The sequence below is a fragment of the Prionailurus viverrinus genome, chromosome D3, assembly GCF_022837055.1.
Source record: "Prionailurus viverrinus isolate Anna chromosome D3, UM_Priviv_1.0, whole genome shotgun sequence".
Classification (NCBI taxonomy): domain Eukaryota; kingdom Metazoa; phylum Chordata; class Mammalia; order Carnivora; family Felidae; genus Prionailurus; species Prionailurus viverrinus.
Window position 1 is genome coordinate 31,209,137 of NC_062572.1, and position 282,272 is coordinate 31,491,408.

A 282,272-nucleotide genomic window follows, 5' to 3' on the forward strand; every position below is an offset into this window, starting at 1 on the left:
AGAGACAGAGCATGAACGGGGGAGGGGCAGAGAGAGAGGGAGACACAGAATCGGAAACAGGCTCCAGGCTCCGAGCCATCAGCCCAGAGCCTGACGTGGGGCTCGAACTCACGGACCGCGAGATCGTGACCTGGCTGAAGTCGGACGCTTAACCGACTGCGCCACCCAGGCGCCCCCCATTCTATTTTTTTTTATGTGCATATCACCGTCTAATATTTCATATATTTTACTTATTCTCTTTATTATCTATGCTTGTCTCCCCTTCTAGAATGTAAACTCCTCGAGGGCAGAGACCTTTGTCTTGTTTGCTCTTTGATTAAAAATTTGCAGAGTGAATGAAGGACCTCATCCTACTGCAGCCACCAGCTGCCCGCAGGCCCCTATGCAGGACACCAGTTGGTTTCCTGCTCCCTGAATCCTGTGCCCAGAAACCTGTGCTGGGGCCTGTGTGCTGCTCTGTGTGCTGTCTCCTCTTCTAAGAGACCCCCCTCAATCTCCCTTTCCTGTCTGGTAATCTGCTTGGGTTTATTACCCCATAGCACCCTGTGCCCTAGAAGTGATACTCCTCCAACCCTCTGGAGGAAATGTAGTTTAATCAAACGAAGAGGGGAGTGAGAAGTGCCCTTTCTTGTTTCTGGTGGAAGAAAGGCCAGAAGGAAGAAGTGGGAAATCACAGGGACACTTTTAAATAGATGACTTCAAGGAGAGGAAATAGGGGACTCCAAGGTGTCCTGGTGGGGTGCAGATGGTGGCCACTGAGGTGACTAGACCAGTCCCATTGAGGCAGGGATGGGAAGGGATCATGCTGCAGGGCCTCCTGGGGTGCTAGATGCTGGTAATTGATGGGACTTGGTGCTGAGGTTCTCCTGGAAGTACCAGCCTGGGGGCACTCAGCGCTTATGGAAGTGTGACCTGGAGGGTAGGAAGCCTGCCTGGGATGCTTCCAGGGAGTCCTGGGAACCTGAATGATGTCCCTTAGAGTCCTCTGATGGCCTCATTGGTTCTGGGTCAGCTGGGCCTACCCTTGCCTGGCAGCTTCCGCAACATCAGGCTTAAGGCCTATAGGGACTCAGGGGTAATTCCTTCATTTTGTGTTCCTCTACCCTGGAATTTCCTTCAATCCTGAAGAGCTCCTTCCTCTTGACATTTCTCAGAGCCACTCCCCCCACCCTCCACGTCTCTTCTCACACCCTCTGCTCCTTTCCTGGCTTCATAGAGGGATCTCTTAGACCCTCTCTAGGTAGCAGCCACACTGCAATCTCCTGTATGTGGGACCTCAGGCCAGCCATTGTTCTGGGAGCCAGCCCCATTCCCCTCCTCCAACAAGCACATCCTGGACCTAGGGGACAGCGTGGCTGAAGATGGACTCTGTCGTGTAGCACAGGTCACTGCAGTGGAGTGAAGGTGGGGAGAAAGGTGGCTTCAAAATAGAACAGGGACTTGGAAATAACAGGGGTACGCCTATGGTGATTTATTGAGAATTTGGGGCGCCTGGGTGGCGCAGTCGGTTAAGCGTCCGACTTCAGCCAGGTCACGATCTCGAGGTCCGTGAGTTCGAGCCCCGCGTCGGGCTCTGGGCTGATGGCTCAGAGCCTGGAGCTGTTTCCGATTCTGTGTCTCCCTCTCTCTCTGCCCCTCCCCCGTTCATGCTCTGTCTCTCTCTGTCCCAAAAATAAATAAACGTTGAGAATCATGAGTGCATCACATGCTCTTCTGGGTATCCTTGATAGTGTGGTCAACAGGATAGACAAATACTAATCACTCATTCATTCATTCATTCATTTCTGAAGGAGAAGATGCTTTCTTTTTCTCCTCCCCTTCAGCTGTGGCATTGGCAGCACAAGGAAGGACTTGGGCATGGGGCAGGATTGTAGTCAGGGATCAGAGAGCAGATTACCATGAAAGCCACTCCCCCATCCCCAGTTGGCGGAGAAAAGGCAGTGGAAGCACGGTCTCAGAAATGTTTTTCCTTCTTCTCAGGGTCTAGAATTTGGCTGCACAGGCTCCTCTGCTCATGGGATCAGGGATGGGGACCAGGGCACTCCTTCCTGCCCTGCTGTGGCAGGGACCCCTCTCTTTTGTGGGTCTGAGTGTCTATGTTAGAACCATCACCTGTGGGTTTTATCTTGGTTTCTTGCTGGCCTTAGAGGTTCTGAATTACTGTGTTTCAAAGTGAACATCCCCTTTCCCACTGAACTCACCCGAGCCCCAACCATGGCATTTCAGGCCATAGAATAAGAAAATGTTTAAACATTGGGTGGTAAGAAACATCTTCAGTGAAGTTGCAGAATGATTCTTCTTCAGTACCTGTCCTGCTCTCTGCAGAACAGATGTTCCTTCCATGGGCATCCTCATGGTAACCTTCCAGAGAGCAGCCTCATGGTGACCTCTTATAGCCACACAACCTCAACTAAAATAATTTCCAGCAGTTGAGGCTCAGCACCCTCCCTTGACCATGGCTGTTGCCCAGAACTCCAACCCCCTTTCCTTTATCAAAATAAGTGCAAATTCAAAAGTCTGCAGGTGTAATTTGTATTGTCTTCACAGGGGACAGAGAAGAGGTTCCCAGGGTAATGGCAGTGAAACCTCCTCCCACTTGCTATGAGCCAATCTCCCCTTCCCTCCCTCAGCCTCTCTACCTGGGCATGCTCCTTTATTAGCAGGAGCCGTTCATACCTCTAGCTTCTCTCAATAGAAACCCCAAAGTATCTCCCTGTTCAGCACCTTCAGGATCCTCAGGGACCGGGGGGGAGGGGTATTGTAAGTAGCACATATTTTACCTGTCACACTGATTCTCTCAGGACTTTATCCTAAGTTCCAATGTAGCTTTTCCTCCCGCTGGGATTTTTAACCCAAAGTCTATGGGTCTCTGCCCAGCAGGATGTGGAGGACGGGGGGAACTAAATCCTTGACTTCCCCTGGACTCACCAAATTTCAGGTACTCTTTTCCTAATCCAGGTGCCTCGGGGTTTCGAGCACTAATTGTGGCATTAAGTTGGCACAGGATCAAGGTCAGGGAGCTCCTGATAGAAAAGAGGCTTCAAGTAGACACTTGGTACATAAGGCAGTAGTCTGAAAACCAGTGGGGGAAAAGTCAATCACTGATGCTATTGTTAAAATTGGTTCTCTGTAGGGAGAAAAATTAAGGTGGACTCTGTACGTCACATCATTAAAAAGAAACCGAAATGCAATTAAAATAAAACCATAAAGATAATGAGTAAAATGCAGAAGCACCTTCTTTCTTAGATGTTTATTTATTTTTCAGAGAGAGAGAGAGAGAGCAGCAGAGGGGCAGAGAGAGCGGGAGACGCAGAATCCGAACCAGGGTCTAGGCTCTGAGCTGTCAGCACAGACTCCAATGCGGGGCTCAAACTCACAAACAGGGAGATCAGGACCTGAGCTGAAGTGAGATCAGGACCTGAGCCAAAGTCGGACGCTTAACCAACTGAGCTGCCCAAGCGCCGCCCCCCTTTTTTTGTAACCTGAAGGTCCTGCTTAAGCATGGCACTATATAGAGGTGAAACAAATCAGTGAATATCAAACTTCAAATTTCTATTCAAATAGATAAAAGAGGCAACTATAAATGCTGGATTACAAAGTGGGAAAAGATATTTACAAGGCAGGTGATTAAGGTCTGGGAAATGAGAAAAACACTAATCAAGAGAAGGAAAGGAGGTCTCATGGAAACATACAGAGATATATACACTGGGAAATTCACAGAAGCCTAAGAGGTAAAGACCACTCTTTCATGGTAATAAAAATGCTGCAAATTAGAAAGAGAAAAAAAATCTATGAAAGCGTGAGGCTTTAGGAAGCCCTTATATGTGGGTAGGGATGTAATAATGTGCAACGTACTGGTCACAACCCGTCAGTGTGAGTGAAACAAGATGTCCCTCCATTCCTTCTAGCTGGCAGCTCCTCTCTCATGTGGAGCTCTGTTGGGTATGTTCTCTGCCCCTCCCCCCTGTTCTGTGGGGGGACATGTGCGGTATATGTGACCACAGAGTTGGTCAGTCTCCAGGGCAGCAAGAATCACAGCAGAATCACTTAGGAGCTTTAGACACTATGACAGTCTGAGCCCGCCCTCAATGGTTCTTTTTCATTTGGTTTGGGAAAGGTTCAGGCAACAGGCTGAAATGCTTTCCTGAAGTTTAACATACAGACAAGCGCACAAACCACAAGTGTACAGCTTGATGAGCTCACACCAAGTGAACCCTCCTGTGTGACTAACACCAGATAAAGAAATAGAACATAACCATTGCTCCATTTCTTAGGCAACAGATTTTTAAAAGAACCCTTCCCCAGGTGATTCTAACAGGCAGTAAGATTTCCAGAAGTGTCACATAGGGCAGGGGTTTCCAAGCTTTGTGGCATCTTGGAATTAATGCCTGGCTCCAACCCCCAGGTTTAATAGTTATGGGTGAGATGCAGGCATCCCATTAACAGAGTACTATGCAGCCATAAGCATCTAGAGAGATCTCCACACATACTGTAGAGGGAAAAAAAAGAATGAGAAATAGGCTGGGCACTGCAGAACAAGAACACGGATGCATATTTAAAATACTCATAAAACCACTATCATTTTCTTAAGATATATATGTGAGCAAGAGAAAGGTAGCTCCTGACAGCTGGGAGCCTGCCTGGTCCTATCAGGCAAGTCTTGAGATGCTGGGAGTTGGCTTGGTCCCCCAGCTCCTGAAAACATAATTTCACAGAACGCCAGCCTCAGACAAGGCCAGTGATGGATCAAGACAAAACAAGACTACTTCGCGGTCCCATCTGCACACAGACAAACCACAAAATGACCAATGCCCCTCACCTTGGTTGGCTCATAGGAGGGCCTGCTTCTTTTCCACCAGCTACAGCTTTAGACATGATCTAGGCTCCTACTCCTAGGTTAGAATTAGGACACTATTCACTGATAAAATCACCCTGGCTTCCTGACAGCATCCAACCACTCAGAAAAGCCCTGCTCCCTTGAATGCTGTCCAAAATTCCCTAGTGCAAACCCAAATTCTACAATTCTTTCCTAACACCTTGTTAGTGAGCCACTCAACCACCTCTCAGGATATCCAGTATCTAACATTGAAACGAGTCCATAAATCCAACCCTGTTTGCCTACAGGTGTGTCCTGGAGGTCTTTGGAGAGTGTTGACGGGTGCACAGGATTACAAATAAATCTAATTGTATTGAAGCACGGTTATCATGATATTAGAATTAACAAATCTATGAGATTGTAGCATCAGGTTGAATCTAATAACTATGAGGATTTAAATGTAGTGATAAGTATGAACCATATTTAGAAGTTGGTCAATAACTATGATGTGATCTGAATAGAGCTGCGATTTCTATTGGTGACAAATAGGTATCGCCAATACTGCGGTGGTTTGATACTTATATTCACCACTGAAGGAACTGCTAAATTTTAGTTACGGGTTAGTTGTAATAAAGGTGTAAATTTGATTCCACCCAGGTTCACAAACCACAAAATTCCACTCCAAGCCCCTGTGAAAGCCCTGTGCTGGTGCTCACGTATTTGAGACCAGCAGGGGGCGCTGTGCAGCTGTCTTGAAGAGAACACCTGTGCACACCTCCCCCCAGGGGACTCTAAGGGAGTTGAACCAACAGGATCTTTACTGGTGTGACTGACCGCAGCTGTGCCCTGCCAGGATCAACGGGATCCTATTGAGACCAGGTGTCCCTTCCTCCACAACTCTCTCCCTACCCCCTCCCCACCCCACACTGAGATGGTTCCAGGAAGCCAGTCCTTCCCCCACCCCATGCAGTCCCCCACCCCACATAGACCAGGCCCTGGGCTGGCCAATCAGGAAGCAGCTTCTTTCTGCATCTCTGCTCCCATGGAGGTGTTAGCAGGCATTAGAAGGACCTGGGACACCAGCCTCTGCTGTGGGCTGAAGATCAGAATTCTGTGGTACCTCCACCATGACCTGATCCATCCATCTTCCTCACATTTCTCACTTTTTGCCCAGGTGACCTGCTGATGGGGTCTTCGGAAACAGCACCTGGGCTTCTCTCCTGCCTTCTCCTGCATTCAGTGCGGCTGTCAGCTCAGGGTGACTGTTCTCTGTGTCTCCTTCCCTCCAGGGTCCTGGACGCAGTGATGACCTAACCAGTGTCGGTGATAGGGGGGAGGTTCTAGATACATGGTCACTATCTCCTTAGTAAAATCAGAGTTTGATACAGAATTTGGCACAGTATTGGGCATGGAAGAGTCATCCACAACATGTAGAAAATGGAACTCGGATGGATCAAGGCCTAAATGTAAGAGCTAAAGCTGTAAACTCTTGGAAACGTAGGAGCAAATCTTTGTGGCCTTAAATATGTTTCTTAAACATGACACCCAAACCACAAGCCAAGAGCAACAAAACAGACAAATTAGGTTCATGAAGACTAAAGACTCTGTGCATCACAGGATACTATCAAGAAAGTGAAAATAAAATTCACACAATGGGAGAAAATATTTGCAAATCTGGTAAGAGTCTATGTCTAGAGTACACAAAGAATTCCAATAACAATAAAAGCAAACCACCCCTATTTTAAAAATTTTTAAACGTTTATTTATTGTTAAGAGACAGAGTGTGAGCAGGGGAGGGGCAGAGAGAGAGGGAGACAGAATCCGAAGCAGGCTCCAGGCTCTGATCTGTCAGCACAGAGCCTGACTCGGGGCTCGAACTCACAAACTGTGAGATCATGACCTGAGCTGAAGTCGGGCGCTTAACCGACTCAGCCATCCAGGTGCCCCTCATGGTTTTTGTTTTTTGTTTTAATTTTGGTACATTTATCTCTACTATTTCCTTAAATATTTATTCTTCTCCAGTTTTCCCCTCTCCTTTTATATCTAGCACTTCAGCTGCCCATCTGAGGACCTGAGATCTTGAATCCTCTTTCTTACTCAACAATCCATTCCTCACCAGATCTTACCAGTGCATTCCACAAAAGACATATATTGTTCCAGTTATTTGAAAAAAAAATCTTCTGGAAGACCCAGCTTTTTTTTTTTTTTCCTTCCAACCTGACATGGGTAATTTATTTTCTAGAAAGCAACAGCAAGTGAATGTCACAGACGGCCCTAGTATGTCTAAAGTACTCCATTTAAAAATGAGAATTACTTGGGGCACCTGGGTGGCTGTTGGTTGAGCGTCTGACTCTTGATTTAGGCTCAGGTCATGATCCCAGGATTGCGGGATCTAACTTCCCACTGGAGTTCGCACTGAACATGAGACTGCTTAAGATACTCTCTCTCCCTCTCTCCCTCTCTGCCCCTCTCCCCCACTCACATGTGTGCTCTCTCTCTCTCTAAAATGAAACATATATATATATATATTTAAAAGTGATAATTGCTCATAATAACAACAATGAAGCTCTGAAAGATACCAAAGTACTTTCTGAATCCAAGAAGTGAGATTATACTCATTATGGTTTTAATGTCTTTATATATCTCAAAGTTCTAAAACGTTGACATTTGGTAAACCAGATAACCAGAAAATTCAACATCCAAATCTTCTGGCAATATGTAAACTTACTCATGTTCATGTGGTATATTGCCACACAAATATTTTAAAATTCCAATTCCTTGGTTAAATGATACATTGCTTGAATTTATTAAATATATTTAGACCTCTCTATTAGACAAAGTTAGATGAGCAACTAAATTAGTAAAAAGTTATCACTCTGGTTTTATGGGTACATTAATACTCTGGCAAAAATGCTTATTAATGTACTCTGTACTTCAGTAATATTGCCTTTTTAATTTAAATGTTCTCTTTTATTTTATAATCAGTTTTGTGGGGAGTTTTGGTAAGAGACCTATGCCTTAATAATTCTCCAGATTCTTATTTTTCTATTTCTTAGCTTAAATTCAGTGCAAGCTTTATTGGTATCTTAAGTTTTGTGTGTATCCTTACTTCTAAACAAGAGCAGTTCTTCAGAGACCCAGCTTAAAAAAAATTAAAAAAAATTATTTTTAATGTTTATTTAGAGACAGAGAGATACAGAATGCAAATGGGGAGGGTCAGAGAGAGAGGAAGACACAGAATCTGAAGCAGGCTCCAGGCTCTGAGCTGTCAGGACAAAGCCCAACGCGGGGCTCGAACCCACAAACTGTGAGATCATGACCTGAGCTGAAGTCAAACACTTAACTGACTGAGCCACCCAGGCACCCTCCCTCAAAATGCTTTTTTTGATATAATTGACATATCATATTAGTTTCAGGTATGCAACATACTGGCTCAATGCTTGCATATAACGTGAGGCGATCACCATAAGTCCGGTTAATATCCATCACCACACCTAGTTACAAAATTTTTTATTATGATGAAGATTTCTAAGATCTACTCTCTTAGAAACTTGCAAATATATAATATCATCAACTATAGTCACCATGCTGTATCAGCTTTCTTAGAATTCATCACTGTTTGAAGTGATTACTTGAAGTTTTAAGTTGCAAAGTTTATAACAGTATATTAGAAACATTTTTAAAATGTTGCCAGATAATGAACTGTAATTGCGCAACATTTATGAAACTTTGGCTTTAAGGTATTCCCTAAAATGATCGATACTCAATAAAGAATGTCAAAGTAACTATTGTTTTTTTAAAAAAAAAAAGCCTTGAGGCACCTGGCTGGCTCAGTCAGAAGAGCATGAGACTCTTGATCTTGGGGTTGTGAGTTCAAGCCCCACATTGGGTTTAGAGATTAAAATAAGAAAATAAAAATTTTAAAAGAATAATAGATACAATTTTAAAAAGCTTTAAAAATCTTTCATTTGGGTTAAAATGCAAGAATGATGAGTATGATAAATTCTTTGAAAAATAACTATGAACATTGTAATTTCATATGAGGAGAACATAAATATATTAGTATTATAAAATGTATTTTTGCTGTTTTCACAGGCTGGTGAAAAGCAAATAGAGTTTGTTATTAGTTGATTGGGATGCCTCCTTGCAGGCATCATTAGAATCAATTCAAATTACTTGTTCTGAACAAACACCCTCGGCTTCAAGGACTCAGTTGCATTCCACAGCAAGAGCTGGTGTCTCAGATTCAGTCTGGCAGCTTTGAACTTGTAAGCCCTCTTTAGAGTTTCCCCCAGCCCTTTTGAGATAGGGTCTTTTACCTGTGGACAGACAGGTGATACCTGAGTGGCAGCAACTGGGCGTGGTGTCAAGGAGGGGGTTCAAAATTCTTTTTTCTACCATAATGCCAGGAAAAGCTTCTACTGTTCCTGGTGAGGATGAGAGCTCTTGCCAAGGATCTCCTTGTTATTCTTCCTTCTCCAAAGAGACCTTGTCAGCTTCTCTGCAAATGGCTTCTTCATGGCCAGGATTCCTTAAAAACCTTGGGTCATAATGCCAAGCAGTTGACTTTGTCCAGCACCACCACGTTGAAGCGTCTTTGTGCATCTCAGCTTCCAGATAGACTTCTGAGAGCTGTGCTCTCCATTCACAGCATCGACAATATTATAAATATCTTCTGGTGCTCTGATCCCTGGGCATTCCAGGGCAAACTGGTGGTCTCTAGGAATGTGTCTGATTTCTTCTTTCCATTCACTAAAAAATAACTTTGTGGTTTTTTTTTCTATGTATTTATGTGGACCTTCTTGGGTTCAGTGCTGTAGGAAAAATAGATTGTTGATGAAGATTCACCTTCATTTCCTGAACTGTCATCATCACCATGGTCTGGGTTTGGATGATGCTCAGAATCTTTCTCTTGACCTTGCCTTTGACCTTGCACCAATTTTCACTGTGATATCTCCTTACAAAAACTTTCCTGAGCAAGGGAGCCCACAGTCTCATCTTAGATATGATCTTTTCCCTCTCTATATGTGACCCCTGACTCCAGCTTACCGTCAAGTTCACTCAGCAGGTTTTCTTATCTCTCCTGCTCTTCCAGCCAGGCCCACAGTTTTTCATCCATAAGCAAAACATCCTTGGACTTTGTGTCATTTTCAAAATGTCAAGTTTTGGGTTTTGAATTAGGTTTGTGTGCAATTTGGGGTTTTCTTTCTTTTTAATATAGAGAGACAGAGAGAGATTGAGAATGAATCTTAAGCAGTCTCCATGCTCAGTGCAGATCCTGTGGCGGGGCTCAATACCACGACCCTGGGATCATGACCTGGGCTGAAATCAAGTCAGATGCTAGGTCCAACTGAGACATCTAGGCAGCCTTAGGCTTTTCTTTTCAATACAAAGTGGTTTTATTTTATTTTTTATTTTTTATAATTTTTAAAATGTTTATTTTTGAGAGAAAGAGACAGAGTGGGAGCAGGGGACAGGCAGAGAGAGAAGGAGACACAGAATCCAAAGCAGGCTCCAGACTCTGAGCTGTTAGCACAGAGCCCGACGCGAGGCTTGAACTCATGGATCGTGAAATCATGACCTGAGGTGAAGTCGGACCCAATTGCCTGAGACACCCAGGCACCCCCAAAGTTGTTTTAAATGTGTTCTCTTATGTCAAAAAGATCACCAGACCCTTAATAAAATTTTTTTTAAAAAGATCACCTTCCCCAACACCCACCCTGTCCTGCAAATCCACCAGGAATCCAACTTTAGATTTAAAGTTTTTCATCACCTTTTCAACGTCATCCAGGGCTCTCCTTATACACTCCTTCCCATGCTCTATGAGACTCACTGTTTGTTTTGCAGAGCACTGACAAAACCAGCTGTCCCCAAGGAGGACAGCCAATTTGTTGGTATCAACATGCCTTCCTGGAACAAAGGCAAGAGGCCCAATCTCTTGCGCACCAAGACCTCAAAAGACAGCTTCTTGGACAAAGTCAGGAGTTGTTCTTGAATGATGCCATGCACACTCTCTGTTCTTTGCCAATGTGAGATTTGCTCCTGGCAGCTAGAGACCATCTTTTCTTCTTTGTCCTGGGGCTCCACAGCCTGTCAGGCATCACAGCTACCTGGGGGTGGCCGAGGAGGCTGGGCTGTGGGGCAGACACCAGGGCACCATGGCTTCTGCTTCTGTGTGTATGCAGTGCTTAGCTGTGTTGGTTCTCTAGGTCCCAGACACGCTGGCTTCCTCTATTTCCAAACACACACCACAGTCTCCTGAAGCAGGGCTTTCCCACACGCTCACGTCTCTGCCTGGTACATATGCCCCACACATTGTGGAGCTGGCTATTTCTACCCTTCAGGTATCACCCCATTTTCCCCTTCTCAGGGGGCCTTTGATGACCCCTATGCCATAATAATCTCCTGGGGAGTCTCTCCTGGACACTTACTAAGACACGTAGATGTAATTATACCAGACCCCTAAGCAACATGAGCGCCCATACCCCACACAGTTGAAAATCTGCTTATAACTTGAAAATGTTTTTAATGTTTATTTCTTTTTGAGAGAGAGGCAGAGTGTGAGTGGGGGAGGGGAAGAGAGAGAGGGAGATACAGAATCGAAGCAGGTTCTAGCTTCTGAGCTGTCAGCACAGAACCCGAAGCAGGGCTTGAACTCACAGACTGCGAGATAATGACCTGGGCTGAAGTTGGACACTCAACCAACTGAGCCACCCAGGCACCCTGAAAATCTGCATATAACTTTTGAGTCCTCCAAAAGTTAACTACTAATAGTCACTGTTGAACAGAAGCCTTAGTGATAACATGAACAGTCAATTAACATATATTTTGTATGTTATATGTATTATACACTGTATTCTGACAATCAAGGAAGCTAGAGAAAAGAAAATGTTATTAAGAAAATCACAAGGAAGAGAGAAGACTTTTATACTGTCCTATATCCACATATCAGTGGACCCACACAGTTGAAACCAGAGTTGTTCAAGGGTCAACTGTACTTAGGATTCCCCACTAGACTCTAACTTCCATGGGGACAGGGACCATGGATATTCATAGTGGCTGCTCTTAACCAAAGAGTCTCAAAGAACAGCCTGAGTGAAAGAAGAGGTCATATAAAAATCCAGATCCCAATTTCTCCTAAAATGTCACTAAATGTGGCTTCCCCACTTAGGAGCACCAGCCTGTGATATTGTGATTTATGACAAGATATAAATATTTGATCTTCCAGTTCCTGGCAGACAGCTCCTGAAACTCTTGGAGTTTCTTAAGTGATTAGAACTACAGAAGAGTTTTTGCTCTTCATAATAAGCCCCAGACAAGCACACCTGTAATAGTGGGGTGTGCATAGGCGTGTAGCCAGTGGGCAACCCCTTCTGCTTCCTTTCCTTCCCTGGAAGTGGATTTCTTTCATATGGGCTGGGAGCTCTTTGGGTACCTACTGTCAGGATGACCTCAAAGACCTTCAGCACAGACACCAGAAGGAGCTGATTGGCAGACTGCCAGCACCAAGGGGAGACAAAGTTACAGCTGGGTGTTTTTCTGCACTCTGCTCTCAAAATTGTTGCAGATGTGGATCATCTTGCAGCCCTTTCTAGAATTAAAAATGAGTTCTTGGGGCACCTGGGTGGCTCAGATGGTTAAGAGTCAGACTCTTGATTTGCCTCAGGTCATGATCTGACATTCCTGGGATTGAGCCCCAAGCTGTGAGCCCAGAGCCTGCTTGGGATTTTCTCTCTCCCTCTCTCTCTCTGCCCCTCTCCCACTCAGGTGCACACTCTCTGTTCCAAAAGCAATTAAATAAACTTAAAAAAACAACAACAACGTGTTCTCATCCCAGTGTCTGGTTCTGCTTATGGCTCTTAAATAGCAACTCAGATCATCCACACCTTGGAGTGACTCATTTTGTTTTTCTCTTCTTTCTTTTGCCTCCACCAGAGGAAGAGCTGAGAGCCCCCTTTACTCCCTGGGCTTCCCTCTGTGGCTGTGCCTTGCTGAGAAAGTTCTAGACTGAGATGAGGAGAGAAGGGACAATGGAGATGGTTGATTTCATGTGGTCCAAGGGATGCCCAGATTCAACATTATTTCTAGGTGTGTCTGTGAAGGTGTCTCTGAATGACATTAGCACTTAAACCAGTGTGCTCATGAAAGCAGGTGGCCCTCCCCACACAGGTGAGCATCTTCCAGTCCATGGAGGGCCTGAACAGAACAGAAAGGGGGAGAAAGGTGGAATTCACCCCTTTCCGCTTCTTGTCTGCCTGCTGAGCTGTGAAATTGGTCTTCTCCTGCCCTTGGACTGGGCTTTATCGGCTCCCCTGGTTCTCAGGCTTTTGGACTCAGACTGAGGTGCACCACTGGCTTTCCTGGGTCTACAACCTGCACGTGGCAGATCGTGGCAGATCATGGCAATCTCCATAATTGGGAGAGGCAATTCCTCATAATAAATCTCTTCCTATGTATATATCCTATTGGTTCTGTTTCTCTGGAGAACCCTGATTAACTGAGGTACATGAGTCTTCATCTGAGCATCCCAACAGCCTCCAGCTACACAACCCGCACAGCTTTGTGGGTAGTGCTAAGCAGAGAGCAGGCCTCAGGCCTTGGGAAATGCTTGGTGACGGGGTCAAACTCAGGTGGAACAGGGATGGGACCAATAGATCGTCTAGGTGCAGGGTCTGGCCAAGGAGTGGGCTGAGGTCCAGGGGATTCTGCCTTACCCACTCCCTGGGGAGACTTGTGAGGAGCAGAGTGTCAGGAGAGCTGGGGCCGGGCCTCTGCAGGATGCTGATGGGGGAAAAGGCTGCTCTACCTCTGCCCCCACCTGCCATGAGCCCCAGGTGGGGGCCCCCAAGGCCCTCCTGGTGCTTCCTTCTCAGAAGCTGTGGGTCCCTGCTGCTACATTCTAGGAGGGAAAGGGGGCTGGGTTTGGTGGGAGGGAATGGCAGGAGTGTGGAAGGGGACAGAGTATCCCACTCACCCCAGAACCCCAGAATTTCTGCTGTACAAAGCAAGTGTTTTCACCCCCGTGAGGACGTGTCCTTTCTACTGCTTCACCAAGCATGTCAATTTGGACAAGAACCAGATTTCTGTGGGGTTCAGCTTCCTCAGGAGGATGGTGAGGTTACTCTACCTCAGGGATCCAACTTTGCAGGCTGGCCTCCTGGGCAGTGGTCCATGAGCCTCAGGCAGGTGCTTCCTCCCTGGGCGCTCCCATGGGGCCAAAGAAAGAGCCACAAAGGCTGCCATGTGGCCATTCCCCAACTGACACTGCAAACTCAAGAAAGTTCAGGAAAGTGGTGGCTGAGAACCAGGCGTGCAATGACCCCGCCCCTGGGAGGGCACAGGCGGATGCTGGTCCAGCCCCGAGATGGTCCCAGGAGCCCTGGCAGCACAAAGAAGACAGAGATCAGCACCATGTCGTGGATTCCTGTCCTGCTGACACTCTTCACCCACTGGGCAGGTGAGAACACCTCAGAGCTAACAACCCCTGGCCCCATCCCCTGCCCTCCTCTGCCTAGATGCTCAGGTGCTTCTCTGTCCCCAGGCTGTGTCTCTCAGCCCATTCTGAACCAGCCACCATTTGTGTCCTCGCCCCTTGGAACAACAATCCGTCTGGCCTGCACCTTGAGCAGAGACTACGATGTCAGGATTTATAACATCTACTGGTACCAGCAGAGGCCCGGCCACCCTCCAAGATTCTTGCTGAGATATTTCTCCCACTCAGACCACAGCCAGGGCTTCAAGATTCCCCCTCGCTTCTCTGGATCCAAAGATGTGGCCAAGAACACGGGCTATTTGAGCATCTCCGGGCTGCAGCCTGAGGATGAGGCTATGTATTACTGTTCTCTGGGATTCCAGGTCTTGGATAAAGAAAGGGAGATGAGGGGAGAGAGAAGGGAAGAAAAGGAGCCTGCTGTTTTGGGGTCCCCAGCACCCCCAGACACACTTACGTTGAACTAGAGACCAAAGGGCACACTTCCTCAGAAAGAGGCGAGTATGGGCAAGGAGGGTGGGCTATGGGCTTCACAGAGCAAAGGAGAAAGCTGCTCAGCTTCTTCCTGTCCAGAAACTTGCTTAGACCCCCCGAATGTGGGATTTGGGGATTAAAGTTGCTTGTGTCTTGAGAAGTTGTCTTGCTGAGTTTGTATGCCTGGTGTGCCAAATTGTTCTGAGGAGGCCCCAGACGTTCTGGGAAAGGTGAGAATGAGTGGGATGCATCCTAGAACCAGCCTAGGGTGATAGCCCAGGAGACTGGCTAGGCAAAATGCTAGCCCCTGCTCTTGTGGGTTCTGAGGGGCAGGAGCTGCACCCTGGGGGACGCTTCTGTTGAGGACAGTCTGCTCTATTGTGCAGGAGTTACAGGGTCAACAACTTAGAAAATGCCTCTATTGGGCCTCTGGGGAGGAGAGTGGGTCCTGAGTGATAGGTCTGGAGCGGGTCCTCCACATTGGTATTCTGACATTGGGACAGTCACTTCTCTGTTGTGAGGCTGTCTTGTGCACTGTAGGATGTCCAGCAACATCCCTGGCCTCTACCCACCAAATGCCGGCACCTGTGCCCTCCTGCCCCTAATGATGACACCCAGAAATGTCTCCAGGCATTGCCAAATGCCCTCCAGGTGGCAAAATCACCTTGATTAAACACCCTTGATCTCGGGGCGCCTGGGTGGCGCAGTTAAGCATCCGACTTCAGCCAGGTCACGATCTCGCGGTCCGTGAGTTCGAGCCTCGCATCAGGCTCTGGGCTGATGGCTCAGAGCCTGGAGCCTGTTTCCGATTCTGTGTCTCCCTCTCTCTCTGCCCCTCCCCCGTTCATGCTCTGTCTCTGTCCCAAAAATAAATAAACGTTGAAAAAAAATTAAAAAAAAAAACACCCTTGATCTCGGTGAGAGAAATGGGCATATTCTTTGGCCCAAGAGAGTGGCAGGGGCTGGCAGATATTTTCTATGAAGGGCCAGATAGTAAATCACTTGGGCTTTCCAAGCCATATGATCTTTGTCCCAACTACTCTGTTCTGTCCTTATAATGTGAGAGCGGCCACAGGCAATACTATGTAAACATATGGGCATGGCTGTGCTTCTACTTAATTTTATTTACAGAAACATAGGGCTGGGCCAGATATGGCACCAGAGCTTGCCAGCCCCTGCTCCGGCAGAACACTACTGCCACTGGGTTTCAATCTAGCCATGCTTGGTGGGATAATCAAGGCAAACCTCACTTCTTCCTGTCTGATAACTCCATGGAAACCTCTGGACCCCTGGAGAAACCTGCAGGTAGGGGGCGTGGCCTCACTGATAGGCTTCTTGGGTGAAGAGGGTATAGGTGCATTCCTGCAGGCCTGACCCATAGCACAGCATCCTGAGCCTCTGGGTGGTGGGTCGGGATGTGCCCTGCAGAGAGAGACCATGTACATAGGTACATAGAGTGGACATGCCTCATACTCAGAGAGGTGGCAGGCAAACCATCTCCCCTGTGATCCCAAACTTGGCTGAGAGCGTCCCTTTATCAAGGGGTCCCCCTGAGAGTGGGCATGTGTCAATACTGGCCCTTCCACATGTGCAAAACAATGGTCTCAGCTCATGCCACGCTCCAGGTACCCTCTGAGCTTCTACTTCCTCAAATGCACTGCACTCTTCCTGCATCAGACCTTTGCCCCCAGACAGTGGCCCCCAGGCTCATGTTCCTAAAGGCCAGCCAGGTGGCCACTTAACCTGCTTTCTTCTTTCATCCTTTGTGATTCTGGGATTCCATGCCTTGACAAGAAACCCAGAGAGCAGAGAGTCAGGTTGGGCTCCTCCATTATCCTAACGCTCTGCCCCACCAGATCCATGCAGGGTGAGACCCTGGACTCGGGCCTCAGGCCAGCCAGAGTGTGAGTCTTAGCTCTGGTCAGCCCCGGAAGGGCCATTGGAATTCTAGGCCGACATCCCCTTTGTTGTATGTAAAGAAGATCATAATAGCACTGACTCATTTCTATAAAGCACTTAACTGTAATGGCTCCTCCACAAAAGAGTAGTGTTAATATTTCCTCATCAGTGACCAGGCCTGGCCTTCCTCCTTGTCAAGTCTGAGTCCATTCCTTTAGCCTGAGTCATTTCTCACCTCCACCATTGGCTGGCCTCCTGCCTGTCCCCTGCTGCAGCTCCTCCTCATTTTCACTCCCAGGTCTGGCCCTGCCTGCACTCCTCTCCAACCTTTGTCTCTCACCTTTGAAGGCACATTTGCAAGCCACATTTGCAATTTTCAGTTTTTTGTTGACTACATTTTTTGAGAAAGGAAATAAGAAACAGGTGAAATGAGTTTTGTGAGTTTATTCATTTTGAGAGAGAGAGAGCAAGCGAGCATGCGTGTGCAAGTGGAGGAGGGACAGAGAGAGAGGAAGAAAGACAATCCCAAGCAGGCTCCTCACTGTCAGCAAAGAGCCCAACTCCTTGTCTTGCCCCCACGACCCGAGAGATCATGAACTGAGCTGAAATCAAGAGTTGGACGCTTAACCAACTGAGCCACTGGGTGCCCCACAATGATTTTTAAAAAAATTTTTTTAACGTTTTATTCATTTTTGAGACAGAGAGAGACAGAGCATGAACGGGGGAGGGTCAGAGAGACGGAGACACAGAATCCGAAACAGGCTAGAGGCTCCGAGCTGTCAGCACAGAGCCCGACGCGGGGCTCGAACTCACAGACCACGAGATCATGACCTGAGCCAAAGTCGGCCGCTCAACCGACTGAGCCACCAGGCGCCCCCACAGTGATTTTTAATAGTACATTTTATTTAACTCCATCCATCCCAAGTATTATCATTTTGGCATGCAATCTAAAAATTAGCTATGAGACGGTTTAAACTCTTTTGTTGTCATGCAAAATCTTCAAAACCCAGTGTGTAGTTTGCACTCGTGGCTCCTCTCTGTTTGGACCAGCTACTTTCCAAGTGACCAACAGCCGTCTGTGGCTTGGGCAGGACCGTACAGATTGAAAGGATTGAATTCAGACTCCTTCTCATGACAAGCCTTTGGAAGCTGGTCCAGATCTGGTCCCAAGTCCAAGGTCTTATCCACCCGCCCTCAGTGTTTCTGCCACATTAATTCATCTGCAATTGATCCAACACCTCATCCTTGTGGTTGCTTCGGACGCTTTTCCTAAGCCATTCATTTGCAGACAGAACTCCCTGTCCCTTTACAGTGGCCTCCAGCTGACTTCCCCAACTCTGAGTTCCACAGTGATCTCAAATCTCACTCCTTGGCCAAGATTTCCCTGACCTCTTTAGGCAGTTACTAGCTTCCTGGCATGTGCAGCTATTGTGTTTTCCTATGTTTAGCACCTACCAGACAGATCTAAATTTACCCTGCAGGTCTCTCTCCTTCACTAATCTGCACATTCTTGGTGGGCAGGATCTCTTCTACTCATTTGATGTGTCTGGTAAACATGTGATAACAGAGTTGAGCAAATAGGTGAATGAGTAATTGATCACATAACTGAATGAATTCTTGAGTTGCAAAGACCCTGCCATTCATTCATTCTAGGATCCCCTGAGATGGCTGGGGTCATTGGGATTCCCTAAGAAGGGAAATCATGTCACATCAGTGAGTGGCCACATTCTGTCCATCTGTTTGTCTTTCTGTCAGAGTCTTTCTCTCACATATGCACACACACACACACACACACACACCTCTGATGCCTTACATATGAAGCTGGTGATGGTGTACAGCAACTGGGAATGGTGTGGGACGGAATAGGTCAAAATCGGCCGATGCAGGGAGAACTTTCTGAATCAGTAACAGAGGAGTGAGATGTTGGAGAGGAGGGGGGATCTGGTTCCTGATACTGTAAAGAGCTCCCCCACCCCCATCACCCCTAAGCCTCTCTCTACAGGGCTCCCAGGTGTGACACAGAACAAAGGTGTGTAGTGCTCAGAGCTGTGGTCTGTGACAGAAATGCTTGACACAGCTCACAAATTTGAGACAGAAACACAGAACCCGATGGGCTTGGTATGGCACCAGTGGTACTGAAGAGGGAACCCACCATTCTGACCTGAGTTAGGCCCTGAGACCCTTGAAATCTGAGGAAGACCCAAGGGTCTTGAGGGCTGGAGCATGCCAAGCAGACAGAGTGAAGATGCAAGGGGTTCCCGGAGCATATAGACACTCAGTGTGGTTGTGACACAGTTTGGCAAGACGAGCTTGGGGAAGTGGTCCCCACAACAGGGGATGGTGGAATTAGCCTCCAGAGGCCCTTTAGGACATGGAAGCCTCTTGTGTTTCATTCTAAATTGTGTATTTGTGACGGGAGCACAATGCCCAAAGCCATTCGTTCATTACTGGGTGCAAGCTGGAGATGTCCTCATTCCTGCCTTCCTCCTTCTTCCTTTGGTAAGAAAACTTCCCCTCATCAGGGATTTAGTCACCTGAGGAACTATGTGTATGGCAAAGGCAGGAAAAATGTTTGATCTTTTTTCCTTTTTTTTTTTTTTTGTTACCAACTATCAAAGTAACAAGGCTGTGTGCCAGCTTCATCCAACTTTGATTTGTTAGTGTCATGCTAAGTCTATGGATATAAGCATATCTGAGGTGTTTAAATCCATTGCAATTATTGGAAGTTCTGTTTTTGACCAGTAGAAGCCCATTCAAATTGGTCTGTAATCAGGAACAGGTGGATATGTCAAAAACAGTACGTTTAATTTTGTTTTCAGTATTTACACAAATGTGGGTCAATTTTCATTCCAGCTACTTCTCAAAGGGATGATGATTTAGAACACACTGAATGGAGAAATGGGTTTTACACAAGGAAAGAGACCCCCGGAATGGGAAAATCAGTCTTTTGCAATGCTTAATGTGATCATAGTAATGATTAAGGCAAGAACCATAGATTTGTGCCAAAACTCTTGGATTCTTGGTTAGCAGGGTACAGAGCATGTGCTTGGTGCAGTCATGTCATCCCACAAGTCTACTCACAAAAGGAACGTGGACATTTCCATGGGATAAATTTGGCTGTCACCTTCAATGCAGAGTCACCTCCCATTCAGGGCTCAACCCTAGCTTCTCTCTCTTTTAAAAAATGTTCATTTATATTTAAGAGAGAGAGAAGGGGGGGAGGAGCAGAGAGAGGGGGCGGGACAGAGGATCTGAATGAGGCTCTGTGCAGACACAGAAAGCTCGACACAGGACTCGAACCCACAAGCCTCCAGACCATTACCTGAGCCGAAGTCAGACAACCAAATGAATCGCCCAGGCACTCCATCCTGGCTTCTGTCTTAATGGGATGATCAAACACGGGTCCCTTCTGGAGGGAATAATGGGAAGTACTCTATGACAGTGGAGTTGAAAACATTGTACCTGAAGATAGTCAAGCTTCTAGCTTTTACTCCCAGTTCTCAGGAAATACAGGGGCCCCAGGAAAACAGCCAGACAAACACAGACTGTGGAACACTGGAAAAGAAAATTGGCTTGGACTCTCAGAAAAGTGACTATCAAGAAAGAAAAGGTGTATATATTCTTAAATGAAGAGTCTGAAGATATCTAACAAGTAACCAGAATGTATGCACTGAGATTAGGTCTTCTTTTCAGGCCAAACCAAAAAACAAACAAACAAAATTTCCAAAACAGTAGCTATAAATAAAAGTCATCTGGTGGACCATTGTGGAGATTTGACTGGGTAGCAGATACTAGCTATTAGGGGATTATAATAATTTTATTAGATGGGATCATGGTATTGTGGTTTATTTTTTTTATTAAAAAAATTTTTTTTAACGTTTATTTATCTTTGGGACAGAGATAGACAGAGCATGAACGGGGGAGGGGCAGAGAGAGAGGGAGACACAGAATCAGAAGCAGGCTCCAGGCTCTGAGCCATCAGCCCAGAGCCCGATGCGGGGCTCGAACTCACGAACCGCGAGATCGTGACCCAAGCCGAAGTCGGACGCTCAACCGACTGAGCCACCCAGGCACCCCGGTATTGTGGTTTTTTAGGAGAAAGTGTCAAAACATCTGCAACTGAATTTTTCCAAACTTTTAATTTTGAAATAATTATACATATACATGAAATGGCAAAATAATGTACAGGGAGGTTCCATGCACCTTTTCCCCAGCTTGTTAACATCTTCCATAATTATAGTACGGCATCAATACCAGGAAGTTGACATTGGTATAATCCAGAGCTTATTTTGGTTTCTCTAATTCTACCTGTGCTCATTTAATGTTATCACATGTATCTTTGCACAATCACCACCGACCAGATATTTAGCTCTACCGTCACCACAAGGCTCCTCCATGCTACCCCTTTATAGCCACACTCCTCATCCCTTCTATCCCCAGCCCCTGCAAGCACTCATCTATTCTCTATGTCTTTAATTTTGTCCTTTTGAGAATGTCATAGAAACATAATCATATAGTAGTCTTTTGAGACTGACTTTTTTCATTCAGCAGAATTCCCTTGAAGTTCATCCAATTTGTTGCATGTATCAGTAACTCATTCTTTTTTATGGCTGCATAATATTTCATGGAATGGATTACCACATTTGTATAACCACTCTCTCATTGACAAACATTTGGGTAGCATCACATCCAAAAATATTTCAAAATATCCCATAGTCATAAATAGAAATCTTTAAACTATAAAACTTCTGGGAGAAAATCTTTGTGACCTTGTGTTAGGCAAAGATTTCATAGATGTAACAAACAAAAGTACTATCAATCCATAAAATAACAAGTTGATAACTTTATAAAAATGAAAAATGTCTCTTCTTCAGACACACTGTTAAGAAAATTAAAATACAAGCCACAGGCTGGGAGAAATATTTGCAAAATACATAGCTGATAAAGGGCTTCTATCTAGAATATATAAAGAACTCTCAAAACTCAACAATAAGAAAACAATGTATTCAATTTTAATAAGGGAAAAGTTTTGAACAGATACTTCAGTAAAGAAGTATATAGAAGGCCAGTAAGTACATGAAAAGATGCTCAACACCATCAATCATTAGGAATTAAAACCACAACAAGGTAACACTACACACCTAGTTAGAATAGCTTGTTAAGAGGATGTGGAACAGCTATAACTGTTACTAAAGGCATTGTATTATGATATAGCTATTTTGGAAAGCAGTTTGGCAGTTTTGTATAAAGTTAAATGTACATTTACTTACAATTCAACAATATGCCTAGGTATTTACCCAAGGGAAATGAAAACATATTTTAACACAAATGTTTATAGTGGCTTTACTCATAATCACCAAAAATTGCTAACAGAAATGTTCTTTGATTGGTGAATGGATGACTGGAACATTCATCCGATGGAATAATAACTCAGCCACACAAATGAATGAGTGACTGCTGATATATGCAAGGCATGGAATGTCTCAAGTGTGGTTGACTATGTAAAATATTCAGTTTCAAAAAAGCTGCATACTGTGTGATTCCATTTACATGACATTCTAAAAATGCAAAACTCTAGGGACAAAAAAAGAGACCAGTTTGTTGCTAGGGGTTGGAGGTGGAGGGAGGGAGTGATGACAAAGGGGTATGATGGATTTTTAGGGTAATGGAAATTTCTATATTTTGATTGCAGTGGTGGCTGTGAGACTGGATGCATTTGTTCAGACTCAAAACTATACACTAAAGAGGGTGCATTTTCATATACGTAAATTGTGTCTTAATATACTTGAGGTAAAAAAAATTTTTCCATACAGTTAGTGCTATGGTATTCTGGTAATGATACCACATCTGGAACAGTTATGGTTGCCACTTGATTAAGTTTACTGCCATTAAGTTTGTCACCATTCTTAGCCCTGATCGAACTAGAAATATCAAGGACCAGATGAGTGATTTAAAAGGTAATAAGATGAGGATCACCACATCTTGTTTAAAGTTTTGGGGGTAGGAATACTTTCTGCCATTCCACCTAAATGTGCCATATTGGTTTTTTGATCACCTATATTGGCTTTGTGAGGGTGGAGCATGATTTCAGGAGCTTGCATTTGGCCTTTTTTGTCATAATGATTCCTGCTCCACAGGTCATGAATGAATATGAGGATTCTACCAGCTAAGTATGTTCATACCACTTATACATCCAGAAACAGAAAATGATCACCAACCAGTTTTGCAGATAGACCCACTGGACACAGTGTGAAACTGACATGGGGAGGAATCCAGTCATCACCAGTCCTCTGTATTGTAGTTACCTGCAAACTAACAGGATGGCATTTTTGTCATCCTGCCTTCTGTGTCACCTCAGAAGCTGTGTCAACAGCCTTCAAAATATCTGGATATTCCCATGTCCTGGGGCACTTATTTGGGAAAATAACGGGAGGATCCCCTTGGAAAAAGATTTCTGAAATATTGCAAGTTCCTCCCTCAAGTGGACCTGGATTTCCTACTGATGTGTTCTGGATCTGGAAATAGCTTATGTCTGCAAACTGGGAAGAGTTTGTGACTCTCCATTGGTGTGGCTGAATCATTGGTGTGGCTCACCCATTTGTGGTCATCAGTCAAGCAATATGTGACTGCCTCTACATCCAATACCTAGGTGCACCATGGTCTATTAATCATTTGCACTTTTCCCTGTGGGCCAGAGTCAACCTTTCTGCCTGTGTCAGTTTGAATCCTCTGAGAATTAGACACCAAGATGGGATTAGATATACGTGAGGGTTTTCAGGACAAATAGCTGTAAGGATTCATAGGGAAAGGAGCAAGAATCGGTAGGGATAATCTCCAGACCATACTACTCCAGACCAGACCAGGTCTGAGACCTGGGAAAGGAGAAAGGGAAAGAAGGATTGGTGAGGACGAATCTCAGACTGCAGTTCTAGAAAAATCTTATCCAGACTGATGGGGAGTCCCCAATCAAAAGTTGCCCATTAAGGATGTCCATGTGGGCAGGAATGGGCCATCATTTGTAACCCAGCCAGTAAAATGATGGGAACAGCCTGAATGAAGCAGATGAGGGTTGTCATTCTACATGTCTTCTCCCAGCCTTCCTGCCCCACCCCCCTCCAACAGGTGCTCTGAAAGGAAATCTGGGTAGAGCACTTGCATAAAGCCACCACACTGCCTTCATGGTAAGTACTTCCATCTGGTCTCTGTGGTTTGGTGCTGCCACCGAAACATCCTGCTATACTCATTGAAAAAGACTAGTCCACTTCCATGGCAGTATCCCCACCATGAGCCCCAGCCTGTGGTGGACAGCACCACTGAGCTTCTCCAGAGTGGCAGTGCCTCCTATCAGCTTCACTTCATGAAGGGAATGTCATCTGAGCCCTCTGGAAAATGGTTCACTGCTGTTTCTCTGGTCCTTTATAATAAATCCATTGTAGCATGAACACCTCTGTCTGCTCATTTTGACCGTATTCCTCAAGGTCAAGGAAATTCCAGCATTCCAGCATTTATCTTTTTGACACTAGAGTACCATTTATCCAAGTTTTAAGCACTATCCCATTAGGACCAACTGTAGGTGTCTCAGTCATGGGGGAGACTGCATCAACTCTCATTGGTCATTGGTTGAGAGCTGCTTCTTGCATCCCAGTCCCCCCCACTGGCACATAGGCACAGATGGCGCGCAAGGCCAGAGATGCTCAGGTGGTAGCAACTAAAAGCCAAACAGAAATGCAAGTGTTGAGGGAATATGGGCAGGTTCCTGACAGCATCTACTACAGTATCCAGAGGTTGAATGAAGGTACTAGCAGTGGAGACCAAGAGGAGTATGTTAATATGGAAGGTGTTGGAGGGAAATGGAGAGTCCTGATGTGTATATATATAGATCAAAGGTCCTGGTTCTAGGTGAGTGCCAGCTGGGGTTGATTAGAGAAGCAGAATCACTGTGAGGGATACAGAACAAGGGATTATCATGAGGATGGACCTCATACTGAGGAGTAGCAATCTTTGAGGGATACTGTCTCTCTTCTAGTGTTGATCCTGTGCTCGCTCTAGGTCATCCAGATCCACAGTTGGGAAGGAAAGCAAGGTGTGGACCAGAACATCAGCAACTCTCTCACCTGGTGCTAGTGGTGACCTGCAGAAGAAGCTGGCACAGAAATAATGATTACAGCTTTGCATTCAACTTCCAGATCTTACATAAATGTTCTCTTATACCTCACCCTAGCTAAGCCATGCATAGAAGAGAATTCTGTTAATGTGGTTTAGCTGAGCTCAGTGGAAACAGTACAAAGTCACCACAAAGTGTTTGAGGAGGATAAAGGTGCTGTAGAGAAATCTGATAATGCATTTATTTTGGCTCATAGTTTGTAAGATCATGGAGAGTAGAGGAAAGTCAAGCAGCAGCTATAGGCTGGGGAGAGGGTGAGGCAGAGGAGCACCATTCAAAATCAGTAGCGATCTGGAACACTGGGCTGGCTGGGACTTGTTTTCCCTGTGACAGGGCCAGGCAGGAAGCAGCTGCTGGGGCAGCACCCAAGTCCAGGTGCAGCGGACTCTGCCACTGAGTCTCCATCAGTGAGCATGGAGCCCAGTCCCCAGGACCTGGAGGCTATTGTGAGTAGCTGGTGTGTGGACACCCTGGGATGAGGCCACAGCGACCCTGCTGGTCACAGGTCAAATTTCAGTCTTTCCCTGAGGGGTTTCTTAGATCCAAGACCCCACACCAGACAGATATTGATTCAAGTCCTGGAGATGCCAATGCTGCTCTGAGAGATGGGATGGCCAACATGGATTTCTAGGCAGCCGAATGTTTCCATCTTTTCTTTCTTCGCTCCTGCATCTTGTTACATAAACCTTCCTAACTCGAGGTTTAATAATACCCTTTTTTATTGTTTATTTGGCTTTGATTTTAGTTATTCAATATATCTGAAATACATTTTTGCATACAGAGGAGATAGTTGCATTTTTTTTAATGTGGCAAGTTTTTGTGAGGCTTAATAACAAAAGACTTAAATATGTGTTTATATTGTGCTTCACCCTTTAAGGCATTAATGAGTCTTTTCTGCTATTATTTGTTCAGAGAACAAGCAATCATATTATTAATGCTGAATCTAATGTGCATCTCCTATTGGCTAAGATAAATAAAACACTTTCAAGTTATTTCTTATATTTTATTTGGTTCATTTTGCTTTTAATACTCAAATTATATTTCTTTTCAAAATTGAGACTGCTTCAGTTGAGGGCACTACCTACATGAACCAGGTGGTCAAGCCCAGGGGAGAATTAAGAAAGGGCAGGCATCAAGGGGCGCCTGGGTGGCGCAGTCGGTTAAGCGTCCGACTTCAGCCAGGTCACGATCTTGCGGTCCGTGAGTTCGAGCCCCGCGTCGGGCTCTGGGCTGATGGCTCGGAGCCTGGAGCCTGTTTCCGATTCTGTGTCTCCCTCTCTCTCTGCCCCTCCCCCATTCATGCTCTGTCTCTCCCTGTCCCAAAAATAAATTTAAAAAAAGTTGAAAAAAAAATTTTAAAAAAAAAAGAAAGGGCAGGCATCAGACAGAGGGGTCTGCACAATCTGAGACACCTCCCCCCACCTGCATGCCTGTGTCAGGCTTGTGTGTGTCCTAGTGGTTTCTGATATAAATATTTTTAAGAGCTTTTCTCACCCTCTATACCTTGGAGAATCTCATTTCCTGCATGTAACACAGATGTCTTTTTCAAAGGCTCTCCCTTGGGTATTGTGTTTTTGGCTATTTGCAAGTCAAACCAAGGTTTAGAGGCAGTCAACCTCTGCCAAGGGCCTACAGATGGGCAATGAGCTAGGATCTCATCTTCCCACTGGTGCCAGATATGGCAGGGAAGAGGGGCAGGGCATTGTCTGGAAACAATGCCTGGCATTTTAAGCACTAGGGTATTTTGAATGAATAAGTGACCACCACTTCAAACTGTGTCACTCATCTGAAACCACCAGCTCCACTTCTCCACTGGTTGACCTTCTGACTGGACCACACAGGAGCCCACGGAGCAATCATGGCTCAACCTCCAGGGGCCATCTGGGCCACTCCCCTGCCTCTCTCCCCTTCATGTCTTCCACTTCACTTTCATCCTAACACCTGCTTAGCCTGATGCCCAGAGTCCTACTTTCTTCCTATCTTTTGGAAATATCCCCAGATCCCTCTCCCTCCCCTCTTGGTTAAATTATATTCCCCATGTACCTTAACTCAGCCAAAAACTTTGTTTATGGTGGATTATCATATGTACAGGTGGAAAATTTAAACAGCGAAATTATACTTAAAATTCTTAATGGAAAATTGTACTCAGACAAAATTTTACCCCATTCTTGAACCCTATACTCTTCTTGACTTTTACCTTTTTTTTTTTTTTTTTTGAGGGAGAGAGAGAGAGAGTATGAGCAGGGGAAAGCAGCAAAGAGAGAGAGAGAGAGAGAGAGAATCCCAAGTAGGCTCCGTGTGGGGCTCAATTTCATGACCATGAGATTATGACTTGAGCCAAAATCAAGAGTTGGCCATTTACCCAACTGATCCACCCAGGTGTCCATTTTCAGCTTCTATATTAGTCAAGATTCTCCAGAGGGGGAAAAAACCAATAGGAGATATAGATGGATGGATAGATAGATAAATAGATACAGCAATATCTAGAGATTTATTATATGGTATTGGCTCATGTGATTATGGAGGCTGAGAAGTCCTATCATCTGCTACTTGCAAGCTGGAAGCCCAGCAGGCTAGTGGTCTAGTTCAAAGGCCTGAGAACTGAGGGGCCAGTGGTGTAGATTTTAGTCTAAGTTAGATCAATATACCAGCTCAAGCTGACAGGCAGACGGAGAGAGCAGTTCCACCCTTCCTCTCTTTTTGTTCTATTCAGGCCTATCGACAGATTGGATGATGCCTATCCACGTTGGAACATGGGTGTGGATGCTGGCCTTCTGCTTTACTCAGCCGACCAATTCAAATGCTAATCTCTTGAATCTCTTCCAGAAGCACTTTCATAGACACACCCAGAAATAATGTTTAATCTGATATCTGGACATATCATGGCAGTTGATGCATAAAATGAACCATCAAACCTTTGCTGTTTCTCTTATATGAATGGAAGCATCCAGCAGCAATCTTTGGGTCCCCACACTCATGCAGGCGATGAATGTAGGACACAGTGGAAGGTAAATGCTCTAATCCAGTCAGATATAATTTAAGAATTCTTAACTTTCTTTACTGTGGTAGAATACATGTGGAATAAAATGTACCATTTTAACCATTGTTTTAAGTGAATAATTCAGTAGTATTGTTTTCACAATAGTGTGCAGCCATCACCACCCTCCATATCCAGAACTTTTTTTACCTTCCCAGACTGAAGCTCTGCCCCCATTAAACAACAATTTTAATTTCCCCCTCAACCAGCCTCTGGTAACTTCAATTCTACTTCCTGTCTCTCTGAATTTGCCTATTCTAGGGACCTCATAGAAGTGGAGTCATATTTATCCTTTTTGTGTCTGGCTTATTTCATTAGCATAATGTTCTCAAGGTGCATCTATGTTGTAGCAGGTGTCAGAGTTTCATTCTTTTTTATGTTTGAATAATGTTCCACTGTATGGATAGACTATATTCTATTTATTCATATGTTGATGGACATTTAGGTTGTAGAAACAACCTTTTAACTATTGTGAATGATACCTCTATGACCTGGGTGTACAAATACGTCTTTGAGATCCTGTTTTCAATTCTTTTGGGTATATACTCAGAAGTGGAATGACTTGATTGTATGGTAATTCTATTTTTAATTTTTTGAGGATCCTCTATGTTGTATTCCAGGGCAGCTGCACCATTTTAAATGCCCACAAGTGGACAAAGGTTCTAATTTCTCCATATCCTCACCATTTGGTAATTTTCTGTTCTTTTGATAGTAGGCATCGCAGAGGATGTAAAATGGAGTCTCATTGTGGTTTTGATTTTCATTTCCTTAATGATGAGTGATGTTGGACATTTTTTCATGTACTAGTTGGACATTTGTATATCTTCTTTGGAGAAATGTCTGTTCAAGTCCTTCACTCATTAAATTTTTTTTTACACTTATTTATTTATTTATTTATTTATTTTTGAGAGATAGAGACAGAGCACAAGCGGGGGATGGGCAGAGAGAGAAGGAGACACAGAATCTGAGGCAGGCTCCAGGCTCTGAGCTGTCAGCACAAAGCCCGATGTGGGTCTTGAACTCACAAACCGTGAGATCATGACCAGAGTTGAAGTCAGATGCTTCACCGACTGAGCCACCCAGGCGCCCCATCCTTTGCTCATTTTTTAACTGGGTTCGGGTTTTTTGTTTTGAGTTGTAGGAGTTCTTTATACACTCTGGATATCAATCCTTTATCACATAAATGATTTGCAAATATTTTCTCCCATTCTGTGTATGGTATTTTCATTCTTGACTGTGTCCTTTGACTCATATAAGTTTTTTAATTGATGTGGTTTGACTTGTCTATTTTTCTTTAGTTGCCTGTGCCTTTGGTGCAATATCCCAGACATCATTGCCCATAAGTTTTGGTATGTTGTGTTTTCATTTCCATTCATCATAAATATTTTCTAATTTCTTTTGTGATTTATTCTTTTGACCCATTAACTGTTTAGGAACATGTTGTCCAATTTCCACATATTTGTGAATTCCCCAAATTTGCTTCTGTGATTGCTTTTTTATTTCAGTACTTTGTGGTTGGAGAATATACTGTGTATTATTTCCATCCTTTTAAATTTAGTAAGAATTATTTTGTCACCTACCACAGGGCCTATCCTGGGGAATGTTCCATGTGCACTTGAGAAGAATGTGTACACTGCTATTGTTGAGTGAATGGACTGTTCTAGAGATGTCTGTTAGCTTTTGTTGGCTTTCAACATTGTTCAAACCCTGTATTGCCTTCTTGATATTCTGTTTAGTTGTTCTATGTATTATCTAAAGTGGAGCCTAGGAACCCAAAACTAATATAACACTGTATGTTGTATACTGGAACTAAAATTTAAAAACTTCATAAAATTAAAACAACAACACAAAAAGATCCATAAGGAATCCAGAACAAAAAGTTTCAATGAACAGTCAGATAAGGAAAAAAGAAAGAAAGAGAAAGGAGAAAGGAAGGAAGGAAGGAAGGAAGGAAGAAAGATCAGAGTCTCCAACCACTATTACTGAATGAAGGAGCTTGTTTGAACAAATCCTGAATATGGTTTCTGATACTTGGGATCAGATCAAGGGGTGGGAGGAGGGTACAAGATGTTTTAGTTCACCCTCACAGAAGAAAAAAAAATTGAGCATAAGTGCAGGATAACATGACTTGACCTTACATCACTCCCTCAAAGTGAAAAATATGAAAAAAGACTTAAAGTCTAAGGAAAACACTTCCATCCTCTGCAAGCCTCTTGCTCTCTCCCCCTGAGGCTTTAATTGTCAGCCCAGAGCTAAGGCATAACGGTGCAGGGGCCAAAAGATGGTGTGAGCAGGAATTTTACGCAGGATTATCTGGAATGCAGCTGAGGGAGAAGGAGCTGAAAGCGTTATCGTCATTACAGGCCATCCACACCCTTCCCTCCACCTCCAGGGAGTACCTTCTAACTGGGAAGTATGGAAAAGTCCCTCAAATCTGCACTCTTTTCTTGTTTCCTGAGTCTCAATAGTATGCACATGCACACGAAGAGGCATGGGCTTCTGAAAGTTCAACCCTCTGACAATCCAGTTCAATCTCGGCTTCAGTTCAGCAGACATCAGATCTGTCTTCAGGGATTACCCCTCTGGACCCAGGTGACCACCACTGACTTCCATTACCTGTTGGACAAGTGCAAACACCATTCATCAGGGCAGCCAGGGGGCAGTACAGAGTTGCCTTTGCACCTTGAGGCTCAAAGTGTGGTCCATAGTCTGACTGCAACCCCACCACCTGGGAACTTGTTTAAAAAAAAAAAAAAGGAAATAAACAGTAAAAAATAAAAAAAAAATTAAAAGACACGTTGTCCGGTTCATCCCAGACCTGCTGAATCTGAATCCACATGTTCACAAGATCCCTGGCGTTCCATGCACATCAAAGTCTGAGAAGCACTTCCTTGGCCCTCATTATCTGGTTCAACCTCACCTATTGAGACACTTTCACTGAAACCACAAATTTGGGCAAGCAGAGAACATGACTTCCCATTGGTCTCTGACTCCACTGGGTTCTAAAACTGCAGACCCCTCCCTCCTACTTAGTCTGGGCTATTTTGGCATCTTGAGCAACCCTCCAACTGTAGCTTCTCAGCCCTGCTTCTTTGATTGCCACTGCCCCTCCTGCATCTGGGAGCCAGCTCCCTCCTCCTGCATCCAGTTTCCCCTGGTAGTAGTGTTTTCCACTTGGGTGGGGGTGGTTACCCCCACCCTACCACCCCTGCACCCTCTACTTTCTCAGCCCTCATCCAGCAGGACCTGGAGGCCTGTACCCCTGGCTGAGACTGTTGCTGCCCTCCCTTGATTTCCTCAATCCCATGAATACCCCTCTGAGTTTTGCTGCAAGGGAAACAGACAAGCATTTGACATCGCTGGTGGCCACTCTTCCTCCATTAAAACTTCCAAGACAAGCAGTTTTAGAATAGGTGGGTGAATAGGATTGGCTTTATTTCCTGTTTGTTTCAACCAAGGCTTAAGAAATACCTGGGGGTGCCTGGGTGGCTCAGTCAGTTAAGCGTCCGACTTTGGCTCAGGTCATGATCTCACAGTTGGTGAATTCAAGCCCTGTGTCAGGCTCTGTGCTGACAGCTCAGAACCTGGAGCCTGCTTCAGATTCTGTGTCTCCCTCTCTCTCTCTGTTCCTCCCCCGCTCACGCTCTGTCTGCACCCCCCCTCAAAAATAAATATTAAAGATATACCTGAAATGCAAAGGGCCTTCAGGCCAGGCCTGAATCCAGTCCAGGGAGGGGGTGGGAAAGTACTGGGTTTTTGCATCAGAGTTGCTGCTGCAGCTGCACTGGCTGGGAAGGCCCATCCCATCCCTCAGGGGTCCCCAGGATCTGGCCAGACCTGGATTTTCAATCTCAGCCACCATAAGAGGATGTGGTCTATGCCCAGTGGCTGTGGGAGGGCAGCTAGGGTCACTAAGCTTAGGGACAGCCCCTTCTCCCTGAGACTTGGGGCTGTCTCAGGTGGAACCACCACTTTTGAACCCTGGGCAGTGGGTGAGTGTCACACCCACATGGGGGAGCTGATGGGGGAGCGGTTTCAACTTGAACCCCTGGGCAGGCCTTGCCCCAGCTCCAAAGGTGCAAGAAGCCCGAAGTCAGAGGCAGGAATGGGCCAAGCATCAGGAGAAGCTAGACTGAATCAGAGGCCTTCCAGGGGCTGTCCCTGTCCCCTGCATGACGTCTGTTAGGGTGCCTAATCCCATTACTGTTCAGTGCCGTGTCCATCTTCCTGCAGACCCTGAGGTCCCCAGGATGCAATACCTGGCCCTCAGGGATGCTCAGTCACTATGTGGGGGACACAGGAATCCAAGAAGAGTCACAATCCTCCATGGAGTCTGACCTCATTGTGGCCCTCATGAGCTGCATGTGATACCCAGATGTCCTTATGTCTGTCTGTTACAGACATGGAACAGACAGACCCAGACATGTTACAGCATCCCAGGACCACTGCTGGACAGATGCCAAGGGGATGCCAGGGATGGCCTGGCTCCCCTAGGGCGTACGGCATCCATGAAATTCACTCTGGGGGACCCTAGGGGGAGCCTCATAAACATGGATGAACCACCAGGACCACACTGCTCCAGGACACACTGGGACACAGAAGACCTAAAACAAAGGGTATTTTCAAACATGAACACCAGGTCAGCCAACGGTGAGGTACAAGGGTAAATTTAACAACTAGCTGTGTCTCGTATGCAGAGCTGAACCAGCGTTTCACAGGACAGTGTTTTCCATAAGTTTTTGCATCAAAACTCCCAGTAAGAAGTGCATTTCCCTGCGTCGCCTGGGTGGCTCAGATGGTGCAACAGTTGATTTCAGCTCCGATCATGATCCCAGGGTCATGGGACAGAACCCTGCGACGGGCTCTGCATTTATGTGGAGCCTGCTTCGGATTCTTTCTCTCTCTCCCTCTGTCCCTCTCCCCAACTCATGTGCTTTCTCTCTCCCAAAAATAAAAATAAAATAAATTAAAAAATAAAATCGGGGCACCTGGGTGGCTCAGTCGGTTAAGTGGTTTCGGCTCAGGTCATGATCTCGCAATTTTGTGCGTTCGAGCCACACACTGTGCTGTGCACTGATGGTGTGGAGCCTGTTTGGGATTCTCTCTCTCACCCTCTCTCTCTGCCCCTCCCCTACTCATGTTGTCTCTGTCTCTGTCAAAATAAATAAATAAATAAATAAACTTTTAAAACAATTAAAAAGAAAAGAAATGCATTTCCCATCATTATCCAGAACACATCTATGTATTTCTATAATTGAAGCAAAATCCCACGAACTATCACCATCCCTCCCCTTGCATGGGATGTTCTCCATTCTCCTGTCTGCTCTAGGCTGCTTCACTTTTGCAAAATGCTGATTGCAACTGACTGGACGATGTCACAGCCCTCTGAGTTACAACACAAACTTTGAAAAGTGACAGTTGATATATAATTAGGAATTCACTATTTTTTGATGGCCTATGATTTTTCCTCAGCCACAGCAGATGGACCAGCTGGTGGTGACAATAATAAAAATAATCATAACAGCCAATTGGTGGTGACAATAATAAAAATAATCATAACAGCCAGCCATATGTGTTATGCTTGTGGTACTTCTCAGTTTAGAAAGCACTTTCAAAGGACAAATACTCTATGATTCCATGTATCTGAGGTCCCTGGAGTAGTCCAGCTCACTGAGACAGAAAGTAGAATGATGGTTGCCAGGGGCTGGGGTGGGGGGAGGAAGAATGGGGAGTTAGTGTTTAAAGGGGAACAGAGTTTCTGTTTGGGAAGATGAACAAGTTCTGGAGATGGATGGATGGTGGTGAGGGTTGCACAAAACATAATTGTGCTTGATGGCACTGGATTGTGCACTTAAAAATGGCCTAGATGGCAAGTTTCATTTCATGCATCTTTTACGACAATGTTTTTAAAACTAATGGGAAAAAAAGGACTTTCATAGCCATTGTCTGCCAACTTGGACCTCACCACGGACCCAAAAGTGAGCAGAGCTAGCAGTGTGGCCAGCCTCACTTCACAAAGAAGACTGGAGACCTGGGAAGTGAGTGGAGCATCCCTCCTGGCAGTGCCAGAGCAGAGCCAGACCCTCGCCACCCCACGCAGGTGCTCGGTCCCTCCTTGTTGCCGCTGCCCACCTCACACCAAAGCATGGAGTTCCTGGACCAACAGTTCACAGGGATTTGGGGGAGACGGCAAAGAGGCCTTGCAGAAGCCACTACTGCGTGGTGTGCAGATGCTGTGCTCATGATGGTGACCTCTGGATAAAATCTATGAGGGTGTGAGTGTGTGCGTGTGTGCATGTGCGTGTGGGTGTCAGAGAGAGAGAGAGAGAGAGAGAGATGACATCCATGAGGTGTTGAACATGGTGCATTAAACACCATATTTATAATTATATCATGATTCCTGAACTTGAACATTGGCTTCTTGCTAAACTACACCTGTTTCCTCCCCTGTCACCACCCCTGCCCCCAGGCTGGTCAGAACAGCAGCCTCAGTCCCAGCCCACTGAACTCAGGTGACTCTTGATGTACTGGCACTTGGCTGCCCTCCATGCCCCTCCAGTCCCAGGGGAGATGCTCCACAGACCCAGGCGCCCTCTGGGAAGGAAGGCAGGAGCAGGTGTGCTCCACCCAGGGTCTCAGGGGCGAGACCAGGCTGGCAGTTGTGGTGGTGGGTGTTGAGCTATGGATGTGACCACAGCAGGGCAGTTGGCCGATGACCCACTGGGAGAGACCCCCAGGAGTAACAGCCATGGTCCTTGGAGAGAAGGTCCAGGCAGAGGATGGGGCCACTTGGGCCAGAAAGCACTGGGACAGCCACTGCGAGCAAGAAGGACCAGGGGTGTCTGCTGACTCTCCTCCAGGGAGCTCAAGCCTGCAGGTCCTTTGATTCTGAGGGTGGATGAGGCCTAAGACAGGCCAGGTGGGCTATGAGACCCCCAGGGGGCAGAGCCCTGGCCCCAAGCAGCTCTGGCCCCTGCTGTTGCTGGGCTTGGCCATGGGCGCCCATTGCCAGCTGCCCCCAACGACAGCAGCACCACCAAGCAGGGTCCCAGGCCCTGGAGCCCCAGCAGGAAGCAGCCCTCGGAGCCTATGGGACAGGTAAGGGGCTGAGTGAGTCATGTGGGTGAGGGAGGAGAGGGTCTTTGCAGCCAGAATTGGGAATGGGACACAGACGGCAGTAAAGGCGACAAGGAAGAATCAGTGAGAAGAGGGGCAGCCTGGACAGACACTAGCTTTATTTAAAGTGTTGACAGTTTTCCAGAGTGTGTTTGCATTAATTTTTTTTGTATTGTATTAAAATATGATTTATCTGAATTACTGAGTTTTTAGCATCCCTTAAATTTTGTGCCCAAGACTAGTGCCTCATTCACCTCACCCTGGTATTCTGGGTAGGGAAGAAACAAGGAGGCAGTGGCAGGACGTCCACATGGGTGGTGGGTGCTGTCATCCCAGGGTTCCCAGGCCTCCTCCTCTCAACTGATGAGGACTACCTCCTTGCCCTTTCCCTGCTGGCCAGAGGCCACTCCCTGGAGCAGTAGGGCGCAGGCTCCAGCTGATACTTTTGACTTGGGAGTGGGCCTTCCCTGCTGTCCCCAGGTCACCAGACCCTTAGCCAAGGACCTTCAGCCAGGGCTACCTCCTGTGACTGACCCCTAAGACCCTGAGCCCACCCAAGGTATAATCCCCCTTTGCTGAGTGACCCCAGGCCTTCCTCTCTGTGTGTGGTAGGAAGTCCCTGGACAAAGTGCCGAGAATTTGGGTCCATCTATGATAATGAATGACACAACAGCACGTTCATTGTGGGCACTAATTATTTTAGGGGCAGAACCGCCTTCAGCAACCCCATAAAGCAGAGGCTGCTGTTACCCCCACGTTACAGATAAGGATAGAGGTCCAGAGAGATGAAATGACCTGCTCATTGTCACCCAGCTGGTGCAGACTCCAACACTCAAACCCGATGGTTTCCAGCTGTCCCCACTCCCATCTCCTAACTGGTGGGACTGACAAGTCTGCCTCTCCCCATCTCAGTTGCCTACTCTGCAAGGCAAGGGGTCTTAACTGAGTGAGGGCCTTGTAACCTGACACCCACTCCAGAGATGCTGGGGCTGCCTCAGTGAAAGGTTAGAACAGGATGAGCTGATTTTGTTTGGTACCAGCAGTCCAGCCAGGGAGGGGGTCAACACCTATGGGTGTTGGGTGAGGACTGGCATCTTGGTGTCTGTCAGGGCCCAGGAAAACATAAGGAAAGATGGAGCCCCCACTGGGGTCAAGCCCTGTGCTGGGGCTGGGATTCCAGGGGAGCAAGGTTTGGCCCCAACTCAATGTTCAGTAGGAGAGGGGGCCAGATGAAGCAGCAGCCACACACAAAGACAATGACAAGGTAGTAGAGGCACAAAACGCTCAGGAAGCTCTCAGCCATCTGCAGGGCTGCAGTGAGTGGGTACTGGGGCCAAGATGGTCTGAGAGAAGGCTGAACAGGTGACCAATCTCCAACCTAGAGGACCGATCCCTAGAGGACAGACTTCATCTGGGGGATTCCAGGGAACTTTTGCAAGGAAAGGACATGACCAGACTTGGGTGGGTGAGGGTGGGAATCCAGATTTAGAGTGACTTTTCTGGGGGGTGGGGGCAGTGTCCCAGGAGGAGTGGACAGACAATTGGAGATTCAGGAAGAGGGGGAACAGGAAAGGGAAGATCCAGGGTGCCCAACCCCAGATTTTTTGCTAGATATCTAAGAGAATGCTGTGACTGCACCAGTGTGTCCTATATTTTAACAAAATGGTCCAAGAGAAGGAGAAGTCTTGCAAGGTATTGGTCTCTCCCAAGAAGGTCCATTCATTTTTGGGCCACTCAGGGCCAGTGGATGCAGACAGGATGGGCCTGAACCAAGGGGGTCATGTGCACACTTGAGGATAGACCTCTTAGACCATTTTTGGAGCAGTAAAGTGGGAGGGGGGGAGGATGCCCAAGCTGGTTTTACAGATGGAAGGCTGTTGGCCAGTGATGGGGTCTCTCCAGGCAAAGGGAGGGTGAGGTTCATCAGGGAGCTGCGGGAGGGGAAAAGGAGAGTGGGGAGAGCAGGGGGTTTTATGTATTTGCACTTTTTCTTGAAGACCTTGAGGGACGTAAGTAAGGGATACTCGCAGTCAGACTTGTGTCTTGGAAAAATGGCTCTGGATTTTTCCATGCCAAATTAGAGGAGCAGCGAGGGGGCTGTCTACACAACGACCAAGATCACCTGTGAAATTGACAAGTGAATTTAAAGTGATGGTACCAGGGGCGGCTGGGTGGCTCAGTTAGTTAAGTGCCAGATTCTGGATTTTGCTCAGGTCATGGTCTCACAGTTAGTAGTTGGAGCCTGGCATGGGGCTCTGTGCTGACAGTATGGAGCCTGTTTGGGATTCTGTCTCTCTTCCTCTCTCTGCTCCTACCCTGCTTTCACTTGGGGGTGTATTCTGTCTGTCTGTCTGTCTGTCTCTCTCTCTCAAAGTAAATCAACTTAAAAAAAAAAAAAACTTTTAAAATGATGGTACCAGAGGGTCGACAGGGGAGGAATGAGTGCTCTCATGGATGGTCAGTGGGAGATAAAATTCTTGGAACAAATAACATCAGTTGCCAAGATTCAAAAAAAATCTGCATTTCTTTTAATCAAGTAATTCCATTTCTAGAAATTTATCTTGAAGAAATAATCAGAGCTTCTGCTAAATATTATAAGTGGGGAAAAGGTGGAAACAACCTCAATGTCCAATGATAGACTATGGTATATCCATGGAAGGGAATAAGAAACTCATTACATACATACACATACATATATACATACATGTATACACGCATACGTACATACATATACATACATGTGTATATATGCATACATGTATGTATGTATATATGTATGCATATATATTAGGTGACTGCAATAACATAATCAGGATCTAAAAATTTTTAAAAATATTTACTTATTTACTTTTGAGAGACAGAGAGAGATAGCACAAGTAGGGGAGGGAGAGAGAGAGAGAGGGAGACACAGAATCCCAAGCAGGCTCCAGGCTCCAAGCTGTCAGCGCAAAGCCCGACACAGGGCTCAAACCCATGAACCGTGAGACCATGACCTGAGCTGAAGTCAGACGCTTCACCAACTGAGCCACCCAGGCACCCCACATAACCAGGATTTTTAAAAACAGGTTACAATCTGTTCCATATCAATCTTTCTATTTCTATTTTATTTTAACTTACACAGAGTAAAATTCCATCTCTTTCATATAGTAATTATATAAATTTTAATAAAATCATAGAATCATGTAACTATCAACACAATCAAGATAGAGAACATTTCCACCCTCACCCAAACTTCCCTGTGTCCCTTCTGTCGTCAGTCTCTTTCTCCGCCCAACCATGGCAACCACTGATCTCTCTGTGATCCTATAGTTTTGCCTTTTCCAGAATATCTTACAAATGGAATTTTGGAGTATGTAACCTTTTTGTAAATTAAACTTTTAATTTCAAGATCATTTTAGATTCACATACAGTTATAAGAAACAATACAGAGGGGTCCCATGTTCCTTTCACCCAGTTTCCCCTAGTGGTAATGTCTTGTAAAACCATAGTAAAATACAACCAGGATTTTGACATCGATACAGTTAAGGTACAGAACATTTCCCTCTCCACGGATTCCTCACCTTGCTCTTCTATTGCCACTCCCACTTCCCTCCCTTCCAAGCTCCTTCCTTTCCTCCTGGAAACTACTAATTTGGCCTTCATTTCCAATTTTGTCATTTCAAGATTGTTGTATAAATGGAATCATATACTGTGTAATATTTGGCGATTAGCTTTTTCACCCAGCATAATTTTCTGGATGTCCATTCAGATTTTGGGGTGGATCATAGTTCGATGCTTTTCATAACTGAATAATAATATTCCGAATACAGAACCTTTTGAGTCTGGCTTCTTTAATTCAGTATAGTGCCTTTGCAGTTGACTCAGGTTATCCCATTTATCAATAGCCTGTTCCTTTCTATTGCTGAGAAGGATTCCACTTTAAATGTATTACATTTTGTTTGGCCATTCACCAGTACAGTGATGAATGAAAGGAGCAAAAATAAGCATCTTTGTCTGGTTCCTAAACTTGAGGGGAAAGCATTCAGTCTAGCACCAGTGAATATGATGTTCAATGTGGATTTTTCATAGATGGTCTTTATAAAGTTGAGGAAGTTCCCTTCTGTTCCAAGTTTTTAAAGTGTTTTGGCATGAAATTTTGTTGAATTTGTCAAATATTTTTCTGCATCAATTGAGATGATCATGTGGCTATCATCCTTAATTCCATCATTATGATATGTTCTATTGATTGATTTTCTTAAGCTGAACCACTCTTGCATTCCTGGGATAAACCCCAGTTGCTGTATGATTCTTTTTAATATGCTATTGGATTAACTTTTCTAGTACTTTGTTGAGCATTTTTGCATTGTATTCATCAGAGATATTAGTTTGCAGGTTTTTTGTGATGTCTTCATTCAGCTTTGGTATCAGGGTAATTCTGGCCTCATAGAATGAGTAAGGAAGTTTTCGTTTCTTTTTTATTTTTCAGAAGAGTTTGTGAAGGATTGGTATCACCTTCTTTAAATATTTGTACACAAACAAAAATTAAAAATTAAAATAAATTTTAAATAAAGTAGGACTTTCTGGTAAAACCATCTGGTCCTGGGCTTTTCTTTGTGGGAATGTTATTTTGATTACCATTTTAATCTCTTCAGTTGTTATAGGCCTGTTCAGGTTTTCTATTTCTTCTTGAGTCAGTTTTGGAAGTTTGTGTCTTTCTAGGAATCTGTTCATTTCGTCTAGGTTATCTGATTTGTTGGTATTCAGTTCATATTATTTCCTTATAATCCTTTTCACTTTTTCATGGTGTGTAGTGATGTCCCAACTTTCAGTTCTGACTTTGATAATTGGAACCTTCTCTCTTTTGTATTTGTCAGTCTAGTAAATGTTTCTCAAAGCTGTTAAACTTTGAAGAAGCAGCTTTTGGTTTTACTGATTCTCCCTATTGTTTTATATTCTCTAATTCATTTATTCTACTCTACTCATTATTATTTCCTCCCTTCTGTCAGCTTTGGAATTAACTTGCTCTTCTTTTTCTATTTCCTTAAGGTAAAGTTAAGTTATTGGTTTGAAATATTACTTCTTTTTTAAAAAATGTTTACTTACTTTGAGAGAGAGAGAAAGAGAGAGACAGAGAGAGAGAGAGAGAGAATCCCAAGCAGGATCTGTGCTGTCAGTGCAGAGCCCCATGTTGGGCTCCATGCTGTGGGGAGCTTGCTTGAGATTCTCTCTCTCTCTCTCTCTCTCTCTCTCTTTCCTGCTCATGGTCTCTGTCTCTCAAAATAAGTACATAAGCTTAAAAAATAAAATAGATATAGGTGAGCTTTAAATGTTTGTGTCTTTTAAGGAATTGGTCCATTTCATTTAAGTGGTGAGATTTATTAGCATAAGGTTTTTTCTAGTATTCCCTTCCTAGCACTTTAGTGACTACAGGATCTGTAGTAATACCCCTCTTTTATTTCTGATATGGACAATTTGTCTTATCTCATTTACTTGCTCAGTGTGGTTAGAGATTTATCAATTGTATTGATTTTTCGAAAATCAGATTTTTATCTTATTAGTTTTCTCTATGTTTCTCTGTTTCAGTTTCATTGATTTCTGCTCTTCACTGTTTCTTCTACTTGGGGTTGATTTTCTTGATTTTCTAAATTATTTTTTTTATGTAAGGACTTAAGATTTATTGAAACTATATATCACAATAGAATCTTTAACCAGGAAAGCAACTTTACAGTGACAAAGTATGGAAGTAGATTCACAACCACAGGCTCTACTTACAGCCGTATTAAGATCATACTCCCCAGAAACTGCCAGCCTGATAGAAAGAGTTGAATTAACAAGATACAAACTCAGTGGATCCAGATGACCTGCTTTATCTTGCTTGGGAGAGAATCAGAGTGTGTAGATGATTGTTTTAGGCAGCATCTGCCTTGTATGTTAGGAAGCAATCTGATCATACATATGGTGAATTCCCCTTAATTTCTATTTTAAAATGTTCTTTTTTTTAGCCCCCCAATTTTTTAAACAAAGTTAACAGTGTATTATAGGTTTCAGGAGTAGAATTTAGTGATTCATCACTTACATATAACACCTGGTGCTCATCTCAACAAGTGCCCCCTTAATGCCCATCACCCATTTAGCCCATCCTCCTACCCACCTCCCCTCCAGCAACCCTCAATTAGTTCTCTGTATTTAAGAGTCTCTTATGTTTTGTCTCCCTCTCTGTTTTTATCTTATTTTTCTAAATTCTTAAGGGTGTAAGTTTAGAGAACTGAAGTGGATGAAAAAGAAAATACAAAATATCAATATTTATGGGACATAGATGAAGCAGTGCTTAGAGGGGAAAGCTTATATAAGAAAATAAGGGGGAGCACTCAAATATGTAAATTAATTAATCACAAGCATAAAGAAACTCATTGATAATAATACCATAATAGTAGGGGACTTCAACGCCCCACTTACAACAATGGACAGATCATCTAAACAGAAAATCAACAAGGAAACAATGGCTTTGAATGACACACTGGACTGGATGGACTTATCAGATATATTCAGAACATTTCATCCTGAAGCAGCAGAATACACATTCTCCTCCAGTGTACATGGAACATTCTCCAGAATAGATCACACACTGGGACACAAATCAACCCCCAATAAGCACAAAAAGATTGAGATCAGACTGTGCATATTTTCAGACCACAACGCTATGAAACTTGAAATCAACCACAAGAAAAAATGTGGAAAGATAACAATATTTGGAGACTAAAGAAAAGAAGAAAAGTATCACATAAATTTTGTTTTAAAATATGAATAATACACTTATTTATTTTAAGTAAACCCTACCCTCAATGTGGGACTCAAACTCACAACCCCAAGATCAAGAGTTCCATGTTCTACCAACTGAGCCAGCCAGGTGCCCCAATAATATACTTTTTTAAAAGCCTAGAAGAAAATATACTAAAACTATTAATAATATTTATCCATAGTGGACTTACAAATAATTTTAACTTTAAGTTTCTTCTTTGATTTTCTTTATTTCCCAATATTTCCTTAAGATCATGTGTGTCTTATTTTGTCATTATTATTTTTTTGTTTTATTTTATATTAGAGAGAGACAGAGACAGAGACAGAGCACGAGCAAGGGAGGGGCAGAAGGATGAAAACAGAATCTGAAGCAGGCTCCAGGCTCTGAGCTGTCAGCACAGAACCTGATGCGGGGCTTGAACTCACGAGCCGTGAGCTCATGACTTGAGCTGAAGTCGGACACCCAACCGACTGAGCCACCCAGGTATCCCTTATTTGGTCTTCAAATATAATTTTTTATCGTGTTAAAACACACATAACATAAAGTATATCAGCCTAATTACTTTTAAGTGTAGAGTTTGGTGGTATTAAATACATTCACTTTGGTGTGCAGCCATCACCACTGCGCATTGCCAGAACTCTTTGCATCTTGTGAATCTGAAACTCTATACTTTTTAAAAAACTTATTTATTTTGAGAGAGAGAATGGGGGAAGGGCAGGGATAGAAGAAGAGAGAGAATCCCAAGCAGACTCTGCACTCTCAGTGCAGAGCCTGATGAGGGGCTCAAACCCATGAACCATGAGATCATGACCTAAGCCGAAATCAAGAGTCAGACACTTAACTGACTGAGCCACTCAGGTGCCCTGAAACTCTATACCTTTTAAACTCTATATCTTTTAACCCCCTGGAAACCATCGTTCTACTTCCTGCTTTTATGATCTTGACTACTCTGAATACCTCACATAAGTGGAATCATGCAGTATTTGAGCACTAACAGTGCAGAAATGTTCCAATTTCTCTACATCCTTACCAACACTTGTTTTCTAGTTTGTAATTTTAACAGTAGCCATCCCAATGAGTGTGAGGTTGTATCTCATTGTAGTCTTAATTTGCACTTACTAATTATTGGTAATATTGAGCATCTCTCATGTGTTTATTGGCCATTTGTGTATCTTCTTTGGAGAAATGTCTGTTCAAGTCTGTTGCCCATTTTTGAATGGGTTGTTTGGTTTTTTCCTTTGAGTTTTAGGAGTTCCCTATATATTATGATATTAATCTTTTATTACATATATGATTTGCAAATATTTTCTCCCATTCTGTGGGTTGCCTTTTTACCCTGTGGATAGTGTCTTCTGTTGTACAAAAATTTGAATTTTTCATTTCAAAAGTCAAAGTTGTCTAGTTTTTCTTTTGTTGTCTGTGATTTCAGTGTCATATCTAAGAAATCATTGTCAATCTGATGTTATAAAGCTTTTGTCCTCTAGCTTTTTTCCTAAGAGTTTTATTGTTTTAGCTCTTATATTTATTCCTTTCATCCATTTTGAGTTAATTTTGTATATGGTGTTAGGTAAGAGTCCAACTTCATTCTTCTGCCTGTGAATATCCATGTTTCCCAGCACCATTTGTTGAAAAGACTGCCCTTTCCCCATTGAATGGCCTTGACATCCTTGTCAAAAATCATTTGGTTGTATGTGTGAGAGTTTATTTCTGGGCTCTCTGTTCTATTCCACTGGTCTGTATTTATGTCAATACTACACTGTCTTGATTACTGTAGTTTTATAGTGATTCTCAAAACCTTATAATGTCTGCCATCCTTCCAAGTTTGTTCTTTCCCTTCACTATTGTGTTAGCTATTCTGAGTCCTTTGCCCCTCTATATAGACCTTAGAATCAGTTTGCCAATATCCACAAAATATTTCTGGGAAAGCAATATTGCTGTGAATTTGATTGGGGATTGCATTTAATCTATAGATCAAGTTGAAAATAACTGACATCTTGATAATATGGAGTCTTTCTATCCATGAACATGGAATATTCTTCCGTTTACTTAGGTTTTCTTTGATTTCTTTCATTAGAATTTGTAGTTCTCCTCATATAGATTTTGTATATATTCTGTTAGATTTATACCTAAGTAGTTCCTTTTGAAGGGGATGATAATGTAAATGGTACTGTTTTTAATTTCAAATTCTACTTGTCATTGTCAGTATATAGAAAAGTAATTGACTTGTATATTAATCTTGTATCTGTAACCTTGTTATAATTGCTTACTAGTTCCAGAAGTTTTTTGGTCAATTCTTTTGATTTTCTTCATAATCACATACTTACAGAGACAGTTTTATTTCTTCTCTCCCAATCTGTATACCTTTTGTTTACTTTTCTTGTCTTATTGCATTAGCTAGGACTTCCAATATGATATTGAAAAGTGGTGGTGAGAAGGGACATCCTTACCATGCTCTGACTTTATTAGGAAAGCTTCAAGTTTTTCACCATTAAATATGATGTTAGCTGTAGGGGTTTTTGTGGATATTTTTTAGCAACTTGAGGAAATTCCCTTCTAGCCCTAGTTTACTGAGGTTTTTTTTTTTTGTCATAAATGGTGTTGGGTTTTGTCAGATGCTTTTTCTGCATCTATTGATATGATCATGTGATTTTGTTCTTCTTTAGCTTGTTGACATGATAGATTACATTAACTGACTTTTAACAATTTTTTTTAACGTTTATTTATTTTTGGGACAGAGAGAGACAGAGCATGAATGGGGGAGGGGCAGAGAGAGAGGGAGACACAGAATCGGAAACAGGCTCCAGGCTCTGAGCCATCCCAGAGCCTGAGGCGGGGCTCGAACTCACGGACCGCGAGATCGTGACCTGGCTGAAGTCGGACGCTTAACCGACTGCACCACCCAGGCGCCCCCATTAACTGACTTTTAAATGCTGAACCAGCCTTGTATGCCTGGGATAAATCCCACTTGGTTGTGGTGTATAATTCTTTTAATACATTCTTGTATTCAATTGGCAAATATTTTGTTGAAGATTTTTGCATCTATATTAATAAGAGATATTGTTCTGTAGTTTTCTTTTCTTATAATGTCATTGTCTGGTGTTGGTATTAGGGTAATGCTAACCTCATAGAATGACTGAGATTGGTAAAATTTTATGCTATGTATGTTTTACCATACATACACAGAAAGAAAGAAAGAAAGAGAAAGAAAGAAAAAGAAAAAAAAGAGGAAAATGGCACTACACACAACAGGACAGATGGAGAGATAAATATTACACTTTAAAAAGGTATTTAAATGTATTTTATTGCTTAATTGTGTTATATATGTAATATTATTATAATTTTAAAACAAAAAGCATATTGCAGCACAAAACCAACAACATCTGACTGGACCAGCTTCTAAGGTGGAAATGCACTGGTCCAATCCTCTGGCGGAGATGTTTGCATGCAATAAGCCCCAACTTAATGTCACATCCTTGCATCAGTTAGGAGTTAACATCAGCAAAGGCAAAACCTGGGGCTTCTTGTGGTTTTGGAGTATCAGAGGGCGATTCTATCGCTTCTCAATTATTCTGAGTCTTGTTTTAATTTTATTTATTTATTTATTTATTTTTTAATTAAAAAAAATTTTTTTACTGTTTTATTATTTATTTTTGAGACAGAGACAAAGCATGAATGGGGGAGGGTCAGAGAGAGAGGGAGACACAGAATCTGAAGCAGGCTTCAGGCTCCAAGCTGTCAGCACAGAGCCCGACACGGGGCTCGAACTCACAGACCATGAGATCATGACCTGAGCTGAAGTCGGACGCTCAACCAACTGAGCCACCCAGGTGCCCCTTGTTTTAACTTTAAAAGGGAATATTTAGATGCACGATCTAAGAAGACAGGTTTTGGGCCTGAGAGTTGGGTAGTGAGAGCACTCGTGGTCACGTGTGACAAGGTGAAGACAGACAAAGGGCTGGGTTAGGGGCAAAGGGTGGTCAGTCTCATTTGGACACGGCGAGTTTGAGATTCTTATTGGACATCCAGCTGGAGATGGTCAGTAGGTAATTTAGGGAGAGCCAAGGAGAGGGTTTGGGGCTAGAATAGACTCGAACATTACAAAATGGGCAGTAGTGGGAATCCACAATGTAGGAAGATGGCAAAGAAGGAGGAGGACCCAGGGTGCCAGTCTGGGAGTCAGCTGCCATGCATTGACTGGGGTGAAAGAGAAGTCAGGGGAGAAGAATGTGGGATCTCAGGTGCCAACAAGAAGAGAGTCACTGAAAAGAGAGGCTGACTCTGTGTTGAATCCTGTAGAGCCATAATGTACAACAGGAACTAGGGAATTGACCAGGAAGAGGACATTGTTGGTTCTGACCTGAGAGCTTTCAGGGATAGATGGAGATGAAAGCCAGGGGAGCCTGCCATGTCCAAGCATGTGAAACAGTGCCTGGAGCTACTGTTGGATGGATGGGTGGGTGGATGGATGAATGGATGGATATGTGGATGATGGGTGGATGGATGGACATATGGATAGATGGACAGACAGGTGTCTCAGAAAGACAGTGGTCTGAGAGATCAGAGAAAGCTTCATAAAAGAGGTGGAATTGAATTGTGTCTTTGATGTGTAGAGAAAAAGTGTGTGTGTGGGTCTTCACATGGGAGCACCATGAGTCAGGAATGACCCAGTCCCAGACCAGTAGGCTCAGGGAGGAAGCCACCTGGCTAGACCATGAGAAATTGTAGGAGAGGAACCCTCAGAAGCCCTAAATGAGGCCAGAGAGGTCAGACAGGTCTGAGCCAGTTTAGGACTCACTCTGCCACACCATGTGAAAGAACGAGGCACTCAAGGATTTATTGAACACCTACTGTATGCAGTGTCACTGTCAGCACTGAGGATCAGGAGATGACCAAGACAGCCTTGGAAAGGGGTAATACACAAGACCATGGGTGGAGTTGGCCTCAAACAGAGGGCTAGGCACAGGGACACCTCAGGGCTGTGGGCTCATCCAGGTGTGCCACAGCTTCTGGGAGGCTGGCTGCCCAGCCCCACCTGCTACAGCCCTGTGCCCATCACAGGTTCCTGTTCTGGCCTGGCCCCCACGGGGCAGGCCCCAGGTGCTGGCCCGGTGGGTTTTGGTCCGAAACTCAATCACCCTGGCTTGTTTTCAGTGAAGGAACCCAGCTCACTGTCCTAGGTAAGTGGCTTTCACCATATTTCCCAACATGTCCCACCCCTCTGTTGTCTGAGGAAAGTTACTTTTCTCTGGAGGCCGTTTCCTATCTGCTTCCCAGCCTTAAGGGAAGATTTGCCCTTAGCAAATCTGTGGGATCTGGGGGAGGTGGGTTGGTCTCAGGGAAACCAGAAGGAAGAACTTCAATGGTACAAGCATTTACCTTTAGAGTCTGACAATTGAATGTGGTCAGGTCCTAGGGCCTGGGTTAGGGGCGTTGGTCCAAAACTGGGGACTCCTTCCCTTCTTCCAGAGCAGACACCTGTGTGGGGTCCAGAGACTGGTTCTGACTAGGGGCACTGGGGCAGCCTTGGAGAGAGTCGTTTGGGGTCTTGGCTAAGGGCTTGATGCCCATCCACGAGGTTGGGGACATGGCTGGGGCTGTGACCTCAGCCTTCAGGAACATAGAGGAGCAACCCGAGAGGAGGTCCATGGGAGGAGGACAGAGCAGTCTGGTTTGGTCCAGGCTGAAGTGCTCGGGGCCTCTATGAGGCTATGAGGATGCAGGGACACAGAGACATGAGTGATGCAGGACAAGGTGACCAGAAGCACGGCCCTCCCAGGACATTGATCAGAAAGGAGTGGGTCCTGGGGCACCTGGGTGGCTCAGTCAGTTACGCGTCCAACTTTGGCTCAGGTCATGATCTCACAGTTAGTGGGTTCTAGCCCCATGTTGGGCTCTGTGCAGACAACTCAGAGCCTGGAGCCTGCTTCAGATTCTGTGTCTCCCTCGCCCTCTGTCCCTCCCCCATTCTCTCTCTCTCTCAAAAATAAGTAAAAACTTTTTAAAAAAGGAAAAGAAAGGAGCAGGTCCCATGGGAAGAGTTTTTTTCTGTCCCTGGAGCCCCACAATCCCAGGGCCCCAGGTGTCTCACCTGTCTAAGGTGAGAGTGACCAAGTGGAGAGTGAGTGGAGGCTCAGAGCTACACAGCTGCCCCTTAAAGTCAGCAGTCATCAGGATTGTGTTGGCAGGCTAGGTGGTAGACTGCAGTTCACAGGGGAAGTACCCGGATCCAGAAGAATGAAGTGATATGGGGGCCAGATGCTGGGCTGAGGGGGAAACCGAGGCTGCAGATGCACCTTTCATCTACCTGGGAGAGGTGACACGGAAGGGCTATTGGGAGCATGGGGAACTGCCTGCTGTCCAGGGCTGAAGTGGAAAGGAGGATCCCCTGGGTGAACCAGCATGGCCACCATGGGAAAAGTCACAGAGGCTATAGATGGGGAAAGGGCTGCCCAAAGCCTGGACTCTCCCTGTGTTTCTCCCCCCTCTCCTCTGTCCACACAGGTCAGCCCAAGTCTGCACCCTTGGTCATGCTCTTCCTGCCCTTCTCTGAGGAGCTCAGAGCCAACAAGGCCATCCTGGTGTGCCTCATCAGTGATTTCTACCCTGGCAACTTGACGGTGACCTGGAAGGCAGACGGGACCCCTGTCACCCAGGGTGTGGAGACCACCAAGCCTTTCAAACAGAGCAACAACAAGTATGTGGCCAGCAGCTACCTGAGTCTGTCACCTGACAAGTGGAAATCTTATAGAAATTTTACCTGCCAGGTCACACACGAGGGGAGCACCGTGGAGAAGAGGGTGGTGCCCTCAGAGTGCTCTTAGGTGCCTGAGACCCCCACTCACCCAAGAGGATGTGCAGCCAATGGACCTCCAGGAAGGTCTCTCCTCCCACCAGGATCATCCCAGCCCTTCTCCCTGCACCCAATCAATGTTCAATAAAAAGTCCTTCATTCAATCAGAAATCGTATTCTCATTGGGGTTCATCACTTTGTGCCCTAAACTCAACCATCTTCAAACATGAACACCATTCTTTTCATCCTGTGGGAAAGGAGTTGGCAGAAGGCATCCTCATGTTTTTTGAGGGGTAGTTTTACTCTCATCCAGAATTGCCAGAGAATATTCCAGAATAGGAGATACAAATCGAACCAAGATAGACTATCCTCCACCATGTCTGTATGCTTGCTTTTCTTGCATGGACCACATCAGTCATCAGCAGTACTGAAGCCCATGGACTCCTGGATAATGTCTGAGCTCCTCCCTGGACCTGGGGCCTCACTGTCTGCTATTAGACCCCCTCCTGAGATGTCCACTTTCCTTCCTTGAATGCCCCCACTGATGCCACCATGCAGAGAAGGGATGTGCTGAGGATGCTGGGAGGCAGGCCAGGGCAGGGTCCCAGGAGCAAGAGTTCTCGAGGGTGGAGGAGTGCTCAGTGCCACAGGCAGGGGATAGGCAGGACAAGGGCATGAACGCACATGCTGAGCCCTGCTAGTTGACTGGAATGTCCAGAGCCCAGGAGAGGGACAGGGATGGGGCTCAGAGGAAGCAAGCCCAGGGGTAGAACTCCTGAAGGCCTTGGCCCTGACCAGATCTGTGGTTCCAAAAGGCAACTGTACCCTAAGATATTATAAAGTGGCCTTATTGTGCTCATACTATTTATAAAACATGGGGACACATGTTATTCAGCTGAGCCATTCAAGGATTCTGTGAGGTTGACAGCCAGGATTATGGCCCCATTTCACAGGTAGGAAAACTGAGGCCCAAAATTATTAACAAGACAGACTCAACTCCTACATGTCCCAACTCCTAGTCTGGGGCCTCCCATCTGATAGACAGGGAAACTGAGTCCAGCAGAGGATGGGGCCTACCTGAGCTCACATAGAACTGCTCCTGTATGGAGAGCTGCCCTCTGCCAAGCACCAGGCATGCTCACGTGGGGTGACCTCCCTCTGTCATTCTGTGGCCCCAACTCCCTTTCAGAAGCGCAGAAAGGAAGCCCAAGAGTGGATGGCAGGCTGAGCCGGGGCTGCAGACCCCAGTGACGGTCCCTCTACCCATGGGTGACTAGAGGGAGGGCCAGCAGGCAAAGGTCCTGGGGGAAACTCTGTGGTAGGAGCCCATACCCCAGATTTGGGCAGGCTGGGATCCTCACCCACATGCAGCCTTTCTCAGCCCTTGACCTTGGGTGACATGCAAACCCTCTGTGGGCCTCAGTTTCCTCAGCTGTACAAGGGGGAGATAACTAGTCTCTCCCCCACAGGGTAAGTGTGGGGGTTCAAGACAATGTCTGTGATGTACCTGATCCACAATGACCCTCACTAACCCCGCCCCCCCCCCCCCCCCCCCCAGCTACTGCTGTCATCTCCTGGGCTCTTGCCCAGGGGATGCCTCTGACATGCTATGTGACTGTGAGCAAGTTGCTTCCCCTTTCTGGGCTCCAACGTTTCCCTCTGCCCAAGGACTGCTGGGTGAGAGGCTTCAAGGGCCAGCCTGCCAGGAAATAGGAGGATAACTACATAAAGGAATTTGGCATGGAGGCCCTGGGCCTGCAGGGGCAGTGAGGCATAAAGCTAAAGGGGGTTAGAGTAAGTTGCCTCCCCCAATTCTAGTGGCCTTGCTGGCCACCCATGGGAACCCCCAAGCTAAAGTTAATCTTAACTTTGATCTAAACCAGAACTCAGGATGATAAAAGGGGAGAAATAAGGGGAAGAGAAACTGATCCTATGGTCAGCGGGGCGTGGGACAGGTGACAAACAGAGCCAGGTGTGGCCCAGGAAGGGGACAAGCAGATTCAAGGCTATAGCTGGAGGTTTGTGTAGCTCACAAGAGAGGGTAGCAGAGTCCTCACCCTACACTCAGCCCTCTCCCCACCCCAGCCTGGGCCTGGTGCTGGCCCCTGGCTGCCTCCCTGAGCTCTGCTCAGAATCCTGGAATCCTAGAGGGCATACCTCTGGGTCTCTCACCTCTTTCTTCCAGGACCTTCACTGAGTGCAGTCTCTTCCTAGGACTGCAGACTCTTTATCTCATCTTCCACTCAGTACCTGGTAACTGCAAGGCTACCAAGAAAGTTTGAAGGAAGGAAGGAAGGAAGGAAGGAAGGAAGGAAGGAAGGAAGGGGTGAATAGATAGATATGTGCATGGGTGAATGATTGATGGATGTGTGGGTGGATGGCTGGATGGATGGATGGGTAGCTGGGTGGGTGGGTGGGTGCATGAACAGAGATAGGTGGATGATTGATAGATGTGTGGGTAGATGGGTGGATGTGTAGATAGATGGATGGATGATTGATGGATAGGTGATGAGTAAATGTATTGATGAGTTCATGGGTAGGTTAGTAATTGGATGGGTAAATGGGTGGATAGATAGTTGGGTGGGTGGATAGATCCTAACCATGAGAAACACAGAAACTTGGTGCCTGGCAGTTCTGTGCAAAGTGACTGAACCCGACACTTGGGTTCTGATGCTGATGCTGACTTGAGTGTGACCTTGGGGCCATCACCACCTGAATGCACTAGCAATGAGCAATCCCAAAAAGGAAATTAAGACAATCCCACTGACAATAACATCAGAAAGAATACAGTTCCTAGGAACACATTTAACCAAGCTGGTGTGAGGTTTGTGCACTGAAAGATGGAAATGCAAGCACCCTGAAGAGCCAAAAATATCTTGAGGGGCGCCTGTATGGCTCAGTCAGTTGAATGTCCAACTCTTAATTTCAGGTCAGGTCATGCTCCCAGGGTCATGGGATAGAGCCCCATGTTGGGCTCCATGCTGAACCCATGGGGCCTGCGTGGGATTCTCTCTCTCCCTCTGCCTCTCTTCCCCACTCACGCTCTCTCTCTCTCTCGCTCTCTCTCTCTCCTTCTCAAATAAAATTTTAAAAAGTATCTTGAAAATGAAGAACAAAGTTGGAGAACTCACACTTTCCAATTTCAATGCTTAGTAAAAGAGACAGTAACCAAAATGCAGTCCTGGCATAAGAATAAGGATCGATGCAATGGAATTGAGAGTCCAGAAATGAAACTATACACCTGAGCCAACTGATTTTTTTAAACAATTTTTTTAGAGAAGTTTTAAGCTCACAGCAAAATTAAGAGGAAGGTGCGGGAATTTTCTGTTTACTGCCTGCCGCCACACATGCACAGCCTCCCTATTATCAGTCTCCCCCTCCAGAGGGTGCTTGTGTCACAACTGATGGACCTACATTGACCCGTCATTATTGTCCAAAGCCTAGAGTTTACATTATGGTTCACTTTTGGTATTGTGCCTTCAAAGGTTTGGAGTCAGCCAAAGGACCTGGAGGGGCTAATCTTGGGAGGAAAGATCCAGGCCTGGGAGATATTTCTCTCCTATCTTGGGACCATCCTGATGGAAAGTAGTCTCTGGGGCCCCTAAACTTCAGGCTCAGGTGGAAGCAATAGAGTGTGGACGAGCTCAGCTCAACATAAGGGAAAATCGCCTTATTTGTATTCTGAGTTCTTGTTAAAATACAATTCGTTCATCTTGGTCTTTAGTTTAAAAATAACAACGGCTCACTCCAAATAATGTAGAAAGTACAGAAACGCGAACAGGAGAGAAAATCCCCCCCTCATACTTTGCCCAGAAGAGCCACTGCTGATATTTTGATGTACTTCCTCTACTTTAACCGTAAACTAGAACAACCATAAAAAGTATACATAAAATGTATTTGTAAAGTTTAAAAAGTAATAATAAAATAGGTCATGTACCACCTTAGAATCTGAACATGACCAGGATCTCAGGAGCCCTTGCGTTAACCATCTCTATACTTTTTCCCATAGTTTTATGTCCTCTGGGTGCCATTGAAACAACTGTTTTTCAGCTTCATCTGTTTTTGAACTTCATATAGATTCAGTGAGACTGCATGTGTTTTCTCTCTCTCAAGACTGTGTCTTTCATATCCATCCATGTTGAGGCTCCTCTTCACTGCTGGTGGAGGAGCCACCACCTGGCTGTGTGCCCAGTCCTTGGTGACACTAGGCAGGTCTGCCTGAGGAGCCGGCCCGCCACCACCTCTGGAGCCCCAAGTGAGGGTTTCTTCGGGGCTCTATCATCATGCAACCTATTGTTTTGATTTGTTTTGTCTTTAAAAATGGAGACAGCTTAGTTTTTTTCCTGTTATAAAGAGGAATACAAAGATTCTTTTAAAATAAAACAGAAGAAAAGTATAAAGAAATTGCTAGCACAGCCTGGAGACTGTGCTGGTTGTATCTGGTGTATGTCCTTCCAGACTTGACCTTGCATTTCACATAGACAACAAATAGATGATAGATGATAGGTAGATAGATAGACGATAGATAGAGAGCTTTCTTTTGTCACTGAAAAGCACACCCACCCAGGGGCAGGTAAACCTGGGCGTGCATCACACTTGTGAACCTGAGGTTCTAACAACACTCAGGCAGCCTGTTCTGGGTCCCACTAGCGCCACCATTCCATACAAGATGCAGCCAACACCCCTAGCCTCCATCCCTATGCACTTGTCCCACCACTGACTTTGAGTTGACCATTGCCACACTGATCAAAGGTCATGCCTGTCTAAGGCTCTGGAAGCATGTTACAGACTGACTTCCAGAAAGGCAGCACCCCACTCCTCAGAGCCCAGAAGGCCCCCCTGGAACCTAAGGAAGGGACAGCACGGACATGGATAGACAGGCACCCAAGGACATTGCCCTTCTATCTGTCCCACCCTGACTCTTGCTCTGCTCTGAGGCAGGAGGCAGAGAGGGGCTCTGAGGTTTCTTCCCAGTTCCTGGGGGCATCCACCACAGAGTGGTCCCTCCTCAGGAGGTCTCAGAGGAGGCAACCTCTCCCCAATGGTTGCCTCTCCCCAATGGTGTTTCCTTGGCAGCACCGAGCCCCAGGTGGAAGGAGAAGGCTTGGGACTGTGAGCTCTGGGGGGTGCTGGGAGGGTGTGAGGGCTGCGAGTGGGGGGCTGTGGACCGGGGTCTGTGGGGTCTGCACATGTTGGGCTGTGGGAAGGCGCAAGAGGCCTGCTGCTGGTCCCCACAGTCAGGGCCCCAGGAGGTATTTGGTCTCCTCTGCCCGAGATAACACATGGCTGCTCAGTTTCTGAGGCCAGAGGCCCAAGTCTGGCCTTCCTGGGGCACCTGCCCTTGATGTGGAGGTTGGAGGGAGGTTGGAGCCTCCAGCAGCAGGGCCTGGGGCTCCCACTCTGGGAATGGGTCTGAAAGCCTTGGCTGTCAGGCCCAGCAGGGGCCCCAGTTGCCCCAGGAGACAGAGGGGAGCTTGAAGGGGGTGGGGTCAATGGGACCTTAGAGACTGGGCTCCACCCACTCAGCTTTCACAGCAGAAACTGAGGCCCACAGGGGGCAAAGGACTTGCCTAGGTTACACTGTGAGCCTGGCTACCAGCTTCTAGGCCCAGTGCTCTCCATCACATGGCACTCACATGTCCTTGGCCCTGAGGGGCCCCCTCTCTGCTGGGCCTCAGCCCTGTAACCTGCACCCTGAGACACAGCATCGCTTCTGGGCTGTGGAGCTGAAGCACATTCAAACACATCCTGGCTCCGTTGGCACTTGTCACTGTGCAAATCAATAAAGGGAAACCTCACTAAAGTGGACCCTGGAGGATAGAAGGCGAGGCCAGAAAAGAGAGCTGTACCACTCAATGTCAATTATAGGGAGAACAGTCAGTTACAGACCTCAAATGAAGAATCATCAACAGAAAAGAATGACCACAATTACAGGCCCAAAGGGACAAGACGTACCTTGAAACTTCTGTAATAAACCCACCCCGTCTGCAACTCAGCCAATGAGAAACTATCCTCACCCTCCCCTCCAGCCACCTCTCCTTCAAGGCCTGGGGGAGCCGAGTGAGCCCACTACCCCACACCCACATTCCAGGTTCCTTCTGATGGGCCAGGCCCACCCTCCTAGCACTGCCCTAGCCCAAACACCTCAGGTCCACGCCTGAGGAGAGGAGCTTGGGTCTGTCAGGAGCTGATGGCCAAGTGGTCAGGAGCCCAGCCAGGAAGTCACCATGCATGGTGCAGAGGTATCACCCACACAAGGATGTCACCATCTTACCCAGCTGTCCTCCATGGGCCACATGGTGTCCTGGCTACATTCCTGGCCAAGACATCCCTGTACAATGCTCTGTCTCTCTCTGTCTCTGTCTCTGTCTCTCTCTCTCTCTCTCACACACACACACACACACACACACACACACACACACACACACACATTCGGGTTCCCAGGATCCTCCCAGAGCCCCAATGCTGGGCCTTCTCCCAGGGGAGGGGTGGGACAGAGGAGCTTAGGGTCTTGAACCTCCAGGTCCCCCCAACACAGGGTGCACAGACTGCCCCCCCCATAAGGGAAGAAAGCATCATGGGGAAAAGGAATTTCCAGACCAGAGGGTCCCTGAGAGGGGTCTCCTCCATGCTAGATGCGGGGGAAACACAAAAATACCAAGAACACTGACATGGTTGTGGCACACTCACCACACATAAGCAACAAATCCTAACCTGTGGTCAAGCAGCTCCCAGCTTTCCGTAAGAGAAGAAAAACAGCTGGCCAAGCTGGACTCCCTTGTTCTGCCCTTGTCTCCTAGTTCTATGTACTCCCTATTCTTGGAAAGAAACCCAGCGTCATTCATTACACACGTAGCTACTGATCTGCTCTGAAGCCTGGCATTGCTTTAGGCCCTGGGGACATGACTGTGCTGAGACCAAGTCTGAAGCAAAGTTCCAGTGGGTGGCAGAGGTCAGAACAAAGACATGTTATGTTGTAGTATGTGGTGTGATGAGTTCTTTAGGAAAAGGGAGAGGTTAAGGGAAGAGTGTGGCAACTGTTAGCTTAGATGGACGGTCAGGAGAGGCTACTCCTGAAGGAAGTGAGAGGATCAGCCAGGGAAGGTGCTTGGGGAAGAGTGCTCCCTTGCAGAAGGAACAGCAAGTGCAAAGGTCCTGGGGAGGGATGTGCCTGACAAATTGCAGGAACAGCAAGGAGGCCAGTGTGGCCTGATTACAAGGAAGGCTGGGAGGCGGCAGAGGGAGCCAGAGTGTCCTTGGGGCCTTGCAATTTGTGCAGAGCATCTTGAATTTTGTTCCAAGTTTTCAAATGTACCCGAACATCATGTCGACATATCTTGTTCCTTCTAACTTTCTACGTATAATCAACCAGGCTCTAACCACTGAGCTCATGGCTCCGTGTGTGAATAGACAGCATGGTACTGGCCATCCGGGTAGATGGATGAACATTTGGGCAGGTCCCATTCCTCCTTCACAAACACTGGCCCAGGGAACCCCTGCGCATCTGTGGTGCACACAGCAGACCTAGAACTGCAGAGACACAGGGAGTCTCTATTCCTACAACCGCGGGGACATGGGATGTCTATGTTCACTTTGCTATGAGCCAGCTCTTAGGAGCAGCCGGACTAATTTACTGCCTGGAGACAGGTCATGGCCCCACTCTCCACGTTCGTGCGCTTCCTTTGATTTTTGACGTTCCCAGGTTGCTGCCCCCGCGGTGTGCATCACCCCCCACCCCCTCCCCCTCCTCGGGCCCCGCCGCAGCACTGGGAACCCGGGTAAAGCCCACTGGCGTCAATCGGCAGTCACTAAGTCCCGCCGTCCTTGTCCTCATTCTACCCTGCCTAATATGACCCTGGATTCTGGAACTTCAGTTTCCCGTGGCCTCACTCGGAATTCCCTGAGCCCTCCCCGCGGTCCTGGTCTCCGCTCCTTCGTGTCCGCGCCCTGGAGCCCCCACCTGAGCATCTAGCGAGGGGACAGAGACCCCTTGCGACCGAAAAGGGTAAGGTGGGTCCAGGAGCCCGGGTGGGGCTGCCGGGGGCTAGAGAGGGATGGCGTGGGGCGACCCTCGGAGAGCACAGAGAACCCCGGACCACCTCCCTGGGACTCACGCTGTGGACAGAAGCTGGGCTAGCGGTGTGCCCAGAGGGGGGCCCTCTCCGGATCGCCCCCCAGTGTGGGCAGGGCAGCCCGGCTTCTGGGGTTGAAGGCAGGAGGGTCCTGGAGCCCAAGGAACACCTCTTCCTCTCAAGCTGCAGACCGCCGCCGGCCCCGCCCACTCTCCCACCAGGTTCCCATCCTGCCTGGGGTTCTCTTTCTTAGCCCGAGGTTCTTCCGTGTATAGTAAGGGTCCTCCCTTGGCTCCAGAGGACCAGTGAATGAGAGTGAAACAGTGTGAGGCTTGGACAGGAGGGTGAGGAGTCAAGAAAGTGCTTGTCTAAGGGATTGTGTGTGGGGTGAGTGTTTGTAGGCGTCTGGGTGTAAGCAAGTGTGAATGTATGTAGGTGATGTTCATTCCTCTCCCAGCTGATTCACATATACCTCTTTCTCTTCCCCTCAAAGAAAAACCAGAGCCGCAGGGAAGTTTGTGAAAATTAATAAAGGGAAACTTTCCTGAAATGGAGTGGCAGCAGCTCTCAAGACTTACCACTAGACTCAAGGGTTGTCAGTTACTGATCCTCAACAGAAGCATCAACAGGAAAGAATCATCAATTATAGGCCTCAACAGAGAAAGCTGGGCATTGTATCTCCTACAAGAAACTGACCACCCAGCTACTCCGCCAATGAGAAGGCTTCATCACCCTGAACGCTTGTCTTTCTCCAATGATCTCCTTCAAAACAACCCCTCCCAACTTCCTCCTTCTCCATATGATAATGTTTCTCTCCTTTGTTGGACTAGCCTATGGTTGTTTCCCCAGCTTGAATTGCAGTATTCTGGTATTCCCTAATAAACCCATTTTTGCTGGGAACATGAAATGCTTTTTTAAGGTCAACATTACTTGGAGATCAGAAGTAGGATCCAGAGAAGACCCCCCCCCCCCAACAATTCCGAGGCTGGTGAGCAAACAGGTGATGGTACCCGCAGAGCTCACTGCTTTCTTGTTGAGTTTGAGGATAAGTCTCTCCTGGATTTGGAGCTCCACTTTCTGCATTTTGAGCTTTCTAGGATTCATTTGGGATTGATTTTAGAGCTTTCTTTGTTCTTTCTGAGAGTACTCATTTGGACTTTGGTCCAATTTCCTATTTATGTTATTTTATTATTATTATTTTAAACGTTTATTTATTTTTGAGACAGAGAGAGACAGAGCATGAACAGGGGAGGGGCAGAGAGAGAGGGAGACACAGAATCTGAAACAGGCTCCAGGCTCTGAGCTGTCAGCACAGAGCCTGACGCGAGGCTCGAACTCACGGACTGTGAGATCATGACCTGAGCCGAAGTCGGACACTTAACTGACCAAGCCACCCAGGTGCCCCTATTTATTTATTTTAGAGAGAGAGGGCAAGTGAGGGAGAAGGGCAGAGAGAGAGAAAATCCTTTTTTTTTAATTTTAAATTTATTTTGGGAAAGAGAGAGTGCACATGTGTACACAACCAGGGGGAGGGGCAGAGAGAGAAGAGAAAGAATATCCTAAGCAGGCTCTGGGGCTTGAACTCACCAATGGTAAGATAATGACCTGAACTGAAATCAAGAGTTGGATACTTAACTAAGTCACCAGGTGCCCTGAGAGGGGGGTGGGGGAGAAAGAAGGAGGAAAAGAGAATCTTAAGCAGACTACACCCTCAGTGCGGAGCCTGATGTGGGGCTGAATCCCAAGGCCCTGGGATCACAACTTGAGCCAAAATCAAGAGTTGTAGGCTCAACCGCCTTAGCTACCCAGGTGCCCCTGTCCAACTCCTTTTTAGAACCAGCTATTTCTATTGAAACTGTCCTAGCCCTTGGTCTGATTTCTTTTGGAACCAGACTGTGCCTATTAAAACTGTGTTGTTTATGAATTTTTCTGCTCTAGATAAAAACCTCTAAGAAATGGGGTCCCAGCCCTCTAAATGCTTTAAGAGGGCCCTCCCCTTCTGGGACCCTGGCCAGTTTTATCTTTAAAAACTGTGCACATTTCTCATGCACATTTCTAACTAAATGGACTGACTTGATCAAAAGTAATTTAAGAACACCCATGGCCATTATGGAGAATTTGAGGCCACTCTGGCCATCATGGGGATTTTTCAGTCTCTCCATACGTCCTTTTCTCAAAACTGAATTGGGCAGCCATGCTTCTAAAATTGTCAAAACTGAATGGATGGTATTCAGTTCTATTTGGATTGGTTTTGAAGCTTTCAAATATTATCAGGAATCTAAAATTATCTCTGCAAAATACAGTTCCTAGGCTGAGACAAAGACAAAAAGGCATCTGAGGCCTGTTTTCCCCTCCCTGTTTTCTTTGTCTCCAAATACACAGCAGCCATTTCATCAGGCCCCACTTCGGGTGCTATCTTCTTCCCCTCTGCACCACCTCCATCTCCTCTATTTCCTCAGTTTCCCCATCCAATTATCCTGCCCAAATGTCCTGAACCTCTCCTTGCTCCATCCTACCTTGAACCTATCAGAACCTGCCCCTTTATTTTATTTTTTTAGTGTTTTACTTACTTTTGAGAGAAAGAAAGAGAGAGAGGCCAAGCACAAGCTGGAGATGGGCAGAGAGAGAGGGAGACACAGAATCAGAAGCAGGCTCCAGGCTCCAAGCCATCAGCACAGAGCCCAATGTGGGGCTTGAACTCACAAACTGTGAGATCATGATCTGAGCTGAAGTCGGACGCTTAACCTACTGAGCTACCCAGGCACCCCAGAACCTGTCCCTTTAAAGTCAAACCTTCTGAGGATCCAAATTAATGCCAAATATCTTCCGTTCCCGGGACTAAGGCCGAATTTGGAGCCATAATCAAAGTGTTTCCTAAAGTGACTGAGGATCCCCATAAGTTTGCTGAGGATTTTAATAGAGTTGTTAAAACTTACCAACCTCATCTCTCAGATTTGGACCAGTTAATCCAGTGTTTGTTGGTGAGGGGCAGGCCAAACATTGGGGGATGAAACTTGCCCAATGGGAACATCCTGAAAGAGAAAAACAAAACCTAACTTTTAACAAACATGTTAGAACACTAGCTGAAAACCTCCAGTGAGCTTGTACAATAGCTTTGCGTAAGCTTGTTGATTGGAATGAAATTCAGGCTTGCTCACAAAAATTTGATGGATCTGTTTGTGACTATTGTAATCAACATTTGTTTGTTTTCAAAGAATATTCTGGTCTTCCTTTAGATGTTGAAAACACTCGGGTCACCTTAATGCCATGTTTATTAAGGGGCTGAACTGGGATCTTTCTCTTTTAGTTAAAACAACCAGGATGCAATGGGAGACTATGTCCCCTCCAGATATAATCAGTTTGACAAACCAGCTTTCACACCCCAGATGAGACACCTAGAAGAAACACTTCTAAAATTCTTAATTTTCACCTCTTACCAGTGGAGGCCCCCGGACAAAACCAAAGGCCTCATGGTCTGTGCTGTTACTGCAGAGACCCAGGACATGGGGGAAAAGATTGTTACAAAGTGAAGTGTTCCAGATGCCTTCAGCCCTCTAGTCAGCTTCTCCAATGTCCTAATTCCCAAGGATAGGGCTCTGCCCAATCCTCCTTCTTAATTGTCTCAGAGAAACAATGCTCCAGATTGGCAATAAATCTCTCTGTTGTTATTTTAATTTAAGGTTATTTATTTTGAGAGAGAGAGGCAGAAAGGGGCAGAGAGAGAGGATCCCAAGCATGCTCTGCACTGTCAGCACAGAGCCCGATGCAGGGCTCGATCTCATGAACCATAAGGTCATGACCTGAGCCAAAACCAAGAGTTGGACGCTTAACCGACTGGGCCACCCAAGTGCCCCTCTCTGTCATTGTTGACCCTGGAGCTACACTCTTGGTACTCAACCCCACTGCTGTAAAGCAGCCTCTTCCTCAGAGTACTAAAGCAGCTCAAATACTAGGGGGCTCTAATAAATCTCTAAAGGTTCCTGTCTCAAAACCTATCCCCTTTTGCTAAGGTGCTTTGAGAGATACCCACTCTTTTCTTCTTAGTTCCTCTGCTCGTAATCATTTTGGGGGCTGAGATTTCTTTTTTAGGGAATGGGGGGGGGGGACAAGATTTATTAGGAAATATCAAAGGGGAGAACTAGTTCTAGAATTTGACAATGGTAATAAAAAAAGCCAACCAGGTCAATTAAATGACACTTTGACATCCTTCATTTTCTCTATCTTGGATGGGATGATAGCAGAGTCTGGGGACACTGAAAATGTGTCCCTATTGAATCACTTACCATCCCCTTTAAGGGCAAAATCTCCACAGTGAACTTCTTTCAACATTCAAATAGATCCCTGAAACCTCTCCCCCAAATTAGTCAATACCCTATAAATAAAGAACCCTTCAAGGCATCAAGCCCATAACAGAAGATTGTAAGGCTCAGGACCTCATTATCCCCTGTTCTAGTCCCTAAAATACACTTATTTTACCTGTGAGGAAGCCCATTGGTGGAGACAGAGGTTTGTCCAGGGCATCTGAGCAATGAATAACATTGTTATCCCTTAGCACCCTGTCTTCCTAACCCCCACCTGCTAACTGGCATCTGTTCGCCCTGAAAGCCAATTTTTCCACTGTAATTGATCTGTGCAGTGTGTTTTCAGTAATCCAGTTGATAGAAATAGCCAATATCTTTTTGCTTTCACTTGGGAAGAACGGTAATACACCCAGACAGTGATGCCCCAGGGTTTCACAGAGAATCCTTACTTTTCACAAATCTCAAAAGCTGATTTGGACGACAGAATGTTTTCTGCAGGCTCTACTTTGTTGTAACACACAGATGATTTGCTTCTCTGCTCCCTTTCCCAAACCTCTTCACAGGAAAACAATATCTACCTGTTAAAACCTTTGGCCCTAGAGGGCCATAAAGTCCTCAAAGAAAAATTGCAGTTCACTCCAACTCAGATTTGATACCTAGAGCACCTGATCTTGGAACAAGGACTACATTTGGATCTAGGTAGGCTTTGTGGCAGCCTGAAATCTGAAATTCCCCAAACCTAACACTAAGTGCCAGTTATGAGGTTTTCTTGGACTGCCTGTCTACTGTTGAAATTGGACTCGAAACTTCTCTTTTCTGGCTCAACCTCTAAATGCTTTACTAAGAAATGACAAACCTGGCCTTCTTATTTAGAAAAATTGGGACAACATAGTTTGGGAGACAAAAACCCCCATTCTTGGGCACCCTAATTATTGCCTTCCCTTTTTTTCCTTTTATGTGAGAGGGAAGGGAATACCTTTGGAGTACTTGCCTAAAAACATGGAGACAATCATTAGCCCATAAGGTACCCTAGCCAACAACTGGACCCTGTGGCATGGGGATATCCCCCATTGCCCCAGAGCCATTCCTGCCACTGCCCTTTCGGCTAAGACTACTGAAGAGGTAATTGTGAGGTCCCCTTTAATCATCCCTGTGCCCCATGCAGTAGAAGCCCTCCTAAATTCTCATCAGTCAATACTCTTCAGCCAGCTGCCTCACTTCCTAGGGGATCCTCTTGCAGCCTGCTCCCCCTAGAACTCCTTCTTGCTGCAGTAACCTTAACCTGGCTATTGTTCCTCCTTCATGGACAAGACCCCTTGTAACAGCTTAACACTGACAGATCACCTTTTGACTCCCCATGACAGTTTGTTAGCAATTCCTTTAAATTTTTGTTTACGTTTTTATTTATTTTTGAGACAGAGAGAGACATAGCATGAACAGGGGAGGGTCAGAGAGAGGGAGACACAGAATCCGAAACAGGCTCCAGGCTCTGAGCTGTCAGCACAGAGCCCGATGTGGGGCTCGAACTCACGGACTGTGAGATCATGACCTGAGCCGAAGTCGGACGCCCAACTGACTGAGCCACCCAGGCACCCCTGTTAGCAATTCCTTTAACCACTGCATATTTTCCAGGGTTTACCGATGGGTTTCATAGAAGTATGAAAGTATTAATTAATTAATTAATTAATTAATTAATATAAATAAAATAAAGTATGAAAATAGTAAATATTGTGCTGGGTATGCTATTGCAACTCCTTCTGAACTTGAGACCACACCTTTACCTTTAGCTACTTCCTCAACAGGCTGAGATTTACCCCCTTACTCAAGCTTGTATCTTACCAATGGTGAACTGCAAATGTTTATACCCATATTTCGTATGCCTTTTGGGTTACTCATGACTTTGGAATGTTATGGAAACAGCAACGTTATGTAAGGTTTCCTTACCTCTAATGGGGATAAAATCTAAAGTGGCTCCTGTGTCAAAAATTTATTAGATGCCATACACATGGCTGGTAGTTCTCGTTATTGTTAACGTACCTGGGCATTCCAGACTGGACTCCCTGGAAGCCAAAGGAAATCACCTTGCTGATATTTCTGGCAAAAATGATGCTGTTAAAAAAACAATGACTAAACCTTTCTCATGGTCCAAAGAGATGTTCTCCCAAATGATCATTTGGAAAAATTGACACCCAACAATTGGCCCCAGAAAAGGAAAACCAATATTGGAAATCTAATAGTTGTTGGTTTGGGGGGCCTGGGTGGCTCAATTGGTTAAGTGTCCAACTCTTGATTTTGGCCCAGGTCATGTTACCAGGGTAGTGGGACTGAGCCCTGCATCAGGCTCCACGCTGAGCATGGAGGTTACTTAAGATTCTCTCTCTCTGGGCCCCTGGGTGGCTCAGTCAGTTAAGCGTCTGACTTTGGCTCAGGTCATGATCTCATGGTTCAGGAGTTTGAGCCCCACATCAGGGTCTCTGCTAGCAGCATAGAGCCTGCCTCAGATCTTCTGTCTCCCACTCTCTCTGCCCCTTCTGCATGCACATGCACGGTCCCTCTCTCTCAAAAATATATAAACATTAAAAAAAAAAAGATTCTCTCCCTCTCTCTAAAATAATTAATTAATTAATTAATTGTTGTTGGTTTGATAAAAAGAGAGAACTCTGATTTATCAGGATGATAAATAACAATTTGGCCTGTTCAGAAATTCTAGATTTCCTACTACCTACCACTGCACATGCATTAAAACATTGGTGCACTGACAAAATTATGGCATTCGTGAACCAATATTGGTGGGGAAATATTAATAAGGCTGCAAAAAATGTCTACCTCACTTGTCCCAACTGTCCAAAGTACAGTCCAGGGAACCTTGTTTAAACTGTTCCCAGACACTTTAAACTGCCCACTGGATCATTTGAAGTTTGGCAAATAGATTTCATACAGCTTCTCTGGTCTCATGGATATAAATGTGTTTTAGTCATGGTTTGTAGGATTTCTCACCAGGCCAAAGTTTCCCATTGTAGACAGACCATTGCTGCTTCTACAGCTAAAATTCTGTTAGAAAATATTATCCCTACCTGTGGAACCCCTTTAGAATTTCATAATAATCAGGGAACCCATTTTGCTGATTGATTTGCTTCAGCAAGTGTATTTGGCCAATTATACAACACTTCCATTGTACATATCAACCTCAATCCTCAGGATAGTTGAACATACTAATGGCACTATTAAGACACGACTGGCAAAAGTTGTAGAGACCCTACACATATATGGCTGAAAGCATTGCAATCAGTCCTTCTACATCTCAGATCTATCCTCTTTGGAATTTGGAGACTCTCACCCTTTGAGAGGGTCACAAGACCTCAAATGCACTTGGCCCCTCCCTCCTTTGACCCACAATTGAAGGAGATATATTTCAATATCGTAAAGGTTTAGTTGCTTCTATTAAAAATAACTATGCTTCAGTAGAGCAGTCTTTTCACTGTGTACTCCCAGGAGATTAAGACCTTAAGCATCACGCCTTGCAATCTGGAGATATTGTCTATTGGAAAAGATACCTTCAGAAAGACTCCCTTCAACCTTGCTGGAAAGGTCCTTAAAAGGGGCTGCTAACCAACCCTTGTGCTGCCAAACTCCAGGGAACAGACTCTTGGATTCACGTAACACGTGTAAAGAAAGTACCAAAATCTCACTGGACCTGTACAGCATCTGGTGACCTGGAACTGAAGCAGACGACATCTGACACTTTCCCTTTCCCAAGATGTCCAGACAAGGCCTGTTAGAAGGCTCAAGATTAACAGAAGATTGTGCTTTTCATCTGGACCATTGAATAACTCTGGATTCTTACCCAAGTTCATGGTTTCTGAATTTATTAGACTGTATCATGGATAATACATTCAGTTCCATTTTGAGATAACAGTGCTGTTTTAAAATGTCTTTAAGGTTTTGCTGTTTTGCAAAAAGTTCATCAGCTATTGCTTCATGTTTAGACCTGCACTACATTGTCCCCAATGCACTTGGTTAATTCTGTAAGTGTGCTTTTGCAGTATTCATTATTCTGTTTTCATGACTGCTTTAAAGTGGGGAATTCCAGGAGGCATACATGACTCCGGGTTTGCCTCCACAAGAACTTTTCTCCCCTAAGTTATAATAAGTGCCAAGAAATATTTTCAGTTGGCTATCTTCATACCTAGGGTTCTGAAACCCTAGGATCATCATGCAATTTGGAATTATCATATGATGTTTCATTTTGTACTTGTTGGCTGTCCAACCTTTATAAAAAGGATGTGTCCAAGAAGGAGATGATCTCCAGTGTTTACGATCTTGATAAATACGGACTATAGTTGGGAAGTGCCTGAGAGTTTTCCTGCTCCACCTCCTTGTTACTTGAACATGACCTCAGTAGATTTCCAATTTGTACAACTTCTCTACATTGTGACACATGACACCCAGGAAAGGTCCTGGCACTGAGGAACAAAAGACCACTGAAAACCTGACTCTCAGGGCACCTGGGTGGCTCAGTCAGTTGAGCATCTGACTTCAGCTCAGGTCACTATCTCAGGGCTCTTGGGTTTGAGCCCCATGTTGGGCTTTGCTCTGATGGCATGTAGACTGCTTCAGATTCTCTGTCTCCATCTCTCTCTGCCCCTTCCCTGCTCATGCTCTATCAAAAATAAACATTTTTTAAAAATTAAAAGAAGACATGGCTCTTGATCAGCAATGCTTTCAGAGAAAGATCTTCATCAAAAAGACAAAATGTGAAAATTAATAAAGGGCAAACCTCACTGAGTTGGAGTCGGGAAGCCAGAAGAGGGAAGCTCTCATGCCATACCAAGACTCAAAAGTTTTCGATTACTTTTGAGTAATTCTTCTACAAAAGAAGAATCCTCAATAGGAAAGAATCAATTACAGGCTCACAGGAAAAGAGGAACATTGCATCTCCTACAAAAAATTGACTACCCCAGAAACTCAGGCAGTGAGAAATGGCCATCACCCAGAACTCTTGCCTTTCTCCAATGGAGTTTCATTTATCTTTTTTTAATAGAAGTTCTATTTCTTTAAAAGTTTATTTATTTTGAGAGGGAGAGACCGGGGAGGGTCAGAGAGATAAGGAGAGAGAGAATCCCAAGCAGGCTCTGCACCATCAGCACAGAGCCCAACATGGGGCTCGAACTCATGAACCGTGAGATCATGACCTGAGCCAAAGTCAAGAGTCAGACACTCAACTGACAGAGCCACCAGGTGCCCCTCCAATGGACTTTCATTTAAAATAGTCCCTCCATGGGGCGCCTGGGTGGCGCCTGGGTGGCGCAGTCGGTTGGGCGTCCGACTTCGGCCAGGTCACGATCTCGCGGTCCGTGAGTTCGAGCCCCGCGTCAGGCTCTGGGCTGATGGCTCAGAGCCTGGAGCCTGTTTCCGATTCTGTGTCTCCCTCTCTCTCTGCCCCTCCCCCGTTCATGCTCTGTCTCTCTCTGTCCCAAAAATAAATAAACGTTGAAAAAAAAAATTAAAAAAAAAATAATAAAATAAAATAAAATAGTCCCTCCCAACTTCCTCTCTTTCTTTTCAATAATATAATGTTCCTCTGCTTTGTTTGCTGGACCAGCCAACGATTTTTGCCGTAGCTTACTTGTCACAGACTGCAATTCCCTGCTATGAGTAATCCTATCTTTTGCTGGTAAAATAACGGTGGCTGCCTATTTTTAAGGTCAACAAATTAAAGTAGTAAAAACAGGTTTTATTCAGGGACTATTGGAATAGGAGGAAAGAGACCTCAGTATAGAACCAGGCTCATTTCAAATACAGCATGGGCAGGTGGGGATTTGTTGCCAAGGCAAAAGGCAAGGGGGCAGTGGATAGAAGATTACTAAGAGGGGAGACCATGGTAAGGGGGATTCTGGCTAACCCGACCTAACAGGATTCTTTACTGAAGACAGGCCAGGGTGATCAGACCTTACCTGGGGGATGGCAGAGGAAGAGGAACCCAATCAGAATTGAGTGTGGGGGGATTCTGGTTAGATGGACTTCAGAGAGTTCTTGCTAATATCAGATAATAGAAGGAAGTGCACAGATGAGCCTAGGAAAAGGTTCAGGAGCCTGACTGCAGTTCCATCCAGCAAAGAGTCTTTGTCAAGATTCACACACCCATTTGATATCCTGTAACTTAGATACTGAAATAGAAGATTACCCACTATTAATACATCTAGTGTTAGATTGTATGGAAATGGGGGGGCTGTTATTATAAACGCATGTAGATGTAGGGGTGCCTGTCTGGCTCAGTTGGTGGAGCATGTGACTCCTGATCTCAGGGTTGTGGGTTTAAGCCCCATATTGGGTGTAGAGAGAACTTAAAAATAAAATTCTAGGGGTATCTGGGTGGCTCAGTTGGTTAAGTGTCTTGATTTCAGCTCAGGTCATGATCTCACAGTTGGGAGATTGAGCCCTGAGTCGGGTTCTGCACTGAACAAGGAGTCTGTTTAAGATTCTCTCTCTCCCTCTCCTTCGTCCCTGTCCCCACTTGCACCCGTGTTGGGTTCTGTGCTAACAGTGTGAAGCCTGCTTGGGATTCTTTCACTCCCTCTCTCTCTGCCCCTCCCTTGCTCGTGCTCTCTTAATTTCAAATTAAATATTAAAAAAATTGTTTTTAATCTTAAAATAGATATTCACATAGAAACAAGAAAGACATGCCAGTAAGTACTAACCTACTTACTTGGTTAGAGCTGGTGTTTATTGTTCCCACTGCCCATTCTGTATTCCCTTTGCCCTCAGCAAGCACCTCAGCTGGTCAGGGTTACTTGTCCAGTGGGGTAACCCAAATCTCCATTCTTGAGGGTCTAGGACATGAGCACTCCTGCTTGAAGGAGTCGGGAGTAGTTGGCATTAACTATCATCATGGGATGAAGGTACCCTGAGGTCCTCAGAGTTCCAGACACATTCCTTCCAGCCCCCAATACCTGACAGTCAGACCAATCACCCGTGCCCAATTGTTCACTGGTATGAGATGCCCACAGTGGCCAAGGGGGTGGCCTCTTGTGTGCTTGGAAGAAGCCTGCTTCTCTTGGGAATGAAAACTTCTAAACTAGTAGAGCCCAAAGTTGGGCTGACATTCTTGCTGGTGGTGTCCCAGGCTGGTGAAACCTTGGTGAGGGGGGGTAAGCGGCACTCAAACTGGTTTTCTGGTTACATGTTTCTGGTTACTAGCATCATTGTGTTGTATTCCAAGAACATAATTTATACTTCAGCCCTTTGACATCTGCCGATTCTGTTCTTTATAGCCCAGCATGTATGCACTTTTTGTTTTGTGTGCCTTGGAAACAATGTGTTCTGCACTCAGCATGTGCTGCTCCATGGATGACTAGGAGGTTAACTGTCTTGTTCAAGTCTTCTCTAGCCTTTTCCATTTACAGCACACTTGTTCTGTTAGTTCCTGGCAGGGATGTGTAAAAATCTGGTAGCACCCATGCATCCGGTAGGAGTCCCCAAGCTTGGTTTCCTGTGGAGGTGGAGGTTGGATGCCCAGCAGCTGCCTCCCCTCTGGCTTCAGACCCGCAGAATGGCTGAAGCAAAGGTGAGAAGGAGATGCTGGATCTGCTCCTGTGGAGAGGCCAGAGGGGAGGTAGCTGCTGGGCATCCCATAGGCTGGTGTGCACCCCACAGGTAGGTGGGGTCCTGTTTCTCTGATCTCTGCCAGGCAGACTCCCAGCACCCCCTGGTGACCTCTTGCTTCATGTCAGATACTTAGCCCTGGAATGCACTGAGGTCTCAGACAAGGAGACCTTGTCCGCTGCTGCCCTGGACAGTTCTCCTCTGTCTCTATGGATTGGCTGGTCTCTTTGTCTCCCTCCCTGTCACTCTCCTGCTGCAGGTACTATGGGGAAACAGGCTCCTGCCAGCATTCTCCCCTTCAGTGTCTGAGAACACAAAATGCCAAGGACTTCTGTTGCCATCTTGGAACTGATTCCAGGCTCTCCCTGCTTCACTCTTCTATGAACTAGCCTTCCCTTGAAATTCCGGCTGGGCCCTGGCTCCATCATAGTGGGAAGAAACCAAGGACCAGGTGAGATTCAGTCACTGTGAGAGTCTGAGATTTGGTTGTCCTGGTCAGGGGCTAGGCTGTGGAGAGTGAGGGCTCAGTCAAAACCATAGTTAGGGTGCTTGCAAAGTCATTTTTAGGAGGACTGTAAATATGTCAGGTGTTGAGATGATGTGAAAGTGTCATAGTGTGACATAAAGGAGAATAGTCACCCTATCTTGGACCCACTCTATCTTTTCATTCTCCACTAACCAGAGTGCTGGCCCTGACCCTAAACTTGGTCTTCCTCCCTGGTCCAGCTGCACCTGACACCTAGAATACAGCACAGGGCTGGGGAAGGTTGTGTGGGGGAGGGGAGCCTGGCCTTCTCAGAATAGCTAATCCTGGAGAAGGATGCCCCATCTTCAGCCCATGCTCTTTCCATGGGTGAGAGATGGGTGTACCCTTAGGGACACCCTTCCACCAGAGGAAGGCATGTTCCAGAACATAGGGGTTCAGTGTGGCTGGAGCGTGGAGGGCCTGGGTGAGGAGGAGGGTGTCACATCAGGAAGGGCCTACAGGCTGGCCTCAAAACTTAGGCTGACAGAAACCAACAGGGGTGTTTGAGGAAGGTAGTGACCCCATCAGAGAGTAGAATGCTTACTCTGACTGCCAAGGGGAGAAAGCCAGGAGGGGAAGTCTGGCCAGTGGTAGGAGGCCAGGGAGGGGGTGGTGCAGCAGGCCAGCAGTGGATGGCAGCAGCCCAAGGTGGGAGCAAATGACAGGAAGAGGTGGCATCAAGAGATACTAAGGGCAAGACTTGGGGGGGGGGGGATGGAAATCAGTGAATGAGAAGGCACAGCAGGAAGTGGTTTCTAGCTCTTGGCTTGAAATCAGTCTGGAGAAAAGAACAGGTGATAGAGAGAGGATTGAAAAGCATTCTTGACATGCAGAACAGGCAGGAGTAAGTCTCTTGTGCACATAGCACTTGCTCCACAGCGCAGTATGGGACCCGGTGGCAGGTTCCTCCCCTACAGGGCTGTCAGATAGAAAGGAAGATGGGCAGAGAGGCCCCTGTTGGAGACCTCCAGGATGGGCTATCAGAAAGGAAAGACCTTGGGCTTTATTTATAAGACCAGATAAAATCTCACTAGCCTCCAAGAAGGCAACTAACTCTACCCCCTTTTCACTCCCACCATGAACCCAGGATAGCTCTTAACTTTTGGGGGTGCCTGTGGTCCTGGGAGACCTATCCAGAACCACACAAGGTGCCACTTCCTTTTTCTTGAAGATGAGGCAACATGAAGGCTACATAAGGAGCACATTGTTACTTGGCTGCTTGTGACTCCTTCTCTCATTTCTGGTGTGGACCTGGAAGACCTAAGTGAGGTGCAGGGAGCAGAAAGAGTAGTGCATCCAGTTATCTCTGGGGAAGAGAAGAGTTAGCCTGGCTAAGGGTGGTGGCAAAAGGAAGACACTTCACTTGGGGAGCTCTTGTAAGAGCCTTTCACAGGTTTGCAGGTTGTCACCAGGTGCTCTGGACCTCAGAGGGAGGACACCCCCCAGGGGGGAGGCCACAGACACTGGAGGTCTTCAGCATGTGCCCCCCACCAGCATTCGGAGGACTGTGCAGTTGTATGGCCTGTACTACAGGAGGGATGGTCCATGTCCTGACACCCCAATTCCACACTCACCAGGCAACCTTCTGATGCAGTTTCCTGGGCTATTAGATACTGAAGATGGGGTTCTCCATCCAAAAAGGGCTTCTCTTTTCCTACCCCCAGTAAATCTGTGCATCAACATTCTGGCAAATATATATATTCACCTTGTGTAATGTTGGCAAATGTCAACTTGCCCCTCAAGGGCTGAGCAACTCAGCAACTTGCCCCTCAAAGGCTGAGCAACTCAGCACACTGAGAGTATATGGTTTTCACTTCGGCTGGTAGTGACTAAACCACTCTTCACCTTGGAGAAGTCCTGGCAACAAGTAACCAAGGCTCCAGCATAACATCCGGAATTGTTCTTCCCTATGGCTGCCAGGTAGATCTAACACTAATTCGCCACACCTTTGGTAAGTCATTGGCGTCAGTTTCCCCATCTGCCAAGAGGAGTGGCCAGAGTGACCATATTCTTGATCCTTTGCAATTATGACAGTGCTTTTCTCCCACCATGGAGAGGGGGAAAGGGAAGGCTGACAGGGAACCCACCTGGGACAGACGGGTGATGGGGATGGAGGTTATGAGATCAAATTACCATACAGGTTCACTCAGGGAGCATGGGACGGATCTGTGATGTCTAATTCTCGCTATATCTGGCAATATTTTCTAAAAAGCAAAGCACCTAGGTTATGTTGAAAGAACGCTGGGAGTAAGAACAGAAAATTAAAGAAATCTTTCAAAACACTAATAGTATAAGAATCTTCTACGCCCCCAGTTTGCCATGAAAGTTTGTATTTCTTACTCCTCTGAGCTCCACAAGGCTGTGAGGTGGCCTCATTCCTCCGTGTTACAGCCAAAAACACTGAAGCCAGAGATAGTTAGAGTGGGTTCAGGACAGAGCCTGGCACTGACGAAGACAGGGAGAAGCAGGTGTGCCCAATGGTGGAGCCTCTAGCCTACCCAGAGATGATACTCCACACATGGTTAATAACTCCTAGAGATAAGAGATTAAAAGACATGGCCTTTCTGGGTTAAATATGTTAATATATGTTAAAATATAAATATGAAGATAATTTATACCTTACTCTAAATGATAATGATAACTTCTTACATAAAAAGAAAAAGAATTATAGAAAGAATCAGAAAACAAAATCCAACACTTTGCTGTTTATAAGCTATACAGCAAAGCACATGCACAAATTTTAAAAATAAAATGCTGAGCTAAATAAACTCATGCAAATGCAAAGTGAAAAAAGCCAGGGTCTTCAATTATGATATCTGAAGAAGAGAAATTTCAGCTAGAAGCCTTAAGAAAGGCAAGGAGGGTACTAAAAGGCACAATTTTTCAATATATTACTGTTCAATATATATGTTCCAAATATCATGGTACTTACTTAGTGATACCCTGCCTACTTCTCAAAAAGGATTGGAGAGAACTGTACATCTAATATTACAAGGACATACATAAAATAGAAACAAAGTGAAACAGAAATAGGTAGGGTAAGAAACACATCAGACCATGATTTGACCAGGCCAATGAGTGTTCTTAACTATTTTGGGGTCACAGAGCCTTTCCAAAATGTCGTGAATGCTACAGATACCCCACCCCACGCCCAGCCCCAAGCAATTCATTCATGGACATAACCACACAGCTTTGTTTGATCCCTCTACACAACCTCCAAAATAGATCTGCATGCTCATGGACTCCTAGGCAATCTGCAGACCCCAGGTTAAGAACTTGTAAAGTAAGCAACAGAGAAGGTGTGAATTTGAATACAGTAATTTAAAAACTGAGTTCACAAATAGAAGTGATAGAGTAAAAATACATTTCTTGAGAGTACACAAATGCTTTATAAAAATGGATCATATATTCAGGCCCAGAGAAGTTCTATGGACACTTAGAAATGTTGACACCACAGTACAGTAAGATGACAGCAATGACCTATGCATTCATTACGTGGAAATATAAAAAATAACACTTGGGCCAAAAGGAGATTCCTAATAACAAAAAATAGCACATGTCAAAGTGACAGAGGACAGAAAAAGCTCTGAGAAAAAAGTCGTAGACCAAAGTAACTACTTTTACTAGAAACATTAAAAATACAATTAACTGTATCTAAATAATTAATCTTAGAAATGTGAAGTATTAAGTCAAAAAAAAAAAGAGAGAGAGAGAGATGGAATACATACAGTTGGACAAAACAATTCAATTAGTAAACAAAACCAAGAGTTGGAGCTTTACAAGACTCAACGTCTGTCATAAGAAGAAAAAAAGTAAGACAACCAAACAAAAATGACAAGTAAATTCAAGGGCGATTAAAATATTACCAGGATGTTCTATTACACTGTTCAAGAACCTAAATAAAATGAAGGATTTGAAAACACATAAAACAGTGAAGAAATGTGAAAAGAAAGGACTAGGTTCTGCTCACGCTTTGAAAAGTACCTGGTCTTACCATAGTTCTGTGAGGACCCGTCAACTATTCAGAAAGGGGGTCTCATTCCCCACGTTCCATAAATTGTTGAAAGGAGGGAGGAGAGGGTGGGGGGAGGAGGAGGACAAAGTGCATATTCCAAAATGCAAGAACCACATAAAACAGTGGAGAGAAGCTGGGAGTGGAGAGAGCGTCTGGGCTGGTGGCCAGGAACTCCCTGTGGTTTGTTCAGAAGGGGCAAACCAGGTTGGCTGAAATGGGGGCTTATGTGCAGAAAAGCCCTTGCAGGTTGGTTTTAAGGAGAGTGGTGACATGTGCAAAGAGATGCTTTAAGAAAATCGATTTGGCTGGGGTGTGCAGAGGCACACGGAAAGAGACAGCAAATGTAGGACCCAGATGACTGCCCAATAAAGAGAGGCCGAGGCCGGGCCCAGGTAAGGCCAAATAGGGGATGGCCGAGGAGGTAGATCTAGGGGAGGGGTCTGCTGTCCCACCCACGCTGAACAGGCGTCTTGATTCTCTCTGCACTCATGGTAAATGACTGAAGACCCTCAGCACAGGCCACCTGCAGGAGACAGCCAGGGGCCACCCAGTTAGGCCAGTCTAGCTAGTGGTACAGCAGGTTCTAGGGGACCTGACCAACTGGCGGTGCTATGTTTCACACACTCCTTCAAGGAGAAGAGCTGGACGGGAGCAACTGCTGTTCTCCAGGCTGGGACTCCCACTGTGATCCCCCAGCTGGAGACCAGTCCTCTGAAAATTCCTAGCCTGCCAAGTCCCACTTACTAACAACTATGACTTGCTCATTTTTATTCATCAAAACTATACATAACTGCCAAGCCAACCCCTTGATTAGCTGAAATAGCCAGCATTACCATGATGGGGTTATGGGATTCCAGCCATCAACTTTTGGAAAACTTCAAAATAGCTCAGACTGCCTCTGAGGAGCCTGGGGGAGTGTAGCACCAAAGAGATCCCAGTGGCCAAATGAAGGCCTGAGCACCTGGGACACTTACCAACTAGCCAGACACAGCACTGCCTGAGCCCATTCCTGGGGGATGGGAGGCATGGGGACTGAGACAGAACTGCCACCTTCAAGCTCTGCTCATGGCAAGCAGGCCTGACATTTGGGTGATGCTAGGGTTGCACGGATGCCCAGCAGAGGGCTCACACCCTGGCTGGAAAGCCCTAATCACCTGGGGAGCTTTAAAAACACACCCCTGTCTGAGCCCCTCCTCTGGGGATGCCGACTGAGTTGGTCTTGGCAGGACACAGGCGATGGTACTTCTGGAACAATACCCAGGGAGAGGACAGCCCGAAGCATGGGACACAGGCCACACAGACCATGCTGCTGCTAGGGGGAGGTTCAGGATGGCATCTGGGAAGGGTTCCTGTCTGGGACAAGGCCCAGGGTGCAGGCTGGAGGGAGTGAAGGAAAGCCTAAGCTCTGGTTTAATGGGAGGGCCTGCTGTGAGCCCGGCCACCTGGAAAACAGACAGGGTTGCCTTTCAGATCTCTGAGTGGGACAAGGGTCACACTGGGTCTCCACCCACCTTCAACTGCCAGTCGCCAAAGCACTTTCATGGGTGGTTTCATGGCGAACAGGAGCCTTGGACCCTCAGAGGTACGTGGCCAGGTCCCACCATCCGCATCTCACAGATAGGGAAACCGAGCCTTGGAGCCTCCTCAAGGCCACTGGAATAGGAGGGGCAGAACTGGGACCTCTGACTGAATCGCCCTGCTTCCTATGTCCCCCAGCACTGGAAGCCAGACCAGACACGGGCCCTGCTGACAACCAAGGCATACCGTGGTCTTGGGGGCCCTGGGTCTTATAGAGGGGTTATCACTGGAGGGCACTAATTCCTTGTGCCAGGCTGAGTCCAAGGCAGTGTCAAACATCCTCTGGCCCATGGAATGAAACCTCAACCCTCTTGTGAAAGAGCCACCTGCCAAAGACCAACCTCACTCTAATCCAGAACAGAGATTAAAACACCACACCAGGGACTTGCCACCCTCTCCCTCAACCCCAGAACGAATGCTTCCAGACCCTCCCTTTCTTCTGTAGCCTGTTTCGATTGTCCCCACCAATGCCCAAGCCAGGTGAAAGATTCCATTTTGCTGCTAATGTATCTACTTTTGGATTCATCTTCCTTCAGCTGATTTGGACTATGAGCAGAGTTCTGTCTTCTAAAAGTGCCAAACTGCAACCTGATGTTAAAAGAGTTCACCTGACATTCTTGTGTGTTTAACTCAACTTTCTCCCTCTGGCGTTCATTCTTCTGAATTTTGGCAAAGGTGAAGAGACGGCAAAATTCAGTCTCCTGGGCTTGGGAGTCAAACATGAACAATCGAAGGCCAGCTCTCTTTTTTGGGCAGGCCTCCATTTTAGCAGCTTTCCTGTTAGTTTACCCTCCCTTCCACTCTGTAAACCTGCTGAGTGTGGGGCACCCAGCTGGCCAAGAGGGGGCCTTGCTGCTAGTGTGGATGGCCAGGAGCACCTAGGTTGACATATTTCTTTTTGGCCCTGGGATCAGGGGGGTGGGTGGGGTCTCAGAGACAAAGCTATGGGGTGTGGGCTCCATCTGGGAAAGGGTTTCGAGCTTTGGTGTGAGCTCTTCTTTCTAGAGCTTCTCCCCAGCATGGATTTTCTGGTGCCGAATAAGGTGTGAGCTTCCCCTGAAGGACTTGCCACATTTGTTACACTCATAGGGCTTCTCTCTGGTGTGGGTTTTATAGTGCTCGATCAGGGCTGACCTGTGCCGGAAGGCCTTGCCGCACTCGTTGCACGTGTAGGGTTTCTTCCCTGTGTGGATTCTCTGGTGCTGAATCAGTGCCGAGCTGTGGCAAAAGGCCTTCCCACACTGGCCGCACTCATAGGGCTTCTCCCCGGTGTGGATGCGCTGGTGCTCGATGAGGGATGAGCTCTGGCTGAAGGCCTTACCACACTTATGGCATTTGTAGGGTTTCTCGCCAGTGTGCGTCTTCCGATGCTCAATGAGGTTGGAGCTCTGGCTGAAGGCCTTCCCGCACTCTTCACATTTGTAAGGTTTCTTCCCCGTGTGAATCCGCTGGTGCCGAATCAGGTGGGACCTGTGACAGAAGGCTTTCCCGCAGAGCTCACACTCGTGAGGCTTTTTCAGGGTGTGGATTTTGCGGTGCTGGCTCAGGCCGGAACTCTGGTTGAAGGATTTCCCGCATTCCTTACACTGATAAGGTTTCTCACCCGTGTGAATGCGCTCGTGTTTTCGGAGACTTGAGCTCCGGCTGAAATCTTTCCCACATTCCCTACACTCGTATGGTCTCTTCCCAGTGTGGGTTTTCTGGTGTTGCGTGAGGGCTGAACTCTGGCGAAACGCTTTTCCGCATTCCTGGCATTCGTAGGGCTTCTCCCCCGTGTGGATTATCTGATGTCTGAGAAGGTGCGAGCTCTGGCTGAAGGCCTTCCCGCACTCACAACACTCGTAGGGCTTCTCCCCGGTGTGAATCACCAGGTGCCGGAGAAGGTGGGAGCTCTGGCTGAAGGCCTTCCCACATTCCCGACACGCGTAGGGTTTTGCTGGCGGCGCAGTTCTGTGAGGTTCGTTAGGTCCTGCGTGCACCCTGCTCACCTGTTCACAGTCACGTCTACTGGGTTCTTCTCCACTGTGGATTATCTGACACATACTAAGGTCTGATTTCTGGAGGAAGGTTTGGCCGAAAAGGTCATCGTCCTGGGGTCTGTGTACCAGGGGGGTACTCTGATGCTGAACAGGGCTTGAGCACAGACTAAAATTGCCCTCATAATCGTCATGTTCCTCGTCCTGCTCCCCAAGAGGGATCTCCTTATAAATAACAGCCATTTGCTCTAAGCCTCTTTCCTGAAGAAAAGGGTCCCCCAGGTCCTCCTCTGGGAAAAGTTCTTGCTGCATCTCTAATCTGTCCTCAAACACAAAGGTCTCACCAAGCTTGGCTGCTGGGGGAACCTCCATTGTGAATCTAGTATCACCCCCAATGACTGTATTTCTTAAAAGATGGTCTTCTTAAGGACACACTTACTGTTCTCGTCACCTGGGAAGAAACCAAGGGACACTGTCAAGTCTCCAAATCTGAAAAGAAACCAAGGGACATTGTCAAGTCTGCAAATCAAGTACCTAGTAAGTGCCTCCTTCCTGTGTCATATTCTATTGTGGACATAACAAAATAAGCAGAAGATACAATTTTGCCCTTGAGATGATCCCCACTGAATTAGCAGTTTGATTTATCAGAAACAACTACAGGGGTCCCTGAGTGGCTCAGTTGTTGAGCGTCCAACTTCGGCTCAGATCATGATCTCACAGTTTGTGAGTTAGAGCCCCGCATCGGGCTTGCTGCTGTCAGTATAGAGCCCACTTTGGATCCTCTGTCCCTGTCTCTCTCTCTCTCTGCCCCCCCCACTCACAATCTCTCTCTCTCTCTCTCTCTCTCTCTCAAAAAATACAAAATTTAAAAAAAACTACAAAAAAGACAGAATCAAGTGCCACATTGTAGTGTCTAGAATCGAAAGGCTGAGGTTGTTCTGAAAGGCAGACTAGAATAGGAAGTAGAGCCATTGTGGAAAAGGGGCAAGATTCTAGCTACTGGAGGATGTTGGGGGTAGGGGGTTCTGAGGAAGGGCACAGACTTCCCTCCTACACTAGGTTGGCTGCACCCCCTCCAGCTAGGAGCCTAAGCCACAACACTGGGAGTCAGCCTAGACTTCTCCCTCTCTCACCCCATCTGTCTAGTCTGTCCATTTCCTGAAGCTTTATTAAGAGGTCTCTGCCTGTCTGTCAGGTCACAGCTCAGGCCTCAGTGCAACTCCCCAGGAGTATTTCATTACTGACCACCTACCTCCAGCTTCTACTCCCTCTCTCTGGTAGTTCTCTACACTGACACCAGTGTCAAATCCCCAAACACAGGCCTGATCGTCTGTCTCGGGATCTTATAGCAGCTCAAATCCTTCACAAAGCCCTTCACACCTGGCCCTTCCAGCACCATCTGTAGCCTCTCCTTCCACATACTCCTAGTTACTGTTTTCTCCTCCTCCTCTTCTTTTTTTTTTTAAATGTTTATTTATCTTTGAGAGACACAGAGAGAGAAACAGAGCGTGAGCGGGGAGGAACAGAGAGAGAGGGAGACACAGAATCTGAAACAGGCTCCAGGCTCTGAGCTGTCAGCACAGAGCCTGATGCGGGGCTCGAACTCATGAGCCGCAAGAACATGACCTGAGCCGAAGTCAGACACTCAACTGACTGAGCCACCCAGGCTCCTGCTGCTTCCTCCTCCTAACTGATCCTGCTCCCTTCTCACACTGCCACTGGCTCATCTTCCCAGACTCAGTCCAAATGTCTTTACTCACCCTACAACTCTCACAATCTCAGCACATCCCCTGAGTGGCCCCTGGAGCTCAGTGCACGTGTCTCTCACAACACCCATGGCAGTGGATGGCAAACATCTGCCATCAGGACTCTCGCCACCATTGCCTGAGAGCTCCCTGAGGGCAAGGTACTGTGCTCTTTCATTTTGGAATCGCCAGAGCCCCCAGCACAACAGGACAAGCTCCACACACATTTGTTGAATAAATACATGACTGAATGGAGGGAAAGCCATCTGTTTTTGTGCTAGAACTGATGGTCACACTTTTTGGGGGGAAGGGAGCAAAGATTATTTATTTAAATAAATTGTATGGGAGATACCAATAAAGAAAGAAAAACAATGATTCCGATCAACAGGGGTTGTTTCCATAGGGACTGCCCATTCGGCACCCCCCATCTCACTATGGTGGCCTCTGAGGGAGCCCCTCAGGATCCCCTTCCGAAATTGCTGTGCAAGCTGAAGGGAAACTCCCCAGGTACCAGGATAATGATAACAGCTCATGTTTACTGAGCATCTACTATGTGCTAGGCACCACTAGATCTTCTACAGGCACATTTGCATTTAACCCTCACCAACTCTATACCCAGGTATTATTAACGGTACACTGAAGCGTGGAGAATGAGCTGCTCAAAAGACATGCCATGCTAAATTAATCAGCATAGTCATGATGGAACTCATTTCTATTTGGAAACTTTTGTTTTGTTTTGTTTTAAATGAATTTCCAGGGGGTAAAAAAGCCCGGTGTAAAAAGAAGCATAGAACTGAAGGATTCTCAAAAATTCTTTGACCACTTAACTCCCCTCCCCCTCCTCTTCAGGAACCATAATCTCCAGTCCTTCAGGCTCTCTAAATCCACCTCATCAGGTCAAACAACCCAACAATTTCACCCAGGTTCTCCTCTTTTAGTCCACCCTTCCCTGTCTAGCTTAGACTCTATCGTGGATCTAACAACTATGGACTCTGACCAGCATCACGTTCCTCACCTCTTTGCCCTGCTGTAACGAGCTGCCAACTACCAACCTCCTCCATCAATTCCTCCTAAGATGTTAAATGTTGCCAAAGAAAATCATACGACTGTGTACTGCACTGAGACAGATTTCAAGTTTCCAGTTTCAGCAGGGTCTTCAGCTGTCGCATCCAATGACTTCCTTATGGCCAATCCCTCTCTTCTCAGACTTCACTTTCCCACCCCTTTTGGCAATGCTCACCAATAGCTCCCTTCTCAAAACCCTTCATTTCAGAAGTTGCAAATTGGCAGCCTGGGGATCCTGCCACAGACGCGTTTTGCTTGGCTCGCAAAGAGTTGAACTTTTCCTTTTTGTTTGACTTAGCTGCCAATACTGAAAACTCAGTAAGTTTCAGGCTTTCTCTTGAAAACCTGGGAGATGTGATAATACAGGTCCACCCCTTCATTAAACCCACCTTGCCTACTACCTGAACACCTCAAGGTTTTGAACCACCCACCCCACTCCCACCCCCTGCTTTATTCCCTTCGTTTCTGAAAGTTTTCCCCCTAGTTTTAATGCTTTCTGGTTATTTTTTTCTTGGGTATCTGTGATTGCAACTCTTCCTCCACCCACCTGTTAAATCCTGGTGTTTCTAAAGTTCCCTCCTTAGGGGTTTTCCATTCCCATTACGGACCACCTATACGCTGACGTTCCCACTCTGTTTAGAAAGTTGGCAATCCTTTAGCTGTCCTTAACAATGTTTTAAATATTTTTGGGCCGAAGATCCAAAGGTCTGGGACCCCATCTTCCCACCTCTCTCAGGGTCTTCTTCGGCTCCTCTTGCATCTGTCACCCTATGCTTCAGGGAGCCCCCAGGGCCTGGGCACTGGGGATACCCTCGGACCGGTCAGGGTTTCCCGGTTGGAGGCCCTCGAGCGGCCGCGGACACGCACACGCCACGCAAGCGGCGACGCTGGAGCCCCTACATGCTTCCCGCCGATGGGGGACGCCCACACCCGGGGCCACCGGAGGGGCAGGTGGTCACACTGGCTGACGCGGAGCCACTCACCCGGGTCGGGGCGGGGCCGCTCACCTGGGCCGGGGCGGGGCCGCGGGCGGGCGGGGCGGGACCGTACCTGAGCTGCTCCAACCCGCGGCCGACCCGGCCTCACTCCGTGGCGGCTGCTGACGCGGAGCCCGCGGCGGCCCGAGCGCCCGGAGCCCCGCCCCCCGCCCGCGGGCACTTCCGGGACCGCTCTAGGCCGCGCGGAGGTCCTCGCGTCTCGGTGGTTCCGCCGCGCCTGTAGTCCTCCGCTTAGCCGCTCTGGCTCCGGGCACAAGGTCTGGGAATGGTCCCGGGTCCGTTCTCAAAGCGCTTCCTGGTCGTGGGGGAAACAGCTGGGCAGGCGTTGGCGGGAGTGAAGAAGAGGAAACTGAGACCGGGAGGGGCAGGCCGGCCTAAAGCCACAGGCCGAGGGTCGAGTTCCGGCTGCACTTGCCCTGGGGGTGGGGGCAAGCCAGAGGACACTGGGGCGGCTGGGGTTTTCGGGAGAAGGGAAGGTGTTCCCAAAGCTCTGGAGCCCGTCACCCCGCACAGGCCCAGGGGGCCTGTTTGATTCACCCTCCCTAAGTAGCCTTGGTCTTGATTGCCCAGCCGGTACCAATAGAGACTGAGATATGGAGAAGTGACCCAGTGAGGACCCAGGAGGCTGGGAGTGTGGGCGGGACTCTCTCTGTTCCCTGGAGACCCCCAACTCCAGTACATCTGAGGGATGAATGACCTCCGGACATAAGGCGCCTGTTGGGGGAACCAGGATGGAAGAGGAGTATGTACCTGAACCCCACCCGCCCAACCCATACCCAGAAGCTCAGCTCCGCTTCTGATAAGAATTGCCCCTCTACCCAGTGCTCCCTGTTGGGCTCAGTTGCTCAGGTAAGGCCTTCCCTGCCTGTGGGAGAGCCTGGAGTGGGGAGAGGGGCATAGCCCCTATCACTGGAGACCAGTGGAACACATGTTTCTGACAGGAGAGATGCTGGCCACCAGTGTTCAGTACCTAATGACCTGGTCCACAGGTGTCTCTGAGTACACCCCCCCCCCACACACACACCCCTGCCTCCCTGCCCGGTCAGGGAGTAGGCAGGAGCTCCCCTCCGCCTTCCAAGCTAACAGCCTGAGCTCCATGAGAACCCAGTCCAGTCACCCCTTGAGCGTTGGACCACAACCTGCCATGTGGAACTAGGAGCAGCAAGGGCTGGTTCCTTTTTCTCTTTCTCCAGTTCCTCAGGTAACAGGAAGCCCAGGCCACCAGTCTGAGTCCCCTGGGGGCCAGTGGAGAGGCTGGGCCCGCCTCAAGGGTCTCAGGTGCTTCCTCTTCTGTAACAATCCCCTCTATCCCTACCCCCACACTCCCAGTCACTCTTTCAGCAGGGATCTCATGGTTCTCAGAATAGTTAATTGTTCACGTTTAATATTACTAACCCATCTTACAGAGGAGGAAAATCAAGATTCAGAGAAAGTTAGGGGCCCAAGGTCAGGGTGCAGATGTGAGAGGCAGTCAAGAGGCGCTCATCCCACAGTCCACTCCTAGGATATGTAACCCACAGAGCAGTAATAATCTGCATCATCCTCAGGCTGCACAGGGCTGATGGTCAGAATGCAGGCGTTGTGGGCGGCGTCCGTGGCTGCTGAGAAGCGGTCAGGGATGTCAGGGGGCCGGTGGTAGTCCTCCTCTGAGCGGTAGTAGAGGAGGTGTCGGGGGGCACTGCCTGCCCGTTGCTGATACCAAGACACGCCGTACTCCCCAATGATGGCATGGCGGGGGCTGAGAATGCAGGAGAGTTGGGCCACTTGACCTGGGAAGACAAGCAGTGCATCCGGCTGGGCCAAGCCTGGTTGAAAGACAGAGAGAGAGCGAGACACCCATGGGCCCAGGCCTGACATGGGCTCCTTTTTTTCCTGCCCCAACCTTGTGAAGGCTCCACGGAGACTGACTCTCAAAAGGCCCATAGCCCAGTGCCATGGATTCGAGGTTGGATGGGGCACAGAGTTGGTGACTGTTAAATCCTCATTGGTGGTATGTTCCCAAGGATCTGTGTTCAGTTGAGCGCCTAGAGTTCAGAGGGTGGGACTGGTGGCCTCTGGGTCCTTCTGCTGCCCACCCCCATTCCTTGCCCTGCAGACCCCTGCCCCTCAGTCACACTGGCTCTTCCAAACCCTGGCTATGGATTAACCACCACCAGGAAGCCTCCTGGGCTGTCCCACCCATCGACTCAACCTCAGACAACTGGCTGCTGGGAATCTTCTCAAGGATAGGTTGTCCCTGAGGCCCTGTAGGGTAGCTTCCCCTGTGAAAAACTAAAAAGACCCCAAAGAATCCGAATCCAAAGGGATCCTAACAATCTCGTCATTCACAAATGGGGAAACTGAGGCCCATACAGATATGTGACTTGCCCCAGGTCTAGGGCAGAGCCATCTATAGCCAGTTCTCCCCTCCACCTTAATGCCTTTTCTAGAACCCTCCCACTGCCCACATTGACTTGTTTCCTTGTAGGGGCCTTCTGGAGCCAGTTCCACCCCACCCCACCCCAGGTGAGCCAGGCCTAGGGAGAGCTCACCTGACAGGAGGGCCCCAGTCAGAAGAAGGGCCAGATGCCAGCAGGCCATGGCCAGAGGCAAGGAGGCAGACAGGAGTTGTTCTGTTGGGAGTGTTCCAGGTGCTTCAGAGCACAGGCAGGGGAAGCCCCTGGACCATGACAAGGCATGCAAATCAGCCCATTAACTGGGGGTGGGGACTTGGGGGTATAGTAGCTGGAGCCCAACAGCTGGCCCTATCTTCCCAGATGTCTTTGGGGTCCTGGCCCACAGGGACTTCCGAGGAGCCTGGAAATCTACACATATGCCCGTATGTGTGTTATAGCAGGTAGATCCTTTTTTATTGAGGTGTAACTCACATGAGGTAAAGTTCACAGATTTTAAGTGTATGGCTTGATGACTATACCATTCTCCTGTTATTAGACATTTGGGTGCTTTCCAGTCTTTAGCTATTACAACTAAAACCGCTGTGAACATCCCTGTCAATGTGTTTGGTGCACCTGTGTTCTCATTTCTTCTGGTAGACACCTGGGGCTGGAGTTGCCTGGTGATAGGGAACATGTACATTTCGCTTTAGTAGATTACATAAGTGTTCCCAACATGGTTGTACCAATCTGCACTGCCACCAGCAGGTAGGAGAGTTCCAGGGACATCCTTGCCAGCACTTGACATGGTCAGTCCCTTTAATTTGCCAGACAGAGGGGAGCTGACTTCCCAAATTGGTATTCAAACTTGAATCTCAGAACCTCCTCGTCTTCATGAATTCAGGCAAGTTCCTTGCCCTCTCTGTGGCTCAGTTTCCTCATTAGGAAAATGAAGATGAGTATAGTGCGAGCCCAAAGGTTGGGAAGAAGCAGACGGGATTTATTTGCTCAGTGCCGGGGACGGTGTGTCTATTAATCATGCCTTGCATTTTCTGTGTTCTGATGCTTTGACATTTGGGGCCTTGCTGACCTTGGAGGGACTCACTGACCCTCTCAGAGCTAGCCAGTTCCTGAAATAATGCAGGCACTTATCAGATGCAAACCAATCCAGAGCCCACACCCGCAACCACCTTCTCTATGGCTCTCATACCGTGGGGCAATATCATCCTGCCTTAGTCACCCAGGGCCAGGTACCTGACATCCAGGGAAAGTCCCTATGCCCCAGAGCCCTGAAATTATTCAAACTAGCCAATCTGGAGCCTGCTTACTCTTCCTCCTCTGTTCTTAGCCTCAGAAACCACCAGTAAAGACTCCCCCTCTCCCTCTGCCTGCTGACTTACTGGGTGTTTCCCCATGTGTTCCCCTCTGGTGCGGCATGCCCCCTCCTTTAGAGATCTGCAGGGAACAAACTATCTTCTCAATGGCAACCTCCTGGTCTGCTGGCCTTGCCATACCTAAATAATAAAAGTAATTAGAACAGTGCACTCTTATTAACTCAAAGACTAGATAGTTCCCTTGGGGGAACTTTACCTCCAATGGGCCCCATCCCATTCCTAACAACTCCTCAGGGCATCTCTAAGACACTCAACATCTGATTCCTCCTTGGTCGCACTGAAGATGAACTCTTGGGACAACCATGATGGTTGTTGGAATTGAGGCTCCCGGGCTCGGAGTGGCCATTCTTCTGGAATCTGGTTGCAGCCACTCCTGAGCTGTGTTCTGCAGGACACAAGTCCCAGAGATAGTGCTGTCCCGAGAAGAAAGTGTCCTGTGTTTAAATAGTTTCGGGGGAAACACTACCTGTTTCTACAGTACTGAATGTGTACTTTCTGCATGCTGAGACCAAGGTAATATGTTTTTTTGTTTTTTTGTTTTAATTTTTTTTAACGTTTTTATTTATTTTTGAGACAGGCAGAGACAGAGCATGAACAGGGAGGGTCAGAGAGAGGGAGACACAGAATCTGAAACAGGCTCCAGGCTCTGAGCTGTCAGCACAGAGCCCGACGCGGGTCTCGAACTCACGGACCACGAGATCATGACCTGAGCCGAAGTTGGCCGCCTAACTGACTGAGCCACCCAGGCGTCCCTCAAGGTAATATGTTTTAAAGGGTGCCTGGCTGGCTCAGTTGGTAGAACATGCAACTCTTGACCTCAGGGTTGTGACTTCAAGCCCTGCATTGGGCGTGGAGCCTACTAAATAAACAAACTGTTACCACATTTAATCCTCACAAGGACTTTGCTGAGTCATGTTCTCAACCCCCTTTCTACAGGTGGAAGCACTGAGCTGAGTGCTGAAACAGAGGCAGAGTGTGGTGCTGGGGGAGCCGCATGGAGGATCCAGTCCTCTTCTTACCTCAGTGGCCCAGAGGGCAGGACAAACAGCCTAATCACTGTGGGGGAAGGGGGGAGAAGGCATTTCTAAAACCTTGGGGAAAAGGGAGCTGGCACAGGATGGGAGCCTGCTCCAGACACCTACCTGGCATCCTGGCTGAAGGGGTCTGGTAGAGGCTCATGGAGAAGGGGCAGGAGACAGAAACGAAGAGGTAGAGACAGAGGGAAAGGCGCTAGGGGGAAGAAGGAAAGAAGATGATAGAGAAAATGAGAGAAAAAGTTAAAGGATGGGCACGGATTGGCGCAGAAACACAAACACCTATCTGCACAAAAATGTCTGTACTGGCTTTAATCCTAATGGCAAAAAACTGGAAACAATCCAAACAATAGGTGAGTGGATCAACAAACTGTGGCACATCTAGACAATGGGACCTTTCTCAGCAATAAGAAGGAATGAGCCATTGATACACACAACAACCTGAGTGAATCTCATGCTAAGTGAAAGAAGCCAGACTCAAAAGGCTCCATGCTCTATGATTTGTTGTATACAATTCTGGAAAAGGCAGGGGCGGAACACAGAGCAGTGGCTGCCAGGGGCCGGCATTGACTACAACGGGGCATAAAGGAATTTTGGGGGTGAGGGAAATGATCTGCCTCCCCAGTGTGGTGGTGGCTCTATGCGATTTGTCAGATTTTTGTCACTTTAAGTGAATTTTACTGTAAATCATATCTCAATAAACTTGATGGAACAAGGAGAGAAGGAAAGAGAGAGGAGGCTGAAGGTGTGGAGGAAAGCAGAGAGGGAAAGGAGAGCAAAGACAGCACAGGGAAGAGGGCCTTGAGAAGGTAGGGGAGAGCAAGGTTGGTGAGGATACCAGGCTTTGGCCATGGCCGCAGCTCATAGTTGGGAGTTTTCCCAGGGACAGGGTCCTCTCCCACTTTCAGCCTGCAAGCTCTGTCTGTACTGGTGGGGAGATGTGGTCTTGGGCCATCCATGGACTACAAGGCTTGAGCCCGCACTCTAGCCCTGCCTTAGGGAGTGCCCATACTCCAGCCCCAGATCCTGTTACCAGGATACTGTGGGGAAGGCATTTGCTGCCTAGATGACTTGGCAGCTCCCACTGCCATGGAGACCAGATTGGAAGCTGAGAGGGCCTCAGTCTGCTTTCCGGCTGCTCTGACCCAGAAAGCTGCTCTGACCCAGCAAGCAGGAAGAAGAGGAGGCCAGGCGTCCTGAACTAGCTGCAGGGACCCCTCTAGGCTGGTGGAGCCCAGCTCCAACGGTGGCCAAGCAAGAACCTAAGCCTGGATCCACCCACCCATTCCCAAACACGTATGCACGTTTCCTGGCAGGGCCCCACCCAGAATAGATCTCAGCCCCAGATCCTTCCTTAGTCAGGAAGTTGGAGGTTAGGGGATCGAAGCCCACACATCTGTCTACTCTCCCCTGCAGAGGCATGTTTATCACAGTGATGTTTGGAGGTAAGCGGGATCCCCTGTCCTGAGACAGGTAGGGGGAGAGTACATTCAGAGGCTTGCTTTCCTCCGCCCTAGGGGAGGGTGGGGAGGCAGTGTGAGGAAGGGGGGTGCACTTGGGTAAGGGGATGGGGGGTTTAGGGAAACAGTTCTATGAGAAGACAGGGCAAATGCTTGGAGTCCCTTGAGGGAAAACGCTGGTGGCTGGGTTGTGGGAAATTCCAGTGGGCTCCTCTAGGAGAACACCCACCACAACACCACAGGGCATGTTGTTAAATTACACAGTCTCTAATTCAGTCAGTTGTCTTCAAGCTTCAGGGCACATTAGGCACCTAAAGCTCTAGCCACACTTAAAGATTTCCGGACTTCTGGTGGCAGGTGGGGCTGGGGTAGGAGAATGGGGGGGTCTGGTGCTGGAGAGAAGTCCTGTGTAGAGGCGGCGCTGGAGTGGGAGGGGGGAACCCAATGCAGGAGGCATGAGCTATGTGCCCTGGTCACTGACATCTCAGAAGATGGGTGGAGGAGGGTACAGTCTTAATCTTGGAGACCTGTTCCCTCCTCGGGTTACAGAAGAGATGAAAGCGAGACAGATGGTCCCAGACTGGGAGAAGCAGAGGGTCCCATTCACTCACTTCTGCCCTGTCCCTACAGCTGGCTGCTGGGAGCTGGTGAACACTTGGTGCAGCCTGGTGACACTCACTGCCCACTTGAGGCAGAGGGGGCAGGTGCCCCCAGATGGTGAGGGGGCATGGAGGGGTGCTGGGGAGGAGGGGCCAAGGGTCCCCAGGCAGAGGTACCAGCCCCTGCCTTGCCTTTCTCCCTGCTCTCCCAGCGACCATTGCCCTCCTGGCTGAGGATGGGCACCTGGTGAGCCTGGATGAGGGGGCTTCCCAGGCCCCTTCCATGGGCAGCCCCCTGCTGCAGGAGCGTGGGACCTATGTCCTTGTGCAGATCATCAGTAAGTGGGGCCCAAGATTTCCCCTTGGAGTTATGTTGGGATGTGAGAGGGGGACAGCAGTCCGAGACCACCCAAGGCCCGGGCCATCCCCCACTTTGGCCAGGACCTAGCCTTGACCCTTCCCATCCAATGCCTTGTTGACCCCAGCCAGGGCCAGCAAATAGGTCGAGTGAGAGGTGAAGGTGGGAACCACCAGGCCAGTCAGGAATCGGTCTTACTCCCTCCACAGAGGGGAAGGATGGGGCGCCCACCCGCTACGAGTCCCTACTGGAGAACCTGGATGACCAGTGTCCAGAGCTCGCAGGTGAGTCTCACGCTACAGCCCCAGGGGGAGGGTGCGCCTTCTCCCCAGCTCCCATAGGTAGGGCTTCTTGGGCCTTCCAGAGGAGCTTCGCTGCCTGTCAGGCCTACAACCCACAAGTGATGGCCGGAGGAGGCGCATGAGCACTCGGCGTGACCACCAGGAGCAAGGTCCCCTTTCAAAGCCACGAAGGAAGGGCTCCCTGCCATCCAGGACCCGTTAGCTGGGGCCAGGAGCCAGGTAAGGAGGAGACATAGACACCTGGAGGAATGCTCACACCCAGAAGTCCCAGGGAACAGACTTATGTGTGCTGAGAGGTAGACCCCAAACCCCCCTCCCCCAGAAAACCCCACACGCAGAAGTACATACAAGCTAGAACACAGTGCACCAAGAGACATTCCCACCACTCCAATGGGATATAAACACCCAAGGGCAGGAACATCCTCAGTGCCCCCAGAGATATCGAATAGGGCCTGGCACACAGTAGGTGCTCAACACAGAGCTGGTGAACTCAAGGAAGGCAGTAGCACAGAGCACATGATAGTGAGGTCTGCCCTGGGATCGAAGGGCCTGCTTCTCTGTTTCAGCAGGCCCTGTGACCTGGCACATCACAGCCAAGTGGCTGAGCTGGACTCAGATCCAAGGGGGTTGGCCATGACCTCTGCCATGTGTGATCAGGCCCAAACAGCAGCCCAGTGGCATTCTTCTTGCAGAATCTGGAATTACTGAGAAGCTGCCATCAGCAAGAGGGGCAAGGTCACAGACCGGACGTAAGGCCACCAAGGGGGGGCCCCTAAGATGTGGGTGCAGAGAAGGGGATCCAAAGGTGTGGGGGCAAGCAACCCTGACAGGGGGAGACAACAGGTTTATCCAGGGATTCCAGCACCTAGAGTCAGGTGCCCTTGGGGTCCCTGCTAATGACTCATCCCTATTTGGATTGTCAAGGTCATCAAATTACAACAGGGCTCCTCCCCCTCCCGCACCCAGGATGCTGGCATAAAGTGAAACATTCCACCCCTCCGTTGGACATCCATCCATGCCCCCTGACCCCACCCCAGCAGATAAACTAAATGAGAGGGCACACAGCAGGCTATGGTCTAAAATAAACTCTTTTAATTGCACATTTGCGTCTCCGGTCATCTGCGGGGTGAGAAACCCCCTCCTCACTTCCAACCCCAGCTACATGGGTACAATCTGACATAGTGGTCTGGCTGTTGGTGAAGGGGTGAAGGTGGGTGCAGGGTTGGCTCATGGATCTGCACCGGTCTACACCAGTCTCTTCAGGGCAGCGAGCTCAGACCTGTGGAGGGAGGGGTGGCACAGGCTCAGGGTCAGCCTGCAGGTTCAGGAAGCGGGACTGCCCCTCCCACTCCTGCCCCAGTCAGGAGCTGCTCACCGTGGTTGTACTTGCACTGCTTCAGGGCCTCACTGAAGCCCTCACACAGGGACAGGTCACTCTGAGTGGTGGAGCAGTCCAGGAACTGCTTGATCTCATAGGCGCAGGGCCCCATCTGCAGGGGCTGGGGGCCAGTGCGGATGGGGGCCTAGGGTATGGCACAGGAGGCAGCAATGTCAGCTCCAGGTTGCCACCCAGAAGTGGGTTCCAAAGCTGGGGGCTGCCTGCCCCTCCCCACACCCCCAGCCCAGGTGCCCCTGGGATCCCTGGCAGCCTACCCTGTCTACACTCAGCTGTTCCCACTGTGAAACAGAAGGAGCTCACAGCCCTGTCAAACCCACTTAGCCGATGCTAGTGCTGGTATAGACGGTATTTCCCAATTGCCTCATAATGGGCTCACTGGGCATGTAGGGCCTGAGAGGTGGGAGAAGGCTCTGGAAAAGCATGGCGTTGTGCTTGTACTCTTGGAGTATAAGCCCCACCTGCACAAGTACCAGTAGCTTCCAGCCTCAGCCATACTGATCTTCATGACCCCTGACCCTGCCACTAAGCCGCATGTGGCTCAGGACTGGTGGGGCACCCAGTAGGGGATAAGCCAATAAGAAACAGGCCCAGAGTCGCTGGCTACCCCTTGCCCTTGGGATGCAAGGTCTACAGGGCAGAACCTGGGAACAGGGAGAGCAGGGACTCAGAACTTCAACATCCCCCCCCTCCACTAGGTTGGGTTACCTTGGGCCAGTCTCTGAACCGCTAAGGACTTTGGCTTTTCCATTTTTAAAGTGCTGGTGTATCCCTGGGAGTCTAGGGACCTTGGCCTCAGGGAAGGGACTAGGAGAGCCTGCCTGTGAGTGACAGGAGGCCAACAGCAGAGGAATAAGACCCTTCTTGGGAAAAGTCCTGGGCCTGAGGCAGCTCTGAACACGCCACAGCACTCCTTCATGGACATTCCAGCAGCTCCTTACTATGTGGCCTTGAGAGAAGCGGGCCTCAGTTTCTCCTGAGCCCGCAGCTCACCTGCTGAGTGGCAGGCTGGGCAGGCTCTGAGCTCCCTCCGCTGAAGGCTCCGGTCAGGGCGCTACCCACGACGTGTCCCACAGCCGAGCCCACAGCCACGCCAGCGGCAGTGGACGCCATCTGCGCCATCAGGCCGGGCTGGCCTGACGGGGTGGGGGCCGGTGCAGCAGCAGACGGCGGCGGGTGCGCTGGCGGGTGAACTGAGGGCGCGGCGGTGCGGCTGCGTGTGGGGGGAGACGTAGAGTCAATCCCAGCCGGACCCCGGAACTGGGACCCCAAGGGCCTTCGACTCCCGGGCACGAACCCTCCCCTCCTCCCCCCAGAGGGTGGGGGACCACAGTCTTAGACACGTGGTTGCAGCACCCCGCCCCTCCCCCCACCAAGATGGCGTAGCAGTCGCCAAGGTCACACTATTACGCCCTGGTGGGGGAGTGCCCCCGCTTTCCTAGCCCTCTCCCCACCCGGCCCCTGTCCTGCTCACACCTGGCTGGCCGGGCGGCCGCGCTGCGGCTTCCCCGGGGCATGGTGATGACGGTGGGACTCGGCCAAGCGCAGTCAGAGACGACAGTGGCAGCGGTTCTGTCTCGGGACGAACGTGGCGCCGCTAAACTCAGCTGGCGCCAGGGGGCGGGGCCTAGGGGACACGCCCCCAAAGGGAGAAGCCAGGCCTGGGGCCGCTCTCACCTTCGCGCGGGTCTCCGAGACCTGTCCCTTCAAGCATCACCTCGTTTCAGCGTCCTTCTTAGCTGGAAATGTTACCCTGCTTCCTCCTTGCGCCTGGCCCGAGCTGTGTGGGCCCTGGGGACACGGACCAACGCTGCAAAGTGACGAGGGCTTACGCCGGGGCGACAGGCAAAGTCCCGTCAGAAACTATCGCGGAGCGCTGGGAGTGGAGTTGGTTCGTGTCCGAGCGCCAGGGGAGAACTTGACAGGGGGGCGACCGGTTGAAACCAGCAAGGTGGGGGGCACGGGGCGCCAGGCCAGGCTCTGGTCCCCCTCCTACGGACTGGGTTTACTGACTACGACTTGATGTCAGGGTCGCGGGGAAGAAATTCCCGAAGGAAAGCCCAGCGCGACCCATCCCCAGAACCTCCGCCAGGGGGCGTCCGGAGCCCTTCTTCGACTCCATCCTGCCCTAAATGAGCCACAACCCTGGCCAGTCTTGGGCAGCACCATCTTGGGGTGGGATGAAACCCCCCAGGCGGCCAAGCACCCTACCCTGCATCACGGATGCAGCGCCGGACACTGACAGTGTTTAGCGACATACTAGCAGCATGCCCATTCCAAAGGCCCTCTGGGTGCCCAGAGGCGTTGGCCGCGGGTTTGAATACTGTGGCCTCGCGATTCTACCACCTTGGTTCCAGGCCAAGGGAAGGGCCGAGGCGCGGATTTAGGACGCTTCCCAGCCCTTCAGGAGCTTGAGGTTTATAGGTTTTTTTTCTGAGTGATTTTGCAGTAATCACATATGACCCTTGGGCGGGAAGGAGCTCTAATTTCTTTACCCTCCTCTATCACTGTCCCGTGTGCCAGTGGGGGGCCCTGTAGCACCGGGATTGTAGGGAAGATGAAATCACCCCAAGTAAAAGTGAGTCACTTTAAAGAAACAGATTGCTCACACTCCAGGTAGTAAAGATAGCTGATGCCTTGTTTCTCCTCTTCTGGCCCTCTAGGAGTCTCTGTGGAGCCTTCCTGGAGAGGCCGAGAGGGCTCCCTGGACCGGAACCTGGAGGGAGGGGTTGAGTCAGCCTGATCACCCTCTTCTCCCTGTTGGCCTCCTTCCCTTCTTACGCCCTGGCTGGGTGCCCACAGCCTCACCTTGCAGCCTCTCAGGACCCTGCCTGGTAGGATGGGAGCCACTGCTTGGGTTTTGGCTCTGCGGGGTTGCCCATGATGGAGCAGATTGCCTTCGTGAAGTGGTGAGGTACCTGGTCACGAGTGGAGGATCCCTTCCAGCATATGGACATCACCCTCTCCTTTGATTTTCACCTCCTCTCTCTCAGGTCTCAGAAACCTGGCCCCTAGGGCCCTTGTGGAGTGTGTTAGTCTCTTGAGCCACAAGTGTCCCCACTCAGAGACTGGCTCCCTGCCTGCCTCAGTCTACCGATAGCATCCTCCTTCCTGACCCCTCCACTTGCCTGCTGGTATGGGAAAGCCTGATCTTGGGCCCTCAGTTTCCCCATTTATAAATTGTCTACATGTTCTAAGCTGGGGACTGGCTAGCCACCTCCTTATGCCTCAATTTCCCCTGAGACACATCCCTTGTTTCACAGGGGCTGCTATGCCATCTTCCAGACCTATCAGCTAAGGCTCTAAGGAGAACTTGCCCTGGGAACAACCACCTGTCATAGGCTAGCAGTAGGTCAGAGGTTAGGCCACGAGGGAGATCAGCTAGGAAAGCCCCTTCCAAAGGTGGGGTAGGGACCAGGAGGAGTCAAATTCGGCTCCTGTCAGACTCCCCACAGCACAGCAGGGAAAGTGAGGCCTGGAGTAGCACCAGCTGGCCTGGGCGCCCAACACCAGGCCTCTTAGTCCTCAGGCTCTCCCGATCCTAGGAAGGACTGGGTCTCCGAGCCTCCAGCCCTAGCGGGACCAGCCCTTCCCCTCCACCTCCCCCACCTTGGCCGGGGCCTCGGCGGGGAGAGTTTAGAACAAAAGGCGTGTGGGGCGGGGCCGGGGCGGGGCGAAGGCTATAAGGGGCTGTGGCCCGGCGCGGCCCAGCAGGCTCAGCAGCCCCGGGGCGGATGGCTCGGGCCGCCCGGCTCCGCGGCGCGGCCCCGCGCGCTCTCCTGCTCCCGCTGCTGCTGTTGTTGCTCCCGCCGCCGCAGCTGCTGTCCCGGGCCCCGCGGCCCCTGGTGAGTGCCTGGAGCTGGTCGGCCGCTCCTCGCCGAGGGGGTGCCGGGCACGCGGGCTGGGCCCAGTGACCGAGCTGGACCCGGACCCACGGGGGCGCCCGGGTGGCCTGGAGAGGCACGTTACCCGAAACGCTTTCTGGGTCCCTATGGACGTGAAAGATAGTGAACTTCCCGTCCCTGGAGGTGTGCAAGTGGAGCTTGCGCCGGGATTGCTCAGGCTGGTGAGGCGGGACTCTGCGCTAGACGCACGCCCCCTCCCAGCGTGGGGACCTGCTCCTCGGCTCCCCAGCTGCAGAAGCTGGGTTGTTTCCTGGACCAGGTAGCAGAGGGAGTGGTTACAGGGCCTCCTATTCTTCGCGCGGACAAAGCCTCAGGCTGGTGTCAGCCTCCTGGTGTGTGGCCTCGGTGAGCACACCTCCAGGGGTGCAGTGAGCTGGAGGATTAAAGAAGAGCTGGGAGGACAGCACTGCCCTGGGGCAAATGGGGTCTGAGCCCAGAAGAGGTGGCTCCAACTGGGCACCTACAAGTGGCAAGTTTGGGAGGTGTGAAGCCAGGACAGCACGAGTGTGAGAGCTGTGGTGTGTGTGTGTGCGCACACACACGCGTGTGTTTATGACAGAGAAAGAAAGAACCGAAAGTGGGCGGCTGAGACCCTCAGAAAGGAAGGGGCTGGGAAGAGAAAGGGAAGAGAGAAGACGGTCCGTGTGAGAAGGCAGCAGAGTGAGTAGAGGAAGGACAATCGTGGGGTGTTGTGTGACAGCCTGTGTGTGCCCAGCACCCTCCCCTCCAGCTGGGGCCTTGAGGGACCAATCACAAGGGTGGCCAGGCAGAACCTGGGCAGCTGCAAGCCCACGAGCCCCCTGGATCTCAGCTGAAGCATACAGACCACCCAGGTAGGGATGGGAGCATTAGGAGGTGTGCCAGGCAGGAGTCGTGAGACCATCTGGAGGAGGGAGATCTGACCAACCTGGGCCCCTCTCTCCAGTCACACCAGCTCTACCCTGGCCAGCTTGCCCCATCCTGGCTATGGGAGCAAAAGAGGACAGGATGGGTAGGTTAGGGAAAGGAGGTACCTCAGTCCCAAGGCTCTGCCTCTTCCCCAACTCTTCTCACGCCCTTTGAACTTGGGAGAGTCAGAAATCACCCTGGGTAGCCAGTTGACCTCACTGGTTCAGGAATTAGATCTGGGCTTAAACCTGGTGCCCTAGGTGAGCCCTCTTGTGTGCCCTAGGTGAGCCCTCAGTCTTGGCGGGTGGGTGGGGGATAACAGGGCACTGAGGATTAAATGAGGTAATGGGAGGAGAGGGCACAACCTGTCACTCTGGAGACACAATGTCACCTCTGACTGCCACTTTGACGCTTGTGCAGCATCAGTTGGGGCTGGGTTTGAGCTGGGCTGTTGTCTGTCACTCTGCAGATATGCAGGGAGCATTTGGGGTCGCCTTCAACGTGTTTATCTCCAGGCTGCCATCACAGGGGCCAGGAAAGCTCTGTAAATATTTATCCATCCCAGTTCACAGCTTTCAGGGTTGATGAAAGCCCTGCAGTCCTGTAGGACAGAGGCTGCATTTGTTCCTGGAGCCAGCAGGGACCGGGGTGGGGAGAAGATTAGGTTCAATGTGGGGCAGTTGGTGGACCTGCCTATTGCCTGGCTGCACAACTTGGGCAGGTTGCTTGACTTCTCTGAGCCTCAGAGGGGCATGGTGCTGCATAGAATGGTGTAGTGATGCTCCCCATTCTTTCTCACAGCCTAACAAAGTGCCCTCCCATCAGGGTCGCCTCCTACCAACAGAGGAAGGCAGAGCCGTCTTTATTAATTATCCCCGTTGGACCAATAGCAAAGTGAGGCTCAGAGAGGGGCAAAACTAACCTGGCCTTACCCAGCAGTTTCCTGGCTTGGGGTCCTTTATCTCCCCTCTACGGGGTGCCTCCCGTTTTCTGGATTGGAAGTTGACCCAGGCACTGACCCCAAGCCTCTAGCTCAGCCAGGAGACTGAGTCAGCTGAGAAGTTCCTTGTACATTTGAGGCTGTGATTTGGTGCCCCGCAAGAGGAAGGCAGGGTGAGTGAGCTCAGTGCCCACCACAGGGCAGGCCAAGGAAGGCTCCTGGCCTAGGAGGAGGAGGAGGAGAGAAGGCATCGAAAAAAGAAACACTTCTCAGGAACGTGGGTTTTGGAGACAGGCCAAGAGCTGAGGAGGTAGGGGGAGGGGGGCCTTGTGGGTGGAAGAAGCATGGGCCCCAGGTCTAGGTCCAGCTCTCTTCTGACTTACTGTGTGACCCTGGGCAAAGTCCTTGACCTCTCTGGGCTCTCTTTCTTCCTCTGAGAAATGTGGTGGTGTCTGCTACCTAACCCTCCCATAGATGAGACCAGGCATGGTCTGTGCCCACCACCCCACCTCACAGAATCCCAGCAGCCTTGGGAGAACCAAGCACACCGGTCTTAGGGATCTGAAAGGGGCTCTGGGCCAGGACTTTCAGTTAGGGTGTCTGACCCCAGGCCAGAAAAGGCTCATAAAGATGAAGTGTAGGATATCAGCAGGGCAGGGAGCATGTGTCCCACCCCAGTAATGGGGAAACTGAGGCCAAGAGCCGTTAAATGATGGCTCCAGAAAACACTGGAAAGTACCACTGGCTGGAGACCTTGATTCTAGGGCCTCCTGCTCACTCACTCTCCAAGACCAGTGAATGTGACATGGACAGTGAGCATGAGCCTCTGGCTTTCTGAGAGACCCTGCACAAGTCAGTCTTCTCTGGGCCTGCAAGCTACCTTTGCTAGCTGCAATTCCTGTTTATGATGTAGTCTGGGAACTTTGGGGGAGCAGGACACCAGGTGGGTGGTGGGAGCTGTAGCATGTGTGGTGAGAGCAGATTTCCAGGTGTGGGAGGGGAGGGCCCACAGGGGCAAGGGGGTGGGCCAGGCAAGGGGCTCTTCTCTGTGCCAGATGCTGCAGTGGGCACCAGAGAGGGAGGTTATTCAGCCCTCTGCTGTAGTACCTTCCCCCTTTGACAGAGAAGTCAAAGCTAAAAGAGGGCAGGGACTTGGCCAGGGTCACTCTACCCAGGGTGAGCATGGCCTAGAACTGGCCCTTCTGAATCTCAGACTGTGACTCTTACTGTTGGACTGAGAGTGCCATGATCCAGCGGTCTGGGCAAGGACCTGTCATGCCTCATGGGGGCAGGAGAGGAAGGTATGGTGTGTGTGTCCATTACCTACCCTCCCTCCATGGCTGGCTGGTCCAGGCCTCACTGCAGGGCAGAGGAGATAAGGGATTTCTGTTTATAGGCGTAAATAGAGCTGGTCAGCTGGGCTCTGGGCTACTTGGGGCTCCCAGGGGACAACCCAGTCTTACCCTTTCCAGGATTGGGGGAAGGAATCTGTTTATCTAGGAAGTCAAGGGGGGAGTGTAGGGAGGAGAAAGGGCAGGTTCTCATGGCTAGGCACACAGACCTGGGGTCCATATCCTCAATGGGAGACCTCACATATATATCATCCCCACCTTATTGGGAGTGTGGGGGTGGAGGTTCAAAGAGCTGACAGAGTGCCCAGGAAAGTAGCAGGTGCTTAATAATTTCCAATTCCTTCTCTTCTGTCATCAAAGTGAGGGCAGCCTGGATCCCTCCTCCAGGGGAAGGGTGGCTCCCGCCTGAAGAGCACAGCAGAGGTAGCAGGTAGGGAGTGGGTTGTGAGCACAGACAGCCTACCACCAGCCAGCTGTTACCTGGGCTAGTTGCTTAACTTCTCTGGGTTCTGTTTTCTCATCTGATAAATGGGGGATAATGACAGTAGAGTTAGTGAGAGGTCCCATCAGGGGCTAAGAGCATGTCTGTGGAACTGTTGGTAGGGTCCTGGATACAGGTGAACTGCAAGAGTGAAAAGTACTTAACTAGCAGTAAGTCCAATATCAACAGGAACCCACAACCCAGTGAGGCTGGGCTCTGCCAGGTAACTAACCATTCAATAAGCAAGTTCTGAAATCAGAAAGCTGGTCCAGGGTTTTTTCTCATATCTCAGGTAGCTGTGCCCCTGGGTGTTCAGAAGACCCCTTTCTAGTGGGGTGTTTTTAGGGTTAAGTCTGGGTGACTCTGAGAGGTTGAGTTATTAGTGGCCCTGGAATTGAGAGACTAGGGGCACTGGGACAAGGATCAGAGCCCTGGGACGCCTACCGCCTGGGAGAGCTGCCAGAGGCTAAGGGCGAGGGTGGGGCCTGGGTGACCTGGCTCCCACCCCAAATATGGCTGTGGGGGAGGCCCCAACCGCCCAGACCAGTCAGCCCCAGACCAGGCAGGCACTTAGTCTCTAGCCAATGGTACAGCTCCATGCCTCTCCAGCTTTGCAAAGTATCCCGAAACTACCTTCTGATTCCTGCCTGGACACCAGATTCCTCACCTGGCTCTGCCATGCCTTTGCTGCGTGATCTTGAAGGGTCTCCCTACCTCTCTGAGCTTGTGCTTTTTTCAAGTGTGAAAACTGTGACCTCTGCCCTGGATGTTGCAGGGGGTGGGAACTCTGTGTTAGAATCCCCATCTGCGGTGCTGGGGCTCCAGTCTGGCAGGGCTGGGTGGGGCTGGGCATCTGGGAATTGTCTGTCTCCCCCTGCCCAAGCATGGCCCAACACTGGGGAGGTATCATCCCCATTTGTCAGGTGAGCAAACCAAGGCTGTGCCACAGGGCTGCAGACCCACACTGGGGTGTGGCAGTGTTGGGGGCCCTGGGCAGGAGCCTGCTTAGGTAATTGGAGAGGGTAGAGGTGGGGGGCGGGGTGGAGGAAGGAAGAAAAGGAGGCAAAAAAGCTTTGCTGGGGTGGGAGGAGTGGGGACCAGTAGGGGGAGCAGGAGGAGCTTGCTTGGCCTTTCCTTAAAAGCTTTGTGGGATCCATTCCTGGGTGTGTGTGGAGTCAGGGGCTGCATCCCCACCCAGACCTTACTGGCCCAAGTGGCTGGACAGACAGCCCAGGCCCTCCAGGAAGACACAGGAAATCTGAGCCAGTCCATGACAAAGGGCCCTGTTGTGTGATGGCTGGCACACCCCTTCTCTTGCCCTCAGTTTGCCCATCTGCAAGGTGGGCCAGGTTGAGCATGAGTATGCTGATGGGCCATGAGGTCCCAAGGCCTGATCAGGCCTTCACATCCTCTCTCCTGCCCAGGATGCACCCCGCCGCCATGTGAGGAGGGGGCCACAGTCCTGGCATGAAGCTGCTCCCAGCAGCCTGGCACCTGCCTCTACCGCCCAGGAGACTCTCCAGCCAGCAAGCAGCCCCAGACCTCCCCGCTGCGGTGTGCCTGACCCACCCGATGGGTTGAGTGCCCGCAACCGACAAAAACGGTTTGTGCTGTCAGGCGGGCGCTGGGAGAAAACAGACCTCACCTACAGGTAGGGGCCAGTGGCTGTGGGAGCAGGCTCTAGACCTACCTGTGTGTCTGTGTGTGAACTGCCACCCTCACACTTGCTTCTTGAGACACGTGCTAGAGCCAGATCTCTGTGGTTAATAGACCTGTGTGTCCACCGACCCCTGAGCCATCCATGGACCAACTCACTAAACCCCAACTTAGATGCACACACAGACAACACCCCACCATAGCCATGCCTTCCCACATCAGAGGGGCAGTAGCTCTGTCAACACACAAAAAGTCTCAGCACACACCTGGTGGCTCCATTGACATGTGGGGCAGGGGGCCTTCAGTCACCCAGGCAGCCCCTACTGGGGACATAGTAAGCACCAGGCCTGCCCTGGGACTCTGTAGTAAACGAGGGAAACATGGCCGGTCCTCTCGGCATTAACCACATCATTGTTCAGACCTACCATCATAGCTTGGGGTCCATGCCGATGGGAATAGTGGTGAGTGAGCAAGTAATAATGGGAGTGATGTGGAAGGTCAGACTTGTCCTGCAGGTGGAGAGCTGGCCTGGGACGGATGGCATGTGACAGATGGTATGGTGTCACACAGATTGGAGCTCAGAAATATCCTGGGTGGGGAACTGAAAACCAAGACTGGGGTGAAAGGGCAAGGTCTCTCCACAGTGAGTGGCACCATCAGGTCTAGAAGGTGGGTCTTGGGGCTCCTGGTCCTGCATTCTTTCCACCAAATGCAGATACCTGTGTGCACCAAAGGCCATACAAACCCACACAGAGATGGTCCCATGCGGACGAGGGACCATAGCTGAGGCCCAGAGCACACTTGGCACGTGTCCCATATGCATGCATCCCCACTGAGCATCCAGGGGCAACTCCGGGTCCAACAGCCATCAGGGGGCTGTCCCAAGTGAGGCCCAGACCCCTCCTCCTCCCCCCAGGATCCTCCGGTTCCCCTGGCAGCTGGTACGGGAGCAGGTGCGGCAGACGGTGGCAGAGGCCCTACAAGTGTGGAGCGAGGTGACGCCACTTACCTTCACCGAGGTCCATGAGGGCCATGCTGACATCATGATTGATTTTACCAGGTGAACCAGTTACCTAAGACCCCTCCGGGAACTAGCTCCACCTGTCAGTAGCCACTGACTCTGCCCACCCACCCATAGGTACTGGCATGGAGACAACCTGCCATTTGATGGACCTGGGGGCATCCTGGCTCATGCCTTTTTCCCCAAGACTCACCGAGAAGGAGATGTCCACTTTGACTATGACGAGACCTGGACTATCGGGAACAACCAGGGTATGGGCTGGGGACCCATTTTCCAGATGGGGCAACTACAGATAGTAGAGAATGGGGATAAGTCCTTGACCTGGGCTCTGGAGTTTGAGTGTTTTCTGGTGGGAGGTTTGGGGATTGCTGGGCTATCTCCCTTTTTCAGGCACAGACCTTCTGCAGGTGGCAGCCCATGAATTTGGCCATGTGCTGGGGCTGCAGCACACGACGGCTGCTAAGGCACTTATGTCCCCTTTCTACACATTCCGCTACCCATTGAGTCTTAGCCCGGATGACCGCAGGGGCATCCAGCACCTCTACGGCCAACCCCGGCCAGCCCCCACCTCTAGGCCCCCGGCTGTGGGCCCTCAGGCTGGGGTGGACGACAACGAGATTGCCCCGCTGGAGGTGAGGCCCTGCTCCCAGCTCCCTTCACTCTTTGGCCTCTGTGGCTCCAATGTGGGCTCTTGCTCAGCCTTTCTCTCCCACACCAGCCGGAAGTGCCACCAGATGCCTGCGAGATCACCTTTGATGCAGTCTCCACCATCCGTGGCGAGCTCTTCTTCTTCAAAGTGGGCTTTGTGTGGCGGCTGCGTGGGGGCCGGCTGCAGCCTGGCTACCCTGCACTGGCTTCTCGTCACTGGCAGGGACTGCCCAGCCCTGTGGATGCAGCCTTTGAAGATGCCCAGGGCCACATCTGGTTCTTCCAAGGTGAGGGGGACTGGGGTTCATGCTCAGGAGACTTCAGGAGCCAGGAATATCATGGCCCAGGGTAGGGACAGCCAGGCAGACATGATGGGCAGTGCCAAGGGAGAGTATGACTCACTTCTCTGGGCACAGCTGGGAGGCTCCCAGAGGAGGTGGCTCTCAAGATGGGAGCAGGATAGAAGGCATTGCACAGTGGACTGTGCATCCATGCATTCAACCCTCAAAGCCATCCTAGGGGGTATGTGTGATCAGTACACCTGTTCTAGAGATGAGATCTCTGGGAAGTACAGGTGGTACAGTGACTCATTAACGCCACAGTTTGGAAAAGGTATAGCAGGGATATGATCTCATTCTGGCAACCCCAGAGCCCGTGCTGTTAACTTTCAACGGGGAGAGACAAGAGCCTGAAGCATTCTAGGTGGCAGGGACTTCATCAACAGAGGCCCAAGCCTGCTATGGCAAGGATGGGGCCCAGGGAATGGTCTGAAGCACTTGTCACAAGGAACCAAATGCCAGGGGAAGAATCGAGAGCTCAGGAGGTTTCCTTCCTGTTTAGAATAACCTTCCACATGCAGTAGCTCCCAGAGCATGTATCACCCAAACTTGTCCTCACTGGCGCTAACTTCCCTCTGGGGATAAGGGTGCTGAGTGGGATTTCTGGCCTGAGTGTTTTATGGACAAGGAAACTGACACCGGGAAAGTCTGGCGGTGGTGTTGGCCAGGTAGGTCCATGGTGGCTGGGTACAGTGGTTGGGCAGCTCCATTGCAGCCTTCCCTCTCTGGCAGGCACTCAGTACTGGGTATACAATGGTGAGAAGCCAGTCCTGGGCCCTTCACCCCTCTCTGAGCTGGGGCTGCTGGGGCCCCCCATCCAGGCTGCCTTGGCCTGGGGCCCTGAGAAGAACAAGATCTACTTCTTCCGAGATGGAGACTACTGGCGCTTCCACCTTAGCACCCGCCGTGTGGACAACCCCGTGCCCCGCCGGGTGACTGACTGGCGAGGAGTGCCCTCTGAGATTGACGCCGCCTTCCAGGATGCTGATGGTGCGTTGAGGTGGGGAGAGGAGTGGCTGGTACAAGTGGTGTAAGAGCCACATCTCCTACCTGGTGGTAGCTGGGCATTAGCTCCTCATCACGGGTCCTTTGTCCACCCTCCTCCTTGTGCCAGGGCAATGCCATGCCCCCATACTGCAGATGGGAAGACTGAGGGGTAGAGAGGTGCCAGGACTTGCCCAGGTCTCTCAGTATAGCTGGTAAAATAATAGCTGCTGCACACTGAGGACCGATGATGTTCTAGGCACAGTGCTAAGCTCCTTATGTCTCATGCAGTTCTCAGAACAGCCCTCTGATATAACACTTGCTGTGAACCCAGTTTCCAGAGGGGCAAACAGAAGTTCACGTAATGAGGTCCCTAACTGGGCCACTTAGATGGACAGTGGGGAGCCAGACCTCCCACCCAGGCAGTCCCTGCTCCTAACCACTGAACTGGCCTACTATCTTGAAGGACTAGAGTGGGACTTGCAGTCCAGTACTTTTTCCCCCATACCCTGAAGCCTGCTTCTGTGTTCTCCCCCATCAGGACCTACTGGGAGAGCAGTCCTGTGGTAGCTCTGGGGCTCTGGGTCACCTGCATGGCCCACCTTGCCTCAGGATGCCGGTCTATAGTCTGGCTGGCAGGTACAGGAATAGAACTGACATGGGGGTAGGGTGGGGTGGGGTGAGGGGAGGGAGACTTGCTTTCCTGAGAGGTAGGAGTTGAGTTTCCGAGGCTCCAGGCATCTGTCAAGCTGGAATGATAGCCCAGATCAGATCTTGGGACTGGTAGTACTCCAAGGGATTGAAGGTTCCAGAAAGGCCACCCTGGGGCCTGCAGGTTTCAAGAAACACAACAGTGGTCAAGCCCTGAGAATCTAACTTCCTCCTGTGCCTGTCCCTGGGCACATCCTGACTGGCAGGTGCAGGGCCCAGTGTCCACTCACCCAGGTCTGACCCTCCTCTCTCCTCAGGCTATGCCTACTTTCTGCGAGGTCGCCTCTATTGGAAGTTCGACCCTGTGAAGGTGAAGGCCCTGGAGGGCTTTCCCCGCCTCGTGGGCCCTGACTTCTTCGGCTGTACCGAGCCTGCCAACACTTTCCGCTAACTGACTTGGATGCCCTCAGCGCTCCTGACTCCTGCCAGGCCACTGATATTGGATAGAGACCAGTGGCCATCCTTGTGGCTGTGGGTACCAGGCACAGGATGGAGCCTGTGTTTCCTCAGGAGGGTGGGGAGGGGCTGCTGTCACCTTGACAACTGCAGGGAGGGCCACGCAGGTCGTGGTCACCTGCCAGCGACTGCTTTGGACTAGGCGAGGAGACTCTGGCATTACTTGAGGGTGAGGGTGGTCTCAGGCCAGCCCTACCCAACCTGTGCAGGTCATAGTCAAAGCCTCCTGCCCTCAGTTTCTATACTTATCCCTCAGGGTAGCACCTCAGCAGGATTGGGGGAGCTGAAGCCCTCATTCCCTCCCTGCTGTGAGGTTCCTGCAGGGTGCTGGCATAGGGGGGCCAGGGGCACCACTGTCTTCTACCTTTTCTTGAGAGGTCACCTCTGGGCAGGTGCTTGGATCTGGCTGCTTTCTAGTTGGTGATCCTAGGGATATGTTCCCCAGGATCCAGGCCAAAAGGTCCAAAGTCAGCTGGGGATGGGAGTGCTTCCTGCTGGAGACCCGGGCCCTTGAAGCCTCAACATACCTCAATCCTGTCTTGGGCTAGATCCTTCCCAGCCCTCATCCCAGCACTGGGATCCTCCAAAATCATGTAAATGTGTGTACAGTGTGTACAAAGCCTTTTTTTTTTTTTTTTTCTACTGAGTACTGTCATTAAATATGGTTATTTTCTACTTGCCTGCCTGGCTTCTTTCTGTAACTATGAGGCCTGAAGCGGGGAACAGCTGGGGACCTGGGAGCCAACTCAGCACCTGCTGTGTCCTGGTCAAGCCTACTCCCACCCACCCAAGCTTCTGGTCCTTGGGGCTGGATGCAGTGCCATGGCTCCTCTTGCTCCATTCCTCCATCTAGCCTGGTGGGACTGGGGTGGCTTTGTAATTGATTCCCTGCTTCCCCGCTGGCCCCTCAACATCCTCCACCAAGTGGTGGCCACTTTATCTGGCCATGCCACACCGCAGTTTTGATCCTAAAATACTTTCTCACTGCTGTCAGGACAGGAACAAAACTCAGGTCACCACAGCTGACCCCACCTAACCCTCAAGGGTCTCCCTGCCCTGCCCCCCAGCCCCATGTGTATCTTCTTGATAGAAGCACCTATCACAGCTGCAATTTTATTAGACTGAACCATATGAAACTGTCAGCAGCGGGCCGTTTTTGATCTGCTGCATTGTGCAACCAAACACGGATGCTTTGATGCTTTCATTATTGTTAGCCCCAGTCCTGGCTGTAAGCTCTGCAGGGCAGGCCTATCTAGTTTCGCTTAGCACCCCACGGCTGCACTTGCTGTAGACACAGAGTGCAGAGTTAAGGAAGAGTGCAGAGAAATGGAGAAGTTTCCCTCCCCTCTAGCTCACCGATGCCCCAGCCAAACCAAATACCACCTGGGCCTTGGAATCCTGCCAAGCCTGGGGAGCCTTTGCCCATGCCAACCCCTCACCCAGTGTTGCCATTCTGCCCATCTCCACAGCCGCAGGAACACCTGTGGGCCTGGAACTGGGGTATCTGTTCCTAGGATCCCTCTTATCTACTCAACTACACTGCGTGTTTCGGGTGGTGAAACTGAGGCACAGGTAGCTCTGGCCTCCTCTTGGCCTCAGGCCTCGTTTTGCTCCTCCTCCACTGGGCTGAGTTCTAGTCCCTGCTGTGAGGCTGGAAAAATCACCGCTTGAGTCAGGGCCTCTGTTGCTATTTCTGTCCGTGAGAAATTCTTCGGAGTACCTCCACTTGGGAAGCAGTCTGGAAGAAACGGGTCGCGGTTCCTTTAAGCGGCCCGAAGGGGCGCTCTCCAGCCTTTTGTTAGAGAGGCGGTGGCGCGCGCGTCAGCGTCAACGCCCGCGCTTGCGCACTGAGGGCGGCCTGGTCCTTTGCGGCGGCGGCTGAAGAGCCCGGAGGCGGCTCTAGCACCTGATCTGTCCGCCCTTCGCCGCCCGGTCTCGGCTGTTCTCGGCTCGGCAAGGTTCGGCTCCTCCTCAGTCCTCCCGATCCCTTGCAGCTCGGCCTCGGCCGCCCGCCTCCGCCGCCGAAATGATGATGATGGCGCTGAGCAAGACCTTCGGGCAGAAGCCCGTCAAGTTCCAGCTAGAAGACGACGGAGAATTCTACATGATCGGCTCTGAGGTAGCCCGCCGCGCGTCCTCACCCTCCCCAGCCTCGGCCCCGCGGGAGCCTCGGGGCGGGTCTGCTTGCCGGGAGCGCGCGTCTCCATTCATCGCGGCGGGCGGGCGCGTGCGCGCGTTGCGTCAGGGCGGGGTGGGGCCTGTCTGGCTCCGCCCCGCGCACGTCGGTTGTCTGGGATTACTTACTTATTTCGTTTTGGTGGGGGTCGCCCACTGCTGCCACGGCTTAGGGCACTCCGAGGAGCCACTGGTTCCATCCTGAGTTGGTACAGCTCCAGCCAGCCGCAAAGAAACGGGATGTTTCGGTTAGCCCCTGGGGCGCCTGGAGGAGAGATTTCGGAAGCTTCGCTTGTATCCCTCCTCCATTGCTGCGTTTGGGATCGTGAAATCTCAGATTGAAAACATGGGGTTTACTGATGTCTCATCTCGCAAAGTGTTGGTTGCTGTTACTTACCAATGAGGAAATAGGGAGGAGGATGGATATCCTGTGTTGGGTGGATAAGGCCTCAGTCCCTGAGCTAGATCAGTTCAGAACCAGTTGACGCTTTGGCTATCTTGAATTTAACTCAGAATTATGAGGAAAGGATTCTAAATATCTTTGATTCTTGACCAGAAGTGACAGCATTTTTATGAGTCAGCTGAACAGCTGATTTTAGGAAAACCCTACACCTCGTCCTTCAATGGGGAGTTTGTACTAAGTCTACTGTTTTTCCAGGTTGCTTCAAACTACCCCTTTTTGATCCAAAAGCAATCCCCAGCTAGTGTATTTTCCTTTTTTTTTTTTTAATTGTGGTATATGCAGTTCAGATGTGCAAATACCAAGCTGTAGAGTCTTTCCTGTATAATGAGGTAAGTGCTAATCCTGGAGAGCTAAAGCAGTTTCAGAATGCCCAGGGTTGTCTTTCCTTGTAGTGGTGTTCAGTATCCTATGCCAACGTTTCATTCTTTTTTTTTTTTAATAGTTTTTTTTCTCCCCTTCACAACTGAACATAGCATGAATGAATGACCCCCTGTGGTTCCTGACTTGTTTTAGTTGGATCAGGTTAGGATACCACTGTTGTCAGTAGTATCAGGACTTTAGTGTTTCCATTTTTCACCAAGTTTTGTAAAACAAAAAGGGCAGGATGCAATACGTTTTTCATGTTATGACATAAATGCTGCTCTTCAGATATTACTGGGGAAGTGGAGTCAGTGCCTACCCATGTGCCACAGCTCGGAATCGTCCTCATTGACCAGTAGGAAGCTGCCTAAATGTAGGATAGAAGGCACTTGAGGAGTTCCCAAATGATACTGGGCAGATTGTTTAAAGAAGCCTTTAACCGATGTAATGGACAGGAAAAGCAGTCAGTTTGGCTTTGACTTTCACTGGGTGCTACTTTTGAGAAGGAAGCTTTCATTTATTAGGTGGAGTATATTGAGAGGGAGCATGTAGCCAGATGGGAAGAAGGGCTGTCTGTTTCCTGGTAACTTTTTTCATGTGTGGGAGATGCTTAGACTTGATGGCCTCAAGATCTTCCCCGTAACATGCCTTCGTTTCTAGAAGGCTAACTGCAGTCTTCTCTTTCAGCCCTGTTGAGTAAGAACAATTGTCCTGAGACCCAGTCTATAGAGTCCCACATGGGAGAGGGGAGAGACATCTACTCTCTTGGGCCAGGCTGAACATCTGGAGGTCTGAGAAGGGTTCAAGATCAGGAGGCTGACTCTTGATAACCAGAAGCTCCTGTGACAACGTTGGGTGGTGGATGGCCTGCAGGTCCCTTCCCCTTGGAAAACAGGCACCATATTCAGAGAGGTGGGTCGGCCATAGCAACACATCCAGTGCCCCCATGCCACGTCTGTGGAGCAGCTTTGGGAAGGCATGTGTGATTGCAGCAAGTGCGTGTGTCACTCTTCTCCCCCCATCTGTAGGCAGCTGTGTTCACTAAGCCAGAGTCACAGAGCTGAGAGGACCATAAGAAATCCCCAGGTTCACACCTTCATTTTACATCTGGGAAACAGGTCCAGAGAGGGCACAGGCTGGTTTGGGGGAAACCCAGGAAGGCAAGCTCCAGTCTCCAAAGTTCAGGGGTCTTGAGAAGGATCTAGGCATCCTGGAGCACTATAGGACCTGCGATAAGTTTATTTATTTGAGAGACAGAGTGTGTGTGAGCAGGGGAGGGGCAGAGAGAGAGAGAAGGAGAGAGAGAATCCCAAGCCTGATGTGGGCTCGAACTCAGCAAAGCCTGAGATCGTGGCCTGAGCCAAAATCAATAGTTGGACAGTTAACCCACTGAGCCACCCAGGCGCCCGTGTGGCCATTCTTCTGTTAGGCTGTTCAGCAGCTCTGGTTGTCGATCATAAAAATCTTTGATTCATGAAAAATGGAGAAACACATTTAATAAACATACTGTGCTGGGTAGGTAAATGGGAAAAATAATAGAAATGGTGCTTCGTGGGGCAAAGTTCAGAATTGCTCAGCATTTGACAGGTGAGTAAGGAGACCCAGAAAAGGGAGGTGATTCCCAGTCATAGGTGGAACCAGCATGTGGCACCCAGTCCACTGGCTGTCCTTTGCCATGTGGTCATTTTGACTCGAGTGGTCATTTCTGCAATGTCAGTGAAATAATTGAGTTTCTTTATAAAAACTTTGAGACTAGGTTTCTTTTCATTAAAGAAGTTATACTTTGAGTATCTGTTATAGATAAACTGAAGCTATTGTTTGAGGCAATAGTGATTTATATAGCAATCTGGTGATTGCCAGTAAGTGTTTTTTAAACTCTCGGAAAATTCTTTTGGTGTTCCTGGTTTGAGTTTGTTACTAAACAAAGCAACAGGGGCCATGGGGGAAATTATCCTACATCTGTCCAAAATTAAAAGACCTTTTTGGTGTTTATGGCATCATAAAAATATCAAAGTCTTGTTCTTAAGATAAAAGAAAGTCAAAGGGGCCTTACATTTCTGGAAAGTGTTCGGGATCCTTAGTTTAAAGTCAGAATCACTTCGAGCGTCTCAGTGAGCTCTGGGGGTCTGCCCCAGAAGCGCCTGGTCAGGCCTTTTGGAACTTAGCCCTGTCGTTAGGATGCAGATGGTACTGCCCCCGCCTAGAGAGGCAGATGTGGGCCAGATGTGCACTGCTATTGAACCCTTGATGTCAGCAGAATGTGTTTTTATGGCTGCAGAAAGCCTGGTGCCTGGAGGCCAGCTTGTGCTCTGTTACTCGGTTGGCAGAGCCTCTGCACCAGGACCCTCCCTTTCTGCATCAAGATGTGACCCTCATAATGAGCCTTCTCGCTTTACCCATAGGTGGGAAACTACCTCCGTATGTTCCGAGGTTCTCTGTACAAGAGATACCCCTCACTCTGGAGGCGACTAGCCACTGTGGAAGAGAGGAAGAAAATAGTTGCATCGTCACATGGTAAAAAAACAAAACCTAACACTAAGGGTGCGTCTTCACGAGGGTTTGTAAACCTGTTTCAAAACCACTCGCTTATGTCATGAAGTTAAAACGTTTTCACTCCAGAGTGTCTTCACTGCAGCCCTGACCTTAGCGTGGCAGAAGCACGTGAGGGGCAGAGTCGCTGCAGAGCACGCTATGCAACTCAGGCGACAAAGCAGCTTCAGGTAGCCAGGGGTCCTTTGTCAGGTATTTTCAGCAGGGCCAGTGGGGGGCGGGGGGGAGCGTGAGGGGGGCAAGTCTGGGACACTAATGGGTGCTGTGAAGACATGTTGGTCTCAAAACGTTTTAGGAATGCTGTGATGCTCTGCCATCTGCCGTGGGCGTGTCGTCGTAGTCACCCTCCATGCAGCCCGAGTGGCGGGTGGTGGCCCCAGCTCCCACTCCCCTCTGGGGCTTTCACCGCTTTGCTTCCCAGAGCACCTCCATCCCGTAGCACTTCGTTCTGGCAGCCAGTGTGCTAGAGCTCATGTGCATGTCCCTGCGTGGTGTGCCTGAGGTGTGTGCCTGGGGCTTGGCAGGTGAGCTGCCTGATGCTAGAGAGCCAAGTGTGCTTTGGCTCTTCAGAAGATGCTCTTCAGATGCTCTGAGGGCTCCATCAGGGGAGTCTCACTGTACGTTTTGGTTCGGATGCTATGCGATGTTTGGCAGGTGGCGAAACTGCTTTGACTCGGCTGTGGCCCCTTACAGAGAGCTGCCCTGGGCCTGGGTGAAGACTCTGCCTGAAGCCGTGTGTGTGTGTGTGTGTGTGTGTGTGTGTGTGTGTGTGTGTACACTTCACAGTCTGTCCTGTTTGGTTGTGTCTGTAGGTATTGCTGTGGTCTTGTCCACTATGGGCAAAGTAGTGGTTCTTTTAATGCAGGAGCCGGGGCTTCTTTTTTTATCTGCTGCTATGACATTGCCACTCACTCGCTTTAAAAAGTCTCCTTTTTATCCTCCCTCTGCCCCCCAGTGGAGCACCAGTCACTAACGCAGTGAGTTTCTAGCTTTGCTTTCCCCTCCGCAAGCCTCAGGTGAAGTCTCAGTGACTCTTCTGCCTTGTGCTTTGGAGATACCTTCCCCATAACCGGTTTGTTTCTCCAGGAGAAGCCAGTCTGGACCTGCAGACAGGTAGCAGCTCTTGACCGAGGTTCCCTAGAAGAGCTGTGGGTCGAGTTGCCTAGAATCTGTCCTGCTTCCCAGATAGCACGTGTTGACTGCACGGTGCTGGGAATTCATGTTGGGTGTGAGGCAGCTCTTTGTAACTCTCTGGGCTCTTGTTTTAAAAGAAAAGTATTTTTCATCTTTCATTCCATCTCTCCACTTTGCTTCGTGTCATGGATTGCAGTTGGTGTCAGACCTCTTCCCACTGGTGGTATCACTCTGGAGCCCCCCCCCCCTTTTCCCCGTTGGCCATGCTGCACTGTAGCTGCTGCTGCCCTGTGCCCAGAGCCAGTGCTCCTGGGACAAATTAGTGCAAGTAAATCCCATGGGAGCGTTTTCTCAGTAGGACCTCTAAAGCACTCAGTCCAGATTGCCCTTTTGGAAGAGGCCAGCATTCAGCAGTAGTAAGGTTGACACTCGCTTTTCCCTCCTGCATGTGAGGACCTCGATGTGCTGCATCTGCTGGCTGCTGCTTCTTGCTGCCCCACCAGCAGGGTGACCGCAGTGGTGTCTCTGGTTACAGATCATGGATACACAACCCTGGCCACCAGCGTGACGCTGTTAAAAGCTTCAGAGGTGGAAGAGATTCTGGACGGCAATGATGAGAAGTACAAGGCCGTCTCCATCAGCACGGAACCCCCCACCTACCTCAGGTAATGTACTCCCAGCCAGGACGTGCTCTCAGGATAACACCCACAGATATTTTTCTCATACCCTAGAACTGGTTGGGGTTAAATTGAACCAAAATACCTTTAAACACTTCACCTGCTGTGCTTACAAATTGTCTTAGCCAGGTTGCCAAGTTTCTTGTGTGTCTGTGGAATTTCTAAGACATGAAAGCCAAGTCTTGGGTTCTGGAAAGTCATTAGAAGTGGTTTGAAAGTGGGACTAATCTATCAGAAAAATGAGTGGCCCAGATAAACTCCCAAAAGAAATGAGCAATAGATCTTAGTGAGCTTAGAACCTTTAAAAAAGAGTATTTACAGTAATAATTAGACAAGTAATTGAGAGGTGATTATGTCGTAGAGTCTGTTCATTCATATTTATTTTTTAAATTTTTTTCATTTTTTTAAAGTTTATTCTGAGAGAGAGCGAGGGCACACGTTTGAGCAGGGGAGGGGCAGAAAGAGGAAGAGAGAAAGAATCTCAAGCAGGCGCTGCACTGTCAGCACGGAGCCTGATGTGGGACTCGAACCTATGAACTGGGAGATCATGACCTGAGCTAAAACCCAAGAGTCAGACGCTCAACTGACTGAGTCACCCATGTGCCCCTTTTCTTCATTTTCATAGGTATTTTTCTTTGGTTTTGATTCATTCAGATTTATAAGAAAAACCTGGGTACCCCAATAGCTAAATAGGTAAAGGGTGGGCCATCCTGGAAGCATAAGGAGTAAACAGATAAGGAGATGATGTTTGTCCTCGTGTAACATTAAGAATTCAAAGTAAAACAGATAAGCAACTATTGACATAAAGAGTTGGGGAAGATACAATAGAGCTGGCACACGCAAGCACCCTGCACAGGCCTGGTACACGGGCATGGTCATGACATCAAACCTGTTTTCATTGTCTGACCCATTAATTTCACCCCTAAGAATCTGTCCCAGACAAATAACTTCAAAGAACACCGCCACCAACGGAAACTATTATATGGAAGGAGATAGCATTGTGAGTAATAATGGCAGTGAGTACCACTGCCCAGTAATAATGGAGCCACTTGAGTGTTCAGCCTTAGGGAGAGGCTGACTGAGTGAAGATACAGCCAGCTGAATAGACTAAGGTATTACAGACTAGGATATAGACCAGGATAGACTAGATCTTGGAAGCAGGTAGACTGGATAGATAGGTAACTGTTTATGTCATAACTAAGTAGACCCTGCGGCAGCCAGAAATGTGGTTTGCCTGAGTGATGTGCAGAATATCTAGAATGAGTGCATTTACGTGCACAAAACCCCGGGGGGCACTGAGGAGGAGGGAGAGGAGGGTTATTGTTTCAAGTGATGTGGTTATGGAAAAATCATTTCTTTCCAGATTTTCTTTCAACTTTACTATTGAATTGTTTTCATAATCCTCCCCACAACCCCCATGTAAAGGTGGCCCACATCCAACTTGGCCAGTGTTATACATGTGTGCTCTGCAGATTCCTCTTTCCCCAAGGGATGCGGTAAGAACATAAGGATGGCTAGACTTTCCTAGGGAAGTGGCAGAAGGAAGTGATGTACATATGGCTGGGGCTTTCAAGTCTGCACATGTCAGCCAGGAACCTTTTATGGGGCAATAAACACTTCTTGATGATCGTGTCATATGAGGAACAGCTGACGGAGGAGAGTACTGTTACCCCAGAGGTCAAAACTACAGAGACGGTTGGGTATTGAGGTTCGCAAGAAGCTGCTTTCATGGGCTCTGTGCTCAGGAAGCGCCTTCCCACTGCCCAGTCAGCCCCACAGGAGGACCAGCACCTCCCCTCCTCATCACTGGACAGGCTAGGCAGAGGCTGGATGTCCCCCTCCCTTGGGCAGACCTACTTGTAGCAGAAGAAAGGTTGAATTATGTGACCCAGATTCTCGGATTTGGTGTATGATGTACTCACTGTGTCTGACAGAACTTGCACTCTACTTTAGATAGTTACCTGACAGAGGTTTGGCAGAATAGCCCAGGCCTGGTTATGAACTAGATCACTACAGAGATAGGGCAGGAGTTTTTAGGGTGGAGGGGGAGCCTCAGTGCCAGCTTTAGGAGGCTCAGAAAAGAGGTGGCAGTCTAGACCTTAGGTTCCCAGATACGGGCCCAGCTACATTGGCATCACACATGGAAGTTGTAAAGAACCCATATTCCTGGGCTCAGAAAAGAGGTGGTGGTCTAGACCTGAGGTTCCCAAATACGGGCCCAGCTACATTGGTATCACACATGGAAGTTATAAAGAACCCATATTCCTGGGTCCTCTCCAGAGACAGGAGTCCCTTGGTCTAGGTGGAGCTCAGAGCTTTCCTACTTGAAATTTCGCACTCTGAGGGAGTCTGCAGCCAGGATTCAAAACCACTGGCCCAGTAGCTCTAAGCCCTGCCCAGATTAGTTCCAAGTTCCTCCTTTTCCCAGGCCTCTGGTATTGGTAAGGCTGGTCATAAGATCTGAGCAAGACTTGGGTACAGGAGACTTGATTGAGTCCCAGCAGAGTTTGGTACTGTAAATCTCTCCCTGCCCCCACCCTCAGTCAAGGGGTGCTCTGGGACCACAGCATCTGAGGTGCAAGTGGTCACAGCTTTAATTTTTCTTTTAATGTTTATTTATCTTAGAGAGCGAGTGAGTGGGGGAGGGCAAAGAGAGAAGGAGACACAGAATCTGAAGCAGGCTCCAGGCTCTGAGCTGTCAGTACAGACACAGGGCTTGAACTCATGGACTGCGAGATCATGACCTGAGCCGAAGTTGGACACTCAACTGACAGCCACCCAGGCACCCCAGTGGTTCCAGCTTTAGAAGAGAAAAGAGTCAAAGAGCCTGGGGCCTGGGCAGGTCATGGCCACTGCTTCTGGTCCTCACCACCACATGGAGAGAATGACTGCAAGCCACATCTCCTCATCCCTCCTGTGAGGACAGTGAGGGAAGGGAAATTGAGTGGTTGCCGTCACATCCTTTAAACTGTAGCAAACAGTTATGGAAGGAGATGTGGTACAGGTGTTGGGGATGTAAAAGTGAATGACACACAGCTGCTGCCCTTACAATGCTCAGACTTGTTAGGGAAGGCAGCGTCCGAGGATGATAAAATGATGTGCAGAGCATAGTGGGAACCTGAGCGCTTGCCTTTCAAAGCCAGCACTGGAGCTTCAGATTAAAAAAGCCTTTTGGGGGGGGGGGTGCCTGGGTGGCTTGGTCAGGAGAGCATATGACTCTTGATCTCAGGTTTGTAAGTTCGAGCCCCATGTTGGGTGCAGAGATTACTCAAAAATAGAAATCTTTAAAATAAAAAAGCCTTTTGGTATTTTCCTAGTAGTAAAAGCAACCTGTAATTTGGACAGAAGAGTGAACCCTTGATGGTACGTGGGTTACTTAAACTACTTTGAGCCTCACTTTCTAGAAAGTTTTTACTAACCCAGCTTCTCATATCCTACTGGTCTGGACCCTTGCAAGGCAGAAGCATTACTGAAGTGTTATACTCTGGCTGGCCCATATATCTAAAAGAACGGTCTGATCTTGTCTCTCCCTTCTTCAAAGTCCTCGGGGACTCCCAGCTGCCTGCTGAGTACAGTCATTTCTCATGGAGCACACCTGCCCCTAATCAGGACCCTCTCCATGTCCGCCTCTCCAGCCCTAGTTGAGGCAACAATCTATCCGTGCTTCCTCTCTTCTGCCGGCCATGCACTTCCTGAAACGCCCTCCCCATTCCGGTTGTTCCCCTACCCCCATCACTAGTGAGCCCCAACTCCATGCTTAAGGCTCTACTCTAGGGTCTGCTCCTCTGGGAAGCTGCTTCCTTGTGCACACTCTCCGCAAGAAGGGAGAGTGCTTTCATGGAGTCATGCCTGGCACATAGCATGTTACACTGTGACTTGTGCACTGGGCTGGGGGCTGCTCTGCTGTGTTGGGGTCCCCTCTGTACCCTTCCCCTAGCCTGGGTGCCTGTGAATGGGTGCCAGTGGGCGCCTGAGGAGTAGACACGTACAGAGTCTAGGGTGCATAGTGCTCACCACCGGTGGGGGTGCAGTGGGCATCCATTGACCATGACTTAGAGCCTGATGGCCAGTATCGGGCTCCTAGACTGAGCAGGGGCATTTCTCACGTCTCTCCAGGGAACAGAAAGCCAAGAGGAACAGCCAATGGGTGCCCACCCTGCCCAATAGCTCCCACCATCTGGATGCTGTGCCCTGCTCCACGACCATCAACAGGAACCGCATGGGCCGGGACAAGAAGAGAACCTTCCCTCTGTGGTGAGCACGCCTCACCCTCCACTGATTCTGCCTCAGTCCTCAAACATGTTTTAGCCTCTTCCTCTCCTCTGCCTTGACCTTGTGTTTCCTAAAACACGCTGCCTTCTTGAAACTGTTCCCCCTTGGCTTCTAGGACAGCTGGTTTCTGGCTTGCTTCAGTTCCGAGCTCTGCCTGCTTTAGTGTCCCTGCTGTCTCCTGTTTCCCAGTGTCTCCAGTGCTCCTGGAAAGCACAGCCCTTGGATCTTATCTTGTGGTTTCAAACGCCATCCCACTGAGACCCCACCATTAGTTCCCTGTGGCTGCTGGAGCAGATCACCACAAATGGGGGGCTTAAAACCACACAAATCTATTTCTCACCGTTCTGGGACCAGGAGTTTCCATGCAGCAAAATCAAGGTGTTGGCCAGACCCCACTCCCTCTGGAGGCTCTCGTGGTGGGGCGGCGGGACAAGCTGTTCCCACCTCTTCTGGCTTCTGGTGGCTGCCGGCATTCCGTGGCTTGTGGATGCGTTACCAGCATGTGCCTCGGTGGCCACACGGGCTCCTCCTGTGTGTGTGAAACTGCCCTTCTCTTAAAGGACGCTTGTGTTGTGGTTTAGGGCTACTTGCATAATCTCCTCCTAAGATCCCTAATTATATCTGCAAAGTTTCCTCCCTCCCTTTTGCCATATAATGGTCACAGGCTCCAGGGATTAGAACTAGATATCTTTTGGGGGGCATTTTTCAAGTTCCCACCCCACTGTCATCTCTGCAGCCTAGCCTCACCCCTACACGCTGTCCTCAGGTATCTCACACACTGCTTACAGATTCCTCCATCCTGGGACATAGTAATCCCACCCTTCCTGCACTCAGGCCAAAACCCCACGACTCTTCCTCCTTCTCCAACCACAGAACTAGTCTCAGCAAATTCCTGCCTTCTCAGGCTTCCACGTGTCCAGAGTTGGACCACCCTTGGCCAGCTCCTCCTAAGATGTGGGCCCCCTCACCCAGGGCAGATGGCTCCTCTCCTGGACGCAGGTCTTCCAGATACCCCGTCACATGCCCACCAGGGCTGGAGTCTGTGTAGTGGCCCCTCTTCTCTGGCCTCATCCCCTGCCACTGTCACTCTGCATCAGTCATGTGAACCTCTTCACTGCTTTCAGAGGCACCCATAACACCCAGAAGCTTCTGCCTTTATAGTTCCCTCTGCCGAGAGCTCACTTCTTACCAACATCTGCATGACCCTCCCCTTTTCGCTCTTCCCTCCCTTTCTTCCCTTCCTTCCCTTCCTTCCCTTCCTTCCCATCACTGGCTGACTGTCACTTCTGAGAGCTGCCTCCCCTTTGGTAGAATGGCTGCTCCTGTCTCTGGCACTCCTGTCCCTTTCCCTGTCCATGTTTCCTAGAGCATTGGTGTCTGGCATGCAGTGTGCTTTCCTTGTTTGTCATCTGTGTCCCTCCCAAGAGTAATTCTCAGCCTGCTTTATTCCACTGACACCTTTAGGGTCCCCTTGCTCTCCAGCGTTCCCTCCATCTCTTCCCCGGCGTCTTCCCTCTTTGTCTTCCTAAAATACAGATATGACCACGGGACTGCCTTGCCCTGGGTTCTCCTGGGGCTCCCTCATGGGAGAGGCTGGATCCCATAGCCCACGATGGAGAAGCGTGGGCACTGGGACACCCATGCTACTCCCCGCCCCCGCAGTCTGCACCCCATCTTCTGTGCTCTTGCTGTGCTTCCTCAATAGTTCCTCACCTCTCCTGCACCCCTTGGGTTTTGCTCAAGTATTTCCTCTTCTGGAGATACCTTTTCTTTCCTAGTTACAGGTGAAAGTTCTGTCTGCTTTGGGGCTTAAATCTTCCTCTTAGGGTATGTCTAGGTCATATCCCACTGCCTAAGGCTGCAACTCCCTCTCCCTTCCCTGTGTGTCCTTGAAGTATGGAGCACTGCCTCTGTGACCCCAGGACCCCTGCTTGCCTCATCTCTGCTGGCTCAGCCCTTAGCTGACAAGTCCCCATAAGAAGTGGGCTTTTCCCCTCCGGCCAGGTTTGCAGTGACAGGCGGTGCAGGGAGGGAAGCCCTGAGCATGGAGACCTATGGCACTCCTGGCTGACTGTGCTTCCTCTTCACTTCCAGCTTTGATGACCACGACCCAGCTGTGATCCATGAGAATGCCTCCCAGCCTGAAGTGCTGGTCCCTATCCGGCTGGACATGGAGATCGACGGGCAGAAGCTGCGAGATGCCTTTACTTGGAACATGAATGGTACGTGGGAAGCTGGGCTCTGCATGGCCCAGGCCCGGCTGCTGTGTGAACAGACCTTTTTCTTGCCTGTTGCCTGCTGTGCTGGATCCTGGACTCTGGGTTCAAATCCTGCTTCTGCCACTGTTTCCTATGGGCTGAGCCCGTGAACCTCAGGTTCCTCCCTCCCCCAGTGAGATTGGGGTGTCAGGGGTCAGCCATGATGTAGGCTGTCGGTCCACAGAGCTCTATAATGACCTTGATGCTGCTCAGACCGGTTCTGCTGCCTGACTGCCTGCACACCACCCGTCAGCCCTGCCCACCCCTCTGGCCTCTCACGGTACCGTGTGTGCAGGCTTGTCCCTCTGTCATCCCCATGAGGTCTGCCCTCACTCTCTGTTCTTTCTCTTTTTGTCCTCGCTCTGTAAGTCCCAGGTCAGATGGTTGCTCTTCCCTGGTTCCCAGAGTCCAAGCGTGACTCTGCAAATGAACCAGAGAAAGCACAGGAGACGTTCACCATAACACTTAGTCCTTATCCCATCTAGGAAAGAGGACTGTATGAGTGTTTATTGTTTCTTTATTGTTTTCTTGAATCTTTCAGGCTTTTTACAACACATTACTTATATTAAGACCGAAACCAAATAACAACACCCCAAAGAGTATCATTTTTAAGTGAAGAAAAGTTTAGAATTCCCAGAACCTCACTGCTCCTAATAGTTTTTTTGCCAGTCACTTCCACATGCAGATGTATTTAACAGAGTTGTAATTGTAGTGCAAATACAATTTTTCTTCACTTGTAAGTGTCTTCCTGTTTTCCTTGGTCTTCATAATTGGTGCACAATTTTCTGTTGAGTTGTGGTGCCTTAGTTTACTAGAACTCCTTCTGCTATTAGATGTTTCCATGGCAGAAAACATAATGACTTACAGCTTGTTTCTCCCACAGGGGATTTCCTCAGGGAGGAACGTGTGTGGTGGTTGATATGTGGTTGCCTTAAGCTTTCTGGAAGGATTAGGCTACTTCCTTTGGTCATCTCCTGGCACTTGGTGTGCCAGGCCTGAGTCCAAGGGCCTCTGCCGAGCCCTGGGAACAGGGCCTGAGAGCCGAGTGTCTGTCCTCCAGGGTTGACAGGTTAGCTGGCGAGAGAGGATGTGGCCAAAGGGAGATGTGGTGAGGGGTTTCCAGGAGGTTGTATTGAGTGTAGATAGGGCAGGTGTGGTGGTGATACTCCCAACTCGGGCACAGGACAGCTCATGAGTGCCAGGCCATGGCCAGTGCTGTACATCCCCTATTATACCACTCCGTGCTTAATCTCAGCAGGCCTGTGTTATAGTTAATCTCTCTCTCTCTCTCTCTCTCCATTTCAACCCCTCTCTCTCTCTCTCTCTCTGTCTCTCTCTCTCTCTGTCTCTCTCTCTCTCTCCATTTCAACCCCTTAGGTCAGGGATCTTGTTTTTTATTGCTGCTTTTCTTACAGCATTTGGCACAGAACCTGGCCATAGATCATAACATAGGAATTTAGTTGTTCAAATTGACTCAGTATGTGTATTACCTTGTTACTTTCCTTTCAATAACACATAAAAAGCCCCAACTATTTATTTAAACTTCCACCCTATTCCAGAAGGAGTAAGGCATCTTACATGAGAACTCTTAGTACAAAAGAATAAAGCAAATGCAAAAGGTGTGGTTAGGAAGAATTGGGTGAAGGGGAAAATGGAATAAGAAGATACAAAATGAAGTGAGTGCTCTGGTTCATACTCACAGTTCAGTGGGCATACGTTGCTAGGGGAGGGCATGATGCTCGGACCTTTAGAACCAGGCAGAGACAGGATGATCAGTTCTGCAGTTCTCAGCGTGGTCAAGGTGAGCAGCCGCTGGTGGCTCAGAAGCAGCAGAATCACACATAGCATTTGAATTAGAGAGAAGCTTTCCCCCTGACCCTCAAGAAGTGGACACAGTATAATGCAGTGAAGACCTGCATCTGTCCAGGAACTCTGCCATGAGCTTCTCCAAGCCGTTCCCCAAAGGAGCCCTTACATAACATTCCATATCCCAGTAAGTGTAATTTGGTCCAGACACTTGGAGAACCAAAATAATTTTGTTCTGTGAACTCTTCCTTAGTGGTATTTATGTGATTCTTGGGGTGCCTGGGTGGCTCAGTTGGCTAAGCGTCCAGCTCTTGATTTTGGCTCAGGTCATGATCTCATGGGTTCATGCATTTGAGCCCCACATTGGGCTCCACGCTGACAGTGTGGAGCTAGCTTGAGATTCTCTCTCTCCCTCTCTGTCTGTCCCTCCCATGCTTGTGCGTGCTCTCTTTCTCTCTCTCTCTCTCTCTCAAAATAAATAAACTTTACGGGCTGTGATTCTTAACTGGTGGTTAGGAAGCCACACCCCTGGCATGGTAGTTAAAAGCACATGTTCAAAATTGCTGGTGATTTTCATAGTCCTACCTAATTTACTTTGAAATTTCAAGTAACCTTAAAGATGAGTTTGAGACTCTTTATCACAAAGGGTCCTAAAAATGTTGAGCAGCATGAACGAACTACATGTCCTTCAGAACCAGGACATTCTTCATAACCAAGATTTGTCTCCAACCAGCTTTTGGTAGGTATCAGTTAACAGTGAGTTCAAGATTATCTTCTCTTAGAAGGACATGAAAGAGAGTTTATCTGAATTGCTGGTGAATTATAGCATTATTTGTCTCAATAGCTAGCCTCCTTGGGGTGTGTTAAAATTCTCCAGGAAGAATGAGCTGCTGAACAAGGACACATCGATGCCAGTTTGGCCCCACTGGGGGCAAGGGAATCCTAGAGCAGGGCCAGGAACTGCATCAGGAAAAGGGGTGGAATCTGCTCCTGCACACAGGCCAAGGGTGATCAGGGCCCTGCTGGTTAACACTACAGGGCATGGCTACAGGAAGCAGGTTCTAGAGATATATATCCACATGTTCACTTTGGATGCTTAAAAACCCCAAATGACAGATTCAACAAGCTGAGTAGATCTCAGCAGTATAAACCCAAAGAAGTCCATGCCAAGATGCATCCTAGTTTAAACTTCCAAAAACTAACACAAAAGATCTTGAGAGCTGAGAAAAATAACACCTGACTTCTAGAGAAAGACCTGGAATAACTGCTGATTTCTCATCCGAAACCATGGAGGCTGGAGGACATGGCACATGGTTTTTCAAGCACTGAAAAAAAATAACTGCCAATCTTGAATCTTACACCCAGTAAAAATATCCTTCAGAAATGAAGGGGAAATCCTCAGATGATGGAATACTGTCACCTGTAGACCTAACCTAAAAGAAGGGAGATGATAAAAGAAGAAACTTTGGAACATTAGGAAGAAAGAATATGATAAACAAAACTATATGGGTAAATACAATAAGCTTTCTTTCTCTTAAGTTTTCTAAATTATGCTCAGCAGTTGAAGCAAACCTGATAATGCTGTCTGATGTGGTTTTAAATGTATGCAGAGGAAATATCTTTCTTTGAGAAGTAAGCTTTCTGTACTTAACTTGAATTGGTGAAAATATATACATGGACCTCAATGAAAGTATCACATACCAAAAATTTTAAGATATAGTTAAAGTAGTGTAGTTTGTAGTATCAATTTGTAAAGTAGGGTAATTTGTAGCATCAGTATTTATATTAGAAAAGTAGAAAAGTCTCAAGTCTGTAATCTAAGCTCCCACCTCAAGAATTGAGAAAAAAAGCAAAATGAAGCCAAGCAGAAGGCAGGACATAATAGAGCAGAAGTCAGTGAAATTGAAACTAGAAAATGATGGAGAAAATTAATGAAAACACAGCTGATACTTTGAAAAGATCAGTAAGGGGGTGCCTGGCTGGCTCAGTTGGTGGAGCATGTGACTCTTGATATCAGGGTTGTGGATTTGAGCTCCATGTTGGGTGTAGAGATTACTTAAAAGTAAAAAAGAAAGATCAGTAAAATTGATAAACTTAGCAAGATTGACAACAAAAGACAGAAACAAAAATGATCAAATTCAGCAACGAAATGGGCTATCACTACAGACCTTGCAGATATTGAAAGGGAGTATTACAAAAGCTCTACCCACATAAATTTGAGAATTTAGACAAAGTGGATCAATTTCTTGTAAAAAACAAGCTACCACAATTCACTCAATATCAAATAGATAGTTTGAGTTGTCCTATCACTACTAAGAAATATGATTCATAGTTTAAAACCTCCCCAAAAGGAAATCTCCAGGCACAGATGGTGTCTCTGGAGAATTTTACCAAACATTTAAAGAATTAATATAAATTATCTTGCAGTCTTCTCCAGCAAATAAAAGAGGGAACACTTCCCAGTAACATTTTACAAAGCTAGAATTACCTTGATCTCAAAACTAAAGACAGTACAGAAAAAGTAAACTATAGACCAATATCCCAAATGATTATAGACACAAAAGTCCTTAATAAAACGTTAGCAAACAGAACTAGATATAAAAAGAAGTATACACCACGACCCAAGTGGGGTTTGTTGTTCCAGGGATGGATATCTAGTTCAATATTTGAAGATTGATCAATGTAATCCACTATATTAACAGACTAAAGAAGACAAGCCAGATATCAGTTGATGCAGAAAAAGCATTTAACAGAGGCACCTGGCTGGCTCAGTCATTAGAGCATACAACTCTTTTTTGTTTGTTTGTTTTTTAATTTTTTTTTAATCTTTATTTGCTTTTGAGAGAGTGTGAGCAGGGGAGGAACAGAGAGACAGGGAGACACAGAATCTGAAGCAGGCTCCAGGCTCTGAGCTGTCCGCACAAAGCCCGACGTGGGGCTCGAACTCACGAACCGTGAGATCATGACCTGAGCTGAAGTTGGACGCTTAACTGACTTAGCCACCCAGGTGCCCCTAGAGAATACAACTCTTGATGTCAGGGTTGTGAGTTCAAGTGCCGCATTGGGTAGAGAGCCTACCTAATTAAAAAAAAAAAAAAAAGCACTTAAAACATTTATTCTTGGTTAAAAACTCTTAAGAAAAATGGGAATAGAGGAAAACTGCTTCAACTTAATAAAGAGCATCTGCAAAATATCCTATGTCTAACATTTATTTAATGGTGAGAGACTGAATGTTTTCTGCCTATGATAAGGCAAAGATACCTGCTCTTATCACTCTTGTTCAGCTTAGTGTTGGAAATATTAGCCAGAGCAGTAGAGGGCAAGAAAATTAAATAAAAAACGTACAGATCAGAAAGAAATTAAACTGTCCCTATTTGTAGATGACATGACTCTGCATAGAAAATCTCAAGAGATCTACAAAAAACCCTGCTAGCACTAAGAGTTCAGCAGGGTCACAGGATACAAGATAAACATGCAAAAATCAATTGTATTTCTATGTACTGTTGGTGAACACATGGACATTCAGAAATACATTACCATTTACAATCACTCAATAAGAAAAGGAATACTTTGGTGTAAATCTGACAAACATGTTCAGGACTTATATGTCCAAAACTACAAAATACCAATAAAAGTAATTAAAGATCTCAATACCATGTTCATGGATTAGAATACTCAAGATGTCAATTGATATACAAGTTTAATGCAATTCCTGTGAATATTTCAGCAAGGCTTTTTGTACATATAGACAAAATTACCTAAAATTTATATGGAGGGGCACCTGGGTGCCTTAGTCAGTTAAGCATCAGACTCTTGATTTTGGCTCAGGTCCTGATCTCACAGTTGGTGCATTCAACCCCGCATCAGGTTCTGCATGGACAGTGCAGAGCCTGCTTGGGATTCTCTCTCCTTCCCTGCCCCTCCCCTACTTGTGCTCTCGCTCTCAAAATAAACCTAAAAAATATTTTAAAAAATAACATTTATACAGAAAGGCAAAGGAACTAGAATAACTAAAGCAATTTTGAAAAAGAAGGACAGGGGCGCCTGGGTGGCGCAGTCGGTTAAGCGTCCGACTTCAGCCAGGTCACGATCTCGCGGTCCCTGAGTTCGAGCCCCGCGTCAGGCTCTGGGCTGATGGCTCAGAGCCTGGAGCCTGTTTCCGATTCTGTGTCTCCCTCTCTCTCTGCCCCTCCCCCGTTCATGCTCTGTCTCTCTCTGTCCCAAAAATAAATAAAAACGTTGAAAAAAAAAAAAAAAAAAGAAGGACAAAGGAGGAATCACCCTCCCCAATCTTGTCTTCATATATAGCTACAGTAATCAAGGCTGCATATTAATCCACAGTTCTCTCAAAATAAAAAGTTTAATATAATAAAATGCTTTGCACAGTGTACTCATAGGGTGCTTCATAGGACACTTCAGCTTCATGCTGCGCTCTCCAAAATTATACTTGGCTTGCTGTATGAGTTATTGATCATAGGCTAGTTGAGTGTTCTGGGTCTGTCCTGATGGTATTGTTAGGATGGCTGGTCTCTAGCCCTTCTGGGCCAGTGAGGAAATATGGGGTCAGTTGTTGAGCAGACCTGGTTCTTGATGACAGAATCATACTATGTGCTAATGAAGTGATTCATCCTTGGCCACTGCCTTGTCTGGCTCATCCCAGAAGTGGTGCATGGTCATTAGAGTTTGGGTTACAACAACAGGGCAGAACAGAGAGAAAACATTTGACCACATGGGCCCTTCTTGTAATCTGGCCAGTTGCAGATGGTCCCTACAAGTTCACACCTGGTGTGGCTACATTTCCAGGAGGCAGGGTCCATTACACACCTGCATGTCTGTTACGTGTGTGTTGCCTGGAGAGTCAGAAACAGAGGAAGGGTCTGTGAAAAGCCACAGAGCAGCCTAATATCTCTGAGGGATTTAAAGTGATTTATCTGGAAGGAAGCTGTTATTTTTCTCGGGTTTCCATAACAAAGTACCAGACTGGATGGCTTAAACAACAGAAATCCATTTCCTCTTATTTCTGGTGTCTAGAAGTCCCAGATCAAGGTGTCAGAGGATGTGTTTGTGCATGAGGGCCAGGAGGGGGTGGTGCTCATCCTGTGCTTCCTCCCGCAACCCCATGTTGGGAAGGGCCACCCTCAGTTGTCATTCTCTTCATCCTCAACTTTGTCAGGGAGGTCTAGCAGAGGAGGAAGGGGATGGGAGGTTGGGGCCAAACATGGTGAGGTCAGGTCCTGCAATCAGTTAGCAATTCCTGTCCTTTCTCCTGATTTCAGAGAAGCTGATGACTCCTGAGATGTTTTCAGAAATCCTCTGTGATGACCTGGATTTGAACCCTCTGACATTTGTGCCAGCCATCGCCTCTGCCATCAGGCAGCAGATAGAGTCCTACCCCACAGACAGCATCTTGGAGGACCAGTCAGACCAGCGTGTCATCATCAAGGTAGGCAGCTCCTGGGTGGGCCATAGGGTGCTGAGAGTACACTGAGGCCTTAGTCAAAGCCTGTCTTTGGGGTCCATGCTGTGGGATCAGACTTCTGGAAAACCATCTTTTGGGTAGCTCGTGGCTCTTTACCCCAGGAAAAGTATGGGCTGATTTCTTGGAGGAAGGTCTCATATTCTGCATGTCTTCAGGGCACCACCAGGCATTGAGCAGAGCCCAGGTGGTGCTCCAGAGGAGATTATGCCAGCTGCCAGGCAGAGCAGGGAAGCCCATAGTGAGAGGAACAGTGGTGCCACACTCTTCCTGTGGACTGGCTGGGCCAAGCACACCTCATACCATGTAGTAACCTGCCTCAGGGCTGGGGGGAGATGCTGCCTTGCCTGTTGTGTTACAGGTGAAGAGGTTGCCACATGGAGAGGTGAGGTCACGTGCCCCAGACTGCCCAGCTGAGAAGTGAGTGCTGAGATTTGGGCCCAGGCCTGCCTGCCTCAGAGCCTGCTTGGTGTGAAGTGGTATCTCATTGTGGGTTTGATTTGCATTTCTCTGTTGATTAGTGACGTTGATTAGTATCTTTCAGGTGCCTGTTGGTCAGTTGTAGATCTTTGGAGAAATGTGTGTTCAAGTTCTTTGCCTTTTTTCAATCAGATTTTTTGTTCTTTTGTTGTTGAGTTTTATGAGTTCTTTGTATATTCTAGTTATCAATCCCTTATTATACAGGTGATTTGCAAATATTTTCTCTCATTCTTTGCGTTTTTACTCATTTGATAGTGTCCTTTGCTGCATAAAAGTTTTCATTTTGATAAAGTCTGCTTTGTCTTTTTGTTTGTGCCCTTGGTCTCCTATGTAAGAACTCATTGCCAAATCCAATGGCATGAAGCTTTTTTCCTGTTTTAATAGTTTTATAGTTTTATCTCATATACTTGGGTCTTTCATCCATTTTGAGTTAGGCAAGGGTCCAACTTCATTCTTCTGTGTGTGTGGATAGCCTGTTTTCTAGCACCATCTGTGGAAATGACTATCCTTTCTACATTGAATGGTCTTAGCACCCTTGTTGAAAATTATATGCCTGTATTTTTGAGAGTTTATTTCTGAGCTTTCTATTCTATTGGTCTATATGTCTTTTTATGTCAGTACCACACTGTGTTGATTACTGTAGCTTTGCAAAAAGTTCTGAAATGGTTCGAACCCACGAACCACGAGTCAAGTCAGACACTTAACTGACTGAGCCACCCAGGCACCCCTTTCAAGATTGTTTTGACTGTTCAGATTCTATTTAAGTTTAGGATAGATTTTTATTCTATTTCTGCAAGAAACATTATTGAGATTTTGATAAGGATTACAATGAATTTGTAAATTTTTTTGGATAGTCTTGGCATCTAAATAATACTTAGTCTTGGGGCACCTGGGTGGCTCAGTCGGTTAAGTGTCTGACTCTTGATTTCGGCTCAGTCATGATCTCATAGTTGGTGAGTTTGAGCCACATCTTGGGCTTCATGCTAACAGTGTAGACAGAGCCTGCTTGGGATTCTCTCTCTCTTTCCCTCTCTCTCTGCCCCTCCCCCCGTGCTCTCGCTCTCTCTCTTCTCTCAAAATAAATAAATAAACTTAAAAAGGTAATACTACATAATAATAATAATAATACAATATAATAATAATATTTTGTAGTATTATTTCTTTAATTTCTTTGAGCAGTGTTTTATAGTTTTCATTGTACAAATTTTCACCTCTTTGGTTAATTTGTAAGTATTTTATTCTTTTTAATGCTATTATAAATTAAATTTTTAAAAAATTAAAAAATATATTTTTTTAATCTTTATTTATTTTTGAGAGAGAGACAGAGTGTGAGCAGGGGAGGAGCAGAGAGAGAGGGAGACACAGCATCCAAAACAGGCTCCAGGCCCTGAGCTGTCAGCACAGAGCCCGATGCAGGGCTTGAACTCATGAACCGTGGTATCATGACCTGAGCTGAAGTCAGACACTGAACCGACTGAGCCACCCAGGCGCCCTTAAAAATTATTTTGTTTATTTATCTTGGTTTATTTTGAGAGAGAGAGAGAGAGAGCATGTGCACACATGCACAAGCCCAGGAGGGGCAGGGAGAAGGAGAGACACAATCCCCAGCAGGCTCCGCACTGTCAGTGCAGAGCCTGATTTGGGGCTTGAACTCAGGAACCATGAGATCATGACCTAAGCCAAGATCAAGGGCCGGACGCTTAACCGACTGTACCACCCAGGCGCCCCAAATGAAATTGTTTTCACATTTTTCAAATTTTTTTTCACATTTTTTATTGTTAGTGTATAGAAACGCAGCTGATTGTGTGTTGACTTTGTATCTTGCTGCTTTGCTGAACTTATTCGTTCTAACAGTTTTTTTGTGTAATCTTCAGGGTTTTCTATGTATAAGGTTATATCATCTGTGAGTAGAGATAACTTTACTTCTTCTTTTCCAATTTGGATACCTTTTATTTCTTTTTCTTACCTAATTTCTCTGGCTAGAAATTCCAGTACTGTGTTGAATAGAAGTGGCAAGAGCAGGCATCTTTGGCTAGTTCCTGATTTTAGAGGAAAATGTTTCAGCTTTCACTATTGAGTATAATGTTCACTGTCGGTTTTTTATATATGGATTTATTAGGTTGAAGTAGTTTCTTTCTTTTTGTCGTTGTTGACTGTTTTTATCACAAAAGGATGTTGAATTTTGCCAAATGCTTTTTCTGCATTGAGATGATGATGTGATTTTTGTTTTTCAATCTGTTAATATGGTTTATTACATTGATAAATTTTTGTATTGAACTATTTTTGCATTGCTGAAATAAATCCCACTTGGTCATGGTATATAATTCTTTTAGTATGCCACTGAATTCAGTTTGCTAGTGTTTTGCAGATTTTTAGATCAGTGTTCATAAGGAATATTGGTCTATAGTTTTCCTTTTTTTGTAGTATTTGACTTTGATACCAGGGCGGTGAATTATGAAGTGTTCCCTCCTCTTCAGTTTTTTGGCAGAGTTCGAAAAGGATTGGTGTTAGTTCTTCTCTCGGTGCTTGGTAGAATTCACCAGTGAAGCCATCAGGTCCAGGACTTTTCTTTGTGGGGAAGATTTTGTTTATTCATTCAGTCTCCTTACTAGTTAATTTCGTTCGTTCCTTCCTTCCTTCCTTCCTTCCTTCCTTCTTCTCTCTTCCTTCCTTCCTTTCCCTTCCTTCCTTTTCCTTCCTTCCTTCCTTCCTTCCTCCCTCCCTTCCTGCCTTCCTCCCTTCCTTTTCCTTCCTTCCTTCCTTCCTTTGTTCCGTGGAGCTTGAACTTGTGACCTGAAGATCAAGAGTCTCATGCTGTACTGACTGAGCCAGCCAGGTGCCCCACTAGTTAATTTGAGAGAAATACAAATCTGTTTTTCTTAACCCATTTTAGTTTCATATTATGGCCAACTAACAGGAAAAGGGCATGGGGCATCTGGGTGGCTCAGTCAGCTGAATTTCTGACTTCAGCTCCGGTCATGATCTTGGTGTTTGTGAGTTCGAGCCCTGCATAGGGCTCGATGCTGTCAGCTTGGAGCCCATTTCAGATCCTCAGTCCACCCGCCCCCTGCGCTCTGCCCCTTCCCTGCTTGCATGCCTATGCTCTCTCTCTCTCTCTCTCTCTCAAAAATAAACATTAAAAAACAAAAAAAAGATAAAAGGCATAATTGAGAAAGAAGGGGAACTTCATAGGAGACAAGTGGAGGGCAATGGGAGCCTTACCTGCTTTCTCATGCATAGCCTGTCCCCTCTAAAGGATGGCCCTGAGAACTCTGCTCTGTGCTGTGTCTTTGTCCTGTTAACTGTGGTGGGGATGTGGCCTTATGGGGTTAGCCACACCCACCAACATGCTTCCAAATGGATGGGGTTGGCCACAGGCAGGGTCCTCATGAGACTGACCGGTTAGCATCCCTGACATTTTTCTCAGAATTTTTCTTTTTCTTTTCTTGTCTTGTCTTGTCTTGTCTTGTCTTGTCTTGTCCTGTCCTGTCCTGTCCTGTCCTGTCCTTTCCTGTCCTGTCCTGTCCTGTCCTGTCCTGTCCTTTCCTGCCCTGCCCTGCCCTGCCCTGCCCTGCCCTGCCCTGCCCTCCCCTCCCCTCCCCTCCCCTCCCCTCCCCTCCCCTCTCCTTTCCTTTCCTCTCCTTTCCTTTTTTTTAATTCTGACAGGGCTTCCGAGCAGCCATACAGAAAGTGGTCAGGCAGTTGAAAACCTGTCTGGGGTTGCCACCATCTCTCCTGACCAGAGGCTTTCTTGGTGACTAGACACTTGTCAGCTGTTGGCCCCTTTAAGCCCTCCATCCCACCTGTAATCCCCACCGTGGGACGGTGTCAGCTGGTAGGTAGGCTTTGGGAGACCACCCCCAGGTTGGGTTCCCTGCCTGGTTCTGGCATGAGGTCTCGCTGGCACCAAAGTCTGACACGGCTGGCCCAGGGAAGCTTTGCTGCCGTGGGACAGTGCTGTGTTTATCAGGTCAGAGCCCTCATGGGCATTGTGACCTAGGGGACAGCACCCATCTTGTAAGTGAGGAAACTGAAGGTCACACCCAAGGTTTTGGTCAAGAGGACTCAAGGAGAGCTGGGTACTTCTTTGAGGATATTCTTCCTTGTATGGCTCCTGGGACACGGTGGAGGACAGGAATCTTTGCCATGGTGGCATCTGAGGAGTGTCTCTCTTCACAGAGCTGTGCCTTAGCATGGAGTGGCCACTTAATAGATGTTCTTGGGGTCTCTGGGACTATAGCTCAGACCTGGCTGCCTTTATGGGGGCACCTGGCCCAGGTTGGCTCTCTTCAGCTTCAAGGGTTTGGGGGGGACTCATTGCTTCTCCTAAGTCTAGCTGTCAGGCTCTACGGGGCTGGCAGACTTCTGTGAAGGTGTGTGTGGTGATACAGGTTGCGGCTGGGGAGCCTGGCCCCTGTGCTGCATGCCTACTCAGGAGTCCTGGCCCTGTCTCATCTCTGCACCTCCTCAGGGTCCAGCCGCTCCTGTCCTCACCACCCCACCATCCCTACAGCTAGATGGCTACCTCCAGTAAGGGTCTCAGTGGCAGCCAGTGTCTCTTCTGTGCTCCAAACAGGGCTTCCAGATCCCTCTCTAGAAGCTGGAGGCCTTAGGGCGGCCTCAGGCCCAATTTTGCTCAGGACCCTTCTCTCCGAGGAGCCACATGGCCTGCTCTGTCTGCCCATGCAGTTCTTCTTAAAATGCTGCCTCCCCCAGGAGGCCTTCTTGGACCTCCTGGCTAACGTGGCCACCTCTGTACTTTCTGTTCCTCCCTTCATTTTCTTCTTAGGACTTGGTGATGTGTGACATATACCATGCATTCACATATTTAACTTGCTTAGGTGTCTCTCCCCAGCTGGAACATCCTCCACGAAGATGTTTTTTTGTCTGTCATACCCACCATTGCATTCCCTGTGCCTCTCCGTGATAAGCACACAATCCGTATTTTTTTAATAGACTCAAGCATTAATGACCAGTTGGCAGGGGACAGGCAACCCAGTCCACACAGTGGCTAAGATATGGCACCAGGCATGCCAGGTATGGCACCTGGGGCAGGGCTTGCCGGGCCTGGGTGTGGATGGCTACACCTGTTGGTCCTGTTTGTTTCTTTTTGATGTTTTTCTGTGGGCTGACTGCTGCATCATGTCTTTCTGGTCCTAGCGTGCCCTTGGGGCTCAGTGGGCATTCGTTTCCTGTGAGGGGAAGGGACAGCTCTTCCAGCTCCATTCTGTAAACCATCATTTCATTGCCCAGCATGAGCAGAACACAGAAATGGGAAAGGACCCAGGCTCATTGGCAGTGAGTGGAAGGTGGTATACAGGGCCCAGAGGTGCAGAGCTTCATGAATGGGGACAGGGAGTGGGGTCCCATGCTTCTTTGAAGGCAGTGGAAAGGCCCCAGTGGCTGTGGGCCCGGAGCAGTGGCCACCCTGATCTTTGTCTTGAAGAGCTGAGCACTCAGGGACAGTAGGGTGAATGAGCAGTACTGTGGCCTGGCCACAGTAGTACTGTGAGTAGTAGAATGAGCAGTACTGCTCACCTGGAGAGCAGTGAGGGGTGGTCCCAGTAGAGTACTACTGAGCAGTAGAGTACTACTGAGCAGTACTGAGCAGTAGAATGAGCAGTACTACTCACCTGGAGAGCAGTGAGGGGTGGTCCCAGTAGGAGGAGTCTCGTGGATACAGTGCCCCAGGACACAGCCAGACCCTCAAGAGTCCTTCCTGTGTGTCTCAGTGATGCCCTGTTTCAGAGCAGGCCTGCTCATCTGTGGGGTGAGGAGTAAAGATGGTGATTCTGAGTGCAGGTGTAAGTGGGGAGCCCTGGGTCACAGGCTAGGTTCTGTCTTGGTCTGGGTGCTGCACAGGTGGGGCCTGGACCCTCTTCTGGCTGTAGTTTACATGTCAGCAGGATATCTGCTGGGTGCGTGGTGGGCAGAGTTGGCTGTGGGCCTCTGCTGCCCACCCAGGCTTTGCCTGCACCTTGTGGGCTATTCAGGTGGGGTGTGCATCTAATGTGAGATGGGTAGCTGTGCCAGGCCTTGAGCCAGAGCCCCTTGTGGCAGCCCCAGGAGGTGCGTGGTGTCATCTCCAATTTCTGGATGGGGACCTGCGGCCAGAAGGACAAGGGCCAGCCCCAGTTCTCAGCTAGTAAGTTGTAGGCAGGGTCCAGCCCGGCCTGGTGGCTCCCTAGTGGGCTGTCTCATCTCCTTGAGGCCTCTCCAGGTAGGGTACAGTTCTGACTCCTTTAACTTGTGTTCTTTGGTTCTTGTCCCAGCTGAATATCCATGTGGGAAACATTTCGCTGGTGGACCAGTTTGAGTGGGACATGTCAGAGAAGGAGAACTCACCAGAGAAATTTGCCCTGAAGCTGTGCTCAGAGCTGGGGCTGGGTGGGGAGTTTGTCACCACCATCGCGTACAGCATTCGGGGACAGCTGAGCTGGCATCAGAAGACCTATGCCTTCAGGTAGGATCCCAGACAAGCCCCGCCCTCCTTTGTAAACCTGTTTTGGGGAAAAGACGTCTCCCTGTGTGTGGGACATGACAGCCTTCGGGTCTGTCTGGAGCCCAGAAAAACGGTCTGGCCATGGGCAGCCGCAGCCAGCTCAGCGGCAACTTGTTGGCTTGTTCCTCCCGCCTCCTGTGTCTCAGTGGTAGGGCTCCCCACCCTTACCATGGTGGGGGTGACTCTGAGAAGGTGGTTTATCTGCCCCCTCCATCCTCCAGCACTCCCACCCCCTGCCTGGGACCATTCTCTGTTGCCGAAAGCCCCTCCACACCTCCACCCTGCCGCCACCTCTGTATTCTCCCAGACTTTTCCCTCTCTCAGGGTTGGGTCACCCACCCCAGGGTTTGTCATCTGATGGACTTGCCTTCTGTCTCAAACAAGAGCTGCTCCAAACAGCCCTCCCCAGCTTGTAAGAGTCAGGAGACCTCCAGCAGTTTTCTTTTTTACTGTTGCATCTTGCCAGTCAGAGACTTGTTGGTGAGCACCCATTTGGACTGGACCCCTATATAGGGTGCCGCAGAAGATAAAGAGCCACATCCAGGCTACCTGTGAAGGTGGGAGTATAAACAGAACATTCCAGACCGGTATCCTGTGGGTGGACCAGGGGACAGGGGCTCCCAGAGAGGCAGACATGGCCTTCCTATTGGTGGTGGCCCCACAGTGCAAAGTGTGGGCCTAGTAGGAGGTGGGGGGCGGTGGACGTGAACTGATAGTAGAGCTTGCCCGCCTCAGGACTGTTCCACCATAACTGGCCCTGTTCCCTGTGCTCCTTTTCCTCTTGGGAAAGTACAGTCTGGGGGTGGCGCTGAGTATCCCTGCATCAAAACAGGATGTTAGGATTTATTCCGCTCATCAAACTGTCATCGTCTACATTTGGCGATCATTACTCAAGGACCGCAGCTTAAAATGGCACATGAGGAGCAAGTACGAAGGTCTTTTTGCAAAGATAGGACAGTTAATGGAGCTCGTGCGTATGTTTGTGTCTCAGCTGGTTTTCCCAGAAATCCCAGGAGACTGCTTTCTTGCTGCTTCCTGTAAATCTGAGCAAGAGAGAAGGAATGACCGTACACCCTCAGGGCTTGAGGTCCTGGCCCTGGGAAACCACTGGGTTCTGTGGGGATCCGAGCACCGCCCATGCTCCAGGCATTTGGTCTGAGATGTCACATATGTCACCTTCCCGGAACCTCCCAGTGGCCCTACCAACCAGGTAGTCCTGCTTCACAGACAGAGCCCAGGCCCTGGGAGGAGGTATCAGTGAGACGTGATGTAGTGTCTGGGTCCTTGAGAGCCCTGCTGGAGGTGTGGCCGTGCACGTCCGTTCATGTTGTATTTGAGGCAAGGCCGACAGGCCTGAAGACCTGCCTGGGGTGGCCCCGCTCCCTGGAATGCTCCTGGAGGTGGGAAGTGGTGATGTTGTACAGGTCACGAGAGTGAGTACCCCAGGTACCTGAGCCCTCAGATGCTGGTTGAGCCTGAATCCATGTTCTGACTGGCAGATGGTGTGTGTGGAGTAGGGAGTATTCCTGCTGCAGGACCCTGAGGGTGTTGGCACATGTGGCAGCATCCCTCCTGCTCTGACCCCTGGGTGACCCGAGTGTCCTCCTAAAACTCTTGTCAAGCTTCAGGCTGTCAGCAGTGTGCCAGATAGCTCCAGAGTAGTACCCCCTGGGAACTCTGGTGGTGGTAGATCAGGACTTACAGCAGATCCCCCCCACCCCATCTCAGGAGCCCATTAATGAATTCCATTTGGTGGACAGGGAGCATCACAGACCTCTATCCTGCTGCAGTCTGTAGTGCTGAGTGTGCAGGTTTCACATCCTTGGGATTGAAGGCAGGGTGGCTTACTGGGGACCAGGGTGAGCACACATCCCCTCCACAGCAGCCCAGGCCAGCCAGGTTGGAGGGGCACAGCCTGCCTGGGATCTGGGAGGCAGCCCAGTGCCTCTTTTGCATCGGGACAGCTGTTTGTGTTTTCCCAGCTGACCAGGCCTCGAGCTCTTCAGGCTAGGTCTGGCCCATTGTGTGTGCTGTGTGTGGTCTGGGCAGCTGGATGCTGTGGATAGAGCTTGCAAGACCGGAAGGGGAGGTTAGGGTCAGAGGCTGGCTTATTGTGGACTCCATCATCCAGGGAGATAGAACTATGGCCTTCTAAGGCAAGCAGGGAAGGGGATTGGAACTTATGTCTCCTGACCCTGACCCACATTCTTACCACAGCACCACACCATCCCTTGGGAGCTCTCTTAACTCTCTCTGGGGAGACCAGTGTCAGCCCTTCTCTCTGGGTTACTGCCTGGGGGAGGTAGAGTGGGCTGCCATGTCCCCACGGCCAGGGGCCACTTGGTCCATGGAGAGCCAGACCAGGAGCCCCCACCTGATCTCTACTGCACACAAGACTTGACACCTGCTGAGTCACATGACTCCTTAAAAGGGACTTTAAATTTTGGGCCTCTGTCATCCCATGTTGTAGATGCTCTGAATCCCTGCAGGCCAGTCCTGTCTGTCTCCCCCTCACCAGACCTAGCCCAGTGTCTGGCTGCAGTGCTTGGTGATGGTGGTGTTGTGTCCATGGTGGAGCAGGGCGTGCTGCTGGTCACAGGACATTTGTGGGGGGTGGGGGTGGGGGCAGAATGCCCACAAACTAGTCAGGGGAGTGAAGGCAGGCTGCTTCCTTTCAGCAGTGGGACAGGCAGGCCTGATGTGGGCAAGCCTGGGGGGGACACGCATGTGACAAACAGATTGGGGGCCCCAAGCTTCTAGAGGACAGAGCTGACCCAGAGTGACAGTGAGTGACAGGAGGGGAAGGGCCTGGGCTGAGCAAAACATGTGGGAGTGTCAGACATTGACCCAAACCTGTGAGCTGCTACCTGGTTGGAAAGTTGCATCAGTAGACTTACTGGCACCTCCTGCAGGCCAGCCCTGTGCCTGAGGCTGGGGACACAGAGAAGAAACAGTACTTTGTCTAGCAGAGTGCACTGGAGGCTGCAGGCGCGAGGAGGGGAGCCACGGGTAGGTGGCATAGAACCTGGGGTGAGGTGGCCGGGCAGGGTGCTGACTGGGAGGAAGCTGGAGATGGGCAGAGGATCAGAGAGCCTGGTGGCTGGGATAGGTGGGGGACAGGGAGACAGTGTCACTGGCACATATCAGGGTCGGGAGACACCAGGGTCATTTTGGACTGGTTGACCATGAGCCACAGAGGTTACTCCTGGAACTCTGCCCTCTTGACGGCAGCAGGGTTTGCTTGCTTGCTTGTCTGTTTTTATAACAGCTGCATTGAGCTATAACGCAAATACTGTACAGTTCACCCATCTAGAGTGTGCCGTTCCTTGGTTTTCAGCATCCACAGAGTGGTGCCATCACACCATGACAATTTTACAACATTTCCATCACCCCAAAGGAAGCCTCACACCCTTTAGCAGCTGCTGCTGTGCCCCTCAAGTCTCCCAGCCCTGGGCAACTACTAATCTACTTGCTATCAACTTGCCTGTTGTGGATACTCTGTATAAATCGAATCATGTAATACATGCTCTTTTGTGGCTCATTTCTTAGTATCATTATTTCTGTGTGGCAGCCTGTATGGGAGCTTCATTCCTGTTTATGGCGGAGTACAGTGCCTTCATACACATGTGCCATATTGTGTTTACCCAGTCATGGGTTGACGGACAGTCGGGTGGTTGACACTTCTGGGCTGTGGAGAGTGGCACTGCTGTGAGCATTCATGTCCAAGTGTTTGTTTAAACATCCATTTTCAGTTTTCTTAGGTAGATCGTAGGAGAGGAATTGCTGGATCACGTGGTAGCTGTGTGTAGCATTTTGAGTTCCTGCCAGACTGCTTTCCAAAGCAGCCCACCATTTTACTTTTGCACCAGTAGAGTCAGGCTTCTTTCTCGTTTCTCCACATCCTCGCCAACATTTGTTACCTTTTTTTTTTTTTTTAATTTTTTTAAATGTTTATTTACTTTTGAGAGAGAGAGAGAGAGAGAGAGAGAGAGAGAGCGCGCGCGCAAGCAGGGGAGGGGCAGAGAGAGAGGGAGACACAGAATCCAAAGCAGAGCTGTCAGCACAGAGCCTGACATGGGGCTCAAACCCATGAAGCATGAGATCATGACCTGAGCTGAAGTTGGACGCTTAACCGACTGAACCACCCAGGCACCCCTGTTAACCTGACTTTTTGATTCTCGCCATCCTAGTGGGGGAGGGGGAGGGAGTGGCATCTCGTTGGGGTCGTGATTTGCATTTCCCCACTGACAAAATGATGATGGAGCATCTTCTCAGGTGCCTTTGGGCATTTGTATATCATCTTTAGAAAAATAGCTGCTCAGGTCCCTCAGTTTTTAATTGGGCTATTTGTATTTTTATTATTGAGTTGTAAGTGTTTTTTACATATTGTAGGTATAAGTTCCTTATCAGAGGTACGGTTTACAAATACTTTCTACCACGTCTTTTCACTTTCATGACAGTGTCCCTTGAAGCACAGAAGCTTTAAATTTTGGTGTAGTCCACTTTATTTTTTCTTCGGTTGCCTGTGCTTTAAAAAAAAAATTTTTTTTTTAAGATTTTATTTTTAAGTCATCTCTACACCCAGGGTGGGGCTCGAACTCAACAACCCTGACATCAAGAGTCCTATGCTGTCCTGACTGAGCCAGCCAGGAACCCCCTGCCTGTGCTTTTTAATATGATACCTACAGAACCTCTGCCTAATCCAAGGTCATCTTGTCCCAGTGCTCATTTGTTGGAAAGACTGGTCTTTCCTCATTGTAGGGACTTTGGTACCCTTGTCAAAAGCGAGTTGGCCATAAAGAGGAGGGTGCTGTTGAGTTCTCTCTCCCCCTCCTCCCAGTGGAGTGGCCATGGGCAGGTAGGTCATTTCCCTTGAAGGCTCTGTCCTTCTCATTTGTAAAGTGAGTAGAGCAGTGGTTCTTGGCTGGCATTTTGTATCATGTGAGGGCATAAAAGTGAGCCCATACTGAGATACCCTGGGCCCTGGGCCCTCTGACATCTCCGCCACAGCCCTCCCATTCCTGGGCTCTGTGTCCCCACCTGGACTCTGCAGGGTGGTAGGAACATCTGGGATCACAGGGAGCCTTGAAGTCCATGATGCAGAATCCCCTCAAAGGAGGGGGAGGCAAGGTGACCCCTGCCTGTGTGTTTGTCCCAAACCCGAGAGCCCTGCTGGCTCTCGGCCCATTCTTACATGGTTGGATTGAGCAGTTCTTATTTTAGAACAAACCCACTGGAGTGGAATCTTCCCAGAGCCAAGGGAAGGTAAACAAAGGGGCCTCCAGGACCTACTCACAAGCCTTTGTTTAAATTAAGAGGAAAACATGTTTTGCTTCCCTCAGCGTGGGCTTGGTGCCTTTCATGTCTGCCCTCCCAAGGAAGGTGGCTGGGAGCCCTTGAGGTGAGGAATGATGTTTGGGTCTGTGGCTGGGTGGTTCAGGATTGCCAAACCACCACACTGGCTGGAGAAGAGCTCTCAGGAGCTGCTGAGGAGGGTTGGCCCCAGGGTACCACGGGTGGGGGCTGGTGCTGCTCTTGTCACTAGCCTCTGAGTCACCAGCACAAGCTTGGGCTTTGGGGACCTAGCTCAGCAGGAAGAAGTGAGCCCTGCTTCTGCAGGGGAGCCAGGGGCAGTTCTGGGTTGTGGTGACAGCCTTAGTGCATGCACCAGGCTGGGCCTTGTCTGCTCCCGGTCCTTGAGAATCAGGATGAGAACACTAGCACACAAGGGAAGCCAGAACAGGCCCTCAGCTGCTGTGTGCCAGCTGGCAGTGTGAGGGGCACAGCCTCCTGTCAGGCCTGGGTGGACATCCCTCTCTAGCTGGCCACTCACACAACCTTGGGCACAAGTTCCAGGGAGACTGCACCTAGGGAGCCCCCTCAGTGGACATATGTTGGCTGTTTTAAATAATAGTAATCCTCTGAAGAGCCCTCACAGCCCTGTAATTGTTCCTATTTTCCAAATGAGGTACCAGAAGCAAGGCCACAGATCAGGGGTCCATCCTCTTTTATTCTGTCAGTGTCCTCCCCTGCCTCCCCTGGGCCCTGCCTGCCTTCACTCTTCTCAGAGGGAACTGTGCTGTGCAGGGCTCCAGGCTGAGGTGGGCAGACACTTGATAGGGCTGCAGTGGAGCAGGGTCAGCCTTCTGGGGGTGCTGGGCCTCGAGAGACAGGTGCAGGCAACCCGGCTGGAAGAGAGAGAAAGGGCCTGGTGAGGAAAGGGAAGGGGGTGGAAGAGATTCGCTGTTAGGGCCACAGTCTGAGACTTATCTCCTGGGCCAGGAGTTTGAGCGGTCAGCTCTGAAGTATCCTTGCCTCTTCAGCCTCCTATCACACAGGCTTGGAAATCAAGGCCCAGAGAGGCAGCACCTCAGCTGTGTCCTCCCTTCTCTTGTGCTTCTGTGTGTGTCTCCCTCACCCCTACTGCTGTGTGTCCTTGGCAAGAGGGTCCATAGGTGCATAGATGGCCTTTGGGGTGGTCACTGAGGGGCCATGGAGTGTAGTGGTCAGGGAACAAGGGTTCCAGGCCCAGCTATCTGGATTTAGTTGGGTCAGTAAAGTGCACTGAGGGGCAAATGTATGGAATATTCAGGAGCAGGCTGGCCCAGTGGCCTTCATTGATGAGGCATCAAGGCCGGTGGATCCAAGCCCCAGGCACTGAGTGGGGCAGACTGCCCTCCCCTACCTTCCCAGCAATACTGTCATGCAGAACCACCTCTGCAGGGAACCCCCACTCCTTTACAGACCAGAGACACCTAGACGACAGCAAAGGGCCTGTTTGAGCGTGCTTTGAAGAGAAGCTATTGTTATGGGGGACCTGGCGTCTCCAGTGATTCTGCCTTGAGGTTCGGATGGTGGGTGTTGACCACACCACTCTTGTTCTGAGGAGCTGGGCATGGAAATGGCCCAGCAGGGAGGAGACATAAGAGGAAGCAGGAAAGGCTTGGGCCTTCCTTGCTATGCCCTGGCTCCGGTGTTCTGGCAGGGGGGTGGACACTGGTCTCTGGGGGCCTTTCTGGTTGCTGCTCTGTGAACTAACAGTTACAACCCCCATTCCTCACCCCTGGCCCACAGTGAGAACCCCCTACCCACTGTGGAGATTGCCATCCGGAACACAGGCGATGCTGACCAATGGTGCCCACTGCTGGAGACTCTGACAGACGCTGAGATGGAAAAGAAGATCCGAGACCAGGACAGGAACACAAGGTACCCCTCCCCCTTCAGGCCCCTTGCAGCTTGCTCTGCACACAGCCACTGTCTTGCAGGCAGGGGAGGGACCCTGGTTCTGGGAAGGTACCTGCATGGCCAGAGGCAGGCCCTGGGTGATGAGCCCCAATCTAGACCCCAGGTGGGTTTTCCTTCAGGGAACAAAAGTTAAGCCCTCAGGTTGGATCTGACCACAGCCCAGACCTATGTGTCTAGAACCCTGGAGACATAGGCAAGACATGAGCAGGCAGGAGAGAGGGCATTGTCAGGGTGTCAAGCAGGGGACAGGCTCTGGCCGAGGGAGGGGCTGGGGATCCCACCTTTTGTATCCTGTTTCCGTCCCCGCTCCCTTGGCTGTGCTAGAGATCTCTAGGGGAGGGCAGCCACCCAGGGCTGGAAGCTGGCTCCGGGTCATCACCTCCTCTCCTCCTGCAGGCGTATGAGGCGTCTTGCCAACACTGCCCCAGCTTGGTAACCAGCCTGTCTGCGCATGGCTCCCACGGAGCATTGAGAAGATCGGACCGCCTCTCCTTCATCTTCTGGCAAGGAGGGAGGCAAAGGGGCAGGCCGGGGCCATCCTGAGGAACATGGGGTGTGGGGAGGGCTTCTGGTCACCCTCCCCTGGGCACATTCCATTTGTTGAGCCCAGTCCCCATCCAAGTCTCTGGTCAGAAAGAGGCCTCGTTTTGGGTTATGTTTTGTTTTTGTATAGGAGCCCCAGGCAGGGCTAGCAACACTTTTTAAATAAAAGACAACAGGTCATGTTCCATTTTTTTTAAAGTGGTAGCATAAAAATAAGAAAGGGGACGAGGAGAAGGACTTGGCTGGGGTGGTGTGGGACCAAGGCTGGCATGCCAGGCCTCTCAGCCTTCTCTGCCTCAGAGTCCCAGGTGGGCAGGTTGGGGCTAAGTTTCTATCCAAGGCCAACCATAGCACAGTCTTGCTTTTCCTCAGGCCCTCCAGCTGATGGACATGACAAGTGAGGTCATGAGGCTCAGGGTAGGGGGGCCCACTTACCTTTCAGTGACGGCCCCACCCCACCCCCTTTGCTTGGCCTTGTGAAGGAGCTACAGGCTTTCCTGCCATCCTTGGGCTCTGCACGTCTGGGCTGTTGTGCCACCCCTGGCTAGGAGCATTGCTTCTCTGGAGTTCCTTACAGCAGCCCCGTCCTTTGTGGTTGCTGCAGGGGCATTACCAGCTTGGGTGCCCAAGGGCCCATGCCTGGCTGTTCAGGCTCCAGCGGGCATGCACCGCTCCTGCCACACCTTGCAGCGGTGCATGTGCAACAGGTGGTTGGGGCCCAGCTCTGCCCCCAGCTGGTGACTCCACCCAGGCCAGCTCCTCTCTCCCAGGTCGGTTATGAGAAGTAAGGCACACGGAGCAGCATGCCTGCCCAGTGCTGGCCGTGGGTGCTATGTGTTGAGAAGGAGGCAAGCTCTGGGCCTCTTCTCAGATCCGCCTCCAGTGAGCTGTGTGTCCCCTCTGCATTCTTGTCTAATGTGGAAGTGTCCTCACTCTACAGAAGGGACGTGGGCTCCATGAGGGTGGCATATGTGGGTCTCCTCACTGAGTGAGTGCTGCTTGATGACTTGGGCGCACAGCTACATTCTTAACGAAGGTAACGGACCCAGCTCTAAGCACTGGGCTGCCTCCTTCACTTGCTGGCAGGTCTTCCCTGCCATGTCAGGGCTACTCTGCCCTCCAGCAGCATGGCAGGAGTGTGATGGCACCTGGCTCCCAACTTGAACCCCACCCTGGGCAAGGGCAGAGCTCTGAGTAGGAATTGAGGTCTTGACTGCCAGGATGTAGGGGTAGACGCGCCTAGCCCTCTGGGCTTGGGGTCCTGTGATCATGTCCTGGGACGTGACGGCTCCTGGCTCCCGGGGAGTTTGTACTCAAGCCCCCTGCCCTTCATCCAGGAGTGGAACTTGCTGGAGCCCCACAGCAAGGGGACACCTGGGCTGCACTGGAAGGCCTTGAACAAAGAGCAGGATTCCAGGCCCAGGCTCCACTGGCCTTGGAAATAAGTGGGCTCCATTGCTAAAGGGTGTGCTTGGTCCATGAGGCCCTACAACTAGAGGGCAGCCCAGGGGCTGAGCCCTCACTCTGAGCATTGCCAGCCCACGCTGCTACACTGTTACTCCGCAAGATTTCATTACCAAATTAAGGTTAGACTCCCATGGTGAATACTTGTGTCACCCACGAACATGACGACCTATGGCTGGAGGAGCCCCTATTGCTGCCAATCATCCAGGAATAAATTGTAATTTGGACTGGTCTAGGGTGATGAGGAAAGTTGGCCAGGTTGCCTGATGGCTGCTTTACCAAAGAGAAAAGTGAGCTGTGCAATCAGATAAGGTTTCCATGGTCCTTAGCTAAAAACATCAGGGAGAGAACTTTGCAAGGCTCTGCTATGGTGAAAATTTCTCAAAGCTTTGGGGTTGCAGAAAGGGTAGAGGACCCAGTCCTGGCCCTCCTCTGCACCTGACCTCATGGAGCCTTGGCCAGGTCCATTAACTGCTCAGCTGGAAAGTGGGCAAAGGTCCACTTGGTTGCTGATGAGGGACAGTGAGGCATCAGCCTGAGGGCACCATGGGCAGGAGCCCCTACAGACTGGGCTTGGCACAACAGGGACATCCCAGTCCTGGCCCCAGCCAGTGAGATCTGACCAGCTCCCTTGCTGCATGGCAGGGAGCAGTGATCTGGTGCAGGTGGGATTTGCCCAAGGCTCCAGCAAGGCACTGGCAAAGCTAGAGTGAAAACCCGGAGTGTGCCATCTGCTAGTTCACTGCTGCTAGGCAACTATGGGCAGGTTCTTGACCCACTCTGGGCCTCCCCTCTGGTCTGAGAGGGCAGGCCAGGCTTAGTGGCTCTACGTCAGGGCCAGCAGCATGGAAAGGTGTGGCCAGCTGAGGCAGGGAGCCAGTGCTGTGGACGAAGAGGTGCAGGTCATCCTGTTTATTTGGGTGGGCCCTGGGCACAGGCCCAGTCTGCAGGACAGGTTGCTCTCCTGAAAGAGGGAGTTAGGGGTGGGAGGGAGGTCTGTCAGAGACCAGGAAAACGGGCTTCTTGGGCTGGCCCTGGCCCGGGGTAGGGTCATTGCTGCAGGGGTCCTGGCTGCTCCTCCGGGAGGGGCAGGTAATTGGGGTCCTCCTCTCGGGCATCCAGTAGCAGCTTCCTGTAGGGAGGGGCCCACACTGAGCTGAGGCCAGCAGGGGTCCCCAGTGGGGTTAGGAGCCATCTTGAGGGAGTGTAGGGGGATAACTGTCATCTCTAGCACTTACAGGAAACTGGGGGTCAGCAGCAACCTCTTGCCTCCAGGCTGGTTGGGGAAAACATCCTCTAGGAAGTAGTAAATGTGGCCCACAGCAATCCCTGTAGGAGAGCAAAGGACTGCTGAGGCCACCCTCCACAGTCCCGAGTCTGGAGCCAGCACAACCTGCTCCCTGACTCCACGCACAGCTCTGGAGGTCAGCCAGGCCAAGTAACCTGAGGCCCCAGAGTACACAACATCTTGCACAGACTGCCAGCCCAGGGTGGGGCCAGGGTTGACCCTGAAGGATTGGCTTACCTGGCCCAGAAGTGGGCAGGACTTGGAGAGGGGATGGGCTGAGAACATGGGAGGAACAGGAGCGAAGGTTGGAATCTTGACTTACCCAACCCCACCCTGGTCAGGACCCCCACAAGCATCAGTACATCAGGCCTAAAGATGTGAAGCAGGTATCTGGCTGGCTTATTCAAGGGGCCAGAAGAACAGAGGAGCTGGCAGGGCAGGAAGTGGGGGTGGGAAGACAGGTGAGAGGTCCATTCCAGGTGGGTGCTGTGCTCTGGCACAGCAACCAGCCTGGGAGCCCTCCCAAAGGTCATCTGGTACCAGACAGCCTGTTTCTGGGGGGCCGGGGCTGGATGCGCAGGCAGGCTCACCCAGCAGGTCGACAAGGATTGAGTTGCCCAGCAGCAGTGAGAAACCCATGAGTGCCCAGGGCAGGAATGGTGCCTGGAAGGTGAGGAGGCCAAAGAAGTTGACCCTCACTCGGGGGTTGCGGCGACTCCAGACATACACCAGCATGACAGTGAGGGCCTGGCCCAAGAAGAACAGGCTGCCCAGGAGCCCCAGCAGCTGAGCCAGAGTCAAGGTGCTGGGAGGACTTCTCCTTGTGCAGGCCTCAGAGCCCCTGCCCAGAACCCCTCTGACTGCCTAAACCCCTGGACTCCTCCCCAGTTTTCCTTCCCTCCTCACTTCTAGTGATGGACCCTTCAATCAAAGCCACACTGTGGCCTTCAGGCCAACGTGATCTGCTCTGCTTCTGCACCTGGCCCCAGCCTCCAAACACTGCCCTTCATTGCCCCAGTTTCTTTTGGCTACTGGCATTCGGGGCTCAGCCTGCAAGCACCCTACCTGGCTCTCCACATCACCCTGTGATACTTTGCGTACAGCACTGAAGAGCTAGTAGCCCGGGGCTGAGCAGATGATGTATGCTAGATTCACCCTAAACTGGAGTGAACGACTCTGTCCCCCTCGGGCCCAGGCGCTCATGTCGGGCCCCAGGGCCTACAGAGGCTGGACCCAGAGGCGCAGCGCCTAAGGTTTCAGAGCCTGGGAAGGATACGGTCATGAGGACGCCCCCGAAGAGAAACATGAAGACGAAGTCGGCCGTGCGGCCACGGAAGGAGCCCTCCTCCAGCATGCGGCAGTAGCGAAACCTGCAGCGTCCGTAAAGGAAATGCCACCGGGAGGAGCCTTGGTTTCCCTGCTCCTGGCCATTCCGGGCCTCCCCCAGCCCCGCTGGGCCGCTCCCCAGCCTGGCGGGCCGCCCACCACCCTAAGCCTACGTCCGCTCGAGGCAGGATACACGAAGAGCATGTTGAAGAAGAAGCTGAATCCCAGGGGCCCAAAGAAGAGGAAGTTGGTGACGAGCCTCCAGACCTACGGGGATAGGGGGTAGGTGGGCGGTCAGGCGCGGGGCAGGCAGGGCCCGGCTGTCAGGTGCAAGGGGCGGGTGGCCTCACCTGAAACTTCCGGAACACGAGGTGCGGGTTGAAATAGAGCTGGAAGGGGCTGAGGAGCTCCAGTTGCTGCGGAACCAGGGGCGCGTCAGGTGCGACCCCGGGGAATCTAGCGGTAACCATGGCTACACCCCTCCCGGGCTGCAGCCAGGGAACCGATCCCACCCGCCCGGCCAGCTTACCACAGCTGCGGTGGTAAGGACACAGGCCGCGGTGTAGGTCCGCGTCACCGCTGGCACCTGCAGGAACTCGGCCGCCAGTCCCTGCCACGCCATTGAACCTTCTTTGACACTCGTGGCCCAACCTGCTGCGCGCTCTTTAACCCGCCTCCCAATCCCGCCTCACTCCCCGATTTCGGCCAATCCATGTCGGGGAGCGCAGTGCGCCCAGAGTAGGGGGCGGGTCCCTGGGCCCAGTAACCAATAGGAGGAGGAAGCTGGAAGACGAGGGCGGGACAGGAGAGTGGGCGGGTCGGAACTCGGGACCAATGAGCAGGCCCCACGGTTGAGCACGTGGCGGTTGTTGTGGTGGCTGTAGTGGCGGCGCGGGAGAACGTGTAGCCAATGAGGAACTGGTCGCTTGGCGTCAATCTAAGGAGAACCAATAGCAAGGACGTATTGGGGGCGGGACTGAAATTACTCCGCGAGTGGAAAAAAGGACCAAGGAACAGCGAGACCGGAAGGGGCGGGGTCACGCTGGAGCGTGGGCAAGCCGGGATTAATACGTGTCTGGTCCTCGGGCTCTGTGAGTACACCTAGGGCTGGGGGAGACTCGGTCCTGTCTATCTCCCCCATTGAGAGCCAGAGACAGTGCCACCTAGCCTACAACAAAGGAGGTGCTCAGCACCACGCACACTCTCCGACCCCGCCTCAGTCCATTTGACCCCACGCCGACTCCTGTGGGAGGTCTCCCCCAGGGACGCCAGGGTGCCCACACGGGCCAGAACGAGTGGACAAGCTGGAGAGGGCCTCATCATTTTGATGGAAAAGAGGAACTCCATTTATGCACTCGTTAAGTCAACTGTTTACTGAACACGGACTATGTGCCAGGTGCTTTTCTGAATTCAGGAGATACAGCAGTCAATAAAGGATGCTATCCCTTATGGTGTAGCCGAGAAGACAGGCAGGCATAGACCTGTGCGAATATGAGAGCTAGTGTTCACAGGACCAGGAAATGACGCAAATAACGCCAAGAGTAGAGGGTCGGACAGTAAGCCGGGGAAGTCTCTGTGAGGAAGTGACACTTGATTGTCACTTTAAAAAGGTCCCTGTGGCTTCTGCAAGCACAACAGACTGTCAGAGGAATCTGTGAGCAGGGGGAGGCTGCAAGGCACAGTAGTGACTTGGGCAGCATGGAGCCTGGAGTGTGAGGCTGGGGTGAGAGGTGGTTTTGTCCACGGATTGGACAGAGCTGTGAGGGAGGAATCAACGGTGATTTAGAGATCTGTGCCACCGGGAAGATGGATGGTGGTGGCCTTTACAGATATGAAGAACACTTGGGGAAAAGGCAGGCAGATGGAGTACTTGTTGAGTTTAGGGTATTTGTGTGATATCTGCCTGGAGAAATCCAAGTATGGTGTTCAGGGAGAGGTTGGGCAGGCAGTCCAATTGCGAATGTCAGTCAACCGTAGACCTGTGACATTTGTAGCTTTGGGCCTGCGTGAAGCGTCCAAGGGGCAAGGCTAAATGGAGAAGAGAAGAGGTGAGGCCTGTGCAGCTCAGCCTTCAACAATCAGAGAAGGCAGACCTGGTCAGGGAGGCCAGGGGAGGCTGGGTGGGGTCTTCCAGGAGTTGAGCCAGGAAAGGGCATCAGGAGCAAGACAGAAGCTCACAGAGACATGGCCTGGGAACAGAGGGTTGCAGCCCTGCCAGTGTCTCTGTAATCAGGATAATAGAAGGTAGGAGGGAGAGGAAGTTGCCCAGACAGATGTGCCCTTACCAATATGGGAGGTCAGGTGTGGACGTAAGTGTGGAAGATGAGGAATGCCCTGGACAGGGCCCTGAGGTCCCCCAGAGGAGACTGGAAAGGGGGATAACCAGTTGATAAAGTTATTTCAGGTGTATCCCAAGAAAATGAGGGCGCTCAGAGGGATTCCCTAGTGAGTAGCTCATGGAGCTGCTGGGAGGGGAGGGAGAGGCTGGGAGCACCAAAGGGGGATGTGCATTTGACTTAGGGGTGAGAATAGGTCTGGCCTGATACAGCAGGAATTGGACCAAGGTGCTGAGAGGTTGGTGGTGGGAACAGTCCCCCTTGGGCAGCCTCCATTTTCCAGCAAAACAGGCCAAGGTCACGTCTGCGGTGGGCCCAGCAGGGTAGATTCCATCCTGGTGGAGGGTTAGGGGGGAGGTGTGGCAGCTGGTGGGAATGCAGGACCTCAAATGCCAGGGCTGGTGCCTGCCAGGCACAAAAGAGCCATCCAGGGAGGTCAGGTTTCTTGTCAGCATGGGGAAGGGGAGGTGTTCCTGCCTCCAGGCACTTAGCAGGGGCCCTCCACTCAGGGTCAGGCCGAGGCTAGTAGGAGGGGCTATCAATTGTGGAGCGGAGGGTGGAGGAGGGGAGGGGTGTCTGTCTCCCCTCTGTTTGGGGCTGATAAGGCAGGCGCCTGGTTTGGGGACCAGGAGCACATTCCCGGGAGGCTGGGAGCCCAGGGTAGGTGGGGGTTGCCAGCTGGAGGGACAGTCACAGGAACAGTGGCTGGACTTTACTGCAGATGCTCCCTCCTCAGAACCCTGGGGAAACTGAGGCCTAGTAGGAGGCACAGCAGGGCCTGGGGCAGACCTCCATCACCAGTCCAGACTTTTCCTGTCCAGTCTCAGGTCCAGGGCGGGCCCATTTCTCCTCTGACTCAGGTACCTGCAGACAGTTATTTTTGGAGAGAAGTCCTGGGCATCACATGGTCCCAGGGGCCTAAAGATGTAGGCAGGCTGTGTGCTGGATGCCAACATCTATTTAGCTTCCTGTCCCAAGCAGTAGGGCCAGCTGGGCCCACCCTCTCTTCTGGGCAAAGGATGTAGCTGAAGGAGGGCCTGTGGTCCCTGGGCAAGGTGACAGTGAATGCTGCTCCTCAAGTTGTCTCTCTGGCCTTGCAACCCTGCCTGCTGCAGAGCAAGGAACTCCAGCATGCCCAGATCTGGGGGCACCCAGAGGACCCCAGAATCTCCTGTCTAGGCTCTTAGTGCCCACAAACAGGACAGTACCCCCTTCATGCCCACCAAGCCTGCCTTCCTCCTTACAGGCCTCACATGCTAGGAGGCCCCATCATCAGCCCCAGTGACAATCCAGAAACCTGGGGTCATCCAAGCCCCACCTTCCCCAGCCCACTTGGAACTTGAGGCTCCCATGGAATTCTCCAGTCCCCCCGCCTTTTTTTAATGTTTATTTCTGGAGAGGGGACAAAGAGGGGTGGGACAGAGGATCTGAAGCAGGCTCTGTGCTGATAGCAGCAAGCGTGATGTGGGGCTCGAACTGACAAACCGTGAGATTGTGACCTGAGCTGGTTGGACACTCAATGGACTGAGCCACCCAGACATCCCATCCAGTCCCTTTTCATCTCTGCAACACACCTCACCACCACTGCTGCTGCCACCTCTTATTTGGGCTTTGGCTTCTCTCTTCCAAGGACTGCCTCAGATCTCTGGTTTATCCATTCATTCATTTTCCTCCCTACCAGCTTAGATGAAAGTGGTAGAAATGCTCCCTACTCCAGGAAGCCCTCCCTGAGGGGACCAGAGCTCACCTACCTAGGCTCACCTAAGGCCCCATACACCTAATTTTTAAATGTAGTTTATTCCAAAGCCAACACTTGCCTGTGGTAACAAACCCAAAGAATGAGAAACAAGGTGTTTGTGTACATGTTGGAGGCAGCTGTGTTTTCCTTTTGACAATACAAGGCCACCCCATGGTGACCCTGAGCCTCCTTTGTTGGGGGCTTTTGCTCGGGGTCTGTGAGCTCAGTTCCCACCCGCTTCCAGAACATGGACCCCAAACTGCAGTGGGAAGGCCTCTACCACAGCCCCAGCCAGCCCTTCCCAGGAACAGCTGTGTCCCCGATGGCCCTTCCTGTCTGGGTCATGGAGTATTTTTAGCACTGAGTCTAGAACCTACTTGGCAGCAGCTGCTCATGGCTGGAGTGCAAGAATGACAGACTGTCCAGGTGGGCTGTGTCAGGCTTGGGCCTGGTCCTCTGAGCTTGATAGCAGATTCCAGGCTCTCCAGGAATTAGCAGGTCTCTGGGGTGGGGAGGGGGGATAGGGAAGGACAAGGAGGTCTGGGACAGAGGATGAGTAGCATTAGCCATGCCCCAAGGGGAAACAGCCTGTACAAAGTCCTGAGGTGACATGGTGGGGTGCAGAGAGAAGCAGAAAGCATGGCAAGGAGGAGCTGTGTGCAGTTGGAGGCTTAGCAGGGCTGTGTAGGCTGTGGTCTTTGTCCCAAGGCAATGAGGAGCCCTCAGAGAGTTTTCAGCATGGTGGTGAGGTTACAATCGGATGACAGCTCTCTGGAGGAAGGAGACAGGAATAGAAGCAGTCATCTGAGTGGAGGAGGATGGCAGTGGCAGGGATGTGACGGAGTGAGTGGGTCAAGGAGGTAGAAGCCACAAGCCTTAGCGATTGGGAGAAGGGTGAGATGCAGGGGAGAGCCAGGTTTCTGAGGGAGACTGCCCGCTGGTTTGGGACAGGTTGAATTTGGGGTGTTGTGAGCCATGACCGCCTCAGGGAAGCCCTGCCCTGGCCACCCAACTTGGTGCTCCCAGCACTTTGCCACCTATGGTGCTCCTCATGCCCACAGACATGCTGCACCACACTCTCTGTCCCTGGTGTCTGCTCTGGCACCAGTCACCAGAAGTCCTTGGTGATCTTTCAGCCTCAAGAAGGTGGAAACCTTCTCTCCAGGGCTGGATCTGCAGCCTTGGGGCTGGCACTGAGACCTGACCCTGCCCGCCCCCCCCCCCCCCCCCCGGGCCTCTGCATCCCTATCTGTGAAATGGGCTGGTCTCCCATACCTGAGAAATATATTTTGGTCATCTGAATAACCAAATCTATTTCTTATAAACCACAATATCACAGGTGTCTGGGTGGCTCAGCTGGTTAAGCATTCAACTCTTGATTTAGGCTCAGGTCCTGATCTCACTATCGTGAGATGGAGCCCTGCATCGGGCTCTGCACAAAGCCTGCTTGGGATTCTCTCTCTCCCTTTATCTCTCTTTCTAACCCTCCCCTGCTCATGCTATCTCTGTTTCTCTCTCTGTCTGTCTCTCTCAATAAATAAATAAACATTAAAAATATTGGGGCACCAGGGTGGCTCAGTCAGTTAAGTGTCTGACTTTGGCTCAGGTCATGATCTCACGGTTCGTGAGTTCGAGTCCTGCATGGGGCTCTCTGCTGTCAGCAGAAAGCCTGCTTCAGATCCTCTGTCCCACCCCCCGCCTCTCTGCTCCTCCCCTGCTTATTCTCTCTCCCTCCCTCTCTTTCTCTCTCTCTCTCTCTCTCTCTCTCTCTCAAAATAGATAAACTTTTTAAAAAATTCAAAGGAGATTAGATTAAAAAAAATCACAATATTGCACCTCCACCTTGCAAACTAAATTACTATTACAGAGTGAAGTAACTCACTCAGAGATGCTCAGAGAGATTGAGTAACCTACTTGAGGGCACTCAGCTAGAGAGGTACCAAGACACTAAGGTACTGGTGCTGGCCTGGCCACCAGGAAGGGTGATGGAAGGGGCTGTTGGGGAAGCGGTGAGCTGCCCCCAGCCTATTGTTGGGGCACGGGGGCTGTCACTACAAGGAGTGAGGGGCATCACCTGCAGGTGCCTGTGGCGGGGGCCACCAACCAGCCAGTGTTGTGCAGCCTCAGACACTTCTCCAGCCATAGTTTGGAGGCAAAAGCTCTTTGCTGCCTCTGGGCTTCTGGAAGTGTCTCCATAATGAGACTCTCCTCCTTCAGTGATGCCCTCCCAGGCAGCTTGGGTGCCTGGCTCTTTGCCTGGGCCTCAGTTTCACTGTCTCTGACCCTCAATGGCTGAATGAGCTGGGCCCTTCCCAGCCTCAGCTGCCAGGCCAGCCTGAGCTTGTGCCCAGCTGTCTTGATCCTCAGCAATTGCCCTTAATTCCCACTTCCTTCTGTGGCCACTACAGGAATGTCAAAGCTACCTCCGGCCAGCCATTCAGAGTCCCAGAGCGTCTGGCCGGGACTCCCTTTCCCCCGGCCTCAGCTATTTTCAGGCTCAGCGCTGTGGGCAGTGTTTTGGGGAAAGCAGATTATCTGCTTGGCAGAGTCAGCCAAATGGCAGGGCCAGGGATGCCAGGTCACAGAGACAGGAGAACCTCAAAACATGGTTAAAAACAAAAACAAAAAACACCCCGACTCTACAGCCACTGTGGGAGCCCCTGCCCAGGACCAGTGGCTCAGAGCTCTGGGCAGGTGGAAGTAGAGGCTCGAAGGGCTATGGTTTGGCCATGTCCCACCTGGCTTGCCCCACCGACATCCCTGCCAAACATCCCTGCTCACACACATCCAGGGCAGGTGCTCCCCATGACAGGTGCTGGCCCAGCCTCAGGGAGGGAATGCTCATAACAGCAGGCAGGGACAAGAGCCACGTGTCTGTCCCCCCCTGCCTACGCCACCAGAACTCCCTGCCTCCTTGCCCTTTGCTTACAAGAGCTATGGGGGTGGTGGTGGGGGCTTTAACAAAACAAATGCAAAGCTAAAATTGCAAGATTCAGTACAAAAGGGCACATTTACTTAGAGAACTCAAACAATAAATTCATAAAACTGACAAATACCACCCAACATCATGAACTCCAGACAGAAAATCCTCCCCTCCCTGCCCCGGGTTGGAAGCCTGTGGCTAGGTGATGTGTTGGGCCCAGGTCAGGCAGGGGTGGGTAAAGAACCATTAGCCAGGCCCCTGCATGTCCCCTCTGTGCAGCTGAGGTTGGGGGAGGGCTCAGGTGAAGGGGTAAGGGTGGACCCAGGAAGGGATGAGCTGCCTGTTCAGTTCCCACATCTCCACACTGTGGCAGGTGGCCAGGCCACAGGGGATTGGAGCACTTTGGCGCCCTCCCCTCTCCCTCTTCCATGGACCCTAATGGGAGGGGTCATCTCTTCACCAAGAAATTCAGGCATGGGTTCTTCAGACTCTAGCCTGACCACCACCCCCACCCCCACCCCCCACCTCCCATCCCTCCCCTCCAGATGTGGGCACAGCTATATTTTTAGAACAGCCAGCCACAAGGACATTCTTTCCTTCTAACTAAGATGGGTTCAGATTTCCTAGCCGCAATCAGTCTCATTGTTCAGTCCTCAAATATCAAAGGGTGGCCATGAGAGACAGCTGGCTGTAGCCTTTCCTTCCTTATTTCCTTCCTAAGTTCGCTCGTTTGTTCCTTCCTTCCTTCCTTCCTTCCTTCCTTCCTTCCTTCCTTCCTTCTTTCTCTTTCTTTTCTTTCTTTCCTTTTCTTTCTTTCTTTCTTTCTTTCTTTCTTTCTTTCTTTCTTTCTTTCTTTCCTTCTCTTTTTCTCTTTCTTTCTTCTTCCTTTTCTTTCTTCCTTTCATTCTTTCTTTTTCTCTCTCTCTCTCCTCCCTCCCTCCCTTCCCTCTTTCCTTCCTTCCTTACTTATTTTGAACCATTAAATGAGAAATAAGACCCAGAACTGAAGGGAATGCCAGCTCTGAGGAGGAGGGTGAAGCAGGATTTGGGGTAGGGCCTGCAGGAGCTACCCCAGAACCTTGCCCCTGCTGGGGATGCCCGAGGAGGCTGCAGCCTCCTGTGTTCAAACACCCAAGTGTAGGTCTGTCTGGGACAAGTGTAGAGATCAAGAGAGGGCCTTTAGGATGCCCAGTGCAGGGAGGGTCAACATACACACATGAGGGCCTGAGGATACAAAGCCTATGAGGTGGGCAGGTCAGTTGTTATGATGTCCCCATTTTTTAGGTAAGCAAACAGAGGCTCATAGCAGCATGCTGTGCTTGGTGGTGGCTCACTGTCACCCTAGCAGCCTGGTGTCCAAGGTCAAGAGGCCTCGTGACCTCTGCTGCCTCGGGAGGCTTCTGGTGTGGGGCAGAGATGTCAGTCCAAGTGGGAAGAACAGGAGGAAAGACTGTAAGGAGGAGGGACCTTTGAGTGGCCTGAACCAAGGGGGCCTACAGGCTGCTCCCACTCGGCAGCACTTCCTAGAAACCTGACAAAGGAGGAAATGGAGGCTCAGAGAGGCTCAGAGAGGCTAAGAGGCAGGCCCAGAGAGGGTCAGCCCTAAGTCAGGTGCTAGGTACCTCAGCCTGATGGAGTTGTCCACCCACCACACACCCCCAGTGATGGACTGGCCTTCTGGCCTGAGCCCTGGAGGAGAGGCCCAGGAGACCTGGGGTCCAGCTTGAGCCCTGGTCCCCGGGGAAAGGCACTAGCTGAGACCACTGTCCTGCCCCTCATGGAGCAGGGAGGGGAGGCTCACCACCAGGCAAGAGTTTCCCCCTTGCCCACCTGGTGTGCCACAGTGTGAGTCTGGGTGAGCAGGACAGAGGCAGTCAAATCACCCTGGGGTGGGTGGAGGAGGGAGGCGTCTGGCCTGGGAGGGCCAGGGTTTGTCGGGGCAGCTGCCTCCCCTGAAGTGCCACCGCACCAGGGAGAGCACTGACACAGGCCTCTTTGTTTCCCAGCCACTTGGGAGTGCTCCGCGATGGCCGAGCCCCGCAGTGCAGGCTCCTGCACAGCCTGGGCTTTGTCGCCCTCTCGTGGCCGGAGCGGGTCTCGGCGGCGGCATCGGGGAAATCTCGGAAACGCAGCGGGACCGGGTAGACTGAATGGGTCCCCGGAGGGTGTGGAGGCTGAATCCCTGGGATGCCCCTCGCTCCATTGCTGGGGCCCCAGGGCCGGATAACAGGCAGAGGCATTTTCTGGGGCGGCCCGGGTCGGAGGGGCGGCTGTGCCGCTCCTGCAGGGGTAAAGAGCAGCAGAGCCAGCTGGCTTGGGTTGGGGCGCGGACCCCCATGGGAGTCGTCGCCAGCTGGCTTTTCTGTATTGATTACTTTTAGTGTGAGCAGCACTCCTCCATGCTTCCTGCTGAGTACCAGGGGCAGATCCCCTCCCGGTCTGGGCCTCAGTTTCCCTATCTGCAGCGTGAAAGGCCCTAGCTTGTAGGAGGGGCCGTGGGGGTGTGGACTCGCACCACGGGGGAGGAAGAGTCACCGGCTACTAGTCACTACTAGTCACTGGCTGCTGTGTTCTCCTGCAGCTGGTCGCTGTGGGCAGGTCACCCCTCCTTCCCTGTCCCTCACTTCTACCTTCTCGGGAAACAGACTAGGTGAGAATCAAATGCAGAAAGCCAAGGGCTGGAAGAGTCCAGGGGTGTTCTTTCCACACTCCCCTCAACTCATCTGAGTTTGGGGGCGCTACGGGGGTTGGGCTGGGGCGGGGCAGTATGAGGGGGGGCGCATCTGTCAGGAGATCTGAGGAAGACCAGCTCCAACTTTTACTTCCCACGGGGTTGTTGCAGTCCCATGCTTGACCTTGTGGACTCTCAGGGACTCCTCTGTAAGGAAGGCTGAAGCCACTCACAATGGGTTGCTGAGAGGATTAGTAATTAGCACGGGGCCACCAACTATTCAAAACTTCACCTTGGTACTCAAGGTTAAACTCCCAGGTAATGTTTGCTGAGGAGAAACTTCAAGCTTCCTGGCTTGAGGACAATAATTAATGGCTGGGGAACCCAGGCACCTGGGGGCTGAGTGAAGTGAAGTGTCCAGGTGTCATTTCAGGGAGGAGGAGGGGCACCTGAGTGTGATCACAGCAGTGGCCCTGGACACAGAATGATAAACCTAGTTCTGAATTTGGTATTTAGCCCCTGCACACCCTTGAGCTTTTACTACATAAGCATGCATCCCTATGTAAGACATAAGGTATGTTTTTGTTTATTCCCAAACTTAAAATAAAGGCTTTATAGTCTAGGGGTGCCTGGCTCAGTTGGTTGAGCATCGGGACTATTGAGTTTGGCTCAGGTCATGATTTGACCCCGTGACGGGCTCAGTGCTGAGTGTGGAGCCTGCTTGGGATTCTTTCTCTCTTTCTCTCCCCCTGTCCCTTGCTGATGGACTCTCTCTCTGAAATAAAACTATAAGAAAGAAAGGGAGGAAGGAAGGAAGGAAGGAAGGAAGGAAGGAAGGAAGGAAGGAAAAGAAAGAAAAAAACAGAGGAAGAAAGAAAAAGAAAGAAAGAGAAAGGAAAAAAGAAAGAAAAAGGAAGAAAGGAAGAAAGAAAGAAAGGCTTTACAGTCTATGCAATTTTCTGCAACTTTATTTAGGCGGTGTTAGCCACTCACCGAACTTTATGTTAATGCTGTTCCTCTAGTTTGTCACTTTCCACTGATGAAGGCATTCTGGTGTAAACCACAATTTATTTCTCTGTTTTCCTGATGATTGACATTGGGTTGTTAAGTTTTCCATTATTAAAAACAATGCTGTATTTGTGAACAGATGTTCTTTTTTTTTTTTAAGTGTTTAATCATTTTTGAGAGAGAGAGAGAGAGAGAGAGAGAGAGAGAGAGAGAGAGCGCGCAGGGGAGGGGCAGAGAGAGGGAGTCAGAGAAACCAAAGCAGGATCCAGGTTCTGAGCTGTCAGTGCAGAGCCTGATGCAGCGCTCAAACTCACCAACTGTGTGACCATGACCTGAGCTGAAGTTGGACCTTAACTGACTGAGCCACCCAGGTGCCCCCAGAAGTTCTTGAGCATGGGATTAAGGGTTTCTCTGAGGCAAGCCCAGGAGTAGAACTGCAGGAATTGCTGTGTTGCTGGGTATTTGCAACTCCCATTTGGATATGCCCAAATTGTTCTCCTCATTTACATTTCCATCAGCAGTGAGCGGTCCAGCAGATTCTTGCCACTTTGGTGTTGTCAGAATTTAGTTGCCGGTCTGTTGTGTGAAACAATACTCTTTTGTGGATCCAGCTTGCGTTTCCTGATTGCTGACACAGGCCAGCATCTTTTCATGTTTTTTTTTTTTGCCACTTCAGTTTCCTATTCTATAAATTCCCTGTTCATAGACGTTGCCATCTTCTTGCTTTTATTGATATATAGGACTTCTTTAGATATTCTGAATACTATTACTTTTTTGGTCATATTCTTGTGGATCCCTTCTCCAACTTGGTAGCTTTTAGTCTCACCTTTTTATGGTATCTTTTAACATAGATTTTTAATCTTAGAATTTCATTATTTATTTATTTATTTTTTTAAAGTAGGCTCCATGCCCAATGGGAGGCTTGAACTCATGAAATCAAGAGTCGCATGCTCTGACACTGAGCCCTCCAGGTGCCACTAGATTTTTTATTTTTAATGATGTTAAATCCTCCTAAGAAACCTGTATGTTTTATCCTTATTTATCCTAAGGTTATTGTAGAGGCCACTTTTAGGCAACCAACTTGAGCAGGGGAAGGAAACCTGAGTAAGGTAGAAGGTTCCACAGTGACCTCCTACCCGCTGCTGAATACAAACAGGCCCATTAAGTGACCCACATCAAAATATCCGTAAGTCCTAGCTGAACAATGGGTTACTTAAACCCAGGCATAGGTACCAAAAATTGAGAATTCCATAGTTTCCATACCTCCCCCCCAACCCCTGCGCCCTTAACTACAGCCCTACCCTGTGTACCCCGCCTCTTGGCAGACAGCCTCTCATTTGCTAAAGGCCTGTGATCCCTTGCAGCATATTAGGTAAACTTCTATTCCTTTGTTCTGCCTTGGGTGAATTCTTTCACCACCTGGGCCCCTGGCCTCCACCCGATTGGGTCACTGCACAATTACAAAAATATTCACTTTCTTCTAAAATGGTTAAAGTTTGCTTTCAAATTAGGTTTGTAAGCACCCAGAATGATTTGTTATGTATAGGGTTAGAGGTCCAATTTCATTTTTCCCCATATAATCAACTGTTCCAGGACTATTAGCCCATTGTTTCCCCACTGATTGAGGGGAAGAATAGTTTTTTTTTTTTTGAAAAAAATAAATCTAAATAAAATATTAGCAACCGAAACCAACAACATGTTAATAACAATTACAACACTACGAGCAAGTTGTGTTTATCCCAAGAAATCAAGGATGAATTACCTTTAGAAACTTTATTGATGTAACTGAGCTCATAAACAGAGCAAAGCAGAAAACCCGTATGATCTCAACAGACACAGAAAAAGCATGCAACGGCTAGTATTTTATTTATTGTGTTTTTCCTTAAAAAACGCATGGTGTTTTTAGAAATTTTTTAAAAGTTCAGGGCCGCCAAAACCAAACAAAAACCAGGCAGGAGCAGGAGAGATACTGCAGTCTCCATTCCGGTGTAAGTCCTATCACAGCCTTTGCTCTGATGGCTTCCTAAGGCCACTTTCAGGTATGTGTTTCTATGACCACAAATAGCATCTTTGGCAAGTGGGGTTTCGGTTTGGCCTTTATCCAACTCCTGGATTCCATGCAGGGCCTGAGAAGCCCTGAGAAATAAAAAATTAATCAGGCCCGGTGGACCCTGTGGTTCTCCACCTCCAAAAGGGCCAACCTCTCACGCAATCAACCGGAGACCGGTTCTCTTCTCACCCCGAATCACTGACTCTGCCAAGATTGACAGATGAGATCGCTCCAGAGACTGGTTGGGTCTGCCCTTCGGTCCCTCCTAATTCTGCCCCTCCTCTAGGGAAAGAGTGGGGACGTCGGTGTGGAATCAAAGGTTGTGCGTGGTGACACGGGCCTCCCCGGGACTGGGGGCTCCCCGGCCACGGTGGTAGGCAGGGGGGCCCGAAAGGGGCAAAAGGAAGGAGGGCCCCGCTGGGTGGGCAGGGGGGCCTGAAAGGGGTAAAAGGAAGCGTGACAGAGGGGCCAAGCGGGCCAGCGGCGAAGGTCGGAGGGGGAACGAGGCAGGAACCGGCAGAGATTCACTCCGCGGGAGGCCGCGGGCGAGAGGACGAGAGGCCAGGGCCAGGATCGCGAGAGAATCTGGAGCGCTCCGGTGACCTCGGACCAGAGCTCCCTTCTGGTTTGTGGAGATGAGCCCCAGGCTTGGCCGACCAAGGAGTGTGTGGCTTTTCCGCCTCAAAGCTACGGAAAGGGAGGGAGGGAGTATGAACCAGAGCGGCGCTTACGGCCTCAGAGCCAGGTGACCTGCAGGAAACACCTCACACTCCTTAACCTCCCTGTGCGCCTACGCAGGTGTCTCGGGCGCGCGCCTCGGACAGAGGTACACTTTGCGCCAGCCTTCTGCTTACCAGGGCGCCGTCAACGCCCACTGCGCTTGCGCATCCGCTTCTGCCTCGAAGATAGCACACGCTGCTTCAACGCCTACGGCGCATGTGCCACGGCTTTGGGCTCTCCTGAGAGCCTGCTGAAATGACTGCACCGCCCTCCTCTCGGCGGGCGTGCGCTTCCACTCCGCTCGCCTGTGGCAGCGGCCGTCCTGAGCCGAGAAGCTGGCTAGCTCGGGCCCCTGTTGCTGCGAATGCTGGAGAGATGTGCTTGATGCCCGCCTGAGATTGGGAAAGATCTGAATTCCGAAACACGCCCGGCCCAGGTATTTCAGACCAGGGATTGCAGACCTGCGTGAATGCACAGACGCAGCCACTCTGGAAGGGCTTAACGGAGGTGTCAGTGTACAAAAATAGCTGGTGCTTATTTGTCAGTGGAGTTAGGTGCTGGGCTCAGACGAACAGGAGGTCGCTCGCAGGGATGGCCTGGGGGTCAGTGCAAGGTTGCATGGGGTCATGTGTCTACAGGACCTGTGGCCCCGCAGAATCCCACCCTAGCAGCCCTCCCCATGCCTGTGCTGTTCTGGAGTCTTTGGGCGGGTCAGCTCTTGGGTATTGCAGCCCTGGCCGCTTTGCTGGCTTCTGCGACTGTTTACCATTCTCGCCTCATTCCCCAGCCTTCACATCCTCCATGCTCCCTCTAAACCCTGTCCTGATGTCCTTCACAGAGAAATGGGAGCAGCCAGAAGAGAATGACTATACCATTCAACCTCCCATCTCTGAGTGCCTCTTCCCCTTCCCCCAATCCCTCTGCCAGCCTGCACTGATTTCCTTCAGATATCTGCATGGCACATTCCCCTGTCTCTTTCAAGTCTTTGTGCAGATGTCACCTTCTCAGGGCCTATTTCCTGACCACCCTCTCCAAACACTCCCCTCACCCTTCCTTGCTTCATGTCTCCATCACACCAGCTGACAGACTATGTATTTTCCTTGTTCATTTGGTTATTGCCCATCTTCCCCAGCTGCAAGGACAGCTCTGTGAGGTCACAGATTTTTGTCTCCTGTTCTGCTGGTTATATCCATAGCAACTAGAAGAGTTGATTTATTGCCCACAGTAGGGAGGCAAGAGATGTTTGTTCACTGAATTGATAATCACCACCATAGCTAATGTCTGAATGTTTTTCATGATCAGGCACAGGACTAGACAATCTCCATGCATGATCTTAGTGAATTAAATAATTTCCTGCTATCTTGGAGACCTGCCAGCATCCTGCCTGCCACATGGACTCAATTGTTATCAGGCTCTGTGTCTCATTTATTTATTTGTTTGTTTGTTTATTTAATTTTAGAGAGAGAGCGTGAGCCAGGGAGAGGGGCAGAGGGAAAGAGAGAGAGAGAGAGAGAGAGAGAGAGAGAGAGAGAGAATCCCAAGTAGGCTCCACACCCAGCACAGAACCTGGTGCAGGGCTTGATCCCACAGCCCTGGGATCACAACCTGAGCTGAAATCAAGAGTTGCATGCTCAACAGAGTTGCATGCTCAACCAATTGAGCCACCCAGGTGCCCCCGCCCAACCTCTTTTTTTTTTTTTTTTAAGTAATCTCTGCACTCAAGATGGGGATCAAACCCATGACCCCAAGATCAAGAGTCACATACTCTTCTGACTGAGCCAGCCAGGGGCTCCAGGCTCTGGGTCTCTTGCTGATTTCTGCAGATCTTCTGTCTCAGTGGAACGCTCACCTCCATGCAGCCCACATGGAGCTTTAATGTGACTCCAATGAGACCAGAGTCCTGGGTCCTTACCTGGTTTCCTCCTGTGGCTTTCATCTTGGAAGGAAGTTACTTAGGACTTATTATAGGAACTTTTGGCAGGCCCTGTGATGGACCTGTCTCCAGAACTGTGGCGAGATCCTTGGCAGGATCCTGCCCCCCAGAGCCTCTTTCTCAGCCTGCCCAGTGCCAGCACAATATCTCACCAAATGGAGAATGCACATCAGTCTTTTGCCCAGCTGTATCTGCCCCCCCCCCAGCATAATTTCTAGCTGGGACAGGCACTTGGTATTTGACAAAATGAATAAATAGTCTTCAGGTTCAGGAAATTCTTCATAAAATCTTCAGCCAAACATCCTTCTACTATGAACTTGTGTGTAAGTATTTTAAAAACCATAAATTTGACTCATAGGACTTCAGGTTTGCAGGATGATTTGCTAGAACAAGAAAGGCAGTATGATTGTTACTGGGAAAATACCAACACTTTGATTTTTGTGTAGTCAGCTACTTCGTAAACACCCAGGAAAGTATCTGAGAGGAGCAATTCAATGCTCTGCCTTTGGGTCAGTGGAGGACATTCAGCATATACTGAATTTTCAAAAAATTTAACAAGCATGTTATTTTGTAATTAAAAATTATAACAGGGAAAATATTAAGATTATGAGTCCCTAAAAAATATACTGACCTAATGTGATGGGATCTCAGGGCACTGAGTTCTTGTGGCTGGGTACTTTGGAGAGTTCTCTCTCCATCTCTAAGGGTATTGCACAGGGATGAAAACTGTTCTTTATTGTACCAAGTATGTGTGGTGCACATATACCCTGGCTGTCCCCCAACCTGGAGGTAGGCATTATCTTCTCCAGGTCCAGCAAAGAAGTGACTCAGGACAAGGGAGTAAGGGCAGAACTGGCATTGGGACCCAAGCACTGTCACTGGCTGCAGCCACTCTCTGCTTCTTCCTGTGCCTCCCAAGTCCCCACATGTGTAGGTCCATGTGACCCCTTCTGTTAGCTTTATTGTGGAACTGGCTGGCAGGTAAGAGAAGAAGGCCCAGCCACTCTGTTGGAGTTTTGCTGGGGCTCAGGGGCTCCAGTCCTGTTTGGTGCAGAGCTTCACTGTCCTGGGGCCCCAGCTCAGGGCACTGTGCTCCTGAACCACAGCAGGCCTGCCCAGGGACAGCCTGGCAGGGAGGACCAGAGAAATGTTGTCCATTTGGGGAAAATGCTCATGGGGGAGAGGGTGGAGGGTGAGGTGCCAGCAAGGACCTGGACTCAGAACAGAAGGCTGGGCTTCCTGTGCTGCCTGCCAGCAATGTGACCTAGGTAACTCCTCTCCTCCTCTGTGCCTCAGTTGCCTCATCTGTAAAGTGGAAGCATTGCTACCTGGTTCAAATAGATTGCAATGCTGTGATTGGTAGGTTCCAGTCCTGGGAGGAGATGGAGGCTGCCAAAGGTCACTCTGTGTCCTCCCCTCTCTCCTCAGATTCGGGGCAGTGTCCTGCTCCTGACCATCTGTGCGGCTGGCATTGGTGGGACTTTTCAATTTGGCTACAACCTCTCCATCATCAGTGCCCCGATGTTGGTATGTATCCTCTGTGCTCACCGTCACCGTCCCAGTGGGTGCTGGGTGAGGGCTAACAGCTGCCCACTGTGGGGCTTCGGGCCAGCATCCACTTGGTGGCACTTTCTCCCATGTGTCCACTTTCACTGGGATGTCCCATTGGTCCTGTGGATTCAAATTCAAACCCACCTCTACATCCTCTCTTGAACCTGCACGTCCTCCTGGGTCCCTGATGTCAGCAGATAACTCTACTGTCTGCCCAGTGACTGGGGGTCAGCCTTGACTCTGGCCCCCTCCCCCTCAAACACTGAGTCCTTGCTCATTACCTCTAGCTAGCCATTTCTCCCCGTGTCTCTGCCATGACTCCAGTTCAGATCCCATCTTTCCTGCCTGGATTGCTGGCTTAGCCTCCTCATTGGCATCTCTGCCTTCAGCCTCTCAAGTTTGATCAAGCCACTTCCCTGCCCAGAAACATTCTGTGCCTATAGGAATCAGGACAGACTCATCCACCTGAAGTTCAAGGCATCCTTGATCAGAACCTGCCCGCCTGTCTTCCACCTTTATTCCCTGAACCCCACTAGCAAAGCAGGTTAAATGCAATTCCTCAAATGCACACAGCCCTCTCTTTAAGCCTCCTTTGTTTGGGAAGCCCTCTCCACTGCATCTGCAGAAGCCCCACAAGAACCATCCAAACATCCTGCCTTCCTTCAATAGTCTCTGGCTGGAAGTCACCCCTCCATCCCCAGCCCTTTGTGCTGACTGTCACCACTCAGGTTGCATGTCGGCTGTTTGCAACCTCCTGCTGGTTTGCTCTGAGTGTCTGAATCATCTTTGTGCCCCCAGCACCTGATGCTGACCTGACCCATGTTGATGTTCAGTGGTGCCCATGGAAAAGCTGAATCTTCCAGCCCATTGATAAAAACTGGCCTGTAACTTAAATCAGAAGGGTGAGTGTCCTGTCCCATAGCTGGGAAGGTTGTGGGGCTGCACACTGTAGGTGCAGGGGAAAGAGCTGCAGGAAGCAGGTCCCAGGACAGAAGTGCAGCTGTCTTCTCCCTGCCCGTCCTGTTCCCTCTACCCTCCTCATTCAGTGACAAGAGGGCAACTGTACCAGACTGACTTCCTGCCAGTTGGAAACCCCCAAAGGAAAGTCCTCCCTAGTAGTTCCAGCTGAAAGGTCTGGGAAGAGTCCGATTGGCTGATTTGGATCATATTCAGGCCAGCCAATCATGTGATCAAGAGGTGGAGCCCTCTCATTGGTCAGTCTGAGTCAGGTGACCACCTTTGGACAGGACAGGCTGTAACTGGGGATGGGAGAGAAGTCCCCAAAGGAAGAGAGGATAGCCTAGCAGAAGCCAGGGTGGGACCACATTCTGGGCAGAAACAGTGATAGCAGCCCAATGCCTTAAAGAAAGGATGAAATGCAGGGTTTAGAAAGGGAGGTCTGAGCTAGCTGTATTTGCTTGTTTATTTGTTCATTCAACACACATGTGAGTGCCCACTTCACAGTACACTTACAGGCTGGAGAAGGATCCACCTGCAACAGGCACTCTTGGGCTTTATCTCCCATGGGCCATCCCCAGCCTCCCAAAATAGGACTTTCTTGGCCTCAGAGGCTCCTCCTAATCCCCTGGATGGTCATTCTTGAGGAGTTTCTGCCAAGGGACAGGGAGGCTTGCCCTGGTCCTAGCTCTCCTGGACAGTCTTTCCCCCAGAGGGAGCTGGCGGGTGCTAGGCTTGACAGCCATTACCCTGAGCTGGCCTGAGCAGAGGAGAGCTGGCCCGACCCTTAAACTCACTGTCCTCCTCAGGTCCTCCCTCACATCCTGTTGGGAGGCCTGAGATCAGCCAGACACTGACATTTCATCTCTAAGCAAGTGAAGTATGCCCGGGTCTTGCCCAAGTGCAATCCTTCCTAACCATTTGGCCTCCATTCACTTCCCTGAAACTGCAGCTCTGGGGGTGGGGCCCTGGGGTGTCCTAACTACCTGGCTTCAGCCCTGACCTGTGGCTGAGGCCGTGGGCAAGTCCTTCCACTTCCCCAGGCCTAGTGCCAGTCTAAACAGTGAGCACAGTAATGTGTATCTAACAGAGTACTTCTAAGGGCTGTGAAAATTGGGGTCCCAAGGAAATGAGTGGCACACTCCAGATAAGCCAAGCAGGTTTAGATACCACAAGAGATGATTTACAAAGGTTGAGTGGGGCAGAGACAACACACAAGACCAGGGAGAGCCCAGTAATGCCAGAGTCATTACTACTCCTACCCCCAAAGGGACTCGTGGAAGGAGTCTGGAAACTGGAAAGAAAGAGCCATATGGAGTAGGACTCCTTGAGAGGAGCAGTGACCTTTGGTTGAGTGTCACAGCCAGCCTGGGTGACCTGGGAACAAACACCCCTTCTGCCTCTCTCTGATGCCCTGCTGGTGCTCACCATTGGCCAAGTCCAAGTCCAACAGAAAGCCAGTCAGCAAGGAGCCCACTGATGCAGGTGGATTCTTGGACCAAAAGCAGGAGGACAAGGGGTGAAGTGGACTCTGAAGGGCAAACAGAGACTGTTCCTGCCCCCTGGCTGGGGAGCAGTATTGCTCAGGACTTGGTGCCTGCTCTGCAGAGGCAGAGCCCTGTGGAGGGGAAGGCCTATTGTATCCAGCCTGTCCCTGGGAAGTTGACCGGTATCTCTGTCCACAGCCCATCCAGGAATTCATCAATGAGACATGGCAGGTGCGTACTGGCCAGCCACTGCCCGACCACCTAGTTCTGCTTGTGTGGTCCCTCATCGTGTCTCTGTACCCCCTGGGGGGGCCTCTTTGGAGCACTGCTTGCTGGGCCCCTGGCCATCATATTGGGAAGGTAAGGGCTTTCTGGGTACACCCCAAATGCCCTTTGATGATTGGTACCCCAGTCTGTAAGCTGAGGAATGTGGGAGAAGGAAGATGCCCTGTAGGCCCAAGCCTAGGTCAGCTCCCCAGCCTCCTACCCTACCTGTAGTTTCACCACAAGAGTCACATTTCCAAGTGGATTTGGTAGAGGGAAGAGCCCTGTGTCCTGAGGGAGGGAGGACTCCTTGTTTCCAGTTCCATTTCTCCAGCAAGTGATATTGGACCGTAAACAAGTATTTCCTCTTCAGGCCTCATTCCCCTCTCTGTATCCAACTGATGCAGTCTTGGGGTGCAAACAAGACGGGCTCATAATGAATGAATAAATTAATGGAAGAAAGAAAAGAAAGAAAGAAAGAAAGAAAGAAAGAAAGAAAGAAAGAAAGAAAAGAAAGGAAAAAGAGGTGCCTGGCTGACTCAGTTGGTAGAGCATGCGACTCTTGATCTCAGGGTTGTGAGTTTGAGCCCCACATTGGGTGTGGAGCCTACTTAAAAAAATTTGTTTAGGGCTCCCTGGGTGGCTCAGTCAGTTAAGAGTCTGACTTCAGCTCAGGTCATGATCTCATAGTTTGTGAGTTTGAGCCCTACATCAGGCTTCTCTGCCATCAGTGCAGAGCCCACTTTGGATCCTCTGTCTCCCTCTCTCTGCCCCTCCCCTGCTTGCACTTTCTCTCTCATTCTCTCCCTCTCACTCAAAAATAAATAAACATTAAAAAAATTTTTTTTAAGTTTTTATTTATTTAAGCAATCTTTATACCCAGTGTGGGGCTTGAACTCACGACCCTGAGATCAAGAGTTACACGCTTTTCTGACTGAGCCAGCCAGGTGCCCCTTGAATAAAAAAATTTTTAGAGGGAGACAAACCATAAGAGACTCTCAAATACAAAGAACAAACTGAGCATTGCTGGAGGGTAAGGTAGGGGGATGGGCTAAATGGGTGATGGGCATTAAGGAGGACACTTGTTGGGATGAGCACTGGGTGTTATACATAAGTGATGAATCACTAAATTCTACTCCTGAAACCATTATTTTTATTTTATTTTATTAATCTTTTTTAAATGTTTATTCATTTTAGAGGGAGAGAGAGAGAGAACATGAGCAGGGAAGGGGCAGAGGGAGAGGAGACATAGAATCCGAAGCAGGCTCCAGGCTCTGAGCTGTCGGCACAGAGCCGGATGTGGGGCTTGAACTCACAAACAGCAAGATCATGACCTGAGCTAAAGTCAGATGCTTAACCGACTGAGCCACCAGGAGCCTCTCCTGAAACCATTATTTACACTATATAACTATATATTAACTACATATATAACTGCATATATTAACTATATATATAGTTGTTAACTATTATATATATAGTAACTGTATATATAATATATATACTAACTATATATATATAACTATATATATAACTATATATATTAACTATATGACTATATATTAACTAACTTGGATTTAAATAAAATAAAAATAAATGAAAATTTTCAGAAGTCTACTTGAGAGAGAGAGAGAGAGAGAGAGAGAGAGAGAGAGAAAGAGACAGGCTTGGACTGACTTGATGAAAAATTGTAATAACTGGAAAGATACTGGAGTAGCTCATAGAATGAAAGGAAACACTCAGAAGCCAGGTCTTAAGAAGAACAGGACCTGAGATGGTGCTGAGGATCTCAACAGCCAGAGCATTGGACCATCCTTCTGGGAAAGATGCCTTCAGTGCATTAGCTCCAACGACATACACATTCTGTCTCCACTGTCTTCATTCAAGATTCAAATCCAGAAAGACAGATTATTATTGACCCACCGTGGGTCACATATCTACACCAGTGAAGCAGTGGGAGAGAAGCATTGTGGGGCAGAAAAAAACAAATGGCTACCAGAGTCCACCAGTTTGCTGGCCGCCCTGCATGTGTAGACCCCTTTGTCCCCTGTATTCAGCTCCATGCGTGCCCTCCTAATGTTCCTCACCCATCTCATCATGTACACCAGCAAATGTATTCACCTCTCCCTGAGTGAGACCACTTAGAGCCTTGTCTTGTCACACCACAAGGGCCAGTATCAGGAAAGCATTCTTTCTGAGTCCAGGATTTCCATGTAATGACCATTCTGCCAGCCCTGCCATTACTTCTCAATGTTCTGCAATCTACACAATTCATGGCAAATTAACCTGTCATCAAGATATCCCACAGAAGGAGGAAAGGATAAAGAGTAGGGGAAACACTTATTAAGGAACAAAAAAGTAGTGGGTGAATTTATTTTGAAGCACATGATGCAGAAAGCCTGGTAGTGCAGGTAGAGTTCTACTCTGTGGTTTTGGAACTGGTTCCAGGCTTTGCTTGCATTGGTGACTTCATCCTCCAGTTTTCTACTCTTGTCTTGAGCCAGTACGTCCACTGGTTGAGGCTCTTTGCCTGTCAGGGTGACCCAAATCTTTATTCTTAAGTGGGCTTGGTGGTCCTAACAGCGTGGAATGTCCAGCAGGTTATCACCCTAAGAGGTCATCTGCTTCTGGATGGTGGGACTCACAATGCAGTAATGAGTTCCATGGCACCAGCCCTTCTTCTTTCATTGATGTAACTACCTTTCTTGGATGCAGATTACATCCATGTTTGTGTATTTAACAGGTGTATCTGTTAGGATGCCTTCAACTGCAAGTAACAGAAAATCAGGACTTAGTTGGCTGAAACAATAGGAGGTCCTTTGTCTCACACAAGAAGTGTATAGGTGGGTGACTTCAGGGCTACCTCAGTGCCCTGGATGTGCTCCTCTGAGAGCACTTTGTCTGCCGGCTCCACTGTGTGTTGGCTTTGTCCTCGGGCTTACAGCTAGAAAACTACAAGTGCCTCACTCAGAGGCAACATTATCTAGCAGAAAGGGGATTTCTGCCTAGCTGAAGTTTTTTTTTTTTAATTTTTTTTTTAACATTTATTTTATTTTTGAGACAGAGAGAGACAGAGCATGAACGGGGGAGGGTCAGAGAGAGGGGGACACAGAATCTGAAACAGGCTCCAGGCTCTGAGCTGTCAGCACAGAGCCCGACGCAGGGCTTGAACTCACGGGCCGCGAGATCATGACCTGAGCTGAAGTCGGCCGCTTAACCGACTGAGCCACCCAGGCACCCCTGTCTAGCTTATGTTTTAAATCCAGAAGAGAAAAAGCTTTTTTTTTTTTTTTTTTAAATTTTTAAGTGTTTTTATTTTTGAGAGAGAGAGAGAGAGGGAGAGAGAGGGAGAGAGAGAGAGAGAGAGAGAGAGAGAGAGCGAGCGAGCACGAGCAGGGGAAGGACAGAGAGAGAGGGAGACACAGAATCCAAAGCAGGTTCCAGGCTCCAAGCTGGCAGCACAGAGCCTGACATGGGGCTTGAGCCCACGAGCCGTGAGATCATGACCTGAGCCAAAGTTGGATGCTTAACTGACTGAGTCACCCAGGTGCCCCAGAAAAAACTTTTCAAAAAAGGTGCCATGTCTCATTGCGCAGTACCAGGCCACTAGCACAGAGAACAAGATCACCAAGGCTAGGTTAGATTGTTGGGTTCACACCTGAACCTTAAAGGGTAGGGGCACATTCCCAAACAAATTTAGGCTCTTCCTGCAAAATAGAAGAAATTAGCTATTGTCTGATCATTGTTGCCCAAATATCTAATGATACTTGGTACAGTGTCCTTATGTGATGGCACTGGCAGAAGCTTGAAGGGAAGGAATTAAAAATTCAAATTCAGCACATGTACCTGTTTCATTTATAACAACTTACTGTCCTATCCCCAGGGCAAGGATCCAGTGCAGTTCATCTTCCACCCAGTGGCAGACTGAAGTCCTGACATGTGTTGCCATTTCTGGGAGTCAGGGTTGGGTGTGTAGGGTGGCAAGGTGGTTAGTCTGGAGATAGGAGACCCCTATCATTGAGTCCATATGCATTTTCCTTTTTTTTTTAAGTTTATTCATTTATTTTGAGAGAGAGAGAGAAAGAGAGAGAGAGAATGAGCATGGAGGGGCAGAGAGAGAGAAAGGGGGAGAGAGAATCCCAAGCAGGCTTCATGCTCTCTGTGCAGAGCCTGACACGGGGCTTGAATCCATGAAATGTGAGATCATAACCTGAGCCGGAATCGAGAGTTGGATGCTTAACCAACTCAGCCACCTAGGTGTCCACCATGTGCATTTTCTATCCTTGTGACTCTACCTGATTTATGAGGCAATGGAGTGACCACTGGGTGGGCTGAGGAAGGCTGCTGCATGCTATCCCAGAGGGGTTCATTCTGTCTGCTTGGTTTTTAAGAGCCTTTTCTTCAGTGGAAGGGAGATTCTGGTGAGTGGAAACAGGGACATGTATAGGTTCAAGTTTTGGGCTAATTCTGAGAGATTCATCTGTTTAACCTTCCAACACCTTCTTGAAACCAGTCCTCAAATCCTGCTTCATCTAAGACTTTGACTATCTGACCAAATGCTTTGGAAAAGGGGGCAAAATTCCGTGCTCAAGATTCTGTCTACAGGAAGGGCTTCACTTTTCCAGTATCTTTTAGGGCCACATCTGAGAGTGCTTTAATGCCATAGCCCTACATTTCTGGCTAGAACTAATGCGCAGAGCCATCTACAAACCAGGGTTAAGCTTTGTTTTGTTTGTTTCAAACTGAAGACAAGAGGGGCACCTGGGTGACTCAGTCAGTGGAGTGTTTGACTCTTGATATTGGCTCAGGTCATGATCTCATGGTAGGGGAATCAAACCCCATTTTGGGCTCTACACTGAACGTGGAGCCAGCTTGAGATTCTCTATCCCCCGCTCTCTGCCCCTACCCTGCTCTCTCTCAAAAATAAATAAACTTTATTTTTGTGTGTGTGTGTGTGTGTCCCAATAAAACTTTATTTGGAAAAACGGGGCAAGCTGGATTTGATCCGTTGGCTATAGCTTGCCACCCTCTATTTTTGGGGATAGAAATATTTATTTATTTATTTATTTATTTAATTTATTTTTTTTTCAATATATGAAGTTTATTGTCAAACTGGTTTCCATACAACACCCAGTGCTCATCCCAAAAGGTGCCCTCCTCAATACCCATCACCCACCCTCCTCTCCCTCCCACCCCCCATCAACCCTCAGTTTGTTCTCAGTTTTTAAGAGTCTCTTATGGTTTGGCTCCCTCCCTCTCTAACTTTTTTTTTCTTCCTTCCCCTCCCCCATGGTCTTCTGTTAAGTTTCTCAGGATCCACATAAGAGAAAAATAAACTTTAAAACAAAAAAACTGAAGAAAAGAAAGAGGCCCTAGTGTGCCTTGGGAGAAGGGTGGCAGTGTGGTCGTGTAGGCGTGCTGACATGAGTAACCTGCTCATCAGAACCTTTGGGACCACATGGGGCATCACTTAAATAGCAATTGAATGCTACTGGGCACACTCAACCTTAGCATAGGTGTGTCATACGGCACCCAGTGCATGATGGGTACATGGCCACTAGGGGTCCTACAGCCTTGTGTTTATTCCCCGCTAAGGCCTACTGACAAGGCCAGAGTTATTTCTAATTAAGAGGATGGTAATTCACTGAATTAGAGTGGCTGTACTCCAAAACTCTAGGTCTTGCATTGTGATTGTTCTTTTAGACAACTGCCACAGTCACTTGGAGCATTACAGGGTCTCCTAGGTCTAAAGGGGCGAGTGGCAGAGCTCTATGCACTTAGTTTGGACTCCCTAGAGAATATTCTTCTTGCTTAGCTCTGCTGGAAGCTGCTAGGTTTTCAAATCAACTGATATATGTGCTAAATCACAACAGCCTGTGTGGTGCAGGCTCCCTCCAAAATGGGAAGAAATCCTCTGAGATTTGCCCATCCTTAGAGGGAGGGCAGAGAGTTCTCATGCACTTTGGAGGAAATATAATGACATATCTTAGCCTGTTGAACCTCAGCAGTTCATTGATGCAGCGGCCCCTTCGTTTTTCAGTTTCTACTCTTTGTCATGCTTGTACCTTACAAGACCTTTAGTGTACTATTATAGTGCCTTTCTCCATGTCCTTTTGGTATAAAGTCATCAAAGAAGTGGGCCAGCAGGGTGCCCTGTGGGATGTGTAGCTCCCGGTGGAAGGGATTCTGGCCCAGAGCTGGAGAGCTGCTCTAGCCTCAGGCAGGTCAGCAAAGGTATATTACTGCCCCTACTAGGTGAAAGCTGCATGTTTCTGGTGCTGTCTGTGTATTGAAATGGAGCAAAATGCATTTACCAAGTAAATACCCCACAGTTGAAGTACTTTATTAATTCACACCACCGAAGAAGCCACCATATATGGTTTTCTTTTCTTTTCTTTTTTTTCATATATGGTTTTCAACTGGAGTTACTGCTGGATCAGGTTTGTTATAATGGATGTCATTCTCCATTCTCTTGACTCAGCAGATCTATGCTTTAACATTCACATTCTGTCACCAGTGTGCTGTTGACTTTGGGCAGAATACTGGCCTCCACTAGGTTCCAGTTTCCCTGTCGGTATAGTAAGCTGTATGATCTACAGTGAGCTCAAGTCACTGTGTGACAGCACTTCCATGCTCAATATCAGGAATCTCAGAGCCGATGCCTCCTCACTGACATTTCTATTGCCTGCTCCCTGGTTTGCAGTCTGTCCCACTGAGTGAGGCCTGGGCCATCAAACCATCCTAAAAGTTCTGAGAAGTGACTCTATAATACATGGAAGAAAATGTGAGGGGACTGTACTTGGCTTTCCATGCATCCCTTCCCTTACTCTGAAAGTCCCCGCTCTTCTTCTCTATGGTTTAATTGTGTCTAAGAAATCAGATGTTAGGCCCCTCATTTTACAAAGGAGTAGGAAGAAAGCAATGCTTAATCTGAAGAGATAAAGCCGTAAGATGCAAATTTTGCACACTGTGGTGCAGGCAGAAAGGAGAGGGACTTCAGGTATCTTGGGAGATGAGTGTGACAATATGCCCCAGGTAGTCTGTAGGCACAATGGCTAATGGACATTTCCCTTCATGTAGCTTAGACTCCTTGACACGGCTCACACATGTTCACACACAGGTCTGATCAGGGCTGGCTGGGGCTGCAAAGAGGGATCCCCAGGGAGAGTTCTGCTAGACTGAACATGAGCCTCTCTTACCTGTATTCTACTTTCCCCCCAGGAAGAAGTCCCTCCTGTTGAATAATATCTTTGTGGTGGCCACAGTGACCCTGTTTGGCTTCAGCCACAGACCAGGCTCCTTTGAGATGGTCATGCTGGGAAGGCTGCTCTTGGGAGTCAGTGCAGGTATGGGGGGAGGGCAGCCCATCCTGCCTCTCTCTTCCTGCTCATTCGTGTATTCCATTTATTCATTCATCTGTTCTCTTTATTTCTTTCATCCATTCATGTATTCTCTTTCTTCACATTTTTTTAAATGTTTATTTATTTTTGAGAGAGAGAGAAACAGAGAGACAGAGCGCAAGCAGGGGAGGAGCAGAGAGAGAGGGAGACACCGAATCCGAAGCAGGCTCCAGGCTCTGAGCTGTCAGTACAGAGCCCAATGTGGGGCTCAAACTCACGAGCTATGAGATCATGACCTGAGTCGAAGTTAGATGCTTAACTGACTGAGCCACCCAGGCTCCCCATTCACATTTTTCATTCATGCCCACCTCTTCTTTTGCAAAATGATTAAATATGGTTTCTCTTAAAAAGGCTCATATAAGTAGACACTTAAAGTGGATATAGAAACATGAAAAAGTTTCTAAAACTCACACAGGGTGTGAGTACAAACATACCCAAACCTATGCTGACAGAGTTCCCATATTTGAGCCATACTCTAAGCCATGAGCTTCCTGGCAGCCAAGGTACAAAGGATGCATTCTTGGGTTTTCATTACAGAGGCAGAGTAGGCTGTTAGGGACTCCTCAGTTTCTGGGGTTTGTCATGTGAGGAAGCAGAGTTTTGAGCACATCCACCTGGGTGTTTAGGGATACCCATCAACAAATCCCCTCTTGACTCAATACTGTTTATATGGCCAGGTGTCTATGTCTATATTAGTTATCTATTCCTATGAAAGAAAATACTCTGAAACTTACTGGTTGTGCACACATCTAGGTGTGAGCATGAATGTCCAGCCCATGTACCTAGGGGAAAGTGCCCCCAAGGAGCTCCGAGGAGCTGTGGCCATGACCTCAGTCATCTTCACTGTCCTAGGGATTGTGATAGGCCAGGTGGTTGGACTCAGGTAAGCAACCTGCCTCCATGTGCACTGAGTGGTTTGAGGGGTGCCAGTAAAAGCCCTTCGCCTAACTTTCTCCTCTATCCATTAAGTATTAAGGTATTGCTTCTTTGTATTAAGAAATCTTTGTATTGAAATCCTGTCTTCACCTATCTGGCCAATACATAAAACAGGTGTTAGTCAACAACACTTCAGTGTAAATCACCATTTTGCATCCTCTCCAGGTCAGGGAGCAAAGAACAGATCTTAAAAAGGGAGAGGGTGAAGATTTGGGCTTTTAAAGGGGAACGTGTCCTGGTCATCCCAGAAAAGAGGGGAGAGGGCAGATCCCAGAGCCCTGGGAAGAGGAGTTGCTACAGATAAGGTGGAGCCAACACCTGGAGGGAGGGATCTTGGTGTCCAGACCCAGAACTGGTTTGAGGAAACAGAGAGCAATGCAGATCCTCTGCCTTCAGGAGGGCAGGCAGGGGCCAGGTGGGTGGGTCAGGGGAGTAGGGGGCATGTGGGCAGGGCTCTGGCAAGAAAGTACCTGGCCAAGCCTCTCTTTTGCCTCCCCAGGGAACTCCTGGGGGACCCACAGGCCTGGCACCTGCTGCTGGCCAGCTGCCTGGTGCCTGGGGTGCTCCAGCTTGCCTTCCTCCCTCTGCTCCCTGAGAGCCTGCGCTACCTCCTCATTGACCGTGGAGACATGGAGGCCTGCCTGGCAGGTGAGTCCTTGTGTTCCCAGACCACCCTTGACAAATGGGCACATCTGTCCAGAGCATGTGAGTCTCCATTTCTTGGGTTTCATTTATCAGGAAAAAGCTGTCCCTCCTTTTTTGACAACCATTCATCTCTTCAAAACTATTTACCAAGGGGTTGTCCTGAGTGCCAAGGCAGTGGGATAGAGCAGACCTGAACCCTGCCATCCAGGAACTGTAGGATGGTGCCAATAAAGAGCCCCCCCGCCCCACCATATATGTAAGATGAAACATGTTAAGACCTCACAGACCCAAGGCCAACTGGGTGCTGATGGGCTTATTCATTAGCTATGGCCATGATAGTGATGCCCAAGGAACAATACCCAATCTCTGGCTTAAAACAATAATCATTTACTGCATCCTCCACCCACTTACTTGCTGGGCTGGCTGCATGACTGCTGATCTCAGCTGGGCCAGCTCATGGTGTGTGGGAATCAGCTGGAGGTCAGCCAGTCCAGGCTGGTCTGGGCTGGAGTAGTTTAGCTCTGCTGCACATGACTTTCCTCTCACTCTTAGTACCAACAAGCTAGCCCAGGAATGTTCTTATTACAGCGACAGCAGAGGCACAAGAAAGCAGATCCAATTGCACAAACACTTTTCAAACCCATGGTCCACCCCCCCCCCCACCATGCGCATTAACATCCCATTGGCCAAAGAGAGTCCTGTCCCTGAACCCAAAGTCAAGGGATGGGAAAATCAATGGCATATCCTCTCCCATGGCAAGGGGTATAGATTTGGAGAAGGGTGAAGACCAGGGCCCACTCAGGCACCCTCTCAGCTTGCCGTTGTGGCCACAGCTATTATTGATAATCCCTCCCCTGTGCAAAACATGCTCAATGTCATCCAGGACCCCACAGTCTCATCCAATCATGGTGTCAGTCTTGAAGTCCAGGATCTTAAGATCACATCAAATCTATTCGTGCCTTCTCTTGATCCAGACACCTAGGCACTAAAAACACAAGTCTGCCCCTCTGAACTCAGCACACAATGTGAAAGTAGGACAGTGTAACCAGAACTAACCCTCATTCCAAAGACAAGACGTCAAGGAAGCAGGACGCAGTCACCAATCCTTAATGCCGATGCGCTCTTAAGAAAACGCTGCCAGATCTCCCTGCCTTGGGGGTAGGGAATGTTTCATGATCAAGTCCTGGCTCTGGCCCCTAGGAGGGGCTCCCCAGGTCATGGTTTCCCCAGGTTCTTGCTTCTTCCCTCTGAGATATACTTCCTAGTCACCTTCTGAAGAGGGCATTGCAAATATACCCACAGAAAGTTGGGCACATTCAATTTGTCTTGGTCCCTTTCTCTCCAGGCTGGCAGAGCATTTGTAAATATAATTTTCTTGAAACTGATGTGATTTTTCTATGTATTTGATCGATGTGCCAAAAAGCCATACCCACAAGTCTTTCTGAGTCATGCTTCTCTCTTGAGACTCACTTACTGGAATTTGGGGCATGTTGGGAGGCTGGGGACCAACATCCTTAAGCCTTCTAAATGCCTCTTTTTCCATTGCAGTGAGTCACTGCATTAAGCCACACCCTTAATTTGATTGTTGCCCTGCGTCCATGACTCACTGGCAGTGCTCTGGATTTGATCTTTGCTTTCAGGCTGTCACTTAATGTGAGCCTCTTTTTGCTAACTGGAGAGGCTGGAGATAAGCAACAGGTTTATTTTGTTTGTTTGTTTTTTTATTAAACCAACCTAGTGAGTTCTGGAACTAAATCTTTTTCCCTCTGAAGGTTTTTTGAGCTCATGTTTCAATATAGTAAGCTTAGAATACTCAGCTAACAGCAACCAGTTCATATTTTCAACATATAGAGGTTTCTTCACTCCAGTCCAGAAGTTCATTAGGTCTGTTTGTTTGTGTTTCTTTATTTTCTTCCACACTACTGCCCTGAATACCCAGGCTTCCATTTTTCCAGCCTCCTCACCATCTTCTGCCTGGTCTTGGAATCAATGCCATAGATCACAGGTCTAGTATGGTAGCACCTACTCCTGGTACCAGTTAATTCATTAGTTTTGTATTGCTGCCTAATAATCACATCTCATGGCAAACCAAAGAAGCAATTACTTAGCTCAAGTGTCTGTGAGTTCTCTGGGGTTGGCTGATATAGGCTGTGCCTAGCTGGTGGCTCTGCTGGTCTTTGTCACTCATTCAGGTCAGCTGGGCACTGGCAAAGTTAGGACAGTCTCAGCTGGGCCATTTCTGCTCCTCCTGGGACCAGTGGGCTAGCCCCATCTCATGTCTTTATGGTGATGGGAGAAAAGCAAGTAGAAATGAGCAAGGTCTCTTAAGGCTTGGGCAGAAATTTGCATATCCTCCTTACAACCTCATTCTATTGGCCAGAGTGAGTCACATGGCACAGCGCAGTGCCAAGGAGCAGGATACATACTTGCCCCTTTTGTGGGGGCAGCTACAAAAATCACCTAGCAGAGAGCATAGATACAGGGAAGGGTGGAGAACTGGGGACATTGCATAATTGTCATCTGCCACAATTGTGTCCCCTCTGATGTATCCACAGAACCCCCAGCTCCTAAAGCCTTTTCTGGTTCTTGATGCCCTGAAATGACAGGGACAGGAAGATCATCCCCATCTGATCAGGGGGACCCAGAGAGAGAGTGAACGGAGCTGGGGTGGGAGCTCACTGCAGGGCACCAAGCAGAGGTTGGGGGAAATGAGGCCCAGCGCCCTCAGCCCTTGCATCCTGCTCTAGCGCTGCAGCGGCTGCGGGGCACCACGGAGGTGGTGGAGGAGTTGGCTGAGCTGGAAGAGGAGCGTATCTTCTTCCAGGGCCGGCGCACCCTGCGCCCATGGGAGTTGTTCCAGGATCGCGGGCTGCGGAGACAGGTGACAAGCCTCATGGTCCTGGGCAGTGCCTTGGAGCTTTGCGGAACCAACTCGGTGAGGCTCCCCGCTGCGTCCTTCAACTGGTTGGGGGTGGGAGGGCTGCAGACCACAGGCAGCTGGCAGCCCACCCCTCTGCCCCCCTGTCCAGGTGTACACCTACGCCTCCTCCGTGTTCCGGCAGGCCGGGACCCCCGAGGGGAAAGTCCAGTATGCTATCGTGGGGACTGGGAGCTGCGAGCTGCTCGTGGCCTGCGTCAGTGTGAGTTTATCTGAGTTTGTCGTGGGCTCAGGGTTGACCCTCCACCAGCCCTGTGGGGGTGGGGGTGCATCGGGTGCTGACACCTGGAGGAGTGTCTTCTATCAAGTCCTCTACCTTGGGCCCTTTTCCACTCCAGTTCACTATGCTCAAATGGGGCGAGTCAGCAGCATTTGAAGTTTATTTATTTATTTATTTATTTATTTATTTATTTATTTATTTTGAGAGAGAGAGAGCACGAATAAGGGAGGGGCAGAGAGAGAGAGAGGAGAGAGAGAGGGTGAGAGAGAATCCCAAGCATCACAGAGCTGTCAGCACAGAGCTCAATGTGGGGCTGGAACCTGCAAACCTTGAGATCATGACCTGAGCCGAAACCAAGAGTGGGTGCTTAACCCACTCAGGCCCCCCCTAATAATGTCTTAATCTCCTGAAGCAATCAACTGCTCCTAATTGCTCCCTCACACACACCTGGAGCTGCCCACTGCTGGCCTTTAAACCAAAGGAAGCATGCTTCCAGCGCACAGGTCAGTTACTGAGAGCTCCTTTCCTTTGCAGTGTGCAGTGATCGAGATGGTGGGCCGCCGGAAGCTGCCGATAGCGGGGTATGGTCTGATGGCCTGCTGTGGAAGTATCTTTACAGTGGCCCTGTGCCTGCAGGTAGTGGGGCTGGGCATGAGGGTTGTGGCTTGGGGCAGCCTGGTCTCCACCTCACTCCACCCCCTCTGCTCCTTTGCTGCAGAGCCCCCTCCCCTGGATGCCCTACCTGGCCATGTTCTGCGTCTTTGCCCTCATCCTCAGCTTTGGCCTTGGCCCTGGTGAGTGGGCCCAAGGAGCTCTGCACTTTGGGCTTTGCCAAAGGAACACGAATGTCTTCACGAATGACAAGTGGCTATAAATGCAATGTCACCCGCATGCCCTGCCACCCAGCCCCCCTGTACTGGGGCTTCTGGGAGGGAATGGCTGGAGAAGAGGACAAGGGGCCCCCACTCCTATGTCGGGGACAAGGTGGCAGCCCTGGCTGGCAGCCCCTGTCCCTGCTCTTCCTTCTAGCCGGAGTGACAGGGATTCTGGCCATGGAGCTCTTTGACCAGAAGGCCCGGCCTGCTGCCTCTATGGTCTGCCGGGTGCTCATGTGGACCATGCTCTTCCTGGTCGGGCTGGGGTTTCCCTTCATCATGGTAGGCACCCTCCCCACCCTTCCCTTGCCTTAGGTTTTCCCCTGTGTCTGCAGGAGAGCCCCAGTGGGAAGTCTCCATCCTGGGAGCCTGAGGCTGGAGGGGATGGGACTCAAAAAGAGGGACAAATCCCTCATCATGACCTGTCATGTGGCCTTATGTCTGGTCCTGAACAGGGCACACACCAGGTCTCAGAGACTCTTTTCACTCACAGGAGGGCTTGTCCCACTTTCTTTATGTGCCTTTCCTGGGTGTTTGTGTCTGTGGGACCATCTGTACTGGCTTCTTCCTTCCCAAGACCAAAGGCATGACCTTCCTGGAGATCTCTGAGGAACTTCACAGACTCAACTTCCCTAGGCAGAGCCAGGGCCCTGAGTGGCTGGGCCCGGAAGTCATCCAGGCCACAGAGCTGTAGTTCTGTAGGTGTGGTGGGCCCCAGATCCAGTGGCAGCTCTCTTCTTTGCTTCCTGCCCAGGGTCCCAGCCCTCTGCGTTCCCTCCTTCCTGCATTCATTTGTTTAATGAGTGCCCATGTAGCACCTACTGCATGCAGGCTTGGTGCTAGGTGCTTAGCAATCCGTGGTGAGCCAGAGAGATGGGATCAGGACCTACTGGTGCTCCCCATCTAGAGGCAATTAACTAACAGGCAACCAATCAAAACATTATTGCAAACTTGGAGAAATGCAGTAGGAGAAAATACAGATTATAAAGTGAGTGCATACTAGGGAGCCTGGCCTATCTGAGGAGGGTGGTCAGAAAAGAATTTTCTGGGGGTACTTGGCTGACTTGGTCAGTAGAGCATGCAATTCTTAATCTTGGGGTTGGAAGTTTGAGCCCCATGTCAGGTGTAGAGATTACTTAAAAATAAAATCTAAAAAAAAAAAATTTTTTTTTCTGAGGAACTGATTTTTTAAAAAAAAATCAACGTTGACAGGGCACCTTGGTGGCTCCATCAGTTAAGCGTCCGACTTTGGCTCAGGTCATGATCTCACATTTTGTGGGTTTGAGCCCCGTGTTGGGCTCTGTGCTGACAGCTCAGAGCCTGGAGCCTGCTTCGGATTCTGTGTCTCCCAGTCTCTCTGCCCTTCCCCCACTCATGCTTTGTCTCTGTCTCTCAAAAATGAATACATGTTAAAAAAAATCAACCTTAAGGTGTAATTTACATGCAGTAAAATGAATCTATATTGAGTATACACTTAATGAGTTTTGGCAGATGTATGTGCCCAAGAAACCACCACCACAATCAAAGTAGAACATTTACATCATCCCAAAGTCTCCCTCATGCCCCTTTGCAACCAGTAAGCCATCCCACCTGTAGGCCCAGGCCATGATAGGTCACATTGCCTTTTTTGGAGTTTGATATAATTCCACACCATATGTATGCATTTGTGTCCGGTTTTGCTCCAAATAAAGTTTTGGGGATTCACACATGTTGTCACATCATTAGTACATATTCTTTTGTGTTGCTGAGCAATATTCTACTGTATGGATATATCATAATTTGTTTACCATTTACCTGTCGATGGACATTTTGGGTTGTTTTTGATTCTTGGCCATTCATGAATAAAACTTCTATTAACATTCCTGCACAAGTTGCGTAGACAAATGTTTCATTTCTTTTGGGTAAGTGAATTACTGAGTTTAGTAGCAAATGTATGTTTAGGGGCCCCTGGCTGGCTCAGTCGTTACAGCATGATCTCAGGGTTGTGAGTTTGAGCCCCATATTGGGTGTAGAGGTTACTTAAAAAAAAACCCATAGTAAATGTATGTTTAACTATGGGAGGAAAACAAACAAAACAAAACAAAAACTATAGAAGAAATTGTCCAAAGTGATTGTATTGTTTTACATCCCCACTAGTGATGTAGAAGAGTTGTGGATGCTCCAGACCCTCACCAACACTTGGTATTGTCTGTCTTCTTAATTTAGGCATGCTGCAGGTGGTACAATGGTGTCTCCTTGTGGTTTAATGGTGGCATTTCCCTGATGACTAATGATTATAATGCTCATCATAATAATGTTGAGTACCTTTTCATGTACTCAATATAGCCATTCATGTATCTTCCCTTGTGAAGAATCTGTTCAAATCTTTTGTCCACTATTAACAACAATAACAACAACAAAACAAAGTTAGGGGCATCTGGATGGCTCAGTCGGTTGAGCATCTGACTCGTGATCCCAGGGTGGTGGGATACAGCCCTGAGTCAGGCTCTTTGCTGAGCGTGGAGTGTGCTTAGAATTCTCTCCCCCGCCGCCCCCGTCTCTACCCCTCATCCACTCGTGCTCTTTCTCTCTCTCTAAAAAAAAAAAGTTAAAATTTATCAAAACTTATGCATGCAAACACTTAAAGACCATACATGGTGCCATTTGCAGTAGAGAGATATGTAAATAAACATAAAGGTGCAGTATTAAATCATAACTGCATAACATTAACTGTATCACTGTAATGAAAAAAACCTAAAAAATAAAAAGAGCACAACCTCTTTATCTCCTCTTGAGATACAAATGTCCAGTGTGTATGAAGATGAGCCCAGTACTGGAGATGGTGTTTAGTTCTCCTATTTGTTCCACTAAATTCCAAGGGAGGAGGAGGCTAAATAGGATCTAGACTGTTTCCATCTGTTAGTATTCAGCTTATCAAATCTACAGCCTAGTACTCCTTGAGCAGGACTGCCCCAATAAGGCTGGATGTGTAACAGTCAAAGACGGAGGTGGGAAATATGGAGGATTCAATGTGTACATGCAGTTTAGGCCAACGTCCCCATATGCTCTTTAAAATTCCACTATTTGAAGGCACCTGGGTGGCTCAGTTGGTTAAACATCCAACTCTTGGTTTCTGCTCAGGTCATGATCTCACGGTTTGTGAGTTCACACCCATGTCAGGCTCTGCACCGAGAGCATGGAGACTGCTTGGGATTCTCTCTCTCTCTCTGCCCCTCCTCTTGCTCACCCTCTCTCTCTCTCTCAAAATAAATAAATATATATAAAAAAATAGGGGCATCTGGGTGGCTCAGTTGATTAAGCCACCGAGTCTGGGTTTCGGCTCAGGTCATGATCTCACAGTTTGTGAGTTCGAACCCTATGTCTGACTGCGCTATCAGTGCAGAGGCTGCTTGGGATTTTCTATCCCTTTCTGCCCCTCCCCCCTGCTCGTGCTCTCTCTCCCAAAATAAATAAATAAAAAATAAATAAAAATAAAATAATAAAACAGAATAAAATTCCATTACTTGGTCAGAGGGGGGAGTGGTTTCAGGGTGATGACCCATCTTTGCTCCACCACTCCTCTGATTTTGCTCTGTTGCTGTTGAAGGAGAGTAGGTTCGGATCATCCAGTACTTGTACCTTTCAGTCTTGGGCCTTTCAGAGTTCACCACAGACATAGGTAACCTCACAGCATCAAGCCCATTTACCAACCCCTCACACCAGTGTCCACCCCACCTAGTGATGAGTTCTCTGGTAACTTTAATACATGTGAGCCCATAGCAACCAGGATTCTTTAAGATATGGAGGGCAGGGGCAGTTGGGTGGCTCAGTGGGTTAAGTGTTCAACTTCGGCTCAGGTCATGGTCTCATGGTTCGTGAGTTCCAACCCCACATCGGGCTCTCTGCTGTCAGCAGAGTCTGCTTCGGATCCTCTGTTCCCTTCTCTCCACCACTCCCCTGCTCACGCTCTCTCTCAAAAATAAATAAACATTAAAAATATTAATTAAAAAAAAGAAAGAAATGGTGGGCAACTATTTCAGGGTTTAGTTCCCATTTGAGGATGTTCTTCATTCCTGCCTCTAGGTGACAGCTTCTTAGAAATGTCATTGTCATCTCACCTGCCCTGCTCTGGATCTTCTCTAACTTTCCTTCTTGTCTCAGCAATTTCTCCTCCTCGGCCAATTTCTTGGTCTCAGGGGATGCATTTACCGCCAGACCTGGAGACAGTAGTCAATTTCCGCCCAAAGATTTCTTCACCAAGTCCAGGTCACTAGTACTCCAAGTCCTCCCACTGACTGTGTGAGGATTAGCAACAGGGTGTTCTCTCTACCAGCTCGTAGATGCAGTGTCACCAGTGCAGGCACAGCTTCCGGCCCTCTCCCTCCCGTGGCACCTTCCACCAGCACTCCATGATGACGGTGTTCTGTGACAGAGGCTGAAGTCACACTCCTGCTGGCGGTTGCTCCCCACTGCCCCTTCACAGCAGAGCTCTCCCTGAGGCTGCCACCATGTTCCCAGAGCAGAGGGAAAGCCTGTCCACTGATTTTTTAATAAAGGTTTTATTTTATTATTTTTTAAAGTTTATTTATTTATTTTGAGAGAGGGAGGGAGAGAATGCAAGTGGGGGGGAGCAGAGAGAGAGGGAGGCACAGAATCCCACACTGACAGTATGGAGCTCCATGCGGGGCCCCATGCGGGGCTTGATGGGGGGCTTGAACTCACCAACCATGAAATCATGACCTGAGCCCAAGTCAGACGCTTACTGGACTGAGCCACCCAGGTGCCCCAAAGACTTTATTGTTTTTAGGGGGTGCCTGGGTGGCACAGTCAGTAGAGCATGTAACTCTTAATCTTGGGGCTGTGGGTTTGAGCCCCACACTGGGTATGGAAATTACTTACTTTAAAAAAAAATTTTTTTTAGCGTTTATTTATTATTGAGAGACCGAGAGAGAGAGAGAGAGAGAGAGAGAGAGAGACAGAACATGAGCAGGGGAGGGGCAGAGAGAAGGAGACACAGAATCTGAAGCAGGTTCCAGGCTTTGAGGTGGCAGCACAGAGCCCAACGCGGGGCTCGAACTCACAAACTGCGAGATCATGACCTGAGCTGAAGTCAGACACTCAACTGACTGAGCCACCCAGGCGCCCCTTACTTTTTTTTTTAAATATTAAAAAATACTAGAGGCACCTCTCTCTCAACAATAAATAAACTTAAAACATCTTTAAAAAGATTTTTAAAAATAGTTTATTTTTCTTAGAGAAGTTTTCATTTCACAGTGAAATTTAGAGAAAAATATAGACACTTCCCAAATACCCCCTACCCCCACATATGCATAGCCTCATTTATTATCAACATCCCCCACCAGAGTGGTATATGTGTTATAATCCATGAACCTACGTGGACACATCATTAGCACCCAGCAGCCATGTTGTGTGCTACATTTTATAGGTTTGGACAAATGTATAGTGACACGCACCCATCACTGTAGTATATACAGAGTATTTTCACCATCCTAAAAGTGCTCTTCTCTACCTAATCATCCCTCTTTTCCGCTGATCCTTAGCAACCAATGAGGGAGGTTTTACTGTCTTCATAAATTTACCTTTTCCAGAACGTCCTATAGTTGGAATTGCACAGTATGTAGCCTTTTCAGATTGGCTTCTTTCACTTAGTAATATGCATTTAAGTTTCCCCCCAAGTCTTTGCGTGGCTTTATAGCCCATTTCTTTTTAGCACAGAATAATATTTCATTGTCTGGATGAACCACAGTCTATTTATCCATTCACCTCCCGAAGACATCTTGGTGGCTTCTAAGTTTTGGTGATTATGAATAAAGCTAGTATACACATCCACGTGCAGGTTTTTGTGTCAAAATACATTTTCAACCCCTTTGGGCAAATACCAAGAAGCATGATTGCTCAACAACAGGATAAGAGTATGCTTTGTTTTAGGGGTGCCTGGGTGGCTCAGTCGGTTAAGCATCTGACTTCGGCTCAAGTCATGATCTCGTGGTCCGTGAGTTCAAGGCCCGCGTCGGGCTCTGTGCTGACAGCTCAGAGCCCGGAGCCTGTTTCAGATTCTGTGTCTCCCTTTCTCTCTGACCCTCCCCTGTTCATGCTGTCTCTCCCTGTCTCAAAAATAAAATAAACATTAAAAAAAATAAAAAAAAAGAGTATGCTTTATTTTGTAAGAAACTGCCAAACTATCTTCCAAATTGCCTGTAGCATTTTGCGTTCTCAGTAGCAGTGAATGAGTGTTTCTATTGCTCTACATCCTCTCCAGCATTTGGTGTTGTCAGTGTTTTGGATGTTGGCAATTTAACAACTGCTAGTGATATCTCATTGTTGTTTTATTTTATTTTATTTTTTAATGTTCATTTATTTTTGAGAGACAGAGAGAGACAGAGCGCGAGCAGGAGACGGGCAGAGGGAGAGGGAGACATGGAATCTGAAGCAGGTTCCAGGCCCTGAGCTGCCAGCACAGAGCCCGACTCAGGGCTCAAACCCACAAACTGTGAGATCATGACCCGAGCCGAAGTCGGATGTTCAACTGACTGAGCCACCCAGGCTCCCAATATGTCATTGTTGTTCTAATTTGCATTTCTCGGATGACATATGATGTGGAGCATCTCTTCATATGCTTATTTGACATGTGTAGATCTTCTGGTGAGGTGTCTGTTAAGGTCTTTGGCCCATTTTAAAAATCAAGTTGTTCATTTTCTTATTACTGAGTTTTAAGAGTTCTGTGTATATTTTGGTTAACAGCCCTTTATCAAATATGTCTTTTGCAAATATTTCCTCCCAGTCTGTGGCTTGTTTTTTCATTCTCTTGACAGTGTCTTTCACAGAGCAGAAATTTTTACTTTTAAGGAAGTCCAGCTTATCAGTTCTTTCTTCCATGGATCATGCCTTGGGTGTCATATCTGAAGAGGCATCACCAAACCCATGGTTGATCATCTAGATTTTCCCCTAGTGTTCACCATTTTTTATTGGGTTGTTTGCATTAGTTTTGAGTTGAGGACATTCTTCATACATTCTAGATGCAATTACTTTATCAGATATATGTATTGCCAATATTTTCTTGCAGTCTGTAATTTACCTTTTTAATGATATTTTTAATAAAATTTTTATGTTTATTTTTTTTTTCAGAGAGAGAGAGAGAGAGAGAGAGCGCCGGGAGGAGCAGAGAGAGAGAGGGAGAGAGAAATCCCAAGCAGGCTCTGCACTGATAGCACAGATAGGCCGCACTGATAGCGAGAACTCATGAACCACCAGATCAGGACCCACGCTGAAACCACGAGTTAGACGCCCAACCGGCTGGGCCACCCAGGCACCCCACATTTTTAATTTCTTAATAGTGCCTAGGAGCAGAAATTTTTATTTTGATAAAGTCCAATTTATCAGTTTTATCTCATATGATTAATGCAGTTTGTGTCCTAAGACGTCTTTGTCTATCATTGCAAAGATTTTCCTCTAAATGTTTGGTAGTTTTAACTTTTACTTTTATATTTATGTTGATCTTTTTTTTTAACAGTTAAAAAAATTTTTTTAATGTTTATCTATTTTTGAGGGAGTAGGGAGGGGCAGAGAGAGGGGGGAAACAGGGAATCCCAAAGCAGGATCCATGCTGTCAGTGCAAAGCCCCACACTGGACTGGAACCCACTAACTGAACCATGAGATCATGACCTGAGCCAAAGTTGGACACTCAAGCAACTGAGCCACCTAGGCGCCCCATTGATGATCAATTTTGAGTTAATTTTTGTTTATGGTATGAGATAAGGGTTGAATCTGTGGCCTCAGCCATCTTCCCAACCCTGGGGATCCTGATGGGACGGGTCAGACTTGGATGCCAACCTGCATGGAGGGTTTGGGGACACCAGTAAGTCTTTCTGTCCTCAAATGATTCTTCAAATTCCGTGGCCTGAAATCTGCCAGTTTGGGCCAAGGCTATTATTAGCCTTCCCATTTGAGTGTGAACTGCCTGGTGAGACTCCATAGGGCAGGGGGCAGAGCGAAGGCTGCACAGAGTAGGGGGTGATGGTGATGGAGGGATTGTGGGAGGGTGTCAGCCTCAGAGCCTTGTTTTTCTCAAGACAGGGAGGGGCAGGGCCTAGGCCCCTGGGGAAACAGTGAGGGCATTATGAGACAGGAGAAACTTCCTGCTCCTCTTCTGGGCTGACATCCTGATCCAGAGCTGGTTAGGAAGAAGCACAGGACAATGCGGACCCTCTATAGGCCTGCAGGCAAGAGAACAAGGGGTAAGGGAAGGATTCTAGCAAGGATGCATCTGACCTGGACTCTCTGCCTCTCCAGGGAGCTCCTGGGACACCCACACAGGCCTGGGCCTTGCTGCCTGCCAGCTGCCTGGTGCTTGGGCTGCTTCAGCTTGTCTCCCTGCCCCTGTTCCCTGAGAGCCTGTGCTACCTCCTCCCTGACTGCAGAGACGGGGAGGCCTGCCTGGTGGGTGAGTCCCTGACCTTGGGCCCTCAGACCACCCTTGATGGAGGGGTCCCACCAGCCAGCCCCTTCCCATCCCTGTCTACTGATATCTATCAGTCCCCCAACCCCCCTGAAATGCTCTCCTCCATAGACAAAGGCCCCCCAGCTCTGACTCACCTGCCCAGACCCCAGACAGTGTGGCTTCTCCCATCTTCCAGAGCACCAGCTTAGCTCCCTCTCCTGACTCACACACCTTCTCCCTGGCTTGCTAGTTACCCGGGCTTTGAGTCTCAGCTTCCGGGGCCCAGCCTCTCCCTGCTGGGCCAGCAAACCTGGCTACCAGTTCTCATGCCCTGCTCTCAAGGGTCAGGGCTGCATGGCTTCCAAAGGGCTGCAGTTGATTCTCCTGCCTTCGTCCTCATCCACTCCTCTCCGGACCCTGACACTCTGGTTCCCTCTTATTGGGACACAGGTTGTCCTCTCCATGCCTCAGCTGAATCATCCATTGATTACATTGATTCCTTCAGTTTATCCAGTTTATTCTCTTAGGGCCTGTTGTATCCCGAGGTGTCCACCACTGTCCCTGTCCTCAGGCTGCACCAGGGTTGGGAGGAAGCGGTGACCTTCACCTTGAAGAAAGTCAAACAGTCTCACAACCACAGCATCAACAACACCATTCTGAGCCAACATCTATGGAGGCTTTTCCACTTATTGAGACTATTTTGAGTGCTTCACAAGCATTGGCACCTCTAACCTGAGCAAATGCCCCCAGAAATAAGTGCTTTTATTATCCTTGTTTTACACAGGAGCAGGAGAGGCACATGAAGGCAGTGGCTTATCCAAGGAGCAAGGTCACACCACCAGGTGGTAGGCCAGGACTGAACCTGGGTGGTCATGACCACTGTAGTACACTGCCTCCAGGCCCTGGCTCTTCTGCTATCTGATCCCATTCTGTGGGGGAGGTCCAAAGGCCATCTGAAGGGTCCACGGTGACACTATGGGTTAGTGGTGGACCTGGGGCTTGAGCCAGTGCTGAGGGTAGATCCAGGGCTGGTGGCAGGGCATGGAGGCCAAGGCCAAAGGGCCACAGCTAAGGCTCTGCAGAGGCAGGAGGGAAGAGAGTCCACAGTTTGGCCCTTCCTACAGACCCTGCAGGAGGTCAGAGTCCCTGTGCTGCTGGTTCCCTGGCTCCATTCTACAGGCAGCAGGAAATCAAAGGTTAGGGAGAACCAGACACTCTAAGAAGAACAAGGATGCTGAGGGGGAGCCCAGGTCTCATCCCTGTGGCTCCAGCAGTAGAGCCACATTCCAGGGGTGGATGCCAACTTTTTGTGCATGTGTGCGCACACACACACATACTCGGCTTTCTTTGGAGGCAGACCATGAAAATGTGTCCATGGTGTCCCAGGGTGATGAGGCCTAGGGATGGGTAGGTTTCCAGCTAGAGGTGTCAGGAAGACTTCATGAGGGCCATAGATGCTACTGAATGGAGATGGGAAAGCCCTGGGACAGAGCGGATGTGTGGGCGGGGAAGCCCAGCATCCATGGGGCAGAAGAGCTCTAAGGTGAAGTGGGGGGGGGGGGGCTGAAGGCCAGGTGGGGAATTTATCCTGTAATTATAGGGAGCCAGACCCTCCCATGGTCTCTTCCCATGACACTCCAATGACCAGTGACCTCATACTCTCTAAGGTGCCCTGCCACCAGGGTGCATGCTTATGTGTCCTCTGGGAAATAAGGATTTCCAAGAAGTCCAGGACACTACCTTTGGGACAGGCTGCTGTGAGCTCTCGTGGATGTGAGTCCGAGCGGGACTATGCAGCAGCAGGAGCAGAACAGTGCCTGGGGGCCTTCTGAGCAGCCTGGCCTTGGCTTTGAAGGATCCTGTGAGGACAGGGGTGGGTTGGGACAGGACTTGGACACCAGGGAAGGAGGGCACAGTCACCCTCTTGGCTTGCATGTCCACCATTGGGGTTGAGGTCTATTAGCTCATTTCCTGCTCCAGGACACTTGGGTACAATATGGTAAGTTCAGGCATTCACTGAGCACCTACTATAAGCCAGGGACTTTGCACTTTGTCCTTTTAGCCCCTTAAATCTTCACACAAGCCTATGGGAAAGGAGTCACCACCTCACCCCCCATTCTGACACTGAGGCTCAGAGAGTTGAAGTGACTTCACCCAGATCACCTTCTTTGGACCATGTCTCAGGGTACTGTGGGGAGAACTGGCTGTGACTGCTGGCTCCCCACCACACCTAGACCCTTTCTTTGCCATGTGGTGGTCTCCTGGCAGACACCCCCCTCTGCAATCCCATACCTTCAGGTACAGCTGACCCCCATGTCTCTTTCCACTGTGACCAGAAGCAGGAATGAGGTGGGGAGGAATCATCTTCGCTTGTCTTTGTTCACTGAATGTGTTCACCACATGTGAACCACAATGTGTTCAGTGAACAAGGGCATGGGACTGATGAGTTCAGGGACTGTCGAGGGCTCAGGGCTGGCTGGGTTTTTGCTGTAGGGGTGATGAGCCTTGCGTGACCAGGAGAGAGATGCTGAGGGAAATGAGACTAGTGGGAGGCTGTGGAAGGGTGGACTGCCCCGGGACATGGGCTGCTGGCAGGGGAGAGGCAGCAAGGGGAAGAGCAGGTAGCCCCACAGTGGGGTGCCAGCAGGCCTCTGTCCTCCCTATGCCCTCTTTCCAGCTCAGGTAACTCAGATCCTGCCCACAGAAATGCTCCCTGCTTTTAGAGTCTGCTGAGTGCTTGCGTGGGCCATATTCCCCCTTACCCAGCTGGCGTGTCCCTACATTGGGAGGTTTTCTTCCCCGCTGCTTCGTGCCTGGCAGTCCTTACCCACCAGACGGTTCTAGGTCGTTTTCCTGTAAGCATCTTCGCTGTAAGCAATTCACCACATAACTAATTGGCTGTGAAACAATTTTGCTGTAAAAGATAAAAACAAAAACAAAAACAAAAACTGGTTGGGCTCTTTGGTTTCATCAACTGGTTGACAGTTTGGTTTCGTTTCTCCATTGACACAGTGTTCCCATTTGTATATTATATGAATCTTAGCCTTCATAATGGTCTATACAGGGGTGCAGAGTATTGACTGCATTTCCCATAGAACTATGGAAGGTCTATGAATGGATATGTGACAAAATACCAAGAACAAATAACAATGTAGAAGTTTTCACAAAGAAAAAAACCCACTAAAACTGAACTAAAATAAAAATAGAACTACCAGTAGTCACACTATTGGATACTTACCCCCCCAAATACAAAAATATTCATTCAAAGGGACACATACACCCCTATGTTTATAGCAGCATTATCTACAATACCAAATTATGGAAGCAGCCCCAGTGTCCATCGATTGATTAATGGATAATGGATAAAGATGTGATATACACCCTATGTATATGTATATACGATCTCATGGTTCTTCAAGCCCTGCATAGGGCTCTCTGCTGTCAGCACAGAACCTGCCACTGATCCTGTCTCCCTCTCTCTCCACCCCTCCCCACTCATGCTCTCTCCTTGTCTCTCAAAAATACACCTGTAAAAGCAAACAAACAGGGGCGCCTGGGTGGCTCAGTCAGTTGCATATCTGACTTTGGCTCAGATCATGATCTCCCAGTTCGTGGGTTCGAGCCCCTCATCCAGGTCTGTGCTGATAGCTTGGAGCCTGGAGCCTGTTTCAGATTCTGCATCTCTCTTTCTTCTGCCTCTCCCCAGCTCATTCTCTGTCTCTCTCTAAGAAATAAATAAACATTAAAAATTTTTAAAAAAGTAAAAACAAAATAAAAACGAACAAACAAAATGCACCCTAGTGTTTAGAAACAGATATCTCTCTTAATGAAGGACGAAAGTTTAGTGAAAAAAGAAAAACTGTGATGCCTAATGAGTGAATAAAAAAAAAAATGTGCAATACTATGAATGAGAGATCTTGAAAGCATACATAGATACAATCCACAAAATAAAATTATTTGCATAGAATCTACACACGTTTTAAATGTATTCAAATATATTAGGGGCACCTGGGTGGCTCAGTTGGTTGCACGTCCAACTCCAGCGCAGGTCATGATCTCACAGTTTGTGAGTTCAAGCCCCTTATAGGGCTCTTTGCTGTCCGCTCAGAGCCCACTTCAGATCCTCTGTCCCCATCTTTGCCCCTCCTGCACGTGCATACTCTCTCTATCTCTGTCTCTCAAAAATGAGTAAACATTAAAAAAAAATAAATGTATCCAAAAATTTTGTATTTCTCAGCCAAGTAGTTTTATTATTCAGTTTTCATGTTTCATTAATTATGTCCTTTTTAATGAATGTCCCTCTTTTATTTTTCTTGATTTTATCTTTTATGGCAACACTGCCTTGTGACCGGTCAGTGATGTGGTAAAAACGTTTGCCATGAAAATGCCTGCAGCAAAAACACTTGCAGTAAGAATGCCTGGACATGGCACTCAGGAAGTCCTCTGCAGGAGCCAGGACTTGCACTGGGGCTGCAAATGACACAAACCCTGATAAGCAGTGCTTTGAGCAGAGAGGGGTTTATTTTTCAGAGCCCCAGGCTCCTCTGGGCTGCCACTCCTGGCTCTTTGGCCTGTGTTTTTCCAGCTCATGGTTGCCTAACAGTTGCTGCATATCTGGGGGTCATGTCCAAGTTTGGGGAGTGGGCAGGAGGAAAAGGGAAGGGTGGCACCTCTGTTAGCAAATCACCTGCTTCCCCATAAACCCCACACATGGCATGAGCTTCACGTGGCCATGCCTGGTTGTCAGGGGCTCTGGGGCAGCGAGTGTTCTAATCAAACAGAACTGAGATTCGGTCAGTGAGGAGGAAAGGGGAGATGATCCCAGGCAGCTCAGCAGCCTGCCGACACCTCCCAGTGCATGTGTCCCTGCTGTTCAGCAAATAATTATCAAGCCCCTATCAATGCCAAGTGTATTACCTTTCTATTGCTCCTAGAACAAATCAACACACATTTGTCAGCTTAAAACAACATAGATTTATTATCTCACACTTTCTGTGGGTCAGAAGTCCAGCATCAAGTGACTGGGTCTTTTGCTTAGGGTCTTGTACGGCCAAAGTCAAGGTGTCCCTAGGTCAACTAGAGAAGAACCCACTTCTCCCAAGTCCATTCAGGTTGTTAGCAGAATCCAGTTCCTTGTGGTTGTATGACTGAGGCTCCTAGCCTCCTTCATCTTCAGAGCCAGTAATGGCGCATCAAGTCCTTCTCCTGCTTTTGAGTCTGACTTCCCCTTCTGCCGCATCTCACTGAGTCTAGCTGGAAAAAATTATCTGCTTTTAAGGGCTCGTGTGATTACATTGGGCCAACCCAGATAATCCATAATGACCCCCCAATTTGAAGGTCCACAATTCTAATCACATCTGTGTGGTGCCTTCTGCCGTGTAACATAACATTCACAGATTCCAGGGGTTAGATCATGGACATCTTTGGAGGCCCTCTGCCTACCACTGAGGTAATAATGGGTCAAGGAGGTGGGCAAACAGCGATGGCCAAAAAGAGACAGTCCAGTCCCCTCTCTCATGGAGCTTACCACCTAGCAAGGAAACATTAACGCACAAATAGGAATAAGGTTATGGCCTCAAAGGAAGGAGAGGTGCTGGGCATGTTACAGGACCACATTAAAGCCAGGGGTTCTGGGGCTTTCCCAAGGAACTGAGGTAGATGAGGTAAAGTGCATGCAAACCACATTTCAAGACCAATGCCAGAGCCAAGAGTCAGGAGCATGGTCCCTAAGGACAGTGCACAGACTCAGGGACCAAGGGGGAGGGGTGCAAACTGTGGGGCAGGGCATTGTGACATGCCAGGGCATTGTGACAGTACTACCTCTAATATCAGCGGGGACTATCACCAGTATTTAGGCCGGTTGGTCCTCAGAACACTCCTCTTTAAGGTGGACACTACTATCTTCAAATTACAGGTGGGGGAACAAACTGAATCTCAGAGAGGGGGTGAGTCAAGTGTCCAAGCTAGTAAGGGGTGGGCCTGTGAATGATATCACCTCCCCAGATGCCCTTCTAGAAAGATGGCACTGACTGCTACTGGGAAAGGGAAGGGTAATTAGTAAATAGGCTGTCCTGATTAGGGAAGACTGCCCTATGCTACAGTAAACCTCAAAATCGCAGTGGCTCACCTACAGGGGCATTGCTGGTGTTTGCTGGTGTGGATCCATCTTGTCACACTTCCACCATCTCAGAGAACCGGGTGCAGGTGCAGGCTCTTGAATATTCTTCCTGGAGTCACTTACGTAACTTCTGTTTGCATTTCATTGGGCAAGGTAAGTCACATGGCCAGGTCCGCTGGCAGGGGGCAGGGAAATAGACTCCTCTCCCAGGAAGAACAGTCCACCATGGCGTTATCACGGGGTCCATGCTAGGCCAAAGGTGAAGCCAGCTAGTTTAAACTAAGGTGGTGGTGGTGGTGATGGGCTGGGTGGAGACAGGGAAGGATAAGGGTGACAGTGGAGGGAAGTACATTTCACTGGCAGGCCAACAGGTGTGGGAGGAATAGTCATGCACTTGGATTTGGACACAGGAAGCAGAAGGTGCTGAATTGGCTACTGAGCTCGGAAGGGGGGGTAGCTGTCGACATGGTGTGGAGTGCATCAGTCCATCAGTGGTAAGGAGGCCTGGGCATAGGGTGTGAGAGTGAGGAAGCAGCCTGGGGCCTAGGTGGAGGAACAAACACTTGCAGGGTATTGCACAACTGGGCCATGGGACCTACTTGAATGGATACTGGCTGGTCCCACAGGCACAAGTGTCCTTGCTGTAGCATATCAAGGCCAGTGTGTGCTGTGCCACCTTAACTGGATAGCACCTGCCAGATGCCAAAGACACGACCTTCCTGGAGAGCTCTGAGGACTTGGCCAAACACAGTGTGCCCCTTAGAGCACCTGAGAGAGATCTGTTCCCCAGCACAGCACCCTGACCAGAGGGGGCTCTTCAGAGTGGAAGTGGGGTGGCCACGTAGCCACAAGCCCTTCTTCCCAGGGATGGCAAGGCCTGCAGGCCTGGCCAGGGTCCCAATCCAGCCACTGCCCTATCCTCTTCCTGCCGTGTCATGACTGTCTTCATTCACCCATTCGTTCATTCAACCAGTATTCAGTCTGTGTCTCTTGTATGCTTGCTACCCACTAGATGCCCCCTGAGCTTACCATTGGTGGAAGGGATGGAAAGAATTCACCAAGACTCTCAGGGAGGGCATTCCTAGAGGACCTAACTATGGTGGGGCTTCCCCTGAGGAGCTAAAGTTCCCAGACCTGCAGAGAAGTTGCCCAGGGTAGCAGGGGCTCCGAGACAGAGCTGTTAACTGCTTGGCCTATGGAGCCCTGCCTGAGCCTCATCTCTTATTCCCTGCCCCTCCCCCTGGCACCTCCCAGCATGCTCACTTACGTTAAAGAGCAAGGGTGCAGGGAAGGCACCTGGATGCTGCCCCTGACTCTACTCTGGCTGCCCCCTTCTACCTGCAGCAATGCCTACCTTTCCCCATCACTCTCACACAGACACACACACACACACACACACACACACACACACACAGGCCCAGGACTACAGCCTTGGGGAACATGTAGCCCTGGAAACTCAGGGCACACAAAGGTTCGGTGCGTGTGGTGGAATGGGCTGGGACTTCATCTACTTTGCTGGCTGTGAGCTCCTGGCGGGTGGCAAGGGGCCACGTGCTCAGTTAACTGCTGCATCTCGAACTCCTGGCACACACACGTCGCTGAATACACGTCAGTGACTAAAGTAAAGGACTAGCGAAGAAACGAAGGATAGGAATATTTCTGGCCGCCGCGTGAAGAACGGCTTTGAGAGGGTGAGTGGGACCAGGAAGCCAGCAACCCAAGTTCCGCCAAGACAGGGTCTCCGCCAGCCTGGACTTCAGCAGTCAGGAGAGAGCTGTGGCCGCACAGGGGCGGGGCCTCCGCTTCCGAAGACTGAAGGGCCCCACCAGCCGGAGGGCCCCACAGCCGCACGTAGGCGGGGCGTCCGGAGGCGGGGCGTCCGCCGGCTGTGGCGTCACAGGAGGCGGGGCCTCAGCTTCCTGTTGGGCGGCACCAGGCGGCGGTCACGTAGCTCAGGTTACCGTACTGCAGCCTTTCGCGCGTTGGTGGGTTTCTGTGCACCCGTCCCCGCCGTTCTTTCGCCAGCATGCCGATGTTCGTGGTGAACACCAATGTCCCCCGCGCTTCCGTGCCGGACGGGCTCCTTTCCGAGCTCACTCAGCAGCTGGCGCAGGCCACCGGCAAGCCGGCCCAGGTTTGCCAGGAGAGAACAGGGAGAAGGGGTGCGGGCCGGACGAGGTGGTCCCGGGCTTGGGGGCGAGGAGGGGGCGACTCCAGGCCGAGGCTCTGGGCAGGGAAGGGATGGAATGGGTGGCCGCCCGGGCCCAGGCGAGGGCTCGCGGGCCGGCTGACCGCACCCCGTCTCCCCATAGTACATCGCGGTGCACGTGGTCCCTGACCAGCTCATGGTCTTCGGCGGCTCCAGCGAGCCGTGCGCGCTCTGCAGCCTGCACAGCATCGGCAAGATCGGCGGCGCGCAGAACCGTTCCTACAGCAAGCTGCTGTGTGGCCTGCTGGCCGAGCGCCTGCGCGTCAGCCCTGATAGGTGCGTGGGGCGGTGGGGGCGCCGAGGGGCGGTGGGGGCGCCGAGGGGCGCAGCCCAAGGCCCGTGACAACGCAGCCCGCTGAATCTGGCTTCCACGCCCCGCAGGATCTACATCAACTACTACGACATGAACGCGGCCAACGTGGGCTGGAACAACTCCACCTTCGCTTGAGGGCCGCGCTGGCCCTACCCGCCTGCACCAAGGCCCTGCTGCCCGCAGTATTGTGCCCGCTTCGCCCCCAGCGACCCCCACCTCCAGGTCCGGAGAAATAAACGGTTTGGAGGCTGCTGCTGCTTCGGGCTTCCTTGGCTTGCGGAGGAGTGGGTGCAGGGCCGGGACAGTGACTGGGGAACCGAGGGCGGGAGGGGTGCCCTCCCGGAACCTACTCTTAGAGTCCTTTTGCCTAGCCTTGTCTGTCCTGTGCCCCCAGCAGAAGCCTCAGCCTTGATTGGCATCCTTCCCGGGGCCACAGACCCAGGAATCAGACTCAAATCGGAGCCTCCCATTCAACGTTTGCCGTTTGCAGCTTGGCCCTCCCAGGGCAGGTTCACGATTGTGCCCTTGGCGGGAACCCAGAGTTGAATCCATTCCCACCTGCGGGGGCGGGGCCACCACGTAGGCTAAGGCTGGCTGGGCTCAGGCTGGCTGGGGTCGGGTCAGGGGGAGAAGGGGAGGGAGAGATCGGGATCAAAATCTGATTTGCTTTAGAGGTTGGAGAGTCAGCTGGGTCTGGGCTTTTCTCCCAGCCCCACCTTCCTCCATCTACCAGATGGGCAAAGGGTACCCTGGGAAAAGGAAGCCTTCACTTCCCTGTTCCCCAGGATCAAACCCTGCCCTAGTTCCCTAGTTTCTTGACCTGGAAAGTCCTGTTGTTCTGGAACTTTTGGACAGCTTTCAGGTGGGAGTGGGGAGGTACACAAGAGGCAGAGTTTTTGGTTATATTGCCCTGACGTCCCTCAAATCTGTGTCTAGCCTCTGCTCTCCTTAGGCACCCAGGTCTCCACCACAACAGTTTCTGGACACAACACAGGGCCTGTAGTTTTGAAGCCATTCATGTTTTATGGAATAGTGCCTCTGGAAAGCCTTCAGGTGTTTAGTGCACCCTGCAGGGACACTGAAGGTCCTGGCCCTCGGGGCACTGTCAACAAAAAAATCAGTATCAAGGCCCAGTGTGCTGGAGTCTAACTGATCCAAGGCCCCTCCCGTCAAGTGCAGGGGCTCCCTTGTGGAGATGATAAGACAGTGGGCAATTTCTGCACCCATATTGGGCCATAGGGGCCTCACCTGCCATGTTGCTTGCTCAGAGCAGGTGCCTTTGGGCTAGAATGCCTTTCTAGCCCACGGTGTGAGAGGCTCCATAGCCCCTACAGCATCTCCACCTAAGTGAGACCCAGCCACTAGCACTAGGAATTCCTATGCCTGGAACTGGCCCTAGTCAGCCAGGGCCAGCACTTGTGTGTTGACTAAAGCAAAGGGCCAGCCCGTACTGCCTGACCTGTGGGAGAAGTCAAGTGCATTTTACCTGCTTGCACAGGGAGGGGACTCCACTGGATGCCTAATGGCTCTGTGCCTTTGAGACCCCCTTGCTCTTGTTCAGTCTCTCTAGGCAAGATCATCTTAGATGGAAGATTTTTTTGTTTCTTTAAACATGTAATTTAAGTGAATTTGCTTTTGAAAGCTGAGGGGCTATAGGGAACAGCATTGTCACCTGGACCAAGCCTTTGGAGGGAGTGAGGAACAATCCTGCCTTTGAGCCACAGGCAGTGACAAGGGCTGTGTGTGTACAGAGGGGGGTCTGCTGTGTCCATGAGCTCCTTCCCTAAGATGGCTGTCAGTGGTCCAGCCAATGTGGTACCTCTGTGGTGTCACCGTGAACACCTGGCAGGCAGGGGCAGGAAACTCCTGGTTCCCAGCCCAGGCTTAAAGCAGAGGACAAGTCCCATGTGCCCTCTGATTGTGGCAAATGCAGAACAACCCAGGCCCCAAGGCTATGGAGTGCAGTCAGCTGGCACTTTCCACATGGATCTGCATCCTCCCTTCCTCTCCCATCACAGAATGGTTGGCCTCTTGTGCTCTGGGGCAGCCCACCCTTGCTTGCCGTCTTGCTAATCAAGATACCTGAGGACTGCTTTGCATCTTAGTCTAGGTCCTGGGGTAGGGGCGGGTACTGTTTCCTTCAGCCCTAGGCAGCAAGGATTTACTTCCAGAAGTACAGGAGTGATGGTTGGAGTCACATTTTGAAAGAGGAAGTAATCAGCTCAAAGGGAAGCTGGAAGGGTGTTGCCCATCTTGGTGGGAGTGAGATGCTCCTCTTCCACAAAAATCTCTTGAGTGTCTTGCTCCAGCTCCCTCAATGAAAGGGCATGGAACCCCACATCTGTGTCTGTCCTGGGGGTGGGGATGGTGGTGTGGCTCCAGCTAAAGCCAGAAGGTCTCATCTGCCTCCCTTATGAGCTGGGGCCTCCCTCATGGATCTGAGCAACTACTGCTCCTACCCCGGCCCTGGCCTTTGTCACAACCCCTCAGCTCCTGTGTGACCCCCGTCCCTGAGTTCCCAGCACAGAATATCTCTTCTGCTTCTGGGTGTGCTCAGATCTGCTCTTAGAGTCTAGCTCTCAGATCCCACACCATACATGGTCAGGAGAGGGCAAGGGCACAGGTCTCCACGAGCATCTAGTCCACCTCCCTCATTTCACAGATGAGGGCAGACCCTAGCTTCCTTGGGTGTGCCAGTGCTGGGCCAGCCATCTCCCAGGAGTCAGCCACACATTCACTCCCAGTTAGGGCTTACCTTGTGGCTTCACATGACAATGGGGGTCTCCCAAGACCAGAGAGGGAGGCAAGATAGGCTGGACTCCTGCTGTGTCTAGGGAGGCTGGAGGCCCCACAGGAGAACAGAGTACGGCCTGCACTGCCCGGCCCCCTTCCCCTCCCCCCCCCGCCCCCCCAACAAGAAACCTGGAAGTGTCAGGCTCTGAGGCCAGCTGGGGGATCAAGGTGGTGGCTCCTCAGGAAAGGGGAGTGTCTGTGAGTCAGGGACCCACTTCCAAGTCCCCTGGAACGTGTAATGCCCTGTACACCAAGGAGGCCTGCTGCTGTATCTCACTCAAGCCGCATCCTGTCTCTCCCTCCACCCCCACCCCCCCACCCAAATGCTGCCGTGGTCAGCCCCATTTAGCCCAAAACAAGGGCTCCACTGCCCATTGAGCAGCCTGTCCCTTCCTCAAACCCTACAAACCCTAGTGGCTGCCCCAGGGAGCCTTGAAAAGAGCTGCAGAAACTCATTTCCAAATGCCTCCAAGTGAGGTGTGAAACAGATGGGGGAGGGGACATAGACTTCCACCTACTCTCCATCATCGCTCCAGTGCTACCATGTCATCTGCCAATAAAGACCTGACTGTCCTCACAGCTCACCTCACGGGTGCTGTTCGTTCTGCAGGGTTGCTTATCTCCCATCTGCCCACTTTGAGCCCCACACTATGCCTTTCTGGGAAACCTTCCATGAGGCTACCCAGTGCAGGACTATGCCAAGTCCTCTCTGCTTTGGTCCAGGCCTTGTGAGCTGGGGTTTCTCTTCCTGTATCCCCCAGCAACCTGTGAGCATTGAGAGGTGGCTGCACCCAGCTCCGTGGCCTTTGGGCCCAGGGCTGCATGCAGGAGCCTCACAGCTGGTCTATTCTGGAGAGGCCAGTGGCGCAGGCTTTTCCCCAGGCCTCCCACCTTGTCACCCCTCACATGCAGGGACCCACTGCTCCTTCAGCCTCAGCTGAGACCCCTGCCTCAGGGCCTTCCTCTCCCTGCCTCCCCTCAATCCTCCGCTGCTTCTGGGAGCCTGATCACACAATCACACAGAGGTTGTTACAGTCAAGTGCCTTCCCTGCTCCCCTCCAGGCCTCATCCCCATCTGTGAAATGAAAGGAGTCACCTGATGTCCCTACATATTCCTTCAACCTTGGAGCATCTCAGTGCATAGACTTGGGCATGATTAATGTGGATCACGTTGCCAAGGGAGGGAAAGACTGAGCAGGTAGCCTATGCCTGTACTTTGGTCTTGATAAAAATTATGAAGCCCCTTCCCTGGGTGGGCAAAGAAAAGACTAGGGGGTGTGGCCAAGTTCTCCACCCAGAGCCTGGCGGTGCTGGCGGTGAACGAGGGAGGAGGGCCTGAAGCTGGGCACACATCCCCTACAGGAACACAGCTGAAACATTCACTGTGGACCCCGGCCCACACCTCAGGGCCCACCGACCACTGGAGCTCGTGCCACAGGGCTACCCCACTGCTTTAAAGCAGTAGATAGAAATAGTGCAATTTTCCGGGGGAGGTCGTCTGACCCCCAGAGATGAGGAGGTTTCCAAAGTTTCTGGGCCACTATCTTCCTTGACTCCTTGCCCCACTAGGCAACTATGTTGGCCCCCCAAAACTGTTTCTGTGAAGCTTTATCTTGTCAGCCTAGCTCCCCTTCTCAGCTGAGCATTTGCCAAACTGGGTTCCAGCCCTCCTGCCTTCCAGTGAGAATTCCAGAACTAGGGTGTAGAGGGAGTTGAGGGGGGCACAATGCAAACCCACCAGCCACTGGCCCAGATTTTTCCTCCTTATTAAGTGAGCACATCTCTGCTGTGTTTGAAGCCCACATAAGAGAGACAAAAGTTGTCAGTTTTTTGAAATTGGCTCTGTTCCCTCTCTCCTGGAGCCTCAGTTCCCATCTGAGAACAGTGGGATCTGGACTCCACATTCCCATAAGTCTGCCCTGAAAACATCGAGACAGGGCTCCAAATCCCCAAGCTACAGGTGAGAAGTCTCATACCCCTTGTCCCCCCATGACTGCATCCCCCTGCAACATGGTTTCTTGTGTACCTGATTTGATTCTCATTTTAATCGGTGATATATTCACACAGCTCCAATTCAGAGCATTCCAAGGATCCCCAGAGAGAAGGCTCCTTCCCACCACCTCCCTCCACAGGATTATCCTCTCAAATCCCCCCAGAGATAATTTATGCGTATACAAGCAAATATGCATAATATCCCTCCGAATGATAGCATATTCTATACAAGTTTGGCACTATGCCTTTTTTTCCCCCCCATTTATTTTTTTTTTTTTTTTTTTTTTTTTTTTAAATTTTTTTTTCAACGTTTATTTATTTTTTTAAGACAGAGAGAGACAGCATGAATGGGGGAGGGGCAGAGAGAGGGAGACACAGAATCGGAAGCAGGCTCCAGGCTCTGAGGCATCAGCCCAGAGCCTGACGCGGGGCTCGAACTCACGGACCGCGAGATTGTGACCTGGCTGAAGTCGGACGCTTAACCGACTGCGCCACCCAGGCGCCCCTTCCCCCCCATTTAAAAGTTGATCTTACTACTTGAACAATCTCTAGTATTCCCTTGTTAGGACCAGCCACAATTCCATTCAACCAGTTCCTGTCCTGAACGTTTAGGCTGTTTCCAGACTTCCATTCTTAGCTCTGCTATATTAAATTCCACACATGTGTAAGTATATCTATCTGTAGGATAGGTATCTGGAAGTAGAATCATTTGGTCAAAGGTTTAATATGTTTTAATATGGTCTGATGTCCAGCTTAGAGGTGGGGTTTATGGCACTACCCAGCTGGACAAGGGAGGCCCTCCCAATCCAAGTTTTGATTTTTGGCTGTCTGATGGGGAAAATGCTTTTCTCTCCAGCCAAACGGTTTTAATTTGCCTCTTACTATGAAGTTGAGCATCTTTTCACAGGGTCAATGGCCATTCCCTTTTCCTTTCCTGGGAACTAAGTCAAGTCCTCAAGCCCATTTTCCCACTGGATGTTTTTCTTGTTTTAAAGCTCTTTATATATATTAGAGAAATTAACCCATTGTTATGAGTTGCAAATATTTTTCCCAGTTTGTCATCTGGATTTTGACTTTGTAGATAGACTCAGGACACACACTTCTTATCAACCTCGTCATGGGATTTGCATCATTCTTAGGTTTTCCCCACTCCATGATTATCAAACTGTTTCCCCCAGTTTCTTTCAAGATGTCATGTAATTTTGTTTTGACATTTACATTTTTGCTTCTTCTGGAATTTCCCCTGTGTCAGGTCTGAGGTATGTTTCCATCTATTTTTTAATCCATTTTTTTTTAAAGTAGGCTCCATGCCCAGTGTGGGGCTTGAACTCATGACCCTGACATTGAGAGTTACATGCCCTGAGCCAGCCAGGCACCCCTAATCCATTTTTATTGTGGACACCACCCAGCTGTCTGTCCCATCATCATCTGTTAAATTATCCAACTGACCCCACTGATAAATGCCAATTTATTCCCAGTGAAATCTCCTTTGTACTTGGGTACAAAAACTCTCGATTCTGTCCCCCTGATGGGTCTGCTGGATTTCATTTATAACAGACAAGAGCTTGGGGGCACTTGGGGGCAGTCTGCAAACAAAGGGGAAACTTGTCCTGACCCTACCAGGGCCCTCCCTCCTCCAGCTGCTCCCTACTGCCCTCAGTTTCCCCCACAGCCTGCCTTCCCACCTGCCAAATGTCCACCTTTCTGGTCTTGCTGTCTTGGCGGGACTTTGTCCATCGTGTCCACTAGACAGCCTGCAAGAGTGCCAGGACCTCAGATGTCAAGAGACCATGTGGACGAAGTGTTCTCACACCACATTGATGCTGTCAGCAATACACAAAGAAGCTGCAACAAATTCCAAAGTTTTCAACTTGGCTTATGAATGAGGAACTCTTGCTGGTGCTAGGTTTCTCCTCCCTTCTGCCAGCAGGGGAGGCAATGTCCATCTGCAACTGTAACATGTGATCCACAAAGATGGTATGAATTTCAAGGAATTCTGGACCAACTTGAAGAAAGGGCGAAAAAAACCCAATGTGACATCAGGGCCTCCACACAGAATAAAATTGGGTGGAACTCTGTCAGAACCTTCCAGTTTTTCTTTAGGACACTTGACTTTTCAGGTGGTGAGTGTCCTCTTTTGGTCTCTGATAATTCAGAGGATAATATTCTTGTTTATAAAATAAGGCCATTTCCTTTTTGTTCAGAGAGAAATGAAAAGACCCTTTGGGGTTTTTTTTTTTAAATTTTTTTTTCAACGTTTATTTATTTTTGGGACAGAGAGAGACAGAGCATGAACGGGGGAGGGTCAGAGAGAGATGGAGACACAGAATCGGAAACAGGCTCCAGCCTCTGAGCCATCAGCCCAGAGCCTGACGCGGGGCTTGAACTCACGGACCGCGAGATCGTGACCTGGCTGAAGTCGGACGCTTAACCGACTGCACCACCCAGGCGCCCCAAGACCCTTTGGGTTTAATTCCTTTAGACTCTTTTTAAAATTCTGGTGAATACCCAGACTTTAACAATGGGTCTGGAGGGAAAAGGAACCAGGAGCCAGACCCCTCCCAGTGACCGCACAGCTTTGGAGAAGGATGTGAATGAATCCCACAGCAGAAGCACAGCCAGAAGGTGGGGCTGATGATGCTCAGGTGACATTGCTCCTGAGCGAGCTGTTTGGGGAGCCAGACTGAAGAGAAAAAAACAAGACGAAGCAGTGAGATAAGAGGTGGAAGAATCTTCCCCTAGACCTTCTCCATTCAGACTGTAACAGACAACCTCTAGCCTTCTCCGACAACACACAAACAGGGTGATAATGCTTTATAGCAAAAGGTGAGTGGCTCTGAGCCTTTGAACCCCATCCATCCACAGGGCTCCTCCTCTCACAGCAAAGTATGGATGAGGGCTGTGTGCTAGGAAAGGTTCTGGAAAGGAGCCCTGATCCTTGGAAAGGAATGAATCCTTCAGTGATGGGGTGATTCCTTAGTTGCTGCCAGTCAAAACAAAACACGGCTACAAGGCAGAGAAGAGTGTTCAGTCCTTATTACAGTCTCCCTATTGCCATTTCAAAGTGTAGAGAAGGACCACCTGTGTGTGGACATTAAGGATGCTGGTACTCATGATTAGATGAAAAGCCAAAGAAGGACATGAAGGGTGTGAATTTATACAAGTTTAACATTTGAGCCCATGGGGAGTCGCTGTAATAGTGTATTTACCAAATCTCAAGACAAGGAATATTTAGAATGCACGCACTGAGTATGGATGCAGAAAGACATTTTTCAGAATAAGATATGACTTTACATCCATATAGAATATGACTTCATACATACAAAGAAGAGAAGATGGTTTGGGGGCAGGGTAAAGGAAACATGCAACCAATTAGCAGATAAGTTGCCCTGTACCTAGGAATAGATCCAAGATGTGCAGAATTCTAGAAAAGTAACACATGGGGCCAGGGGAGGCACTAAAGAACTAAATAAATGGACAGACCATTTATTGTAATGATGCAACTTCTCCCCAGTCCGGGTTATGATTCAACACCATCCCAATAGAAATTCCAACATTTTAATGGAATTTGAGAACCCAATTCTACCATTCACATGAGAATCCAAAGGACCAACAGAAGCCAAAACATTTTCTTAAAGAAAACAAGGTGGGAGGGCTTGCTTTCCCCATGTCGGGATTTGTTATTAAGTTCCATAATCAAGGCAAAATGAAAGCAGCATGGGGTAGACGACAGAAGGATGGAAAGAAGAGAAATCCCAGAAACAGCTCTCCACACACATACGGACATGGTATGTGATCCAGGCAGCATTGAAATCTATGTGAAAGGGAGCACTGTTCAGTTACATGTGCTGGGCCATAATGACTACCATACCACATGAGCAGAAATATCAAACTGGGCCCCCATTTCACATCCACACAAAAATCAGTTCTCCATAAAGCTCTTAAAAGAGAATATCATCTTAATGTTTTTTTTTTAATGTTTATGTATTTGAGAGAGAGAGAGAGAGAGAGAGAGAGAGATCATGAACAGGGAAGGGGCAGAGAGAGAAACACAGAATCCAAAGCAGGCTCCAGGCTCTGAGCTGTCAGCACAGAGCCCAACACAGGGCTCGAACCCACGAACTGTGAGATCATGACCTGAGCAAAAGTTAGATACTTAACTGGCTGAGCCACTCAGGTGCCCTTAATCTTAATGATTTCTTAAATGAGATGCACAAAGCACATATGACTAAGGAAAATATGGACACATTTGACCTTATATTAGTAAAACACCATAGACAGAATGGAAACCCACACCAGCTTTTGCAACTCATATGCTTGACAAAGGGCTCGTATCCAGAACATATTTTTTAAACCCCTACAATAGACAACCCAATAAAAATTACCATAGGACTTTAGAAGTCACTTCACAAAGCAGACTCAAATGCAAAAGGTGCTCAACCTTAGTAGAAAACAGGGACATGCGATTAAAGCCACCCCAAGATACCACGAACCACCCATCACGTTGGCTATAATTAACACAACCACAATCCCGCTCCTAGGTATCTATACTCTAAAGAAACTTCTATCTGGAAAACAACCTGGATGTCCACCAAGAATAGAATGGATAAATAAATTGTGGTATATTTATGGTGCAGATTACTATGCAGCAGTGAAATGAAAAAGCTGTAGATACTCCATTGATGAATCTCACCAGCATAGAATGTTGAGCACAAGGTGCAATACACAGATGATAAATATTCATTTATTTAAAGTTCAAAAACAGAGAATGCCGAACTGAATTGTTAGAGGTCCGTGCCTAGCTGGTAAAACTGTGATGGAGGTCGGGAGACTGTTCCCCTCACACTCTGGACAGTGGGCTCCCTGGTGATGGGGGAGGGCAGAGACTGGGGTAGGTTCATGGGAAGTGATGGGGTCCTGCAGTGGTATTTTTTTGCTCCCTGTTTTCACAAGTGTCTGTGTTATATTTGTTAAACTGTTATGCATTTTTCTGTGTGTATGTTGTACTTCAATGATTGCATGTACATAGCAGAACAAAGGGAAGACCATACAGTGGTGCTGCCCAACAACCGTATCGCTCTGGGACCTTACCCCCACCAAGGGCCTTGCTGAGGGCTGTCCCCACTTCGCTGCCCTCTCCCCGCCCCACCCCCAGCCTCCCTGAATGTCCTACTACTGGTGTTCCTGCTAGGGTTGGGAGGCCCTTCCCCCCTCATCTCCTCACATTTACCTGTGAGGTTTATACTCTTGTAGAAACCCTCCAGGACCCCCCTCTGCATCCCTGAACTGCTTGGCTTGACCCTCCTGGGCCTGCTCTGCAGTGTGTTGCTGCCTGCCCTCCGGCACATACCACAACCCCCACAACCATGGCAGAGGCCTTGAAATCGGACTTGGAAGAAGGTGTTGTTCCGTTTAAGTCCCCTCAAACCTGACATCTTATTCACTGGCTTTGAGCTTTGAGTCCACACCAGTGAAGGCTTTGAGGTTGCCTGGTATGTTCATGGGGGCTTCATGAGGACCACACTGGCTTCTGGCCTTGGTTGTTCCCCACAGTGTTTTGGTGCTGTAAGCAGTCCAGGGAGTGGCTTTTAACTCCTGGTGACAGTCTCTGCTGCACAAGCAGTATCTGTCAGGGTTTGGCCTCAGCAGCCCAGGGCAGTGCTTTGTGGGGGGGTGGGGTGAGGGAGTCACAGGTTCATAGCTATGCTTTTTAATGAGTGAGGCCTTAGCAAGCCTCAGCTGTTGGGGATTGGTGAGCAGAGGTAGGCCTCAAGAGAACCTTGGCCTATTACGAACAGTGGGGCAGAGGCGGCTCCAGTGGGCTTGCTGAGGGAGGGGGAGGTGGGGGTAGGTCATGTGTAGGCATTTTCAGCTGCAAAGGCACAATGGGCTGCAGTGCAACTGGGTGGGAATCTTGGGTCACCTAAAGGGAGGCGATAACCAATGAGTTCCTGCTAGACAGGGGCTGTGGAGAGTCGCTCCTGCACCCTCCAAATACATCTGAGGCTCTCGAGGTTTAGTCCCTTGGAATTAGAGGAGAATGAAGCCTGATGCACCCACAGAAGGGTGGTAGTTTGTTAACGGACAATAGCATGCAAAGGAATCAGGGCCTTTCAGAGACCATGCCACAATCTTACTTTCAGAACAGAAGCAGTGGAAAATGAGAGAGAGAGACCAGCTGTGAAGAGGAATGAATGTCTTTAGAGTATGAGGTGTCAGGAGATAGGCAAGCTCCCTGCTGGAAAGGGAGGGCGGAGGTTTGGGGAAGACACAAGACACCCCCCCCCACACACACCCTGCCTGGGAACCAGGTGACCCAGAACACTCTTGAGGGGTTGGCCACACCACGGACAGGACTCTGGAAGATCCAGAAGCCATCCCATGAGCCTGGCAGCTCTGAAGAGGCCATAGAGGATCTGAGCAAATTCAAGAACCAAAGACCAGCATCGAATACTGAGATTTGGCATCCATTTTGGGTGGGCAACCCCCATTCCTTTAGGGAGAATGTTCTAGAATGTATGGAGTAGGCTCAAGGAAGGCTCTGCCGAACCCTCCCTACCAGAGGAAGGCTGACCCAGGCATCTGAGGCGACCTGCTGGCAGAGTGGCCACCGGCCAGCATTCCCCAGGTAGAGCCATAGGATTGTTTCAATAGTAGATTCTTGTGACAAACTTGAGATTGACTTGTTTTTCTTTCTATTGCCATGGGAGACTCCAAGAGACAAAATCTAGAGGAATGTGTCAGAAAAGTAAAATTTTGGGTCAGAGAGCAAAAAGCAAAAGGAGGGAAGGTACTGGAAGCCAACAAAAACAGGTAGCCCTCTGTGTGAAGAAAAGGGATTTTAAACCAGTGTCAGGAGCCAACACAGCACAATTGCTAGGGGTTCAGCTGAGCCATCCTGGAGTCACCGGCCAGAAACAGTGTGAGGAAGCAACACAGTGGAAACAGATGTTGGCCCACTGGACACTGTGTGGCAGAAAAAATGCTGCTCAAGGCCAGGAGCATCCCAAATGGAGGACAGCTTGTGTCCTGAGAACCAATGGGACAGAGTGGCTGCTCCCTGGCCCTCAGTTCTGGAACCTGCTCCAGGCAGGACCTGCTGACATGGGCTGGGAGCTGAACACTGGGCAGAGCCCGGACTTGGACACCATGTCACTAGGCAGAGCCCAGCACTGGGCCCACAGAGGAAAATGGAAATGACAAGGTTTCAAGCATTCTGGAAGAAATAAGATATAAATAAGACCCAGTGGAGTGGCACAGATGGCTCAGAGAGAAGGAGAGTGGAAGTTGTTCCCTGCCCCACCCAACATGGTTGACTGGGCTAAAGCTAACTCTCCATGGGTCAAACTCCCAGGGCATAGCATCTGGGCTATCACTCTATTTCCTATCCACTTTCCATTAGCTGCCAGGGCATTTTTACCAGGATCTTGAGGTAGTGGGAAGAGGTGCCTACACGGGGCTGAGCACCGGATTCTGGGGGCAGCCAGTGGCCTGCAGACTGCCCTAGGGATTTCCCTGTGGCAGGCAGGGCTATGAGGATGTCACCTCCTGCTTCATCCTGGTTAACTCAGGAGTTTTAAAAAGCAAAGCACACGAGAGGCTAATTAAAATGCTGACGTGTGGAGAAGGACCCTACTTCTGGAGCCACCCAGCCCTCCTTTGCCTGCTGGGTGGGTGAGTGGATGGACAAGGAGCCTTGGCCAATTAACACCACTGGGCTTTGACAGACAGCTAGGCTCACGGTGAATACTTCAGGCTTTAATCCTTTTACCTTATTAAGACTTTCAGTTTTTCTTTCTTTCTTTCTTTCTTTAAATTATTTAAAAATATTTTTTAATATTTATTTTTGAGAGGGAGAGCAGTGTAAGCAATGTAAGTTTTGAGAGAGTGTAAGCAGGAGAGGGGCAGAGAGAGAGAGAGAGGAAGACACAGAATCTGAAGCAGGCTCCAGGCTCTGAGTTGTCAGCACAAAGCCCGAGGTGGAGCTTGAACCCACGAACCATTAGATCATGACCTGAGTCAAAGTCTGCTGCTTAACCGACTGAGCCACCCAGGTGCCCTTTAATTTTTTAAAATGTTTATTTTTGAGAAAGAGAGAGCCAGAGCATGAGTGGGGGAGGGGCAGAGAGAGCCAGAGACACAATCCAAAGCAGGCTCCAGGCTCTGAGCTGTCAGCACGGAGACCGACTGGGGGCTCAAACTCATGAACAGCGAGATCATGACCTGAGTCAAAGTCGGACGCTTAACTGACTGAGCCACCCAGGTGCCCCCAGTTTTTATTTCTTTGAACTTGAACTGAAAAGGGCAAGGGAATTTAGTGTTTTTATTTGAATGAATTTCACCCTAGGAAATTCATAATGAGAGAGGGCAGCTTTCTTTTTTTTTAATGTTTATTTCTGAGAGAGAGAGGATGAGTAGGGGAGGGGCAGAGAGAGGGAGACACAGAATCTGAAGCAGGCTCCAGGCTGTCAGCACAGATCCTGTCATGGGGTTCGAACTTGTGAACCGTGAGATCATGACCTGAGCTGAAGTTGGACGCTTAACTGACTGAGCCACCCAGGCGCCCCCGAGAGAGGGCATTTCTATGTTGACCTATCTTTGTCATTTTATCTTCTTGCAGAATCTCTGAGCCAAATTTGGACTTTGACATTGGACCTAATTTAGGATGGGAAAGAGTAGGGAGAGAATTCTTAGTTTGGGGTCCAATGTGCCCTTGGGAGTTCAATAACACTGGTTTCTCACCCATCCCAAGGCCTAGGATGGTGAATCTAAACCCCCAAACTGAGAGTTGGCTGAATGGGTCATGGCCTCCCCCTCCCTGGGGGACCTTTTCACTCCCTGCCCAGCCTCACCCTCCACTCTGCTCAGCAAGTAGCAGCAATATCACAGACCCATGAGTTTAGGAAAAGAAAGTGGACAAGTTCTTTGGGTCCTCTCTTGGGTTCTGGCCTGCTTTGCCATGTGGGTGCCTGGCAGTGCCCACTCTATGATTGGGGATGAAGCAGAGCAAACTGCTAGCTTGTGAAGGTTCCTCTCCATCACCCCAGAACCCCAATAGGCTGCTGAGCAGCGGCTCCCCCACTTGACTGGATGCATCCCCACACTCCCTGTCTGGCTTCCTCCTCATCCTCAATGCTGCAGTCAGCATCTGCTTTGCTCCCCCAAACTCTATCAGCCCAATCCCCAGAACCCAATACCCATTTTCTTGGCTGGAAATGAATCCCAAACTATCATTTCAGGTAAGCTTTTTTGTTTTTTTAAAGGGCTCACTCTGAACACACTGGAAGAGGCAGAATATGTTCAGATAATGGAGGCAGTGGGGACGTGGAAGGGGGACAAGAAGAGCTAGCCCCAGGTATCATCCGGAGGAAAATCAACCACGGAAATGCTGCACGGGCCTAGGTGGCTTTGGAACCACCCTGCAGCTGGGTCCTTGGGCAGTGGCAACACCTGAATCTGTGGGCCTGGGCTTGGAGCCTGAAGTGAAGCTCCAGCTTTGCAGTCCTCTGCTGAATTGGTCCCCTTGGCTCCTTGATGCCTGGCCCAGCCCTGCCTAGGCCCTCCCTGTCACTGCCTCTGCTGACGACGGTTCTCCTGCATGCACTTTTTGGGCGGAGGGTTTGTTATCCTGGTCCCCTGCCTCCCCTGGTCCCTTTCCCTGCAGCCCCTTGGAGAAGCAATTTGGGCTACCCCCAGCAGCTGGGGTCTGGCTAGAGAAAAACAGCAACTCCTCAGTTTTCCAGGCTTCTTCAACAATGGGTCTTGGCCAGTCGGGGCTCAGGCCCTGGAGCACCCACATACTAAGCTCAGGGTTTCTGACTCCTCAGCCAGTGCTCTCTCTGGTGGCACCCACCTGCACCAGAGTGTGGAAAATTGTCAAGCAGGGCCACTCTGCCTAAGGCAGGGTCAGCTTTGAGTAAAGGCTAGGGCAATTTTCCCAAAGAGGCAAGGCCCAGGCCTGGGTCCAGAGCCTCTGAGTCTACTTTCCACCTTTGGCCCAAAGGATTACGAGAGGATCCTATGTGAGTACCCTTTCCCAATTTCCCAAGCAATTTCCCCAGACATTACCTCATGTTATCCTCACAACAACCCTGTGAGGTAGGTATTAGCAGCTCTACTTTAAAGGGGAAACGGGGGCCCAGAGAGGTCAAGTAGGAGGCTTCCCTCAGTGTCACACAGCAAGTTAGTGGGCAATATGGGCCTCCAGCACAGCAACAGCAGGGAGAGCCCTCCCTCCCCTTGGCAGCTCTGCACCCTCCTCCCACGGCCCTCCCTTGCAAGCCACCGAAAGCCTTTCCCCATCCCCCCCCCCCTTTTTTTTTTCCAATTCCTCTTCTATGCTTTTTCTCTCTCGTTTCTCCTCCCCTGCTGGTATTTTTCATACTTGTGGATGTCTTATGCATGGGTTTTATATGGTTCTATTCAACAGTCCTGTTTTAGGACAGGCAGGGAAGACAGGAGCTGGCATGGGGTTCTGAAAGGACTGTCTGGGACCCTAATTGGCTTTTCTGGCCCCCCCCCCCCCCCCCCCCCGCCTTTTCCCTTTCAGGAAGAGCACCTGTAGTTCAAAGGTCAGCTTGACCATTTCCTCATGTGCAAGACAGGGCAGAATGGGCTCAGCAGGGAGAACCCTGCTCAGAGCAAAGAACCCTCTTCCTGTCCAGAGGAGGATACTTTGGAGGGGGGGTTGGGGGCGGGGAGGAGGTCAAATCCCAGGAGCCTCCCTGGTGTGTGTGTGAGGCCCTTGTGGGGGAGGGGTAGCTTGTATGTCAACAAAATTAGTCAAAGTTGAGAGTAAACCAGGATTGTTCAGAGTCTTTTGCTAGCTTCCTGTGGGCTAACCTTGAGCCATGCTGCAGTTATTTAGGGCAGAGGTAGTCAACAGTCCGGACCTCTGTTTGCGTTGGGAGGGGCCCTAGCAGTACTTCCACAGTTGTGTGTTGGGAAATTTGCAGAAGTTATTTTTACAAGTTGGTTGAGGAGCACTCAGTGTTTCCACTGCAAATTCTGTCACACATATCCTGTGGATATTTTGGATGTGGCTAAGGGGGAAGGTAAAATTGGGGGGAGTCCCTAATGTATGGGGTGAGTGGGATTATTTATGTGCTTTGAAGTCACTTGTGGGTCTACTTAATTATAGCTATTTTAATGCATAAATGGCTTCCAGAGGCACTTAACTGCCAAAAGAAAGATGGAATTATCTTTCTATTCACTCTGTAGGAAATATTAGAAAATCATTGTCGCATAAAAAGGTAATCTACCGTCAAAAAGTATGGGAGTAAGGAACATTTTAAAGGTGAAGGAGTGTCTAGCAGTTAATAAAAATGTCAGGGTATTTTTCTTGACTTTGTGGTGTTTGTGGCATTTGTTTTTAAAATTTGTAATTTCTTTTCTTGATCTAAATAATTGTTTTATATAAAAAAGAATTGCTTATCATTTTGAGTGTGTTGCCAATCGGTTTTCTGTTCAGCCTCCTTTTCCAACCACCTCTTCACTTAGGACTCACTGTCCCCCAGTACTTATTCGTTACTCTTTTATCAGCAAGTAATGGGGCCCCAAACTTTCTCCATGGCTCTGTTCTCATGTCATGCCATCTGCTGCTCTCTAGAACTGAACATCCCACTTAATGCATTTAAACCATAATGTGACAGGATAGCTTCCTTCTCCTAAGCTTACAGATTCCTACAGATCATCATCCCCAAGTCACACATGAGGAAACTGAGGCCCAGGCCAATGCTAAGGCTGAAGGAGGTGACAGTGTTAAAAAGTGACAGCAATAACATGAAGGATGAGGTCCTGGCAGGTGGTGAAGTCAAGAGAGTTGCAGCGCTTTGTCCCAAGGCCATTCCAGTTGGTGACAAAATAACTGTCTGTAACAGATTGCTAGCCAGGGCTCCTCCCCCACAGCAGGGGCCTCCTTCAGGACCCAGAAACGCTTTGGTTTATGTGGTTTCATTCACAGGCCATCTTAGCTCTATTTAAGCAGGAAAGCTGAAATGACTTGCCCAAGATCACTCAGCAAGTAAGTGACAGATCCAGGTTTCAAATCCAGGTCTTTGGACTCAGCAGGGCCAGGAAGAGTGAGGGCAAACAGACTGGCAGTCAATCAAGCTGGCCTGGCTCTCCCAGCAAGTGGGGGCAGTGAGGAGAACAGCAGGAGCAGGTCACAGCCTGAGCAGGTTGGCTCCAGCCCCTTCTTTTCCCAGTGGCTCCCCAAGCCAAGTAGATGGAGGTTTCTGGTACCACACCCTTGCATTTGATGACCCCCCTGACCCATTAAAAGCACTTTCAGTATCTCACTAGGTCTCTATAACAACCTCAGGAAGGGGCAGAGCTGAGATTATTTTACAGATGACAAAGCAGCCTCAGAAAACTTTGGGAGCTCAATAACCTCCCCATCAGGATATTCCCTGGTGTACTCAGAAGTAATGTGACCTACACGCACAGGGGCCATTCACCTAATATCAGAGCTGATTCCATAAGGAAACACCTGCCATCATGCTCCCTGAGGGAGGTGGGCTGAGGCCCCAAGGCACCCTGGCAAAGGATGAACAAAGCATGAACAAATGACGGGCACAGGGGGAGGTCAAGCCCAAGAAGTGGGTCCCCTGTGAAGTCTTATTGACAAGAGTTACCAAGAGAGGTCTTCTCCTGACCCCCTAGTCTTGGTCCACTTGATCCACCACACTCAGAATCCATGAAATGGGAAGGCGTGTTCATGACACAGATTTCTCTTAAAATCAGTGTCTAGTTCTCACCAGGCTGGGTCCACATGGTGTTTTCTCCCTCATCTCCCACTGACATCCCTTCCTTACATTGCCATTGTTCATCTGACCCTTCCTCTTTCCTCTCCTAAGGGAAGGGAAGTCTCCCAAAGGTAAAGGTAAGTCTTGGGGTGGTTAAGAGGGAGCTTTAGGCACCAGAAAGAGCTGTGGTCCAACTTTCAACTACATGTAAAAGCAACCTATGAGGTCTCTTCCTGTTCCAGAACTCGGCTCTTGATTCAGGTCAAAAGAGGTTTTAAAAATTTTCTCCCATATGCCCCTCCCTCCTTTCCCTGACCATTCTTTCCCTACCCAACTTGTACATAAAAATATGGACCCTCGGGGCGCCTGGGTGGCGCAGTCGGTTAAGCGTCCGACTTCAGCCAGGTCACGATCTCGCGGTCCGGGAGTTCGAGCCCCGCGTCAGGCTCTGGGCTGATGGCTCGGAGCCTGTTTCCGATTCTGTGTCTCCCTCTCTCTCTGCCCCTCCCCCGTTCATGCTCTGTCTCTCTCTGTCCCAAAAATAAATAAACGTTGAAAAAAAAAATTAAAAAAAAAAATGGACCCTCAAAAAATTAGTCGGAGTCTATTATGGTTTGTTCAGTGATCGGGTTTATAAGGCTAGGGAATGATGCCATACACTCATCTTTGCCAGGGGACTGCCCCAGCTGTCTCTTCCGTCGCTCCCTTTCCCCCTCCACCTTTTCATTGAGTACCCCTCTCCTGGAGCCTTCCTGTCCTCCCTTCTCCTTCCTTCCCTCCTGGACCCTGCACAGTTCCTTCCACTAGACCCTCGATCTGAAACTCTGGACTCCCAGCTGAAGGGCTGGAGGGGCTCTCTTCCCTCGCCCAGTGGGCACATCGGGGGTCATCTACCCCTGTCTTCTGCCCAGGATCTGAAGCAATCTGGGGCCGCCTTCCCTTCCTGCCTCGGAAACCCCCCGGCACTTTGCAAGCTCCTCACTCCCGGCTGGTTTGCCCGCCCTTTCCCTTCAGTCTCAGTGGCCGCCTGGCAATAACGGAGCCACTCGGTGCCCTCAGAAGGCCCTGAACACAATGGTGGCTCCGATCACCGGGGTATAACTGACCTTGCGCGCGCCCCGCAGCCTGTAGCCTCTGGTGCCGGTTGCCAAGGCAACCCGCCCACTACCGCCCCAAGCTCCCAGCATGCTCCGCTCACCAAACAGCGTACCAGAACCGCGACAGCCGGCTTACTGTGCAAGCCCATAGCTCCCAGAGTGCGCCGCGCGGGGGCGGGGCTCGAGCGGGACCGGCGTCGTCCGCTTGCCCATCAGACCCGCCGGCTGGGTGTTCCTGCTGAACCCCCGTCCAGTGGGCAAACGTGGTGGGGGGAATAGAATGCTCCGCCGAGGGCCAGGCATGAGGCATGCATCCAAGAGGAAGTTTATCTGGCTTTATTTTTACCTTTGCAATGACCTTTTTGTTAGCATCATGATTTAAATTTGTTATAAAGAATAATGTGCAAGTGCTGGTGGCTGGGTGCCCCCGCTTGGGTCAGGCTGAAATGAACTCCCCCCCCCGCCCCCCTCCGCCACCAGCCCTTACACTTCAGCCTCTAAGGAGGAAACCATGCTGGGGAATCTGGTGATTTATAGTTGTGTATGTGTTTACTAGAAGGAGTTCAGATCATGCCACCCCAGAATATGCCATTCTGACATGTTGACTAGTTTGAATTAGACACTCAAAAAACTTAAATGCAAAAAAGTTGATGTGATGTGGGCGGGGAGGAAATGGTCAAGAAAGAATTCTTGAGAGGTTTCAGTGCAAAAAAGTGTTTTAATTAAAGCACAGCTGACAGGGCCCATGGGCGGAAAGAGATGCACTGGGAAAGTAAGGAGCGATTGATTAGATATTTTTAAGTTGGACGGGGTGAGTAGAGATAATGGAAGTTTCCAAAAAGATATTCATATATTAAAACTTGGCAGGATCCTAGAGGTCTGGCTATTGTCAAGCTAGGAGTTGCTTTTTGCCTCTAGCAAAGCATTAACATTAAGTCAGTTTTGAGTTCCGAGAGGAATATCACACTTTGCAGGTCTCATGGTCTCACATATTTATTGATGGGCTGCAACTGTAAGGAAATTTAATTTTATCTACATATCTTTTGCCTTTGTTCTCATCAGAAACCACTCTTTCCTTTTTCTTAGAAGTTACTGGAGGGGAGGCATCTGTGTCGTTAAGTTGGCGAGCTTCCTACTCTTGATGTCAGGTCATGATCTCACGTGAGAGATCTGCATCTGGCTCTGTACTGACAGTGTGGGGCCTGCTAGGGATTCTCTCTCTCCCTCTCTCTCCCTTTCTCCTCTCCCCAACCCCCTGCTCTTGTGCACTCTCTCTCTCTCAAAAAAAAAAAAAAAAAAAAATTACCAGTGGGGAGTGTCTGCATTGCATGAATGGAGTCTGGGTTCTTGGATTCCCCACAAAAGATTTACAGAAAGATTTACACAAGGATCTGCATTCAGATAAAGACAGCCAGAAGGAAAGTAGCAAGCAGAAAGCAGTTTATTAAGGACAGTGCATTCTCAAGAGGGAAGAGTGGTCAGTCCCAGAGATGGCAGTGCACCAGGGTTAGGGCTGCCTTTTCTTTTTATGTTTGTGTAAGTTATGAGTCATAGTTAGGGTGATCTCCCGCTGAAGTTGTTTCTAATCATTGAAGGGACTCTTCCTACCAGTCAGAAGGGGGAGTTTTGGGCCCTACAAGTTTCTTGCTGGAACTGTCATGGAACTATTACTCCCATATTGGGGGGTGGATGTCAAAACCACAATGTAAATATATTATAGTGAAGCCATAGGTTACCCTGGGGCAGAAGTTGAAGAAGAGGGCTCATATTCTGCACCAGTGGCTCTTGGTCTGTCAGTCTCCAGGTGTCTAATGTGTCACCTATTTATCAGAAGCCTTATTTCCTCCAGTTCTTGTCTAACTCTATCAAAAGCAGGAGATGACATTCCATGCAGAAGATACCTTCCCTAAGTTAGAAGGAAGTAACATTCTTATCATGGATAAATTGAGACCAAGAGAATTCTGTACAAATAAACCTTATTAAAATTGTTATCTTCCTGGGGCACCTGGGTGGCTCAGTCGGTCAAGTGTCCGACTTCGGCTCAGGTCATGATCTCACAGTTTGTGAGTTCAAACCCCTTATTGGGCTCTGTGCTGATAGCTCAGGGCCTGGAGCCTGCTTCGGATTCTGTTTCCCTCTCTCTCTGCTCCTCCCCTCCTTCTCAAAAATGAATAAACATTAAAAAAATTTTTTTAATTTAAAATAAAAAATAGCTTCCTTTCCTGTTTCTTATTCTCCCCTTGATCTCGGTTGTAATACACCCAATTGGCAGCTTGTAAGAGCTCCTCCAGTGTCCCTTCCTGGTCAACAGCCAATTTCTGCAGCTTCCTCTGAATATCTGGGGCCAATTTGTCCTTTAAAATCGTCTCAGCCTCAGGGGTTTCAGGGGAGATAGCCATATATTTAATGAGATCCTCCCTCAACCTCTCTGGGAAAGGCCACCAGGCTCTCATTCTGAGTTTGTAAAATGGTGGCTAATTTAGTATAATTTAAAGGCTTAACTTTGGACTTCCTTTTTAATCCTTTTAAAATACAGGCTTGCAAATGGAGCCATACTACTCCCCAATGGGGTGGTCATACCCCAATTAGGATCTTGGGGTGGAACTCCCTGGGTCCCAGTAGGGGACCGCCAGTCTCATGATAATAAGTTGCTTGTCCCCATGTCTCTCAGCTGCTGCCAGAACTCTACATTTTTCTGTTTCATTAAGAGTCTGATTCAACAAAAGCATTAAGTCTTTCCAGGTCAATTCAAAAATGCAGGTAATATTTTGAAAAGTCTCTATGTATTTATCTGGATCATGAGAAAATTTACCTAGACATCCTTTTATTTGTCTTAACTCTTGCAATGAAAAGGGCATTTGCATTCTCACCATAGCGATGCCTCTTTGTGCTCCCCTTCCTGGTGCTCAAGCTTCCTGTAGGGAACACATGCTTGTCATGTCTCCAGGAGGGCCTGGATAAGGTAGGCAGTAGGGAGCAGAAGTGCACGTGTTTAAGTCTGGATATATAGATCGAGAACCTGAGGAGGAGGGGGTTGAGGTGGAAGGCTTTCCTTCCTCGTTCTCTAGGTCTGCTTTGGGTACACGCAAGGGGCCTTGAATTATTTCCCCTCCTGACTGATTCCAAGCAGCTGGACCTTGGAAAGGGCTGCCAATAAGCCAGGGTCAACCTTGCATTGCATACACATATGCTGATTTCCTCTTAAGGCCCAGAAACATTGTACATAGGGGACCTCACCTCACTTTCCTTCACATTTACAGAGTAAGTCCAATTGTAAGGTAGTATTGCAATTGGCACTTTCCTCTGGCTTCCAGGTTTACTTCTCCAATTTGTATTGGGGCCCAGCCTTGGTGGAAAAGAAAATGAATTGGTTTTTTCTTCAGGGTTTGCAGATCAAACTCCTCCCAACTTCTGAGGCATCTGGTTGGCTCAGTAGGTTAAGCGTCAGACTCTCAGTTTTGGCTCAGGTCATGATCTCGGGGTTCATGGGACTGAGCCCCACATCAGGCTCTGTGCTGACAGTGCAGATCCTGCTTGGGATTCTCTCTCACCCTCTCCCTCTCTCTCTGCCCTCCTCCCACTCATGCTTACATACTCTTTCTCAAAATAAATGGACTAAAAAAAAAATTAAATTAAAAATCCTCCCAATTTTTCAGAATGCATCCCAAAGGAGCACTGACTTTGACTGGGGAATTATCCATCTATAGGAAAAAGAGGAAAAGGTGTCCCTTATCTTGACTTCCTACAGCTGGCCAGGAGAAGCCTCATTTCCTGGCCCCAAGAGTTGGCCAGAAGCTTCATCTCCTGGGTAGGTGTTTTGGCTATGTGACTGGCAGCCAAAAGCCCTGTTGATCTCTTAAGATGCTGGGAGTAGTCACTCTTACCCAGGCTTGGCTCTACCGCTGAGAGCTGACCTTGTTTTCCCTGATTTCTTCTACCCCTCAATTTCCTGCCTGCAGGACTTTGGGGGGATCGACTGTGGCCAAACAAGACTCCCCTGGTTGTAGAAGGATCACTAATTTTATTTTGGCATAACAGTCATCAGCATAAAGATAATAATAAATTCGCTCCTCTTTACAAATATATTTTAAAAGGCTGGTGAAAACCATTCTTTTAAGGATAAAATTGGCCACTGGTGCAGGGGTTAAAAGGGCCAAAATCGAGGTCTATTCCCCTGCCTTTTTCAGTAATGTGCATATAGATATGTTGCAGCCATATGTTGCCACCCCTCCTCAAAAATAAATAAACATTAAAAAAAAGCCCATCATATACCAAGGTCACCATCCCTCATAAGGCTAGGCACCCATTCCTTTGCTAAACAGGAACAACATTCGTGTGGGTTGTTTGGAGGCAGGCAGCAAGGGCATCGACACTGTTTTCCCAGCCTTTGGATCAAAGGAGGGGCAATTTCAATCAGAGCTCGAGCAAAACAACTCAAAAGGGTGTGTGCTATCATGCCCTTTTGGTTAAAATCACAGTCCTTTCCATTTTCTGGGCAGACAAAAGAGAAAAAAACAACAACTTTGTTTACATTTTGTTTATCAAGAGTAAACCAACAATCCAAGTAAACTTTTCATTTTTACAGAGAGTAAAGCAGAATTTTAATCTTATACCAGTGTACTTTTAAAATTAATTTATTTTGGAGGCACTTGGTGGTTAAGTGTCTGACTCTTGGTTTTGGCTCGGATCTTGATCTCTTGGTTCATCAGTTTGAGCTCCTCATCTGACTCTGCTGTGCTGGTAGCACAGAGCTTGCTTGTAATTCTCTCTCTCCCCTTCTCTCTGCACCTTCCCCACTCACACTGTCTCTGTCTGTCTCAAATTAAATAAATAAACTTTTTAAAATAAATAAATAAAATTAATTTATTTTAAACTTAGTTTTGACTACACATTAAATTTTTTATTTATTTATTTTTTTAATTAAAAATTTTTTAATGGTTATTTATTTTTGGAGAGACAGAGCTTGAGTGGGGGAGGGGCAGAGAGAGAGAGGGAGACACAGAATCCGAAGCAGGCTCCAGGATCTGAGCTGTTAGCACAGAGCCCGCGCGGGGCTCGAACTCACATACTGTGAGATCATGACCTGAACTGAAGTCAGAAGCTTAACTGAGTGAGCCACCCAGGTGCCCCCACATTAAATTTTTCATAGAGTTTTTCCTTTAAAAACCTTTGACAACTTTCTTTTGCTTTTAGATTTTGACCTAAGCCCTTTTTCTCCAATCAGTCTCATTTAGGACAAAATTACTTTCTTTTACCTTCAACAAAAATATATTCCCATTTTTTTTAGATCTTTCTTATCTATCTTCTGCTTTTCTATATACAGAGTTGCTTTCCTTATTTCCATCGTCTTAAGCACATTTAGTAGAATTTTAACTCTTAGAAACTTTAGTGTCCAGTGAAAACTAAATAGTAACTGATTGTGAACTGTTACATCAGAATTTTTTTAGATGGCAAATTTATCAATCAGTTAAGCACAAAGCATGTTTTTAAAAAGATTTAAATATGTTTAGTTTTTTGAAATAAGAAGCCAAAAGCATAAACTTATGTTTAGTAAGCAATGCCCTAGCATTCCATTGGATTTGGAAAAGGAATAAATGTCCAATGAATTTAATTCAGTTTATCATCCAAGCAAAACTCTAAAGTTTCAGGTTACCAAATACCCTCAAAGCTATTTTACCAATTACCCATGAAAATTTTGAGACAGTGGCGCCTGGGTGACTCAGTTGGTTAAGCGTCAGACTTTTGATTTCAGCTCAGGTCATGATCTCATAGTTTGTGGGTTTGAGCCCCATGTGGGGCTCTGCACTAACAGTGCAGTCAGTGCAGTGCCTACATGGGGTTCTCTATTTCCCTCTCTTTCTGCCTTTCCCATGCACTTGTTGTCTCTTTCAAAATAAATAAACATAAAAAAACGAGACAGCAAAATTAACCAACATTTAAGTCACCTTTTTGCTGACAAATTGCAAGAGAGATAACATGAGCTTGTTTGACCTTCAGTAAACCTAGATAGAAAGTTTTATATTCAATGCTGATAACTCTAAAGCCATGTTTATCTTAATTAAAGCAATAAACTTAAATTAGCTTAAACACCGAATATGTTCCACCTGTGTCCATTTAAAAGTCAATCAATTTGTTCACCATTGTCAATTTTTACCTGGGCACCAGTGAGGAAATCTGAAGTGGGCAGTATAAGTCTAAGGGGGTGTTCTTCACTCCTTGACCACGAGGGGAACAGGAGGGGCCCATGGTGTCAGAGGCATGGAAGATGGTGTAGGAGACAGCTGTGCAGGCTGCGCCCAAGGTGGTGGAGAAGCAGGAGGAGGGGGAGGGAAAGGCAGAAGAGGTGAGGTGTTGCCAAGAAACCTGGTGGCATATAAAAGCCCAGAGGTCAGAGAAAGAGGACTCCCAGTCCTAAAACTTGTCAGCTTGGACAGATGAGTGGATGCAGATTTTTTCCCACCAACAAGTGGAAATGGGGAGTCTCCAGAAAAGAGAGGGAACTTCTTTGAAACAAAAGTTTTGACAGCTGCTTGGAAATATTCCTTAAAGTCCACATCCTGTCCCGAGGTAAACTAACCAGAGACATTTGGCTCTGATTATCATTTTCATCTTGTGGGAGCCTGCCAAATGTCTTCTCTCCCCATGCCCCTGTGGGCATCAGCAGCAGGAAGAGGGTAGTAAGCCCAGAAGGTGTTGAAGTAAGTCCTGCTCCCTGCCCCACAAGAGACATTTGAAAATAAAAGGTAAAAAAATGGGGAGCTGGGAGGTGAACTGTGCCAGAGTGTCAGAAATGGAGGCAAGCTGGGGCGCCTGGGTGGCTCAGTGCTTGCCATGGTGATGTGGGAAAAAGGCAAATGAAAAATTAAATTCCCTTACTGCCTACAGCCCATTGACAAATCCTTGAATACACCGATGAGGGAGCCAAAGGCAAGCTGAAGGCAAAGCACAAATTAACACCCCCAAAACTACCCCCCTCCCCAGGTGGGGTATGTGTGACATTCCTCAGGCACTCCTGGCTGCCCATGGACAAAGGAAAGGGAAAAACAAATGGTTAACTGATAGAGATCACAGCCATGCAGAACATAAGTCCCCATCAGTTTGCAACTGTTTTAATCATTTACAAGGAAAAAAGTAATCTCTAGAAACCTATTGACTCAGTTTCCTGGAGCCCTAACATCACCCTCTTCTCCATAGTGATGTGGGGAACAAAGGCAAGAAGAAATTGTAGTTAAATTAAATAAATTTTTTTAAGTTTATTTATGTTGAGAAAGACAGAGACAGTGTGAGCAGAGTAGGGGCAGAGAGAGAAGAAGAGAGAGAAAGAATCCCAAGCAGGCTCCACACTGTCATCACAGACCCAGGGCTCGAACCTGAGCCAAAACTGAGAGTCTGACGCTTAACCAACTGAACCACCCAGGCGCCTCCAAATTAAATTTCTTTATAACCTGCTGCCCATTGACAAATACTTGAGGCAGGTGGAGTATAATATTTCTCCAAGAACTCCTATTTTTATTTTTTTCCTTAAGTTTATTTTTTATTTATTTTGAGAGAGAGAGAGACAGACAGAGAGAGAGAGAGAGAGAGAGAGAGAGGGAGAGAGAATCCCAAGCAAGCTCCACACCAGCAGCCGGGAGCCCAATGAGGGGCTCAAACTCACACTGTGAGATCATGACCTGAACCAAAGTGGGTTGCCCAACCTGACTGAGCCACCCAGGTGCCCCAGAACTCCTTACTGTCTTGATGTTAATGCTTTGCTAGAGGCAAAAAACCTTAGCTTCACAGTAACTCCAATGCCATAATATATAATCAGTCACTCCTCAGCCCCAGTGCAACTCTTCCTGCCCATGGGTCCTGTCCCTGTGCTTTAATAAAATCACCTTTTTGCACCAAAGATGTCCAAAGAATTCTTTCCTGGACATCAGCTCGGGAACCCCACCACCATTCCAAAACTGCATAATGCACAATGGATCATTAACTTTGCCTTTTTACCCCTATTTCCTGTTTACCCTTTGATTGTTGAAACCTAAGGGGACCAGAAGGTGACTTTTGCCTTGAAGTTATCTGATGGACCTGATTGTACCAGGTCCCTAATGGTCCCTCATTGTCCTAAAGAAAGCATACCTCCATATTGTTTCAAGCCTCTCCTCCTTCAAGATTTCCAGAAACCCCTCACAACTTCTCTCATATATAGGCTGTCCTTGGGCTCAACAGGGCAAGGTAGCTTTGGGAATGATGCCCCACCTTCTCACTGGGCTGCCTTTCTGATAGTAAATCTTTTCTTTGCTTCGGAAAAAAAAATGTTTATCTTGGAGAGAGAGAGAGAGACAGGGTATGAGTGGGGGAGGGGCACAAAGAGAGGGAGACACAGAATCCAAAGCAGGCTTCAGGCTCTGAGCTGTCAGCACGATCATGACTTGAGCCGAAGTTGGGCGCTTAACTTGACATCTTACCTCCTCCTCTCCACTCATTCTCAATATCCTGTTGCTAATGTCTCTTGAATATATCTTGATCTATTCCCTTCTTGTCACCACCTTAGTTTAGACTTGAAAGACCACATCAGCCTCTTAAACTAATTTCTTAACTAATCTCATAACCCCCAACTCATGCTCTGCAGAGCAGCAAGTGTGATCTTTCTGAAACACCATTCTGATCACCTTCCCCTCCTAACCTTCAATGGTTCCCCATTCCCTATTCCATTTCCTAGCTATTTCCTTCTTTTTAGGACTTACCTTAGATGTCAGTTTCCTTTCCAGATCCCCAGGATGGACAGGATGGAAACATTTCCTCCGTGGCCCCTCAGCTTTCTGTCCACTTCTGTGATCTCGCTGAGATGCCAATGCCTGTTTTCCTCTCCCTTCACCCTGCCACTAGACCATGAGCTTTGTGAGCCCAGGGCTATTTCTTTCTTTCTTTTTAAACCTTTTTTAAAAGTTTATTTATTTATTTTGAGAGAAAGAGGGTGTGAGTGGGGAAAGGGCAGAGAGGGGGGAGAGAGAGAGAATCCCAAGCAGGCTCCACAATGTCAGTGCAGAGCCCAATGTGCAGTCAATCCCACAATCATGAGATCATGACCTGAGCAGAAACCAACTTTTAACTCTTAACTGACTGAGCCACCCAGGAACCCCAGGGACTATTTCTTTCAGCTCTGTGCCTGCTTCAGGCCTGACTTACAGTAAGCAGTTGATTGAATGACAGAATGAATGAATGAAGAAGCTAAAATAAGAGACTTTGAGCAACCCCACTGAAAATGAATCAGACTTGAGTGGAAGCTTATAGAGAGAATTGCCAGAAGCAGTTTCCACTTGCAAATGACACGATCTTCTGGGAAACACATTACAAGACAGGCAGTAATGAATGTCTGTGTCAGGCACAAACATGGAGCAAACTCATGAACTGGTGGTTCTCATTAGATTTCCATCATCGTGTGAGATTTGCTAGGTGTTGGTGTTTATCAAGGGCTTTTACCAGGCACTGTGCTAAGGGATTTACAAGTCTTATCTCACTTAGCTCCCCTCAGCCATGGGCTAAAGCATGTTCTATCACCATCTCCCCTTTTCAAATGAAAATGAAGAAGCACAGAGAGGTTAATGAACTTGCCAAAGGTCACTTAGCCAGCGGATTAGGTTAAGTAAAACCATTTACTTGAGTGTGGGCTGTATAGTCTTAGGTTAAGTAAAACCATTTACTTGAGTGTGGGCTGTGTAGTCTTTACCTGATCCCGTGTTATGAAATGTAGGATATGGGAAATTCAAAACAAAGGAACCTTTGTAACGAATTTTGGTTCCTTACTGATACAGATTGAGATAAAGCATCACATTTAAATGATTAGCCTAGTCGATACAAGAGTAAACAGGATCCCAGTCAATAAACATATTTTTTTTTCTTTCTGAGATTGTAATCTTCAGTGCATATTTCTTACCAAGACATAACCATTCTATTTCCTGCCACTGGTCTCCTTACTAAGAGTGGAGAAGTGAAATTATATATGCGTTTAATGTGGCAAATGAGCACATTCTCTGTTTCTAGTGTAAGATTAATGTTGTTTTCCCTCGTATTAACTAGCCTTTACTACGAAACTAGTCACTTCCCCCTCCATCCTACAAACTGTCCAATCCTGGGCCTTCATCTATGTGGCTTGCCTTTCCTGAAAGTCACCTCCTTGTAAATCTGTCATTTAAGGTTAAGTCCGTGCCCCACCTCCTATCTTGCCACAACTTCCCATGACGTGGAGCTCCATGCTCTCTCTGCTCCGTCTTGTACTGATCAAGAAAGCATCCACCCTTACACATGTTTTTGTTTGGCTTGCATGATTTGGCTTCATAGAATTTGTTTTTTAATCTGAGTTTGTTGCCAACTTTAAAAAATCATGAAACTCTACATGAGGATCCACCTTCTGACTTTTCTTGGGAGGCCGCAAGAGTTGGTATCTCCACAGCCATATTATTTCAAGCCTACAATTATTCAGTACCGAGTAGCCGATTCTCAGGAGATATCCACCAGGCACCGTCACCACCTAGCACTTCAGGGCACCCAGCTGGACAACTGATTTCCAACCACCGGCTGATCAGGTTCTTTGTGTAAAGTCTCCCTCTGCCCGTGGAGACTGCTCTCCTTGTAGGACAGGAAGCACCAGGGAATAAACACCTCCTCAGCCCCCTCCAAGGGCAGCTGTCAACCAATGACTGCAAGAAACTCCCTCATCATCTAAAGATTTCAGAGGACTGACATCCTGGTGGTCTGCTTGTGATCCAGAGACATGTAATAATCACCCCTGAAGGCAGTGGCTTAAAACGTTGTATTATATCTCACTATCCTATAGGTTACTTGGGCAGTTCCTCTGCTTCACCTGGTGTCAGCCGGTCACTGGGGGGCTGAAGTCATGTGCAGGCTCATGTATGCTGGGCTGTCCAAGGTAGCTGAAGATAGTGCTGGAAGCCAGCTGGGAGCACAGCTGCATTGGTCTAAGAGTAAGCATTCCAAGGGGTGCCTGGATGGCTCAGTCGGTTGAGCATCCAACTTTGGCTTAGGTCATGATCTCACAGTTTATGGGTTCAAGCTGCATGCCAGGCTCTGTGGTGACAGTTCAGAGCCTGGAGCCTGCTTCAGATTCTGTGTCTCCCTCTCTCTCTGCCCCTTCCTGGCTCTCTCTCTCTCTCTTTCTGTCTCTCTCCTTTACCAAAAATAAAGAGTAAGCATTCCAAGAGACCCAGACAGAAACTACAGGCTTTTTATATCCTGGCCTGAGATGCCACATAGCATACCTTCCCCCATATTCTATGAGTCAAACAAGTAAAGGGACTGGTCCAGACTCAAGGGAAGGAGGATTACAGCCCACCTGTCCAGGGAGGCATGATGGAGAGTTTTTAGACATCTTTAATGCAGCACCTGATCTACTTGAACAAATAGATATTGGCTGCCACTTTGTTATTTAAATCACTCATTCATCCTTTCATTCAACATTTAGTGAACATTGGAGAAATAACATGAATGAGACAGGGCATCTGCCCTGGAGAAGCTCATTTGGTGGATGGTTTGTGACCATAACAGGTTGAAGTCCACCTCTGCATTCATTACGGATCACATACAGTTGCACACTAGAATCACCTGGACTTTAAAAAAATATGGACACTTTTCTAGAGCAGCATCTCTCAGGATCCTTTGCAAATTCATTCCAGCAAGCTTATGACTGATAAGATGGGACCAGGAAAGCTGCTGGGGTGACATTGGTTTCTGACTGAAGTGGGAAAACAGTGGCAGCACGTTCCACTGGAATCATGGTCAAGAAATAATATAGTCTAGGGACACCTAGGTGACTCAGTTGAGTGAATCTTGATTTTGGTTCAGGTCATGATCTCACAGTTTGTGAATCTGAGCGCTGCATCAGGCTCTGCACTGTCAGCTGAGTTCAATGAATTCTACTCGGGATGCTCTCTCTCCCTCTCTCTCTGTCCCTTCCCTGCTCATTCTCCCTGTCTCTCTCTCTCTCAAAACAAATTTTAAAAAATTAAAAAAAGAGAACATAGTCAATGGCCAAATAGAAGACTCAGAATAGTCCCAGAAGAGGTTTTCACTGAAGAGAAAGGGACATCTGAAGTTAGGAGAGCACAGCTTCTAGCTAGGAGTAAAGTGCCCCAAGTCAACTACTTCATGCATTACACTGTGCGGAGCCCCCGCCACAGCACATCTTAAAATGTCCTCTTGGGGGACATTACCACGTAGCTACAAATGAGCCATGCCATCCCCTTTAAACCCGATAAGGCTCTTCTTCTACAAGCCGTGACCACTTTTGCTGTTGGGACATAAGGGATTAGACTGATTTGGTTGAACATTTTACAGGACAAAGGAGGTGTTTGGTTGGCCAGTAAATTTGACAGATATGTGCTACAGGCTGGGAGCTTGTCAATTCCATTTTCGTTGTGCTCCTTGAATTGACCTGTACCAAGTATCAATATACTCCAGTAATTTTGCATTTCAATCTGACTGGCACACAGATTCTAAAACTCAAAGGGTCATTGTGGAGATTTAGCAATTTTGGGGTACAAAGGAAACACTCAAATTCCCTAGTTACTCTCTCCCTGCTCAAAAGCCTTCCCTGGCTCCTTGCTGAACACAGGAGAGAATTTACACCCACCCTGGCCATCACCACACAACATTATCATGCTGCCCAGGCTTAATCTCTTCAACTCTTTAACACGTGCCCTACAATAGGGAAGGGAATTAGACGTGAATTAGACAGTCTCTAGCCTTATGACATGCTCTATCTTCAGATTGAGACACCCTAGTGAGAGTCTAGAGAGAGCTAAATACAGGGCAACTTTACAGCTAACTGGGGGTTTAGTTCTTGACCTCAGAGTATGCTCTGGTGGGGATATGCCCTGATGGACAGAAGAGAAGTTTGTGGAAAATCCCCTTGCCTAAACCCAGTATAGGGTATTATACTGGGCATTTAACATAATCATCATTCAGTTTGGGGCCAGGCACTGTCGTAAGCATTTGGCATATAATATCTCATTTAATTTAATATATATCTGTATATATAAATAATAAATATATACAATATATAAATATATATACACATAATATATTTATAATATATCTCATTTTAATTTAATATATATCACAGAGTCGCAACTCTGTGAAGTGTGTGATTTTGTCCCCATTCTGCAGAAGAGGAACACAAGGCTCAATGAGGTTCAGTAACTTGCCTGAAGCTACCCAGTGAATAGATGTCGTGATGCCAAACCAAGTTCAGATATTTTTAACCACTGGAGTGGCTTTCAGATTCAGGTTGTCACTGAAATTCACAAGACACATGGTAGGTTCACCAGGCACAAGGTTTAGTTTGCCTTAAGAAGGGATACAGAATAAGAAGCAGAGCAACATGTTAAGCTAACAGCACCACAAAAGCCTTGGACACCCAGAGCCAAGGTCCAACTTCCCAATCACCATTTTGGTCCCAAGGATGAGCACTGTGGGTCACATCAGGATAGGGAAGTTTGAGGGACTTGTATCCTTCAGTTTGAACCTTGTTAGTGACACGGTGCCTGGAAGGGAGCATGCCACACTGTCACCCTCCAGCTGTTGCACTCCATAAACCACAGGTTATGTGATAAACCCAACAACCAAGTACAGTGTGCTTGGGTACATTGTTGGGTCAGTGATCAGCAGGTAGCCACCCCATCAAGACGATCATTTATCTCTAGTGGATATATTCCTTCAGTTGATATCACATCTAAGAGTCCAGCTTCCTTCAAGCATCCCTGAGGCTGGAAGATTTACAGTTCACCTGTTAACTCCTCTTCCTTCTGATGATGGTGATGGTGATGGTGATGGTGGTGATGACAATGCTGGTAAACAACACTTATTAAGAACTCACTATTCTCAGTTTTTAAGAATCTCTTATGCTTTTTCTCTCCCACTCTAACTTTTTTTTTCTTCCCTTCCCCCATGGGTTGTATGGAAACCAATTTGACAATAAATTTCATATATTGAAAAAAAATAAAATGTACTAACCCAACCAAAAAAAAAATTAAAAAAATAAAATGTGTCTCTTATAGGAAGCATAAAAAAAAAACTCAGTATGTACCAGCCCTGTGCTAACCTTTTTTCTGCAGTGCATCAACTAATCAGCACAAGCCAATACAATAGGTCCAAGTAATATTGTTCCCCTTCTATACTGACACATGGAAATGGAAACTTTTTTTTTTTTGGAAATAGAAACTTAAATAGGTTCAGTAACTTTCCTAAAGTCATGTCTCTAGAAAGTGGAGGTGCCAGGATTGAACTCTGGTGTGTTTGACTCCCAAGCTAGTGTTCTTCAGCAGTCTACAAAAGTGGGTCATGGATTCAAACTGAATTTGTCCCTTAGAATTAAATTGGTTGTGTCCACGAGTCTTAAATCAAATAATAATTCAAGTAGGAAGTTTTTATCAGACCAGTAGGTTGTCTAAATTGATTAGTTATTAACTAAATGGACAAGTGATTTCTTTTAAAATAATTGAGCTAACATGGGGCGCCTGGGTGGCTCAGTTGAGTGTTTGGCTTTGACTCAGGTCACGATCTCACAGTTCATGAGTTTGAGCCCCGCATCCAGCTCTGTCCTGACAGCTCAGAGCCTGGAGCCTGCTTCGAATTCTATGTCTCCCTCTTTCACTGCCCCTCCCCCACTCACGCTCTGTCTCTCTGCCTTTCAAAAATAAAGAAACGTAATAAAAAAATTAAAAATAATTGAGCTAACAATCATGCATATAGGTGATATGTGGCTTAGTTACAGTGATTAATAGCTTTACTCATTTTTATCACTTACAAGTTGTATTTCTGAAAGTATTCTCTGAGACACTGGAGATTTGCAGGTGCCCCACTATGGTCAGAAACTAGGAAGTTACTGGAAGTAAGCCATGTTGAGGGTGTTGCTTTACCTCAAGAATCAACGTAGCCATGGGGCACCTGGGTGCCTCAGTAAGTTGATGTCCAACTTTGGCTCAGGTCATGACCTCACAGTTCATGGGTTAAAAGGTCATGATCTCATGTTTCATGTGTTTGAGCCCTGTGTTGGGTTTTGTGCTGACAGCTCAGAACCTGGAGCCTGCATTGGATTCTGTCTCCCACTCTCTCTCTCTCTGCCCCCTCCCCAGCTCATGCTCTCTCTCTTTCTATAAAAAATAAACCTAAAAAAATTTTAAATAAAAAAATAAAAAGAATCAACAGGCTTGAACAGGATCCCATACTCCATGAACCTCCCATGGCAGTCAGAAGTGCAAGGATTGTCCAAATCCTGTTCCCTTGGCCCCCTCTTTGGGTAGGAATAGACAGTTCCCAACATGCACTGGGAAACCCTGCTACATACTTCTCCTTTCTCCCTGTGCCCCTCTTGATTGCTCTCCTCCCAGAACTGAAGTGCTTCCTTGGCCCCCATTGTTCTGCCTCACATCAGCTCCCAGCTTCCTAGAATCCCATCTGCAGCACAGCAGACATCAAGAACATTACAGTTCCCCAGGGAACAAGGGTATGGGCTTCACAATGCATTATGTAGGCTGGACCTAGCCACTGTTGAGTACATCAGCTCAAAGAAATGATTTACAAAGGATTCGAGAACAAAAGACATGTGAGTGTGTGCATGTGTGCACACACATGTAAAATGCTATTCGGTTTCATCTATCTAGATGCCTTTGAACAGATCTCATAAATGTAAGAAAAAAGTTTATGATAGTGAACAATGCACTTTAATATCTCCTGAATAATTTGTGTTGTCAGGAGCACCCACCGCAATTTCTCATTTTTGTCCTCCCTGGTCACTGCTGGCTGCTCTGAAAGAAATGAGCTTCCAACTGTATTTATAGCATTTTCATCTTCCTGCCACTGTTCCCTTTAAATGGCTTGCTGTTATCTATTTATGAAAAAAATAACCGCTACCTTTCATGTCTCCAAAATTCTCCTTGTGTCTGGCAAGATTAGAGAAATGGAATCTCTCCAAGGGCTTTCCAAATTCCCGTGTTGCCCAGAGACTTGAGAAGGCTGACTCTGCATGAAGCTGGTGGGAACCAAAGATGTCAGGCCACCTTTTTGTTACAGGGGAGTTTCCATATGGCCTCAGCGTAATGTGCTTCTGTGTGTATGTGTTCACCAGTTGGGTGAAGACTTCCCTGGGTTCATCATCCTTCCTACTAATTCCCTGTAAGTTTTATAGCTATCTCTCTCTGCAGAACGCAGCAGATAGACATTAAATCCAACAGACATGGGTTCAAGTCCCAGTTCTACCACTTACTAGCTCTGTGACCTTAGGCAAGTTGCTTTGCCTGCCTGATGCTGAATCTCCCCTATTTGATAAAAATAACGAAAATCTATAAATTTTTTATTTTTTTTAAGTTTATGCATTTATTTTGAGGGAGAGAGAGTGAGAGAGAGAGAGACAGAATGCAGAGGTGGGGCAGAGAGAGACGGAGAGAGAGAATCCCAAGCAGTCTCCATGCTGTCAGTATAGAGCCTGACACAGAGCTCAAGCTCATGAACCATGAGATCATGACCTGAGTTGAAATCGAGAGTTGGACACTCAACCAGTTGAACCACCCAGGTGCTCCACTTTTTCTTATTTAATAATAATTTATTATCCCTACTTCAGATTTGAGCAAATGGATGCAGACAAGTTCAGTAGTTTGTTCATGCCCACAACTGTGTGTGGCAAAGGCAGACATTGAATCCAGTTTTGTTTGATGCTGAAATTTGTGTTCATTCCAACTAGATGGTCAGCAATAGGTTATAAGTTTATTCCCAGGTTATCAGTTTATTTCTGAAAACCAGAAAAGAGGGGGTGCCCAGGTACAAGTCTTAGCTTTTTTCATGTGGCAGGTGCTGTTTTAAGAACTTCCTACTTACATACTCATTTAATCCTTACTACAATTGTATAAAGTGGGTGCTGCTATTATCCCCATTTTATAGATGAGGAAATGGATGGAGGATGGATGGATGGATGAATGGTTTGATGGATTCCATTACTCTATTCTCCAGTATTCCCCAGATTAGCCTAATCATACAAATAATCTAGGTTCTTATTAAAAATCATTCCTGAGCTCCAACAACTCCTCTAACCCTGGGACATGTTGCAGTATGTTTCAGTGGGCTCCAACCCTGGAATGTATATACAATAGAGCAATAGAGTCATCTCAAAAGGTCTGATGAGGTTTTTGTTGTTTTTTTGTTTGCTGTTTCTCAAATAAAAATTTTGGTCCAAGGATGATAATCATAAGCAGCTGCTGAGAATGAAGCCAGTTCCCATAATTTGATGAGGAGACTCTAGCAGATCAGGGTCCACTTATAAGTAACTACTCTACTCGTGAACTATAAGATTGGCAGCCAATGTGAATGGCAACGTGAGAACAACTTATTGGCAAAATTCTGAGCCCACCTGAGAGATGACATGGGTGGAGTGGGCTGGGAAGTGGCCAGTGTTTGGTGTCAGAGATACTTGGGTTTAAATATGTGCTTTGTCTCTTGTTACATGTGTGCCTCTCTGGGCCTCAACATTTCTGTCTACAAAACAGAAGTGATAATTCTTAACCTTAGAGGGATGTTTTGAAGATAAAATAAGGTAGTAGAAAGAAGACTCTTAGCTCGCACTCCTCTTCCTCTTCATTATTATCACTAGTGACAGATAAATAATATAGCACAGTTAGCAGAGGGCCCAGCTCACCCTCCTACTGACAAGAGTCACAATGATCTTAGTTGCTGTCTGGTAGGAAGAAGCCAAAGAAAATATCCTGCAGCAAATATCCAGATGATTGACCTCATAAATGTGCCCAAGTCTCTGAACCGGAGATCACCAGAATGGGGAGCCTCTAACCCAGGATGCAAAAGACAATGCATAAACTGCAAACGTTGTAGAAAGAAATTAAAGAGGACCTCAATAAATAAAAAGATGTTTCATGTTGATTTAAGTTTTTAAGATGGCAATCCTCCTCAAATTGATTTATAAATTCAATGCAATACCTCAAAATCCCAGCTGGATTTTTTTTCCTTACAGAAACTGACAATCTGATACTAAATTTAATATGGAAATGTGAGGAACACAGAATAGCCAAAACATTCTTTAAAAAGAACAAAGTTGGAGGACCTTCACTTTTTTATTTCAAAACTTACTACAAAGCTGAACTAATCAAGAGCTAGACGTAGAAACCAATGCAACAAAACTGAGTCCAGAAATAAGCTCTTACATTTTTGGTCAACTGATTTTTGACAAGCGTGCCAAGATCATTTAATGGGAAAAAAACTTTCTCAACAAATACCAGTTAGTATTTAGTATACTGCTGACATACCTGGATTTTCACAAACAAAAGAATGAAGTTGGGTCCCTTCCTCATTCCACACACAAAAATGTACTCCAAAAGTATAATAGACTAGATCTAAGGGCTAAAATTATGATATTTTTAGAAGAAACCATAGGAATAAATCTTCAGGACACTGGATTAGGCGAAGCCTTCTTAGATCTTATACCAAAAGGAGAAGTGACAAAAGAAAAAGGTAGATAAATTAGACTTTATCAAAATTAAAAACTATTTTCTTCAAAGGACCAAGAAGATGAGAAGACAGCTCACAGAATGGGAGAAAAAGATTTGTAATGATACATCTGATAAGAGACTAGTATCCAGAATATGTGAAGAACTCTTATGATTTGACAGTGAATAGACAAGCCAATTGAAATTGAGCAAAGGATCTAAATAGACATTCTTCCAAAGAAGATAGGCAAATGGCCGACAAGGACACAGAACGATGCTCAACATCATTAGTCATTAAGGAAATGCAAGTCAAAACCATAGTGAGATACCACTTCACACCCTAGAATGGCTAAAATTTAAAAACACAAAATAAGAGCTGGAGAGGATGGGAATATGTCAGAACACTTGTACCTTATTGATGGCAATGTAAAATGGGGCAGCCACTTTGGAAAATAGTTGGTCAGTTCCTCAAAAGGTTATAAGTAGACTTATATGACTCAGCACTTCCACTTTTAGTTACCTGGCCAAGAGGAATTTAAAAAATATGCTCACACAAAAACTTGGGAACTGCTGTTCATAGCAACACTATTTGTAATAACCTTAAGTGGAAACAACTCAAATGCCCACCAATATATAAGCATAACTAAACGTGGTCTATTCATGCAATGATATTTTATTTAGCAATAAGAAGGAACAAAGTATTGGTAGATGCTATGGTGTGGATGGACCCTGAAAGCATGATGTAAGTTGGAAGAAGCCAGTCACAAAAGACCACATACTATATGATTCCATTTATATAAAATACACAGAATAGGTAAATATAATCACTAAAAGTAGAATAATGATTGCCGGGGGGGGGGGGATTGAAGGAAAATGAGCCACTACTAATGGTATGGGGTTTCCTTTGGGAGTAATGGAGACACTCTAAAATTGATGGTGATGCTAATTGTACCACCCTGTGAATGTACTAAAAACTATTGAACTGTGCATTTTACACTTACTTTTTTGTTAATTTATATTTTTTTAATTAAAAGATTTTAATGTTTATTTAGTTTTGAGAGGGACACACACACACACAACATACACAGAGTGTAAGTCAGGGAGAGTCAGAGAGAGAGGGAGACACAGAATCCAAAGCAGGCTCCAGGTTCTGAGCTGTCATTACAGAGCCAGACACGGGGCTTAAATCACAAACTGTGAGATAATGACTTGAGCCAAAGTCAGCCGCTTAACCAACTGAGACCCCCAGGTGCCCCTAGTTTTTATTTTTTAAGTAGGCTCTATGCCCAGTGCAAAGCCCAATGTGGGGCTCAAACTCATGACTCTGAGATCAAGACCTGAGCTGAGATCAAGAGTCGGATGCTTAACTGATTTAGCCACCCAGGCACCCCTGAATTGTACGTTTTAAATGGGGGAATTGTATGGTATATGAATTATATCTCAATAAGGCTGTTTTTTATTTAAAAAATTTTTAACATTTATTTTTGAGAGAGACAGAGCATGTGTGGGGAGGGGCAGAGAGAGAAGGAGATACAGAATCTGAAGCAGGCTGCAGGCTTTGAGCAAGCTGTCAGCACAGAGCCTGATGCGGGGCTCGAGCCGATAAACCGTGAGATCATGACTTGAGCCCGTCTACTGACTGATCCACCCAGGTGTCCCAATAAGGCTGTTTTTTTAAAAAAACAATACATTGTGGGTTTAGGAAGAAAACATTAAAATACATATTTCTATTTATCTTATACCTTTAAACTTTCAAATTTATATATGTTCATATATGTTTCATAATTTTCATATTATGGGTTAAACTGTGCTCTCCCCCCCAATTCATATGTTAAAGTCTTAGTCCCCAAGATCTCAGAACATGATCTTATTTGGCAATAGAGTCATTGCAGATATAATTAGTTAAGATGATGGCATACTGGAGTAGGGTGGGCCCCACATCCATTTTAACTGGTGTCTACAGAAAGGAAATTTAAAGACAAATGCACATAAAGAGGAGACAGTGTGGAGAGACATCAAGGGAAGACTGCCATCTGAGCCACGGAGAGAGGCTCAGAACGGATTTTCTTCAGAGGGAACCATCTTTCTGATACCTTGATCCCAGACTTCTAGCCTCCTGAAAAGTACAATAAATTTCTATTTAAGCCACCCCTTTTGTGATACTCTGTGATGGCAGGCCTAAAAAATGGATACAGTCCATATGGCAGTAGTAGTGGTACATCCATACTTAGTACATACTAAGTATGTACATACTGTACATAGATACATTTACACATATTGGGCTACAATCCTTTTTTCTGTGAATGAAGCATGCCTCCTGCAGTGCATTGGCTGGGGAAGGAGAACAGTTCCTGGTGTCCATCTGACCTACATCCGACTCCCCATCTGCCCCTGATGGGGCAAGTCCAAGTAAACTTTTCAGTCTCCTCAGTTGCAAAGCCTGGATAATCATCCCTTCCATGAAATATTACATAAAAATTAGCAATAATATATTTATGATGCCTTCAAGATGCTTAGAATGTAGGGGAGCCTGGGTGGCTCAGACTGTTGAGCATCTGACTTTGGCTCAGGTCATGATTTCATGGTTTGTGAGTTAGAGCCCTGCATTGGACTTGCTTCTGTCAGTGCAGACCATTTCAGATCCTCTCTACCCCCCTCTCACTGCCCGTCCCCTGTTTGTGCTCTGAAATAAAAAAAAAAGATGCCTAGAACATGGGAGGCATTCATTAAATGATAGCTCTGATTATAAATTGTTTGTGATTAGCAGTGTGATATGTAAAGGAAGCTTTTGAGCCAGGCAGACCTCATGTATTTATTCAGAAAATGTTTACTGAGCACTTACTGTGTGTCAGGCACTGTGCTCAGACCAGTGAATACAGCAGCTAACAAAATAAATACAATTCCCTCGCTTAGAGTCAAGTAGGAGTGAGCAGACAATAAAATATATGTATAATAAATAAGTAAATTATATAGCAAGATAGTGTGTTGAAGGTAAAAAGTGCTCTGGAGAGATGAATGATCCCAGACATGTAGGGAGAGGCTGGGATTCTACAATGATGGTGATGATACCTGGCATTGACATAGGGATGTCCAATGTGACTTTATGGAAGTAGGCCTTTTTCTCCTCCATATCTGGTTTTTCTATTTCCTTTCTGTATGATGTTGGGAAAGCCTTCTTATTTCTCAAGTCTCTGTTTCATGATCTGTAAATAGGAATAGTGACACCCACTTCACAGAGTTGTCTAATTTCATAACAAGTTGTTTAGGGCATAGAATTTTTTTGAGTTTATTTTGAGAGAGAGAGAGAGGGGATAAGTGGAAGAGGGGCAGAGAGAGAGGAAGAGGGAGGATTCTAAGCAGGCTCCAAACTGTCAGTGCAGAGCCCAACTTGAGGTTCGATCTCACGAACTGCGGGATCATGACCTGAGCCAAAATCGAGTTAGATGCTTGACCGGCTGAGCCACCCAGGCACCCCAGGGCATAAAATATTTTTAAGAAAACCAGACAAATAATGGCTAACATTTACTCGACACTTCTTCGACCTCCCAAGCCCAGTCATAGGTAGGTATTTTTATGCAGTAGCTTATTGTAATCCTCACTGTAGCTCAGTGATGTAGGTAGCATTCTGTTCCCGTTTTACAGATGAGGACAGTTGCAGGCTCAGGGGTTTGCCATTACTAATGAGGAAGTCATAGGGCCAGGACATGAACCTGGGTCTTAGCTGACTCTTGAATCTACTAACCCCCTCCCACTCACTGGCCATGTGATCTTTGACAAATCTCCCCTCCACACCTGTATTTCTCATTATTTAAGAACTGGAGGAGTCTTTCTTTTCTATCAGATAGCTTGGTTAGCATCTGAACTCAATCCAGTTGGGCCTGGATTTGAGGCAGTCTTATAGGAAAAGATGGATGCCTAAAGTCACAAAGTCGCATTGATTTCACCTTTAATCCAATTGGGACCAGGTGGCAGAGGCTTCCTGGCACACACTCTTGGGAAGGATTGTAAGATAGAAGTTGGCGTGAACAGGCCATAGTGCCATGATTAGTGATGTGTGGAATGGATGAAGTCATGGACAGAAGAGGTCTGTGTGATGCAAAAGTAACTTTTGTTGGTCCTAAATGAAAAATGAAGACCTGTCCACTTATTTTCTTTGTTCAAGGCAGAAAGCAAGATGAAGCCAGTTACCAACTTTTTAAATTAAGTTTATTTATTTTGAGAGAGAGAAAAAAGTGTGAGTGGGGGAGGGGCAGTGATAGGGAGAGAATCCCAAGCAAGCTCCACACTATCAGCTTAGAGCCCGATGCAGCGTTCGAAGCCACAAACCACGAGATCATGACCTGAGCTGAAGTTGGACGCTTAACTGAGCCACCCAGGTGCCCCAACTACCAAATTTCATGGGGTGAACATGAATTTACAACATTGTGAACTTGAGTGATCCTTTTCATTCTCTATCTTGTTCTTGACCTTTCTCCTTTGATTCCAACGTCTTTGACAACATGGTAAAGAGACTTTTCCAGTACTTTTGAATTGAACATAGAAGGAAACCAAAGGCATTTTCTTGGTTGAAAAGGAATCTGGTTCTCTCGAGGATCACTTGATGAATGGCAGCCCAAGAAAGGCAGAGAAGAGAGTGTTCCTCAAACTGCTGGCTCAGAGACCTGTCCATCTCAGCAAGGGTTTCCTGATTTACAACATCGTGCACTGAGGAGACCATAAAAAGGTACACTAACCAGGGAATGCACCAAGGAAAGCACACTCCCTTCTACCTTCAGAGAAGAAGGATTTATACAGGAACTTGATAAAAATAACTCCCAGGTGTGACAGGCTGCATTGTATCAACCACTCTCAATTACCACAGACAGAAGCATCTAGGAACACGGGCAAAGTGAAGAAGGGGGAAAGCCAGCAATCATTCCTATTTAGCCTTGGGGTTCAGTGCAAAGTCTTGGGAATTTCTGACAGACTTGGTCTGAAACTTGTTTGGATCTCTTCCTACTGCGTGACCTTGGGCAAATCCTTTGCCCTCTCCCAGCCTCAGATTCCTTGCCTTGACAGTAAAGATAGTTGCATACCTTCCCCCTGGCATGTATGGATTAAATGAAATATGCACCACTCAGTAGAGTGCCTGCAACCTGGTGAGCCCCCCGTGCCTATGAGTGCGCTTGTTTTCAAGAGGAGGAAAGAGAGTATATTTCTATTTCTATTTCTTATTTATTTATTTATTTATTTTTATTAAAAAAAATTTTTTTTTAACTTTTATTTACTTTTGAGGCAGAGAGAGACAGAGCATGAATGGGGGAGGGTCAGAGATAGGGAGACACAGAATCTGAAACAGGCTCCAGGCTCTGAGCTGTCAGCACAGAGCCCGACGCGGGGCTTGAACTCACAGACCGCGAGATCATGACCTGAGCCAAAGTCGGACGCTTAACTGACTGTGCCACCCAGGCACCCCATTTCTATTTCTTAATGAGTGTGCTGTGCAGATTAATATTAAAGTGTGTCCCTCTCTCTCTGCCCCTCCCCCGTTCATGCTCTGTCTCTGTCTCAAAAATAAATAAATGTAAAAAAAAAAAGTGTGTCAGAATCCCTGTATTAAATGTGAGAGATATAGTGGGGAAAGTTGCTGGCTGAGAAACCTAGTTCTCACTCTGTATTTACTTGCTGTTCAGCCATTGGGGTTTTACCACACTTCTCTGAGCCTCAGTGATCCAAGGGTCACATAGAAAATGGTAGCATGGGGTTTAAGACATGAATCCGGGGTTCAAGTCCCAGCACAGAATTTTCTGTCTGACTGGCACATCTGACTGAGGCTTGGCTTCCTGATCTGTAAAATAGGGATGACGATAACAGCACCAGCTTCCCAGTGAAGATGAACCAGAAAAAAAAAAGCATTCAAAATGCGAGCCATACTAATTCTTAGCTTCTTTAATTATATGAATGTGATTATATTGTTGTTTATTATTATATAATTAAATGATTATATCGCAAGCTCTACCTTGCTTCAAGAAGCCAGTGGCAGCAGCAAGGGTGGAAGGAAACCAAACTGCAGTGAACAATTTGCCCCCAATGTACCACACGTAGGGAGCTGAGCATCACACACTGGCCACCAACACTCTGAGATTCTGTCTCCCTCAAATGTTCCATCCTTCTCTCCCCACTAAAAGTAACCAAGACTATTGAGCAAGTCGCGACAATGTAAATATCTCCTTTCCAGCGTTCTGCAGTTCAAATTCTAAAAGCAAAGCTCCTTATATCAGCATTAATTAAACTGCCAGCTAGTAAGAGTCCCACTTAACGTATCTGTTTGGCAGGAAAACTTAAGCCACAAAAACTCAGGCCAGGATTTTATGTGAGCTTAAAGAACTGATAGCTTCTAGGGTCTTGCCTCTCCCCACTGATGTCGCAGTATCTAGAAGGTCTACTTTGCGTGTTAATGGGCGAAATAGCTTCCCTTGGGACTTTTCCCATGTTGATTTTTTAATTTATACTTTTATTAAACCCTTAAGGAAAATGGACTTGCAGAGTCCTCATTAAATAGGGAACAATTCAGTGCATAAAACAGAGAGATGAATTCTTTTTTGAAAGCTACCCTCCCAATTGGCCTTAATGAATTCTCCCTCTGCTGCTATATTACAGAGAGTGCAAATAAATAGAACACTTTGTGAGTGGTGGATGGGCAAATGGATACTTAAGCAGTTCTTGCAGCCTCCGATTGGGATCTTTCTTCCTAGGAACTCAAGGAATTTGGTGCATTATAGCACAGCCCTCTCTCCCTGGAGATGAACTGTATGCCAGGATGGGAAGTTAACTCATCCTTGGAACCCATCATGGAGGAAGAATGTCTCCCATGTAATAGCCTCAGAGGAAGCTGTGGGAATGTGCTTTCTAGAAGAATACACAGTGTTTACTTAGCACCTACTCTAACCAGACGTGATATTTTTTCTAGTATCTGTGGCTCTCAGCTGTGATAAATTGATTTTCTGTTTCCACCTCAGCATCCCTCCTTGACAGAATTGTACATCCATGCTCTTTGCCCATGTTACTTGTAGGTGGAGTCTACTTCTTTGCCCCACTGTTTTTTGGTCTTGTGACTTGTGTTGGCCAATGAGATGCAAGAGAGAGAGTGATAGTGTTACCACTAGAGGTAGTGATAGTTCTAAAGCAAGCTTCAGGAAGTGTCACAACCTCTTGCTTTCCTGACATCACCATTATAATAGGGGCATGTCCCCAGAAAGCTGCTGGTCCCAGAATTAGACACACAGAGCAGACACACAGCCGAGAGTTACATCCAACTGAAATTGACTAAACTTTGGCATATCTGCAGACACAGAAGTGAGAAAAATACATATTAATTATTCTAAGTCATTGAGATGTGGGAGTTATTTGTTTCACGGCATTATTGCAACCATGGCTTACCAATAAATCAAACATGCTTCACGAGCACCTGGGAAACTTTTAAACATCTAATCTCTAAGCCCCATCTTAGAGATTCTGACTCAGATGATCTGAGATGACCCAGAAACAACTGGGGCAAAAAATTGTTAAATCTCTGATCAGGACCAAAGTAGATTGGCCGTGATGTTCATGAGATGGAAGTTTCAGGACCCCTCACCCGAATGGACCTGCCAGATAAATATGTACTTTTATACCTCAGATATATTAGTAATTTTTGTGGGTTTTAAAATAACTCATCTAAAGTGTATAAACTTCAGTCTCCAAGTTCTGATATGACCCTGTTAGGCTAAAGTTCACCAAGACATTAGGTTCACCAGATGAACCTACATGTGTTCCACAAAGTGATGTTTCAACCTGCATTCTACCTGCCTTCCCAAGGAGGAAATTATAGCTGTGTGGCCAGAGAACCCTGGAGTGGAGCATGTTATCTACATGCTGACCTCGGATGAGGCTGCACTTCTGAAAACCTTGATTTCTTCATCTGTACAATGGACACAAGAACAGTGTGCATACAAAGGTAGTGAGAATACAAGCCAATAGCTCTGTGTAGGGTTGGATGTTTAACAGAGACATTATGCAGTGATTGAACACTTGGCCTCTAGACACAGAACTCCCAGGTTCAAATCCTGCTTCTGCCACTGACCTGCTGCATGACTTTGCAGGTTTCCCAAAATTTCCGAGCCTCAGTCTCTTTGTGAAATGGGTCCAATGTAATTCCATCCTGGGATCACTCTGAAGATTAATCAATTGGTGCATGAAAAGGATTAGTTGACTCCTTAGTGCAGAGTGAGAATTCATGGTCATTTTTATTATCTTTCAAACACAGATTATGGCTTGTTCTGAAGCATGTAGAGAAGATAACAGAATGCCAAGGTCAGGATTAGGCTGAAGGGCCCCATGACCCTGGCGCTGAGTTATGCCAACAGGTCACCCAGGGCTCAAATCACAACCTCAGATTGCAGTGCAGACACAGCCTACCCCCCACAGAGCCAGCCTGCCATGGACCACCAAGCCTGTTTCTTTCTGCAGAGACCTGGCAGCCACATGAACCAGTTCTCAATTCATTCCCATACCATTTCCCCTAATATCTCCCTGGAGGCTGATTGATGGCTACAGACGACAATCTATAGCTGTATGACAGAATGTTTACTACCAGTCCTCTAGGAAATGATTACTTTGAGGTAATTTTGAACCACCAGACTATGATGCAGTGTCTTATATATTAAACTGTAGCAAGCAGTGTATAAAAGTATTACAAGGAGGCCTTGTATTTCACAGCTTACTGGGGAAGGAGCACACAAGGGCAAATTGGTTTCAGGAGAAGGCAAGCACAAGAGGATTCAAAATTTTTGCATCCAACTTCAAGGAAGGAACAGAGGTTTAAGATTCAAGTCTACATGGCCAAGGTCAATGCCCATTTCATACCCCTGGACTTCTCCAGGGGAGACTCTACAGCCACTGAGGCCCCAGACACTGTAACTACCAAGGAGGCTTCAGGACCTGTTATAGCTGCCTCCAGAAACTGGTTGGATTTCTTCTGCCTCCCACAACCATTACCAATAATAGATTCCTTGGGATATCTCTTTCTTTGCAAATCTCTCTTCCATATGAAAGTTTCTGAAACGCTAGCTTTATAGACCAATGAAACAAAAGAGAGTCCAGAAATAGATTCATAGGTATATAACCACCTGATCTATAACAAGTGTTCACTGGAAGAAGAAGGGGAACAGATTCTGTTTTTAAATACTGGATATAGAAAAGAAAATTTCTTCTTGAATCTTACCTCACACCATACACAAAAATTAATTTGAGATGGATTATACAGCTAAATGTGAAAAGTAAAACAGTGAAACATTTAGGGAAAAACAAGAGAATGTCTTTATGACCTTAGGGTAAGCAAAGATTTCTTAAACAATTCATGTCAGAATTAACTGAGGGAAATACCAGCAAATTGGACTACAACTACATCTTTCGATAGTAATCAAAACATGCCATGAAGGGACTAAAAGAAGGCCAGTAGAATGAAAATGCATATTTGCAAATTCAAAATAAATTATCCAAAATATAAAAAACCAGTTGACCCTTGAACAAGATGTTGGACAGCATGGGGGTGCACTTCTATGTGGATTTTTTTCAGTTACTACAGTAGAGGATTATAAATGTATTTTCTCTTTCTTATGATATTCTTTTTTTAAAAATTTTTTTTTCAACGTTTATTTATTTTTGGGACAGAGCGAGACAGAGCATGAACGGGGGAGGGGCAGAGAGAGAGGGAGACACAGAATCAGAAACAGGCTCCAGGCTCTGAGCCATCAGCCCAGAGCCCGACGCGGGGCTCGAACTCACGGACCGCGAGATCGTGACCTGGCTGAAGTCAGACGCTTAACCGACTGCGCCACCCAGGCGCCCCTCTTATGATATTCTTAATAACTCTTTTCTCTAGCTTGATTTATTGTAATATTCTTACAATATGTGTTAGTTGACTCTGTCATTGGTGAGGCTTCCATTAAAAGTAATTAGTAGTTAAGTTTTGGGAAAGTCAAAAGTTATATACAGATTTTCAATTTGGCAGGGAGTCAGTGCCTCTAATCTCTGCATTGTTCAATGGTTAACTTCTATGACTTAGTAAAAGACAGATGAAAAGAAAAATAGGCAAAAGTCATGAACAGGAGGTTCACAAATGATATCCAACTGGCCAAAAGATACATGTAAAAGTTCTTAGACATCAAGGAAATACAAATCAAAAATATAATATCTCTCACTCTTACCATAATAGGCTAGAATTAAAAAAACAGACAACTCTAAGCATTTCAGCAACTGCAAACTCTTATATATTATTGGTGGTAGTGTAACTTGGTATAAACACTTCAAAAATTGATTGCACTATAGTAAGGCAAATCACGCACATACCCTATGACTCAGCAATTCTACTCAAAGGAAATGCACAGATCTGTTCACTAACAAACATGTCCAAGCATATTCATAGAAGCCTTACTTCTATTAGCTGAAAACTATAAACAATCCAAATGTCAACAAATAGTTGAATGAATGGTCACAGGGCGAAGTGCTACACTGAAATAAGAATGAATTACAACTACATGCAACAACATGGATGAATTTCAGTGTTGAATGAAAGAAGACAGACATATTTTATATATTCCTTATGTAATTTCATTCTATTATATTTACATGCATTCCATTTATATTTCCACTAATTTCCTTACTAGAAACTCCATTAATTTCCTTCTATATATAACTTTGCCAATTCCGTTTATCTTAAATTCAAAAATCAGGAAAACTAGCCTGTGCTTTGAGAGGTCTAGACAGCAGATACCCCTGATGAATAGTAATGGGAAGGGAGCTCAGCAGGGTCTTCAGGGGAGCTAGGAACATTGTTTTCTGTTTTATGCGTAGATACAGGAATTTATTCAGTTTGTAAATAATTAACAAGGGGCATAATTATGCTTTGTGTGATTTTTTTAATGAACGTTATTCTTTTATTTTAGGTTTCTCTATTTTGAGAGAGAGAGAGAGCATGAGCAAAGGAGGGGCAGAGAGAGAGAGGGAGAGAGAAAATCCTAAGCAGGCTCTGTACTCTTAGGATGGAGCCTGATGTGAAGCTCCATCTCACGAACCCAAATGTGAGATCACGACCTGAGCTGAAATCAAAGGTTGGACACTCAACGAACTGAGCCAAACAGGTGCTCCCGCAGGTTATTCTTTAATAGAAAATTTACAAGGACAAAACCAATCTAAGTCTTCAAAGATGGAGTCCCAGGATTGAGCCACATGCTCACAAGTAAGGTTTTCACTTTATCCTTGAGTAAGCAGGACTCTAAAGGGAAAATGCCTCAACTAAGGAAGAACATTATAATGATGCTCACTGGCTGTAAGGTATAAAAATATATCCACTCGAGCAGATGGAGTGGGAGGGGAGAAGAGCTTCCACTCTTGAGTGCCAAACCCCATGCTGAGTACCTGTGTACACATCTCTTCATTCAAGCCTCACCTCTGCTCATGAGGTAAGTTCTGAAGCATCCCATTAGGCAGGTACTGCTGAGGAAACTGACACAGGGAGTGGGCCAGACACACACCCGTGTCTCAATGGCTCCAACCCCCCGCCTCCAACTTGCATGGGTAGCTGATGGCTGCATTCTGGGTATAAATAGCTGTCCTTCCAGAGCCCTGTGTCTCAGTGAACCCCCAGAAGAAATGTGGGGACCACAACTGGCCAGAAAATGCTGTGCTTCTCAGCAGACATGCACACACTGCCCTCTTGCTCAGCATCATCGGTGTTTTTAATTGGCATGAACTGCTCCACAACAAGGAAAATGTTTACCGTGTTAACCAAGAAAACTAAGACAAAGGACCTTCAGGGCATTTTAATTTAGGGTAGGCAGCAACTGGGATAAAGAAGACATTCAAACCATTGGATTTGTGTAGTTTCTACACCCAACTGGCTACCACTCGATTTAATAAAGATGACATCTTTGTAATTATGACTTCCAAGTGCCTGTGAATGAAGCCTTCACCATGTCAGAAGTGTTCAGAGCCTGCATTTGGGTGATAATAACTTAATAAAGGGAGGATCTGTGAAGCAATGAAGGGGGAGAGGTAAGCTGCCCTGGTTCAAAGCCTGGCCCCGCCATGTACTAGATATAAGTTACTCAACTTCTCTGAGCATCGGGTCTCTCATCTATAGAATTAAGACAACCTGCCCAGCCAACAGGGTTTTTAGGATTATTAAAAAGGTGGGCGTGTATACCCACATTTTATACGTGCACATATACATGTGGATACACACATCTTCTTTAGCACAGTCCTGCGGTTTGTCTATTTTGGGTTTGGCCCTGGGAAACTGAAATAGATGTTGTAAAGACCTTGATTTCAGGGGCACCTGGGTGGCTCAGTTGGGTAAGCATCTGACTCTTAGTTTCAGTTCAGGTCATGATCTTGTGGTTTCTTGAGTTCAAGCCTCGCATTGGGTTCTGTGCTGGAAGTGCAAAGACTGCTTGGGATTCTCTCTCTCTTTCTTTCTCTCTCTGCCCCTTCTCCACTCATGCTGTCTCTGTCTCTCTCAAAATAAACTTTAAAAAAACCCTTGACTTCAGACAGATTATGTAAGCTGTCCAGGGCCACGGAGCTCATAAAGCTTGGTAGTTGGCCAAGGTGAGGTTGGGTCCCAACTGTGTCTGACTTCCGAGTTCTTCCTTCTTCCCTGGACTCTATTACAGCTGGGAGCTGAATTTAGACGTCCCAGAACCAACCCTGAAGCTCATATCAGAGTAATTTGCATTTAGAGCCCAGGTGGGCACTGGACAAGAACCCTGGTGGTTTCAAAGCAGATTGCCTTCACACTGTTGATTCCTATGGGAGTTTCCACTCTGGCTGCCACTCTTGGCCAAGGATGAGATACGTTGTGGGTTTCACAGCATCTGGAAAGTCCATTAAGGGTTGAGGCAGAAAAAAAGGTGAAAAATTTGATGTCAGAATTATTAGAGCCTCTGAAAACCATTGCAAGGCCTCCCCTCGGTGGAATCATTCCCTTCCTGTATTCCCAGTGAGTGAAGTGACCAGAGGAGACTAGACCAAATCATTCAAATGCTTGATTCCAAAACAAACAAGTCTGGAGCCCTCTAATGTTCACATTCCAGCTGCTTGAGGTGCATTTTTGCTTATCTGAGCCCTGGCTTCTCTGTATGACTTGATTTTGCCCATGTGACTCAGGAATCATATGAGATTCAAGTTTATCTATAAACCCTAGGGAGTCAAAAAATAGATGAATATCCTAATCGATCTAGTTATTGTTAAATTGCATCCATATTCTTGTACTACTATGGTACAAATAGGGTGGTGAGATGTCTATTATAAAACATGGAGAAAATGCATAAAATATAAAAGGAGTTGGAAAATAAACACAAATAGTCTAATACCTTCTTACCACACCCTGTACATACAGTCAACACTCTCGGTGTCTGATCCTTTCCTTTTCCCACAAGGAATGTCCATTCACAGAAGAGCTGCTCTCTTCTCTGAATTGTCCTTGGCCAAAGTAAGCTGCCTCATTTTGAAGTTGACAAGGTTCATCACTGTAGGGTCAGGTGGTTGACAGAGGTATACAGAAATCAAGGCCCTGTGGTGCATTTCACCTTCTAGAGCTCCAAGTTGGATCAAGCTGAAGCTAGACTCCAGAGCTGAGACCACACGTTTAGGTAGCGTTTTCCTTTGACTCCATCTTGCTTCCCTTACTCTCTCATAGGTTCCTCTTAAGTGCACTCCCTGAATAAATCACATGCATTCAAATCCTTGCTGCAAGTTCTGCTTCCAGGGAAAATGAACTAAGAAATTGCTAAATTATGAAGCATGACTTGAAATATAGCTTCCAAACAGATACAGTGCAAAATAAAGAGACATGGAAGTTCTTGTACCTTCTTCCCTTGGCCAGGAGGATCAGCATCCATTGTCCCCGGTTTGTGGATGTCCCGCATCATAGACAAGCTTTGGTAAACTGGGCCTTTGCGGGTTTGAGGCAATGACTGGGTCATATCTGTGAAAAAAGCAGTTCTGATTGCCCTGTAGAGAGGGGAATAAAATGGAATGGTGGGCCAGGCTGGAAGGAGGTAGCAGTGAAGAGGTGGTGTCAGGCATTTGAGCAAAAGCTGGGGGCAGCTTGGCCTAAGGTGGTGGAGGAATGGTGAGGGGTGCCTGATGGGAATAGATTTAGGAGGTGGGATTCCCCAGCACATGGCAGTTGAGTGACTATTAGAGGACAGGAAAGGAGGAGGGAGGAAGAGTGATGACCAGTGTCTCATGTGAACCATCGACTGTGCTACATTCATTGAGACAGGAGCTTCAAGAAGGAGCAGGCATGTGGCAGCAAAAGACAAGTTTCAATTTGGACACCACCATCTCCACCATCCCAGCCAGGTTCTCTTGCGAAGAACCAGGAATTCAGAGAAGAAGCACATTCTTCATTATGAGGGTAAGTCTTAGGGCACAAACCACAAAGCACACTCAAGAAGTCTTCAAGAAAAGATTCAGTTTACTTTGTGGGCGATTTATTGAGCCCTCTCTGTAAACGAAGCTCTTTGCTGGGACTGACAGGCACAAGGGGGAAGCCACAGGACAGGCCCTCTGGAAGCTCGCAGTCCCAAGGGAGAGAAAAACACACTCAGAAACATCTCTAATGGACTTCACTGAGAACTCAGCGGGCTTTGGAGCCAGACCTTACTGGGGTCCAATCCTGGCTCTTCAATTTAACTGGTGGCTTATTTGGGGATGTAATTTCCTCTCTCTGAGCCTCAATTTCCTTGCCTATAGAAGAAGCATGAAAACAGTGGTACCTGCCTCATGGGCTGTTGCTAGAACTGCAAGAGCAATAACTGGCACTTATTGAGGCTCGAAAGATCTAGAGCTATATACCTGGCACATAGAAGATGCTTAATAAATATTAGTTGAATGAATTGATGGAGCACTTACCATATTTGCCAGATGCTGGGGATTTGGTACTCAATGAACGATTTTTTTTTAAATTTTTTATTTTTGAGACAGAGACAGAGCATGAACGGGGGAGAGGCAGAGAGAAAGGGAGACACAGAATCCGAAGCAGGCTCCAGACTCTGAGCCATCAGCCCAGAGCCCCACGTGGGGCTCGAACTCACGGACCGTGAGATCGTGACCTGAGCTGAAGTCGGACCCTTAACCGACTGAGCCACCCAGGCGCCCCTGAACGGTGTTATTTTTCAAAGAGTCTTGTTTTTTATTGTTGAATTTTTTTAACAACTCTCTGAAACAAGCATACTTGCTCTCCCTATTTTCAGGAGAGAAAACTGTGATCCTGGGACTTTAAGTTCACCAAATAAGGTCACATTGCCAGTAAATGATAGAACAGGATCCCAACACAGGCCACCTATGTTCAGAACCTGTATTGTTACCCAAAGATTACTAAGCATTTGATGTATGTAAATTCCAGAGCCACAGTGCTCCCTCTCTTCCAGAAGCTTCTCCAAGCAAGGCTTGGGTACCTGGATTCTTTCCAGTAGGTAATACGGAGCCCCCCTCTGAAGGATGCGATCAGAGGCCTGACATGGGCTTATGTGTGATTTAAGGAGGTCAGACTAGTTGCTAGTTTGGTAATAAAAACACCTGGCACATAAAAGGATAAGGACCTGTATTCTACCTGCTACAGATTGTACATTTTTTATGCCTCCAGCCAAGATGGAAACAAGCCACAATGAAGGAATACCCACACAAATCAATACCGGTAAGTTAACTAAACCTTCTCTTCTCTAAACAGTGATGCTGCCAGAGGCTGGTTTCACCTGGGATTAGAATAACTGATTTCAGAACAACTAAGAAAAGGGGATTGTCTCTTTCATCTCTGAGCAAGGTGAGGGAGGGCCTTGTGAAAAACCTTGAGGCAAGAAAGAGCTTAGTGAATGGAGGGTCAGGATTCCAGTGCCTCTGGAGTGGGATAAAGCAAGAAGTCACTCAAGGTTTAGAGACCTTGGGGTTAGGGGGGTTAGGACCACTGCTGGGCCTCCAACCTGTTCTCCCCACCCCCATTCTTGGAGTTGTCTTTTCCAATCTCCCCATGGCAGTTAGGGACACTGGAATATCTGTGTAACTTGGATCCTGCTTTTCCTCTTCCTGGCTGTCTGTGGCCACAGGAGGAAGTCCAAGTTCCATTCATCCTAAAACCCCTGTTGACTTCTCTCTGACCTCATGCCACACCAGCACCCCCTGTGTTTCACCATGTGGACTGTATGTCAGCCTCCTAACTGCGTCTGTTCTTTTCCTTGTGTGGGCCTCGCTCATTCCCACCTCAGGGCCTTTGCACCTGCTCCTCCATGTGACTGGAGCACTCTTCCACCAAGTCCTACCCTGATTTCTTCCCTCTCTCCATTCTTGTCTCAGCCGTTCTCATGAGACAGGTCTTCTCTGATTTTTCTATGAAGAACCCTGTGACTCTTTCATATCTTAGTATCTTTTTAGAAACTACTTGATTTCCAGGTTTTCTTCTTTATCTCTTTCATCTTTATGTTAGAATTCAAGTTCCATGAGAGCAGGGAATTGGTCTAATTCCCCACTTGGTGTTTGTCATTGTGGATTCTAAGCAAATCTCAACTAAGGAATGGATGGAACTGGAACTATGGAAACAGATGAGTCTGGACCACACCTGAGGGATGCTGAAGCCAAGGTTCCTCAGACTCACGATGAGTCTGTCACCTGCGGCAGGGTCTCAGGTGAGTGCACACCCCTTGTACCTTTTCTCTGCACTGCTTCTGCCAAAAAGCAGCCCAACTGTCTTTTCTTATTGGCTCCCCTGGGGACTCAACCCAGGTACAGTCACCTTTAAACAATAGCACATGTGCACCCATGATGTGCTGGATCCTACTTCAGAACATCCAGTGGAATGAGTCAAAGCGTAGGCTTTGAGGGCAGTCTGCATCACATTTACATCTAAGCTCTGCCATTGAATGGCTGACCGACGCTAGGTCAATCTGTTTCATTCTTGGGGCAACTGGGTGGCTCAGTCGGTTAAGCCTTTGAAACGGAGACAAAGTGCTTCCATGTGAGCTGGGTGCTGGGGACCCGGGGACCCTCTCCCTCTGCACCTTCAGGTCATGGAGCAACACCTGTATGGGCTACCTTCAGCTTTGCCCCTGGGTGAAAGGGTGCTCCCTGGGTGGGCATCAGAGAGAATGTTTCCTCTCCAGCTCCTGCAAGTGCTCCTGGGACCTTCTGAAGTGAGGTGGGAGGTACTCACTGGAGCAAGTTCTTTCCTCCTCTCCTCACTCAAATCCTGGGTCCCTGGAGCCGAATAAATTTTATACTTACCTCCACGTGGGAGGGACCTCTGTGCAGCTCCCCCTACCCCACCCGCTAATAACCTCCCTGGTTGGCAAGATTTGTAGAGTCCTGTGTGAATGCCGCTGGGCCCTCGCACACACTGGGTCTCCAAGCCCCGCTGAGCTGTCTCCTGGGAGTGAACAGCCCCAGGAAAGAGGCCCTTGGCAGTAGGGCTGTGGTTCCTGCCCCTGTTAGATCCCACTCCTCCAGCCACACAGCAATGGGCCTGCTTCTCACCACGGTTATAGCCCCCATGGGATCTTTCTTGTGCCTTCCTGGGTCTTCCTCCACTCCTTCCAGTGTTCAGGGCAGAGGCTGGCAGGCACAGGTATTTTTTTGGCTGCACCTGTTGATGTTTTCCCCTCGCTTCACCTATAGACTGGGGGACTTTGGGCAAGTTATGTTACCTCTAATGTCGTGGTCACTGTTCCTAAGGGGCTGGGACCTATGCAGAGGAAAAGGTTGTGTGGGGGGGCCTCTGACCCCGAAGCTCCTAAGGTCAGAGCAGGCACGGCCAGCCACACGGTATGGGGAATTGAATTGTCTTCTCCAACGGCCCAGCACAACCATGAAGGTGCCCCTGGATTTGGCTGGATTGATAAAATGATGGATTGGTTAGGAAAGGTGGCAGTATACCCATGGCATGCACACTTGGGTTCCACTGTCCCCATATTGGAGAAAAATACAAAGGTGGATGCTGACCAGGAGACAGGAAATGGACAGGAATCTGGAGGCAGGAAGGAGTCCAGGTGGTCATTGGGAGGGAACTTGGGAGGCGGGCAGTGTATTGCACACAAAGTCCTAGGGACAGTGACTGCCTCTTGGAGGGACGGGGTGGCTCAGGTGCTGCTTTCTGGTCTCAGGTATGGAATCTGAGGACTAGGAAGGGCCTGGAGTCCCTGGACCTGCTCCTCATCACATTGGAGAAAGGTGGGAAGAGGGCCCCAGGGGGATTGTAGTGTGAGGCCACAGTTGTCATCTGGGGTCAAGGATGTAATCCCAGAAGCAGCAGCCTGAGTTCTCGCCTCCTCTGACCTCATCCTCTCTTTCCCACGGCCACCCCATCACTGTCACTGCCCTTGTGCATGAAGTCTGTTTTACAGATCCTAAGAATTAGGATTCAGACACTAGCCATCTGCATATAATTTACTTCCTAATTCTGGCTTTTTGTATTTATTTCTGGCGCTTAAGTCTCCTGTGTGACTCTTCCCTGCTCCCTCTTTGGATGATTCCCATCCTGAAGGACCCAGTCCCATCCAGGCCCAGGAGGGCCTAGCATCTCCAATGTCTATACAATCTCCCCAGCATCCCATCATCAGCTTTCCCAGCAGCACCCTGTTTCCAGGGCTGAGCAGCCCTGTGTGGTGGGCTGGGCACCGGGCTGGAATGAGGAGGGCTGGCATCGCTCTGCTGGAGGGCCCCTCTGGGAGTCTGTGACTGCCCTGACCGAGCCCGTCTTGGTGCTCTCCTACCCCAGAGACGGGGATGGGGGGGCCTCTGCAATCACATGACTGTCTTCTGCTTTTCACCTACCAAGATCACACAATTTTAAAACAAGAATTATTCCATCAGGAATCTGATTCTAGAAATCCTCCTGTCGTGGATGAAAGAGAATGCATCAAGAAAGAAAGGGCATGGAGTGGGACAGGAGGAGGAAATAGAGTGCAGAGAGGCAGGAGGAAGTGCAGAAGGCAAACAAGTGCCCTTCAGGGAACCTTAACGCCCAGGAGCTCGCTGGGGCAGCCCACAATGCATGTGACCTTGCAGAAGGACACGAAGGTTATGGCCACGTGCCACAAGTGAAGGGTGTACTGACAACATATCCCAGGGAGCATATAGCCATGCCCTGCCCAGCCCTAACTTTGTTGGGCCACTGACTCCTGACTCCACTGACTCCTGCATTTGGGTGATGGGGCTGGAGGCCCCTGCAGGGCCACATGGAGCAGGTCACATTGTGTTCTTTGGGAAAGGTGTCCCTGGAGGGTTCAACATCTCAGTCCTGCAGGACCCTATGCTGCCCAGCCCTGTCAAGGTAAACAGGGAGAACATCAGCCACTCAACAAGGTGAGGTAGTGCAGGGTGGGCTGGGTTCTTCCCAGTTCAGGCTCCTGGGGAAAGAGGGAGGAGGACAGAGGCCGGGGGTCTCCCTGTGAATCAAGTAAGGTGGGTCTCCTGGCTCAGCTCTGCATCCTCATGGGCATAGAGCAGGCTGTCTTTAAGTAGTGGCCACAGCAGCCTCCAGGGCAGGCTGGGAGTTGCCCAAGGCCAGTCGTCCCCTCAAACCCTTCAGAGTCCTCTGGACTCCCTGGGTCACCTTGTAGCACCATTTCTCAGGCTGGGATTCCACAGATTTGTCATATATACAGAAAAGCCAAAGAGAGCAGACAATTTTGAAGCAAATTCAATGCAGTGCTAACTTGAAATATGTTAAGGAATAAGGTTCTCCAGCTTACATTTCTCTTTCCAATTTTGTAAATAAATATAAGAAATAGAACTTGTATTATATTTTAAAAATCAGTGTCTTCTGTGACCTTACCTTGCTGGAATATGCTAAAGACATATAATTCATGATTTCAATAGGACGCGTATGGATTGTGTTTTAATTGAAAGCTGTAGGCAAAGTTTGACGGGTGTTAGGAAGAAAGATTATGAGTGAGGAAAAAGGGGGGGTTTCACAGACCATTGTGACTGTGCAGGTGTCATGATAGGCTGTATTGCATGTGGGTGGGGACCAGGGTCACCACTCTCACCACCCTGTATCATTAGACCTCTTGTTCCTCACATGACACAGAGGGTGGGACTTGGGCTTTTTCTCGTGATTGTTTCCGTTAGCTTCCCTAATTGCAGCTTTGTGTAGAGAGGAGCTTGTCTGCTTCGCCCTGGGAGAGTGGTAAAGCTTTCCTTGCCCATAGGAAAGGATCCCGTCTATAAGGGCCACCTATGTTTGCTTGGACCTTGTGTTTCAACATCTAACTTAGCCAAGGCTGATTCCTACCTGTCCCCGGATGTGAATCAGAGGACCTGGGACAGGACAGAGGCCTCACCTTGGTGTTTCAGCATCCTTCTGTGAAAAGGATGAGAATAGTTCTCCAAGGCCACTCCAGGTCCTTGATCTCAGACACCAGCTTCCCCAGCTGACCACCTGTCAATCTTATCTTTTTGAGTGACCACAGTCAAAATGGGCACAACAAACCATCCTCACAGGACTCCTTCTGGCATGAATTGACACTCTGGAGGCAGCGGACATCACCACATTTTAGGAACATGGGTTTTTCAAGATAACTGAGGCAGATGAGACATTTCCTTCCTTCTTTAAAACGTTCAGCCATACCCACTTTCTGTGGAAAAATGAGCATATTAATTTCCTAAGGACCTAAAGGAACAGGACTGTGTGGGGTTTTATCCTCTTTGCTCGCATAGACATGTCACATACCTACTACGTGTCCTCCCTCTACTAGGAAATGCCAGACGCTACAAATATAAACATAAGTGACTCTTGGTGCTGCTTTTCTGATATCTTCTGATATTTGAGATGCTAAGTAGAATTAAAGACTCAGTTGGTCATTCAGCTTTGACCTGATCTGGTAAAATAGACCAGACCTGGGGTGTCCAATATTGTAGCCAACAACCACCTGTGGAAATCGAGCCCCTGGATTCAGCTCCTCTGAATTGAGCCGTGCTCTGAGTGTGACATGCACACTGATTCTGAGGACAAAATAAAAACAGAAGAAACTTTCCTGTTGAGGTTTTAAAAACAATGTATTTTTGAAATCAAATACATGTTGAAGTGGTACCCTTTTGCCCATTACAATGATTTGATTTTTGACTTGTTTCTTTTTACCATAGAGCTACTAGACAATGCGTAGTTGACATGGGTGGGTCTCATTCTATTTCCACCTGCGATTACCAGTTTAGGCTGAGAGATCCTCCCAACTCGCAGAACCAACCTGGAGGTGGCTCAGACCCACAGCAGCAGCTGAGAGGTTGAACCAATCAATGGGAGAAACTCAATTCAACATCTCGTATAACGGTCCAAGTCATGATCTGTTTAGGGAAAAGAAAGAACATGACATCTCTCAAGCCTGGGTACTGAAAATCTACTCCCGCCCACAGCTCTTAGAGCAGAGGGTCCAGGCGTATACAGTGTCCCTAGGGGCACACACTGTCTTTGTGATGGAGGTGGCCTCAATAACATTTGCTGTATTCATAGAAGGACTCGTTCCCTGCACTTTGCCGTCTCACATGTGCCTTCTGTAGAACACTGACGAACAAAAAGGAAGTTGCAGAAGAGTGGACTCCTCCCCTAGGAGATTCTTCTCTGGTTCCCAACTCCTTTCAAAGGGACGCAGTTCTGAAATGAGATGGATTCAGAAGCGGCTCCTTATGTTAAAGGGTCCTCTTCCCACCCTACCATACCAGGGCTCACTTATTTCATCATCCGATTATGTTTTATTTTAATTCTGAGAAGACTGAGATTTCCTGATGACAGAAATGGTGGCACATGTGTTTTTTTCAACATGGAACCGAACTTTCAAAAGAAAAAGCAGTTTCAGAAATTTTGAAAGTGAGGATTGATAAATGTGAAGAATTATCTGTGGTCAATATCATGTTTTCCTTGTCTTGTGGACAAAAAAAGACATGAATATTTAATTTTATTAATATTTCTCTATACAATACTCCATAGTTATGTTGCTCACACAAATATGCTTCATCTGTCAAGCACATAATGTGTCATAAAATTCCCATTTCAATTTGACTCACTGTTTAAAATTAAAATCTTCCGGTTTACTACTTAATACACTTAGCTTCCATAGGATATGAATTCTCACTTTTGCTCAACAATTTGAAACGTGGGCCCAAAGTGATGGGCACTGAACCTATTTTTGAGGAACTGTGGTGTACCAAGCTGAGGGGGGGATGGAAATTGGCTGTGCTTGGTTCCAGTGCTAGGAGTTAAATTCTTCATTTTGACTCAGTGACTAGAAAGTAGAAATCTCTTTTTTCCCTCACGTTTTCCTGCACAGTACAATATAAGATTTTCAACATATCAAAGCCCACGAAGCATATTTTAAACAGATTTGAGATTCAAAATATGGGAAGGTCATAATTCGTAAATTATACACATTTTAAATATCTTTATTAGTGATCTGTCGATGAAATTTGAGTTTTTGTTGTGTCTCACTTATTTGGGTCTTTATTATTCAACTGTAGAAAAGCGGAGGGATTGTAGTTCTTGAGTGACTTTGGCAGCCACACAAAGAAGGTTGGGAACAGTGTGGTAGTAAACACGGCTGCCCGCTAGGTGGAGCTACGTCAAAGACGATGGAAGCACTTCCTTGTTCCCTGGCTTCATGCAGGCTTAAGGCATCCACTCTTACCTTCTGAAATGCCCACCGGAAGGCAAACACCCACCTGATCCTGCAGTTGCTCCGTTCAGGAAACATTTCTGTCTCCTGATAACCAGGGGGAGCCTCACCCCCTGCTTCTTCACAGGACAATTAAAAATGTAGCGGTTTCATTTCGTAAGTACCTGTTCAGCCTTCCCATTTTTCGGGGAACTTTGATCCATCCTTACTATGTGGCCAAACTCCGCTACACCCAATGTCCCCTCAATTGTTCCTACCTGTAGAAAAACCTTTTTTTTGTCCCAAGACAAATGATTTTTGTACTTTGCTTTCCCAGGGCAACTAGCGGGGGCGTCTGATAGAATCCGTCGCTGTATTTGGATGGGGTGGTCTTAAATTTTCTTTGACACAAATTTAGAAGAGAGCTGGGCCTGTTGGTCTTGATTTTGGATATCAAATACAAGGAGAAAAGTAGACAATTAGTGACTCTTGGATTGACCTATGGTTTAATACTTTGAAATCCATTAGGTATCCTATACACTGTCTCCTGCCCTTGCTTCTCCCTACACTTTACTGGTTATCTAGGAGTAATACAAACAACAGAACATAATGAAAGGGAGGAAACTTGATTGTACACTATGTAAACAATAAAGCAAAGGAAACTTAACTGAATTGTGGCAGGACATCAAGAAGTAGAAATAAGATTAAAAATTTTTTCTAATTTTCTACCTCAGAAGTAAAGTCTACAATTCTGCTGCTTCTTGTACATTTTCACACATTTCCAAATTTGAGCTGAACAAATGAAAGCAAATATGAAAGTTATACAATGCCAATATTGAGAAGTGTTGGCTGTTTTTGACTTTGAAAGACACTGTTCTAAATGGACTATAAATGCTCTGAGTTCACACCTTTGCCAGCCACCAACAGATTTGTACTTCATACACTTTACTAGGATTAACAAGGGGTGGAAATTCTGTGAAATGGCTAATCAATAATAGTTTTCATGTGAGTATTAGTTTAGATAGAAGATGCAGGATAGGTTTTATTGTAACATAAGTAGTTTCATTTCTGTTACCATCGGTAGCAGAAGTTTCAAAACAGAAATTTTACTGTAAAATTTCCTGTGATTTTGCACACCGTCCAGTTTGCTTCACAATTCCTTGAAAATACCTATTTGCAATCACAGAGAGAAATATCTTGGGAGAAATGATGGTGTCCACCGACTGACCTTTTAGAGTACACTTCTCGAAACAATGTTACATTTCATTAAAATATTTTCGTTTTTAACAAGGCCTCTGGGTAGCTCAGTCAGTCAAGCATCCGAGTTTGGCTCAGGTCATGATTTGTTGTTTTACACATTCAAGCCCCATATCAGCTCTGTGCTGACAGCTCAGCCTGGAGCCTGCTTAGGAATCTCTGTTCTCCCTCTCTCTCTGCAGCTCCCCCACTCACACTCTGTCTCTCTCTCAAAAACAAGTAAACATTAAAAAAATTTTATGTTTGGGGCACCTGGGTGGCCCAGTCAGTTGAGCATCCGACTTCAGCCCAGCTCCTGATCCCGCACTTCGTGAGTTTGAGCCGTGTGTCAGGCTCTGTGCTGACTGACTCAGAGCCTGGAGCCTGCTTTGGATTTTTCGTCTCCCTCTCTCTCTCTCTGCCCCTCCCCTACTCTGTCTCCCAAAAATAAACAAATATTAAAAAAAATTTTTTAATTTTCCTTTTAAGTAATCTCTGCACCCAAATTGTGGCTCAATTTCACGACTCCGAGATCAAAAGTCATACACTCCACGGATCGAGCCAGCCAGTCAAGCCCTCATTACTTTTTACAAAATCTAAATATGAGAATATATTTATTGCATTCACACCAGTGGGGTCAGTGCTTAATTCCTTATAGATAGATAGATAGATAGATATCGACCCTTTAACATTGGGTTCAAAGAGATTGGGAGGAATCCTCCTTTTTCTTAAAGAGACTTAATAAACATGGCTTAAGACAGGGTTTCTTAAACTGGGCTCTGTTGACATTTTGCATGTGATAAGTCTTGTGAGGAGCTGCAGGATGCCTTAAAAAATGTTTAGCTGCATCCCCGGCCTCAACCTGCCAAATGCCAGTGGTGTCTTCCCCACTGTTGACAACCTTAAATGTATCCAGAATTTGCCAGATGTCCCCTGGGGGCCCAATTTCTCCCTGATTGGGGACCACCAGAAACCAATATCATGTGTTCCAGAGAACCGGGAAGGCACTCTCTCCAGGTAATCTATTATGTACCTGAATTAAGTAACAGTAATATTGGACTATTGAGGCATTGAGAGGGTGTGAATACAGTGAGTGAGAGAGAGAAACTCCAATGTAAGTCTGGAGGCCAGGATTCAAGGAGAGGTGAGGGGAGCGCTGAATTATTTTAATTTAAATGATTCCCATACATTCATTAATTGGTTTCTCACATTTTAAAGAAGATGGCTAAGGAGATAGCAAGATGGAGAATTTAGATGATTAAACCATTACTGAGTGCCTACCATCCAATCCATGCCTGGCAACATGGATGTGGTTTTGTCACACACTGACTCTGGGTCTGGAGATTCCAGGCAGAGATGTGATTGATTCTCAGGACTCATTCTGACAGAGTGGATTTTTCATTATGTTTTTCAAGTATAGCCTAGGAGATCCTGAACAGTACCGTCCACTATATTGCTGTGCTGTGAATGATCTCTATCTAATATCTCCTCTACGGTACCGACCAGCTCTGAGCGGCTCTCGAGCCCTTGAAATACGGTCACATTTCATGTGTTACAGTGGAAATCTTAACATTTTGGATGTATCGGATTAAAAATATATTACTTACATTAGCTTCACTGTTTTACTGCTTTTGTTTTTCCTTTTTTCCAGTGTGTTTCCTGGAAAAGCTGAAAATATGTATGTACTTTGCATAGTTTTATCAGAGAACAGTGACCTAGAAGGTGGAGAATTGTGCCCTGTTGGAATCCTGAAAGTATTTGGTTCAGTATTTGGGGAGATGTGCTCCTTCATTCACATAAAGAGTTGTCCAAAAGAGACCCTAACAATATGAGAGTTTCAACAATTTGTGGCCCCAAAACACACATTTACCTTTATCCTTTGGGTGTTATCCAGAATTGCACTGTATATATTGGTTCACTCTGGAGAACAATCATGAATATTTCTGGTCAAGGGCCACAGACAGTGGGATCCAGAGGTCACCAACAGCTTTTTTTTCTTTTATTTTGGGTTCCTTTTCTTTTTCTCCTTCTGTATGACTTTATTTATATTTTTTTGTAGCTTTTTTTTTCAATATATGAAGTTTATTGTCAAATTGTTTTCCATATAACGCCCTGTGTTCATCCCAAAAGGTGCCCTCCTCAATACCCATCACCCACCCTCCCCTCCCTCCCACCCCCAAACTGAGTTTGCTCTCAGTTTTTAAGAGTCTCTTATGCTTTGGCTCTCTCCCACTCTAACCTCTTTTTTTTTTCCTTCCCTTCCCCCATGGGTTTCTGTTAAGTTTCTCAGGATCCACGTGAGTGAAACCATATGGTATCTGTCTTTCTCTGTATGGCTTATTTCACTTAGCATAACACTCTCCAGTTACATCCATGTTGCCACAAAGGGCCATATTTCATTTTTCCTCGTTGCCACGTAGTACTCCATTATGTATATAAACCACAATTTCTCTATCCATTCATCAGTTGATGGACATTTAGGCTTTTTCCATAATTTGTCTATTGTTGAGAGTCCTGCAATAAACATTGGGGTACAAGTGCCCTTATGCATCAGTACTCCTGTATCCCTTGGGTAAATTCCTAGCAGTGCCATTGCTGGGTCAAAGCTTAGGTCTATTTTTAATTTTCTGAGGAAAATTAAAAAGCCGCCAGAGCGTCTGCACCAATTTGCATTCCCACCAACAGTGCAAGATGGCTCCCGTTTCTCCATATCCTCTCCAGCATCTATAGTCTCCTGATTTGTTCATTTTGGCCACTCTGACTGGTGTGAGGTGATACCTGAGTGTGGTTTTGATTTGTATTTCCCTGATAAGGAGTGACGTTGACCATCTTTTCATGTGCCTGTTAGCCATCCGGATGTCTTCTTTAGAGAAGTGTCTATTCATGTTTTCTGCCCAATTCTTCACTGGGTTATTTGTGTTTTGGGTGTGGAGTTTGGTGAGCTCTTGATAGATTTTGGATACTAGCCCTTTGTCCGATATGTCATTTGCAAATATCTTTTCCCTTTCCATTGGTTGCCTTTTCATTTTGTTCGTTGTTTCCTTTGCTATGCAGAAGCTTTTTTATCTTCATAAGGTCCCAGTAATTCATTTTTGTTTTAATTCCCTTGCCTTTGTGGATGTGTCGAGTAAGAGATTGCTACGGCTGAGGTCAGAGAGGTCTTTTCCTGCTTTCTACTCTAGGGTTTAGATGGTTTCCTGTCTCACATTCAGGTCCTTTATCCATTTTGAGTTCATTTTTGTGAACCTTGTGAGAAAGTGGTCTAGTTTCAACCTTCTGCATGTTGCTGTCCAGTTCTCCCAGCACCATTTGTTAAAGAGGCTGTCTTTTTTCCATTGGATGTTCTTTCCTGCTTTGTCAAAGATGAGTTGGCCATACTTTTGTGGGTCTAGTTCTGGGGTTTCTATTCTATTCCATTGGTCTATGTGTCTGTTTTTGTGCCAATACCATGCTGTCTTGATGATGACAGCTTTGTAGTAGAGGCTAAAGTCTGGGATTGTGGTGCCTAGTGCTCTTTTCTTCTTCAAAATGACTTTGGCTACTCGGGACCTTTTGTGGTTCCTTATGAATTTTAGGATTGCTTGTTCTAGTTTCGAGAAGAATGCTGGTGCAATTTTGATTGGGATTGCATTGAATGTGTAGATTGCTTTGGGTAGTATTAACATTTTGACAATATTTATTTTTCCAATCCATGAGCAGGGAGTGTCTTTCCATTTCTTTATATCTTCAATTACCTTCATAATCTTTCTATACTTTTCAGCATACAGATCTTTTACATCTTTGGTTAGATTTATCCCTAGGTGTTTTATGCCTCTTGGTGCAATTGTGAATGGGATCAGTTTATTTGTCTTTCTGTTTCTTCATTGTTAGTGTTTAAGAATGCAACTGATTTCTGTACATTGATTTTGTAATCTGCAACTTTGCTGAATTCATGTATCAGTTCTAGCAAATTTTGGTGGAGTCTATCGGATTTTCCATGTATAGTATCATGTCATCTTGAAAAAGTGAAAGCGTAACTTCGTATTTGCCAAATTTGATGCCTTTGATTTCCTTTTGTTGTCTGATTGCTGATGCTAGAACTTCCAACACTATGTTAAACAACAGTGGCGAGAGTGGACATCCCTGTTGTGTTCTTGATCTCAGGGAAAAAGCTCTCAGTTTATCCCCATTTAGGATGATGTTAGCTGTGGGCTTGTCATAAATGGCTTTTATGATCTTTAAGTATGTTACTTCTATCCCGATTTTCTCGACGGTTTTTATTAAGAAAGGATGCTGAATTTTTTCAAAGGTCTTTTCTTCATCGATTGACAGGATCAAATTGTTCTTATTTTTCTTTTATTAATGTGATATATCTCATTGATTGATTTGCAAATGTTGAACCAGCCCTGCATCCAAGAAATGAATCCCACTTGATCATGGTGAATAAATCTTTGTATATGCTGTTGAATTCGATTTGCTGTTATCTTACTGAGAAATTTTGCATCCATATTCCTCAGGGATATTGATCTGTAGGTCTCTTTTTTTACTAGGTCTCTCTCTGGTTTAGAATCAAATACTGGCTTCATAAAATGAGTCTGGAAGTTTTCTTTCCCTATTGTTTGGAATAGCTTGAGAAGAATAGGTATTATCTATGCTTTAAACATCTGGCAGAACTCCCCTGGGAAGCCTTCTGGTTCTGGACTCTTATTTTTTGGGAGATTTTTGATGACTGATTCAATTTCTTCGCTACTCAGAGCCAGTACAGCCTCTCCCCTCCACCAGTCAGGTCTTAGTCCTGGCTTTTCAGAAGGTTCCACAGACCACTAATCAGTGCCACGTTAAGTGTCCCAGCCTGCATTCAATGAGCCATCAAAGCACCAGCCCAATGGGCCTATTTCGCAATTAATTCACAGTAGCTGCTCACGCCAGGGTTTTTCAACTGAAGGGGAGCTAATTCTTGCAGAGCTCTCACGTGACAGTTGGTTTGGAATGTGGTGGGTTTGGAGTCAGCTTGGGAGCTGAGCAGAACGCTGGCCCCTGAACGTGGCCAAGTGGCCATTGGGGAAGGCTCCTTGTGAGACCCCTGGTAGTATGAATGCCGGGTGAAGATGGCCACTTTTGGGCTTCCCCTGTTCCTTCAGAAGGGCTTCACTTGATGGTAACTGCATTGTGCCTTGGGTCACGGGTTGAAACTAGAGGTGGGAAGCTGAGTTAGGATTTGCACTTTTCTCTTAGCTTAGGGACCTCCTCCAGGGCATCAACTATCTTCCACAGAGACCTTGGAGAGGAAAATTTGATAAAGAGAATGGGGGAGCCCCTGGCTCAAGGGTTCAAAGCATGATCTCAGGTGCCCTGAGAAGGTCCCAGATTTTCAGGGGTCTCTGTCCCCGGGGAACATTACATTCCTATCCTGGACCTCCCACTCCTCAGAATAGTCAATCTTGTTGAGTCACAATCTCTCACAGAAAATATGGCTTACAGGCTCTGCTCTCTCTGCCCCACGGGGTTGATATGGGGATCCCAGGAGATGGTAACAGGTCTTCCCCATGAGCTGTAAAGCATCCTATTCATGGACAGGATGAAAAGGAAGCTTCCATCCTTTGTCCTGTAGCCATCCAAGTCCCCACTCTAGATTCAACCACTACCAAGTGTTTAGATAAGTTTCAGACAGTTAGTGACTGAACACTTACACACTGCTTCTGAATCATCAATCATTTTTTCCGGACTTTTCCTACATTTAATCACTTTCAACTTCATACCATAAGACTAATAGACCCTAGGAAAGTTTCTTTGTGCAGTTCAGGGAACTTAGGCACAACCCAAGAGGCACCAACCCCATGCTCTCAATGACTGGAATAATCTGATTTCTATACTGTCTCACTCAGATAAAGGTAATTGCCAACATATTGTCTGTAGGAAATTTTCTTTTTCTTTCGTGGTAAAGGTACTCAACCTACAAACTCACTGATTTTCAAGCAGTTCATCACAGGCCCTTTGTTCCAAGGTAGGTTTCCAAAACTGATTTCTTTTGTATAAATGAAACTTGGTGCCCTAATCACCAATTCCTCCCTTTCACTTCCCTCCAGCGCCTATTCTATTCTCTGTTTCTATGCATTTGTCTATTTTAGGTTCCACATGTGACATCCTGCAGTATTCGTCTTTTTGTGTCTGGCTTATTTCGCTTAACACCAAGTCCCCCAGGGCCATCCGTGTTGTCACAAATGACAAGACTTCCTTTCTTTTTAAGGCTGACTAATCTCCCATTGTATGGACAGACCACATTGTGCATTTGTTCGTCAATGGACCTTCAGTTGTTTCGATATCTCAGCTTTTGCGAATGCAGAACAAGGGCGTGCAGATATATGGAAGACCAGATTTCAATATTTTGGATGTGTTAGCTAAAGTGGGATTGCTGAATCAAATTGTAGTTCTTTTTTAAATGTCTTGAAGAACGTCCATATTGTTTTTTCATAGTGACTGCATCAGTTTACTTTCTCTGTTAACTTTTAAAGGTGATTCATTTATTGAGGGAGCGTGTAGAATCCCAGTCAGAGGTTTGATTCCAGAAACTTTTAGATCATGAACTGGGCCCAAATCAAGAGTGGGACACTTAACCAACTGATGAAATTATATGTTCAGGAAGATCGGGCATTTTTGCTGGCTGGAGCAGCTACCCTGACTCCATGTTCTTTGTAGGAGAGAGGTTTGAGGGTGTGGAGAAAAGACAGATTTCCCAGGGGAAAACTTAAGTCCATGTTTACAGTGTGAGAAGACAATGTATTCACAGTGTGGTGTGTGTGTGTGCGTTCCCGCGTGCGTGTGTGTTTGAGAGAGACAGAAACTAAGGGAGAGGGAAAAACAAAGAGAACGAGACACACTCATGAGAGAGAGAGGTGAGAGAGAGAGAGAGTTGTGTGTTTCCCCAGGAAACACGTGACACACCACAATGGCCAATGTCTACTGTCAACAAAACTCATACTGCACATTTCCAAGAATACTGCCGAAAGAGACTCAGCAGGAACATTCAGTCCATGCTGGTAAACAAAGCCTCTGTATGCTCTGCCCCATGATCGTATCAAAGAAGAATCCCTGAGTTATTGAGTAGCACCAACAATGTACTGCCATATATTTCTGTCCTTCTAAGTGTCCCTAAGGAGGAAAACATGCATGTCGTTCGTGTAAGAAGGTACCAGGCTGTTGCTCAGGTGAGCTTGCCTGTCTTTCCTTGAGGAACACAAGTTCTTTCTTAGAGTTTTTCCAATCAACTTCTGTTGTAAATATGACAGTGTAGATTTTAGACGATATTGTTAGTTTCCCTGGTGTGGAGAGTGGTGAGTGGTTGTCTCTTGCCAACTGTAACTTTGGTCAAGGGATATTTACCACTGGTAGTGCCAAACCTGGTCAAAAACAGTGTCATAGAATCTTTTTCATCAGCAGCAATTATTTCTGCTTGTGTAAAGAGTTTTGTAGTCACCATCCTAAGTGGTCTTGAGAGACACATCCCCAGAAAAACATCTGACAGGGATACTATTCATTTGCTTTTGTGTTCTTTGACTCACCCACTGTGTCCTATTTTATATCCTGAAGTCATCAAGAGAACTGAAAAGTGGGGCAAATACTGTATATCATGATCGCACCCTGATGGTGTTTTCTTTCCTAACACTCATGTGGCCGTAGGAGTACGGGAAAAAGTTATGAATCTTGGAAACTGTTGCTGAGGAATATGTTTGGGTGGTAATGTTTGTGGGGTATCTTGTCTTCAGTCTGGAGAGCTACCCTGATTCCAGAGTCCTGGGGGGACTGGTGCTTGAGGGTGGGTGGGGAAACACTGACCTCCCAGGTGAAAAACTATGTCCATGTATCTACATTATGAGAAAGATAATGTATTCTTTGTGTGCTGTGTGATTTTGTGTGGATGAGACTTGGGACGGTTCTGTATGTGTGTGTATGTCGCGTGATTGTTAGTGTGTATGTGCGTGTGTTTTTCTTGAGAGACCCAGAGACAGAGAGAGCCTCACTCTGAAAGCGGCAGACATATTGAAACACAGAGAGAGATGTGGGTTTTTCCAGACGATATGTACCACTGACACTGCACAATGACCAATATCTACATTTTCAGAACGTTCTCATACTGCACACTTCAAGGAAACCCATGCAGGTAACAAAAGCGTCCATATATTCTGGCCCATGTTCATATAAAGGAAGAGTCCTTGACTTATTCTTCAGCAGCACCAACTGGATGTTGACGTGCATTCTCTTTTCTTCTAGGTGTATAGTTGGAAGCATAGACCATGTGGCTTTTTCAGACTGACTTCTTTCACTAACATGTATCCAGTTAACATATATCCATGTCTTTTTTTGGGGCTTGATAGCTCAATTATTTTGTTACAGAATATTTCATTGGATGTATTGAAAGTTCGTTGTCCTTTCCCTTATTGAAAGACAGTGTGGTTGCCTCTAGTATTGATGATCATACATAAACCTGATATAAGCACTCCTGAGTAAGATTTTGTGTGAACACAATCTTTCAACTCAACTGGGTAAATATTGAGCGATAACATTGCTGGATACAGGAAGACTGTTTTGTTTTATAAGATTTGTTAGACATCACCAGTGAAACCTTTTTAGGCTGGCACTTTATATGTTATTTTAAATTAATCAGTTTTTTCTTTTTTGTATTTAGTTTTAATTTTTAATTATTTTGGTTCGTTATTATGCAGTGAAAATTAGTTTCGAAGCAGAATTCAGTGATTTATCACATACAACATTCAGGAATCATCCCAATTTCTTTCCTTAATACCTGTCCACCCACCTACCTCCAGCAACACTGTTCTCTTTTTTTCCTGTGGTTTCTCTCCCTCTCTTTCTAAACCCCTGATTCCCAAGTTTTCATCTGTTTTTTTCTTTTTTTTTTTTAATTTTTTTTTCAACGTTTTATTTATTTTTGGGACAGAGAGAGACAGAGCATGAACGGGGGAGGGGCAGAGAGAGAGGGAGACACAGAATCGGAAACAGGCTCCAGGCTCCGAGCCATCAGCCCAGAGCCTGACGCGGGGCTCGAACTCACGGACCGCGAGATCATGACCTGGCTGAAGTCGGACGCTTAACCGACTGCGCCACCCAGGCGCCCCGCATCTGTGTTTTTCTTAAATTCCACATGTGAGTGAAATCTCATACTTTTATTTCACCGACTCAATTTCTTTGATATACATCTATTCAGAGGATATATTCCTCTTGCGTGGGTTTTGGTAGTTTGTGTCTTAGAAGGAATTAGCCTCTTTAAGCTATAACAGAGTTGGTCCAAGCATTATTTCAGAATTCTTTCAATGTCCATAAGATCTGTAGTGACTTCTTTTTCAACTGATGCTAACATGTTTTCTTTTTCTTCATGGTTATTCAGGCTGAGCTTTACCCATTTTACTGAAAAATACAAAGAACCAGCTTTTGTCTTGCTTTTGTTCTCTCATAATATCCTGTTTTCTATTTGTCTTATCTGCAGTATTTTTTCCTCCGTCTTCTTTTGATATTACATTACTGTTCCTTGCTTTGTTTCCTAAGGTGGAACCTTAAATTATTCACTTTATGTCTTTCTTGTTTTCTAACACATGGCATTTAGGACTAAATTTCCCCCAACCACTGATGTCCACAATTTCTCATCAAATTATATCTTCATTGAAAATACTTTTCAATTTCTCTTGAAACTTCTTTAAATCTCCAGTTATATTTTGATTTTCCAATAATTCTCTTTATTGTGGATTTCTAGTTTAATTTCACAGAGGTGTGAGAGCATACATGGTAAGATTTCTACTCTTTTCAATTCGTTGAGTTGGGTTTATATGGCCCAGCTTGTGGTCTCTATTGGTGAAGGTTCCAGGAAGCTTGAGAAAAAAGTGTGTTCTTCTTGAGAGACTCTGCTCCAGTAAATCTTGACTCTCCTTAGTAACTTTTCTGTCTCTTGGGGGCCATGGTTTGTCTTGTGTTTTTTTCTCATAAATTCCAGAAGAGTTGTGGATTTTTCAGTCTGTTCAGGCTTTTTCTTGTTAGGATGGAGAGAGGTGATTTCCATGCTTCTTGCCTGTGGGGCCCTCTACTTTTGTTCGAACACGCCTTCATTCTCCTTTTCTCCTTAAGGGTGTATTGAACTCAATAAATTTGGGCACATGCTGTTTCTATTCATATAATTAGCTTTCCAAAACAGCTGAGAGAAACATGCATTGACGTGTTTATGGACCACAATGCACATTTTCTTTTACATGTTTGCTGTTACCCCCACTTATAGTTTTACAGATATAGCCACATGCTTCCACTCAACTTTTTACCCTCTGCAGATGTAAAAACTTGGGAAAATAGTATTTTTTTGTGTGTATGTGTGGGTTTCCTTTTTTTAAATTTTTTTTCAACGTTTATTTATTTTTGGGACAGAGAGAGACAGAGCATGAATGGGGGAGAGGCAGAGAGAGAGAGGGAGACACAGAATCGGAAACAGGCTCCAGGCTCCGAGCCATCAGCCCAGAGCCTGACGCGGGGCTCGAACTCACGGACCGCGAGATCGTGACCTGGCTGAAGTCGGACGCTTAACCGACTGCGCCACCCAGGCGCCCCTCCTTTTTTAATATCCATTGAGTATCCAGCTTTTCATGCACAACAGTAGATAGTGTGTTGAGATGAAAAGTGAAATAATTATATATGTAGCTAATTGCATAATTTTTATGTAGAGGTCCAACTTTAAAATATAAGTCTCTATTGTTGTTTTGTTGTAATGCATGGCTCAGATCTCCTGACTCTTCATCCAGAGCTCTCTTCAAAGGCTACACTATGGTCATTTGCATGACTTGGCAACAGTCTTAGCTTGAAGACTCACATTTAGAAGGAATCAATCATACAAGATGATACAGATTCACAAATTTGACAACACCAGTATGTTATGTATATAATGCCTCTTTTCCCAAGGCACTTGTTTTCATCCTGTTTGATCAGATGTCTGTTGATCCTGGGTCAGGCAACTGATACATTCTGGAAGCATCGTGCACAATAATTTGGAAAATGGCCACTTACTGTGTACTCACGCAGTCACCAATGTCATTTTTGAGAAATTTATCTGACAACTTAAAAACTGTGTCTTGTTTAAGATAAAGTGATTATTTTTAGACAAACAGCTGTGTGTCATGGAAAAAACACTGCCCTGGGAGCTTGGACCCCAGGGTTTGAATGCAGCTCTCAGTTTTGTTAGGTTGTGAGATATCAGACAAGATAGTTCCTTTCTGATTAAACTTCCTGAGCTTTAACACCACAAGCTTGAATTAATCATCCCACCCTCATGACAACTGTTGTGCTGTAATTTCTGAAGGCACTGTTCAGATGGAGAGATCGAAGCACGAAGATGAATGTAGACAAGCTCACAAACTCAACTGAAAAGCCAAAATGTGAGAACAGCCCCATGCTGGTATTCTGAGCTTTTGAATTATACTCCCCACACTGACAAAGTTGACTCTGAACCATGGAATCAGTAGGAACCAAACTCTTTCCAAGTTCTGTGTATATTTCTGGGACTACATGCATCACTGTGGTCACATTGAGGACAGTTTTTGGCATAGCCATCATTGTGAAAACCATATAGAGGGTCCAAATCTGGTCAGCTCATAAAGAGACTGGGAGGGACAGTATCGAAATCCCTGGTAAATCTCTTTCAGTGCTGCGTATCTTCTCAGAAGCTGGCCAAAAACAGGGATTCAGAGATATGCAGGGATGCTGTTCTTTGATAGCTTACCTCAACCCCAGAAGTGCTCAAATGCTGGAAACTACACACCTCAGCAAAAATGGCAAATAACTCAAAGTACCTTTTGGTTGTTAACCCAAAGTGCGCTTTTTTGCAACTCTTTTACAGAGCTGGGTTAGAGAATGTAACAAGGTACCCATGTCTCACACTGTAATGAAACTTCCCATTTTTAGTTGTCTGCTTTTAGCTTGGAGAGCTGCCTAACTCAAGGAATGCACAGACGAGACAAAAAAATATGGGATAAGTTACGGTCATTTTAATTCATTTTAGATTTTGAAGTTTTTGACTATCTTCTTTTTAGGATTTTTCATTATTATCATTATTATTTTTATTATTGTTGAAGTATAGTTGACACAATGTTACATCAATTTCAGGCATAAAGGATAGTGATTTGACAGGCCTCTGAGTTCATTATGTGCTCACAAGTGTAACTACTGTGTGCCACCATACAGTGCCATGATGGTTCCATTGACTAAAATCCCTATGCTGGACGTTTCAATACTGTGACTTATGCATTCGATAATTGGATTCTTGTTTCTCCCACTCCTCAATTACAGCTAGCTTTCAAAGGTATAATTCCAGTATTTACTGGAATCCCATAATGGATTATTCTTATAACTGATTATTGGAAAAATACAATAAAATTATAGATTCCATAGAACAGTATAGAATGCCTTGCATTGAACTGAGCTCATCAATAAACAGGTTAAAATCACATGGAAAAACCTTACAAAATAGAATGCAGCCCGTGTGGATCTACAGAGGTAGAAATGGTTTTGCATGACATCATGAAGTTAGTACCAGTTAGTGGGGCTTCACAGCAAGCAGTGTGTGTAATGGGACCCGTTTTTCGAATCATAGAGCGTAGTTTGGTTCCATTTTTAGATCTACTATTTCACAGTGCTTGAAGATTTTAAGGACAAAGCCAGAACTCTGTTTATCCTTTCTTGTCTGCTGTTCGTCTTGGCCTCTCCTTCCATGAAGAAGGGTGGCTCAACAGCAGTCATATGCATGATTTTTAACCATCCGCATCCATCTACAGAGTTCTCTTGTCCAAGTCAAGGGAGCTCTTTGAGTGATTACTGAGATAAAATTCCAAGGGCTGGAAGCTACTCTATGTCCTAGTCATCTCCAGTTGGGTGGCAAGTTGAAGGATCTTCCTTCTGGCAAGACAAATGAAGAGACATCTCGATGGGCAGGGAGAAATTGGGACTCCTCATCACAGTGTACATTCAACCTGTCCATTTGTACACTCACGTTAACTAGGTTGCCTTAACTGGAATGTCAAAGACTTTCTCCTTCATTTCTTCTTCCTCCTTTTTGCTTTCCTCCCTCAGCCACTGCTGATAACCCAGCAACAGCTAAGTCCATGCTTATGATCCAGGCAATACCAGTCTTGCCCCATATCCATACTAACACTAATTGCTGGGTAATTCCGGAGCAACACTAACAATGTTACTCTGTGTTCTCTTAGGAGGAGCAAAGGAAGAAGACAGGACAAACAAAATCTGCTTCTATGGTTAGCTTCCATGTCTTTGCCGGAGATAGAAATGTTGACTTCTAGGTTTTATTTTCGAGTGAATTCAGACATAACAATGTGATAGTGTATTTTTTAGAGGTTAGATACCATTTCTCAAGGTGGGAAGAGGAGTTGTAAATTGTACGCAGACTCAGAAGAAATTTTTGTTCCTTGAACAAAATATTTTGCTTATTTATTTATTTGTTATTTATTGGAGAGAGAGAACATTGTGATTGAGGGAGAGGAGCAGAGAGAGAGAGATTTACGTATGCTCCATGCTCAGCACAGAGCGTGATGCAGACCCCATCCTTTGACCCTGGAGTCATGACGTGAACTGAAATCAGGAGTCAGTATTTCGACCATCTAAGCCACTGAGGTAGCTCATTGAATTAAGAACTTTGCAATTACTGCTTCAGTGGACTTTTGAGATTCATTCCATAGGAAAACTCGTCCTTTCCACTGGTGTATTCTGTGATTCAGGGGCCTTGACTTTACTGGTTCTTCCAAATCTTTTGCTTTCCAATAGTCACTAAGAGAACCAATGACAAGGTACACATATTACGCTCATGGTGCTAGTTTTTCTGTATTTGCAGGTGTAAGAAGCCACTGTAAATGGTATGTATTCTGGAATCAGTCTCTTGTTAAGAAAACTTTAGATGTTAAGGCAGGTGGGGCATTCATGCTGTGTTCAGTCTGGAGGACCTTCTCTTTCCAGGACTAAGTCATGGGTGTGAGGGGGAAGGATAAACTTCCCTGGGAAAAAACTATCCATATTTCCACAATACAAGGGAGTCATGTGTTCCATTAATGTGTTTTGGGGAGAGTGTTCATGAGGCTTGGCCGTGTCTTGTGTGACTCTCTGCAGTGTAATTGTGAGTTGGTGTGTGTGAGAAAGAGAGACAGCACGACCCCACCCACCCCTACGCTCACACACACACTCAGAGAGATTTTTTCCTCCTGGGGATATGTGCCACTGGCACTGCAAAATTGCAAATGTATACCTTCTAAAAACAACTCATATTGCACATGTCAAGTATTATTGCTGAGCGTGGCTCAGCAGTAACATTAAGTCCATGCAGGTGACCACAAGCATCCTTATGCTCTGGCCCATGTTCGTATCAAAGTCCCTACGTTATTATTCTTGAGCAGCACAAAGTACAGACGTGTAATCTGTGTCTTTCTCGATGTCCCCAAAAAGGAAAAGCAGAGGGCCGTTTCTGTAAAGAGGCAGCAGACTCTTGCTGAGGTGAGCTTGCCTGTCTTTCTCTGAGGAACTCAAGTGCTTTCGTAGTGACTTTCCAAAGAAGTTCTGTTGTAAATATGACAATGTATATTTTAGATGATAATGTTACTTTCCTCCTTGGGGAGATTTGAGAGTGGGTGTCTCCTGCCAACTGTAACCTTGGACAGGGGTACATTTACCACTGGCAGCGCCAACCCTGATAATAAACAGTGCATGGCAAATATTTCTTCAGCAACAATTTTTCCTGCTTGGGAAATTTTTCCTGCTTGTACGCATCCTAAGTGGTCTTGAGAGACACATCCCTTCTGACAACTTCTGACAGGCATCCTATTCATTTGCTTTTGTCGAAATGGGCTCTTTATTGATTTTACGTTTTTCAATACTTACCACTCTATAATATATTGACTTTCCATGGACAAAACGTTAGTATCTCAGAAGGAAGTTCAGGCATTCCAGGCGATGGGAAAAGGGCAGGGAGTGACTATCTGGGCCCACACAATCTTGCCAAGCACCGAGTTGTAAGTAAAAGAACTTTTCTTCCCCAACATCAAAAAAGGAATTGCTGTGTGGCAGCCCACCACCAGAGTGGGAGCTTGCCTACTCATTGAGGACAGACCAGTCGTTCCTGACTCTGACCCCTGATGTCAGTCTCTTCCTGCCCCTGAAGTGAGGTGGGCTCTTTCCAACACCACCTGTATTGAAGTGCATTTGGGTTTTATATTCCCCACTCTATTTGACATCTAACCTGATTGTCTTGCAAAGTGACACATTTCTTTGGATTGCATTAAACACACAGGGACACACCACTGTTTTATGTCTTCGGCTGTGTAGACATTAATATAACTTACGGGACTAAAGTGGGAAGCCTTCCAGAGGTTGAGCTTTGAGTAATTTTGTGTGATTTCCAAACATGTAACTGATATCTGACCCAAGTATAGAAATGTTTACATTCACATGAAACGCAGTCTGTCACTTGTGGCAGCTGAATTTTTTCAAATTCTACTGTCACCTGGGAGTGGTGAGTTTGAATATTTTGAAACACATCGGATTAGAAAATGCATTAATATTGAAGCCTCATGATGTCACATTCTGCTCTCATTTGTTTCATACCTTATTCTAAATATTTGAGTGGCAGTTGATTTTATGATATTGCTGATGAACTCTGCACAAAGACAAAATAAAAACAAGTGTATTTGGAATCATGAGTCAGTCACAGCATATAGTTAGGCTTTTCTTTCTTTTCCCTTTTTATTTTTAGTGCTCTTTGGAATGTGTGGAACACTGAGGCCTCCAGCTTTGTTTTTCTTCCTCAGGAGAAATTTTGGGTTTCTTTGTTGTACCTGTGAGAAAGATGCAGGTGGTATTTGGATAAGGATTGAATTGTGTAGATTGCTTTGGATAACATAGACATTGTAACAATTGTAGTTGCAAACCATGAACATGGAATGTTTTCTCATTTCTTTGTATCATCTTCCATTTCCTTCTTAAGTTTTCAGAGTGCATATCTTAAACCTCTTTGGTCAGCCTGATTTCTAAGTTTCTTACAAAGTATCTTTGGTGCAATTGTCAATGGGATCGATTCGTTGCTTTTTCTGGGTGGGTGGGGGGATGGGATAGAGGGGGGATAGGTATTGAGGTAGGCACTTGTTATGATGAGTAACGGATGTGGTCTGTAAGTGACGAATCACTGAATTCTAATCCTGAAACCAGTATTGCACAGTAGGCTAACTAATGAGAATTAAATACACATTTGGCATAAAACGGGGAAAACCATGAGCAGATGATTTGATCTTGCTGTTTTTACACCTCCATTTGGATCCTGCTATCCTGACGCACACATTTTACCTTGGAGAACTGAGCTCCCGCACACAAACCATTTTGTTTTGGTGCTGTGCTTAAAGAACATGGAAATCAGATGTAGACGAACATAGGATGTCTTGGGATAAAGAGTTTCCGGGGAAAAATCATAGAACACTTCAATTCCTTGATCAACTGAAAAAGGTATAGCTCAACATACAAGTTCTAGTTTTTCTGAATTTATTTTATAGCGAATGAATTCTTTTCAAGACCAATTAATTCTTCTGTAAATGACGGAATGTTCTCGCCACACCATCATGCATTCAGCCTAGATTCTGCTTTGTTAAATTTTAAAAAGGGAAATGCTATATTCACATGTTAGAGAAGGGACATCAATGATGTGTGATCTCCCATGGTGGGCAAGCCATAGTCAGTTATAGGGTAGCGACGTCCAGGGTTCATTTATAGGCAGAAGAAACACATCTGTATTCTCTTTGTGCCACTGTGACTGTGATATCTACCACAGGTGCCCAAATCTCACCCTCTACCAAAGCAAGAAATTTACCATTAGAGCACTGTGTGACTCTGGAAAGGATCTATGTCCTTTGAAGGACAGATCTCTGAAGGCCCAGCAGCAGAGGCAGGTGTGGAAGGAAACTGTATGATTCTGAGGTAGAGTGCTATTGCCTGGTTGATATGGATGCCTTCCTTCTCTTCTGGGCACAATAGGTGGCAGTGGGGTGGGATGGTTGCTCAAGACCCACTTTTGAGCCGAACATTTGCTGCATTGCCATGTTTCTGAAAGGGAGCACACGCGCTCGTTGGGCCCGAGTGATGTCCTGCGTGTCGGGTGGTGGACACACACCTGATCTTTCCTCATTGGCTCCAAACACTTGCCTGTTCTATGCACGTTTTAAGGCCTGTTTAAAGCAAACAGGTACACTTAGTGTACAGTTGTGGCTGAACACTCCCCACCTGACACCCTAAGCAGTGTTTATGGAGCCTGATATCACATCCTCTGGAGAACAGACTTGTGTGGTTCCCTATCCAAGCTCTCATTCTACCGTGGGGTGACTGTTCTGATCGAGAGACAAGGACAGGCGCAGATCACAGGAGGTGGGAAGAGTCCAGAGGATAAGGCTGGCCTCTGCCTTTTTAAGCCATGGTTCAAATCTCTCCTATCAGGTTTTCTGTATAAATGAGAGAGTCTAATATGCTGGGAGGAATCATGGCCACTTGTTCTCCATGTGCAGTCATGTTACTCTCCAGTCCCCGCATATGCACTGACACACATAAATTCGTGGCGTGTTCATGATAAAGGAGACCCTGGAGAAATGACAAGAGGGTTCGAGCGACCCCTGCCATGGGGAAGCAGCATCCATTTTCTTACCTGCATGCTCAAATGCCCAAACATGTGCAGAGAATTCCTGAAATTGGTAGGTTTCTGCTGGACCCAGGGTCATCCTTGGCCCAGACTTCAGAGGAAAGGACTAGGGTACTCTGTGTGTACCTGGAATTATGATGACCTAACTTCCCTGAGTCTGTGAGGAAGATGACACAACGGAGGTTTCCAAAGAGAATGATTTGATTTTCATAGGATTAGAGCATCCATTGGAAAAGATAAAGTGGCCTAGAAGATTCCTTCCAACATGCTGTAACTTGGTGAGACAAATTGCCAGACACGTACCTTGTCCACTCCAGTTTAATTTTTTGTTCTAGGAATAAGTATACAGGTGACATTATCACATGTCCAATTTTCACATATGTTCACATATTCAATACAAATATATTTTTCCAAAAGCTCTAATTCGTTCTTATAAAACCTGTGTGCTACACTTTCCTTTTGGAAGAAGTTTCCTTTGAAGTAAAAGTCTCTATTTTAAATGGCCTGTTGCTGTTTTCCCCCATCCCTGCTGACCCATGGACCCCCCCCCCCCACCCCTTTCACTTCTGTCTTCCTCATTGAACATCATCTCTTCATGGCACTGGTCACGTTTTCATGGTCACAAATAAAGATATAGTGCTGGGCACAGAGCAAGGATGGGTGCTTAAAAGAATTCATACAAAATGAAGCTGTATTTGAGGTGGCTCAAGAGGGTCAAAAGTGCAGGCCCAGAATGGCAGGCACGGAGCATTTCCTACTGACCTTCCATTGCAAAGCCTCCTGTATCTATCTGTAAATTATTGTCATCCTGATTTGTCTTCAATTCCTGCCAATTACTCCTAAATATTTCTGCATGCAAGGTAGCAGGAAAAGGCCACATATATATAATTATATATGGAATTTATAGATATTTTATATAATTATATAATTAATTAATAGATAATATAATTATTATATAAAAATATATTATATATTTTATTATATATGGAAATCATATATATAAAATCCATATAATTATATATATATAATTCCACTATCTATCTACCTATTATTTATCTATTCATTGATTGATGGACACTTGGGCTGCTTCCTTATCTTCGCTATTGCAACTCATGCTATAAATATACAGGTGCATGTATCCTTTTGAATCCTTCTTTTATTCCTTGAATAAATACCTAGTAGTGTTACTGCTGGATCATGTTGTTGTATTTTTAAATTTTAGGAGTTTCCATATTGTTTTCCACTGTGGCACCACCACTTTGCATTCCCAAGAAGAGTTTGTTTTCTCCACATCCTTGCCAACACAGATTGCTTCTTTTGTTGAATTTGCTATTCTGACAGGTGTGAGGTTGTAGCTCACTTTGGTTTTGATGTGCATTTCCCTGATGATAAATAAGCATTTCTCACGTGCCTGTTGGCCATTTGCATGCCTTTTTTTTTTGAGAAATGTCTGCTCATGTCTTTGGCCCAGGTGGGGCTTGTGTTATATATCACTTCTTCATCTACTTTGGATATTAGCCATTTATTAGATATGTCCTTTACAAATATCTTCTGCCATTCTGTAAGATGCTTTTTCATGTTGACTGTTTCCCTCACTGTGCAAATTTTTTTTATTTGATAAAAATCCCAACAGTTTGTTTTTACTTTAGTTTCTCTTGCTTCAGGAGACATATATTTGAAAGTAGTTGCTGTTGCTGATGTCAAAGAAGTTACTACCTGTGTTCTGTCCTAGGATTTCTATGGTTTCATGTCTCACTTTTTGGATTTTCATCCATTTTTTCTTTATTTAAGTGCAAGGTGTAAGGAAGTGGTTCACTTTCATTCTTTTGCATGAGGCTCTCCCCTTTCCCCAACACCATTCTTTGAAGAGACATTGGATATTCTTTCCTGCTTAGGTGAAGACTAATCGAATATATATTTCTGTGTGTGTGTGCATCTCGGTGTTTTCTATTCTGTTCTATCTTTTAAAACTCATGTAATTGAAGTTGAATAACATACAGTGTAGTATTGGTTTCAGGAGGAAAACCCAGTGATTAATCACTTACATGTAACACTGGAGCTCATCCCAACAAATGCCCTCCTTTAATGCCCATCACCCATTTAGCCTATCCCTCTACCCAACACTCTTCCCGCAACCTTGTTTGTTCTCCGTATTTAAGAGTCGCTAATGGTTTGCCTTCTTCTGTATTTTTATCTTCTATTTTCCTTCCCTTCCCCTGTGTTCATCGGTTGTGTTTTCTTAAATTCCACATGAGTAAATTCATATGATATTTGTCTTTATCTGACTGACATATTGTACTTCACATAATACACTCTAGTTCCAACCACATTGTTGCAAATGGCAAGATTTCATTCTTTATCATCACTCAGAAGTATTCCACTGTGTGTGTCTCTGTGTGTGTGGTGTATACCACAGCTTCTTTATCCACTCATCAGTCAATGACATTTGGGCTCTTTCCATACTTTGGTTATCGTTACTAGGGCTGTTATAAATTTGGGGTGCATGTGCCCCTTTGAAGCAGCATTCCTGTATCCTTTGGAGTAATACATATTAGTGCAATTGCTTGGTCGTAGGGTAGTTCTATTTTTAATTTTTGAAGACCCTCCGTCCTGTTCTCTAGAGTGCCTGCACCAGTTTGCATTCCCACCAACAGAGTTAAAGGGTTCCCCTTTCTTAATGTTTTTATTTTTGAGGGAGGGGGAAGGGGAGATGAATGAGGGAAACACAGAATCCAAAGCAGGCTCCAGGTTCTGAGCTGTCAGCACAGAGTCTGACACAGGTCTCAGACCCAAAACTGCAAGATCGCGACCTGAGCCAAAGTCGGACGCTTAAGGGTCCTAGTCACCCACGTGCAAGGGTTCGCCTCTCACCACATCCCCGCCAAATCTGTTGTTGCCTGTTGTTAATTGTACCCTTTCTGACAGGCGGGAGTTGGTATCTCATTGTGGTTTGTTTTGTATTTCCCTGATGAGTGATGTTGAGTATGATTTCGTGTGTCTGCTAGCCATGTGGATATCTTCTGTTCTCTTGATCTGTGTTTGTCTATTTTTTGCCTGTAATACAACTTGAAGTCTAGAATTGCCATGAACCCTGCTTTGCTTTTCTCTTTCAGGAGTGCTTTGGCTCTTTGTGGTCTCTTATGGTTCCATAGACGTTTTATGATTGTTCTAGTTCTGTGGAAAATGATAGCGACTACCTTAAATGAATAGTTGTCCTGGGGACAATAGATCTTCCAAACATACTTCTTTTTCTCATCCACGAGCTCAAATGTCTTTCTATCTGTGCAATCTTGGAGCACCTAGGTGGCTCAGTTAAGCGTCCAACTTCGGCTCAGGTCATGAGCTCACCGTTCGTGAGTTCGAGCCCCGTGATGGGATCTGTGCTGAGAGCTCAGGGTCTGGAGCCTGCTTCAGACTCTGTGTCTCCCTCTGTCTATGCTCCTCCCCCCTCACACTCTCTCTTTCAAAACTACAGATTAAAAATTTTTTTAAAAAAACTTTGAGCCATCTTGGATTTCTTTCATCAGTGTTTTATAAATTTCAGGGTATGGTCTTTCTTCTGTTTGGTTCTTCATTCTTGACATGTCATTCTGAGTGCAACTGTAAATGAGATTGTTTTCTTAACGTCTCTTTCTGTGGCTTCATTTTTAGTCTTTGGAAATGCAACAAATTTCTGTATATTGATTTTGGATCCTGAGACTTCACTGAATTCACCTATCGGTCCTAGCTATTTTTATTGTGGAGTCTTAGGGTTTTGTATATATATTATCCTGTCGATAGTGAGAGATTTACTTCTTCCACACTGATTTGGATTTCTTTTCTTTTTGTTGTCTGCTTTGGCTACGTCTTTCAGTCCTATGTTGGATGAAAGTGGTGAGAGTGGACATCCTTGTGTTGTTCCTGCCTTAAGGAAAAAGCCGTCAGTATTTTCTTATGAAGGATGATATCAGCTATGTTTTTCATAGATGGCCTTTGTTATGTTGAGTTATGCTCCCTCTACACCTACTGTGCTGAAGGGTTTGTTTTTTATGATGAATGGATTGTGTACATTGCCAAATGCATTTTCTGTATCTATTGAAATAATGCAGAAACCTTTCTCTTATTGATGCAATGTATAACAAAGATTGGCTTGAGAATATTGGACTCCATTTGTGACCCAGAAATAAATCCTATTTGATCATGGTCATTGATATTTTAATGCACTGTTGAATGAGGTTTGCTATTCTTGTATTGAAAATTTTTGCATGTATGTCCATCAGGGCTATTGGCCTGTGCTTCTCTTTTGTAGTGGTGTCTTTTCCTGGTTTTGGTATCAGGGTAAGGCCGGACTCATAGAATGAATTGTTTTTCTTCTTTTTCTGTTTTTGGGGATAGGTTTTGGGGATAGGCATGAAGTCTTCTTTAAGGGTTTGGTAGAATCTGCCTGTGAAGCTATCTTATCTTGGATATTGCTTGTTGGAACTTTGTCATTACCGACTTCGTTTCCTTAATGATACACGGTATCATTCTGTTCCAATTTTCTATTTCCTCCTGTTTAGATGTTGGTCTTTTAATTTTTTCTAGGAATTTAATCATTTCTTCTAGGTTGGAAATTTCTTGGCATGTATTTTTTCATAATATTCCTTTATGAGATATGTATTTCTGTGGTGTTTGTTGCTATTTCTACTTTCTCATTTGTGGTTTTCTGTATTTTAGTGTTTTGGGGTTTTTTTTCCCTGTGATGTCTGGCAAGAAGTTTATCAACTTTATTGATTTTTCTCAAAGAACCAGCTTCTTTCATTGATCTCTTCTATTGTTTTCATTTTCTCTCTGTTTTTTTTCTTTCCTTCCTTCTTTCTTTCTTTCTCTTTGTTTCTATCTCATTTATATCTGCTCCAATCTTCATGATTTCCTTCTTTCTGCAGGTTGTAGGTTTGATCATTGTTCTTTAGCTTCTTTGGATGCAAGATTAGGTTGCTTACTTGAGATTCCTCTTGCACCTTGAGGTAAACCTGTATTGCTGTAACGCCCATCTCAGAATTGGTTTTGCTGCACCCAGCAGTTTGGGATCATTATGTTTTCTTTCTAACATTTTTCATTGCATTTTAAAAAGCTTTAAATTCAAACTAGTTAACATGTAATAAAATGATTTCAAGAATATAATTTAGTGCTTCATCACCTGTGTATAATTCCCAGGGCTCATCCCAACTAGTGTCTCCCTTAATGCCTATCACCCATTTTGCACACCCCCCACCCAAACGCCACCAGCAACCCTCAGTTCTCAGTGTTTAAGAGTATGGCTTTTCTCCCTCTCTGTTTTTATCTTATTTTTACTACCCTTCCCTTAATTTCACCTGTTGTTTCTTAATTCCACATGAGTGAAAGCATGCGATATTGGTCTCTCAATGACTTTATTTCACTTAGCATAATACACTCAAGTTCCATCCATATTGTTGCAAATGGCAAGATTTCATTCTTTTTCGTCGCTGAGGATGAAAATCTTCCATTGTACATATATATCGCATCTTCTATATCCATTCGTCAGTCTGTGGATATTCAGGCTCTTTCCATATGTTGGCTATTGTCAATAATGCTGTTATAAACTTTGGGGTGCATGTACTCCTTCAAATCACCACTCATATCCTTTGGATTAAGTACTTATAGTGCAATCACTAAGTCATAAGGTAGTTCCAGCTTTAATTTTTTGCTGAACCTCCATCCTGTTTTCCAGAGTAGCTGTGCCAGTTGTGCATTCCTACAAGCGGTAAAAAAAGGATTCATCTTTCTCTGCATCCTTAATATTTGTGCTTGCCCAAGTTGTTTAATTTTAGCCATTCTGACAGGGTGGTATGTCACTGTGATTTGGGTTTGCATTTCCTTGATGATGAGTGATGTAAAGCGTCTTTTCCTGTATCTGTTACCATGTGAAACTCTCTGGAAAAGTCTGTATGTGTGTCTTTGGCCCATTTCTTCACCGGATTATTTGCTTTGGGGGTGCTCTTTATAGATTAAGATCTTTCCATGAAGTTTTAAACTTTCTTCTCCTCCTCGTCCTTCTCTTCTCCTTCCCACTCCCCTCATTTTTCTTTTCTCCTCCTCCTTCTTCTGTCTTTTTTCTTTCTTTTCTTCTTTCCTTCTTTTATTCTTTTCCTTGTCTTCACTTTCCTCCTCTTCCACCTCCTGCTTGTCCTCCTTCTCCTTTCTTTTTCTTCTTCTTCATTTCCTGGCTGACACATTCCTTATTTAATAGTAGGGCATTTAACCTCCATGTATTTATCGGCTTTGTAGATGTTTTGTTATGGTTGACTTTCATAGTGCTGTTCTCAGAGAAGGTGCATAGAATAATTTCAGTGTTTTTGTATTTGTGGAGATCCATTTTGTGACGTAACATGGGATATGTTCTGAGAATGTCTGATATGCACTTGTAAAGAATGTGCATTCTGTTTTAAGATGGAATATCTCAATATATCTGTTAAGTCCATCTGGGCCACTAGGTCATTTAAAACCATGTTTCCTTATTTTCTGTTTAGATGCCATGTCCATTGTTGTCAGTGGGGTGTTAAAGTCACCTACTTGTACTGTTATCAATTAGTTCCTTCTTTCATTATTAACGGTTTAATGTCTTTGGGAGGGGTCCTAAGTTGGATCAATATATATTTACAAGTGTATCTTCTTGCTGATTCTGTTATGATATAGTGTCCATTTTGTCTATTGTTACAGTTTTGGTTTTAAGGTGTGTTTTGACTGATATAAGATGGCTACACCAGCCTTCTTTTGACAATTTGCATGACAAATCTTACTCCATCCTCTCACTTTCAATCTGCAGGTGTCTTCAGGTCTAAAATTGGTCTCCTGTAGGCAGCATGTGGGTGGGTCTTGTCTTTTAATCCATTCTGCTTCCCTATGGTTTTAATGGGATCGTTTAGCCCATTGACCTTCAGAGTAATTATTGATGGATACCATTTTATTACTTGTTTTGTGATTATTTTGGAAGATTTTCTCTGATCTTTTTCTTGACATTCTCTCATGTTCTGACTTTAATATGTTTGGATTCCTTTATCTTAATTGTGTCTTTATTAGTGGGTTTTGATATTTGGTATCCTTTCGGTTTGTATATAACCTCTATTATATGTAGCTGCCTACATTAATTTAGCCATAATTTGACGGAACCCCTTGTTTTCTCCTTTCCTCCACACATTTGAAGTATATGATGTTTTATATCCTTTTCTATGAGTTCCTTGACTGGCTTATGTACAGAAAAAAATCATTTAACTGCGTTTTCAACCTCTATACTGACACTTTTCATCTGCCCATTCCACTGAAAGAGTTCCTTTTAATATTTCTTGAAGGTCTGGTTGAGTTATCATGAATTGTTATTTTTTGGCAGTCTGAGAAACTCTCCTTATATTCTGAAAGATCCCCATGCTGGAAGGAGTATTCTGGACTGCAGAACCTGACCCTTAAGTCTGACCCTCACACTAACAAACTCTCTCAACTGTGCCCTCCAAGTAGGCCTTTACCACTTTCCATGCACTAACCCTAAGCCAAACCATGACTCTGACCTTAATAGGGCTTGAATGGTTGTTCTGAGGAAACTGCAACATATGACTGATGCCAGGTGACAGCCAGAGACAAGAAAGCTAGTGGTGCCATTTGCAATGACCAAGATGCAGCCGCAGAAAAAGATTCTGAACAAAATTCTACCCTGGACCACACAATCAGCCCAGGCCAAAGACTGTCACAAATCCTGAGTTTTGCCCCCAACTCAGCGCTCTTTGGGGGTTCTGCACTGCAGGTGAATGGACCATTACCATCTGCCATGCCCTACACCTAACCCTAAATATGATTCTGTTCCTACCAAGGCCTGGATCCCAGGTCTGACCAAAAAAGGAATTTGGGAAACATGACTAACCCAAGAAAATTTAGACAGGAATGGAGAAGGACGTTCTGCTCTTTGTAATGACCAGGACGGAGCTCAAATGTAGGATTGTGGACCAACACCTAAGACTCACCCACACCATCACCCTAGCACTGAATACTATCCATACGTCTGGGCCTCACCCTAACATTTACCCTCCTCTCAGACCTTTAGGGAGTGCTACACACCATTGCTGGACAGGGTGCTACTATCTCCTGGTGCCTAAAGCTAACTGTAGGTAGGGCTCTGGCTCTTTCCAAGCCTGAATCTCAGGTCGGAGGTAACAACAGTTTTGGGACACATGACTGATGCAAGGTTATTCAGCCCCAAGCAGAGAAAAAAAAGTCATTCCATTTGCAACAAGGATGGAACAAGGGAATTTGATTCTGGGGCAGAATCTTACCCTAACTCACACCATCATCTTAGCCCCTGAACAGAATCCCAAGCATGATCCTTCCCCTAAAACTCACCACCTCAGCCCTCCAGGGAAGGCTCTGTACTGCTGGTGGATAGTCTATCATCCAATATGCCCTAACCCTGACCCTAACCATGGCTCTGGCCCTAGCTGGTTCCAGATTCCAGATCTGTGGAAACCGCGATTTGGGGACACAGAACTGATGCGAGATTACTTGGTCACGTGCATAGTAGGAATTGATGGATCCAATGACTGGATCAAGTGACAGAGTAAGATCCCTAACTGTAATCCACACCAACAGCTTAGCCCTTGAATGTAAATCTGAAGACTGATCTTCACCCTGGCTGTTGCTCTTTACTCACAGCCACTGGCTTCGGGAAAGGGACATCTCTCCGGGCCACACCTGAAGCATTGCCATCATGAGCCTTCCTTTATTCCTTCAAGTAGAGAGGGGAAAGCCCTGGTTTTGGGTGTCTTTCCGGCCATCCTATCGGCAGATAGGGGCAGTAGAGATGTATTAGGGTGTAGGTGGGGCACTGAGGTGTTGTGTTTCCTAGGTGTGTGGTGTATGAAAAGGGCCTGTGTATGTGGTTTATCAGCAGTACGTCTCTGGTGTATGTGCAGTGTGTGCATTTCTGTGCATGTTATATGTGAAAGTGTGTGTGTGGGGGGTGTGCTGGACTATGTGGTGTGGTGTGTGGGTGGTGTCTGGACTATGTGATGGATATTTCTTGTATGTGATGTGCTTTGGGTATGTTCCATGTAAACTGGGCATGTCTTTTATACATGGGGTGTGTGTGTCCAGTGAGATTGTGAAGCAGTGTAAAAGTGCTGTACATGGGAGGTTTTGATTGAATTCGTGTGGTACCTGCAGTATGTTGTGGTAGGTTTTGTCTCTGTGGGGTGTGTTTGGTGTTTATGTGTTTCCTAGGCACTGTGGGAGGTGGAATTGCGGTGTTTGTGGTGTGTAAGAGGTAGTTGTGAGGAGTGTGGTATGTAGAACTTGGTGAGTTGTTTGTAGTGCGGTGGGTGTGAAAATGAGAATTTGTTGTGTTGTTGAAAGGCAGATTCTCCACATTTTTGTTTCCCAGGATTGTGAGTGTGGAACGTTCCTTAGAGTTCCTGGAATAGGGTTTCAAACATGTCTAACGTAGTGAAACAAGATGTTAGGCGAAAGATGGTTTCTCCGTAGTTTACTTTCAAGGCGTTAAGTGTATTGGTACTGTCATTATTCATACATATAGGCCTAGATTTTCCATCACTTCGCAGTTGGGGAACAAGAGGCTAGTTGAACGATGTTTTCTGTACAGTGTTTTATTCCAGAGTTGAGTATATATATGGTAATTTCCCTACAAGCCCCCTATATATTTTCAAACACGCCCAATGTGTAGTGAAACAAGTTAGTTAAAGACGTATTCCACAGGGTTTTTCACATGGTTTCCTACACTCTCGCTGTAAGCCCTGCATGTGTTTTCAAACAGTTCTCACTGAGTGAAACCCCTTGTTAGTTGACAGATGGTTTCACCACAATGTCGTTTCACAGGGTTGGGTACATGGCAAAAGTTTCGGTGTCGGCCTGGCATGGCTTTGAAACATTTGTAACTTAATGAAACAAGATGTTAGTTGAAAGATGGTTTCCCCACAGTGTTGTTTGCCAGAGTTGAGTACATGGCACTTTAGTCCTACGCCCCACATAGGGTTTCACACACTTCTGCCATAGTGAAACCAGATATTACTTGAAAGAGTTTCTCCACTGTATTCCCCCCGCAACACACGGAGTCGAGCTCATAGTTCCCAGCATTGTTTTACACACCCTTCTGAGTGAAACAAGATGTTAATTGGAAGATGTTTACCCCTGAATGATGTTTCACAGAGCTGAGTTTATGGCACTTTCCCCCTAGTCCACGCATGGTTTTCAAACACTTTTAAATTAGTGAAATTAGATGGTATTTGAAAGACGGTTTCCCTACAGTGTTTCACAGAGTGTAGTGTGTTGCACTTAACTTGGCCTCGCATAGGCTTTGAAACAGTTCTCTCTTGGTGATATCAGACGTCATTTGAAAGGTTGTTTCACAGAGTGGAGTATGTGGCACTATCCGCCTAGGACCCGCATGTGAAGTCTAATATTTTTAACAGTGAAAGCAGATTTGAGCAGAAATGTGGTTTCTCCACCGTGTTGGTTCGTGGTTGCGAACCAGGGGCACTGGTGTTTGGCCAGGGGTTGGCACTTTCCGGGCACGTCCGGGGTAGGTTTTCAAAGTGTTCTAACTTTTTGAAACCAGAGGTTAGTCAAAAGAGGCTTTCTCCACATTACTCTTTCACACTGTCGAGTAAACGTCGCTTTCTTCATCATCCACTCTCCCCCCAGATTTTCCAACATTTCTACCTTAGTGATACAAGATATTAGTTGAAACATTTTTCACAAAGTGCGATTGGACAAAGTTGAGTATATGACACTTCTGGCTTTGGCCCCACATGGGTTTTGAAACACCTCTAAGTGAAACAAAATATTAGTTGAAAGATGGTTTCCCCATTGTGTTGTTTCACAGAGTAGAATATACGGCACTTACCCTGGAGGAACCACCTAGGTTTTCAAAGCATTGTCACTTATCGAAACCTGATATTAATTGACAGAATGTTTCCCCCCACTTGTTTTACAGAGATGAGTATATGGCATTTTCAGCGTAGGTCTTGCAAAGGTTTTCGACACTTCTAACTTAGGGAAGCAAACTGTTAGCTGAAGGATGGTTCCCTACAATGTTGTTTCACAGA

General features: G+C 47.6%; 11 protein-coding genes and 1 long non-coding RNA gene across 38 annotated transcripts; 7 read left to right on the forward strand and 5 right to left on the reverse strand.

Annotated features, from left to right (window-relative positions):
• The first annotated feature begins 14,136 nt into the window (after positions 1–14,136).
• Positions 14,137–14,937, forward strand: LOC125149221 (immunoglobulin iota chain-like). The gene is made up of 2 exons (XM_047828055.1): positions 14,137–14,273; positions 14,358–14,937. Exons 1-2 carry the CDS (start codon positions 14,162–14,164, stop codon positions 14,771–14,773), a joined length of 528 nt encoding a protein of 175 aa, XP_047684011.1. The 5' UTR covers positions 14,137–14,161; the 3' UTR covers positions 14,774–14,937.
• A 6,630-nt stretch (positions 14,938–21,567) lies between these two features.
• ZNF70 (zinc finger protein 70) lies at positions 21,568–80,586 on the reverse strand. 15 transcript variants are annotated; one of them, XR_007145851.1, is made up of 5 exons: positions 80,172–80,421; positions 77,074–77,123; positions 59,577–59,668; positions 30,280–30,496; positions 21,568–24,822 (listed from the first exon to the last, which is right to left on the reverse strand). XR_007145851.1 is itself a non-coding variant. In XM_047828050.1 (2 exons), exon 2 carries the CDS (start codon positions 77,004–77,006, stop codon positions 75,660–75,662), a length of 1,347 nt encoding a protein of 448 aa, XP_047684006.1. In that variant the 5' UTR covers positions 77,007–77,123; positions 80,495–80,586; the 3' UTR covers positions 72,368–75,659. The 15 variants fall into 15 exon arrangements, 8 of the variants coding, with proteins under 8 accessions (XP_047684006.1, XP_047684009.1, XP_047684010.1 ...); XR_007145853.1 differs by lacking the exons at positions 21,568–24,822; positions 80,172–80,421 and adding an exon at positions 80,495–80,547 and having other exon boundaries at positions 28,950–30,496; XR_007145855.1 differs by lacking the exons at positions 21,568–24,822; positions 80,172–80,421 and adding an exon at positions 80,428–80,468 and having other exon boundaries at positions 28,950–30,496.
• IGLL1 (immunoglobulin lambda like polypeptide 1) lies at positions 34,779–48,664 on the forward strand. The gene is made up of 3 exons (XM_053447892.1): positions 34,779–34,978; positions 46,833–46,951; positions 48,276–48,664. The coding sequence occupies exons 1-3, from the start codon at positions 34,779–34,781 to the stop codon at positions 48,593–48,595; spliced, it is 639 nt and encodes a 212-aa protein (XP_053303867.1). The 3' UTR covers positions 48,596–48,664.
• A 1,220-nt stretch (positions 80,587–81,806) lies between the features above and the next one.
• VPREB3 (V-set pre-B cell surrogate light chain 3) lies at positions 81,807–83,131 on the reverse strand. 2 transcript variants are annotated; one of them, XM_047828140.1, is made up of 2 exons: positions 82,974–83,131; positions 81,807–82,247 (listed from the first exon to the last, which is right to left on the reverse strand). In XM_047828140.1, the coding sequence occupies exons 1-2, from the start codon at positions 83,020–83,022 to the stop codon at positions 81,943–81,945; spliced, it is 354 nt and encodes a 117-aa protein (XP_047684096.1). In that variant the 5' UTR covers positions 83,023–83,131; the 3' UTR covers positions 81,807–81,942. The 2 variants fall into 2 exon arrangements, with proteins under 2 accessions (XP_047684096.1, XP_047684097.1); XM_047828141.1 differs by having other exon boundaries at positions 81,807–82,211; positions 82,974–83,094.
• A 3,531-nt stretch (positions 83,132–86,662) lies between these two features.
• CD3H22orf15 (chromosome D3 C22orf15 homolog) lies at positions 86,663–88,246 on the forward strand. The gene is made up of 5 exons (XM_047828586.1): positions 86,663–86,687; positions 87,333–87,419; positions 87,514–87,639; positions 87,869–87,943; positions 88,024–88,246. The coding sequence occupies exons 1-5, from the start codon at positions 86,663–86,665 to the stop codon at positions 88,161–88,163; spliced, it is 453 nt and encodes a 150-aa protein (XP_047684542.1). The 3' UTR covers positions 88,164–88,246.
• A 785-nt stretch (positions 88,247–89,031) lies between these two features.
• Positions 89,032–90,994, reverse strand: CHCHD10 (coiled-coil-helix-coiled-coil-helix domain containing 10). The gene is made up of 4 exons (XM_047826835.1): positions 90,834–90,994; positions 90,351–90,570; positions 89,337–89,484; positions 89,032–89,240 (listed from the first exon to the last, which is right to left on the reverse strand). Exons 1-4 carry the CDS (start codon positions 90,872–90,874, stop codon positions 89,221–89,223), a joined length of 429 nt encoding a protein of 142 aa, XP_047682791.1. The 5' UTR covers positions 90,875–90,994; the 3' UTR covers positions 89,032–89,220.
• A 2,052-nt stretch (positions 90,995–93,046) lies between these two features.
• On the forward strand, positions 93,047–103,412 carry MMP11 (matrix metallopeptidase 11). 3 transcript variants are annotated; one of them, XM_047826820.1, is made up of 8 exons: positions 93,047–93,202; positions 98,348–98,574; positions 99,496–99,639; positions 99,718–99,851; positions 99,991–100,232; positions 100,319–100,535; positions 101,319–101,576; positions 102,539–103,412. In XM_047826820.1, exons 1-8 carry the CDS (start codon positions 93,092–93,094, stop codon positions 102,670–102,672), a joined length of 1,467 nt encoding a protein of 488 aa, XP_047682776.1. In that variant the 5' UTR covers positions 93,047–93,091; the 3' UTR covers positions 102,673–103,412. The 3 variants fall into 3 exon arrangements, with proteins under 3 accessions (XP_047682776.1, XP_047682777.1, XP_047682778.1); XM_047826821.1 differs by having other exon boundaries at positions 98,348–98,526; XM_047826822.1 differs by lacking the exon at positions 99,496–99,639.
• A 712-nt stretch (positions 103,413–104,124) lies between these two features.
• SMARCB1 (SWI/SNF related, matrix associated, actin dependent regulator of chromatin, subfamily b, member 1) lies at positions 104,125–138,876 on the forward strand. 4 transcript variants are annotated; one of them, XM_047826824.1, is made up of 9 exons: positions 104,125–104,856; positions 108,138–108,276; positions 109,955–110,084; positions 114,213–114,350; positions 116,463–116,590; positions 123,709–123,875; positions 130,661–130,851; positions 137,965–138,096; positions 138,532–138,876. In XM_047826824.1, exons 1-9 carry the CDS (start codon positions 104,764–104,766, stop codon positions 138,569–138,571), a joined length of 1,158 nt encoding a protein of 385 aa, XP_047682780.1. In that variant the 5' UTR covers positions 104,125–104,763; the 3' UTR covers positions 138,572–138,876. The 4 variants fall into 4 exon arrangements, with proteins under 4 accessions (XP_047682780.1, XP_047682781.1, XP_047682782.1 ...); XM_047826825.1 differs by having other exon boundaries at positions 104,130–104,856; positions 108,138–108,249; XM_047826826.1 differs by lacking the exon at positions 104,125–104,856 and adding an exon at positions 106,355–106,647.
• DERL3 (derlin 3) lies at positions 135,290–143,420 on the reverse strand. Of its 6 annotated transcripts, none has more exons than XM_047826829.1 (8): positions 143,286–143,420; positions 143,107–143,172; positions 142,950–143,023; positions 142,707–142,800; positions 142,021–142,216; positions 141,381–141,471; positions 136,944–137,078; positions 135,290–135,418 (listed from the first exon to the last, which is right to left on the reverse strand). In XM_047826829.1, the coding sequence occupies exons 1-7, from the start codon at positions 143,376–143,378 to the stop codon at positions 136,955–136,957; spliced, it is 738 nt and encodes a 245-aa protein (XP_047682785.1). In that variant the 5' UTR covers positions 143,379–143,420; the 3' UTR covers positions 135,290–135,418; positions 136,944–136,954. The 6 variants fall into 6 exon arrangements, with proteins under 6 accessions (XP_047682785.1, XP_047682789.1, XP_047682788.1 ...); XM_047826833.1 differs by lacking the exon at positions 135,290–135,418 and adding an exon at positions 137,979–138,635 and having other exon boundaries at positions 136,881–137,078; XM_047826832.1 differs by lacking the exon at positions 135,290–135,418 and adding an exon at positions 137,979–138,674 and having other exon boundaries at positions 136,881–137,078.
• Positions 143,421–143,468: 48 nt separating this feature from the next.
• On the forward strand, positions 143,469–176,580 carry SLC2A11 (solute carrier family 2 member 11). Its single transcript, XM_047826658.1, is given in 14 exon segments — positions 143,469–143,483; positions 143,761–143,847; positions 159,564–159,662; positions 162,329–162,436; positions 162,438–162,490; positions 169,613–169,737; positions 170,545–170,674; positions 171,227–171,375; positions 174,120–174,307; positions 174,402–174,512; positions 175,065–175,166; positions 175,249–175,324; positions 175,560–175,687; positions 175,899–176,580. Coding segments are annotated over 14 exon segments (1,572 nt in total). The 3' UTR covers positions 176,100–176,580.
• Positions 176,581–188,797: 12,217 nt separating this feature from the next.
• LOC125149473 (uncharacterized) lies at positions 188,798–191,745 on the reverse strand. Its single transcript, XR_007145933.1, has 2 exons — positions 189,971–191,745; positions 188,798–189,096 (listed from the first exon to the last, which is right to left on the reverse strand). It is a non-coding gene; the product is annotated as an uncharacterized LOC125149473 (long non-coding RNA).
• A 213-nt stretch (positions 191,746–191,958) lies between these two features.
• MIF (macrophage migration inhibitory factor) lies at positions 191,959–192,734 on the forward strand. 2 transcript variants are annotated; one of them, XM_047828462.1, is made up of 3 exons: positions 191,959–192,095; positions 192,274–192,446; positions 192,552–192,734. In XM_047828462.1, exons 1-3 carry the CDS (start codon positions 191,988–191,990, stop codon positions 192,616–192,618), a joined length of 348 nt encoding a protein of 115 aa, XP_047684418.1. In that variant the 5' UTR covers positions 191,959–191,987; the 3' UTR covers positions 192,619–192,734. The 2 variants fall into 2 exon arrangements, with proteins under 2 accessions (XP_047684418.1, XP_047684417.1); XM_047828461.1 differs by having other exon boundaries at positions 191,985–192,123.
• The last annotated feature ends 89,538 nt before the right edge of the window (positions 192,735–282,272 follow it).

What these genes read in the sequence shown, in the direction of transcription:
- DERL3 (XM_047826829.1), bottom strand. Translation starts at nt 143,378, where the DNA reads ATGGCGTGGCAGGGACTGGCGGCCGAGTTCCTGCAGGTGCCAGCGGTG. An exon ending in AATCCTTGTCGACCTGCTGG is followed by an intron (nt 141,472 to 142,020) that starts GTGAGCCTGCCT and finishes GCTCTCCTACAG; the next exon opens with GGATTGCTGTGGGCCACATT. An exon ending in CTGCTGACCCCCAGTTTCCT is followed by an intron (nt 137,079 to 141,380) that starts GTAAGTGCTAGA and finishes TCTCTCTTCCAG; the next exon opens with CCGGGTTGCCTGCACCTGTC.
- LOC125149221 (XM_047828055.1), top strand. Translation starts at nt 14,162, where the DNA reads ATGCTGGTCCAGCCCCGAGATGGTCCCAGGAGCCCTGGCAGCACAAAG. An exon ending in ACTCTTCACCCACTGGGCAG is followed by an intron (nt 14,274 to 14,357) that starts GTGAGAACACCT and finishes CTCTGTCCCCAG; the next exon opens with GCTGTGTCTCTCAGCCCATT.
- SMARCB1 (XM_047826824.1), top strand. Translation starts at nt 104,764, where the DNA reads ATGATGATGATGGCGCTGAGCAAGACCTTCGGGCAGAAGCCCGTCAAG. An exon ending in AACAAAACCTAACACTAAGG is followed by an intron (nt 108,277 to 109,954) that starts GTGCGTCTTCAC and finishes CTCTGGTTACAG; the next exon opens with ATCATGGATACACAACCCTG. An exon ending in GAACCCCCCACCTACCTCAG is followed by an intron (nt 110,085 to 114,212) that starts GTAATGTACTCC and finishes ACGTCTCTCCAG; the next exon opens with GGAACAGAAAGCCAAGAGGA.
- CHCHD10 (XM_047826835.1), bottom strand. Translation starts at nt 90,874, where the DNA reads ATGCCCCGGGGAAGCCGCAGCGCGGCCGCCCGGCCAGCCAG. An exon ending in GCGGCCGCCCGGCCAGCCAG is followed by an intron (nt 90,571 to 90,833) that starts GTGTGAGCAGGA and finishes CCCCACACGCAG; the next exon opens with CCGCACCGCCGCGCCCTCAG. An exon ending in CCCAGCCTGCCACTCAGCAG is followed by an intron (nt 89,485 to 90,350) that starts GTGAGCTGCGGG and finishes GCCATACCCTAG; the next exon opens with GCCCCCATCCGCACTGGCCC.
- MMP11 (XM_047826820.1), top strand. Translation starts at nt 93,092, where the DNA reads ATGGCTCGGGCCGCCCGGCTCCGCGGCGCGGCCCCGCGCGCTCTCCTG. An exon ending in CCCGGGCCCCGCGGCCCCTG is followed by an intron (nt 93,203 to 98,347) that starts GTGAGTGCCTGG and finishes TCTCCTGCCCAG; the next exon opens with GATGCACCCCGCCGCCATGT. An exon ending in CGCCTTCCAGGATGCTGATG is followed by an intron (nt 101,577 to 102,538) that starts GTGCGTTGAGGT and finishes CTCTCTCCTCAG; the next exon opens with GCTATGCCTACTTTCTGCGA.
- VPREB3 (XM_047828140.1), bottom strand. Translation starts at nt 83,022, where the DNA reads ATGGCCTGCTGGCATCTGGCCCTTCTTCTGACTGGGGCCCTCCTGTCA. An exon ending in GACTGGGGCCCTCCTGTCAG is followed by an intron (nt 82,248 to 82,973) that starts GTGAGCTCTCCC and finishes TCTTTCAACCAG; the next exon opens with GCTTGGCCCAGCCGGATGCA.
- CD3H22orf15 (XM_047828586.1), top strand. Translation starts at nt 86,663, where the DNA reads ATGTTTATCACAGTGATGTTTGGAG. An exon ending in TATCACAGTGATGTTTGGAG is followed by an intron (nt 86,688 to 87,332) that starts GTAAGCGGGATC and finishes CTGTCCCTACAG; the next exon opens with CTGGCTGCTGGGAGCTGGTG. An exon ending in TGTCCTTGTGCAGATCATCA is followed by an intron (nt 87,640 to 87,868) that starts GTAAGTGGGGCC and finishes CTCCCTCCACAG; the next exon opens with AGGGGAAGGATGGGGCGCCC.
- IGLL1 (XM_053447892.1), top strand. Translation starts at nt 34,779, where the DNA reads ATGAGGCCTAAGACAGGCCAGGTGGGCTATGAGACCCCCAGGGGGCAG. An exon ending in CCTCGGAGCCTATGGGACAG is followed by an intron (nt 34,979 to 46,832) that starts GTAAGGGGCTGA and finishes TGCCCATCACAG; the next exon opens with GTTCCTGTTCTGGCCTGGCC. An exon ending in AACCCAGCTCACTGTCCTAG is followed by an intron (nt 46,952 to 48,275) that starts GTAAGTGGCTTT and finishes CTGTCCACACAG; the next exon opens with GTCAGCCCAAGTCTGCACCC.
- ZNF70 (XM_047828050.1), bottom strand. Translation starts at nt 77,006, where the DNA reads ATGGAGGTTCCCCCAGCAGCCAAGCTTGGTGAGACCTTTGTGTTTGAG.
- MIF (XM_047828461.1), top strand. Translation starts at nt 192,013, where the DNA reads ATGTCCCCCGCGCTTCCGTGCCGGACGGGCTCCTTTCCGAGCTCACTC. An exon ending in GGAGAGAACAGGGAGAAGGG is followed by an intron (nt 192,124 to 192,273) that starts GTGCGGGCCGGA and finishes GTCTCCCCATAG; the next exon opens with TACATCGCGGTGCACGTGGT. An exon ending in CTGCGCGTCAGCCCTGATAG is followed by an intron (nt 192,447 to 192,551) that starts GTGCGTGGGGCG and finishes CACGCCCCGCAG; the next exon opens with GATCTACATCAACTACTACG.